This window comes from Oncorhynchus keta, chromosome 26, assembly GCF_023373465.1.
Source record: "Oncorhynchus keta strain PuntledgeMale-10-30-2019 chromosome 26, Oket_V2, whole genome shotgun sequence".
Classification (NCBI taxonomy): domain Eukaryota; kingdom Metazoa; phylum Chordata; class Actinopteri; order Salmoniformes; family Salmonidae; genus Oncorhynchus; species Oncorhynchus keta.
Genome location: NC_068446.1, coordinates 23615153 through 23851930, shown reverse-complemented (window position 1 = coordinate 23851930; position 236778 = coordinate 23615153). Strand labels below are relative to the sequence as shown.

At 43.5% G+C, this 236778-nt stretch overlaps 6 protein-coding genes, 1 non-coding gene and 1 pseudogene across 13 annotated transcripts; 3 read left to right on the top strand and 5 right to left on the bottom strand.

Moving 5' to 3' along the window:
- Positions 1-7976: 7976 nt before the first annotated feature.
- Positions 7977-27168, top strand: lhx4 (LIM homeobox 4). Of its 2 annotated transcripts, none has more exons than XM_035737381.1 (6): positions 7977-8034; positions 18808-18979; positions 21873-22075; positions 23314-23468; positions 23636-23807; positions 24468-27168. In XM_035737381.1, exons 1-6 carry the CDS (start codon positions 8004-8006, stop codon positions 24854-24856), a joined length of 1122 nt encoding a protein of 373 aa, XP_035593274.1. In that variant the 5' UTR covers positions 7977-8003; the 3' UTR covers positions 24857-27168. The 2 variants fall into 2 exon arrangements, with proteins under 2 accessions (XP_035593274.1, XP_035593273.1); XM_035737380.2 differs by lacking the exon at positions 7977-8034 and adding an exon at positions 14836-15088.
- A 3227-nt stretch (positions 27169-30395) lies between these two features.
- Positions 30396-68984, bottom strand: acbd6 (acyl-CoA binding domain containing 6). Of its 2 annotated transcripts, XM_035737379.1 has the most exons (8): positions 68543-68983; positions 66763-66827; positions 66415-66511; positions 63132-63202; positions 60159-60264; positions 56205-56294; positions 32468-32498; positions 30396-30799 (listed from the first exon to the last, which is right to left on the bottom strand). In XM_035737379.1, the coding sequence occupies exons 1-8, from the start codon at positions 68816-68818 to the stop codon at positions 30645-30647; spliced, it is 891 nt and encodes a 296-aa protein (XP_035593272.1). In that variant the 5' UTR covers positions 68819-68983; the 3' UTR covers positions 30396-30644. The 2 variants fall into 2 exon arrangements, with proteins under 2 accessions (XP_035593272.1, XP_052336372.1); XM_052480412.1 differs by lacking the exons at positions 30396-30799; positions 32468-32498 and adding an exon at positions 43350-43684 and having other exon boundaries at positions 68543-68984.
- On the top strand, positions 33494-33569 carry trnaa-ugc (transfer RNA alanine (anticodon UGC)). Its single transcript has one exon. It is a non-coding gene; the product is annotated as a tRNA-Ala (tRNA).
- Positions 68985-70733: 1749 nt separating the features above from the next.
- On the top strand, positions 70734-172884 carry LOC118358666 (xenotropic and polytropic retrovirus receptor 1 homolog). Its single transcript, XM_052480411.1, has 15 exons — positions 70734-71126; positions 79422-79473; positions 139962-140063; positions 146358-146575; positions 147340-147489; positions 150003-150086; positions 150882-150963; positions 151151-151338; positions 151608-151787; positions 153411-153579; positions 159297-159491; positions 165226-165392; positions 165490-165629; positions 165713-165934; positions 166140-172884. The coding sequence occupies exons 1-15, from the start codon at positions 71058-71060 to the stop codon at positions 166198-166200; spliced, it is 2079 nt and encodes a 692-aa protein (XP_052336371.1). The 5' UTR covers positions 70734-71057; the 3' UTR covers positions 166201-172884.
- Positions 172885-173093: 209 nt separating this feature from the next.
- On the bottom strand, positions 173094-182723 carry LOC118359117 (paired amphipathic helix protein Sin3b-like). Of its 2 annotated transcripts, none has more exons than XM_052480408.1 (19): positions 182005-182723; positions 180828-180934; positions 180516-180669; positions 179919-180278; positions 179577-179729; positions 179354-179476; positions 179175-179264; positions 178945-179063; positions 178571-178784; positions 178045-178161; positions 177673-177911; positions 177380-177563; positions 176556-177267; positions 176219-176388; positions 175892-176065; positions 175567-175659; positions 174811-174905; positions 174296-174494; positions 173094-174018 (listed from the first exon to the last, which is right to left on the bottom strand). In XM_052480408.1, exons 1-19 carry the CDS (start codon positions 182134-182136, stop codon positions 173788-173790), a joined length of 3666 nt encoding a protein of 1221 aa, XP_052336368.1. In that variant the 5' UTR covers positions 182137-182723; the 3' UTR covers positions 173094-173787. The 2 variants fall into 2 exon arrangements, with proteins under 2 accessions (XP_052336368.1, XP_052336369.1); XM_052480409.1 differs by having other exon boundaries at positions 179940-180278; positions 182005-182722.
- Positions 182724-183300: 577 nt separating this feature from the next.
- Positions 183301-200030, bottom strand: LOC118359119 (HAUS augmin-like complex subunit 5). Of its 2 annotated transcripts, XR_008080157.1 has the most exons (20): positions 199594-200030; positions 199171-199233; positions 199021-199053; positions 197131-197155; positions 192352-192484; positions 191762-191921; positions 191557-191647; positions 191369-191460; positions 191226-191280; positions 189146-189273; positions 188979-189057; positions 188707-188855; positions 188406-188568; positions 188192-188272; positions 187952-188097; positions 185543-185639; positions 185306-185444; positions 184997-185129; positions 184708-184887; positions 183301-184492 (listed from the first exon to the last, which is right to left on the bottom strand). XR_008080157.1 is itself a non-coding variant. In XM_035737377.2 (19 exons), exons 1-19 carry the CDS (start codon positions 199689-199691, stop codon positions 184785-184787), a joined length of 1968 nt encoding a protein of 655 aa, XP_035593270.1. In that variant the 5' UTR covers positions 199692-200029; the 3' UTR covers positions 183301-184784. The 2 variants fall into 2 exon arrangements, 1 of the variants encoding a protein (XP_035593270.1); XM_035737377.2 differs by having other exon boundaries at positions 183301-184887; positions 199594-200029.
- Positions 200031-202581: 2551 nt separating this feature from the next.
- On the bottom strand, positions 202582-206544 carry LOC118358726 (fizzy-related protein homolog; annotated as a pseudogene).
- An 8857-nt stretch (positions 206545-215401) lies between these two features.
- On the bottom strand, positions 215402-224255 carry LOC118359116 (replication factor C subunit 4-like). 3 transcript variants are annotated; one of them, XM_035737373.2, is made up of 11 exons: positions 224106-224255; positions 223807-223925; positions 223417-223495; positions 219442-219521; positions 219187-219306; positions 217215-217358; positions 216924-217044; positions 216674-216799; positions 216468-216548; positions 215770-215883; positions 215402-215656 (listed from the first exon to the last, which is right to left on the bottom strand). In XM_035737373.2, exons 2-11 carry the CDS (start codon positions 223917-223919, stop codon positions 215561-215563), a joined length of 1074 nt encoding a protein of 357 aa, XP_035593266.1. In that variant the 5' UTR covers positions 223920-223925; positions 224106-224255; the 3' UTR covers positions 215402-215560. The 3 variants fall into 3 exon arrangements, with proteins under 3 accessions (XP_035593266.1, XP_035593267.1, XP_035593265.1); XM_035737374.2 differs by having other exon boundaries at positions 215766-215883; positions 223807-224227; XM_035737372.2 differs by having other exon boundaries at positions 223807-224224.
- Between the last annotated feature and the right edge of the window lie 12523 nt (positions 224256-236778).

Here is a 236778-nt window from a genome sequence, read left to right as displayed (position 1 = left end):
CTTTGATCCAACTTACCTACTTATCCTTCTCAATTGACTAGTTTATTTGTTTACATGCATTGCTATTGGATTGTGAGCAGTAAAGGTGCTTTTTGACCCCTTCCCTGCTGCTCATGGCAACCCTCCGGTGCTCTGAGCCCTGAAGCCCAGGGTATTATGTGGGTTGAGACTAATGCAAGTTAATGAGGAAGTTGGCTGCAGTGCAATATACGTCTTTGGCTTTGCCAATATGGGAGGTGAAAAGTGCGCACTGAGGACAAGGGTTTCTAATCCAATCGTAGACTCTCAGTCATTCACTTGATATCCCTGCTCATGAATTGAGATCACACAGGGACACTCTTCTACTACTTCAACATCTTTTAGAAACTGAGAAATCCTTGCTCCTTGCACTGATCCTAAAATGTGGAGAGACTCAGGCAGGGAGGTCTGGGTCTGTAGTTGCCTGGCTACCCAAACTTGGTCCGGCCAAATGCTACGCCACTCCCACGGACGTTAGATTTCTTCTCTGCAATTTAGCCTCTGCCGAGTCCCCAAATACCGGATGTTCCAGTTTTCAGGGGAAATGGAAAAATAATGACTTCTGCTGAACTCCATCTTAACGCCTCCTCCACATTTACTGGATTCGTTGAACAGTGCAGATGAGAACCTCCCCCTGATTTTTTTTTAAATTCTCATGAAGACCAGTATTTATTTTACGCCCTCTGCGATAGGTAACCACAATAAGTCTGAATCTGAGTGCCTCCCTGACAATTTCTAGAACTCAAACACATTCTAACCGTTCTGATTGGCCCCAGAGACAGATGGGTTGGGCCAGAGCCAGTACACACTTGGTGGGTAAAGCGGCTTTATATTTTTTGGGGGCATTGGCTTTGATACTCTGATTGGTTAGAGATTATCCAATCGCCGATGACTTTGCTTTGTACAACACCCCTCATTATGACGTCACCACAAACGACTTCAATGGTGGCAGTTCCAGACTGAAGTATGTAGTGAACGATAGAGCAGTGGAAGAACTCCGTTTGAGTCGTCAGGCAATGACTATAGCGCGATACCAGAATGTAACATGTAATGTTATGGAAGCTGGAAACTCAAGGGCAGAAAAATCACCTTGCTGCTCTGTATGGTGTTGTCTTCCATAAATTAGACAATGCACCGTTTTATTGTCAGCCTCTCCTGTATTCACAGCCTGCATGTTTACTACCAATGTGTTGATGTGTTAGAATGAAGGACAGGTCTGATACATTTTCTGTCATCTCTATCTGACCTTAACAATACTATGAAGCTTTCCCCCTATAGAGCTCCAGCAGGTGAAAACAGTGAATAATTTAAAATGGAGAGAAAAAAAGGAGGTTCGTACAGTTGAAGTCGGAAGTTTACATACACTTAGGTTGGAGTCATTAAAACTCCTTTTTCAATTTGTGTATGACAAGTGATTTTTCCAACAATTGTTTACAGACAGATTGTTTCACTGTATCAAAATTCCAGTGGGTCAGAAGTTTACATACACTAAGTTGACGGTGCCTTTAAACAGCTTGGAAATTTCCAGAAAATGATGTCATGGCTTTAGAAGCTTCTGATATGCTAATTGACATAATTTGAGTCATTTGGAGGTGTACCTGTGGATGTATTTCAAGACCTACCTTCAAACTCAGTGTCTCTTTGCATGACATCATGGGAAAATCAGCCAAGACCTCCACAAGTCTGGTTCATCCTTGGGAGCAATTTCCAAACGCCTGAAGGTACCACGTTCATCTGTACAAACAATAGTACACAAGTATAGACACCATGGGACCACGCAGCCGTCATTCCACTCAGGAAGGAGACGCGTTCTGTCTCCTAGAGATGAACATACTTTGGTGCGAAAAGTGCAAATCAACCCCAGAACAACAGCAAAGGACCTTGTGAAGATGCTGGAGGAAACATGTACAAAAGTATCTATATCCACAGTAAAACGAGTCCTATATCAACATAACCTGAAACGCCGCTCAGCAAGGAAGAAGCCACTGCTCCAAAACCGACAAAAAAAGCCAGACTACGGTTTACAACTGCACATGGTGACAAAGATCGTACTTTTTGGAGAAATGTCCTCTGGTCTGATGAAACAAAAATATGACATTTTGGCCATAATGACCATATTTATGTTTGGAGGGAAAAGGGGGAGGCTTGCAAGACAAAGAACACCATCCCAACCGTGAAGTACGGGTGTGGCAGCATCATGTGGGGGTGCTTCACAAAATAGATGGCATCATGAGGTAAGAAAATTATGTGGATATATTGAAGCAACATCTCAAGACATCAGTCAGGAAGTTAAAGCCTGGTCACAAATGGGGTCTTCCAAATGGACAATGACCCCAAGCATACTTCCAACGTTGTGGCAAAATGGCTTAAGGACAACAAAGTCAAGGTATTGGAGTGGCCATCACAAAGCCCTGACCTCAATCCGATAGAACATTTGTGGGCAGAACTGAAAAAGTGTGTGCGAGCAAGGAGGCTTGCAAACCCGAGTCAGTTACACCAGCTCTGTCAGGAGGAATGGGCCAAAATTCACCCAACTTATTGTGGGAAGCTTGTGGAAGGCTACCTGAAACGTTTGACCCAAGTTTTTTTTAACGTTTTTTTTATTTATTTCACCTTTATTTAACCAGGTAGGCTAGTTGAGAACAAGTTCTCATTTGCAACTGCGACCTGACCAAGATAAAGCAAAGCAGTGTGACACAGACAACAACACAGGGTTACACATGGAGTAAACAATAAACAAGCCAATAACACAAACAAGTCAATGACACAGTAGAGAAAAGAAAGTCTATATAAAGTGTGTGGAAAAGGCATGAGGAGGTAGGCAATAAATAGGCCATAGGAGCGAATAATTACAATTTAGAAGATTAACATTGGAGTGATAAATGAGCAGATGATGATGTGCAAGTAGAGATACTGGTGTGCAAAATAGCAGAAAAGTAAATAAAATAAAAAACAGTATGGGGATGAGGTAGGTAGATTGGGTGGGCTATTTACAGATGGACTATGTACAGCTGCAGTGATCGGTTAGCTGCTCAGATAGTTGATGTTTAAAGTTGGTGAGGGAAATAAAAGTCTCCAACTTCAGCAATTTTTGCAATTCGTTCCAGTCACTGGCAGCAGAGAACTGGAAAGAAAGGCGGCCAAATGAGGTGTTGGCTTTGGGGATGATCAGTGAGATATACCTGCTGGAATGTGTGCTTCGGGTGGGTGTTGTTATCCTGACCAGTGAACTGAGATAAGGCGGAGCTTTACCTAGCATAGACTTATAGATGACCTGGAGCCAGTGGGTCTGGCGACGAATATGTAGCGACGGCCAGCCGACTAGAGCATACAGGTCGCAGGGGTGGGTGGTATAAGGTGATTTGGTAACAAAACGGATGGCACTGTGATAGACTCCATCCAGTTTGCTCAGTAGAGTGTTGGAAGCTATTTTGTAGATGACATCGCCGAAGTCGAGGATCAGTAGGATAGTCAGTTTTACTAGGGTAAGTTTGGCGGCGTGAGTGAAGGAGGCTTTGTTGCGAAATAGAAAGCTGATTCTAAGTTAAACCATTTAAAGGCAATGCTACCAAATACTAATTGAGTGTCTGTAAACATCTGACCCACTGGGAATGTGATGAAAGAAATCAAATCTGAAATAAATTATTCTCTCTACTATTATTCTGACATTTCACATTCTTGAAATAAAGTGGTGATCCTAACTGACCTTAGACAGGGAATTTTTACTAGGATTAAATGTCAGGAATTGTGAAAAACTGAGTTTAAATGTATTTGGCTAAGGTGTATGAACACTTCTATCTTCAATTGTATATGATACCCTTATCACATCTCATTCACCCATTTACTCCTTTTTTACATTTGCCCTGAAAATAGCAGGGTCAGATTCATCTCCTTTTACTGCTGTGACTCCACCCCCTCCTCTTGGACCCATCTCTGACTCATCTTCACCATCCCATCCCCACCATAGCCACCGGATCATCCCAGGAGCAGGCACAGCAGAAGATACATACCTCCATGAGAGTACAGAAGATATCACAGATTGAGCTATAGCAGTCAAAATAGTGTACCCATGCATACTTGGGAGGAAGGACTATACATACACAGCAGAATCCATTTTACAATAATTCCACTTGTTCCTCACGTGAATATTATTGAGTGTAATTATTCAGTATTGCATGATAAAGAGTTGCTTGAAGATGTGTAGATATATACTTTATACCTGCATGCATATATCTCAGTCCACAGCCCTCTGACTGGAGTTCTACTGTTTGCACTCAGACTCTCCTGTGACTGTTATTTATGGGGATGCTGGTCAGTGTGTGGGTTTTTCTTAACCCAGGGGAGCAGGTTGATTGACAGAATAGAAGCAGGGAATAAGGTTTTTTTTTCTTTTGCTGTACAGCTCTACTTGTGTTTAGCCAGAGAAGACTATGTCAGGAGCAGTTGCTTTATATTTCTCAGTCCATCTCCAGTGTACCTTAGTGGGCTGCTGTTTGATAAAGGAGTGGGCTGCTGTTTGATAAAGGAGTGGGCTGCTGTTTGATAAAGGAGTGGGCTGCTGTTTGATAAAGGAGTGGGCTGGGTTGGGGTGAGTGGAGTGGAGGAACAATTGATCAATACATTTCAGAATCTAATCAGGCCCTGGTACTGTTCTCTACGTTTTGGAGTTTAAATAGGGACCATGTCAACTTGAAAGAACAGAAAGTTTCGTAACCCTCCGTGTCTGCCTAACATCGGGTACATGGATGATAAACTTGGACAAATTCCCGGATGTGTCAATCACATTGGTTTAATAATGCACTCAAACACCCATGCCTTGTCACTCATCAGGGAATATTTTCTGTTTCCCAAGTATTCCGCCGTTATTACAAGATGTACTGTAGATCATCAGTGTCAAAGCTACTTGTTCTCATTTGTCAACAAGGAAATTCTGATTATCCTATAGCATTTAAACAAAATATAAGCTTTTTAATGTTTTAAAATTAAACGTAGGCCTGTTATTAAATGGGGAGGTGGATAGCCATTATTGCAAAATAAACATTTGTGAGGTTTATTTTTTAAGTATTCAGTTTGGTAATTTTAAAGACCTAAGTGCAATGGTGTCGACAGTATTTGTAACTAGGTTACATATTCTGAAAAATTGCACAAATAAAATATGTAATGGCACCATTCACATTACATTTTTAAAACGCGTCATCAAACATTACAACACAGATGATCAGTTATTGTATGAGGACTTCTTTTTACGTATGGAACCATACATAGCCTACCTCTTGTTGTGGTCTAATGATAACGACTAAGCTATTTGATTACATTAGCCAACAGATAACGAAATCAAATGGAAAATATAACTTACTAAGCAACAGAATAGTAGTCAATCAGATCGCTGTGGAATACAACTCGTTTGTTCAAACAATCTCTTCTACTAATTACCTAAATGGACAGGACCTGTCAGGAGACTATTCCCTAATAGAATTTGCTCACAAGTGCAATTAAATGTTCTCCCTGCCCTCGCCTGAGGTCCCCTATCTTCCTTTTTCTGGCAAAGAAATGGGGAGCGCGTTCTGACATGATGCCTCGGCCACCGTGGTTCTCTATTTATGTTTCTATTTTTAGTGAAACGGAAGATTTTTTGTTGTTGTTGCAAAATGCTACTGCTTTCTCCTTGTGCTTACAGAAGAACCTAGCTGGAGTAAACAAGAAGACCACCCTGCCCCGCTTCCGCCAGGTTGAGCGCTGATCAGAAGGAGTGGTGCTGAAATGAACATGACGCCTGAAATCCACCTGAGTAGGTATGTTTGAATGACGTTGTTCGTGTTTTGTCAAAACGATGGGCAGTAATGATGCTCCCTGTGGTTATTATGCCTCTTAAAGAGAAAATCCACTCCAAAACGGTATTTGTTTAATTAGGCCACAATTGAAACTGGCCCAAAATGTGTTGCATGTCACAGCAGTCACGGTTTCAAAATATTAGATATTAGAAGCAAAGTGTCACCCGCCACATAATTTCCCCTTTAAATGTAGGAAGTTCATTCATTAAATGTGATGTTCAAACCTGTACATATAGTCAGTGTTGTATGTGTCTCGGTCCACATATTGAGTGTATCGGTCTTGTCTCGGTATCGGATACATTTGTACTCGGTCTTGACTAGGTCTTAGACAGTGAGGACTCGTAATTTCTTCCCGAGACCAACCGAGACCAGCGGAGTAAAACTCGAATAATTAGCAGCTTCCATTCAGTCAGCGCAAAAAAACGATTCACCAGGCCAAATATATACACTCCTTTCTTGAAAACAAAAATATGAACAGCCTTTATATCTATTATAGACATGTTTGCGCAGTGGCGAATTTATAGGCCTTCAATGTCACAGATTTGTGGACAGCAACCATGATACCAGCGCGCTCATGTAGAGAGTGCACTTTTTGTAAAACACAAAGGGCCAGCGGTGTAGTAAAGGTTATACGCAGGTATAAATCGTGTACCCACTTTTTTTTCAGTAGCCATTGCGTATACTCACTTCTTAATCCCTACGGATGCGTATCAAAGTAGTGTAGTGGTATAGGATTTAACAATTATGTAGTACAGTAGAGAAATCATGAAAAGTAGCCTACACAATCGCAAAATAAATTAAATATATTCACGTACGCTCCGCACACAACCTAGTTTCAGCGGAATATCACCTGCAGGCAGCAAGAGTGTGGAGCTCTCAACTGGTTTTGGCATGGAGCAGCTCACAGATTAATGACTTCGGTTGCCATTAGGGTAGGAAAGACGTTTCAATGTATGATATCTACCAGTAAATGTTATATAAGGTAACAATGGGTATGCAAACCAGGTGTTGGAAATGTTTAGTCCAAAGTGTTGGTTAATAGGCTATTTGTGATATGCAATTGTCATCATGTGTTGTTTCCATCAGGGGTGTAGACATGGATGGGCTTGGGTGGACAGAGGCCCACCCACTGGGGAGCCAGGCCCTGACAGCCCACCCAATCAGATTGATGTGGTTTAAGCATTGTTGTGGACTTAGACCATCAAATCTTTGTATTTTTTCTATATAAACAAAAAGTGTGGGCCTCCCGAGTGGCGCAGCGGTCTAAGGCACTGCATCGCTACAGATCCGGGCTCGATCCCGGGCTGTGTTGCAGCTGATCGCAACAGGGAGACTCATGAGGTGGCGCACAAACCCTCCTGGTAGTCCAAATTATTACTTAAGTAGTACTTTCAAGTCTTTTTACTAAAGTACTGAAAACATCTATTGGTAAATATAGGATTTTTCACACAGGGTGCCTTTCCTTCACTGGGTGGGCCATTTGGGAACTTTTTTGCAAAAATAGAGTATACCCATTTCTCCAGGCACGACTACACCACTGCATAGGGCTGATGGAAAGACAGCAGTCACACATAGCATGATGTTAAAGGATATGCAGTCCATAAACTCAGACATAATACGCAAGTAGGTCCCAATCATAAGAATACAAAAACAAAACCATTAAACATTTCCCAATCGAAATTTGCAATTGCAAAAAATCTTTCACGTTTAGCACACAAAGTAACCAGTGACCTAAAGTTTAAAGTTGAACTGACATCATTTTGAACTACTTTGCAGATATGAAGGAACCAGGCAATCAGAATATCCGTCAAATGCAGTTCAATGCATGACTAATTTAATTCACCAATACATTTCCTGGTAGTCCAAAAAATATTGCTATCAGGTTGTAAATCACAGCTGGCCTGGTACATAGTTTGCTGCCTCCATTCGGAGGCACTGTTTCAGTTTCAATAACTTTATTCTGGACAAAAACAGACACATGTATCTAATGCTGGGAATATCAATACAATCAAACTAGAGAGGGGCAATGATCACAAGTCAGCCATAACGTGGCTAATAGGCTAGCATATCTATTTATGTAGCAAGCTAAACACACAGAGCCTAACCTTCGCTAAATAGCTAGCTAGCTAGTTAGCTAGCTAGTTAGCTGCTAGGATGATGTCATGTCATGCCATTGGAGCAGTCAGTGAGTGACTGACTTTTCCTCCTCATATCTTTTTTCTGCGGCTATAAACAGCTAGAGATGCAGGTGTCATTTGGTTAGCTAGCAAGAACCTGAACAACTGTTATCCAGTTAGCATATCTCTGCGTTTGAAAATTCACTCTGGCTAACTTTGATTTCAGAGCACTCTCGACCGAGTGTGCCAGAGCGCAGAACAACTGATGAATGTACAAATGCATAACACCCGCTGAATATGACTGGTGTTTGTAAACGTAGGGGGAAAATACAATACTTAGTCAAGAATGCTCTAGATAACATGTAAACAGCCAAACAAGCTCTGCTAAGGTGAGTAAAATGCTCAGAATGAGATGTTCTGTCATTTGTGTCTGGAAGTAGCTAGCTAGCAATCTAGCCAACTTTAGCTAGTTAGCTTGGGTGCTTGGTTGGGACAAGCATGCATTGGCAGGCAAGCTGCAGAAGGACGAGGAGGCTACAATTCCTCATCGTTTATCAGTGTAATTTTGAATGCCAACTAGCTGAAAGAGTTTGAGAGGGTTTATCTAATGTTCCTTTGTTAGATTTGAGCTCATCTTTCTCTGGCTAGTATTAGTTGTTATATTGTTGTTGTTGATGTGCATAACTGAGGAAGAGAGAGCCTACCCTTTACCTTTTCATGGTTGTTTAATCAATAGGACTGTAAAGTTCCCGAATGTAAGAGGACTCCCGTGGTGTTTCCATGTTTGCAGAAATCCATTCCTGTGTATTTTGTGGCTTTTGGCGAATGCGTTCTAATGATCTAATGTCGGCTATAGCAATTGCCTGTAAAATACACAGTAAGGTTCAAAGTGAATGACAGGCCTGTGTGGCATATGTGTCATATTCTATCATGTTGCTAAAATGCTGTCAGTTCCACTTTAAATGCAACAATGTTTCACACACAAGTTATTTTCAAAGAGATGGCTAACAACAGCAAGCGCTCTGCAACAAATAACAGTTCCAATCACCAGATGATGATCATTTGAAACTGAACTACTTGTTGAAAGTTATTATTGAAAAGGGAGAAGCTAAAAAAAATTAGCAAATACAGCCTCTTTAATAACACCTCCTGCATGCAGCTGCTGCAAACTAGCCGACAACAAAATCTAGCTAGCTAGACCTTGGGAAACTACTGCTCGCTATTGTGCAATGATCTGTTTTGCCTTCAAGAAGGCCGGAGTTTCAGTTAGTTTTTGTAAAAACGGTCCCACCCACTAAGTTAAAATGTGATTAGTCGATTCCACTGTCACTCCAAAAGTGTGCCCTAATAAGTTTGAATGGCAGAGATCTTCATCTAGCTTCTGATGGCCTAGCCAATGGCTGACTAGCCAACTAGATGTATCTCCCCAGAGACCAGCATATATATATTTTCGCTTCGGTTTTAACCCTTTCCTCTCCAACAAAAACGGTAGAGAATAAATCAGAACATATTTTAAAATAATAATATAATAATCATTATCATTATATTATTATAATCAATATTTTTTAAATCCTTAGCCCTTCTCTGAAGGTGTAGAAGGCCCATTTGTCCCCACTGTGTTTGGATTAGTAATAATTTGTAGAGTGGCTCTATTTTCCCTCGGCGTGCATTTTTTCACCTTTCTGAAAGTCTAAAGAATCCATATGTTGTTCTGAAATATGAACACAGAAATACTGGACATTTTGAACTCTTATTATGGTGGTGATTTGACAAAATTACAGTCAAATCAAATCTAATTAAATGTCATTAGTCACATGCACCGAATACAACAGGTTTAGACCTTACAGTGAAACGCTTACTTACAAGCACTCAACCAACAATGCAGTTTTAAAAATATGAATACGAATAAGAAATAAAAGGAACAAGTAATTAAAGAGCAGCAGTAAAATAACAATAGTGAGACTATATACAGGGGGTTCGGGTACAGAGTCACCGGTTAGTTGAAGTAATTGAGGTAATATGTACATGTAGGTAGAGTTATTAAAGTGTCTGTGCATATAGATAATAACAGAGAGTAGCAGCGGTGTAAAAGAGGGGGGGAATAGTCTGGGTAGGACATTTTTTTTAAATGAACTGGGGGTAGAAGCTGTTCAGAAGCCTCTTGGACCTAAACTTGGCACTCCAGTACCTCTTAGCAGAGAGAACAGTCTATGACCAGGGTGGTTGGAGTCTTTGACCATTTTTAGGACCTTCCTCTGACACCTCCTGGTATAGAGGTCCTGGATGGCAGGAAGCTTGGCCCCAGTGATGTACTGGGCCGTACTCACTACCCTCTGTAGCCCCTTGTGGTCAGAGGCCGAGCAATTGCCATACCAGGCAGTGATGCAACCTGTCAGGATGTTCTCGATGGTGCAGCTGTAGAACCTTTTAAGGATCTGAGGAACCATGACAAATATTTTCATTCTCCTGAGGGGGAATAGGTTTTGTCGTGCCCTCTTCACGACTGTCTTGGTGTGCTTGGACCATGTTAGTTTGTTGGTGATGTGGACACCAAGGAACTTGAAGCTCTCAACCTCCTGCACTACAGCCCCGTCAATGAGAATGGGGGCGTGCTCGGTCCTCCTTTTCCTACCACAATCATCTCCTTTGTCTTGATCACGTTGAGGGAGAGGTTGTTGGTCTTCAATAGGACTTGCATTTTTCTTGTCTCGGGCTTGACTTGGTCCATTCATTGCGATTTCCGTGTCTGTGTCAAGAAGCCTACGTAGGCTTATCAAACGTAACTCGATAAGTAGAAGATAGCGATTTTGCGATTTCTCCTAAAACAGTGCTTTGTTCCAGGTTCAATACGAGTGACGTGTATCACTATAATAGCCTAAATTCCAAATTTACAAATGTATTAAAAGTATAAATTCATTACAATTTCCAACAGATAAAATAGTATTGCTCCTTGTATTTGGATTATTACTCATTATTTACCAGGATATTATTGCTATTTTATGAAGAAGATACAATAGAGAGCATAAATGGACCATAGAATTTTCTAGTTTAATTTTGAATCATGTTTTTCCCAATCACAATTGACTGTTTTCGTGTGCATATTGGCTGCCTATAGTGATGGTTATAGTGATGGTAAAGCCTACACTGTACAGTTCTGCCCTCTCAGCCATGTGTGCGTGAGCGTGTTTAGTTACTGATCTACTGGCTTACGGGAAAACCTATGTGTATTTAAATTATGTGTATAACCCCTGGATGACAAACAGGGGGAGCAGTAATGAAGACATCAAGCAGCCATCTTGGTACTCCTCCTCCCAAAATATGTTTCAATCAATAGAAATTAATTTATAAATGTCATCATCTACGTTTTGACACGCTTATTGTATTACAGACACCTTAATGCATGCTTTTAAATTATAATATGTGAGCTAAACATATTTTTTTTCAAATAAATAATACATTTAAACATTTCCCTTAAATTCTTTTTTAGAGAGTACTAATGTTACTGTCCCCACTACAACAACAAAAATACTTAAATATAGGTTATTTTTTTCCTAGAAACATTTAATTGAAATACTGTATAATTCCATTCGTTCCTATGGAGGACTGCTCCTACTCGGTAGTCCCAATATGGTCGACCGGTGGCTTCAACGCCTCTCAATGGTCAATTACATAGTAACTGCAATCCAGGGTTTATATACATCTACGGTGCATTTAGGTTAGGTTAGGTTCAGCCTGTTCTTGTTTTATGCGTCAGGTAATTAATTCCCATGAAATGATTGGATGGAAACCTGGTTAATGACCCACAACTATCAACTGTATTTCAAGTAAGATAATAGGCTATATCCTCAAGTTATTTGTTCTCCTTGTAAATCACCAAACCACTTCCCTTAGTGTGTCTTGGTTTTAATAATAAGCATCGATGACGCTTAATTTCGTTAAAGGTAATCATGATGTCTCGCTAGCCTTTTGGGTGCAAACGTTGTAACATCTACAAGAAGGCCTGGTTAGCCTATGAACAATAGCGGTCCAGTGGTGAGAATTAATGGTTGTATTCTGAGACCTCTTGGTCCTTGTGCGTTACCAATAAGGTGGATTTGTGAATCGCAGATGTCAATGAACTCGTACACTGAAATATTATATCTAATTAGAGGTGACTGGGTCAACAGCGGTGGCAGAAAAATCGCCATTTACTTGAGTTATAGGTTCCTCTTCACTCATTGTATTTGGAGGATACGTTCTAGCAGGGGATCAACCACTCGTTTACGCAAATTCCACAGTTTATACTATTTCAATAGTTATACTTCACTTGAGATATTTTGATCTGCTTTATTATTTATTATTCTGCCAGTTTTTTACTTTCATTACTAGGCAATGTATATGAATAAAATAAATAACATCCTACTTGTGTCACCCAGTTTCTATCGAATGTGCATGTATCCTCTGTAGGCCTACATATATCAATTAATCTAATTGTATGACCTAATGTTGACAGTCTTAAGTAAAAACATTTTCTCCACACTGTATTTAAAATTCAAATGCGTGTTTTCGAACCACTCGACAATCAGAGTAATTGAATAATCTTGGGGGGAAAAGTGTAATGAAAATGAAAGTGTTCGACGGGATGATTCCCTTGCCACACCCGCCTGGGTGAGAGGAGGGATGAAGGGGGTGGGTATAACTGGGACACCTGGCATAAAGACGGGTTTAGCGCTTGTGGGGCTGGTGTGGGGTGTAGCCTATTCCCAGAATATCCCTGCTGCTCCCATTTAATCAATTTGATGAGTGTTTTCATTTGACTAAACTACATTTCAAACGTTAAACACACAACGGCGAATGTGGTTTGTAGGCCATACAGCATTACAACGTGAAACAATGGAATCATCCGCTAAATTTTAAATATCCTATAGCTTTATCTGAAATATCATATCACCATTATGCAAATGTAACAGAATATATTCTCTTTTTTAGACATGGGTTCACCTATAACCTAGTAGGCCTATATTGTCAGTCTGCAAATGATAGGCCAACTAGATTGAGTCATGTGGGTAGGAGGCTAGTATTTTTTTTACAGCTGCAAAAACGAGTTTGTAGTTGTACAAAAACAGAAAAACAGAGAAAATATCCGAGACAGGTATGTAGAAACGCGTGACTGTTCGTGTACCTTTAGGGGCAGGATAGTGTTAAGTTAACCAACAATAGCTGTATAAGCCTCCTTGGCGGTCGACAAAATACCCTCTGGAATTGACTCCCTTTATATCCATACATTGTAAGTGTGTTTAAATCCAATAAAGATGGATGTTTTAGTTGATTTTTAGATAAACCCCAAAGGTGGTTAATGGTTAAAGAATTTTTTTTTTTGGGGGGGGGGGGTGTCTTAGTCCATTTGAAGTGAATATCCACCAAGTAACGAGATAACGATGGCAGTAATTTAGTTGTAATTAGATATAACGTTTTGTCAGTTTCATTCCGATTCACTCGAAATGACACAGGTGGACGCAAGGTGAACAGAAAAAAACATATATTCCTTATGCCCCAAATGTCTGTTATAATCGTATGTAATTGTTGTATCGGGACAAAATATTCTACAGTTATTGTGTTCATTATCAAAATGATGTTGATTTTTATAGGCTATTATTCATATTCATATTGTTGTTATTATTATTGTAATTGCCTAATTCTATTATGATTAATAGGCTAAATGTATTATTTTAATGTTAGAAATGTTCATGATCATTGTTGTAAACACTTGTTGTTAGCAATGGTGGTACGGGTTAGTGTAATAGCAGACATAAGCCTGCCTACATGCTAGGTATTTTGTATTCAGATATTCCGAGATTCAGATGGTCGGCTGCTTGTACAATTTCGTTCAACCTGAGTGAAATAGGACTGCATGCTATTGTTTATCTGAACGCGTGGGATGCAGACCGAGCAAAATGTGCATTTCATTTTATGCTTGAAGAAAATTGGAAGCGAAGATTGAGTTCATCTAGCTTGAACTACGAACTCTCCGGAGGGAATATTTTATCCGAGAGCAGTCTCTCAAACGCGGAATTGAAATTAACACTGTCAGAAGGATTGTGCTTGGACTTCGAATACCTGTCAAGGCTCTCTGACAACAGGTCTTCATTACAGTCAGGTTACATCCTATTCATAGAGATCAGACACAAATATTGTGATTTTGTCCAATCAACAAAATGTAATTCAAATGTTGTTTTAGCCTACACACCAACGATGCTTTTTTTGTATGCTATCGGCAACCAGATTCAATAACTCGTATAACCCTAAGAAATAGGACTTACTTTGCCTGAAGGTTTAGAGCAGAAAAAAGCATTTACCCACATGCAATTTATAGATAGCATAATTGTGAAATCGTTGACAATACGAGGAAACTGATTCATTTCATATCTTTTTCATATCAGAGCAGGAAGGCTATGGATTCGACTGTACAGACTAGTTAGCCTATAGGCTAACGGTTGCTCAATGTCACATTTCACGTCTCTGAAGAGTGATTTGGCATACCGGACTAGAGCAAAGTCTATCAAAGCATATTGTCATTTTCAATTGACCAACGTTTTACCCTTTCAGTTATACTGACAGAGACAATGCTACGAGCAAAGCAAGCCTGTATTTATTGATACTATCCTAAAGAAGGTCCCGCATTTCTGGTGGCATTCTGGCTCGTCACTACTTCTTCCTTCTTCTCACCTGTTCTCACAAGCAGAATTCTTCCGCCCATTTGAGGCTAGTCCGAGGATCCTATTGGTCCCGGGCGGTGCCCATGCTATGGTGACGTCACGGTTGCCCCTGCAGTGTGAATGAATCAAGCAGCCTGTATGATCACACCAAAAGAGCACAGCGAAATCCGGCAAGCACAGGACAATATTCCAGAATAATAAAACAAACCGGACTTTAACGGGACAGCTAGATCTACAGAAGGGTCCATACCCAGTTTCTATTTGATATATTCTACCCTTTTCACTAAATAGACGGGAGCTTCAGCCCACCGTGTATATGTGTGTGTTTATTCCCGGTTTTGGATCACAATGATGCAAAGTGCGGCTGTTCTACCAACAGAGAGTCCTGTGAAGGGTCTACCGGAGATACTCGGAGTGCCAATGCAACGTAAGGCTTTTCCATTTCCTTTTCTATTGATTATATCATAAGGACATTGGCAGGTGAGCTTTGAAATGCTGCAGAGCACTGCTGTAGAACAGATGCAGCGGTTAATTACACACAGGGTTGAGGGACAGACAGGCTAATGAAGACAGTGATATGTATTCATACTATTGTAGCTCTTACTCCACTGACTCATATTTGACGTGTGTTTTATATTATTATTTGAAGTGAGGATATTAGTTGCATCTCATTTTGATCTTCTGGTCCTCATATGGCATTTTGTGGAATGCTGTATAGATAGAGATTCTTTATCACAAGTATGTATTGTTTAAACTGCTCACGGTGTTGTTTATAAACTTCAGCCCTTTGCACGAGTTGTACGTGCGGGTTTTACTCTATTTTAGAAGCCCCACGTGCATGGGCCTAGGTTTTGACGTGTCATAATACTTTACTCATCAAGACATAGACACACTTTAAGATATTTTTTTACATTTCTTATTAGCACATGAATATTTATATTTTCTACCTCCTGTATTCTATTCCCTCGAGCTGTATGAGAGGGTTGCCTCTGCTTTACAATCAGAGAGACATGCTAGACAGCTGTTTATTTGCAAACGAGTCTGGCCACGTACGAGAGATCAGACGTTGTCATCACCTACTCTCTTTACCCAGCTGGTTTGACTGACAGCTATTACTGAGTCATATCTGAATGATTCAGGCTATATATGTTAATGTATGCTTTAATGTTTCTGTTAAAGCTGTGTTTTTGCACTATTGTAGGCTACATAATTGTACAATTATGTCTGTCTTATTATTGTTTGACACATACATGATATTATAGCCTACTAAAACAGGTGGTTTTGTCGTCATTTCTATTAAAACATGAAAAACATTAAATATTTCACTATATTGTGTGTGCAATAACTAGCCTACCTCAGCATCAAAGCAACGAATTGCGTATCTTCGCATCTGCTCTTTATCGTCGTCATGTTAATCTTCAAGCCTATATAATCTGATCATGCTATCAAGATAGAACTGGGATAGGATAAATTCCTGACCTAATTATTCATGTGCGAGCCACTGAAATGTACAGATGGACCTATTATGGTTTTACCTCTAATGTTGCTCTTAATCCACAATGAAATACTCCTTTATATCGCAGATCCAAACGAGCCATTGCTTCTTTCAGCGCTGGAGAGTATAAACAAAACATATATATATATATATATATATATATATATATCATGATTATTTTTGTTAAAAATCTAGACTAATTTCTTACGATTTATTACATGATTGTATTCCGTTTTTTTATAGCGTGCACAACAGTTAACCCATTTAACTCTTTAAAAGAGAGACTGTCAAAAACTGTCTCTTGTATTAGTAAATACGCCCTTCATTTAGGCTACCATACATTATTGATAAAGGTAGTGAAACATAATGCATAATGCACAAAGTGAAACAACGCAGAATTGTGAAATATAATTTGTTTAACCTGTACAAATAGCCTGTATATTGGCGGCGTATGCTCTTTAATTTTGTAAATCGAGGGAGATTAAAAGATTGGGTAAAGATCTTGCCACTCAACCCCCCTTGGTGCATACATGCTGTATTTAATACCGGATTACTCTACGAATAAAAATAGTTTAGTATTATGTATCTAAACATTATTATCATGATGAATATGGCTGTTCGCATGCTCTTACGAATAAGGGTAATTATTCTTAAACGGTTTTTGGCACAAAGCACAAAGCAAGAAGAAGAAGATTACTTCCTGAATAGAGTTTACAGTCTGCTTGCTTTGAAGTGTAGGTCATGCAATCTACAAAACATATCAACTATAGGCCTATGAGCTCCATAGGCTATGAGCTCGTTCCCTAATACTATAGGCTTCGTATAAAGGTGTTACAGTACAGTCATTCCGATGCTGTAGCTAATAAGCACATGACTTGGTTGATATGAAACACTTTTTAAGTCCTGTTAAAAAAAAAAAGTTAGTGTCCCTATCAGACTGGTGAGAAATGAACATCTATCGAAATACAGCCGCCTAAAAGAGGAAAGGAAGCGTATAGGATCACATTTTCTTAGATTTGAGGACCCCTCTTGAGGCACACCAGAGATCTTAAGTGGTATAATCGTGTGATTTATAAGTCAAGCAGAGAGAGAGAGAGAGGGGAAGTGTAGAGGCTATTAGACATCGAGCGTGAATAGGCCTACTGCCAAGATTGGCTGCATACTGGAGGCCCTTGAGCTATCCTTTCAGCACCACCACTGCCGCCAAAATCTAATGAACAAAAGCACCACAAATCAGAGGAATAATTTCATATTTTGTGGATGTAAAATACACCTATCTTTAATTCAGTTTTGTATGAACTCGTATTGAAAATACATGTACTCCATAGTTAAGTTGATTGGGAAATACCTGTTATGTAAATGACTGTAGGCATAATGCCACATCACAATAGTAAAAATACAAGATATTGAGCTTTGCAGCATCTTTTCATTTACTTGGGCCTACACCTTTATAAGTGGAATGTTACACGTATACCTCTATTCTTTGTTAATGCGGCTTATGTATGAATGTTGCTGATTGAGCAGCCTTCCAGAAACAATAAATATGAAAAGTGTACTCCTCCAAAATGTCTCCCAACGTACAGAATGAAGAAGCACATGTAGTATTACTTCTCGTGACCTCTAAAGCGCACGTTTAAACAGCTTGGTATGGGTGTGATTAGATTAATGATTAGACAGTGTGATTTCATGTGTAATTTATTTAAAACAACAACTAGTTTGGGATAGGCTAATTGCAGACCTTAGATACAGTGAAAATATTAAACTCCTCGAGCACAGAACAAAATCACCTGGATAATGATTTTGCGCACAGAATGCTGCTTATCCCTACTGCATCAATTTGAATGAGTTTGAGGGGTCCGTTCTAATTTCGATTTCCTTATGTTCTTGCCACTATTCTAAGATATTGAAAATACTATTTTTTTTAATGAGATACCTCTTCACCTGGCCATTGTTCACATGGTTAACATAAGCTACCAATGCAGGGAAATTACTTCCCGAGGTTTCATATTCATATCAAAGGAAAAAAATAAGGCTGTATAATAATAATATGTATTGTTATATCACATTGTAATATTTATCTCTATATATATTTATAAATCTAATAATACATCTGATTATTAGTTTTTTTGCATAGCCTAATCTTATCACAGCAATAGTGACGCTGCTCTGGTGACGTTGATGGTGATAATTAATGGTGTATTGTGGTGATAATGGTGTATGGTTTTTAGTACTATTAGTGCTCCTACTTATAACCTAGTTTTCTTAATTCATGCCATTATTACTCGGTTTAAGAGAAGAAAAATCGAATCAGTGGGGTCCAATCAAGTCCACTTCAAGGCTAAATATTGTGTCACTGGCACAGGCACTTGATTTAAAAAAGCAGAGTAAAGGAATGGGATCAATCTCAAATCGAATGAATGTCATGGTGACACAATTTGCTCTGTCAGACTATGTTTTTATCGAGGTCGAATATAATGATGAGGAATTGCATTACTGTTTTATTTTGTATTTTTTAAAATATAATTTTATCCGGCTCTGATCTTGTAAACCGGCCTCGGCAATGTTCTGCTCACCTGTCTCCTTGCAGTATTCCAGGACCAGGATATTGTTTTAACGCATGCTGTGTATTCTATCTCTCTCTCTCCCTCCAGAAATCCCCCAGTGTGCGGGCTGTAGTCAACACATCCTCGACAAGTTCATCCTGAAGGTGCTGGACCGCCACTGGCACTCCAAGTGCCTCAAGTGCGCGGATTGTCAAGCGTTGCTGGCAGACAAGTGTTTCTCGCGGGCGGGAAATGTGTACTGCAAAGAGGACTTTTTCAAGTGAGTATAACTTCATTTATAAACGTATTGAATGGGAATTTCGAACATTTGATTAGAGCAAGCTTAATGGAATTATATGTAAAAGTAATGTACTTTTAAGCAAAGCTAGCATTATATTTAATTGCCTACATTCAAGTGAGCTAAAAAATGCCAACATGATTGCACTGGCTTTGACTTGTGAAATCACTCAAATCATCATACAATTATTAAATTAGCCTATCCTATAGTCACATTTAATTGATCGCACAAAACAAACCATTTTACGTGATTTGGCATTACAAACCAAATAGTCTTGTAGGCCTACGCAAATCCATGACTCTTGCATTTAACATGAGACTCACATAGATCTATCTACACATAACACACCACTGGCCTATAATTAACAGACTATGAGACTAGAACAGAATGCCATGATATAACAGTAATATTCACAATGGGCATCCATAGCTTATAGAGAGAGGTCTCCAACCTTTTCTTTGTCGAGATCACTTTATGATTCAAAATGCAATCCGAGTGCAATTCTCTGCTGGACACGGGAGATCAAGTGCTCCTACAATATATTGTGTGATATCAATTACATTATCAATAGCATATAGGGCCTAACTATAGTGCATGGGCGGGGAACACAGGGCAAAGTTCTACTTCCAATTCAATTAAATTCCTAAAAATGACTGGAAATAACTATTGCTTCGTGCATTTGCCTATTTTCATATATAATAAGAGAGGTCTGTGTTTCTCAATGTAGTCCTACCCCTTATTATAAATAACGTAGTCCCTTATATTTCAAAACTCGAGTCTCAAGCTAGGCTACCTGATAACACTGGCAATGGGTCAGTTGTTGTAGCCAATTACTTGTGAGGTACATCAGAGCATACATTGAAATAACTCGTTTTTTTTTATTTCACTGGACTGATGGTGACGTCTCATCGGAGGGTGGGAGAGAGTGCGAGTCGAAGTGGAGAAGCGTTTTTCATGATTTCTAAAAGTGTTGAATAAAAACAGCGCTCGATTAGATCAATGCAATCAATGACTGATATAGAGGGGGACTGGAGGCCCTTCATGTCGAAAACACTGATGTCAAATAACTTGGCAAATGCTTCAACATCCTCTTCTATACACGGTATCTTGAATTTTTTTTTTTAGCTTTGTTTGGCCATTTTACTTGAGTCTTAGCTAGCTAGCTGACCGTGAGCAGCCTGCGGTGAGTAGCCTCTACACAGCGATAGCTACTGTTTTCTTCACATGGTATCCGTGCGAAATGACACGTGCCAGAACCACCCATTATTTTGAGTTATTATTTGTTTTATTCGTATTTCATTCTTTTCCAGGTAAATAATCAAGCATAATTCAAATGAATTACATAGGTCTAAATAAAATGTATTTTACGCATAGCACTAGATTTGATGTAAGATGTCCTTGAGTGTCCTGAAGGCATCTGCCAAATAAAATGTATTATTATTATTGTCTATATATCCCTTTCGTTTTCCCACCCCGTACTGCGTACTATGAATTTCATCTGATGGCGTGGCGTATGTATGTTTAGACCTGGATTGAAATAGGTGCCGGTACTCATTTTAGGTGAAGGTACCATTTATATTTAGGTGCAGGAACTCCTCAATTCTTTTGAGGTAATATTCTATAGGAACTCGAGCAGAAGAAAAATTGAGGTGCCAGTACACAGTTCCAGTGAGCTCCTGCCCAAGTCAAGTACTGTGATTAGGTAAAAAGACAAATAATGTCCTGTTTGAAACACTGACAATCGGATTGGGTGGGCTTGGAATGCGCCCACCCAGGCACACCTGTGCCTATGCCCCTGGTCAGTGAGGACTTTCCTCTTTGCATAGTTAACTTTCATAATGTTAGAGAAAAGGCTTGTGTCAAGACTTAGTGACATGACCAACACAATGAGGTTAATCAAGCTGAACATCCTACAACATCCTCATGCCTTTCTGGCCATGTTGAATACTTATGTTGGATAAGACAGAACACATAACACTCAAACTTTCAACTCCAAAGACACTCTATACAAATTCAATTTATTACTGCTCTACCAGCCCTAGCTGGACACACAAAACAGCAACTTTGAATTTCTTCTCTTCCCTCTTTCTCCCCCTTTTGCTTCCATCTTTGTACGATTGAATTTCTGAGGCATTAAAGAAGAAAATTAAGTTTGACTTTTATCCAAAACAGGATCCGTACAGGCTTTTACTAAATCATGTTTGAGAGGTTTTAATGTCAGAAGCTTCAATGAGACCTAAAAAGCGTGCAAGTCAGAGAGTGGAGGCTAACTTTATTAGGTGGCCCTGGGGACAATAGGGGGGATTTTTTTAAATGTTAAAACTGCAGTGGTGCTGTGCACTAGAGGGACGGGAGAGAGGAAGAGGAGAGGGAGGATGAGGATGGGAATGCGGCTGAGGCGGGGGCTTGGTACTGGAGTATAGTGCTGTATTCCCAGCAGTGATGAAGAAACTTCACCTTGGTCTGAAGGAAGGGTTTATTTCTCTGTATATGCTGTGTGATTTACAGCCCCTCCTGAGTCGGTGCTTTATTGGTTCTCTTCAGTGTGTTTACTCAGAGCTCTCTCTATTGGATCTCTCAGCCCCCACTATACCACTACATTGATCCATGCCATTTGTCAACCTGAGGACCAGCCTACCACCAACACAAATGCATTCCACCACGGATACTTTCCCCCTCTACAACTTATACAGCTACTATTACTATTATTAGTGTAAATAGAGGCGAAAACGATGCATGCTATGTCATAACTATGTTATAGACCTTCTTTGTTATCATCCGCCTCTGTCTGAGCTGACTAGGGCTGGATCTACCTGTTCCGGATGGGGCTTGAGTATCTGACGACAGGTGTGTATGTGTGTGTGTTTACTTGCAGGCGGTTTGGAACAAAGTGTGCATCATGCCAACAGGGGATACCGCCGACCCAGGTGGTGCGGAAGGCCCAGGACTTTGTGTACCACCTGCACTGCTTCGCCTGTGTCATGTGCAGCCGGCAGCTGGCCACTGGGGATGAGTTCTACCTCATGGAAGACGGCAGGCTGGTGTGCAAGGAGGACTACGAGACGGCCAAACAGAATGGTAGGTGTCTGACTGGGTCATCCTCCTATTGCTTTGGCCAGTGTTTTGTGGGAGTAATATTTTGTGTGAATAATTCAGTCTTGTCTCCTTGGTAACCTGTTCTATTTAGAACATTCTCACCAAATAGACTTGAGACTAGCAGCCTCAAGCTGGTTCACCCATGTGGCATGGTGCTCTAAATCTCTGCTGGCTTCTTTAGGGGAGCTGTGGAGAAAGGTGCAGGAATTAGGAGACAGTTAGTTCAGCAGACAGCAAGGTGCAGTTAACCAACCTGGATTCATGGGTAGATGTAACATAATCAACGAAAATCCGTGAAACTCAAATTAGTATGATATGTTATCTTTGGTATGGTATGTATTCATTTGTAGATTTTCATCATCCATTTCAAATGATATGTTACGAATTACAATTTGTATGTTAGGAATTACAATTTGTATGGTATGTTACGAAATACAATTTGTATGATATGTTGCGTATTACAATTTGTATAATATGTTACGCAGTTGCCATACCTTTGATATGTTACGAATTCCAATTTGTTGTGGCTAACATTAGCTAAGTGGCTAATGCTAATGTTAGCTAGGTGGCTAACGTTAGCTAGGTGGCTAACGTTAGCTATGCTAGGTGTAGCTAAAAAGTAGTAAGTAGTTGTTATACGCCTACCCATTCACCTTGAACGAACAATCACCCTCCTTTCATTTCTGCCTTAATTAAGTAACCTTCTGTCTTATATATCCATACCAAACATAACATATCATACTCATTTGAGTGTCCCACATTTTCATTTACTATGTTACGTCAAGTCTATGAGACCAGCCTGCATTAACTCCTTTATGTACAATAATACTGAAGAATTGAGAGATCACAAGAGGCAAGGGGATAGTGAAGACGGGGTCCCAGTGGGTGTCTCTCAGTGTCCTGCCTGGGCATTAAATCTCCAGTTTCTGTGACCTTTTATGGATCTGATTTTGAAAGCTCTGCCTGTGCCACCAATAACTCCCTTCTTCTGGAATTCTCCTGGGAGATGTATGTCCCTTACAGCTAGAGTTGGACAGTTTCAGAAGGGTATCAACTTGCCATACATGGCACCTCAGTCCATTCAAGCAAGTTCTTCACCTGTATTTACTAGTCGATATACAAAATCAAAAACCCACAGGTTAATTACAATAAAAAATGCTAGTCACAAATATAGCTAAATATCTAAAGGGTATTTTATAATCCTTGCATGTCTTTCTCAGATGATTCAGAGGCAGGTGCAAAGCGACCACGAACCACCATCACAGCCAAACAGCTGGAGACCCTTAAAATCGCCTACAAGAACTCTCCCAAGCCAGCGCGCCACGTCCGCGAGCAGCTCTCCTCAGAGACGGGGCTGGACATGAGAGTAGTGCAGGTGTGTGCCTCACAACAGGATCTCTATTACCAAGCGGAGCAGTTTTCTAGTTTGGACTAGTTTAAGAAAACATCCCAGTGATAATATGTAGATATGAACACAAATTAGAAGAGTAAAACCCTCTCTTCTGTATTTACTGAGAAATGTCTCTCATCCTCCAATGGCAGGTGTGGTTCCAGAATCGTCGTGCAAAAGAGAAGCGTCTGAAGAAGGACGCAGGGCGGCACCGCTGGGGTCAGTTTTACAAAAGTGTCAAACGTAACCGAGGGGGCAACAAAGTGGAGAAGGAGAGTTCAGCAGATGATGCGGGACTGAGCGACAGTGAGCTCAGCTTCAGAGGTCAGTGTGGCTAACCCAACCCCAAACCTCTTTCTTCTCGCTCTCTCTCTCTTCCTCAACTCCCACTCCTCTTCTTGTCTTCCTTTTCACATATCTCCATGGGAGCCTACATGAAAAGAGAAGCGTTGGCCATGCAAATGACATTTTACACATCCCCATGTTTTTATGATTATTTGATGTTTGTGAGCCCGTTTTGGGGACTCATAAAAGTCTCAAGCCACTTTTAAAAGGAGGCTGTTTTTACGAGAAATGAAAACACCGTAGCAGAAACTCTATAAAGTAGGTGAAGCTTTTAGTCAATTAGAGGGAAAGTGCTCTGGGGTATTGTTGTTATTGAAACAGCACTGGAGGGACTGTCAGAGACAAATATTTTGTATTGCATGAACAGACCCCCTTTGTTTGAGCTTAAGATACATCATGACTCTGTCGTCTCTTACTAAGCGCTGGGGGAACACTATTAAGTACTACACACCTATGCCATTTACCTAGATGAAATCCAGATTATGTTGCCTCAATAAAATGGTTTCATAAAGGCACTTAATTCTATTTAAAGATAACAGCTGTATAATGTTGATATAGTTGATGACAACTCCATAGAAGTGTTAAAACACCACTGTGTGGCTAATTGATAGTTGCTAACTCCCTCCTCTCTTCGACCAGACGACCAGATCCTGTCAGACCTGGGCCACACCAACGGTCTGTATGGGAGTGTGGGCGACGTGGCCAACGGAGGCTTGTTGAACGGAGGCTTCTCTCTGGACGCTGCTGGACAACCCTATCATGACATTCGGCCGGGCAGTCCCTACGGCCTCCCCCAGTCGCCGTCGTCCATCGCCTCGCTGTCCGGCCACACCCCGCTGCTCAACAACCTGGGCTTCACCATGGACAGCATCATGATCCAGGGGGGGCAGGGTGGCGTGGGACAGGCTCTCAGGGCCATGGCAGGAGGCCCCACCTCTGACCTCTCCACAGGGAGCAGCACGGGCTACCCAGACTTCCCCACCAGCCCTGCCTCATGGCTGGACGAGATGGACCACTCCCAGTTCTGAGCTCCACCATGAACACAGCAGACTTGACTGGGGAACAGAGACAGACGAAGCAGGCTTTTTACATTTCTATTTCCCTGAAACTTGATATAGTTTGTTGTCCAATAATGGATGTGGAAGTGGTAGACATGCAACACGTCAGCTACCCTCCCACCACAACAGAGTAAAGGAAGTATGGCGACCCACCACTGACCAGAGCAGAGCAGTGGCGCCACACAGAACAGAACGGATGGACGAAACACTACTGAATGTTGAACTTACACTGTATTCTACTTTTTTTATGGATGGATTTTTTTTCATTCTTTGGAAAAACTGGATTTGAAATTTCCAGCATGAGTCTGTGCATTGGGATGGTGTTTGTCATTAAACCCTGAGGCAAGCCCAAACAGCTATCAGCAATGTTCAGTGGTTAGCTAGCTTAGAGGAAGTATTTAGTGTTGTGCGCATTGCGTCTATGCACTTAGCTAGCTCCCGTACCATAGCTTACATTGCATATGAAGTGTGACTGGCTCATCCGTGGATGTATGGAGAAAATTACTTATTTATTCTTTTTTTCGGGCGGGGGGGACTCCCCCACATGTTTCGTGCACTCTGATTGGCTCAAAGTCAAGTTATTGGCCATTGACGAGCATTGCGATTCTACAAGTAGAAACGGTAGGTTATTCACTACCGGGTCAGCACGCAGCAGGTGCCGCTTTTGTTCTAGCAAGAGAAGGAACGGCCTCCCACTCCTATCAACAGGGAGATTCTCTGTGAGTTTCATGCTTTAGGGCCATGGAATCTAAATGGAATCCCTAAAAAAGAAGCTTCCTGCATGCTTCTGAATGAGGAGGATCACTGTTGAAAAGCATTTTACATTGGCAATGCACTTTACACTTCTCTTTGTACATGGACAGCAACAAACAGAAAAGCGATGAATGCACAATTACAACCCAGCAGTGTTTCCATATTAGATACTTTTTTTCAAACAGTGTCACAATTCCCATGCTAAGTTCTTTTAATGTAATTCTGAAACTAACAGCACTGGGTTTTTAGGAATTACTCCATGTTGGTCCAGCTGTCTGTACAATGCGAGAGCCACAGATTCTTCTGTGTGCAAAATGGGGAAGTTGAGAGGGGATAGTTGCTTGCTAAAAACCCATTCTCTTCTGTAATGTAGGTGCTTGACTTGTTCTCGTCTGTGAATGATCTCCAGTCCTGGGGATTTTGTCAGTATTTATTTCTCCGTTGTCCATACTCCCAGGATATGCTCTCTGCTAATAGTGGATAGCCTCTCTCCTCAAAGTCATTGTCATCAAATGACAGTAGGGTAGAGAGAAGTGCAAAGTCAATTCAACAAGAATGTGGGAATTCACATTTGATATCCTCTTTTACTGGTGCAGCTGACAACATGGGGATTCCTATCTCATTATGACAGATACGGGAACAGAATAATGGTTTTACTAAATGTTTCATTGATACAGTATATTTATTTATCTAAAAAAAAAAAAACACACACCAACCTTATCTTGACTGAGGATCATTCACTGTTAATGCTGAAAAGCCAGTACTGATCCTGCTTAGAAGCTGCTCTTCTCTGTCAACAGCTGTGGCATCACTCCTCAAAGTAAACACAAGCAAAAGCGATTATCAAACGTAATACTTAGAGCCACTGTAAAGCAGCTGATGGCCTGATTGTCATGGTATCGGAGTAATGCTGTGGTGTCGTGCATCTTACATGACCCCCACTGGGTGAGATTAGTTGATTATTTTTTTAACAAAATCCGTCTTGTCTGATGGTGTTGGCTTCAAGGCTTTCGTGTGGTGTCTAAAGGCCACTAGAGTAACTGTACAAGGAGGCACTTCTTTCAGAAAAAATAAATGATCAAAGATACCATGAAATAAACTGAGGTAACAAAATGAGATGCTGACGGAACAATTCCTGTAAAAAAAAAAATCTCAATGTCTGTTCATTTATATTTATTTTTGTGTCAATTGCCAAATGTGGAACCAGCTGAAAAGAGCATACATTATGCCAACCGGAATGCAAATCAACAAACAGTAAAACAACACATGTAAATGTACACACACACCAATATCATTTTTGTTCAATCTATGTTGCCTCAGAACTTTGCTTCTTAATTGTTGTACATTTTGTACAGTTTCAAAAGGTGTTGACAGGCTTATTTCACGAGCTCTATTTATTTCCATGTGTCTTTGAAAAAGATGAAACAGAGAGCACTGAATCTATTCATATAAGCCTTCTGTGCGATGGTATGAACTGTGTACAGTAAAAACTATACGAGGAAATAAAGCTGAATTGTCTTTGGATTAAAGTGCTGTATTTCTCTTTAATGTTTACATTAACTTTCTCGTTATAAATCAAATAGCAGATACAGTTAGAGGAGACATGTCTTCTGACTGAAGAAGAAAACGAGCAACAGGCGGTACAGTAGATATGGCTCGCCACTTAGGAGCCAGGAGAGAAGAGGAGGGACCATGATTAGTGTTTCCTTCACACAGGGAAAGGTGCATCAGACAGGCAAAGCAAAGCCCTAGGGATTGTTCACACAAATTCCATCATTTGTCAATCTTGTTCTTACCTTGGAAGTAGCATATGGGCCAGGAGTGACTGCCATCTATGATTCATCTGTTATTTCTTAGCTATGGCCATGCAGCCTTGTACCAGACTGATTAACACAGATTCTGTGGTAGCAAACCATTCATGCAAGCTTGCGAGAACAGGCTGGCTCGTGAAGCTAATGGCCATGCACCACTGCATAAGAATAGCATCAATTTACCAAATATCACTCACTTCAGTATAGTAATCCCATAGGATTGTAGCTATGTGTTCACTGAAAATGTAGAGACTATTATTTTCACTATAATCTTACTTTGAATGAACTATCCCTTTAAGGATGAACCGATACAAATATTACACATTCAATTATGGAGATCGAGTCAGTCAATCAAACAGACTGTCGTAACCATGGTTTTCTGTATCTTTATTCGTAAACCAATACACTAACCCCCGTCCCACCCATAGGAGAGAAAAACAGGACAAAGCAGCACATCTGCTCAGTTGCAGCGAACACTGATCCCTCTGCTACTAAAGACTGCACCAGATTGCAGTTTTGCACAGTCAAATCTTTCCTTAATCCCTGCACTGTTAACTAATTGTAAACTGCCTTGTGAAATATGGATAAATATGATTTGTGGTCAGGCAAGATAGCAGAGCAGCGTTAATACAGGAGTGTATACAACCACACATCATAGTAAATGAACCAAATACGACAATTCAGCATGACTATAACCCATGCGCTAAAGAAGTGTTGTTGGATAGACATCTGAAATTAGGCCTAGACTGGCTACATATTCATAGCAAAATGAAAACAAATGTAAAACTCAATAATATTCAACACAGCCGTTATCCAGACCTTTTCTGAGTCTTACCAGGTCCGTCCTAAACTTAAGAATTATCGATTTGGTTGTGTTTAAGCTCCTGTTGTGTAAGAAGAAGAAAAGATCAGTCTAGCAGAACAAGCACGTTTGCATAAAACGCCACAAAACAAGCTGATTTTATTCAGCCGATGACAAGCTATGATGACCATTAATGGATACCCTTTAATAGTGCTGCCGTACAAAGATAAACAGCAACAAAGACAGTTTGGATAATTTACACGGCACTTACAGCACTAGTATACAAATAAATCTGGGAAATTCCTGCACTGTTACTTTTGCAAAGATGACAAACACAAGCACAAATGCCATCATCATCGATCTGAGGCGTCTATTACAACCTTCCTGAAGGCAACAATTCTAGTAACATGTAAATAGATATTTGGTTCAGACTGAACTTCATCTTGGACATCAAGACAGGATATTTTCTTCAAATGATAGCTTATGAGCAATGGCTGCCATGACAGTGTAGCTTTAAATGGGTTTGAGTCACAGAGAGGCTTTTCAATGACAACTTCAAGGTTGTTCTGTTTTAAGTGAAATTAGGTTCTTTTCACTGGGTCCTCATAGCAGAAATGAGATAGTTCACATGTAATTAAAGCGAGGGAGGGTCGTTAACAGGATATTGGCTTCAGTGCCTGGTGAGGTATTGCTAATTAGAACATTCTGGTGAGACGAACCATATAGACACTTGTCTATGGAGCAGCTTGGATCACTATCGCCTCGAGTAGCAGCAGACGGCAACGCTTGTTTATCATGCACTAAACACCCAGCTTTGCAACAGAGACTTATCGAGTTCTCGTGAAGATATTAGAGGGATGCTTTTCAACAGCAGACACGGGATTTTACTTAGTGTTGAATTCCAAGCAATACTGTTCTGGGGACTAGCGAGCAGATTGCATTAAGAGTTGGCCAGTACAACAACATGCCGTTGCTTTTAGCCCCCAGACTGGGGAGAGTAAGAGAGGCAGAGGAAAGTGCTCCAGCTCATCCCTGTAACAAACCGTGGCCATCTGTCACTAATGGTGTTAGAGAGGCGACTTGTAAAAATGCATAAACGTTAAGTAAAGAAGGTTTGAGAGGAGGCACTGTCAAAAGTGAAAAGCTCAGAGAAAATTGAAGCCCATAATGGAAACATAATGGGCTTAGTGTCACAGTTGTGCAGACATGCCCGGGGAGTATGACATCACCGACTCCGACCCCAACCCAATCGAGATTCAGGAAATGACTGGTATATGGGCAAAACAGCTTTTTCAAATATACCAACAGCATTATTCCTGGTTGTGTAGGGAATGCATACTGTAACAAGCTGAGGGTCATAAGAGCTCTCTTTCTCAGTGATACCGTAAGAGAGCAGGCTATCTGGGCTGGGCCGTCTCTGTTCTGTATACTGGGGCCATGGTGACCGACTGACAGACAGCAGGACTCTTTTCGGTGACTGTTATTTAATGCCTCGTGTTCAGGGAGATTGAGAGAAAGAGGGATTACAGCTTGTCCCCATTGTTTGTTCAAATGTGCATTAGCTTCTTTATCAAGCGGTGGTTAAGAGCTGAGATTCCAGATTTAGTATTCTCATCAGGTGGGAGGGAGGGGGTGCCAAAGAGACTGCTCTGATCAGAAGGGCTTACAAAAAACTAAAGCAGATTTGGAGGCAGCCCATGTGTTGGCTATTTGGAGAACATCCAAATATATCTTAAGTGACATAACAGAGGGTGTGGGTATGTGGGGTGGGCCAAGGGAGACACAATGTGCTAGGTGAACAGTTCACTTAAACAAAGAGGCCTCGCCAGGCGATGTGTGTGTTATATAGTTGTTAGTCATCATGGGATAAGGTTGAACTTTTAGTTCTCCATGCTCCATCTGAATATAAAATTGCATATTAGATGTTTATTTTTAGGATGCATTTAAAATATACAGTTACATTCTGCTTGTCAAGAATGATGACAACAAAAATGCTTAAAACATTATTCTTATTATAATATAATAAGTTTGACTTACTCCTAGGGTAAAATGTCCATACGCTGTCCAATTGTATTTTAAAGATTTTTTATCAGCAAACACAAGACAACCAAAGGTAACACACAATATCTGAAACAGAAGGAACCTCTTTTTGGTTGACATTTCTTTATTTTTTTAAATAGCAATGATGACGGATGGATTCCTTGGAATTTGACATGAGAGACGATGAAGTGGTGGCAGGTTGAACTGCCAGAGTGGGATGACCATTGCACCTATCCGGTGTATGTGACAATAAAAAACATCATCATCATTACTGAGAGGGCTGTGTGCTAGGTCTGGGGTGGGCACAGGCTGGAGGGGAGGAGAGGGAGAGGAGGGGATGGCGAAGCTGGGCCTAGCCCTTGGAGGCGGTGTACTGGCGCAGCAGTGAGGAGATGGAGCTAGATTCAGTGACCTCCTCGGGCAGAGAGCCCTCCTGGTCCTTAATGGAAGGGTCTGCCCCAGCCTGTAGGAGCAGCTCCACTATGTCAGCAAACTCACACGCAGACGCTGCAGGACAGAGACGGGGAGGGGAGGAAGGAGCAGAGTAACAGTGTAGGGTAAGAGAGAATGAGAGGGGGAGAGGAGAGAGAAGGGGGAGAGGAGAGAGAAGAAAGGGAGAGAAGGGGGAGAGGAGAGAGAAGGGGGAGAGAGAGAGGAGAGAGAAGGGAGAGAGAGAAAGGGGAGAGGAGAAATAAGGGGGAGAGAGAGAGGAAAGAGATATAATTGTGATGCACTTCAGAGGTAAAAGTATCCAGGGTTGACTACAGTTAACTACCCAAATCACCTTCAAAAGGCTTCAAGGTCACTGGAGACATGATGCATACAGCTACATCTGAACACAGCCTCTAAGCACAGCTCATTGGTGTTAATATTCCTTACGTTTTTAACCTGAGTGCAGGAGTCAATGAAAAGCTCATATGGAGGCCCATTGACATTGCCCTGAACTTGTGGTTGGCTGAAACACTGATTTTGTGCCGATTTGCAATTGGAGTCCCACTAAAAGGACTTGCAAGCTAGGCTAAGATATGAGGAGAAGGCTTGCAGTTTCTTAAACAAGTTAGCGAGTCACAGCGCTGATGCACCAGGATTCCTCCGCGCTCTGAGTGTTTTCAATCACTCTCTCCCCTTAAAAAGAGAGCCATCCTGCTCCTGTGTGATAGGCTGATGTCAGCGGGAATGGCTGATTGACAGCAGGCCCTTTTAAACCTCCAGCCCAGAGGTGGCTAAAGTGCTGCTCGTTTTTAGCAGGAAGAAAGTAAGAGGCTTGGTTATGTCAGGTTAGAGAATTTTCTTCTCCTTCTAAATTTTATTTTCTGGGCTGCGTGTGCCATACGGGGGCCCTGGGCTGTAAAAACCCTCATCCCCCCCCGGGAGTCGTTGAGAAGGAGAACAATTTATAGTGTGCAGTAAACCCTCAATTAATCATTTGCCAGCCACTGTGGCCCAGTGTAAATAGAGGTGGAAATGAATTTTCATTCTCTGCTATTTGTCTCCTGGAGTTCATCGCTTATGTTTATTAGTCATTTTTTTATGCCCCATCCTCCTGTCCCTGCCTGGTCTGGTGGCAGTGGTGGTGGTCTACTGTACGCCAGCCACGTGACCAGTCCCTACACTGTAGCCGCCAACCCCAGCCGACTGCCCACTCAGCCCAGGGCCAGATGGTGCCCCCCCCCCACATACACACACCAAGGGCTCAGAGGACATGGGGACCGCCCATGGGAGGGGGTCTTGAGAGTCCGAGGAGCACTGTTGATTTCCTTGGGGAGACCTGGTGATTATTACACACAGCCCCTCCATACGCACAGATACAGACAAACACACACACACACACACACACCCTCTAACACTGACATAGAGAGATGGCAAGAAGGAGGGATGAAAGAGACACTGACAGATGAAAGGCACCTGAGATAGCAACAGCAGTAAAAGAGGGAGAAGAGAGGGGGATGAGAAAGAGGGAGAAGAGAAGCAGAGGGGAACATACGTAGGGCCAAGAGAGCAGATGGTCCATGGTTTCCCATCCATCCCCATACAACTGTTCACACTCATAGACAGATTCAATTTACATGACATGTACATACATACATACATACAAACACTCATACACAAACATAGCCTAGAGACACATATTCATCCAGAATTCCAAATTAAAATCAGTGATATCCGGAAGATTACCATAATGCAGTGCTGTCTGGCCCTCGTCATCCTGTGAAAAGAGAGAGAAATGTTAAGAAACATGAGAAGAGTTCCATACAAACAGGTCTAACTTGTAGACCCATAACACAGTAAAGGGTATATAAAACAAGCTTAAATCATAGAGACAACCATTGCTCATAGAACAATGAAAGAACCGTAGCCTTGTCAGTTGTAAAGTTGTGGCTCGCAAACTTCGCAGTTGAGAAAAGTGCTTTTTACCTTTCGACTAAATGAAAAACCCAATGATTTCCCCATAAAGGGGATTATGTAAAAATATTAAATACTGATCTCAAACTGAGTGAACAATTAAACCTTTCAACTTGAGACTCTATAGCAGACTGAACCAGGGGAACCAATGGCATCAGCCCACTATCCACCCCTAAGCCCTAGCTGAGCCCTCTCTGAGCCCTCTGCCACAGGTTAACACACGGTGGCCAACGGGCCAGGCAGAGCAGGCAGACCTCAGTGCTCAAAAGGCTCAGAGCGAGGGAACAAAGCCTAGGCGTCTCTCGTCATTGTCCTGGGGTGAGAACGTGCTAAACGCATTACCCACGGAGGCCGTCCCATCACACAATGATCTTGGTACAAAGGAGCAGTCTGCCCTGAGCACCGCCACCGTTTGGGACAAATTCAAGTGGTGTCTATGGTCTGTGACCGGAGCTGATATGAAGAAAAACTATATTTAGGATAGAGGTCAGCGGGGGTGTAAATCCTGTGGGCCGGGAGTGAAGAGGTCAGTTTAACTCTGACAGTGTATGATACGCATCATCAAGGCGGACTCGTCTCCAGCGGGCCTTTTCACCCCCTAATGATGACAAACTGCAATATTGTTGTCACCAGCTAGCCGCTGTTCAGATGGAAACAACTAGAATACCTCCAGTCACTAAGCCAACTGGCCGCTTCTTTAGAATCAGAATCACCTTTACTCGCCAATAAATAAAATGTACATACCCTGAATTTGACTTAGACAACAGGTGCTGTCAGCAACAGACATTGTACAAACAGGGTCCCGTGTGGCTCAGTTGGCAGAGCATGGAGCTTGCAACGCCAGGGTTGTGGGTTCGATTCCCACGGGGGACCAGTACAGAGAAAAAAAAAAAAGTATGAAAATGTATGCACTCAAGTCGCTTTGGATAAGAGCGTCTGCTAAATGACTTACATGTTAGAATACAGACGTCAACCTACAGAATATACAATATAAATACAGTAAACAAAAGTCTGGAGTATAGTCTGATTACATTGGGAATACACAATTTAATCGTGAATAAATGACGAGTGAGGAAGTTAGACGCACAAATATCATCCCCCCCCCCCAAAACAATGTGCTAACCTCCCGTTATTGTGAGAGGTTAGCATGTCTTGGCGGTATGATAATTGTGTGTCTAACTTTACCACTCATCATTATTCATTCAGGACTATCCGTAATCATGTTAGTGTCAACATTAAGGGAGAGTCTTCAGAAACATATCCTGTTCTTATTTACAATAAAAGTGACTCCAAAATGACACAATACATTATTTACCAGTACTTTCTATTGGGCACAAAATAATCTTAAACACAAACAGCAAATGCATCAAACAAGTTTGTAGAGTCACAAGCTTGATGTAATCATTGTACGCTAGAAATATGGGACCAAGTACTAAACTTTTATCCCAATAGTCACTTAAATCACTTATGAAAAGTCACTTCATCAACTGCTCAGGTGACTGGCGGTTTTCATCATGATTGACCTGAACTGTCTGCCAGAGCGGAATCTTTTAAATATAAGGGCAGGTGATGATCGCTTCCTGCACGCTTCCTTGTCGTGTTTTTGTGTTTTGTCCCTCATCAATCTACACACAACACCCCCTAACGACAAAGCAAAAACAGGAAAAAAGAAATATCACACCTACTTATTCCAGGGTTATTCATTTTTACTACTTTCTACATTGTAGAATAATAGTGAAGCTAGTGAAGAGAAATAACACATATGGAATCATGTAGTAATGATGGTGCCACCACCATGCTTCACCGTAAGAATGGCCCCAGGTTTCCTCCAGAAGTGACACTTGGCATTCAGGCCAAAGAGTTCAATCCTGGTTACATCAGACCAGAGAATCTTGTTTCTCATGGTCTGAGAGTCTTTAGGTGCCTTTGGCAAACTCAAAAGGAGTGGCTTCCATCTGGCCACTCTACCATAAAGGCCTGAATGGCGGAGTGCTGCAGAGATGGTTGTCCTTCTGGAAGGTTCTCAGAGGTTCTCAGAGGTTCCTCCACAGAGGAACTCTGGAGCTCTGTCAGAGTGACCATCGGGTTCTTGGTCACCTCCCTGACCAAGGCCCTTCTCCCCCCGATTGCTCAGTTTGGCCAGGCGGCCAGCTCTAGGGAGAGTCTTGGTGGTTCCAAATTTCTTCCATTTAAGAATGAGAGAGAATTTTTTTTGGTAGATCTGTGTCTCAACACAATTCTGTCTCGGAGCTCTAAGGACAATTTCTTCGACTTCATGGTTTGGTTTTTGCTCTGACATGCACTGTCATCTGGACCTTTATATAGACAGGTGTGTGCCTTTGCAAATCATGTCCAATCAATTGAATTTACCACAGGTGGACTCCAATCAAGTTGTAGAAACATCAAGAACGATCAATGGAAACAGGATGCACTGGAGCTCAATTTCGAGTCTCATAGTAAAGGGTCTGAATCCTTATGTAAATAAGGTCAGTTTTTATTATTAACAAAATGAGAAAAAATGTCTAAACACCTGCTTTCGTTTCGTCATTGTGGGATGTTGTGTGTAGACTGCTGAGCATTTAAAAAAAATGGTTTAATCAATTTCAGAATAAGGCTGTAATGTAACAAAATGTGGAAAAAGTCAAGGGGTCTGAATACTTTCAGAATCAACTGTATGTACCCAGTATGTCCCTCAGGTCCTCTGGCACTGGCCTTTTAACTATCTAAAAGCCTAGGACCAAGAGGTATGGAGAGGCGCCTTTAGTTATTATGCCCCCAGCCTCTGGAATAGCCTATTTTTTCTTCTTCTGTGAAGCACATTGTTCCATTCCATGACGGAAATGTGCTGTATGAATAAAGCTGGACTTGATTTGAACATCAGTAAATCCTCTTTTTCTTAGCCTTTGGCCCTAGCCTATTAACCAGTGAAGACAACCATTAGTGGAACCAACCCAGTGTCAGACAAAGACTGTCGAATCATCCCCAGAGCATGAGGGGGAGGGAGATCACCTACGCTGCTTGATAAAGGCTCTCTCCAACGATCCTAGAGTGAGATCCTATTGTTTGCCCTGAGCAGCACCACTTCAGGGGCCTGCTGATTCCATTAGAGAGTTCAATTCCCCCAAGATGGATAGAATACTGATGCAAATGTCCTCAACCATAAATGGATCGGGAGAGACACAGTATTTTCCTGTGGTCTGCGTCTACGGTAATGTTGAGTATTCAGTACAATGTTAGTGTTAAGTTGATGTGCAAAGTATAAATATCAAATACACACAAAAGTACAAATCCGGACAATAAAAGAATGTCAGTGGGCAGACGCTCACACACACACACACACACACACACACACACACACACACACACACACACACACACACACACACACACACACACACACACACACACACGCACACGCACACGCACACACACACGTTGGTCTATTGCCCTACGCGATAGAGGCAGAGTGGCAGATGTTTAGCGCAGAGGCAGCGAGTGGGACCTTGATGCACACAAATACATACAGGAATAATTAAACTGTAAGGGGTTTAGGTCTTAATCTGCTCCCTCCAACTAATCTGGTGTTAGTGCCGGACGGCTGGGACAGCACGGTGTGTGCAGGGACACTCCCAGGGTATGACAGGGAGGACACACGCAAAAGTTGCCTCATACAGTACTTAACTTGACGCAACACACACACACACAATTAACACAGATTAAAAGTGTATAAAATAAGTGGGCAACACATTAAGTAACTAATGCCAAACCAAACATGAAAACATAAGTTTGTATTCAAAATATATTAACTTAAAACAGACTAAAAGTATGTTTGTACATCGTAGTAAAATTACGAGGTTTCCTTTAAAAAGGCATATATTGTATGTTGCCTATGTAGCAGCAGAATCCAGAAGTAGGACCCTGCAGGTTGGTGCACTACAGAGACTGACTAAAGGGTCCATGTATGTTAGTGGAGGTGAGGGCCCTGCCCTTTACTAGGTTCTTTAAAGTGCTGCAGTGTGGAAGCTGGCTGGTCCTGTCTGTCTGGGAGCCAGAGGGGGGTCCTCTCGCCTCTCAGCATTTACTAATGCTCCAAGAGAGGCTTGATGGAATCAGGAGAAATTGGATTGTCTCCCATTTGCTTTTGGAAAAAGGAGGATACTTCCTAGCTGGAGGTAGCAATTTTCTTTGTAGCTCTCCATCCCATTACAGAAGCACATCACAGCATAGCTCTTTTTTCAAATGTCACCAAAGTTTTCCTTGCGGTTTTTTAAGATTGAGAGTGGTATGCAACGTTATCTGCACAAGCCATTCAAACTATATATTTTTGTCCGGCTGCCTTTTTTTCTGTGTGTACAGATATAGGATCCTAATTTGATCAATATTTTGTTGCTGAGAATTTCCCTGCGCCGCAGGAAATGCGGATGAGCTTCATGATTTACATAAATTCACTGAAATCCTGCACTAACACACTGTTACAATAACAGTATTCCACTTTTCATATAGCCTCATTTTGACATGCTAATAGCCTAACCAACGATCAAGCAACATTATGGACTAAACATTCAAATCCTGTTGCTGTAGGATTATTTTACTGCGACAATATAGGTCAAATTTAAATCTTACATCTGTATGTTTGTGAATGAGTCTATCAATATGTCCATCCCTGTTTCTCTATTTGTTTGTAGAGGCCAACACCCTTGGAGGAGAGTGGTGGAATTTGCCTTCCCAGGAGCATGGGAGGAAAGAGGCTGCAGACAGACAGAGAGAGAAATAACATTGATAGACATGAAGAGAGTAAAAGGGACCATAAAACAGAGAACGAAACATGGAAAAAAGTGAGAGAGAAAGAGATAGAGGACGAAACGGTTACAGAACAAGGTCTTTCCAGTACACCACAGCAAAGTAGGTTTGTCTACGTGAGCCAGACATATTCCGGAGAGAAAAATGCTCTCTCAAATCCATTGCCATCTGTAGAACCTGCTGCAGCATGAGGCAACAGGCAGGGCTTGGGTTTGTGTTCTCCATGGCCAGCCATTAAAAGCTTTCTTGTTTTCATACCACAGCAATCCGGCAACTGCCCATGGCATATGGTAGGTGTGCTGAAAGCCATTGTGGGATTTTTATCCTTTAACACCATTCTCTATTCCAGCTACATCTTACTCTCTAACCGACTCCCCCATCCCCCCCCTCTCTCTACCTCCTGCACCTCTATCTCTCTCGCTCCACTGTCCCTGACAGCCACATTAAACAAGTGGGAAAAATTGACAAGCAATTATGATTTATGATCAATGCATGCAGCTGCAGCTGACTTGTATAATGACAATGGCGCTGGGGAGAAGGGAGAGAGAGAAGGGAGAAAGGCTCGGCAGTCTCCAGGGCTTGCAGTGGGACTTGTAAAGGGAGCATGGATAGAACCCTCCACCATTCATATGCAGATACCATTACGATGAGCAGGTGCCATTAATCAGAGTCTCAGAAAGACAGAGGAGAACAGGCTGATCCCGGGTTATTCCAGGTCTCTGAAGACCTGCTGCTGGGTACTCTATGGTACTGCCTGTGGTCTCTATGTTACTGTGTTCCATTAAAGTAGATCACAGGACACACAGCGCACTGATGGGCTGAACAGATGTCTCCAGACCAAATACAGACACTCTACTGTTCACGTCTGTTTGAAGTTCATCACAGGAGTAGGGTTCCATACAGCCAGTGATCTTTACATGTTACGGAGCACATGAACTGGAAAAATGCTTAAAAATTATTATCCGAATATCCGTGATTTTCTTGTAAAGAGACACCAGCTTTTGTTTATCTGGTTGTATGTGTGTGTGTGTGTGTGTGTGTGTGAGGGAGCTGGATATCCAGAGGTAAAGGGATCAGAAGACAGTGGCACCCCTAATTGAATCTGTGCAGTGAGTGTTAACCTTGCCATTCAGCGTGTGAGCACTGCCATGCTGGTGCAAATTAGCGCTTCCCCAAAGTGTCCTTGAGGTGCCCGGGCTGCCCCTCGCCTGCCTCCGGGCTCCACAGCAGGTCACCCTGTGTGCCAATAAACCAACTCACAGGCTCTCTAAAGCACACTGTAATATTTTATACAATTCCTGGAGAAGAGGAACCAGGGAGCTCAGGGGCCTGGACCACTCCAAGAGGTCTGACGCTCTTAACGTCCCAATCAACTGAAACCGTTCGGAAATGGATTCTTCCAACAATGTCTGCTAGGAACGATTGGGTTTCTGAAACCAAGACCCGTCTGTGTTTTGGTATTCAGATTGAGGTTGATTAAAACCAGTCTGGGGTTGATTTTTAAAGGAACACAACCACAGTGTGCACCCTGCAAGAACACAGCCAAACATGTATGTTTACCATGCTTTATTTAGTGTCAGAGGATCAAGAGATTATATTTTTCTCCACAGGTTCTCTGTAATTTTGGAGGATGGGAAAGGAAAACTCTCCCTTCTTTTCCTCCTCGTGTATACTGTACTTCTCCTCCTCCCCCGGCACCGCTCTTCCACTTCCTCGTCTCTCCCTCTCACTCCCTCCCCCTCTCTCCCCCTCCTCTCCCACCGCTCTTCCACTTCCCACCGCTCTTCCACTTTCGTCTCTCTCCCCTCTCCCCCCTCCCTCCCCTCCTCTCCCACCGCTCTTCCACTTTCTCGTCTCTCCCTCCCCCTCCTCTCCCACCGCTCTTCCACTTTCTCGTCTCTCCCTCCCCCCCTCTCTCTCTCCCCCCACCTCTCCCACCGCTCTTCCACTTTCTCGTCTCTCCCTCCCACTCCCTCCCCCTCTCTCTCCCACCGCTCTTCCACTTTCTCGTCTCTCCCTCTTCCCCCTCTCTCTCTCCCCCCCTCCTCTTCCACTTTCTTGTCTCTCCCTCCCTCTCTCCCACCGTTCTTCCACTTTCTCGTCTCTCCCCCTCCTCTCCCACCGCTCTTCCACTTTCTTGTCTCTCCCTCCCCCTCCTCTCCCACCGCTCTTCCACTTTCTCGTCTCTCCCCCTCCCACCGCTCTTCCACTTTCTCGTCTCTCCCTCCCCCTCTCTCCCCCTTCCTCTCCCACCGCTCTTCCACTTTCTCGTCTCTCCCTCCCAGTCCCTCCCGCCTCCTCTTCCACCGCTCTTCCACTTTCTCGTCTCTCCCTCCCCCCTCTCTCCCCCTCCTCTCCACCGCTCTTCCACTTTCTCGTCTCTCTCCCTCCCCCTCCCACCGCTCTTCCACTTTCTCGTCTCTCCCTCCCACTCCCCCCCCTCCTCTCCCACCGCTCTTCCACTTTCTCGTCTCTCCCTCCCCTCCCTCCCCCTCCTCTTCCACCGCTCTTCCACTTTCTTGTCTCTCCCTCCCCCCCCCTCTCTCTCCCACCACTCTTCCACTTTCTCGTCTCTCCCCCCTCTCTCCCCCTCCTCTCCCACCGCTCTTCCACTTTCTCGTCTCTCCCCTCCTCCCTCCCCCTCTCTCCCCCACCGCTCTTCCACTTTCTCATCTCTCCCCCCCCCTCCTCTCCCACCGCTCTTCCACTTTCTCGTCTCTCCCTCCCCCCTCTTCCCTCCTCTCCCACCGCTCTTCCACTTTCTCGTCTCTCCCTCCCCCTCTCCCACCGCTCTTCCACTTTCTCGTCTCTCCCTCCCCTCCCTCCCCCTCTCTCCCCCTCTCCCACCGCTCTTCCACTTTCTCGTCTCTCCCTCCCCCCCCTCTCCCCCTCTCTTCCACCGCTCTTCCACTTTCTCGTCTCTCCCTCCCACCGCTCTTCCCCCTCTCTCTCCCCCTCCTCTCCCCCTCCCACCGCTCTTCCACTTTCTCGTCTCTCCCTCCCAATCCCTCCCCCTCCTCTCCCACCGCTCTTCCACTTTCTCGTCTCTCCCTCCCCCTCTCTCCCACCGCTCTTCCACTTTCTCATCTCTCCCCCCCTCCTCTCCCACCGCTCTTCCACTTTCTCGTCTCTCCCTCCCCCTCCTCTCCCACCGCTCTTCCACTTTCTCGTCTCTCCCTCCCCCTCTCTCTCCCCCTCTCCCACCGCTCTTCCACTTTCTCGTCTCTCTCTCCCCCTCTCCCACCGCTCTTCCACTTTCTCATCTCTCCCTCCCCCTCCACCGCTCTTCCACTTTCTCATCTCTCCCTCTTCCACTTTCTCGTCTCTCCCTCCCTCCCCCTCCTTCTCTCCCACCGCTCTACCACTTTCTCATCTCTCCCCCCCCTTCTCTCCCCCTTTCTCGTCTCTCCCTCCCACTCCCTCCCCCTCCACTTTCTCGTCTCTCCCTCCCACTCCCTCCCCCTCTCCCTCCCCTCTCCCACCGCTCTTGCTTGCTCCCGAGGGACTCGGCAGAATCCATTAGCATGGGGGAGAGTGGCAGGGAATTAACATTGGTGTGTTCCAAGTCGAGTGGATCATCAATGATGTTTAAAAAGAAATATATAAAATAAATAAATACATAAGAGTGTAATATGAAAATCAATGGCCAGGCAGCAGGCATTTGGGAGAGAGGCCCATAAAGTGGGGTTGACTACTAACTGGACCCTGAAGAGGAAAACAGTCACTTTGTTTTCTCGCTCTCCATCAGTAAGCAGCTGAGGACAGCTTTAATGCTCAGTGCAATTTATGTGGATTAAATAAATTGTTGAGTGTACAAATTGTGAGAAGCCAATAAGAAAGGTAGTTACAACACTAACTGCAAAGAGGGACTTTTCTTCTTACCTGCAGCAGGAATATGAGTCACGAAGCTACTTCTTTACACAGTGCGTCATACAATAAATCTACATCTGTGCATTATCCTATTGGGACTTTTACAAATGGTGGTGTCGGCCATTTTACTTTCATTTAAACATGTGCCATATAACCTCTGCTAGCATGTATAAATGTCAAATGTACTGTATGAGTGGTGTAATTTCACTCTGTACGTCTGTGTGTGGCTGAGCAGAGACGTACTGTAGTAGGGTTGCTAATGCAGAAGTCCTATTAGAAATAACATTGTAATACCCTATCAAAAGTAAACGGTTGCTTATTAAAACTCCTATGATTCCCTTCTGTCAAACTGAGTTTCTGTAGACCCCTCTTTTATAAAAAAAAAAAGCACACGCACAAAAACATGTGCTTCCACAAAACAGGGCAATTACCTTTCGCCAAGGTAAAGAAAACATATCCACCCCCAGCCACTAAAAAAGGCCTGAGTGAGTACTGAGCAGTGGCTTGGGAGCGGGTGGAGATTGGAAACGCTGGGGCGATTCATTACAGTTTGTCAATGGCCCTATTAAAAGAGAGGAAGCAGGGCTGGCTTTCTGAAATATCTGTATTAATGTGTGCACTGAGCCGTGGGTGTGTGACCTGTGTGCTGTCGCTGGGCAGTGCAGACGAGATTTATTCCTGCCTATGCGGGAACACTGCCATTCTCACACAGCAGGCAACGGGCCACCCCCCCCCACACACACCGTTAAACTTATGACGAATTCCGTTAGATATTTGTTATGACTCCGATGACTGAGCCATTTGTTATGGGAGGCCGTGCTGGGAAGGGGGAGGGATACAAACCTGTAATAATGCTCCTGCCGTAGAATTTCAATCAGCTGCTGTTGTTCCTTTGTGTGTGTGTGTGTGTTTACTAGTTTAATAACCAAGGCGTGACACTGAGGTGGAGGACAGAGATGAGAATGTGCAGTACACACTGGCCTGTATTGCTCTGATAAAACAGACGCTGGCTTTGGACAGACCAGGAACATAGCTCCAATCTCACGTCGATACTCTACAGTTCAGACAAACACAGGTAAGGGTACAAAGCTGTGACATTTCTAATCACAACACATATCAAATCCACACAGAATGGCATTGCCACTAACTAGGACCATGCAGCAAACATTTAATAAGACAAATAGTAAAACACAGTTGACTTACTGGGAGAGAAGAGTTGTTCACAATAAGACACGAGGAGAATGTCAACATTACCAGTATACAGTACTTAAAGCCACTGCCTGAGGCTTCTGTGCAAGACATAATCCCTTGTCTTAGAGCCTTGAATGAAACTGGATTGAGTCTGTACTGTAAAGAGACCCCTGACATCAGGAACCTACGAAGGATAGCTATACACAGTGCCTTCAGAACGTTTTCACTGCATGTCACATGTCGTTATGTTACAGTTAGAATTTAAAATGGATTCAACTCAGACTTTGTGTCACTGGCCTACATGTAGAATTTAATTTAAAAATAATTTTTTTTAAAGTTGAAATGTCTTGAGTCAACTCCTTTGTTATAAAAAGCCTAAATAATTTCAGGAGTAAAAATGTGCTTAACAAAGTCACATAATAAGTTGCATAGACTCGCTCTGTGTGCAATAATAGCGTTTAGCATTTTTTAATGACTACCTCATCTCTGTACCCCAGACATACAATTATCTGTGAGGTCCCTCGAGCAGTGAATTTCAAACACAAATTCAACCACAAAGATCAGGGAGGTTTTCCAACACCTCGCAAAGAAGTCCACCTATTGGTAGATGGGTAAAAATAAAAAGACACTGAATATCCCTTTGAGCATGGCGGTTATTAATGAATTAGACTTTGGATGGTGTATCAATAAACCTAGCCACTAAAGATACAGGCGTCCTTCCTAACTCAGTTGCCAGAGAGGAAGGAAACCACTCAGGAATTTCACCATGAAGACAACGGTAACTTTAAAATAGTTACAGAGTTTAATGGCTGTGACAAGAGACAACTGAGGATGGATAAACAACATTGAAGTTACTCCACTATACTAACCTAATTGACAGAGTAAAAGAAGGAAGCCTGTACAAAAAATAAATATTTCAAAACATACATCTGTTTGCAACAAAGCACTAAAGTAAGACTGCATAAAATGTGGCAAAGAAATTAACTTTATGTCCTGAATACAAAGTGTTATGATTGTGGCAAATCCAATACAACACATTACTGAGTACCACTCTCCATATTTTTAAGCATGGTGGTGGCTGCATCATGTTATGGGTATGCTTGTCATCGGCAAGGACCAGGGAGTTTTCTAGGATAAAAAAGAAAAGGAATAGAGCTAAGCACAGACAAAATTCCAGAGGAAAACCTGGTTCAGTCTGCTTTCCAACAGACAAGGGAGGCAAATTCACCTGTCAGCAGGACAATAACTTAAAACACAAGGCCAAATATACACTGAGTGTACAAAACATTTGAAACACCTTCCTAATATTGAGTTGCTCCCCCTTTTGCTCTCGGAAGAGCCCCAATTTGTCAGGGCATGGACTCTACAAGGTGTCAAAATAATTCTACAGGGATGCTGTCCCATGTTGACTCCAATGCTTCCCATAGTTGTGTCAGGTTGGCTGGATGTCTTGATACACATGGGAAACGGTTGAGCGTGAAAAACCCAACAGTGTTGCAGTTCTTGACGCAGTCAAACCGGTGCGCCTGGAGCCTACTATCATACGCTGATCAAAGGCACTTAAATCGTTCGTCTTGCCCATTCACCCTCTGAATGGCACATATACACAACCCATATCTCAATTGCCTTTAACACGACTCCTCCCCTTCAGCTACACTGATTGAAGTGGATTTAACAAGTGACATCAATAAGGGATCATAGCTTTCCTGGTCAGTCTATGTTATGGGAAGAATAGGTGTCTAATGTTTCGTACACCTGCTTACCAAAACATCATTAAATGTTCCTTAGTGGCCTATTCACAGTTTTGACTTAAATTGTCTTGAAAATATATGGCGAGACTTGAAAATGGCTGTCTAGCAAAGATCAACAACCAACTTGACAGAGCTTGAAGATTATTAAAAATAATAATGTGCATATATTGTACAATCCAGATGTGCAAAGCAATTAGAGACTTACCCAGAGAGACTCACAGTTCCAAATCGCTGCCAAAGATTATTCTTACATGTATTAGGTCAGTGGTGTGAATGAGATATGCATTTTATTTGTCACATACACATGGTTAGCAGATGTTAATGCGAGTGTAGCGAAATGCTTGTGCTTCTAGTTCCGACAATGCAGTAATAACCAACAAGTAATCTAACTAACAATTCCAAAACTACTGTCTTATACACAGTGTAAGGGGATAAAGAATATGTACATAAAGATATATGAATGAGTGATGGTACAGAGCAGCATAGGCAAGATACAGTAGATGGTATCGAGTACAGTATATACATATGAGATGAGTATGTAAACAAAGTGGCATAGTTAAAGTGGCAAGTGATACATGTATTACATAAGGATGCAGTAGATGATATAGAGATGAATAAGACAAGTAGATGATATATGAGATGAATAATGTAGGGTATGTAACCCTGTGATACAGTGAATTATATGTGAAATAATCTGTCTGTAAACAATTGTTGGAAAAATTATTTTGTGTCATGCACAAAGTAGATGTCCTAACCGACTTGCCAAACTATAGTTTGTTAACGAAACATTTGTGGAGTGGTTGAAAAATTATTTGTAATGACTCCAACCTAAGTGTATGTAAACTTCCGACTTCAACTGTCAATGTTGCAGCGAAGTCACAGATAGAACAATGAGACAGGTATTTCACCTGATGTACAAATGTGAAGCATCCACTTGGGAGTTTCCACTGGCCAGCAGTGGGAGAAGATTCATTTTGTCCAACATTCTGCACATTTTCTCATCGATTAAACATTTGATCTCAATGTAGTTTTCTGTTCCCAAAACTAGAATTTGTTATGAACAGAGTGGACAAAGTTTTGTAGACTTTACCCTTTGCAAAAGTTTTAAAAAAGGCATTCTCTTACGGAAATATGCGGATGTATGCTAAAACGCGCAAATAAGATATCGCTAGCTCGTGCTGGGCTCTTAGGTAGCATTGTTTAAAGTGGCTAGTGATATAATTTACATCATTTCCCATCAATTCCCATTATTAAAGTGGCTGGAGTTGAGTCAGTGTCAGTGTTTTGGCAGCAGCCACTCAATGTTAGTGGTGGCTGTTTAACAGTCTGACGGCCTTGAGATAGAAGCTGTTTTTCAGTCTTTCGTTCCCAGCTCTGAAGCACCTGTACTGACCTCGCCTTCTGGATGATAGCGGGGTGAACAGGCAGTGGCTCGGGTGGTTGTTGTCCTTGATGATCTTTATGGCCTTCCTGTAACATCGGGTGGTGTAGGTGTCCTGGAGGGCAGGTAGTTTGCCCCCGGTGATGCGTTGGGCAGACCTCACTACCCTCTGGAGAGCCTTACGGTTGTGGGCGGAGCAGTTGCCGTACCAGGCGGTGATACAGCCCGCCAGGATGCTCTCGATTGTGCATCTGTAGAAGTTTGTGAGTGCTTTTGGTGACAAGCCAAATTTCTTCAGTCTCCTGAAGAGGTTGAAGATGCTGCTGTGTGAGTGGACCAATTCAGTTTGTCTGTGATGTGTATGCCGAGGAACTTAAAACTTACTACCCTCTCCACTACTGTTCCATCGATGTGGATAGGGGGGTGTTCCCTCTGCTGTTTCCTGAAGTCCACAATCATCTCCTTAGATTTGTTGACGTTGAGTGTGAGGTAATTTTCCTGACACCACACTCCGACGGCCTTCACCTCCTCCCTGTAGGCCGTCTCGTCGTTGTTGGTAATCAAGCCTACCACTGTTGTGTCGTCCGCAAACTTGATGATTGAGTTGGAGGCGTGCGTGGCCACGCAGTCGTGGGTGTACAGAGAGTACAGGAGAGGGCTCAGAACGCACCCTTGTGGGGCCCCAGTGTTGAGGCTCAGCGGGGTGGAGATGTTGTTGCCTACCCTCACCACCTGGGGGCGGCCCGTCAGGAAGTCCAGTACCCAGTTGCACAGAGCGGGGTCGAGACCCAGGGTCTCGAGCTTGATGTCGAGCTTGGAGGGTACTATGGTGTTGAATGCCGAGCTGTAGTCGATGAACAGCATTCTCACATAGGTATTCCTCTTGTCCAGATGGGTGAGGGCAGTGTGCAGTGTGGTTGAGATTGCATCGTCTGTGGACCTATTTGGGCGGTAAGCAAATTGGAGTGGGTCTAGGGTGTCAGGTAGGGTGGAGGTGATATGGTCCTTGACTAGTCTCTCAAAGCACTTCATGATGACGGAAGTGAGTGCTACGGGCGGTAGTCGTTTAGCTCAGTTACCTTAGCTTTCTTGGGAACAGGAACAATGGTTTCCCTCTTGAAGCATGTGGGAACAGCAGACTGGTATAGGGATTGATTGAATATGTCCGTAAACACACCGGCCAGCTGGTCTGCGCATGCTCTGAGGGCGCGGCTGGGGATGCCGTCTGGGCCTGCAGCCTTGCGAGGGTTAACACACTTAAATGTCTTACTCACCTCAGCTGCAGTGAAGGAGAGGCCGCATGTATTCGTTGCAGGCCGTGTCAGTGACACTGTATTGTCCTCAAAGCGGGCAAAAAAGTTATTTAGTCTGCCTGGGAGCAAGACATCCTGGTTCGTCACTGGGCTGGTTTTCTTCTTGTAGTCCGTGATTGACTGTAGATCCTGCCACATACCCCTTGTGTCTGAGCCGTTGAATTAAGATTCTACTTTGTCTCTATACTGACGCTTAGCTTGTTTGATAGCCTTGTGGAGGGAATAGCTGCACTGTTTGTATTCGGTCATGTTACCAGTCACCTTGCCCTGATTAAAAGCAGTGGTTCGCGCTTTCAGTTTCACGCGAATGCTGCCATCAATCCACGGTTTCTGGTTAGGGAATGTTTTAATCGTTGCTTTGGGAACGACATCTTCAACGCACGTTCTAATGAACTCGCACACCGAATCAGCGTATCGTCAATGTTGTTATCTGACGCAATACGAAACATATCCCAGTCCACGTGATGGAAGCAGTCTTGGAGTGTGGAATCAGCTTGGTTGGACCAGCGTTGGACAGACCAGCGTTGGACAGACCTCAGCGTGGGAGCTTCTTGTTTTAGTTTCTGTCTGTAGGCAGGGATCAACAAAATGGAGTCGTGGTCAGCTTTTCCGAAAGGAGGGCGGGGCAGGGCCTTATATGCGTCGCGGAAGTTAGAGTAACAATGATCCAAGGTTTTTCCACCCCTGGTTGCGCAATCGATATGCTGATAAAATTTTGGGGTCTTGTTTTCAGATTAGCCTGGTTAAAATCCCCAGCTACAATGAATGCAGCATCTGGATAAATGGATTCCAGTTTGCAAAGAGTCAAATAAAGTTCGTTCAGAGCCATCGATGTGTCTGCTTGGGGGGGAATATATACGGCTGTGATTATAATCGAAGAGAATTCTCTTGGTAGATAATGCGGTCGACATTTGATTGTGAGGAATTCTAAAATCAGGTGAGCAGAAGGATTTGAGTTCCTGTATGTTTCTTTGATCACTCCATGTCTCGTTAGCCATAAGGCATACGCCCCCGCCCCTGCCCCTGTTCTTACCAGAAAGATGTGTGTTTCTGTCGGCGCGATGAGTGGAGAAACCCGCTGGCTGCACCGCCTCCGATAGCGTCTCTCCAGTGAGCCATGTTTCCGTGAAGCAAAGAACGTTACAGTCTCTGATGTCCCTCTGGAATGCTACCCTTGCTCGGATTTCATCAACCTTGTTGTCAAGAGACTGGACATTGGCGAGAAGAATGCTAGGGAGTGGTGCACGATGTGCCCGTCCCCGGAGTCTGACCAGAAGACCGCCTCGTTTCCCTCTTTTACGGAGTCGTTTTTTTGGGTCGCCGCATGGGATCCATTCCGTTGTCCTGGTTGAAAGGCAGAACACAGGATCCGCGTTGAGAAAATCATATTCTTGGTCGTACTGATGGTGAGTTGACGCTGATCTTATATTCAGTAGTTCTTCTCGACTGTATGTAATGAAACCTAAGATGACCTGGGGTACAAATGTAAGAAATAACACGTAAAAAAAACAAAAAACTGCATAGTTTCCTAGGAACGCGAAGCGAGGCGGCCATCTCTGTCTGCGCCGGAAGTTGATATATTTTTATATGGAATAAGTCAAGGGGTGTAAATACACACAACAGCTATAGCATAACATGTCTGTGTTATGGTCTGAGAAGGTTTTTCTTGTCTTCACACAACTCAACAAACTGCCATGGTCCCCATTTAAACAATCACCCACATAGACACTGAACACCCAGGCCATGGGGACACTTGAGCACTTAGCAAAGATGTCATTTCTCCTCACATCAATATCAAATCAATGTGCTTATTTTCTAAGAGGTCGTTCATAAAAAATATATATACTTATGGTATCACAAATCAAACACACACACGGCCCTTGTTGTCGACGTTCACGCTAACCTGCCACTCAGCAGTCAATACAAAATCAAAAAGAGAGTTGTAGTAGAGTAGTCTAATGTGAATTTCTATATTTCACAGGAACAACTACCTAAACTAGTTCCATAGTCTCTCCCAGGCAGTTGCAGTCAATAGTGGAGAACCCCCCCCTCCCCCTCTAAGAGACATGACACCAACATTGAGTCGCCCCGCCGTTCCTCGGTCCCCTCTGCCCTGTGATGCCTGTCTGTCTGTCCCACATAATGCGTGGCCATGAACTAGTTGTAGCCCAGCCAGATATTTATTACTATTGATCTACCTGGTCCCAGCCAGAGACTTCTGTTCTCTCGGCTCGAGGCTTTGACCTCAATTAAGTTATGAATTTCAATCTGATAGACTGCAAGCGTTTTAGCCCGGCGTGGCCGAGGCCGGGAGTGGATTAATTAGAATCAGCGGTGCTGGGAGTCACCCTCTGCGCCTCATGGATCATGTTGTTTTAATAAAAAGTAAAGAGCCACACACACAGGCATATAGTGACAGGGACAGCCACTGTCACAAAGCACATGCCCAGGACAGGACAGGCCACTACAGGAGAGGACAGGAGATTCTGTCTGGAGATTTTTTAACAAACACAAACTGAATTTATTCCCTGCCAAAAACAACTGCAACTTCGTCCACTTCATCGCACTGTGCTCTTCCTCCTGCCTCTTCTCCACCTCCCTCTACCTTTTTGGCTCTTTCTCTTCAAACTGTTTCTTTCTGTGATTGTCTTTTGCTTCACCTGCACCTTCGCACCCTTTCTCTGAGATTACATCTGCCCAATTCCGAACCTCCCACATTGTTTACATGTTTCCGCTCTGCAATCAGCCAAACCTAAGTCTTAAATTGTGTTTTTGTTGCTACCTGCAAATCCCATCACAGCCCATTCCCCAGCCGGCCAGCCCCCAGCCAGATTGCTGCTTGTTTGTTTGACACAAATTCCCAACAAGGAGGCCAGGATGTCTGAGCTTTCACCAATGAAAAGTCCTCTCAGGGTCTTATTTACTGTGCACTTAGCAGTGGGTGTAATTGTGGATTATTGGGTCTGGACCCACACAGTGTCCATGGGGAGGGAGAGGAGACAGAGGGAGGCAGGGACTGGGAAGTGTGAGGAGCCCGAGGCAGGGTCATGACCTCAGGGTGGTAGGGGTTGCATAGGTCACAGCCAGGGGGGGGGCTGCAGGTGAAACTGGTGCTCTTGTCTGGACAAAGGCCTTGGTCACAGTCTTATGGAGGAAACTCAATAACACACACACACACACACACACCACACGGCTGTGAATGTAATTGAAATAAAAATTCCTTTGTAAATGGATTAAGCTGTGCCCCATATAATATCTGAATAATAATCATCATGTTTATCTCTCCTCACATAAATGCAATTTTGAGGATATGTTCCTTTATTACAATGCTGTGCACTGTCAGCTCACATGAAATAACTGAGTGAAGCTTCTGACTACAAACATGGACCTACTTCACACAAAGCTCCAGTTTTGCCATCCGACCCAGTTTCTGGGGTTAATTTGATAAAGAGCAGTAGAGAAGCAGTGAAATGGTGGTTATGGGCCAGTGTCTGGCATGCCATTCTGCAGATGACAGGTGGCATATCGTTGATCTGGGTATTCATGACCAGAGCTACCTATTGTAGTCCATTCTGATCCTGGATTAGAATCAAACAGCCCATAATGCAGGTTACCAGGTTCGGACATCCACTGAAACAATCAGTTGATTAATTTCCAACAATTTTCACTGAGCAAATAATATATCTATTTTTTTTCATCAACAAATTAAATATAAATCATTTTTATCTTTATTTAACGGCAGTTGGCAGAGGTCACGGCAGATTACCGGGACATCAAATACACAACAAACCCAAAACCCCTCCTCAACACAGACAAAAGAACTGTGAGGAGGTAAAATGGAGAGTTTTCACATTCATGTGACCATTTACAATTTCCATTCTGTAGCTCTTTCCACTCACAGCCCGTCATCTCGTAAACTGTATGAAAATGGCAGATTTGGGCACTGATAAACCCCTTAATTGGAATGCAGTGGCTGTACAGTAACATGCTATATATGACGTTAGGCCTCAGGCTCTGAGCTTCACAGTGCTGCATTGGTTTTGACTACCAGCCGTTCTGAACTTGAGCACCGCACGCGACAGGAAGTTGCCTGAGTGACAATCCGTTTTTTGTTGTCTAAGTAAGTGAGGGAAATGCTGTAAATTAAGAGGACTTTATGTATTTTGAAGGATGAGACGTTGAGGATTATAATTTAAAAAAACCTTGTTGATGCCATACAATCAAGCCAAACACAAAAGTCCAAATGTGCACTTTACATTTCCATATCATAAAACTCATGTCATATACAGTGTCAGCGTTTATGATCACTATGTTTGATGTACAGTTACAAGATGACATGGCATCATAACCTGGGTTATTCTGAACATAATGAGCTTGTTTGTCTACTGTAGAGAAAGTGCAGTGCAGCAGAACACCTGAATGCACCCATGACTCCTTTCAATGTGCACCAAAAACCAACAAATCTATTTCAGGGGTTGGAATCGGTTCAGGGAACAGAACCAAAAGTGATATATACTGTTCCAGAACATAACCATTGTTTTAAAAGCATGGTTATAGATATTTTACATTACAGGCATTTATTTCTAGTCCAACAACAAAACGCAACATAGCACCTATACCAAGCCCTCTCTGTCACTCAGCAACTTTTTTCCAGTGTCTGCCTGCAAGCTGAAAATCTTTGCTTGTGCAGGCTACCTGTCCCCCTCCCTAGAATACTTGATTGGGAGAGATATTTTCAATGCTAGTTAAGGATACTATAGGCCTAGTTATCACGTTTCATGTTGGATTTATTAAGTACAAAGACGTGTTTTTAATTGTGGTGCCTCTGTGCACACACAAGCTTGTTAGCTAGCTCAAACGTATTAGCTAGCTCAAACGTGTTAGCTAGCTAGCTCAAAGGACATTCAAAGTTCCTCCATGGAATCGTGCATGTCATAACAAGATGCCCATGCTTCAAGCCTCTCTCCCCACTGACACAATTTCAGTCGCATCTTGCACCATGGGCTACCCTTATCTGCCATCATGCATGTAAACAACGAGCTTGCCTGCCCTCGCCACACTGACTGGTAAAGTCATTCAAATGAGCTAAAGGTAAAAAAAAAAAAAGGTTGATTTTACAGGTAAAAAAATAAATAATAATACATCTTTGGGGGTTGGAACTGGTTCAGAAATGTATTTTGCTGGTCAGAACAGTGGAACGAAACAAAAATAAAACGAAACGATTGGGAAATTATTTTGGTTACAACCCCTGATCCGGTTTACCTAAATTGCATTTTGAAAGCTTAACACTGGAATATCGTATTTTATAACCTAGCAAGTCACGTTGGCAATAGAACAAGCTTCCAAATGATTCCCACCCGACCCTGAATGTGATTTATAATGGACTGTTTTTCGATGGCGTAATGAACAACAGTAATTGTGTGAAGGCGGGGATAAGGGGTTGTGTTCCAAACAAAACAATTATAAGTGTCCTTGCTCTAGTTCCTCAACGACACATCTAGGATAGCTAAAAAAAAAAAAAAAAGCACCTTATAGTTGAATACTTCTTTGAGTCATAAAAGTGGATTGAAATTTGTGCACACTTTGGAGTGGTGTGTGGCCACTTGGAGAGAACAGTTAGACCTCTCAATCAAACCTTAGTACTTTTTGGGGGGGTTTTATGTTGCACCTACAATACATTATCCAGGAATATTCTTATCATGTTACTGAATGTACCCAGAGTATTTTCAGATGTTGTATCCAGTCTTGTGTCAGGTGAACTGTTGTGTCCTCACCTTTGGTCTAATCATTTTGCATAGACATTTTAGTCATTCAGCCAACAGTCTTCATCAGAGCGACTTAAGCAATGTTCACATTGGCAGTTTGAAATGACTCAAATCCAATTTTTGGCATATCCGATTTGAATCTGTTCTTTTTCCTGTAGTATGAACAGCCAAATTCCGTCACACGGAATGGGATATTTCAAGCCTTCGTAGGTGGTTTGAAATCAGATACAAATCTAATTCCTGGCCATGCGACTTGTGTCTTAACAGTCAAATCGGATTGATTTGCCCTCAAGTGGTTTTTGGACTATTAATTGGGCATATCTTGTTGCTTAGTCACTTTAACCATATCAACATGCACATACTACCTCAATCAACCTGACTAACCGGTGTCTGTACGCAGCCTCGTAACTGTTACTCTTCACTGTTGTTTTATTTCTTTACTTACCTATTGTTCACCTAACACCTTTTTTGCACTATTGGTTAGAGCCTGTAAGTAAGATTTTCACTCTTAAGGTCTACACCTGCTTGTATTCGGCGCACGTGACAAATAAACTTTGATTTGATAGATACTCCGTTGACAGTTTGACAATAACATGTGGTAGCTAACTATCTTGTTAATAGTTTACAAACAAATTAGCGAATGTGCTAGAAAGCCAAATAGCTACCAAGCTAGCTAGGTAGTTGACTGCTGTGGCTAGCCCAAAAAATAACTTATTTTGAAAGTTGCGTCATCTTATCCTTGAGGTATTAAAAGTGTTCTTACACTTATGACTTTGAACATTCAAGGCAACTGGGAAATATCCATGGCAGGTAATTGTTGTCACCTCAGCATGCTACATAACTTCTGAGTGATAGGAAGCACGAGCTCCACCAATCAGCCTACACCACTGTGCAAACACCCATCCTTACCATGACAACTAGCGTAGCCATGTCAGCAAATGACTGCTGTCTGAACACACCAATCCAATTTGGTCACTTGTAATTTCCTATTTTGGACAGTCAGTATTAGAAAACAAAACTGAGCATTAAAACCTGCAGTGTGAACAAGGCTTCACAGGAGCAATTAGGGTTAAGCTTGTTCATGGGCATATTTCAGTTACTGGCCCAATGCTCTAACCGCTAGGCTACCTGCTCTGCTGCCCATCTTCCAATACTGTTAAAACCGTTCCCTTTCAATTGTTACCATTGTTATGCATATGCTTTTCCTATTTTATCTGGAAAAAAAACCATTTCAATTTAACTTTATCCTTGTACAGTAGGCCAATTCCCTGGAGTCTAAAATGTTTAAAAGCATAGCATCTAAGGCATTTAGTCTAGTTCAGCTTGGCCAGAAAGTGACTGAAAACAGCAAACTAATAGAATCTAATGAGAAGTAGCAGGCTTCATATCTCTATCAATTCCCAGTTCTGTGGGGTTTACATTGTATAATAACTATGCAGAGACCGTTGCATGACTTAGCGAGCTGTATTTCCTTTCGGACACCCATGCCCTCCCTCAGGCAGCTGACTGGGTACCGCAAAACATAGGCAGAGAAAGAGGTGGGCCGTAGGGGTTTCCGATGACCCGAGGGACTGCCGAGTGACCTCTCACACTAGGCCTTAACGACAACTGTCTGCCATTCAACCTCAGTTACTGGTACCTCCACGCAGAAATAGTACATGCATGTGTATAGCTATATTGTATATTGTACAATATTGTACACACTCTCCTGGAGCAAGTATCTGAAATTCATCTGAGATGCCAGAGATGTACAGGGATTAGATTTGACCACCTTCAACCACTTATTACAATTGTTATTTTTTTGCTGTTACTGTAACTACTGCTAAGGTTCATAAATGTAGGCTAAATACAGTACATGGGGGGCTTTAGAGAGAGGCTTCACTTCTCTGTAATTACAACGCAGAATTTAACATGCCTCCAAATAAGTAGTCATTGTTTCTTGTTAAACCATGACCATAGTAACCGCTAGGCAGACCAAGATGATGATTATAAGCCAGCGCTCTGGTTTTCATCCACACCAAAAAGGTTCAGGGCCACAAAAAGAAAGTCATTTGCAAGTGTTCTGATTATATGGGTTGTATAATGCAAACAATTTACCTGATTACTCCCAATTGATTTGTTTTACTGTGGGGTGGTAAAGCCCCTGGCTCCACAACTGTATGCACAACAGCATTCATTTCCCGATGCATCACTCAGCCAGCTTAAGACAAAGCCAAAGCTCCCTGCCTGCCTCTAAACCGGAATGGTGTTCAGGGTTTTTCTCCACAGCCAGGTCACTAAGCAAAGTATACCTGCTTACTGCGTCGGATAAACCCAATGGGATTTGTCGATATCACAAAACGAATTAAAGTAGACCTGCTCAGAGGGATCGAGGGATAGGAAGTGTGTCACTGGGCCTATAGCCTACTCTCATCAGCCACAGGTACTGAGCCTCCACGGATACAGAGGATTGGCTATGTGGTGTGTTAGTGATGTAGACTGTAGGTGTGTTTAGGATGTGTGCTTGGCTGTTGAAGGCTAGTGAGTGACAGAGGATTCTGTGTCATGCGCCTTTTAACACAATTGTGAATCTCACAGAAATCTTTAAATCCCCTAAAATATCTGTCCCTGTGACATCTGCGTCGAGTGCCACTTGACCCCTAACCCCAGTTTTTTGGTGTGTGTGCAGGGCTCAACATTAACGCGTGTCCTCTTCTCCGGGACAAGTATTAAAAAAATAGTAGGACAAGAAGAATATAGATTTAAGTTGTTTGAACGGACAAGATCAAATAAAAAATAATAATTCACAATATCATACAAATACTCTAATCAGAATTTGATCAGAGGTCAACATTGGAATAATATTCAAATCTATTTTTTGTTTAAACCAATAAAAAAAGCCTACATGTCAAAGTGTAGGTGATATGTATATCGGCTACATCCTCATGTCCAAACTGACGCTGACATGGAGGTGCCAGAAAAGTAGTCAAACTTGGAGACTTTTAATTAGTTACATAAATATAGGCTAAAAGTCATGTTTGACAAATATAATGAAGGATCCTTAACGTCTAAAGGCTTGATTCTGTCAACATACTCGAGGCACGTTCAGAACAAATGGTCACAACATCGGAGAGTGAAGGACAGTGCCTTGCATATCACCCACCTTGAATCTGAGTGGAGGCGGTCAGCATTTTGAAACTACTTAACCACAAACCTAATTGTTTAAAACCTGGACGTTTTATGTCTTAGCTTGCTTCAAAGTATGTTGCCTACATTTTTGTCTGATTCTCTATGGTAAAGAAGATGGTAATGCATTTTATTTTGTAAAGTGATTCCTTGCATCATGTAATGAAGTGAATGTCAAGCCCTGGTGTGTGTGTGTGTGTGTGTGTGTGTGTGTGTGTGTGTGTGTGTGTGTGTGTGTGCGTGCATGCGTGTGTGCGTGAGAGAGAGACTCACCTGGCTGTTGATATCAGCGCTGTTCTGCAGTAACACAGACACCAGGTATTTGTGTCCTCTGTCACAGGCCCAGTGCAGCAAATTCCTGCCCTGAAACACATAAAAGGTGTGCCTCATTACTCCTGCATAAACAGATTCTACCATCTACCATACATGATCAGGTACTTCAAGGTACAACAGGTATTGTTTCCCATCACTGCAGTAGCAGCTAATGAGTTGGAGTCAAGATACTCAATCAAATATGTGAATCTTTTTTTTTATAGGTAAAACGCTCAAAGTAAATGTCAGTACTTGTTTACACACAGAAACACTATCTATGTAAATCAGATCTCTTGATCAACAATACTTTTTCTCACGAGGTAAACAAAAATCTGGCGCTACCGGTAGGTACTTAGTAAGGTTGCCTAGTCTAGTGAGTGGACTACAGCTGTTATGGATAGTGACAGTGTGAGTGCGGCTGACCAGATGCAGTGAGGGGACCTGCTGGAGCGTTCAGTCACATGAATGGAGGCCCCAACCCCTCTTCACCTCTAATAGAACCATCTATTCTCTTCTGTTATGCACCGGCTCCACACAGTTAACTTCCCAATAGACTTCTCCCCTTCAGAAACAATTAATTATGCAGTACAATTTATAACTCAAGAGCTTTCAGGTGGTGACGAGGTGGTGACAGGATGAGCTCTGCCCCGTCTCCTTGCCAACAGGAGGGGTTGTGTATGTGTGTAAAGGGTTGGGTCAGGGCTCATCCAGGAGCTCAGGGACACATTTCAGAGGGCCGGCAGTGTCCTTAAGAACTGATAGATGGGATGCTGCGGACAAAACGAGAGCACCCCTTGATCACCCCCCTCCTTAGCTCCAATCACCCAATTCTGATACAACCGCCACAGGGAGCTCATTTTTCAAGTTGGCCAATTAGATCAAGCGAACTCCCTAAGTCCTATTCTATTGCTCAAATTCTATTGATCACCACGGCTGCATGTTAAAATGGATATTTATGAGAGAGGCTGCAGCCTAAATACTGCTGTGCTTTCTCTCGGTTTTTGATGTGCCCCTTTGATCGTTTGTCACATTTCCATCACTACGTCATCTCTGCCCTTTTCTTCTAATACGTTAATTCCACTTTGGAACGTTCTGTATATACTCTCAAGAGAACTATGTTTTGGGAACTAGTGAAGTTCACTATAACCTCTCTACTGAATTGGTCTTCTCAGACCAAGACAGCGCACTCATAAATACACCATTGGGATGTCTGGTTGGATAAAAAAAAAAAACATTTTCACGAGGAAAAATAATACTTTGAAATAACCATTCGTCGTAAGGAGGAACATAACTTCACAGTAGCCCTCTCGTTTGTCTGAGAGAACAACAAAAGAAGGAAACGCCACTGGGAATCATCCATCAGGAAGCAGCGCTGGCGGCACTTTCTGTCATAGAAGGTTAAGCTACCTCCCTGTCAGAGTGTTGTGGGGGATTAGCCAATGACAGGCTCTTTGACTCGCACCCACGGTAACACACAACAGACGCGTCTGAAAGGGGCTGAAAGGGCGCTCTCCTCAGCCGCTGCCTGCTCCTCAGTCTCAGTGGGAGGGGACCTGTCAGCTCAATTGCCTCTAATTGAATGGGGTGGGACTTTGTTCCAGAAAGGGATAGAGAGAGAGAGAGAGAGAAAAGAGGAGTTCCTTGGGTGGTATTACAACATGAAATCCCTCCCTCCATTGTTGGGGTACATGGTGGTTAGTGGTGGTTGTGTGGTCTCTCAGTGGCATGTGGGGACCTGTGTGAACACTTCACCCATAGAGCGTCTACTGGGGCAGACGCTCGTACACTATACAACTGCACAGCAGGAATAGGCAAATACACAAAATCTCATGATTATTCAGAGAGTGAAGGAGACAACTTCATGAGGGCTGAGGGGGATTCGATTAGTGAACTCTGACTAGACTGTATTCATACTCTCCAGTATATTAGTCACAGTATTGTTTAGAATCAGTGCCCTGTCTTCAGCTCTGGGTAGTGTAAAAGAGATAGGGTATAGTGTCTGAGTGCAGTATAACAGCCCTCTCCAGACAGACCTCTCAACTGACTAAGAATAGTGGGAAGCTGCCAGAGTACTGTAAAACACCAGTCGGTTCCTGTGTGTGTGAAGTGAACACACACATACACACCCATAAACCAACGTTTGTCAAGCTTCTGCATGGGCCATGACTCATAGCATTTGTGATTGATCCCATGCTCATGGCTGGTGTGTATGGATGATGTATACCTGCAGTGTGGCCCCCAGGCCCCTGTCTCCCCAACAGTAATGAGGCAGCCTCAATGAGTCATAAAGACTGAGGCGGGCGGCTGGACATCCTGATCTATTCTCCCCCATCATTCGGATTATTTCCCCATTCGCCCCACGCCTGCACTGTACATTACAGCTAATGCCTTTGGCCTCTGAAGGGGAGTCAAGGAACCAGCCACCCCAGGGGTCAGAGGCCACCAACCCAGCTCATATCACCCTGAATTAAAGTGCCAATATCCCCAACTGGTGAAAACATCAAACAGAACATTCTGCTGAAGAACAGTCTGAGTCACTAATACTGAGGGCTTTGGTTATCAGTGGAAACAAAGAGTAATTTATACAGTCTCTAGATTACTAGCGGGACATTCAATTGTAGGCACATTCCAATTAGTGGGATAGTCACCACTGCAAGTAGCGAAACACAGGCTCCTTGGTAGATCAAAACCTGAATGATTTAAATAGCTAAATATGAATCTATACTTCAAAGAACAGTCAGTCAGTCAGTGGCTGTTACTGTTGACTCCAGAATGTAGTTTAGCCTTTCAAACTGACCAAAGTGACCAATGCCGCTGCTTTATAGTTTCAAATCAAATGTATTTATAGAACCCTTCGTACATCAGCTGATGTAAGTGAGATATACCTCCATTTCACTCATCCACACTCACCAGATCCTCCAAAAACATCTGCAAAGAGAGAATATGGTGGGATATGTTCATCTATTTAAAATCAGACACGGCTGTCTGTCTCTCCATGAATGGATACCAGAGACATTCTCTTCCTATCTCTCTCAGCTGGTGGCCTATCTGAGATGGACCCATAGAGATAGATAGATAGAGGACTCTAGTGCCAAAAAGCTAGTTTTAGCATGGGCAGCTATTTTGAAGTAGTCAACTGGGTGGGACTTCCTATGGGTGAAGGAAGGATCACATGATTCCATCTGGGTCATCAGGAGGGATCAGCCAATTCATTATACTAGAGAGGAAACATCCCATAACCGCAGGTGACAGTCAATCGCCAACCTTGACTTTATACCTGTTCAAACAACACACTCCAGGTGGCAGTGTGCACCCTTTCAGTTTGTTTACCAACTCATGGAAGTAGTAGAAGAAAATGTACTACTTCAAAATGGAGATGGCCTCAATGGCGCTGCCCATGCACTCACAGACAACATTTATCTAAGTCTATGGATGGACCACATCAGGGGCTGTGGATGGAACTTCACTACTGCCCTCTGCTGGTCAGACCGGAGACCTGCAGTCCACCGGTAAACAACGCTGGAGTGACCACACACAGACCTGCACCATCTGGCCTGGCTACTCATACACCAACTGGATCCTTATTTGAAGAATTGCTGTGATGAGAGGGACTAAGCCATTTGCCCTCTGTGTTAAACGAATAAAGCAGATGAATAGATTTGAGGTCAAAGTGAAAAACATCTAATGATCTTAACGCCTTAAGCTTCTCCCTTAGATCGGAGATATATTAGAGTGAAGAGTTCCCATGGACTAATAGTCCATTTGAGGCCAAACACAATGGAGTTACGGGGGAATATTGTACCAGATTGCAAATGAGCTGGTTTTACCGTTCGATTTTTTTGGTTTTACCGTTGGAATTGATAACATGTATTGTTTAACAAAGAGGGCTCTTTTTGAAGATAGGGTGCCACTTACCTCCTCATCTTTTGCGTTGACATCCACTTCCTTGGAACTGATAGCTGTGGTAATGTGTTCTATGTTGTTCTCTCTGCAGTAGTCAAATATGTTCTTGTCTTCTTCCCTGTGAGGGGAGAGGAAGAGAGGAAGCGTCAGTCAATGTACCAGTGCATGGAAGTGAAGGAACTGTCTGGCATCAGATGAGAAGAGACATCTGTTCATCTGGGAATTCTCCATCTCAGCAAAAACAATCAACGCCAATAACAACACCACCATAATATACACGCCTCATACAAAATCTAGATTGGAATAGAATGAGATTCATTAATAATCATAGTGAAATTAAAATGTATTTCTCTGTCATTAACAAATCTTGATATGAATACACATCCCACTATATTCTATAAGTGTGGATGAGGTTAACACCACTGGAAGTAGTACCCCCCCCCCCCCCACGCACGCTATGACAGGGTGGGTGGGATAAACATAACATTCCCTCCTACTCATCCCTGGTGAGTCATCCCTGGGGAAGCAGCACGGTACGCCACACTAGCTCTAATTATTCCCCCCCTTAATCACCTCCTGGCATTAGGGCCACGCCAGGCAGGGCTGTTGGGGTGGGGGGCGCACAGGGACAGAGGGGAAGGGGCTAATATCTCATTTAGAACTTTACGCCTTCCCTCTCTTACCCAGGGCTCCTGATTAATTGCATTTAGTGGGACATTGTCTGACAGAGAGCAACCCAGTCCCAGCCCCAGCGGAGGACAGGACAGGCTGGCAGGGCCCCTCCTCAGTATTCGTTAACAGCGGTTAGCGGGGCTAAGAGCTACCTAACTGGAGGGGAATTGAGAAATGATACAGTGCAAGCAGTGGTTCTGTGCTTAGTGTTCGGCAGGATCTGAATAAGAGGTACCCTCGGATAGGATCTACGTATCCGCAAAGAATTAGAGGATACGCAGATCCTAACTGAGGGTGTCAGAAGCTCAAAATGGAGCCTAAAATAGCAACAGTGTTAAACAGAGCACTGTAGAGCCCTCTCTCCCTTTGTTCCCGATGCCTCAATCACAAGTTGATTTATAAACAGCTCATTCCGGTTGAACAGAATAAGGTTACATGCTCATGAGAATCATGTTTATTCATAAGTGGGGGGCTGGCCCCTCCCACTCCTCTGGTGATCGCCACGCTGACCCCGAGTGTCCCTGCCACGTGGGCACCATCCGTCTCCCAAGGCAACTAATCAATGGCGGAGCTCATCAGTCAGGCTGGGCTGGCCGGCGAGGGTTTAGCCTCATGGCGGCCGGCCGCCTGACAGTACGCACGCGATTAATGGTGCCCTGATAAATGACCCGCCGCATGGCATGCTGGGAAGGTCACAGGCTACTCTGTCATCCCCACAGCCTGGTTAACCACAGCTGACTACCAGCCAGGGGGAGGGAGGGAGGGAGGGGGCAGGAGAGAGAGAGAGACCCTGATGTGTGTGAGTGGCCTAAGTGTATGGCAGTGTACGTGCAACTGTGATATAATTTGCATGTTGTAACTACTGTGTAACTAATCAGTCACTGTAACATGTGGATTTGGTGTCATGACCCATGAACACCACCCTGCATCCAGAACACCACCCTGCATCCAGAACACCACCCTGCATCCAGAACACCACCCTGCATCCAGAACACCACCCTGCATCCAGAACACCACCCTGCAAGAGTAAAACCCACATCACCCGCATACCTAGCCCAGCTTACCGACACACACACACACACTAGCCTCATAAAACACACAGTTCTGCTACGCAACCCAGTCCAGCATGCTGACAGATATCCCCCTCATCCATCAGCCTGCATGCCAGCCCTTCAGTAGAACACTCATCTCCCAACACAGCCAGGCGGCTACTGATGACTTCAACAGCTCCACCATCAATCACACACACATTCTTATAGGGAGGTCACCCGCACACACTACAACAAAGAGCTATGAGTGGCAATGAGAGAACACACACTTGCTGTGACTTTCCAGCCAAGTGGTCTAGAATGTCAGCTAACCATAAGTCTGATGTTCATCAGAGCCTTTTACAAAAGTGTAGCTCACACAAATCTATTCCATCACAAACAGCAGATTTCACCATCTGAGGGATATCGCCAATCAATCCTGCCTTTATCAATACCCATTCCACACATAGCTACCCGATCCGGAGCAGAAAATGAGCAAAGAGGATGCAATTAACTCAGTAACAAGCCTTTGCTTGAGGAGGCAGACTATTTAATATGGAGTGGGTCTTCCTGTACTGAGGGGGGAAAATTGGATATTCAGCGAACCATTGAGTGTAACAGTTTGGAGCGGGACACGCCCGAGGTAGACCTCGCCGAAGGGGAATGTTAATGACTTCCTGTCCCCACGGGGCATCCCCATTGGCTATCACCAAGAGGGTCGTCGCCAGGGGAGTCCGTGCCACGTGGCAGCGTTCTATACCCAATGCTCCCTCATTTCAACACGTTATCGAAAAAGTAATTAAAGGCAGGCATTTTCAGGCCACCTCTCCTCAGCGCATGCATACTAATGAGGATCGTTTAGGGGACAACCTACTGGATTCAGCTGTCATTTTCATTTCCAAAAGAGCCTTTTTTCCCAGAAACGAAGTGGTGTGTATGCTTGATCAAGCTTCTGAGGGTTCCCATAAGGCAAGTGAATATAATTAACATAAAATCAGGACTGTCTCATGTTCCCAAAACAGTTTACAGCAGCGTTTCACAAACTCGGTCCTCGGGACCTCAGGGGGGCGCACGTTTTGGTTTTTGCCCTAACACTACACAGCTGATTCAAATGACCAAAGCTTGCAAATGAGTTCATTTGGATCAACTGTGTAGTGCTGGGACAAAAACCAGAGGACCGAGTTCAGGAAACCCTGGTTTACAATCTGCAGAAGAACGTCTAACACTCAGAGCTCAGTGCAGAGGAAGCTTGTCTCTGATATAGGACAGAGAAACTGTGACGTACCTGATCATCTCTTCTTGGTACAGGGAACTGACTGTTGGACCTCCAAATCCTGTCCTACGCTCTCTTCTCTCCTGGAACAAGAAGCGAAACATTCAATCCTGACATTCATTCAAAAGCATAAGTATGGTTCCATAACACTCCCCTCTTGTAATAACAGTGAGTCTGTAGTGGTGTGTGCCACACTACTGTGATCTAAGGACAGGTCAGTATTCCCCTGACTAGTTCTCCAGTGAACCCTGTTCTCCCCACCTAAAACAAGCCAACGGTGCCATACAATGAAAAACAAGAGCCACTGAGAGAATGAGTGTCCTTATTCACAGACAACAATAGGTTCACCTCGTCACGATTCTCTCACACGTTGTTTAGAGGCGACTCCAAAACACGGGTGAAAAACCACACGCAATAAAGTCTTTTGAGGAGTATATTTTAACTGTTCAAAATTATTTCAGCAATTTGATTTGTTTTGCATTTTCTGAACCGCTAATACATGCTGTCATGGCAAACATGGATACAACTGGTTTTTTTTTAGGTCCTCAGTCTAGCCCATGTTCTATAATCTCTTTCACAATGACTCACACAAGACAACAAACAAATTAGATGTAATTTCCGAGGGGATAACGGCACATGCACTTTTCCGAGTGCAATTCCCTTCTAAACTCAGAATATTTGCTAATGCACTTCCTTTTCTAATGTAAAGATAGTGCAACCAACAATACAAATAGGAGAGAGGTCAAGAACTGACTATTGTTTCTGCTGCCTTTATCCCCATCCAGCCTCTCCTAAATCTGTTTGTCTGGACCCTGGTAAGAATAGACTCCCTGTGCTTTGTTAACACTAATACAATCACATCCTTTTCAGAGGGGCATTTGTGCATTTGCCTTCCCCTGGCATTGTGCCAAGCTGGGGGCCATGTCAGCATGTATTGGCCCCGATGGCAGCGCCAGAGAAAGAGATGTGTCAGGCTGGTCTGCAGGCCACTGATGCCTGCTGACACTCATATTGTGGAGGGGACAGAAGGGAAAGGAGAGAGAGGCGGGTGGAAGGCACTAACTCAAACAGGACCGGTGACAGGCTTTTATGTCACACCGCTAAACATCACTCTAAATCTCTCCTTTGGGGATGGAGGTTAGCGAAGGGGACATTTCTTTGTGCTGAATTTTCATTTGAGAAGAAAAGTGCATTTGGGTTTGTCTGATGTTGGTACTTTCCTCAGCAATGTTGAATAGAGGTCAGAATAGAACAAACATACATACATATTCCCTGCATCCATTTTATCAAACCATACCCATGCTGGAAAGGACACTGAGGGACTGGTCTATTGATAGTACTGTATCCAAAAATGTTGTGTTTCTTTCAGCCTCTTTGCAGCCCCCCTCCCCATCGTTTCAGGCAGGGTGTCTTTGTCAGCTGTGACAGTGTGCCATTTCCCAGTTGGCAGGCCTGTTACTGTAATGGGGTAGAACTTAGTGAGTGAAGGATTCCATTGCCCTACTCCCTGAGAAAACAGGCCCATGTCTGCATAACAACACTAGCCTTCTGATGCAGGCAGGCAGGCACACCAGATAAACAATTTGAGCACAGTAAACACATTTTATTTAGGCTAGATCAAAAACCCTCTCACAAATAATGTTTAAAAAAAGTCCTACTTAGGACATTTTTTTTTTATTGGAGTTGGTTTGAGTGTAATCTGTAAACATTAAAGAGATGATGGCAAGCAAAGCTAAAACAGTCTCAGGTAATGTTACATCTGCTGTCTCAGCCACTGCCTGTCACCAATGGTGTCCCCAAGGCTCGATCCTAGGTCCCACACACTTCTCGATTTACATCAACAACATAGCTCAGGCAGTAGGAAGCTCTCTCATCCATTTATATGCAGATGATACAGTCTTATACTCAGCTGGCCCCTCCCCGGATTTTGTGTTAAATACTCTTAGTGTCCAACAAGCTTTCTCTGCTTGTAACCTTGTTCTGAACACCACAAAGGTCATGTGGTTTGGTAAGAAGCATGCCCCTCTCCCCACAGGTGTGATTACTACCTCTGAGGGTTTAGAGCTTGAGGTAGTCACCTACATACAAGTACTTGAGAGTATGGCTAGATGGTACTGTCCTTCTCTCAGCACATATCAAAGATGCAGTCTAAAGTTAAATCTATACTTGGTTTCCTCTATCATAATCGCTCCTCTTTCACCCCAGCTGCCAAACTAAACATGATTCAGATGACCATCCTACCCATGCTAGATTATTGAGACGTAATTTATAGATCGGCAGGTAAGGGTGCTCTCGTCCGGCTAGATGTTCTTAACCATTCAGCCATGAGATTTGCCACCAATGCCCTTATAAGACTCATCACTGCACTCTATACTCCTCTGTAAACTGGTCATCTCTGTATACCCTTCGCAAGACCCACTGGTTGTTGCTTATTTATAAAAGCCTCTTAAGCCTCACTCCCCCCTATCTGAGATATCTACTGCAGCCCTCATCCTTCACATACAACACCCGTTCTGCCAATCACATTCTGTGAAAGGTCCCCAAAGCACACACATCTCTGGGTCGCTCCTCTTTTCAGTTCGCTGCAGCTAGCGACTGGAACAAGCTGCAACAAACACTCAAACTGGACAATTTATCTCAATCTCTTCATTCAAAGACTCAATAATGGACACTTACTCACAGTTGTGGCTGCTTTGCGTGATGTATTGTTGTCTCTACCTTCTTGCCCTTTGTGCTGTCATCTGTGCCCAATTATGTTTGTACCCTGTTCTGTGCTGCTACCATGTTGTGCTGCTGCCATGTTGTGTTGCTACCATGCTGTGTTGTCATGTGTTGCTGCCATGCTATGTTGTTGTCTTAGGTCTCTCTTTATGTAGTGTTGTCTCTTGTCGTCATGTGTCCTATATTTTTTATTTAATTTATTTTTAATCCCAGTCCCGATCCCCGCAGGAGTCCTTTTGCCTTTTCCTACGCCGTCATTGTAAATAAGAATTTGTTCTTAACTGACTTGTCTAGTTAAATAAAGGTTAAATAAATAAATGTTAGACAAACGCTTAGTATTTCTGCCAAGTTACATAGTCAGTCAGTGTCCCCTGCTGGTCAATGCGCCATACTGCATTCTTAGGTGCAGGTGGAGCTGTCAAAGTCTTTTTTTTTATTTTTTAGAATGGTTCAAACGTGAGAAAGACATTTGTTTCAGTTCTCACATTGCAGAGTTTCTTGCGTGTGGAGATTGTATTATGTACATTTGTGAGATCAAATGTGGTGTCGTATTGGATTTGTGAGGGCTTTTTACCTTCTGACTGCTGTCTGGGTCTAGTGAAGTTACACACGAAACGTACTCCTGCATGGCCTGTTCTGCACTCATGTCCTCAAGCTGCTTCCATGCTGTCCTGGAGCAAAACATAACAAAAACATTCAGCAGATAGTTTCTCTCCCTCCCAAAAGCATTAGAGAGAACAGGACCATACAGTAGGTGAGTTTCAGTTTGGAACAATAATTTTTTTAAATTGAAATTGAAATCTCAAAACAGGACCACTCACCACTTACTCCAGGGCATAGTCTGATTCGCCCTTGCAAATTTATGCCAGGAATTGAATAAACACATAATATCAGCATAATGATTAACAAATTCCAAACATACCATTTCCTTTGACCTTCAAAATCGAAAAACCCAGGCTTTGCTGTATTGCACTTTCCAACCTTGACCTGTGAACATATGGAATACAGGCGAGTCAGGAATGGATGAAATAGACTAAACATCTGTTTGACAGCTCTCAGCAGAATCATCACTATCAATTCAATGGCAAACAACAGACTGACATCGATTCTACACGTTTACAATTTGTGTACATACCTGTGGTAAAACTCCCATCCCACCACAAGTCAACAAAATAGCGTAACAATTTAACATTTAAGTCATTTAGCAGACGCTCTTATCCAGAGCGACTTACAAATTGGTGCATTCACCTTATGACATCCAGTGGAACAGTCACTTTACGATAGTTCATCTAAATCTTAAAAGGGGGGTGAGAAGGATTACTTATCCTATGATATTATTATGGATGCAAGGGCATGATGAACAACATTTGGTGGCACCAATAGCTAGAACATAACAGACGTGAATGTAGACTGAATATTTATGCCATTTCCTAGCTACACTACATGACCAAAAGTATGCGGACACCTGTTTGTTATACATCTCATTCCAAAATCATGGGCATTAATATGGAGTTGGTCCCACCCTTTGCTGCTATAACAGCCTCCGATCTTCGGGGAAGACTTTCCACTCGATGTATGAACATTGCTGCAGGGACTTGCTTCCATTCAGACACAAGAGCATTAGTGAGGTTGGGCATTGATGTTGGGTGATTAGGACCGGCTCGGAGTTGGTGTTCCAATTCATCCTAAAGGTGTTCGATGGGGTTGAGGTCAGGGCTCTGTGCAGGCCAGTCAAGTTCTTCCACAAAGATCTCAACAAACCACTTCTGTATGGACCTCGCTTTGTGCACGGGGGCATTGTCATGCTGAAACAGGAAAGAGCCTTCCCCAAACTGCTCCAAGCACAGAATCATCTAGAATGTAATTGTATGCTGTAGCGTTAACATTTCCCTTCACTGGAACTAAGGGGCCTAGCCCGAACCATGAAAATCAGCCCCAGACCATTATACCTCCTCCACATAACCTTAGTTGGCACTATGCATTGAGGCAGATAGCGCTCTCCCGGTAACCGCCAAACCCTGATTCGTCCATCGGACTGCCAGATGGCGAAGTGTGATTCATCACTCCAGAGAATGCGTTTCTGCTGCTCCAGTCCAATGGTGGTGTGCTTTACCACTCCAGCTAACGCTTGACACTGCGCATGGTGATCTTTAGCTTGTGTGCGGCTGCTCGGCCATGGAAACCTATTTCATGACGCTCCCCACTAACAGTTCTTGTGCTGACATTGCTTCCAGAAAAAGTTTGGAAATCGGTAGTGAGTGTTGCAACTGAGGACAGACCATTTTTATGCGCTACGCACTTCAGGCCTCCGAGCTCCCATTCGTTGAGCTTGAGTGGAATACTACTTCGCGGCTGAGCCTTGTTGCTCCTTGACGTTTCCACTTCACAATAACAACACTTACAGTTGACCGTGGCAGCTCTAGCAGGGCAGACAATTTACAAACTGACTTGTTGGAATGGTGGCATCCTATGACGGTGCCACGTTGAAAGTCACTGAGCTCTTCAGTAAGGCCATTCTACGGCCAATGTTTGTCTATAGAGATTGCATGGCTGTGTGATCGATTTTATATAAAATGTCAGCAAAGGTTGGGGTTGAAATAGCCAAATCCAATCATTTGAAGGGGTCTCCACATACAGTATATATACAAAAGTATCTAAATAAGAAATGGGACCATTGGGATGTGCTGCTATCTGATAGTCACCTGTTTATACCTAGCATACAGGTACAACAGTTGTTCCCTGCTGGCCGTCTGAAGTAGATCTCGAAGACGGTCTGCTGCTGCCTCAAATTCGTGTTCCAATTCCTCCCCTTCCAGTCGATGACCAGGGTCACCTGCACCACAGTCGAATTTCCCTAATCCTAGATCTGAATCGGAGTCCGATCCTCCGCCGAGAGGATCTCCTGTATCAGGCCGAGCTGGGTCGGTACCTGAGCCTGTGGCAGAATCAGGGGAAGACGATGGCGAGCGTGAAGCCATTGTCGAAAATAAAGACGGTTAAAAAAAATATGTGACAACCTTATATTGTCGCTTTCAGTAGTTTATACAGGCTATGATTTAATCCGTTATCGTTGAGGCGGACTTCTTTGCACCTTGCACGAATGGTCCGTCTGTGGTACACCCCACTAAAAGCCTCGGGTAGAACTTAGACTAGGAACAAAGATTTTGACGTAAAATCAGGACAGAAATCCATGCTTCTAGTGGTACAGACAGGTACACTCTATGACAAGTACAGAGTACTGTAAAAAAAAAAATCACAAAAATAACCGTGGTGTACTATATATGTGGATACTATTTTAGTATCATAAAAAGCCCTGATAAAGGCCTGTACCAAGCCGGAAAGCATTGGCGTTCCTTAGTCCTTTAACTTCTGTAGTTATATATATTCTACCGAAATGCCAATATAGAAAAAGTACATTGGTTGGATAAGTCAGTCACATGATACATTTTTGTAAAATCTATTTAATATATTTTTCGTTTAGCCTATAATTGCTCACCATCATTTGTTTTTCTGCCCCAAAACTGTAGCATCATATGTCGAGAAAGTGACCACGAACGGCGCCAGGCTACCTAATATAAATGGATTCTAGCCTACTTGTTGCTCTGACAAAAGTAGCTTTATTGTCATTATCTGGATAAATGAAACAGAAAAGACTGAATCAAAAATAACAAAACTGCGATTTCAAACTATGTAACAGTAGCCTGCCATATTAGCAAACGTTGTCCAGCAGGTGGTAGTATTTACAATATGTTGATCTGTGTTGCAGGTGGCAACAATAAACCGCACGCATCAACACCGGTGTTGTGCCGAAAATCCCCCCCCCGCTTCTAACGTCCTTAATTTTGTGGCCAGAGTCAAATACTTCATGTGGCACACATCAGAGTCAAATACTTTATATAGAACAAACTTCACGTCAGGTAGGAATCCGAAATTAATAATCAATGTATGTGTGTTATATTAAACATAGAGGAGGGAGTAAAATGTTGGCAAGCAATAAACATTTCAGAACAACTATGGATGAATTATTATCCTTACACTTTCAAAAATACAAGTCGAATAAGACATGGGAGAGATGACACATTTTGGCAAAGAGATTTATTTATAGACTAATAAAAATCAGTAGCGGATTTAGGTACGGGTGACATGGGCATCTTGCCAGGGGCGGCACCGGCGCTGAAGGGGGGTGATCGCCATACAAGCTAGAGCCGCCACATACACTTGAAACAAATAGCCAAACCGAAAACTGCAGACAAATATGCTTTCTGCTACTAAGATAAGTGAAATGTAGGCTAAACTGACGAAGGAGTGAAGAGCAGGAACTCCAAGAGTGTGGAAAGCTGTCATCAAGGCAAAGAGTGGCTACTTTGAAGAATCTAAAGTCTATAATATATGTTGATTTGTTTAACACTTTTTGGGCTACTACATGATTCCATATGTGTTATTTCGTAGTTTTAATGTCTTCACTATTATTCTACAATGCATAAAATATTAAAAATAAAGAAAAACCCTTGAATGAGTAGGTGTGTCCAAACTTTTGACTGGTACTGTATACATATTTTTTCTCTCATTATACGATAGGCTATGGAATTTGATGACATACATTCGAGTAGCCAATTCATGTGATTATCTGGCCTTGTAAAAGTTGGGGAGAATATTTCCAGAAAGTCTTCAACAGATGATATCACACCTCCAATGCACGCAGAACATAGGCTGTAGCCTAGATGTGGATAGCTTTTTCTACAAAAAAATCTACCAATAATTTTCTATATTTTAATAGCCTAAAAAGATAAAGGAAGCGCAGTACAGTACAGTCGTCAGATCACAGACATTAAAACCATCTTCAGATAGGATACACTCCGCGCCCGCTGTCACTGCGGAGTGACGCAACCACGTTGTTGGCTGAATGCGATGGCGGACTGCTATGTCCCCAGACCTTACCAGAGATCGAAGGGAGAAAGTCATTGAATTTGCACCGGAACCGTTATATCGTAATCAAACCACCTGTTATAGGGCGGGAGGATTCTTTTCCGCCATCCCTCTTAAGAATAGTATGGGACAGAGTTAATTTGGAGTACATTATTTTGGACAAGACAGAGTGCGCTTAGTGCAGGCTGCCGCATGCGAGCCAGCAAGTTGACAGATATAACAAAACTCGAGTCAACAGGGGACAGTCCTAAAAGGAATTACGGAGGTTGAAGATATAGCTGCTCCAACAAAATGAAATTCGCGGAGCACCTTTCGTCTCATATTACTCCGGAATGGAGGAAACAGTACCTTCAATATGAGGTAATTTCACACGATTGTGTTTAGAAGTAATGCTTTCTGATTTAAAGTGAGAAAAGTCCCTCGAATCCATCGTTCAATGAATACCTACTGAATTAATAGCATAATATGGTCTTGTCATTAGTCTTGGTACATTTTATTAATCTTGATTTGTGTTTTTGTTACAGCTGTCACTTTAACTTTTAGCCTACTTCTTGAATTGTGTAACAAACGATTACTTGGATAGGCTACTAGATAAGGATAGTCTACAGTTTATGGTTGGCTATTGCGTAAGCTCTAACTTTCCTTTTGATAAACTGTGCTGTCTTAGTCATTTTTTGTTTGTTTTTAATTGAGTGTTTTGTCATTTTAGGTCATGATTTTATGCATCCTAGTTATCTTTGTGCAACCATTCCTGAAGCTGTCAATTTAATTGTAGAAGCCTTTTGTTCATATATAACATACTTGTTATTCATAGACCCTAAGCATGAATTAATTTTGTTAATTGTTATTTTAGTTAGGTTAGTGATGATATTTACGGGATACATTATTATCTTTCTCTATATTTGTTGATGTTGACATATTTCAGGTGACAACCTGCTCAGGTCTCCATCGCGTGCGCTACATCCTACATTACGTTGGAACGCTGAACAATTAGGATAGTATTTATGAGGCTTAGTCCGTTATTGTTTTCCAGTGTTGGAAACCAGACCTAAAATATTTTTTAGAATGAGAAATGTCACTTTTTTAAATATGATTTTAAAACATATAACTATATATATATATAAACAAATTATTATGCATAGGATATTCTCTGTTAATGGGTAGAATCACAATACAATGTTTTCATTATAATTCATAAAATGTTACTGTCCTGAAACATTTTGCCTTGTGACAACAACACATTTGATTGAATAACGCTATTCTGTAAGTTATTTAGTTAATTTCAATGTTTGTTCATTTGATATTATGCCTTGCTTTGTTTGACGAGCATTAATTGAACGGACCAAAATCACAAAGTTTAAAACTGGCCATGTTTGGTTGTATCTATGGTTTGGAGAGATCAGAGTAAGGGTACATCAAAGGCAAGGTCTTTTGGGATATGTAGGAACATTTTCAGGGTCACACCCCACATCTTCTTGGTTCACATTAAGAGTCTGAGTGAGGACGGGCTCTGACAAGGCTTGCCCCATTCCATTTTGTTCTATGAATTATAGACAAAGATGCTGATGTGAGCCTCTGGAAGAGTCTGAGTCTGTATTCCAGTATTAAACCTGCATGCCTCACTATGTGGCCATATACCATACTATAAAAAAAAATATATGTTTATATACATCTTATAAATACCTTTATTGATCTACCTAACTCGTTAAGTAGGTATAGGAAGCTCTATGCGTTCACTTGGATGTGGTGATGTGGTGAAGGTTAAACACATATGGTCATATTAGTCTTTGTCTGTACTTGCAGCCTGACGCGTGTAGTACGGGGACCAATGCATGGCCCATATCAGCCATTTTACACCTCAGTCAGCTCTGAGATGGATGACCTGAGATGGATGATGGATTCTCTGGCATAGATTGGCATACCATCAATTTCTATGCCATCTATAAATAATCAGTATTACTAACTAAATCACTTTGCTTAGTGAAGTAGTGGTTGATGAGTGGACTTTGTCCTTTTTCTCTGAGTGTGAGGGATGTATTGTTTGGTCTTGCATTAATTAGGCTTGTGCGCTGGATTGATGGGGAACTGGTCATAAGTATTCGGAAATATAGCACTTTACATTAGGTTAAGAGCCTCTGAATCTTAATTTTATCCCCTGGAAATATTAAGGGAATAAGGTTATGGGCAATTTGAAGGTAATGGAATTGCGCTGAGACTTAGATTTTTCACTTCATGTAGGCAAAAAAAACAAAAAAAACCACACATGTACAAGGATTACTTTTAACAATTTACACGGAACATTTTACAAAAACACATTCACTGGAAGAACTGCAAAGTTTGGTAACAGAATGTCGGTAAAATCTCCCTCCGTTTTTAAATGTGACCACGTTTAAAAAAAAAACAACCAAAAATGGATGTCTGTGGACGTTGAAATCAAGGCCAGGGTGGACTGACCAAATGTGAACTACTTTTCAACGTCCATGGACATCCAGTGCCGGTGCTCAGGGGGTGAGGATGCTGGTTACAGTAAATGACAAGAGAGGGGGCTCATGGGTAGGGTTCAGTAAGAGTCGGGACAGGTGACATTAACTAGAGAGAAAAGACAGAAAAGCAGAGTGAGAGAGGGATAGAGAGAGAGGGAGAGGGAGGGGTTGTCCAGACTGTTTTCACACTTGCTTTGACCACCAGACGACAGAAAGAGAAAGAAAATGGTAATGAGTTGAACATAACAGGATTCCGTTGGAAGAGAGGACTGTAGCAGTTGACCCATCTGTGGTTTGTGACTACTATGATTTCCCATTGTATCCAATTCAATTGCACAAATTCCGTTAAAGATTATTTTGGAAATTTCGTGAACAATTTGATAACAACATTTCAAGTTTGAATCAGTTAATAATTCATAAATCAAATAGGTATCAGTAAAAACACTGACTAACTAATAGGTCTAGATTTACTTGTTACTTCTGTGAACTTTCATTATCCCCCCTCTTCACGAGGGAGAGAAATGAGAAAATATGATGAATTCCAAGACACAGGGCAATGTTTCTTAAATTTACGTAAGGAACATAATTTATCCAAACTAAATATAAGTGTTGATATTAGTTGTCAGGGGTCTTTACTTCAACATTATTATGTTTTGATGTATTTCTAATACCTTTTAAGAATTTTCCTGCTAGGTGTTTTTTAAGACCCCCTTTCCATCTGCTTGACCACTAATCAAAGCCTTTGCTTAATCCTAGTATTTAGGATAGACAATGGTTGAATTTCCCAATAATACTCTTAGCTTTCATTTGACACCAGATTTGACATGCTTCTATGAACTTCACGTTGGAGCTCATGGTCCTTTTACATATACATGTCTGTTTATTGCCAAAACAGAGGAGAGATCACTCTGTCCTTGAGACGTTTCTTGAACAAGTCTTTGTGGAGGAAACATCAGCAAACAACATGTCTCCCCAACGTTTAGTTTGGTCAAGTCTTTTTTTACCATCCATCAATGACCTTATTCTTTCTTTTATTTTTTTCCAATGCAACATTGTTTGGATTCTTCTAAATGCCTTTTGGCTACAACAGGACAGCTGGTTCGGCTGCTTGGGAGAAAAGATGCCTCTAATCACCAAAACGCTTGCATGTGAATTGAGGAATTGACAAGGTGATGAAGTGATCAAGTAATGAAGTCTGCTCATCCTATGAGACTGTCCGTTTCAACCACCTGTTTAGTGTTGAGGTCTGCTGCTGCTCATTAGGAAAGCAGAGCTCATTCCTGTGTGTTATGCCGGCATTATAAACAGAGTAATCTCACTCTTCTAGATGATATGAAAACAAACAACATTGAAACTGCTCCCTTTGTCCTTTGTCCTCTTTGTTTTATCTCGTGGACATTTTCCTTTTGGCTCGTGCAGTTGGTACATGGTCTTGGTTCTCGGTTCCATCTAGGCTGGCCCTTGGTCTGGTTCCTGGTCTGTTCTGTGTGAGCGTGGTAAAGCGACAGAAGCCGTAACATGAGCAAGGTGGAGAGGGTAATGTGGCAGCGTGGGTGGGCGACAGAAGGAAGCCTCTTGTGCTTTTACCTCTGCAATCGAATCACTTGCGTGGGTTTATATGTTCAGGAGAACGCTTGTGTAAGCGAAGTTCCTATTCCTAAGGGACATACAATTATTATCATAAGCAGGTACACAGGTTAATTACTGTGTGGGGCTCATTTCCCACTCTAGCCTCTCTGTGCAGTGTTTTAACCGTCAGGTAGGCCCATATGCAGGTTTTTGAGCGCTGCCAGTGGCACACATTGCAAGATGATTCGCTGCATAAACTGGATAATGTGAACCATAAATACAAATGATTGGTTCATATAAACGTTTTCACTATTCCAACCACTGACATTAACAAAAGATGCATGGTTAAAATGAGAACAGAAATCATTGCACATGACATGATGAATATGATCATGCTAGCCTGTAGCCAACACAAAACGACACACTTCTGGTGTAATGTATGCATCTTACTTAGACAACAGAGATGGCATGGCGAGCTTCCCACACCTCATCCTCTATCCCCTACTGAGAAGGCATCTGGTCTCGGTCAGTCCTGCACTCAGAGATCCACTCAGTTAAAGTGATGATGAGAATCATTGGAGGTTCAGATCTCAGACCACCCAGCACCTGCAGTATTGTAGTTGATATAGGTCTTTTTTACCACTGTACATCTCAACAGAAGACGATCAGCCCAATGAGGTGTGGGGAGACCTGCAGGTTGATCTCTGTAAGCTGGTGTACTATGCTACAGTCGGGGGGCATGCAAAAAAGAGCCGCCCTGCCCTGCCCCCTTTACCATCGGTGCTATTGCCATGGCAATATGCCTACATCTTGATGAACCCTGCTACATGAACCACAGGTGGTCTCCTGCGAAGAATTTCAACTACAAATGAAGTGTTCGATATGAGCATAGAGTAATATCTGACTGCAGTGTTGGTGTTCAGGTTGGAAAATGAGCAAACAGAGTTTCTAAGTAGGTTCCTCCCACATAGTAGGATAAATTATCATCCTTTCCTGTCATATGTCCACGTTATCCAAACATCAGATAAACCGTTCCAGAGAATGGGGGAATGAAACATAAACTACACATATGGTTGTCAAGAATATATTTTGTTCTTCACTATGCATCATTATTTAAATTATTCTTTGTCACATCTAAGCTTTGAATCCCAAAAAATATTGGTTGTACACTGTTGCACAAGACACAAAGTTCACCATGCGGGTACGTGTCTATCCCACTGTGTCTATCCCACTGTGTCTATCCCACTGTGTCTATCCTACTGTGTCTATACCACTGTGTCTATCCCACTGTGTCTATCCCACTGTGTCTATCCCACTGTGTCTATCCTACTGTGTCTATCCCACTGTGTCTATCCCACTGTGTCTATCCCACTGTGTCTATCCCACTGTGTCTATCCCACTGTGTCTATCCCACTGTGTCTATCCCACTGTGTCTATCCCACTGTGTCTATCCTACTGTGTCTATCCCACTGTGTCTATCCCACTGTGTCTATCCCACTGTGTCTATCCTACTGTGTCTATCCCACTGTGTCTATCCCACTGTGTCTATCCCACTGTGTCTATCCTACTGTGTCTATCCCACTGTGTCTATCCTACTGTGTCTATCCCACTGTGTCTATCCCACGGTGTCTATCCTACTGTGTCTATCCCACTGTGTCTATCCCACTGTGTCTATCCTACTGTGTCTATCCCACTGTGTCTATCCCACTGTGTCTATCCCACTGTGTCTATCCTACTGTGTCTATCCCACTGTGTCTATCCCACTGTGTCTATCCCACTGTGTCTATCCCACTGTGTCTATCCCACTGTGTCTATCCCACTGTGTCTCCCACTGTGTCTATCCCACTGTGTCTATCCCACTGTGTCTATCCCACTGTGTCTATCCCACTGTGTCTATCCCACTGTGTCTATCCCACTGTGTCTATCCCACTGTGTCTATCCCACTGTGTCTATCCCACTGAAGGCACAAGGCACTTAATTATCGTAATAAGATAATATAACTTGTTGCTGAGATTGTATTACTGGTTCCGAGTAACTTAATGCTCGAAACTAGAATTACCAGAATTATAAAGCTGTTTGATCTACACTGACAAGTACAAAACTGCTTTGTCAAAGTCACAATTTCTTATTTCAAGCATCTTATCTTTTTCATCTCTTCACATATTAAGAACAGATAATGACCAAATGGAATTCACTGTTTTATTGTCAATCTTACACACAGCACAGCAATCATTATGGGGCAGCAGGTAGCCTAGTGGTTAGAGTGTTGTACTAGTAACCGAAGGTTGCAAGATCGAATCCCCGAGCTGTCAAGGTAAAAATCTGTTGTTCTGCCCCTGAACAAGGCAGTTAACCCACTGTTCCTAGGCCTTCATTGAAAATAAGAAATTGTTCTTACATACGTTTGTCTCTTGTTGCTAATTGTGTAATAAGAGTTAAATTAACCAGCTTTTCAGCATCCACTAACTCAGTGACCTGTGCAAGGTGTGGGACCTCAACTTGATAAACCACAGGGTTTCTATCAAAGCGTATAGTTTGAAGTGGTTGATATACCAAACAATAAAGCCTAGAATCACCAAGAAATATGTTTTTGACAAGTCCAGATTCTGGCATATTACCATTCAGTACTTTGGACTTCTGAGTTATGTATTTACTACAGTTGATTTGGTTTACTTCATTGAAACCTCGGAAGTCCCTCAATTTTCCATGTAAATATTGTTGATCTTTAACCTCTGATACAGGTCCCATCTACCTTTCATTTGAAAGAATTGGGTGCATTGAACTGTCAACATTTTGGCAGCTTTCATATATTTGGTTCTGATTAATCAAAGACTTGAGCTTGGAAGCCCATTGTTTAAAGAAACAATGTTTAGACTCAAACTGCATACACATATGTCTAACCATTGGCTCCAATGACTTTATCTGTGATGGCAAATGTATCATATAATGCTGTTTAGGTGTAACATTGCGGTCTGGAAAAAGCTCCTTCCAATGCTTCAAATGATTTTCAATGAGTAACTTCAACCTAGACACAGTCACAATGGAAAGAACAGGTGCAAATACTATCTGTACAAATACTATCTGTACAAATACTATCTGTACTATCTCTATTAGATCAATTATCAGTTGTATATATGCATTGACTTCCAAACTCTCCAAAACAAATGGCAATAGCATTAGCAGGACAAGCATTTGCCCAGATGACTATTTTAGTTTATCCATCACTTGACGTTAATGTAGAAACAGAAATTGGGGATGGCCGATCTCTAACATCTAGAGGGGAACAAGGGAATCAATCAATCTGTCCTGACACAACGAGATGATTCAAAACACATTTGACTTCCAATGGGTCTATGCCCTCCAGAATTACATGCATAATGTCTTGCGGCGTTTGTATGATATCAAAGGCTGGGAATTCAACTAACTTGCTCCTTCTATTGATCCCATATGTTGTTCTCAGGCTGTTGTCTAAGCAAGTCCGTCTGTGCCTTTTCTATTTCATCACACTGTCTGACATGCTTCTCCAACGTCCTTTTAGTATATGCATCCTCATTGAAGTGTGACTGCATGTCCTCAAAAGAACACTCACAGTGTCTGCACTTACTGTAGGCAAAGCCCACACTCTCTTTGAACCCTGCCAGTTTATGTTGTGCCAGGGTGTCTCCACAGAGAGAGACCATGGCACCATATATCGTTAATAGTTTGCATTTAACTCCACTGTACAATGCATCCATGTCTTCCTTGATTCTATTCAATTTGACATCTACACCAGATTGACGGAGGTATGCTGATCTAGCCATGGCAGGTAGCCTGATAGCAGCCAGGTTAGACCTGTATTTTGGATTTATATTTCCTAGGGTGCAGTACACCATTAACAACTTGTTTTTTCATGCAAGGGATCCTAGTGGATTACAGATCTCTATTTCATTTGTGTACGGAGCCAATGCGTTTGGTTTCTCTGAAAATAAGGAATGTGATTTTAGAAGAGCACCTTCAACAATGTCATGAGAACTTTCCCTGCACATCTGTGGTCCCTCTTCAACCATAGACAAAAATCCTTGGGTGTGATAAGAACTGTGAGAACTGATAAGAACTAGCCTCTATCTCTGTTTCATTTGAGAGATGTGAAATGTGACAGGGAAACGGTGTCCATCAGACATCATGGTTAAATACAACGGCATTGATGTCCTATAACTCATTATCTTACATTTACATTTACATTTAAGTCATTTAGCAGACGCTCTTATCCAGAGCGACTTCACACATCTTGCCGATCGTTGCCGAAGGTCATTTTTCCCTGTAGACATTATGTACTGAGTTTGGACATTTCAGATATACCTTCAATATATTACTTAGTTTTCTGGTCTTCTTTCTTCATTTGTGTGAAGTAATTGACTTATCATAAGACTCATGACAATGGCTATGTAAGTAGATTACTTGAATTTATCAATCAACGATATCTTGTTCATTACGTCAACCCCACTAATTATTGCAATCATTTACTCATATGAAAAGGTGTTGATTGGATGAAACATCAGCAGGTCATTGCTTGTACAGTAGAGAAACTGACGAGTGATTACCCCTCTGTTTGTTCCTTTTCCAGGCGTTCAAGAGTATGCTGTATGCAGCCCAGGACCAGGCCCCATCCATAGAAGGTAAGTCAACTCCTGGTCCATGGACAGAATGAGCTCGCCCCGCACCCGTACGTACTGACACCCCGAAATAACAGGCCCTGCTAAAAATAGAGGAAATTCCAGTGATCATCCAGCCACCCCTCACACGACCCAGCAGCCACTGGGTGCAGTGACTTCCCTACCACTGTGCAGTGCTGAGATAAGGCCTTTGGCTATAATTAATATACAACGTCAGGCTGCTAGCGAGGCGTGACAGGGACCAGCGTAATGGTTTGTTTTTAGATGCAGAGTGATGGGAGGTAAGAGTTCTTCAGTTGCAGTGCAGTTAGTCACTGGATGACCACACTCAGGGTCCTCTTATAGAAGTCCTCTAAATACAATGGTCGCATAAAACATGCTCAACATCCAGCAACCATATTTAGATGAATGCCTGAGTTGTCATGCTAGAATTGGTTTACATGACAGAATGCATATCCTACTTACATCATACAAAGAAGTGCTGCTCTGTGTGGAGGACTACGTGAGGACTCTCCCCAGACGTGATGGTTGAACGGTCTGGCACTGATCTGTGAAAAGTGTCTAGTGCTTGTTCTCTGGGGAACTGCATCTCTCTGAAGGTCTACTTCCAGGAGACTGTGCCGACGGGCCGGGCCTTTCTGTTAAGGTGTGAGAGAGACATTATTTCCAGTGTGTGTGTGTGTGTGTGTGTGTGTGTGTGTGTGTGTGTGTGTGTGTGTGTGTGTGTGTGTGTGTGTGTGTGTGTGTGTGTGTGTGTGTGTGTGTGTGTGTGTGTGTGTGTGTGTGTGTGTGTGTGTGTGTGTGTGTGTGAGAGAGAGAGTGGTGTGTCCAAGCCTCCTCTGGTCTGACTTTGTTTCCAAAACCAAAGTTCCAGTGGAATAGGAAAGAGGAAGTTGGCAGGTGCGGTTGACAGGCTAGGAGATGAACATGGCTGGAACGAGCATGCAGGAAAAAGAAGCAGAACTGAGAATTTGCTCAATGCTGCCCACTCTTACTGTGTCCAGGTTGACAAGTTGAAGGTATGGTCGGTTTCCGCTATACGACTCCAAAAGAAGACTCCCTCACCACTCATGAAGGATGGAATAATCTGACAAAGACCACACTGTCAGCCTGTGTTTATAGTCTCTAGTACAGTAGTCTCTAGTCGCATCGTGGTGAGAGGAGAAAAGCCTTGCGAACAGCCGTTGACAGTATGATTAATCAGCCAAACTTTCACCTCATATTTCAACCAATGATGGCATGTGAAGCCTAAATGACATAGTTGTCTGTTTGTCCAGGTTGGTGATAACATATGAGCTGTCTCCTTTAAACATTCTCCTGAGGGTTTGAGGTTGGTCTTATCCTCAAGATGGCTGATGAATCACATCCTGTCTGCCCCTGTCAGAGCTGCCATGTAGGTCACTCCTGAAGCCACCATGAAGAGTAAAATAATGGAAAAACAGAGAAATAGGAGAAGGAATACATGGGACCAGCTACTGTACTGGAACAGATATTGAAGGTTGTTGAATTGTTAGATAGTAATGCACTGTTGGAGCTAGGAACACCAGCATTTCACTACACCCGCTGTAATATCTGCTAAATGTGTATGTGAGCAGTACAATATATTTTTTATATTATAATTTAATTTCTTTACCCCCTTTTTTCCCCCAATTTCGTGATATTCAATTGGTAGTTACAGTCTTGTCCCATCGCTGCAACTCCCGTACGGACTCGGGAGAGGCTAAGGGCGAGAGCCGTGCGTCTTCCAAAACACGACCCCGCCAAGCCGCACTGCTTCTGGACACACTGCTCGCTTAACCTGCAAGCCAGCTGTACCAATGTGTCGGAGGAAACATCTTGGTGACCATGTCAGCGTGCATGTGCCTGGCCCACCACAGGAGTCGGTAGAGCACAATGGGACAAGGACAACCCGGACGGCCGAACCCTCTCCTAACCCGGACGACGCCGGGCCAATTGTGCGCCGCCTCATGGGTCTCCCGGTCGCGGCCAGCGGCGACACAGCCTGGGATCGAACCTCGAACTGATCTGTGTTGACGCAGCTAGCACTGTGATGCAGTGCCTTAGACTGCTGCACCACTCGGAAGGCCCTGTGACCAATACAGTTTGATTTGATTTGATTTTGAACCCCTGTACTTCAGCGCCAGACACTTTACTTTTCATATGAGGAGCGAGATTAACAGGCTTCCCGTGAAATATACGCTTAGCACAGAACTTCTCGTCACACAGACCCTGTTTCAAATCTGATTGAGTTTAAAAAAGGGATGATTTTATTAAATCACCCCTCAATGAAAGAGTAATTACGGGAATGTGATTTCTGAGATGTTTTTCTCTCTCTCGACTGCGAGGCCTGCCGTGTCTGAGTCAGGATAGGTATTCTGTGAGAGTACTGGTGCCTCCGGGAGACAATTTACTGGGTTATTACCACTCCCTCTAGCTGACCCGCTACCTGATACAGTTATAGTAGAGATTCAACACGAAGGAATACAGCACTTCAAAGCCTCTGTGAGGGCCTTCTCTTCATCCAGGCTTCTATCAGATACCCCAGAAGTGCATGTTACTCAATGTCTTGTGGTGCAGCACAATGGGTTGTGTGTCCACTGTTCTCAACACCGTAGGCTTTCCTGTGGTCAGGCTGAAGGCATTGTTTGGATGGTTTGGATGTGAGAGCCATACAACTCCTGACACAATACTGTATTGGCCATACAATACTTACTACCTGTTGTGTTGATGAAGATTTTAGTCTGTCATCAATTCCCAAACAATTGCTACACTGTGACCTTCTCTATATAGGAGTAAATATAAGCCTGTTTTCAGGACTGATGAGGAAAGTTATTTTACATTTTGACAGAAATGCATTGATCAGCGCTACCTACCGTACTCGGATAAATGTTCAGTAATTAAGAGAGCTTGTTCTAGTTCCATACAGCACCAGAGTACTTGTAGTCTTCTATGGCCTTTAACCTCTTGGGAGATCCTTTGTTCTTGCTCCCTAGTTTTGAATTAGAACAGCTTTTGCACTGCAGCTCAGTCCAGGAGAATGAACTGAGGAGCATCTGGCCCGAGCTCAGGCTCCTCCTCTCTGTCTCTCTCCAGTAAGATCGAATTAGATCAGGGATGGGCAACTTTGATGGGGGTTGGTGGACGGAAAGAATCTGAACTCATCACGAGGGGCTGAAGTGGCTGGCGGGTCTGCTAACCCACATTCATACACACACATGCAGTCAACTGATTTGTGCAAACAATTTACTACTTAACTCTCTTAACTAAATGCATTGTACCAGATTTGGTTCATTTCCTGCAATAACAAATTCAATGGGGGCCACCTGGAGGTGCCCAGCGTGCCCGGTCGGTATTCGGCCATGGTTATTACAAGTTTAGATAGCTGGCTAGACTAATTAATCAATCAAAAACATGGGCTAATTGAGTGACTGTCAGTGAGTGACATAACAAGAGGAAAACATGGGCTAATTGAGTGACTGTCAGTGAGTGACATAACAAGAGGAAAACATGGGCTAATTGAGTGACTGTCAGTGAGTGACATAACAAGAGGAAAACATGGGCTAATTGAGTGACTGTCAGTGAGTGACATAACAAGAGGAAAACATGGGCTAATTGAGTGACTGTCAGTGAGTGACATAACAAGAGGAAAACATGGGCTAATTGAGTGACTGTCAGTGAGTGACATAACAAGAGGAAAACATGGGCTAATTGAGTGACTGTCAGTGAGTGACATAACAAGAGGAAAACATGGGCTAATTGAGTGACTGTCAGTGAGTGACATAACAAGAGGAAAACATGGGCTAATTGAGTGACTGTCAGTGAGTGACATAACAAGAGGAAAACATGGGCTAATTGAGTGACTGTCAGTGAGTGACATAACAAGAGGAAAACATGGGCTAATTGAGTGACTGTCAGTGAGTGACATAACAAGAGGAAAACATGGGCTAATTGAGTGACTGTCAGTGAGTGACATAACAAGAGGAAAACATGGGCTAATTGAGTGACTGTCAGTGAGTGACATAACAAGAGGAAAACATGGGCTAATTGAGTGACTGTCAGTGAGTGACATAACAAGAGGAAAACATGGGCTAATTGAGTGACTGTCAGTGAGTGACATAACAAGAGGAAAACATGGGCTAATTGAGTGACTGTCAGTGAGTGACATAACAAGAGGAAAACATGGGCTAATTGAGTGACTGTCAGTGAGTGACATAACAAGAGGAAAACATGGGCTAATTGAGTGACTGTCAGTGAGTGACATAACAAGAGGAAAACATGGGCTAATTGAGTGACTGTCAGTGAGTGACATAACAAGAGGAAAACATGGGCTAATTGAGTGACTGTCAGTGAGTGACATAACAAGAGGAAAACATGGGCTAATTGAGTGACTGTCAGTGAGTGACATAACAAGAGGAAAGCTGCTGATGCACAACCAAGTTTCGAAATTGCACCTTGTGTTTTCTACTATTACAACGTGCAACAATGAGACCCTGACTGAGTTCAAAAGAAAAAGGCCCCGTTTTTGGAAATGGATCCGCGGGTCTACCAGCGGGGGGGGTCTCTCCCTAAAGTAGACCAAGTCCAATTCAATTAGCCCGCCGATTATGAGATTTTAAAACAATAACTGCAGATAAACACAGCAATGGGAGGAATTAGTCTGCCTCCGGAACTATTTCTCAGTGTTGTTACATGCCGTAGTGGCCTAGTCTATTGGCCGAGTTACATCAGGGGTGATCTAGGATGATTCACATGGGGAAGGGCGGGGCCCACCCCTCCCCCCATAGCTTGACCAAGGTAGAGGAGGAATGTGGGGGAAGGGTTGTGCTGTTGACTGCTCACAGGAGGACACCATAAAGATGATTTCCCACAGCCAAGCACGTACACTAAGTTAGCTGAGGTCTTTATCACAAACGGGCAGTAAAATGTTTTATAGTCTCTCTCGGTTGCTCTATAATACATAGCTCGGAGGACAGAAGCCATGCGTGAAACTGCAGATTGAATGGAATGAGGGGAGTCTTTACGTGTCTTCCCCTGAGTACATTGGTTGTTGATGTTTGATGCATAATGCCTCTGTATCTGTGTGCTTCAGTGTTATTACTGTATGGAGCAGCAGCAGTTTGAGACGGACTGTAAAAGGATAAAGCACCATAATAAAGAATGATGGCTCAGTTGGGCAGAAGAGCAGCCTTCTGGACAGGCTGAGCCCTCCCCCTCTTTCCTCACAGCAGTCCCACTGACCACTGTTTCTGACTCAGCAGGCAACATGGCCCTCAGTGCAGCCTGATTACACTGTTATTGCAGTGGAATATTATATGACTCTTCCAGAGGAGGCTGGCTGGATGAGCTATAGGAGGAAGGGCTCATTGTAATGGCTGGAATGGAATATATGGAATGGTCTCAAACAAATGGAAACCACATGTTTGACCACGTTGCATTTATTCCATTCCAACCATTACAACGAGCCCTTCCTCCTATAGCTCATCCAGCCAGCCTCCTTTGGACTGTTCATACCTTGATTACACAGCTAGCCTTTGTGTTTTGTATGGAATACAATAGATGTTATAAAGTATGTGTTTATACTATACCGCTAGCTATTGGCTCAGCCAACCATCTTCAGCCCCTTTGTCATGTGGAGTTTTTCTTCCTGTGTAGTTCCTCATAGAAATCCAGGGGTGTCTCCTGAAACTCAAAACATGTTAATGTTTTATGTAGCTGAATCAATAACAGCAGAAAAGCAATTGTGTCTCAACTTCAGCCCTCAGGTTCAATACCAGCAGATGGGCTCCAGCACACTTCAGGTAACTCAGACCGAAGATCACACCAATCAGATTATTATGTAGGAAACTGACATGGAGGGAGACAATATTAGAAGTTATCTTGCTGGTTGTAAAATTGGTGAGATAGTGGTGTGTGTGTGTGTGTGTGTGTGTGTGTGTGTGTGTGTGTGTGTGTGTGTGTGTGTGTGTGTGTGTGTGTGTGTGTGTGTGTGTGTGTGTGTGTGTGTGTGTGTGTGTGTGTGCGTGTGTGTGTGTGTGCGTGCGTGCGCGCGCGTGTGTTTTGTGTGTGTGTGTGTGTGTGTGTGGGTGGGTTTGGCTGCAGCCACAGACAGACTCCCCAGTCTGCATTGGTGAAGGTCGTTCAGAGTGGAGCAGTAAGCAGAGCTGTTATCAGAGAGGAGAGGGGGACAAGCTTGTTGCCTGCTGAGAGAACAGTCACTAGCAATTATCCTGCCTGCTTTTCTCCGGTCAAAGACCACTGAACAACACTATGCTCGATCTCTTTCATCCTCAATATGGCAGTCTTTTGTTCACACGCCTCACCTGGACACATTTATTATTGCACTTCAAAGGCACCATTGCATTAATTAAGGAAAATAAACATGGTAGTAAAAACGTCGTCACAATGGCTCCTGTTGCCTCCTCGCTGCCATTCCCCTTTTAGTGCCAATTAATTCGTACGAGGAGGAATAGTAATGTGAGATGAGTACGTAATCCACTTAATGAAAGCGCTAACATGAATCACACTCCCAGAGACCTCCACCTTCCATGATGATTTCCACTCGCAGCTCTCCACCTTCTGCGATGGGCCGGCCTTCCATTTTGTCTGCTGCTGTTGGTTGCTAAAGGACATGGCTGGCTATTTGAAGCCTGGCGGTGGTATTATTTTAGTGATTGTTATTCCACTCACGTGTGTCTAGGTCTAGCAGCTGTTATTACAGTGGGCAATAGGAGAGGCCCCTGTGTGGATCTAAGCAGGAGTTCTGAGCAGGAGCCTTCCTCAGTCTCAGTAGCCCAAGGACACAGCCCTGTACGTTCTGTGGGCCAGTAGCCTAGCAGCCAGGGTCTCCCACCAGCCTGCATTATTGATGGGCTGCTTCACAAGCTGCCTCTCTGATTTAGATGAAAATGCTAATTGCTCAGTGTTTGTGGGTTTATTCCTCCTTAGCAGCGCTAGCTGCCTGGTGCCACCCGTATCTCACTTTTCTGGCCGTGCATCTGTAGAAAAAGCCTCACGTGCTTACTGCTTTTACAGTAGGAGGAGAGGAGGAAGAAGCCTGGGGGCATTTATCTAGTGGAGATTGTTAAAGATATCAAGGAGTTGAGGGAAGTCTACAAGGATGATCAACATACTGACTGGTGCTCTAGAGAGGGAGATGGGAGGATGGGGAGGGTCAATAAAGAGCTGAGAGGAAACTCAAGGTTATAGATTAATCGAATCAGGGTAATGAACAATGAAAAAGCAGGGGACTAATTGGATGAAGGAGTGGGGAGATGTGGCCTTTTCTCTCCCTCTCCTTACAAGTTGCCTTTTATTGGGATGAATCTTGTCCTGGAGGTAGAGCTAAGGTTTCCACTATATGGGCCAGCTGCAAAGTCAAAATGGGCTTTTATTTTAGGGTTAGGCATAAGGTTAGCAGCGTGGTTAAGGTTACAGTTAAGGTTAGGGTTAGGCATAAGGTTAGCAGCGTGGTTAATGTTACAGTTAAGGTTAGGGTTAGGCATAAGGTTAGCAGCGTGGTTAAGGTTACAGTTAAGGTTAGGGTTAGGCATAAGGTTAGCAGCGTGGTTAAGGTTACAGTTCAGGTTAGGGTTAGGGTTAGGGTTAGGGTTAGGTTTAGGTTTAAAACAGTGCTTAATTTGAACAGTATCCGGCACGTCTCCGTTTTGTACCAGAACCTATTTGGCAGGATCCTGTACCTCTCATGGCATGACATTTATTTTCTCACTTTTTGCAATGTAAACATTTTAACAAAAGCGATCAAAGTTCTTTCAAGTTGCCTCTTCGTTAATTCTCCTGCCCCCACAAAAAAAGGTGATTTTCAGCCTGGCCAAATATTTGGATTGGGCTGGACCGGGTTTATGGTTTGCACAACAATGTTACCTATGTTTGAGACCAACTCCTGGCTGTGGCTGTGGCTGTGTGAGAAGTGTGCCAGTATCTTTCACATGACTAGAATGAGATTCCCTTTCTATGATCTCTCCCCCTCTCTGCTCTAATAGACATGAGCCTGCAACTCTCATCTCTCCAGTGTTGCACGTCATCATTTATTTCCTTATAGAATTGCGCAAACAGTTATGAAGGAACTGCAGCACTCCTTATAAATTGAAATAAATTTGCCAAAGTTATAGAATTACTGAATGAAGTCATTCAGAATAGCCTACTACACCATGAGAAGGCCTATCATTTAGCCACAGAGCTTTAAAAAAAATAGCCTAGCTGTGGATTGTAGCCCAATAATTAAGTAATAAGGCCCGGGGGGGTGTGGTATATGGCCAATATACCACTTCCAAGGGCTGTTCTTATGCACAATGCAACGTGGGGTGCCTGGACACAGACATTAGCCGTGGTATATTGTCCATATATCACAAACCCCGAGGTGCCGTATTGCTATTATAAACTGGTTCCCAACATAATTAGAGCAGTAAACATAAATGTTTTGTCATACCCATGGTATATGGTCTGATATACCACACATTTCAGCCAATCAGCATTCAGGGTTTGAACCACCTAGTTTACAACAAGGAATAGCCTACAGTTGGGAACGCATGGCAAATCTGTCAGTAAAAAAACAGCATGCTGACAAAACAGGCCTTTCGCAATATTAACAGTACAATCGAGGGAAAACACAGGTTGGAAAACAAATGGCTCCTGCTGATAAGAGAAGGCTATGCTGTAGGCTACCAACATATTTGATCAACTTCCAAATATTGTCAAACAAGAGAGAGAGAGGCTGTTGTTACGAGCGCATCGGCAATCACCAGCGAGTGAGCTGCTCATCATTGAGTTAGTCAGTGAAACTGGAAAGCATTTTAAGGACTATAATTTCCTCCTCATATTGTAGTCTACGATATTTTTAGGTTACACAAAGCCGTTTTTATTGATCTCAGTTTGTCAGTGTCAAAGTAGAAAAAAATATTCTGCCATAGTCTCCAGTCATGTAAAATGACTTAGAGTTGCATGAAATGCGTTTGTAAAAGGCCACATTTTTTCCCAGACCCTAGGCTACTAAAAAGGTTCCCCATGTGTGCAACTTCTGTAAGTGCCTCTACTCTACTGCTCTATGACACTACACAAACGTGATGATATGCTGCCTCCAGTATGAGAGAGAGAGAGCTCCCCTCCACATTATCTCTGCAGCTATAGTGCACAGTGCAAGAGAAGAGTGGGGAAAGAATCTTGATAGATGAAAGTCCATCCATTATTCATCTGTGAATTAGATTTCGCCTGAATGGGTGTTGGGGAAGGGATGTGTGGTAGAGGGTGGGATGGGACCGGGGAGCACCAGGTTATCGGTGCTCACAGTAGTCCAGGTCTTTCCGGAGAACTAGCACTTAGCCTTTTAAGGTATATGAGCAGTAGGTCTATGCAATCAGTAGGTTAGCGCCATCTCTCTCGTACAAAGGAAGTATGGATGGAGACATCCTTATGGAGACCAGCATGTTAGTGTGCTGTGTGTTGGCAGTAATCTGGGTATCATATGGATGGGCTGATAGCCAACAGACAGACTGAGATGAGAATGAGATGAAGCAGGTCTCAGGAGTGAGAGTGTTTGTTCACGATTAAAAGACTCTCAGACATAGTCTCTGCTCAGTTGGCTTGTTCTGTTGACTGTGACAGGTTACTGTAGCATTTTTAGTCAGGCCAAAGCCAAATCAGTTAGCTTGGGGCTGCCATCTGTCATGTTATGTAAAACGTAACCTTTTTTTTTGGATTCATGGACATGATCAATCTTGCATGGGTTGTGGCATATTGCGTCCTCTTCAAGATGATCAACTTTGATCATGGTTATGGTATTTAAAAAATATATATATTGAATTATTGTGTATTATTCAATCCATATCCATTAAGATTATGACAGCACAATATGTCATGAGTGTGGAGCCCAACAAGTCAAATACTGTCTGAGAAAAATAGAGACATAGGCGACTATGCCCTTGTCTGTTCTGAGTTTATCGCATCTCTCTCTCACAGAGTGCACAAACACCCAGGCGTAAGAGGGGGTGAACTATAGACAATGGTGGCAGTACCATCCGCTGAGGTATTTCAAGGTATTTCCCTTTTATTTGTGTTGAGGCAAATGAAATGCGTTCCATTACATGCTCTTCTAATCTTTCAGGTTAACAATTAGTCTTCCAAAGCTGCTGAGCTGGGGAAATGAGAAACTGTTCATTATCTACAAATTAGTTTCATTGGGAACGATGTTCAACTCGCACAAAGCTATTTCTTAATCACGTTTCTCCCCCCCATCGACTTCTTTCATCTCAAACAAATCACTTCACTTTGAAACTATCACAGTACTGTATGTATAAACACACAATACGAAGTGTTGTGCCCCTGTGTGTGCTTGTGTTTGTGCATGGGCACATGCGCCAGCAGTATGTAGGAGAAACAGTGTCCTTCAGTGCTCAAATCTGCCCGTCTGTCCATTGTCCCTCTGGAGAGATGGCTGGAGACTGTTTGCTGATTGGCTGCTGGTATCTTCCTGGGTAACCTGCTGTCAGGTGGTTGTTGCTTGAGGTCTGTGTCGGCCCCTCCCTCCCTCCATCTCCCACTGTCTCGCCCACTGACTCTCTTTAATCTTTATTCTAATGCTCAGCAGGGGGAGCAGGAGATGACAGGAACCACAGTGGTTGGAGATTCTCAAACTAGATGGAAGATTATGGTAAAGCTTCTTCCCGATCTGCTATTGACAGATTCATTGTATACAACGGCATGACTAGATGCTCTATTTTACCCTGTCTACCTGGCAGCAATCAAAGAGGGATCTATTTCAAATGGCCAGTAGGAACTAGGAAACATACTTTTTTTCAGAATGTATCAAAGTGCTTCTGTTAGCAGAGCCATGTTGGTTTAAATTGAGTGTCTTCCCATGGGGTCAGTGTGGGTGTGTGAGAGAGAGCGAGAGCGGGAGTGATAGAGAAGGAGAAATTGGCCATTTCTGCAATGAGATAGAGCTCCCCCTGCTCAGTTGTGCCTCTGGGATAAACTAGGAGAGGAAGAGAGACTGGTGATTGGACAGTGAATGGAAGATAGTACAGTGATGAGTTGGAGCCTTGGGGACCAACGTTTCTCTCCTCTGTTAAGTGCTCTCATTATAGGGATGGACAATGAAGTGTTTCTACGTAATGTTGCAAAATGTCACTGAGAATAGCAATGGGTCACCTCTCCACTTTGTTTTTACTTCAAGAGGATGGCCATATGAAGCACATTTGAGGGCAGGGGGTCAAAGCATTTGTAACAGTATAACTTTAGACCGTGCCCTCGCCCAGACCCGGGCGCGAACCAGGGACCCTGTGCACACATCAACAACAGTCACCCACGAAGCATCGTTACCCGTTGCTCCACAAAAGCCGCAGCTCTTGCAGAGCAAGGGGAACCACTACTTCAAGGTCTCAGAGCAAGTGACGTCACCGATTGAAACGCTATTTAGCGCGAACCACCGCTAACTAAGCTAACCGTTTCATACTTATTTTCCCCCATAATTTGCAAATAAATTCATTAAAAATCCTACAATGTGATTTTCTGGATTTTTCTCATCTAGTTGAAGTGTACCTATGATGAAAATTAAAGGCCTCTCTCATCTTTTTAAGTGGGAGAACTTGCACAGTTGGTGGCTGACTAAATACTTTTTTTGCCCCACTGTAATATGGTTTTCTGATTCTTTAAAATGTCATTCATATCCAGTGGCATGGGAGGAGAGTGCAGTGAATCAATTATTCAATGATGTTGTTACTGGACAACTTGTTGTTTTATATTAAATGTTGAATTATTAACTGTGTGCTAGATTGGAAATATGGTCTCTGTTCACGATTCTCGTAATTTATCCCAGTTACAGAAAGCCACTGTTAAGGTAGACATACAGTGTATTTAGAGGATTGGATAGATATACAGTATAGTGTGTGTTTGTGGTTTACACAGCTAGAATGTACAAGCCATAATTTATGTGGAAAGGAAAATGTTTGTGTTACAGCAATATTTCACACAGCTGAGTATGTTCATTATCAGTAAAGTAATGCTGTTGTGACTCAAGTGGATATGGCAGTTATCCTGAAATAGACCATATTACCCTTGTCAAACATCCAAGTTTCTGACATGTTTCTGATGTAGCAGTAACATTGAATGGGCCAATTGCAACCATTGAAAGCCGCAAGATTTTCGCTAATTGATCTCACGTTAAACCATCAATACGTGTTAAAATCACCCGCACAGCTGATCTCAATTGCAGCCAACATTGGCCAGCGAATTACCACTCTCTAATGCAGATGTCGAGGTTATCTTTCAGTCTTGATTGCAGCCAACATTTTTCAAGACTATTTCGATCTCAAACTGTTGCATATACACTGACTCAGCGTGCAATGAACGCAAGAGAAGTGACACAATTTCACCTGGTTAATATTGCCTGCTAACCTGGATTTCTTTTAGCTAAATATGCAGGTTTAAAAAATATATACTTCTGTGTATTGATTTTAAGAAAGGCATTGATGTTCATGGTTAGGTACACATTGGAGCAACGATATGCACCGCATCGATTATATGCAATGCAGGACACGCTAGATAAACTAGTAATATCATGAACCATGTGTAGTCAACTAGTGATCATGATTGATTGATTGATTGTTTTTTATAAGATAAGTTTAATGCTAGCTAGCAACTTACCTTGGCTTACTGCATTCGCGTAACAGGCAGGCTCCTCGTGGAGGGCAGTGTAATCAGGTGGTTAGAGCATTGGACTAGTTAACTGTAAGGCTGCAAGATTGTATCCCCCGAGCTGACAAGGTAAAAATCTGTCATTCTGCCCCTGAACAAGGCAGTTAACCCACCGTTCCTAGGCCATCATTGAAAATCAGAATGTGTTCTTAACTGACTTGCCTAGTTAAATAAAGATTAAATAAAGGTGTAAAAAAAAAAAAAAAATTGTCCAAATCGTTGTCCAAAAATACCGATATCCGATTGTTATGAAAACTTGAAATCGGCCCTAATTAATCGCCCAATCCGATTAATCGGTCGTCCTCTGGTATAAACTGCCTTAATTTTGCTGGACCCCAGGAAGGGGCAGCAATAAATAGAAATACAAATGAACTGATGTTGATGGTGTAGCATGCTCTTAATTATTTTATTAATTTCCAATGTATGTAATCCATTGAATACAACTGTCTTTAAAATAAATAGCCTGATATGGTCATTTCTTATCAATATTGGGGGTATAAAATCCCTGGAGAGTCCATACTTGAAATGTGTAACTAAATCAAGTAAATTGTGATTGAGTTATATAATCTATGTTTTTTTTATCAAATGAAAATGTAGTCTATAAAGTTATTTTGAATGGCATATATTATATTATTTTGTCAACTAAGGTGAAACGTTTGAAACAAATATAGGCCTACTACTTCTATATTCTTATACTCATTCATCAGCCTTACGGTTTCCGGTGACAGGTCAATGAGAAAGATCAACTAATCTGCTGGTTTACCCTTGTTGGTTTTTCGTTGCAATCAAGCAACGAAAGGTTGCTTGATTGGGTTTAGCCAGCAGGTGCATGTAAGGTTTAGCCAGCAGGTGCATGTAATCTCCCGTTTAGTAATGTTTTAGGAAAGCCAGTGGTAACCTGTGTTAAGTTCTGCCTGTTCATTGCAATCAAGCCACCGACTTTAAAGATGTCTTCATGTGGCTAACAGTTGAAAGTTTTCCTTTAAGATATTTCATTTTTTGATTTGTAATATTCTCTTTGTGGAGACTGGAGAGATGGGCCAGCATTCCTTTCCTTCATCTTTGACCAGCCTGCTTATTCCTGGAGACACTGGACTGCCACACATTCACACACGCACGCTTGCTGGCACACCATACACAGGGTTACCGTTTCTAGTGCCTCGCTTGTGCAGCTGTTGGAGAACCGTCCAAGAATTTCTGGCGTTGAGCTAGTAGATCTAGGACAAGAATGTCAGCGTCTTTAATTGGTAACACTTTGTGGCCTCGGGAAATTAGCATATTTCATATAATCCGCAGCTCGTGGATAATGTATTCGTGATGAGTGTTAATAATAACCCATTACAGTGGTATGGTGAGTCTGGCCTCTGTGTCCTGGGGACGACTGGGTGGCGCCAGGAAGAGACGCATCATACCACCGGTGGAGAAGAGCCCTAATGTACTGATTTAGGAGACTCACCCCTATCCGCCCTCTTGTCTTTCACCATCACCACCAAAACGAACCAACCCACCACCTCCTCCGTGTGTTGAACAATTTCTCTATCTGTTTATATGCTATACAACTGGCCTGCCCTATTGTTACCTTGAACCATTTTATTGTGGCTTAAGAAACGACAATTTGTCTATGATGAGCATTTCTTTCCCCACGGGCAAAAATGCATGTTGTCCTGACAGTCAACATCTTATAATTAGACTCTGCGATTACCCAATTGGTATGCAGTTCAATTGAGCATGGATAACCTATTGTTTCCCTTGGCATGAAAGTGCCATTTGCTGTAAGCTCTCATTTTAATTTCCTCATAGGCATTTTAATGACTTGAGATGTGTGTCCAGTTATGTGATTTAAGTGACTGTTTTACGTAAGTGTTTTTTTTTACTTCAAAAACAGAAGAGCTGAACAGAGCAAAAACCCTCACAGCCAAAGGTAACCATGGCACCCAGGAGGGGAGCAGAATCATTCGGGTTTTTGTTGTTGTTGTTGATGGTTACTTTGACATTCAAGGGGAACCTTCTGTTCTCATTTGGCTGTTGATAGCTGGCAACATTCCTAGGCCATGAAAATAGATCAAAGATTGAAGACCTCATGTTATACCTGTGATCTCTTCACAGGGATAAAAATCATGCTTTTTAAAGAATCGTCCATTGACATAGGCCTAGCCTAACTGATTTCCAGATCTGTTATTTAGCTACTCTAGCAGCTTGTCTGCTTTGCATAACCTTAGATCAGAGCTAGCCTTTGTCTCCCTCCTGGCTGCAGTTCTACCTGACAGGAAGTACTTAGTCATGGCTGTGCATTACTAGTGCATTAGCGAGTCTGAGCTTTCTGAAGGACAAGCTCATACCAGGCTTGAATTAACAGGGTCAGACACACTGACCCATTTTTAACAGGCAACCTCTGACAACCTGGCCAATCTCTCCTTTTCCTGCCACACACAGACTCACGGCCTAGACACCCTCTCATATCCGGCATCTAGCAGCTTTGTTTTTGTCCAACACACTTCAAGGTTACACCTCTCTCTTTCTTTGAATCTCAATCTCCATATATGCTTTTACAGTCGATGTTTACACCATTCTCCCGGTCTAATTGGACTGAGTCTAGATGAATCAAATCAAAGGTTATTGTTGGCGTACACAGTTTTGCAGATGTTATCACAGGTGCAGCGAAATGCTTATGTTTCTAACTCCAACAATTCAGCAATATCTAGCAATACACACATTATCTTACACCCCCCCCCCCAAAAAAAAAGAAAGAACAAGAAATTAAGACGGAATGAGCAATGTCAGAGTCTGGAATATACAGTTTTCAAGCTCTGTTAAGTTAGATAGGGACTGGTGGATTTTCAATGGAATTCAAGTCTGACTTTCACGTTATTGTTCTGCAGCCATTCCAGCGTTGCTTTGGCTGTAATGCTTAGGGTCATTGTCTTGCACTCTGATGCAGGTTTGTTTTCTTTATCCTGACTAGTCTCCCAGTTCCTGCTGCTGAAAAGCATGATGCTGACACCCCCATGCTTCACGGTGGGGATGGTGTTAGACAGGTGATGAGCTGTGCCTGGTTCTCGAGACATAGCGCTTTCCATTCAGGTCAAATAGTTACATTTCTGTCTCATCAGACCACAATAATTTGCCTTATGCTCTGAGTCTTTCATGTGCCCTTTTGCATACAGCTTTTTTTGAGGAGTGGCTTCCGTCTGGCCAGTCTCCCATAAATCCCAGATTGGTGAAGTGCTGTAGAGATGGTTGTCCTTCTGTCAGGTTCTTCCATCTCAGCAATGGAACTCTGTAATTCTGTCAGAGTGGTCATTGGAGTCTTGGTCACCTCCCTGACCAAGGTCCTTCTTGCCTAGTTACTCAGTTTGGTTGGACGGCCAGCTCGAGGCAGAGTCTGGGTAGTTCCATTTAATTTTTCAATTTCCCAATGATGGAGACCACTGTGCTCTTGGAAACGTTCAACTCTTTAGAAATTGTTTTTTACCATTCCCCAGATATTTGACTCATCACGATCTCAGAGATCGACAGACAGTTCTTTGGACTTCATTGTGTTGTTTCTGCTCTGACATGCGCTGGAACCTGTGAGACCTTATCTACTGTAGACTGGTGTCTTGCTTTCTAAACCCTGTCCAAACAGTTCAGTTGGGCAGAGGTGGACTCCAATCAAGTTGTTGCGACACCTCAAGGATAATCGAAGGAAATTGGATACACCTGAACACAATTTGGAGTGCCGTAGCAAAGGGGTGTATTCTATTTGCAAAAATGTCTGTTGGGTATTGTGTGTAGATAGGTGAGAGAACAAAAATCTATTGAATCCATTTCTACTACAGACTGTAACACGGTAAAATGTGGAATAAGTCCATGGTTATGAATACTGAAGGCACTGTATATGTGTGTACAGCAGGAATTATATAGGATGAGCCATGACTTGAATGCAGTATTTACATATCAAGTGGGTAAACATTATGTAAACATTATTAAAGTGACCCGTGTTCAATGACCATGCATATCGGGCAGCAGTCTCTAATGTGTAGGGTAGAGTACTGGGTGGTAACCGGCTTGTGACTGTCTAAGGTTCAGGGCATGGTACTGGGCGGAGGCCAGCTAGTGATTACTGTTTAACAGTCTGATGGCCTGGAGATAAACAGTTTCTATCAGTCTCTCAGTCCAAGCTTTGATGCACCTGTACTGTCTCCGCCTTCTAGAGGGTAGCAGGGTGAACAGGCCGTGGCTCGGATTGCAGAGGTCCTTGATCTTCTTTACCTTCCTGTGACACCGGGTTCTGTAGATGTCCTGGAGGGCAGGCAGTGTGCCCCCAATGATGCGTTGGGCTGTCCTCACCACCCTCTTGAGAGCCCTGCGACTGTGGGCGATACAGCCTGACAGGATGCTCTCAATGGTGCATTTGTAGAAGTTTGTGAGGGTCTTAGGGGCCAAGCCAGCAGCATACCATCCTGCACCCCACTGCTGGCTTGGCTGAAGCCAAACAGGGTTGGTCCGGGTAGGTCCCTGGATGGGAGACCAGATGTTGCTGGTAGTTGTGTTGGTGGGCCAGTAGAAGGCACTCACTCGGAAGGGGTTATTGCCCTGTGTAGGGGACTGTCTTTCAGATGGGAAGTTTAAATGGGTGTCCTGACTCTGTGGTCACTAAAGATCCCATGGAACATATCGTAAGAGTAGGGGTGTTAACTCTGGTGTCCTGGCTAAATTCCCAATCTGGCCCTCATACCATCCATCTCATTGTCCCCAGCTTCCAATTGGCTCATCCATCACCTCTCATCCCCCTGTAACTCTTCCCCAGGTCATTGCTGTAAAATAGAATATGTTCTCAGTCATCTTGCCTGGTAAAATAAGGGTCAATAAATAAAAAGCAGAATTTCTTCAGCCTCCTGAATGAATGACATTACGGAGTGGCACTGCTCTCCGTACTGAGAGACAAAGCCCCTCTGCCCTCGCCGAGCTCTTTGAACACAGCAGGCCCCTGCCCCATGCTGCTCCACTGACAGTGTGCCACACACACCCCCCTCCAGCTCCCAAACCAGCCTCCCTCTCTCTCTCCTATCCAGGAGCTTTCCCACTGTTAGCCTAAATGCTCGCCCATGGCTATGGATTTGTTTCAAATGTTTCTGGGAAGCCATATCGATCGAATGACTCATGAACATTACAGAACATAAGTAAATGCTTTGCAGTTGGATGAAATCACCTGCAATTTGGGGTGGATTCATTTAAACCTCCCGTCGGATTTATACGGTTCCCTAAAAGAGAAAATGTTCTGGTTATGTGTGATATCTGTTGGGATCTCAGGTACTTTGTATTGTGTGAACCAGAATGGTTTATTCTTCAATGTAATCAGATTATGATGGAACATGAGTCACTACAAGAGGCAAGGTCAATACCTCCTGATTTAATTGAATCAGGAAATAGCAGCTAATCTAATAATATCAGGTTTGGATGCACATTCCCTCTGTATATGATGCATATCCTGTGAAGCAGTTCATTACCATGGTTACAACCTCTGGATTGGCCTTCTTATAGGTAACATTTTGTAGGTGTAATGCATTGCATTGGAAAGTGATACCAAAATCAAAACAGCCGGTTATCACTTAGGTGGCCGTAATAACAACAAAATAGCATAGATTAACTTTCTTCAATGGTCCATTATTTTCACTTTGTTTTTGTCTTATTTTTTTCATGACTCCCTGGTGACTTGACTTCCTGTATACAGCCCACACAACCAGGCCAGATGGCCTGAGAGCTGTTGGTACTCTAACTCCAGATTATGGCTCAAATAAGAATGGCCTGCTGGACTGTTTATTTGCGCTTTCCAATGCATTTCTCAGAATGAGCTCTCACCAGGGAGCCTAGTATTACTACTGCAGTAAGAAATACAAAAATGCCTGAAGACAGTCCCAGTTAACATTGGTGTGACAGATTTAGCGATCGCGATATGACAGTAACGGTGGCGGTCGGAGCCATTTAAGATGAGGGAGGATGATACTTTTTTTAATGAACATGGCCTTATTTCTATTACAGCATAATGGATGACTGTCATTCATATTCTATTCACCCAGCTCAATGTAACATCAATAGGTTTAAGCTACTACATGATACTCAAATTTTACCTGTACCCATCATGAGGTTGCTACAACCTAGCCTGTGAATGAAAGTTTACAACGTAGGTGCACAGGTCGAGAGAAGTTTTAGTAATCTAGGTGACAGACAGTGACACATTCAGTACCGCCTTGCACAATCTTGCCTGCATCTAGCTGATCTAGGATGTAATCATTAGTCCAACAGTTGCAAACGAGAGTTTTCTATTGGACAAATTCAGGTGTTTATCCCCGATTCATTTCGTTGGCTTCCATTTAAGAAATGTTTTTCAACAGAATCGACACAATAAATACATCCCTGATCACACGCAAACAGAGTTCACTTTCATACCAGACCCATTCAAACATCTCATGGTGTATATATAATTCCTTCTCGCATCTATCTATGCATTCTCCTCCTCTCATCTTTTTCAGTGCAGAACACATCAGCTGTCTGTGACCAGGCAAAAAAAACCTTCCATGACTGCTAACCGCTATACACAGCCTAAATTGTTATCACAACAGAGTCAACATAGCTACTTGAGCTCAAGCGTTAGTAAACCCGCTACAATCATGCAGTACAGTGTAGTCGGCAGCAATCAGTTTAGCATAGGCCCCGGTGGCAATAAATTACCCTGACTTGAGTTCTAGTGTTGGATAGCCATAGCCAGCTAGCTAGCATAGCATCCCTCTCTGTTTGTGGGTGTTTGAGTAGGCTAAACTAACTAGCTGCACTAGCTAAGTAAGTGAAAGTGAAATAAAATATACTATGAAATATAGCTTTCTCTCTCTTGCTTCTCCTTCATTTTGGAAGAAATGTATGTGTTCAAACTGTTCAACTATTGTCTTTCTCTCTCTTTGAGTCAACTAATCACCAAATTGTATGCACTGCAGTACCATCTAGCTGTAGCTTATGCTGTCAGTACTAGATTCATTCTCTGATCCTTTGATTGTGTGGACATGTCAGTTCATGCTGCAAGAGCTCTCATAGGTTAAAGGAAGTCCTCTGGAATTTGTTATAATTACTGTGTAAGTCTATGGGGGCGTGAGATCCACTAGCCTCCAAGGTTTTGTATTGAAGTCAATGTACCCAGAGGAGGAGGGAAGCCAGCTGTCCTCCGGCTACACCATGGTGCTACCCTACAGAGTGCTGTTGATGCTACTGTAGACCTTCATTGCTAAACAGTGTGTTTTAATTAATTATTTGGTGACGTAGTATAGTTTTATCTAAAAAGGATAACTTTTTTACGTTTTACTATTTCTATTTTTATGAAATTCACTGAGGAGGATGATCCTCCCCTTCCTCCTCTGAGAAACCTCCACTGGACAGTAAATAATTGATAGCCAAGGTTTTGTTTCTAGTGCTCGGTCTGGCTTGGGTTGAGTGCTAGAGCAGTAGAACAACCTCGGAGGAGTCTGTGTGTACTGTGGAACCCTAAACAGATGAGGCATCCAGCCTGCCCTGCCCTGCCCTCACACACACACACACACACACACACACACACACACACACACACACACACACACACACACACACACACACACACACACACACACACACACACACACACACACACACACACACACACACACACACACACACACACACACACACACACACACACACACACACACACACACATAGTGACAGGGAGCAGGCATGGAGCCCTGGACTGTAACATGAATATTCCATGTCCTGGTCCCGTCCTTGCCTGATGTATATTTGATTATGTTCACATTAACATTTTGTGATCCTTCTGTGGTCCTTTTAGCTCTGCATAACGCCAGTCCCCGGGCGTAGAATGTATGCACACATGACTGTAAGTCGCTTTGGATAAAAGCGTCTGCTAAATGGCATATATTATATTATTATTATTATTGTCTGATCGCAGTGGCGATGTTAGGCTTTTGTCTTGAGAGGTGTGCTCCTCTTCAGATTGATCATTGCCACACATAGGGTCTCCATCCAAAATTGTTGCTTTGATTTTGTGCACGCTACGTGGAGCGTTACATCTATAGTAGACTAGTTTCATCAGTGAGAGAGATAAGAAAGTTAGTTATGATAAGAACCGGTTTGTTGGAGTCAGACCTGAGGGGAATGAGGTGTGTGGGTGTTTATATCCCTTAATGGCTGAAAGTCTTACTGCAATAAAATGTCACTAATATTTTCCATGACCATCACAAAGAGCTGTTGCTGTCAGTGAAAATATTTGTTGCGACAACTTCCTGCTAGCAGCTTGTTTCACACTGAGTGCAGCGTGGTGTGTGTGTGTGTGTTTATGTTGGCAATTCACCTCATTATTATCCTCAAAGAGAGGCTTTATGGCGTGGTTCTTATCGAGAGGCTGCAGGCTGCTGCAGTTGGAATGCCAGGCAGGTCTGAAGGGAGAGGTTTACACACCTCTGAGAGGACTGACTGATTGGCTGGCTGACTGTAGCCTGCTGCTGACTGAAGTACTCCTGACCAAGTTCCCACCTGAATTGATTACTTTGCCCTCCAAACTTGCCAAGGTTTCCACAGAGTATGACAGTACAAAACGTGAAAATGCACTGTAGTTGATGATAATTACACTGAACAAAAATTTAAAAAATCAACAAATAATGTTTCATGAGCTGAAATAAAATCACTAACTTTATGTGAAGGAGAAATGTTCCATATGCACAAAAAGCTTATTTCTTACATACCCCTGTTAGTGAGCATTTCTCCTTTGCCAAGATAATCCATCCGACTGACAGGTGTGCCATATCGAGAAGCTGATTATACAGCATGACCATTACACAGATGCATTCTGTGCTGGGGACAATAAAAGGCCACTCTAAAATGTGCAGTTTTGTCACAGAACACAATGCCACAGATGTCTCAAGTTTAGAGGGAGCGTGCGCTTGGCAAGCTGACTGCAGGTATATCCACCAGAGCTGTTGCCAGATCATTTAATGTTAATTTCTCTACCATAAGCCGCCTCCAATGTCGTTTTAGAGATTTTGGCAGAACGTTCAACCCACCTCACAACCACAGACCACATGTAACCACGCCAGCCCAGGACCTCCACGTCCAGCTTCTTCACCTGTGGGATCGTCTGAGACCAGGCACCTGGACAACTGGTGAAACTGTTGGTTTGCACAACCAAAGAATTTCTGCACAAACTGTCAGAAGCTCATCTGGGTGCTTGTCGTCCTCACCAGGGTCTTGAACTGACTGCAGTTCGGAGTCGTAACCGACTTCAGTGGGTAAATGCTCACCTTTGATGGCCACTGGCCATGGATGAATCCCGGTTTCAACTGTACCGGTCAGATGGCAGACAGACTGTATGGCGTTGTGTGGGCAAGTGGTTTACTGATGTCAACAGCTCCATGGTTGGGATGGGGTTATGGTATACGCAGGCATAAGCTACGTACATTTTATCGCAATTCCTGGAAGCTGAAAATGTCCCAGTTCTTCCATGGCCTGCATACGCACCAGACATGTCACCCATTGAGCTGTTTGGGATGCTCTGGATCAACGTATTCCAGTTCCCGCCAATATCCAGCAACCTTGCACAGCGGTTGAAGAGGAGTGGGACAACATTCCACAGGCCACAATCAACAGCCTGATCAACTCTATGTGAAGGACATGCGTCGCGCTGCATGAGTCAAATGGTGGTATTCCATATCTATATTCCATAGATTAGAGCCTAATGAATTTATTTCAATTGACAGATTTCCTTATAAGAACTGTAACTCTCTCAAAATCTTTGAAATTGTTGCATGTTGCGTTTTATATTTTTGTTCAGTGTAACTCAGAAAACACGGCTATATTTTGAATGTATTCTAAGGTCTCTGAGAACATGGCCATAAAACATGTGATAACCGCAGCTTGCGGAAGGCGAGTCTTAACCCCTGTGCACTCTGTTAATTGAAAGGCCACATTAGGTTAATGGACACAGCAGCAACCTCCAGTCTCACTAGCTGTGCTTACACCACATCTCCCATCCCAACAGTAGCCAAGACTTCCCTCAAGATTAATGGGTCCAGCTTTGACTATTGGCACAACAGTTATCTGAGCGTTTATGAGCCCACTGTTGCGTGGGGTCCTCATATTTCCTCATAAAGACCTAGAGTCACATCAGACAGTGACTTGGTTTAGCCCTGCAGGGTCTCTGCTTCACCTAGCGCTGTGATCCTGACAACTTTACTGTCCCCTCTGCAGCTTTATGGCTGTTTTCCACTAGCTGTTAATGGTTCTGAATCACTAACAAACTAGCCCTGTTTTCTGTCCCCTGACGGGTATGCTGTTATGTGGCTTCACAGCAACAGTTAGAGGAGGATCCCCCTGTGGGCTTTAATTCCCCTCTACCTGAAGGATCAAACACACGCTGAAGAGAACAGCACAGGGCCTGTCACTGGCAGTTATGTTAACATATTGCCTTGCCTAAACTTGTGTCTGCCACTGAGCGAGTAGGCGGCCTGTGTGCGTGCATGTGAGTGTGTGTGCGTGTGTGTGTGCGTGAGTGTGTGTGTGACGTGAGCTCTGTTACTGCAGCCCTGTACCGTCTCTTTGCAGTCTGTGCTGATGTGCTGTCTGTTGCCAGGTGTCTGCAGCCTGTCTGCCTGTCTGCCATCCTGCCCCCCTGTGCTTGCTGTGTGGTGTGTGCCTGACCGGGGGATTGGAAATGTAATAACTGGAGCATGTGCCATAATTGAGCTGTGTTTTGAACCAGAATATCACAGATTGCTTTTGACACACTTCACCAAACCTTTCAAGTCCCTTCGGATTGAAGCAGAATATTTTGATATTGTACCGTGTATCCGTAAATATATATTTCGATAGTTCTCTCTACGTGTAGTTGAGTTAAGTGCAATGATTGAAAAAGTTTTCTGAGACCTGAGACCTGTTGACAGAGTCCAAATTACAGGTGAAGTGCAGACTAGTGTACGAAAAGAAAAATCACAATAGCAATGTTCTTTAGGTGTGGACTAGAGCCTGTTATAACACTAGAGGAGTGACAGCTGGATAAAGACATTCATTCAGACACTATAGAGTCACGTAAGACTCACACACACATAGAGCTGGTTGGTGAGCTCAACGGACACCTGTGGAAGAGCAGATGTATGAATTGATGTGTGATTGGCTGATGGCCGGTAGATGCAGTCGGGCAGAGCCCTACACGTTGCCTGGATACAGCCGTCCCCTTATTGCATGTGAGGCCTTGAGAATGACTGAAAGGCTAAGTGTTCTGCAGAGGCATCCACCCCCACTCTCTGTTCCTCCTACTCATATTCTCACTACTGTTTCCCTGCTATTTACAATCCGCATGAATTACAACACACATTTACTCACTTATGTGTCTCCCATTTGATCTTTTAATTACTGGATATATCTGCTAAGCCCCTAAACTCTGTATCTGTGCTGAAACCTGATTGTCTAATTATTATTTAGATGAACATACTGTACTGTCCGACCACCGTCCACACTTTCATTCTTCTATGTTTATTTGGTACAGTGAGTCTTATTATAGTAATTGGAAAGGTAGCTAAGAAGCATTGTGAAAAGTGGAGAGGCGATGCCCGCTCTATTGCGTCAGGCTGGCTGTCCGAGTAGAGGGCTCTGTGTGTTTGTACTGTTTGCGGTACCGCTGTCAGATCCTAATTAGATCACTCTTTTGTTGCTGAGAAATTTCCTGATAAGCAGGATATTCAAGAGTATAGTGCATTTAAGGTTTGAAAAGGCTGCTAAAAGAGTCATTTCCACTTTTAAATTGTCAGACTTGATTCGCCACGACGAAAAATGTATCAATCCCTACGAAAATTGTCCATTCATTATAATCCACATAATAATTCACATTTCCTGTTGCTGCAGGATTATTTTCCTGGTGTAGAAAACTGGCTCAAATGAAGATCCTACATCTGTATCAAACAGAGCGGCATCTAAAGCGTCTGTGCCTGGCCTGGTGTTTCTGATTATGTCTTTGTTCTAAAGTGGTCTGTTGGTAACCTGTGGCATTCTGCCTACACATTCTTTCCCCGACAAACCGTTTGTTATTGTGCTGTGATTTTCAGGTTGGCAGGTAAATACACTTGTGAAATGTGTTATCAGCTGACTAAAAATAAACCTCACTGATGATGGTTGTTTTTTTTGTCAGTTATCTACCATTCAGTTTTTACCGCAGTGACGTCATGCAGAGAGTCCAGACATAGAACAGAGCTGTCTCTGATGGAACACAGACATGCATACCAACAGGGGCACCAAGAATGGCTGCTGAAGCAAGGCCATACCCCGTTCATGATGGCTAAACCCTGGTTTAAGACCTTTGGTGGTCACGACGCCGAGCTACTTCATCAGGTCGTGTTTCAAACAAGGAGTCAAAATCTGCCTGCTAATGTATCCCTGCTAGTGTGTGTAATGCCTAATATAGGTTTGTATATTCTCCAGGCCAACTCAGACGTGTGTCTGTAGCAGTCCTGACTCAAGAGTCTCAGACGGTGACTCAGTAAGCGGCTGCTTGGCTTGTCTCTCTCTCTTTGGGAACTCGTCCACAGATACTGTCAACTCGTTAAAGTCTTCTGCTACTGGCCCACGCGTTGCTCCAAGCACTGTGAAAGACAACACTGTTCAGTACAGCTACAGATGGCCCAGCAACCCTATTTCACCCCCCCCCTGACAATGTCTTTATGCTTGTTTATAAACACTTTGGAAATGTACTGTATGTCTCTAAATCATAAGATAACTGAAGACTGCAATGACTGCATCGCCCTTGCCTTCTCTGTTACACTCATCCATTCACATCAGCCCTCTCCATCTGATTCCACCCCTCTTTCTCCCTGGGACAAATAAAATGCAGAGGAGAGAGAGAAAGGAGGGGGGTGGCAGGGTTCCACACTCATTTATCCAAGCCATCTAAAACCAGATTAAGTCGTAAAGTGAATCTCCTGCGAGGTCACTGTAACGGTCAGTGCACAATAAACACTGACTAATGCTTTTTCACCACTGTTGACAAACCATAACATAAAATACCTCATATAGCAGCTTTTTACCCTGCAGGTGATCTGCAGAGGTTTCAGGACTCTATAAATGGCCCTATCCTGATTTGTGCTAACAAAGATGGAGGTGATTTATCCTATAGATTTGTAATTCCATAATTGGAGATTAGTCTCTGCTTGTTTACATGCTGTTAACTTTATCATAGTGACACACCTTATTGGCTTACCGTCCCTGTCCACTTAGTATGTCATATCTCTCTCCTGCTCTCTCCACTCCCCTCTCCTCCCTCCCAAGGCCCATGACATGCTCTTGGTGAACCCTTGTCGCCGTTGCCATGACAACTACTCTCGCTCTGCAAAACGATTCACTTTTCTGTGATGGTGTGATAAGTGCTGCAATTATGTCAATTCTGCCCAGGCAAAGTGTTGTTGTAAATCACCGATCACTGTCACTACGGCAAGCTGCCTTATGGTTGCAGATGAAGTGTGTGCTCTCATCTAGCGCCGTTCCTCTTTGTTATTCATCCTCTAGCCCTCGTTCATCGCTCTTTCCCTCACATCCTCTTACACTGAATCATTATACATACTTAGGAAAGCATGTATACTGATTTACATTTCCAGAGCTGAACCATTACACACGGTATCTTGTTCTGTATATCTAGCCCAGTTTCAATTGGTTTCAAAGCTAAGTTCAGTTAATTTGACATGATGGGTTATGTGTATGCCTTGGACCTTTATCCAGAACATTCTCCCTATTGTCTCTGTGACATTTTACCTCTTGGTTGTCTCAAGGCATGGATTTGCGCAAGTTTAGTCTTTGTTTTGTCAGCTTACGGTTGATATAGTTCCAGTGCTTGCCTTACACTGAGACCTTTTGTAAGTATCTAGCTCAATCTGCTTCTTAATTTATGCATTTGATTCACATTTCCTTGCACGTCCCTTCAGGATTTTGTTTACAGCAAAAAAGGTTGATTACGTGTTTAGTCACGGCGTGTGTACGTGTTGCCTGTGTGAATATTCATCACCTCTCCCTCTCTCTGAACAATAACCAATGCCGTGGAGGCAGGCTCTCTGGGGCTGCTTGAGTTAGCACTGCAGCCTCTCCACTCCCTTCCAATTGAACTAAAGGCGTCCGCATGCTTCCCAGCCGAAACAGTTCGGAAGAGTTTGCATATATTATGACTACATTTAGTGAGAAAACAAAATCCTTTTGGACTTCGGTACAGGTTTTTTTCCGGCTGTTCGAGCACATGGTTGATGGTTTCTCGACGAAAGCAGACGTCGGTAACCAAAGTCTATGCTCCTTTGTCGTTGATTGGTCAATTGTAGGGATTCTCCAATAGACTTTGTTGTCATTCAATGAGGGACGACTTGTTTTCATACACATTTTTTTCCATTGAGAAATACTGCACCAAACATCTTGTAATGTTAAAATTGCACAACCAAGATCTCCTCTGCAATAACGTCAACATTTCTGGAATGTTCTTAGATTAATTCTGGCAATTTTTTAGGAAGTGTATACTGGCTACGGCATCTCAAAATAGACAAACAGTGCAGTTGCTGTTTTTCAAGGGAGTATGCAAGCATACTCGTTTGGTTCGCCTACTATGCGCCAGCCGAACTGAAGCATGCTCATGCCTTTAGGAGGATGGAGATTTTAGCTAGGGAGGAGAGAGAGAGTACAGACATAGCTCCCATCAATTATCAGACCGCAGGCTCTGTCTGTTGAGTCTAAGACAAATACCTGGGGTGTCTGTCTAGACTCGTTGGTGGTGCAGGGGTAACATTTAGAATATTGTTCTGCACACAGGGAGCAAGGACTTTAGATCACAAAGCACATAGCACCTTTATCGTCCTGTCACTCTGGAAAATTAACACAGATTTATTTTTGATTTGATGTCAATTCTATATTGACCACATTTTTTCCAACTCGTTTCTCATCCAATGGATATGTGCCTTTTTGGTTTATAATTGAATCCATAAAATAAATGTTTGAGGTAATTTAATTGCGTTTTAGAATAGTGACAAATCATGGCTGTCCGCATGAATAGTGATACAGAATAAGAGACACAGGTTGGAGATTAAATTCTTCAGGAATGGAGAGACTGAGATTAAGACTGGAGTAATGGAGATTAATGCTATGGGAACCTGGGTATATGACCTATAATCTACAGGCCTAGTGTTTAACCTTGTAAGTGCATGAGGAGTCTCAGACGGCTAAAGAGGACACACCATTTGTAAGTGTTTGTACTGCATGTGCCCGAGGAGAGAAACAAAGAGCATCATTGAGTGCTAGTGTATGAAACAGCAGTCAGTCAGTCTGTTGGGTGTGTGCCTCACACATAGTCCACTCATTATCAGAGGAAGGATAGAACCAGTGTTGTAGTGGTGCCTGCAGAAGTGGGTATACTCTAATTTTGCCCCCAAAAAATCCGAACGCCCTGCCCGGCGAAGGACAGAATCCCAGTGTGAACAATTATATGTCAAACAGTGACATACACTCTGAATGACCTAAAATCACTTTCACAGTCAGGCCGGCACAAGCTGTACTGTGTCAGTAGGCTAATAGTAGGCCTACTATTGAATCAGATAAATTAGGTTGTCAACTGAGTCAGACATTCAAAGGTTTCAGATTTTTCAGGTTTTCACAACAAAATGTTATGTTCTAAATCCATAACAATGCTTGAACCACATCAGGAGAACACTTTTAAGGTATGGGGGGTAAACGTCTAAGAAATATTTTTATTTTTATGTGTAGTTACCCTTTTAATTCAAGTGTGCAGGCACCTAGCACTGTTATAGCTAGTTAACATTTAATAGAGCATGTTTTTGGGAAGCCTTTCCAAATGACTAGAAGATGGTTTTAGAACTGTGTTTTCACTCAATGACATTGTTGGAATGTTTACACGTGGACCCACCGCTGTGTGTTCATTGTTGGAATGTTTACACGTAGGGCCACCGCTGTGTGTTCATTGTTGGAATGTTTACACGTAGGGCCACCGCTGTGTGTTCATTGTTGGAATGTTTACACGTAGGCCCACCACTGTGTGTTCATTGTTGGAATGTTTCCACGTAGGCCCACCGCTGTGTGTTCATTGTTGGAATGTTTACACGTAGGGCCACCGCTGTGTGTTCATTGTTGGAATGTTTCCACGTAGGGCCACCGCTGTGTGTTCATTGTTGGAATGTTTACACGTAGGGCCACCGCTGTGTGTTCATTGTTGGAATGTTTACACGTAGGGCCACCGCTGTGTGTTCATTGTTGGAATGTTTACGTGGACCCACCGCTGTGTGTTCATTGTTGGGCCACCGCTGTGTGTTCATTGTTGGAATGTTTACACGTGGGCCCACCGCTGTGTGTTCATTGTTGGAATGTTTACACGTAGACCCACCGCTGTGTGTTCATTGTTGGAATGTTTACACGTAGACCCACCGCTGTGTGTTCATTGTTGGAATGTTTACACGTGGGCCCACCGCTGTGTGTTCATTGTTGGAATGTTTACACGTAGACCCACCGCTGTGTGTTCATTGTTGGAATGTTTACACGTAGGGCCACCGCTGTGTGTTCATTGTTGGAATGTTTACACGTAGGGCCACCGCTGTGTGTTCATTGTTGGAATGTTTACACGTAGGGCCACCGCTGTGTGTTCATTGTTGGAATGTTTACACGTAGGGCCACCGCTGTGTGTTCATTGTTGGAATGTTTACACGTAGGGCCACCGCTGTGTGTTCATTGTTGGAATGTTTACACGTAGGGCCACCGCTGTGTGTTCATTGTTGGAATGTTTACACGTGGGCCCACCGCTGTGTGTTCATTGTTGGAATGTTTACACGTGGGCCCACCGCTGTGTGTTCATTGTTGGAATGTTTACACGTGGACCCACCGCTGTGTGTTCATTGTTGGAATGTTTACACGTGGGCCCACCGCTGTGTGTTCATTGTTGGAATGTTTACACGTGGGCCCACCACTGTGTGTTCATTGTTGGAATGTTTACACGTGGGCCCACCGCTGTGTGTTCATTGTTGGAATGTTTACACGTAGGGCCACCGCTGTGTGTTCATTGTTGGAATGTTTACACGTGGGCCCACCGCTGTGTGTTCATTGTTGGAATGTTTACACGTGGGCCCACCGCTGTGTGTTCATTGTTGGAATGTTTACACGTGGGCCCACCGCTGTGTGTTCATTGTTGGAATGTTTACACGTGGGCCCACCGCTGTGTGTTCATTGTTGGAATGTTTACACGTGGGCCCACCGCTGTGTGTTCATTGTTGCGCCTAAAATGGGAACAAATAATAGTTCATCAACATTTAAAACGTAACATTCCAATCTGTTCCATCAGCCTTATTAGTTGATACGGCGTGTACTTTCACCACACTACTTAGATATGTGTCAGTGGGGATTGAGAAGTGAGTATGCCCACTGAAAGAATACGTGGACATACAGCGTATACCTGCGAATACCCTCCACTACACCACTGGATAGAACTAAACACAAACTAACCATAGACAGTATTACTGGATAATTACATGTTCCCAGGGCTTTTGCATTATACATAGCATATTTGTACATCATTAAATCGTGTGTGAAATAATGTTATGTCATGATACTGTATGTGTGTTTGTGCTGTGTGTACATCTGATTGAAATCTTTTGTCTGGTCTTTTACCTGTCTGTCTGTCTGTCTGTCTGTCTGTCTGTCTGTCTGTCTGTCTGTCTGTCTGTCTGTCTGTCTGTCTGTCTGTCCCCTGTCTGTCTGTCTGTCTGTCTGTCTGTCTGTCTGTCTGTCTGTCTTTCATCTGTCTGTCTCTGTCTGTCTGTCTGTCTGTCTGTGTCTGTCTGTCTGTCTGTCTGTCTGTGCGTGTGTGTGTGTGTGCTTAAATTATTGTTTATGGTGAATATGTGCGTTGTGTGGCTGCCTCAGCTGTGGGTGAAATCATAAACAGGACCATGGCTGAGTTGACATTTAACCTATTGTCTTAATGTCATTCATGGGCTGGCCAGCACATTATGTGTGCATTAGCTGTCTACTCACTGAAGATGACTAGTCTCCTCCCCCCGGGGAGACACACACAGCCCGCTAACAGTATTGATGTTCTGCAGTGACGTGGTGACCCATATAAATCAATTCAACCCTGCTCTTAGTGACTGACATTAGAATAGCAATCACCACAAAATGAAATGTATGCAAACAAAGTGATGAAGGTCACCACGAAGCGTTGGTGGTTCTACGTAGGTGGGGGGGGCGTTGTATAACGGCAGGGTAGCCTAGTGGTTAGAGTGTTGGACTAGTAACCGAAAGGTTGCAAGTTCAAATCCCCGAGCTGACAAGGTACACATCTGTCGTTCTGCCCCTGAACAGACAGTTAACCCACTGTTCCTAGGCCTTCATTGAAAAATAAGAATTTGTTCTTAACTGACTTGCCTAGTTAAATAAAGGTAAAATAAAAAAAATAACCACTGCGATGCAAAATTACACACACACTGCATCTCTGAAAGGACAACTTTGTGAACACAATGCAATTGTTGTCAAATCTCATGAGAGAAAAATCATAAATCTCAATAATGTAGCAGTTCTTCTCAGAATGGCAGAAAATACAGAGAAATGTGATTTTTTTCTTTGTCAGCTGCTCATTTATCTAATTAACCGTTAAATTGGCTCCAGGATTTCCTTATTAATGCGAGTCCAGCGGGAAAAACACAAATAATTGAATCCTAGAGATTGACAGCCAGATATGCACCATAATCCACAGCCTACTCGGCGCTTGCTGGGCCGCTACTTACACTGTCCCCCTGTGCTTTCTCTAAAACCCAGAAAATCACGCTGATATCCAGTATGGCACCCTTCAGTCAGAACAGAGCTGAACCAATCAGAGGGGAGAGAGCGGGGAGGGCTCCCTGTAATGAGGAGGGGGTGGGAGGCACAGAGTAGAGCAGGCCAAATCAATAAAGGCCTCCGCTGCATTACCGTTGTGTGATAGCATTTAGGAAGACACATGTTCATTTCCATGGCTCTATAAAGCGATTTTGCCTCCGTCTGTGGTCTCTCTCATAACTGAATGGTTCCACAGGGATCTCTTGGGGAGAATGAAGCTGGTGGGATTTAAGGGCATCGCTGCTTTGTTATGTATGAGTGGTGTGTCAGATGTGGGATAACCAGCAGCATTCTCTGTTAAGGCTGACCCTTCCTATCTCAGCCTCATCACTGTTGTTATCTGCTGGCCTGTCTATCCCGACAGAGAGGCCAGAGGCTAAAGGCTAAAGGCTACGAGCAGAAAGAGGACATTTAGCCAGCACAGTGCTGCTGCTGAGAGTGCCTGGGGTCGCCTCAGTTTGTGGTAGAGTGACAGCGTGGTAGTGTCTAGGCCTGCTGACATCCACCCCAGCTCTACTCTTGAGTATTGATTGCTGGAGACAAGGGGGATGGGGAGCCAGCCAAAATGAACCACGCCAGCACCTCCGGTAAAACAGGAATCTGACACCCTGATCACAAAGTAGGTCTTTACAGGAAGAACACAAATCACAGGATCATGTTTTCACATGTGTAGTTTCATGTTATCACATATTGCTTTGCATGTTTTCACATGTTATCATAAATGTATATATTTTTTGTTTAGGGGGTAGATCAGCTTTAATATTGCAGATATATTGTAGCTTCCATCAATGTAATTGTCTGCGTCACATATTAACTTCACATACGATCACATGTGTTTTTGGAACACTTCACACGTGACATTCATGTGGTTTTTCCACAAGGGGGAATAGACACACACACACACACACACACACACACACACACACACACACACACACACACACACACACACACACACACACACACACACACACACACACACACACACACACACACACACACACACACACACACACACACACACACACACACACACACAATAAATCATTGTTACTACCACGGGGCAGAAACACATCACTGTCAGTCACCTTGTATGCCGTCAGATTGGCTCCCATCTAATCCTTTTGAAGGCCAGGGAATCCTACATACTAAGCCTCATTATCTAAAATTAGTCGGCTATTAGTTTCACTGCCCTCCAATAGCATCCAGCTTTGTTATGTAGAGCATGTGACCTGCATAGGGGGGGCTTTTCTGTGTGATTTTGACAGGATTCAGAGTTACAGGATGGATGTGCACTGGAGCATAGAGCCTCAGCTTCAAATGGCTCCCTCCATTAACACTAAACCACCTGGCCTTTCAGCCTATAAGTACCCACTAGAGAACGTTGCCGGCCATCACCTTTAGCAAATGCATCAGATGCATATCAACCTGCAAGGTGCAGCAAACATAACCACCAACGCTTGATAAATAGTGCATAAACTGATATAAAGGATAAATTGCATGAATACATATTTGTGGAAATGTATATAACACTAACAACAATAGTCAAGGATATATTTAGTGTAATTCTAAATCCTAGAAAAAACGTAGGCCTGTAGTCTATTTTCGTTTACAGTGATTTGATAAACTGTATTAGTACATTTTATTTTGTATTTTTTTATTTCACCTTTATTTAACCAGGTAGGCAAGTTGAGAACAAGTTATCACTTACAATTGCGACCTGGCAATTAGTAATGGATTTGTAGTAATGAATACAGTCCAATGAGAGCTTCTTTTGACAAAGTAGAAAGAAACAGGTTATTATAATATAACCAGGCAGGTGCACAGCTGAAATGATTTGCTGTATTTCTAAACCACCAGTGCAATTCTAAAGGATCAATTGCATAAATAAATAGCATATTTACATTTTATAATGTTCATAGATCTTGCTTAGTAGCTAGAGCAATGCTGCCGTGCGAGTGGTCATGTAATAAATGCTGCCGTGAGAGTGGTCATGTAATAAATGCTGCCGTGAGAGTGGTCATGTGATAAATGCTGCCGTGAGAGTGGTCATGTGATAAATGCTGCCGTGAGAGTGGTCATGTAATAAATGCTGCCGTGAGAGTGGTCATGTGATAAATGCTGCCGTGAGAGTGGTCATGTGATAAATGCTGCCGTGAGAGTGGTCATGTGATAAATGCTGCCGTGAGAGTGGTCATGTGATAAATGCTGCCGTGCGAGTGGTCATGTGATAAATGCTGCCGTGAGAGTGGTCATGTGATAAATGCTGCCGTGAGAGTGGTCTTGTGATAAATGCTGCCGTGAGAGTGGTCATGTAATAAATGCTGCCGTGAGAGTGGTCATGTGATAAATGCTGCCGTGAGAGTGGTCTTGTGATAAATGCTGCCGTGAGAGTGGTCTTGTGATAAATGCTGCCGTGAGAGTGGTCATGTAATAAATGCATGGACTGCACAGATATTCTTGGAAAAGGGGAAATTTGGAAATAGAACTGCACCTCTTGAATTATGAATTATTTGACAAAGTAAGTGTAATAGAAACTGCAGAATATGCTCTTGAGATGAGATGATACTTTATATAAGTGAAAATGTTTTACCTGCAAGTGACTGAAGGAGGATTTGATAAAGTGATGCTCCTTTCCCTGCATCTGTCAATTACATGATGAGCCATTCTCTTCATGTACAATTTGATAACTGATAAACCTAATATCACTCATCAGATTATTGTAAATGTAATTTTGTCTGTAGGCTAACTCTTATTATGTGTGAAATTAGTTTCGGGAAGGTTTAGGTGTCGATGGTGTGCGCAGGCTTTGAATGCGCAGGCTTTGTTTCCCACTCATCAAGTTGGATCGAGTCCAGGAGCAGTTTTGCATTATTCTAAAGGCCCGTTGCAACACACAGCATGTTTTCAATGACCTTACAATACATTTGATTAGTAATAGAGTCACAGTCAATAACCCAGTCCTGTAGCAGCATATGTTTACAAAGTAAAGTGGAAAAGGGAATGTTATCAACCCACAAGGTGCTCGGTCAAATTATTAACAGTGCTGATAAATAGGCATAACACAAAATCATGACACTAATGTCTTTCTAAATTAAATCAACCTCTTCTTCCTCCTTATCATTCACTTAGGCCTCATTCAAATTCAACTGTGAAGTAAGTTGCAAAAACATTCTGACATGAGCAGTGTAAAATACAAACATTTAGGAAAAGTCAGGGAAGGAGCACGATATAGCTTTTTGGGGGGCTGATTTACAAAATCAAAAGTCAGTGGCCATTGTCCTTTTGTCACGCCCTGACCTTAGAGATCCTTATTATTCTCTGTGTTTGGTTAGGTCAGGGTGTGACTCGGGTGGGAAATTCTATGATAATTCTAGTCTATCGTTGTCTCTGATTGGGGATCATACTTAGGCAGCCATTTTCCCCACCATTAGGTTGTGGCATCTTGTTTTCTGTTTAGTTACTGTTGCCTGACAGAACTGTGCGTTTTCGTTGTTTTGTTTGAGTGTTTAAAACAAATTAAAATCATGATCACTTTCCACGCTGCGCCTTGGTCTACTCTTTCTACCACCAACGAGAGCTGTTACACCTATGGCAGTTCTGCTGTTAAGGTTTGGAATAGGGTACATTTTTTGGGGTTAGGTGTAGTATTAGGGAAATCTTGGAATGGGAATAAATATTGACTTACCAAAAAGTCCTGAAAATGACTGAAAACAAAGCTGTGTGTGTGTGTGTGCTTTAGTCCTGGAGTTGGTGTGTGAGTTTTTAATAGACTAACAGCACCCTGGGGAACTCTTGTAGTGAGTGAGTTTGATGAAGAGGGCCCAATAGAAGAAAACATCAAATAATACTGTACTGTATCAAACTGACAGACAGCCTATACCTCCACACCTTCCACCAACCAACATGGATTCTGTGTGTTGTGTGTTAGTAATGTGTTGACTGTAAACCCAACTGACACTGATGAAAAGTTTGGGCAAGCAATTCATCCAAAACAACGAGAAACCATTTTGGGTATTTTATAGTAGCTTGGATGTGTTCATTTTTTTTATCCAAATCACCCTGTGTGATGAAAGTAGGTTATAACCTCAGTTCCGATAATTTAATCCACAGAGGGCACATGTTGAGCGGGTCAATGTCATGAAATCACTGAAATTAGGTTATGGATGGTAGAAGATTATACCTGTAAATAAAATCCATGCAGCCTCAATACAGTATCCATCATGATAAACATGTTTTTCTTGGTCCCGTTTTCTCCATGCAGGCGTTTTAGGGTCCCACCAGGACTGTTACAACTGTTTAAATGAATAAGCCATCAGATGTGATTGTGCTCCCAGCCTCCAATGGAAGGGCTGTGTCTGTCACATCAATCAGCGGGTATGGCAGGGAGGCTGATCTCCCAGGACCTGGCTGAGGAGAGGAGAGGAGAGGAGAGGAGTGGAGAGGAGAGGAGTGGAGAGAGGAGAGGAGAGGGAGAGGAGAGGAGAGGAGAGGAGAGGAGAGGAGAGGAGAGGAGAGGAGAGGAGAGGAGAGGAGAGGAGTGGAGAGGAGTGGGTGGAGTGGAGTGGAGTGGAGAGGAGAGGAGAGGAGAGGAGAGGAGAGGAGAGGAGAGGAGAGGAGAGGAGAGGAGAGGAGAGGAGAGGAGAGGAGAGGAGTGGAGAGGGCAGCTTGCTGATCCCCCTGGCTGGGGAGATTGAGGTTCGCAAAGAGCCGACTACCTCAGGGGGATTGCTTCTTCCATCAGCTCTCTGTGTTTTTATTACTGCCATGATTAATGCAATAATGCAGACCCTATTAACCTCCCCCTCTCTTCTGTATAAACACGCCCCGCCCCCACACATCCCCCAAGGGAATTTACAGATTCACATAGGCACGCCCATGCGGTGTCACATGGCTACCTCTCCCGGTGGAAACAAAGGCAAACAGCTCAGAGATTAGAGATCAGTTAACCCATAGACAGAGTCATTAGGAAATGGTCCTGTGTTATACTGCATCAACAGTATCCTTCTATAAGCTGATTGAGCACAATGGCAGTCTTATCTTTAACTCTCCTCGCTACTCCATCCAGGTTTCTCAGTTTGCTTCAGATCCCCAACTGATATGGGAAAAGTATGTTTTTTATTTATTTATTTTTTACACATGATTCCCCAGTAGAAGGCTCAGTCTAAAAGGATGCTCATGTAACCGTGCCAACATGTAGTCCTACTGCACCTACGCACTCTGCCTGAAGAAAAGGGAACGGTCACTGGTGGACCTGTCAGTCTGTCTATCCTATGAATGCAGTATTTGTCATGTTTTAGGGTGTTCTCCATCTCATTTCACCGCAATCATTTGTGCTGCTCTTTTCACCCCTCAGTGAGATGAGCTATTCCAGCCATAATAGGAGTGTGTTGTATTGATGGTGAGGCATAGTGAGAGGGGTGTTGCTTGCCATACAATACAAGGTTACCTGACTCGCCTAATCAACGCCCATTGACTATTTTCTGCTGACTCCTTGCGGTGTGCAGATTTCTTTTCAATGGAGTTCCTGTGAAAGTAGAGGGATTGTTTGTTGTTGTCTCCTTTCTGTCAAGATATGTAGTTATTATGGATGTATTGCCTTATCTCAGATCAAATTGGGGACTTTTTGTTATACTGAAACAGAAACGCATCATATACAATCTGAAACAATCCCCCAGACCCTCTCAATCATGTTCCTTCAGCCCTACCCACCCACACACCCAGGATCCTGGATCGGCCCCCCCTCCCCAGATAGCATATGAACATGTCATAAGCGATGGCAAATCGTTTTAGAATTACAGGAAATGAGTTTTAAAATGCAAAATTCTCTCAGGCTCATTGCAAAATGTGTAGAATTAAATAAGTACGCAACCAATACACTTTTATTCGATTTTTAGATTGGCTATAAAACTGCACATAATTCTCTCTCCCCCATAGCAATATGTGTAGAATTGCAGCTGTTTCCCCTTAAAACTATATGGGAAAACAATTGGGCAGAGGGTCCCACGCCAAACTGCAGTACGCCACTGACACACAAACACACCACGGACACCTGCTCATTCGCATGCATGTGCACACATTCATGTGAAAGCAATTGGAGACATCAGTGGAAAAGCCTCACTCCTGTAGATGGTTGCTAATGGCTACACCATCCGGGGGAGCACACAGAGCGAGATGATGATGATAATGTCAGTCCCAGTGAACCCACTAAAATGGAACAGCTAATTCCTGGCAGGCAGCCAAGTGACGGCTGTATTATTATTTTAATCAAAAACTGTTTCTCAGAAAGGGGAAAAGAATGTTATGTTTCTACTCAATGTAATCAACATATTCTTTCAGCACATTCACATGAAATTCAAGGACAAAGTAGACTGTGCATGTATTTCCTTTTAAAAACTTTGAGATTTGTTCCATGCATTTGTATTCAAAGTTTGTACTGATGTGGTGTTCACATTCTTAGATACAGTTGAAGTCGGAAGTTTACGTACACTTAGGTTGGAGTCATTAAAACTCGTTTTTTTCAACCACTCCACAAATTTCTTGTTAACAAACTATCGTTTTGGCAAGTCGGTTGGGACATCTACTTAGTGCATGACACAAGTCATCTTTTCCCCAAAAAATGATAAACAGATTATTTCACTTATAATTCACTGTATCACAATTCCAGCGGGTCAGAAGTTTACAGACAGTAAATTGACTTTAAACAGCTTGGAAAATTCGTGAAAATTGTGTCATGGCTTTAGAAGCTTCTGGCTAATTGACATAATTTGAGTCAATAGGAGATGTATATGTGGATGTATTTCAAGGTCTACCTTCAAACTCGGTGCCTCTTTGCTTGACATCATCGTAAAATCAAAAGAAATCAGCCAAGACTTCAGAAAAAAAATATTGTAGACTTCCACAAGTCTGGTTCATCCTTGGGAGCAATTTCCAAACACCTGAATGTACCACATTCATCTGTACAAACTATAGTATGCAAGTATAAACACCATGGGACCATGCAGCCGTCATACCTCTCAGGAAGGAGACGTGGTCTGTCTCCTAGAGATGAACATACTTTGGTGCGAAAAGTGCAAATCAATCCCATAACAACCGCAAAGGACCTTGTGAAGATGCTGGTACAAAAGTATCTATATCCACAGTAAAACGAGTCCTATATCGACATAACCTGAAAGGCCGCTGAGCCATAAAGAAGCCAGACTACGGTTTGCAGCAGCACGTGGGGACAAAGATCGTACTTTTTGGAGGAATGTCCTCTGGTCTGATGAAACAAAAATAGAACTGTTTGGCCATAATGACCATAATGACCTGTTTGGCGGAAAAGGGGGGATGCTTGCAAGCCGAAGAACACCATCTCAACAGTGAAGCATGGGGGTGGCAGCATCATGTTGTGGGGGTGCTTTGCTGCAGGAAGGACTGGTGCACCTCCCAAAATAGATGGCATCATGAGGTAGGAAAATTATGTGGATATATTGAAGCAACATCTCAAGACATCAGTCAGGAAGTTAAAACTTGGTCGCAAATGGGTCTTCCAAATGGACAATGACCCCAAGCATACTTCCAAAATTGTGGCAAAATGGCAACAGGACAACAAAGTCAAGGTATTGGAGTGGCCGTTCACAAAGCCCTGACCTCAATCCTATAGAAAATGTGTGGCCAGAACTGAAAAGGTGTGTGCGAGCAAGGAGGCCTACAAACCTGACTCAGTTACACAAGTTACACCAGAAATTTGGCCCATTCCTCCTAACTTATTGTGGGAAGCTTGTGGAAGGCTTCCTGAAACGTTTGACCCAAGTTAACCAATTTAAGGCAATGCTACCAAATACTAATTGAGTGTATGTAAACTTCTGACCAACTGGGAATGTGATGAAATAAATAATTCTCTTTACTATTATTCTGACATTTCACATTCTTAAATAAAGTGGTGATCCTAACTGACCTTAGACAGGGCATTTTTACGAGGATTAAATGTCAGGAATTGTGAAAAACCGAGTTTAAATGTATTTGGCTAAGGTGTATGTAAACTTACGACTTACAACTGTATATGCTAATCTGCTTACTGACTGTAACATTACTGTATGATTATAGCGAGTTTACCTATGCGTTAGTTCTATTAGCTATGTTGATGGGACTTTACTTTAGTTAATATGGTGACAACGATGTAGCCTGTGTGTTTTGGTTATAGTATGTTTTTGGTCGGATGGTGATGTGTTGTGCATTGAAGTCCACAAGTGAAGGGGTGAGAGGAGGAGAGTGCATAGATGCAAGAAGGAATACAATGGGGCTGATATGACAGTGAACTGTGTTTATGCGTGATCAGGGGTCTATTCAGTCTGCTGATTCTGTTGAAACATTTCTTAAATGGAAGCAAACGGAACGAAACGGGGATAAATATTCCTGGATTTGTCCAATAGAAACTCTCATTTGCAACTGTTGGACTAATCATTACACCCTAGATCAGCTAGATGCAGGCAAGAGTGTGCAAGGCTGTCTGTCCATGTGCCTCTGTCTGTCACCTCAAATTTTCTCTCTACCTGTATGCACTTACGTTGTAGACTTTCACTCATAGGCTAGGTTGTAGCAACCTCATGATGGGTATAGGGAAAATGGAAGTATCATGTAGTAGCCTGAACTACGATCTTACATTGAACTGGGTGAATGGAATATGAATGATAGTCATCCAACATGCTGTAATAGAAATAAGGCCATGTTCAATATATATATTTTTTTAAAGTCTACCCTCATCTTAAATGGAACTGACCGCCGCTGCTCTAGACATATAATAAATAATAATAAATAATATGCCATTTAGCAGACGCTTTTATCCAAAGCGACTTACAGTCATGTGTGCATACATTCTACGTAAATATGTTCGTGAAATGAATCACCAGCCTTGTGATGTGGCTTAATGAACTGTGTCCACTGTGTTGACTGTGTTCAGTCTGCATCGCAGCAGCCCCGGCAGCAGCAGCGATGCTTTCCATCGAATGCAGAGCTGTGTGAACACCGCCCTTATCCCTTCCACCTGAGTGCACAGTACAGGGGAGAAGCAGAGCATAGGAGAGAGGGAGAGAGGGAGAGAGGGAGAGAGGGAGAGAGGGAAGACGGCCTTCTCTCAGTCTAAACATCCATCAGGGCGGGAAATGAGACATCAAGAGGACAGCCAGCCAGCCGGTTCTGATCCTCACTGCGTGTCTTAGAAAAGGGTTGGCTATTAATATCAATCTGTCTGATGAGATGAGAACATTGTTGTGTTAGTATGCCTGGCGGGCGGTCGCTAATGAGGCTTGAACCAATAGACCTGCCCCCCCCCTAATGCAGTTGTTTATGGGAGAAATCCTCCAATCAGACAAGGGATCTGAACACAGAGGAAATGCGGATGAGACATTGCATCATTGAGAGGGAATGGGGTTTTGGGGTTGTCCTATCAGTCTAGTTAGTCCCAGACCTCCATCACTGGTTCTCTCTCTGCTCCAAGGTAATGATTACCCCTCATGATCCACACAGTAATAGAATGTAATGGGGACATTTTAATTAATGACACACTATTAAATGGACCTTTAAATAGGAGATAAAAACATGACAGCTTTATAAGTGAATATTAGAAAAAACTCCTGAGATATTTAGGAGCTAAAGTAATGAGATTGATCCATGGGGGATTGGCAGTAGGGTCAGCGTCTGCAGAGCTTCTGTGTTCCGTTGAATAACTGCTCTCTAACTGGACTCTGATCTCATTACAGACTGGGGCTAATCTCATATGTCAACCCATCACTTGCAGGAAAGATATTTCCAAGTGTGCACACTACACATCCAAATCATCATCTTGCCCAGTTCAAAGTTTAGCTTTATTTTTTGCTACAGTTTAAGTTATTGGACTTTGCTCATAGTCATCGGCCAGTGAAAATGTTTACTTTTTATTTTTAATTATTGACAATATTATCATACATTATTCCCTGCATTTGATATATAATTAAATGTCCTCAGACCTGATGATAGATGCAGTTTCTCCACATATGGAAATGTAGGCAGGCAGTCCCCTGTTAGGACGGCTAGCTCTTACTGATACTATCTGGGAGGATAGAGGACAGAACAGGCTTTCTCTCCTCTCCGTGTTGCTCTGCTGGTGTCTGTGGAGAGTTGGCAAACACTGCCAGACTCTGGACATCTGCTGGGAGAGAACACTATTCTGATGAGTCTTGGCATCTCCCCCTACCTCCCCTCCATTTCCCAGGCCCCAGCCTGCTTCCTCTTACGGCGACACATGTGGAGTCGGAGAGCTGTGCCGTCGGGCATGTGGAGCCATATTGTCTGGGGTCTGTGCCGGCCGGTGCAGCATGGTACAGTGTATGTATGGGTCAGCTCCAGCTCTCCTGAAGAGAGCAGCGTGTGCCTCACTGCCTCATCCCTCAGCTCTTTATACCGTGACATTTCGAAAGGGATGAGGCTGTTTCCAAAGGCAGAGACCAGGCCACCTGATTTCATGCTGGCAGTGCGGTGAAGTGTTGTGCAGTGCTGTATGCTGATGTATGCAGTGACAGTCCTGTTAATTCACAGGCTTCGTTGCAGTGCTCCACGGGGGAGGAGCTTCGTTGCAGTGCTCCACGGGGGAGGAGAGGGAAAGTGTTCATTGTCTTATTATCATGCCAGCATATACCTCTGTGTAAAATAATTGAAAGCACAGTCCTGCCTGTTCTAGCCGCCTGGCTGACACTTAGTTCTGTAACAACCCAGACTGGAATTATTCTGCAGGGTAGTGTTTTTTTTCTTGAAAAAATGATCTTGTAATACTTTGTCTCTTTGATTAGATTTGGTCCTATTTGTTTTGAGTGAAAGAGCTCTGCTATCCATGACTGTGCATGCTGAGACAATAATATGTATCTTCTTTCTTCATTGGCGCAGTACCAAACGAATAAAAGCCGATATTATCTGAAATAGATAACATGATAAAGGGAACTGTGCCAAATGAAATGCCGAACAAAAGTATTTCCATTTGAATTCCGTATTGTAGCTGAACTACAACACATGCTACGATACAAAACCTGTTGTGGTTCAGGTTTGATTATCACCCCTCCAGGATCTGTGTTGTTGAATCATTTCCCCAAGTCTTTTCATCATTCTGCTTTCACCGTCACAGTCAGACACTTGTGGGATTCTCTGACATTTGTTTCAGTATCTATTCCCTTAGTAGGTGATTCCCTGTAATATATTTATATCCACGCAATAATCACTGTACACTCAGTACTTCTATTTAGTATGTGTACAACAGTTCTATAATTGTATTTCAATGAGTGTGTTGCAGAATTGACGTTTAGAGGGACACACACAGTTTCAAATATTAAATCGTAAACAAATCCCAGAAAACTTTACAAACTTTGTGAAACGTCCAGGCAGGTAAACATTTCAATCTTCTTCATAAGTTCCATTCCTTTGCTTGACAGAGAACAGAGTGACAGACTGTAGCCAGTGAGCCCTTCAATCAACTCTTATCAGCCTGACTTTTCCTTGTGCCTTTACCTGTGGAGGTGTGTGGGAGAGGAATAAAGGAGGGCCCTAATCTTCAAGGAGCCGCTGCATGTAGAGCTGTGAGCAGGCAGGGTGAGGTCTGGGCCAAACTTCCTCTGGCTGTCAGCGCAGGAGATAACACTTAACAACATCAGCAGAACAACAATGCCAGCCTCTACAGGGCTCTGAACCACAGAGAGAGGGAGGAAGAGATACAGACAGGGAAATAGGAGACTTACAAAAAGCCTGATATGTTTGATGTGCTCTGAAAAAAAGTCTCTGTGATAACGAAGGATCAAGATACGGTGACAACTTTAGCATGATCTTATCAAGGCTAAGATAGATGTAAGGACGTCTACTAAGTCAGCGAGGGGAGAGAACAACTGGTGTAGACTTCACTGTGAAATGCTTGCTTACGAGCACATTCCAATGAATAATAATACAAATATATTATACAGTGCCTTCGGAAAGTATTCAGACCACAAAATGAATCCACAAAATGGGTTGAATAACAACATTTACTCAGCAATCTACACACAATAACCCATAATGAGAAAGTGAAAACAAATATTTTGATTTTTTTTGCTAAAAAAAAACTACAACTGAAAATACCACTGGTCCAAAAAGTATTCAGTCTCTTTGCTATGAGACTCAGAATTGAGCTTGCGTACATCCTGTTTGTATTAATCATCCTTGATATGTTTCAACAACTTGATTGGAGTCCACCTGTGGTAAATTCAATTGATTGGACATGATTTGGAAAGACACACACCTGTTAATATCAGGTCCCACAGTTGACAGTGCATGTCATGTCAGAGCAAAAACCAAGCTATGAGGTCGAAGGAATTGCCCATAGATCTCAGAGACAGGATTGTGTCGAGGCACAGATCTGAAGAAGTGTACCAAAACATTTCTGCAGCACTGAAGATCCCCAAGAACACAGTGGCCTCTATCATTCTTAAATGGAAGAAGTTTGGAACCACCAAGACTCCTCCTAGAGCTGGTCAAACTGAGCAAGGGGGAAAAGAGTCTTGGTCAGGGAGGTGACCAAGAACCTGATGGTCACTCTGACAGAGCTCAACAGTGCCTCTGTGGAGATGGGAGAACCTTCCAGAAGGACAACCATCTCTGCAGCACTCCACCAAGTGGCCAGACTGAAGACTCTCTTCAGTAAAAGGTACATGTCAGCCCGCTTGGAGTTTGCCAAAAGGCACCTAAAGACTCTCAGACCAAGAGAAACAAGATTCTCTGGTCTGATGAAACCAAGATTAAACTCTTTGGCTTGAATGCCAAGCTTCAGATCTGGAGGAAACTTGGCACCATCCTTATGGTGAAGCATGGTGGTGGCAGCATCATGTTGTGGGGATGTTTTTCAGCGGCAGGGACTGGGAGACTAGTCAGGGTTGAGGCAAAGATGAACGGAGCAAAGTACAGAGAGATCCTTGATGAAAACCTGCTCCAGAGCCCTCAGGACATCAGACTGGGGCGAAGGTTCACCTTCCAACAGGACAATGACCCTAAGCACATAACCAATACAACGCAGGAGTGGCTTTGGGACAAGTCTCTGAATGTCCTTGAGTGGCCCAGCCAGAACCCGGACTTGAACCCGACTGAGCATCTCTGGAAGAGACCCTGAAAATAGCTGTGCAGCGACGCTCCCCATCCAACCTGACAGAGCTTGAGAGGATCTAAAGAGAAGAATGGGAGAAGCTCCCCAAATACAGGTGTGCCAAGCTTTTAGCGTTATACCCAAGAAGACTCATGGCTGTAATCGCTGCCAAAGGTGCTTCAACAAAGTACTCTGTAAAGGGTCTGAATTCTTACGTAAATGTTTATTTCTGTTTTATTTGGAGTAAATTAGCACCAAAAAAATACATGTTTTTTCTTTGTCATTATGGGGTATTGTGTGTAGATTGATGAGGAGAATAAACAATTTAATCAATTTTAGCATAAGGCTGTAAAGTAACAAAATGTGGAAAAAGTAAAAGGATCTGAATACTTTCCGAAGGCACTGTTTATACAGGGAGTACCAGTTAGCCTAGTTGTGTTTAGTTGTAGTGTTCAGTTCTAGTCCACCACTCCCTCTTTTGCCTCTGACCCTTGTAGCCCTATGAGGACAGGTGGAACACAGTAAGTCGAGGAAATGTAATGCCCTGTTAGCTAAATTATTACATTTCCCAGCAGCCCATAGTCAATATGCTTCCTGTGCTGTGGGTTTCTTTGTTTGTCTGGAGAATGGTGTGGTCTACTTCCTCTGTGGCCTCACTGGAGCTCCGTCTCCCTCCTCCCTCCGTCTCCCTCCGTCTCCCTCCTCCCTCCGTCTCCCTCCTCCCTCCGTCTCCCTCAGTCTCCATCCTTCTCCCTCACCTCAACTGTTAAATGAGTCCCTTGGTCTAAACTACTTAGTCTCTATTGGGACTGCCTAAAAACACACCATTTCGCCCGAAGGGATTTTCGTAGCAGGTTAGGAAAGCATTTTCCCTAACCCCTTTCCTAACCTTAACCTAATTACCCTAACCTGCTGCATAAGTTCTCCTAACCTGGTAGGGAAAATTGAAGTGGTGTGTTTTTAGGCTGTCCCAGTCTCTTCTGCGGTGCTTTAAATGCTGTTACTCTTCGGCCTTATCACAGTGATGATGGAAACGATCCAGGGCAACGCAGAGTAGAGCAGTGGGGAATAGAGCCGCAGACCTACAGAACTAGATGGTAGTTTCCACTTCAGGAGTCCCCCAAACAATTACAGTAGTAACATGGTGCTGATAAATGTGGAATAAATTACCCACATTGTAAGAAGGATCTTGTTGTCAGACTCTGATTAGCCATTGTCTTGACTTATAGAGGCTATAAGAGGCTATATACTCTCTAAGGTAATTGGTTCAAAGCTATTGTGAAAGTTTTACTATGGTAAAATATTTAAGAAGTTATAATCAAAGTTTGACCGACTTCCCTTGAGGTTTAGTATCGTAGCTTTAATGTGGTTTTAGGGATGTAGACTTCATTAAAGGGAAACATTCAAGGATCCTCCTATGCCTGAGAGGAGATAAGCCAATTTGTCTCTAATTCATTGTTTTGACGTTCATTCCTATTATGGTGCAGAAATTGCCTGAAAGTACAACAGAGGCAACTTATTCTGTGCAGTATGTCAGGCTTGTTTCTTATCTGAAATGCAGAAAGTTTCAGAACCTTGGACAGCGCTTCCAAACTACAGTACTGTAGCAAAAGGGATCGCCTGATTTGTCTAACATTCTCACTACATTCAATTCAAAGGAAGGGATTATTTTCAGCACAATCAACAACTGCTAGGACTGTTTGTGAAATATTCTCTCTTCACTTCTCTAAAGACATGGCAATAAATAGACATTCAACACCTCCAGCATAATCTAGTTTGTGGCAGTGGGTTTTATTAGGTAGTGAGCTGGTGAATGTTTCATGATTCATTCTCCCTGTGTCTCTCTCTGTCTCACTGAGCTGGTGTAGTATATCATGATATAACCCTCTTGGTCCCTCAGATCATTTCATATCCCATCTGGTCTTGGCTCCTTCCTGCCACTAATATATTCAACTGGTGCAATACCTGCAGGTTGCCGGCAATCCACCTCAACCCACACAGACACACACGCAGGCGCAATCCCGCTTACACACACACTTATCGATGCACTGGATAAACAAACACCTCTCTCAAAGTGGTGAGCCTCTTACGACTACAACTGTGTTTGATTCAGTTTGAGTTGCTTACTTAGCAAACTGTTTTATATATACCCCTCCTTACTCGGGTTGATACTCCACTCTGGGCCTGGCAGGCTAGCCTAGTTAATGTGGATTCTTAATGGTCTCTTGGCACCACAGCTGCATGATTGGTGGAATTAATTCTGGCTGGAGGGGGAATGGGAAGAGGAAGGAAGCAGAGTGGGAGGAGGTGTTGGTGTTGGGACACTGTCTGCCAGGTTTTTGTTTCATGTTCTTTTTATCCTGTATGCCTGGAACAAGAGGATGTAGGTAGAATGGAAGAACTGCTCTGTGTGAGTGATCTCTCTCGCTCTCTCTTTCTCGCGCTCTCTGGCCATCCCTCCATCATCTTGCCTCCAGGACGAGATTCATCCCAAATAAACGTCAACTTGCAAGGAAGAACTGCTCTATGGGAGTGCTCTCTCTCTCTCTCTCTTTCTTTTCTATTTCTTTCTTTCTTTCTCCCAAAAAACAAGGCTTCCTTACTCCTCAGACAGGGTGAAACCTTATGCCAGCTGAGGCAGCACAGGAGAACACCCACCCACTCCCTCAGTTCAATACAATTAGGTGATAAGATATGAAAAGGATCCTGTCTAATTCGGTTAGGTCGAAGAGTCCTCACAGCACCCATAAGAATAGAGCTTTTCTTGTATTTTATAGCTACCTCTGGTACATTTCCATTCCATTAAAATGATTGAAGTCAGGTTGAAGGGAACGAGATGAGAGAAAATAATATAGTGGCAGTAACTGCACTTTCAGCTAAGGTAATAATGATGCCAGAAGGATATGGGTGATAAAACAACAATGAGGCATCATTACATGGCTTAAATGAAGTGGAAAATGACTGGGGCTCTTATAGCTGTGTGTGTCTGTGAGGCTCAGAGAGGAATCCATGTCATGTTGTCTCCCCTGACTACACCTTCAGGACAATAAGAGATGATGATATTACTGGTCTGAACTAGAGGTCGACCGATTAATCGGCAAGGCCAATTAATTAGGGCTGATTTCAAGTTTTCATAACAATCGGTAATCCGCATTTTTGGACACTGATTTTGGCCGATTACATTGCATTCCACAATGAAACTGCATGGCAGGCTAACCACCTGTTACACGAGTGCAGCAAGGAGCCATGGTAAGTTGCTAGCTAGCATTAAACTTATCTTATAAAAAACAATCAATCTTCACATAATCACTAGTTAACTACACATGGTTGATGAAAGAATAAACATTTTGTTTTCGAAATTATAGTTCCTGGATTTGACCATATTAATGACCTAAGGCTCATATTTCTGTGTGTTTATTCTAATATAATTAAGTCTATGATTTGATATTTGATAGAGCAGTCTGACTGAGCGGTGGTAGGCAGCAGCAGGCTCGGAAGCATTCATTCAAACAGCACTTTCCTGCGTTTTCCAGCAGCTCTTCGCAATGCTTGAAGCACAGCACTGTTTATGATTTATCAACTCCCGAGATTCGGCTGGCAATACTATAGTGCCTATAAGAACATCTAGTCAAAGGTAGTCAAAGGTGTATGAAATACAAATAGTATAGAGAGAAATAGTCTTATAAATTCCTATAATAACTTGTCACGCCCTGGACATAGAGAGGCTTTTATTCTCTATTTTGGTTTGGCCAGGGTGTGACTAGGGTGGGCATTCTAATTTCTTTATTTCTATGTTTTCTATTTCTTTGTTTGGTTCCCAATCAGAGGCAGCTGTCTATCATTGTCTCTGATTGGGAATCATACTTAGGCAGCCTTTTTCCCAACTGTGTTTTGTGGGTAGTTATTTTCTGTTTAGTGTCTGCACCTGACAGAACTGTTTCGTTTTTTCACTTTGTTATTTTGTTTGAGTGTTTTTGAGTAATAAAGAATCATGAACACTTACCACGTTGCGTTTTGGTCCATGCCTTCAGACGAGAGATGTAACATAACTACAACCTAAAACTTCTTAACTGAGAATATTGAAGACTCATGTTAAAAGGAACCACCAGCAACGTTAGATTTTTTTACATGGGATATATTGCACTTTTACTTTCTTCTCCAACAATGTTTTTGCATTATTTAAACCAAATTGAACATGTTTCATTATTTATTTGAGACTAAATCATTACAAATATATATAAAGGGAACGAGATGATATATAATATATATAAATCGGCCTATTAATCGGTGTTGAAAAATCATAGTCGGTTGACCTCTAGTCCGAACACATCACCCACAGTTTTCTGGGCCAGTCATACTCCATGTTCCTGTCACAATCCCTGTGATAATCGGGACACTAGGAAGATGTTCAGTAAAAATGGAGAGAAAAGTGGACTTGGGCATAAAATGTAACACAGATGCATCCATTTTCAACTAGAAAACAAAGGCTTCCAGTAGATTACGCTATATGATTTTTGTAAACAACCCTCTCCTTCATTATTACCTGTGACCCACAACACCTCATGTTTTTTTCTGTGTGTGTGTACAGCTCAAGGAGGGTTAGAGCCTCTGACATGGCGGAGAGCTCATGTTTGCTCATCACCACATGGGGGTTAACATGAAGGATTTATGTAGAGGTTTGATGGGATGGGTTAGGGACCACCATCTAAGGAGGGGGGGGGCTTGAGTGAGGTTTAGAGAAGCTGCTAGTGCCCTTCATTATGTATTTAAACCAGAAACCGTGAAGCGCTGCCCGCCGGTTATGCAACCTGCAAGGGAATACACCACTCTTGTTTTTCTCAGAGAATGTATTGTTAAAGCCCAGATTGTTTTTCTTTGTGAAGGTATGGAATAAACACAACAGGCAGTAAGTCTAGTCATGTTGTCTTCAGATATAGAGCATTTTGTTCAGGTCCCCTTATTTCTTTCACTTCTGACCTCCATAAAGGTCAACAGGATATCAAGAGCTTTAGAGTAGATTTATGGTTGCTGGCGTATTGTTGTATTGTTTTCTCATGAGTTAGACTAATATGGTACGGCTTCCTCCAGTAACAACCAATGAGGTGTTCCCAACCAAACTGACTCTTACCCAGGGGCGTCATGCACCCCAAAAATCTGAGGGGGCACAAAGTACGTGAGGATGGCCTGGGGGCTATAAAAGGAAAACCAGTCCCGTCGCAGACCAGGATGTCTTGCTCCCAGACAGACTAAACAACTTCTTTGCTCGCTGTGAGGACACCACAGTGCCACTGACATGGCCCGCTACCAAAACCTGCGGGCTCTCCTTCACTGCAGCCGACGTGAGCAAAACATTTTAACGTGTTAACCCTCGCAAGGCTGCAAGCCCAGATGGCATCCCCAGCCACGTCCTCAGAGTATGCACAGACCAGCTGGCTGGTGTGTTAACGGACATATTCAATCAAACCTTATCCCAGTCTGCTGTCCCCACATGCTTCAAGAGGGCCACCATTGTTCCTGTTCCCAAGAAAGCTAAGGTAACTGAGCGAAATGACTACCGAAATGACTAGCATTCACTTCCGTCATCATGAAGTGCTTTGAGAGACTAGCCAAGGACCATATCACCTCCCCCCTCTTCCTGACACCCTAGACCCACTCCAATTTGCTTACCGCCCCAATAGGTCCATAGACGACGCAATCGCAATCACAATCACACTGCCCTAACCCATCTGGACAAGAGGAATACCTATGTGAGAATGCTGTTCATGGACTACAGCTCAGCATTTAACACCATAGTACCCTCCAAACTTGTCATCAAGCTCGAGACCCTGGGTCAATTATCAAATTTGCAGACGACACTACAGTGGTAGGCTTGATTACCAACAACGACGAGACGGCCTACAGGGAGGAGGTGAGGGCCCTCAGAGTGTGGTGTCAGTAAAATTACCTCACACTCAACGTCAACAAAACAAAGGAGATGATCGTGGACTTCAGGAAACAGCAGAGGGAGCACCCCCCTATCCACATCGACGTCACAGTAGTGGAGAGGGTAGAAAGTTTTAAGTTCCTCGGCGTACACATTACGGACAAACTAAAATGGTCCAAGCACACAGACAGTATGGTGAAGAAGGCGCAGCAGCACCTCTTCAACCTCAGGAGGCTGAAGAAATTCGGCTTGTCACCAAAAACACTCACAAACTTTTACAGATGCACAATCGAGAGCATTCTGTCAGGCTGTATCACCGCCTGGTACGACAACTGCTCAGCCCACAACCGTAAGGCTCTCCAGAGGGTAGTGAGGTCTGCACAATGCATCACCGGGGGCAAACTACCTAACCTCCAGGACACCTACACCACCCGATGTCACAGGAAGGCCATAAAGATCATCAAGGACAACAACCACCCGAGCCACTGCCTGTTCACCCTGCTATCATCCAGAAGACGAGGTCAGTACAGGTGCAGCAAAGCTGGGACCGAGAGACTGAAAAACAGCTTCTATCTCAAGGCCAGCAGACATCCATCACTAACATTGAGTGGCTGCTGCCAACATACTGACTCAACTCCAGCCACTGGAAAAATGTATGTAATAAATGTAGCACTAGCCACTTTTAAACAATGCCACTTGATATAATGTTTACATACCCTACATTACTCATCTCATATGTGCAGTGGGGAGAACAAGTATTTGATACACTGTCGATTTGGCAGGTTTTCCTACTTACAAAGCATGCAGAGGTCTGTCATTTTTACCATAGGTACACAAAAATCCAGAAAATCACATTGTATGATTTTTAAGTAATTCATTTGCATTTTATTGCATGACATAAGTATTTGATCACCTACCAACCAGTAAGAATTCCGGCTCTCACAGACCTGTTAGTTTTTCTTTAAGAAGCCCTCCTGTTCTGCACTCATTACCTGTATTAACTGCACCTGTTTGAACTCCTTACCTATAAAAAACACCTATCCACACACATGGCCAAGACCAGAGAGCTGTGTAAGGACATCAGCGATAAAATGGTAGACCTGCACAAGGCTGGGATGGGCGACAGGACAATAGGCAAGCAACTTGGTGAGAAGGCAGCAACTGTTGGCGCAATTATTAGAAAAAGGAAGTTGGTCAAGATGACGGTCAATCACCCTCTGTCTGGGGCTCCATGCAAGATCTCACCTTGTGGGGCATCAATGATCATGAGGAAGGTGAGGGATCAGCCCAGAACTACACGGCAGGACCTGGTCAATGACCTGAAGAGAGCTGGGACCAAAGTCTCAAAAGAAAACCATTAGTAACACACTACGCCGTCATGGATTAAAATCCTGCAGCGCACGCAAGGTCCTCCTGCTGAAGCCAGCGTATGTCCAGGCCCGTCTGAAGTTTGCCAATGACCATCTGGATGATCCAGAGGAGGAATGGGAGAAGGTCATGTGGTCTGATGAGACAAAAATAGAGCTTTTTGGTCTAAACTCCACTCGCCGTGTTTGGAGGAAGAAGGATGAGTACAAACCCAAGAACACCATCCCAACCGTGAAGCATGGAGGTGGAAACATCATTCTTTGGGGATGCTTTTCTGCAAAGGGGACAGGACGACTGCACCGTATTGAGGGGAGGATGGATGGGGCCATGTATCGCGAGATCTTGGCCAACAACCTCCTTCCCTCAGTAAGAGCATTGAAGATGGGTCGTGGCTGGGTCTTCCAGCATGACAACGACCCGAAACACACAGCCAGGGCAACTAAGGATTGGCTCCGTAAGAAGCCTCTCAAGGTCCTGGAGTGGCCCCAATATAACATTTTTGGAGGGAGCTGAAAGTCCGTATTGCCCAGCGACAGCCCCGAAACCTGAAGGATCTGGAGAAGGTCTGTATGGAGGAGTGGGCCAAAATCCCTGCTGCAGTGTGTGCAAACCTGGTCAAGAACTACAGGAAACAAATGATCTCTGTAATATTAAGTTTTGCTTTTCTGATGTATCAAATACTTATTTCATCCAATAAAATACAAATGAATTACTTAAAAATCATACAATGTGATTTTCTGGATTTTTGTTTTAGATTCTGTCTCTCAGAAGTGTACCTATGATAAAAATTACAGACCTCTACATGCTTTGTACGTAGGAAAACCTGCAAAATCGGTAGTGTATCAAATACTTGTTCTCCCCACTGTATATACTGTACTCTATACCATCTACTGCATCTTGCCATCTTGATGTAATGTATCACTAGCCACTTTAAACAATGCCACTTTATATAATGTTTACATACCCTACATTACTCATCTCATATGTATATACTGTACTCTATACCATCCACAGCATCTTGCCTATGCCGTTCTATACAATCACTCATTCATCCCTCTACTACAGAATACTTGTGTTTTTCTTTTCCTGACTGCTCTAAAGCGCTTACACTTTTCTCACTTCCCTCCTGTGACTGCCCTGGGCGTCAGTTGAAACATGGTGGTAATGGCTGTATGCAGGCTGGGAAGCCCCGTGTACTGGGACTATGGTGCATAATATACCCCATCCCCTTCAGGCACTTGTCCATGATTCGCAGCGTTTGTTAACACATCTTAATCAAACGGAACTCGTACTTTTTTAGAAATGCTATATCCAGTATCCACTGAAACAAAGAGAGCTAAGAAACCATGAAGATAAACGGGGGGGAAAACGACAACTTACCCAGCCTGTCCTCCATGAGACACTCTGTCATGGCTAAAAGGGTACAAATCTCACAGCTCCATCATGTCACTATATATAGACAAAACAACAAGGAGCTCACCTCAAAAGAAAGAGTAGAACCCTGCTCTGTGCTGACAGAGAGGTGAAATGCGGATGTAAAACCAACACAATCAACCACTATAGGAGTCAGCCAGAACATCCATCTTCACACTGAGCCCACAGGGACAGAACTATTAGTCTCCTAGGAGGAATTCCATCATCATCTCACTGCTTGCGCCACACACACACACACACACACACACACACACACACACACACACACACACACACACACACACACACACACACACACACACACACACACACACACACACACACCACACACCACACACCACACACCACACACCACACACCACACACCACACACACCATCTAAGCGCTCCCTCATAATGTCAGGGCTGATACTGCTGCAGGATACCATTTACTGATAGCCGGTGGAGCCAGCTTTGGTGTGACCCAGCTTGTTTGCTCTCTGTGGCTCTGGGTTTTTGTAGCAGAATGCTGTTTTGGGGTAGCAGTCTGCTGCCTGGAGGAGTTACCCTGAGGGTTGTTGGCTGTGCCACAGTACCACTCAGAGGGTAATGAGCTCAGGGGAAGCCCTCCAGAATTGTCCGTCAGAGGGACACTGGGGAGGACGATACCTTTGGCGTATGAGTGGACTGGGCTGTCTCCTCACCAGCCAGTGGTTCAATAACGAGGCCCCATACGGTGAGAGAGAAGGGCTTGGATTCAAACAAATACAGACATCTTTGATAAATGAGAATAAATGCTCTATATCATTATTATTTCACACCCATTTTAGTCTTTTTTTAATCTGCAATTAAGCTGTCCATTTATATCCGTCCTTTTAGTTGAAAATATATTAGCATGGAGTCATAGACAGCTTGCACTTTGCTCTAACTCCGGGTGCCTAATTATGTTGATTCATGCAGATTTGAGTCTTTGGAAAAGGTTGAGGTGAAGCACATGAGGCTGGAATGTTGGTTATAGAGACGCTTTTGCATTGGACGCCTGGTGAATAATGTGTAGCTACAGGGCTGTTTCAGAGCAGAGCTGCCTCTCACTCCTTTGTTCTAACACATCACACACACACACTCACGGTCTCCTGGGGTCCAGCAGGGCTCCTCAGTAGAGCGTCAGCGGGGGGAGAGAGGGGGGCGAGGGGTCACTCCACAGCCCTACCCCTACCCTTCTGTCTCCTCCATTTCTTCTCATAACATCCTCTAGGCTCATTTCATCAAAAGTCCACATGCGTCTTATTTCTCTGTCTTATTTGTCATCTGCCTCCCCTTTATGTAGACTGGTTCCCAGTGTTCTATGACCCCTTCCTTTGGGATCTTGTTTTTGACCTTGTTTTGCAGCAGTACTGCAGTCCCCTATTCCCACAGGCTTTTTCTCTACACTTGAGTCTTACCCCAGTATCTGCGGGGAGGAGCGATAGCTTGCCAGCCAGACGACGTAAAATGGCTGAACTCTCCCTTGATTGTTTCCTGGCCCAACGTGTATTGTGACTGCAGTGTCATTGGGAAGTGAGTCATGAAATTCTCTTGAGGCTTGGACAGAGCATACATCCATCCCTCAGATAGGTAGCTGTGTCCTCTCATCCTCCTCTCCTCCAGACGGGATGGGAGGTGCAGTGTGGATACACACTGTAGGGCACTCACAAGCCCTCCTGACCTCCTCAACTCAACACTGGCTATGCCCCACTGATCGCAGCTGTTTTACAGCACTGTTGTTGTTTTCCTTTGTTCAAGTCATTATGTTGGTTATGTTGTTTTTATGCATAATCAGGACTGCATGATGCAACGCTCATGGGGATAGGCTGAACTTCAATAAAGGGGAGTATGATTAACATCTAAATATATTATACAGTGCATTTGGAAAGTATTCAGACCCCTATACTTTTTCCACACATGTTACATTACAGCCTTATTCTAAAATTGATTCAATGAATTGTTTTCCTTATCAATCAACACACAATACTCCATAATGACAAAGATAAAAATGGATATAAGAATGTACTGAGCAATCGGGGGAGAAGGGCCTTGGTCAGGCAGGTAACCAAGAACCCAATGGTCACTCTGACAGGGCTCCAGAGTTCCTCTGTGGAGATGGGAGAACTTTCCAGAAAGCCACCATCTCTGCAGCACTCCACCAATCAGGCCTTTATGGTAGCGTGGCCAGACAGAAGCCACTCCTCAGTAAAAGGGACATGACAGCCCACTTGGAGTTTGCCAAAAGGCACCTAACGGACTCCCAGACCATGAGAAAAAAGAGTCACTGGTCTGATGAAATCAAGATTGAACTCACGTCTGGAGGAAACCTGTCTCCATCCCTACGGTGAATCATGGTGGTAGCAACATCATGCTATGGGGATGTTTTTCAGTGGCAGGGACTGGGAGACTAGTCAGGATTGAGGCAAAGTACAGAGAAATCCATGATGAAAACATGCTCCAGAGCGCTCAGGACCTCAGACTGGGGCGAAGGTTCACCTTCCAACAGGACAATGACCCTAAGCACACAGCCAAGACAATGCAGGAGTGGCTTTGGGACAAGTCTTTGAATGTCCTTGAGTGGCCCAGCCAGAGCCCGGACTTGAACCCAATCGAACATCTCTGGAGAAACCTGAAAATAGCTGTGCAGCGACTCTCCCCATCCAACCTGACAGAGCTTGAGAGGATCTGGGAGAAATGTGAAGAAGGGGAAAAACACCTCAAATACAGGTGGTCCAAGCATGTAGCGTCATACCCAAGAAGAATGGAGGCTGTAGTCGCTGCCAAAGGCGCTTCAGCAAAGTACTGAGTAAAGGGTCTGAATACTTGTGTAAATGTGATATTTAAGTTTTTTATTTTTAATAAATGTGAAAAAAAATCTAAACCTATTTTTGCTTTGTTATTATGGGGTATTGTGTGTAGATTGATGACGGGAAAAAAACACTTTTCGAATACGGCTGTGATGTAACAGGATGTGGAGAAAGTCAAGGGGTCTGAATGCACTGTACTTTTAAATATACAGCTATTTTTCTCATTTTTCCTGTAAAGATATAAATCATTGACTTCCTTGCTGGCTCTGAGGAACATTTGAACCGCCCTTTACCGAACACAATTAGTCTCTCCCTGCATTCTCGCTCTCCTTGCAGGTGAATAGAGCAGGAATATCGACAGCCTACAGCCTTGGGCATCTTTTTCTTATTACCGAGAAAAGAATTGAATGGCTCTCCATCTAAAGGTTTCAACTTGCATCAAAGGGTCAATTCATATGATAGGCTAGCTAACATTTCTATTCTAACCCTACTGATGGATAGTGATGTATCCTGTGATGTGTCCTTCGCTGTGACATTTAGATAGAACATCAACGATGCATCAGTACTGGTGTCAACTCGCAAGTCTGGACAGGCTAACATTGATAAGAGAGTGATCGGGATGAATAATCATTGAAAAATAATATGTGTTTTATTAGCAGAGAGAGGATATAGAGAAGCACATTCTCTCAGTGTGCAGATCCCTCTTTGTATCTGTCTTTCTCAGTCCCAGCAGGCGAGGCCTGTCTCTTACACTGTGACTCTCTACTCTCAGGATCACTGTCAAATATTGCCAGCTGTTATAGACTGATGGGATGTGGTTACTATGAAGCATTAGAACTATAGCCTGTTGATCCTGTGGTGTAGACCTGTGGCTTGGGACAGCGCCCTGTGGCCCTGGTCCTCTTGGCTGCCATTGGGGAGGGGGTGGGGGAGCGGGGGATGCAGACAGAGGAAGGAATCCCCACGGGCAACTCACAGGGGTGTTGGGTTACACTGTGTGGCGGATGACTGTGAGATTAAAACAACATAACAGAGGTTACTGAACAGACTCCTTACCCAGCCTGGTTCAGCCAGACTCCTTACCCAGCCTGGTTCAACCAGACTCCTTACCCAGCCTGGTTCAGCCAGACTCCTTACCCAGCCTGGTTCAGCCAGACTCCTTACCCAGCCTGGTTCAGCCAGACTCCTTACCCAGCCTGGTTCAGCCAGACTCCTTACCCAGCCTGGTTCAGCCAGACTCCTTACCCAGCCTGGTTCAACCAGACTCCTTACCCAGCCTGGTTCAGCCAGACTCCTTACCCAGCCTGGTTCAGCCAGACTCCTTACCCAGCCTGGTTCAGCCAGACTCCTTACCCAGCCTGGTTCAGCCAGACTCCTTACCCAACCTGGTTCAGCCAGACTCCTTACCCAGCCTGGTTCAGCCAGACTCCTTACCCAGCCTGGTTCAGCCAGACTCCTTACCCAGCCTGGTTCAGCCAGACTCCTTACCCAGCCTGGTTCAGCCAGAATCCTTACCCAGCCTGGTTCAGCCAGACTCCTTACCCAGCCTGGTTCAGCCAGACTCCTTACCCAGCCTGGTTCAGCCAGACTCCTTACCCAGCCTGGTTCAGCCAGACTCCTTACCCAGCCTGGTACAGCCAGAATCCTTACCCAGCCTGGTTCAGCCAGAATCCTTAACAATATTAATATATATTAAGGTGCCCTTATATAGAGCTGAGACAGTGGGAAAGGAAAGATATCTAGTCAGTTGTACAACTGAATGCATCTTCCGCATTTAACCCAAATCCTCTGAATCAGAGAGGTGCAGGGTCTGCCATAATCGACATCCATGTCTTCGGCGCCCAGGGAACAGTGGGTTAACTGCCTTGCTCAGGGGTAGAACAACAGATTTTTTATCTTGTCAGCTCTGGGATTCAATCCAGCAACCTTTCGGTGACTGGCCCAACTGGCTCTAACCACTAGGCTATCTGCCGCCCCTCCACTCTAACCACTAGGCTATCTGCCGCCCCTCCACTCTAACCACTAGGCTATCTGCCGCCCCTCCACTCTAACCACTAGGCTATCTGCCGCCCCTCCACTCTAACCACTAGGCTATCTGCCGCCCCTCCACTCTAACCACTAGGCTATCTGCCGCCCCTCCACTCTAACCACTAGGCTATCTGCCGCCCCTCCACTCTAACCACTAGGCTATCTGCCGCCCCTCCACTCTAACCACTAGGCTATCTGCCGCCCCTCCACTCTAACCACTAGGCTATCTACCGCCCCTCCACTCTAACCACTAGGCTATCTGCCGCCCCTCCATTCTAACCACTAGGCTATCTGCCGCCCCTCCACTCTAACCACTAGGCTATCTGCCGCCCTGTGCTTGTTCCTAACATTTTCATTATTTATACACCGTGAATTACTTCCTTTGGAAAACAAGCACTTGTGTACCATCAGAGGAACGAGCGAGGCAGGGGTGTTGGTGAGCTTTGTGGGCTGAATAGAAACTCGGTCAATTGTGGAGGTCACCAGTGTGGTCTATCTCTGCCCGCCAGAGGTTAGAGGTTGTTATTGATTACTGCATTGTTGGGGTTAGAGCTCGCAAGAAAGGCATTTCACTGTACTTGTGCAAGTGACATTAAACCTTAAAACGGATTGTTGTCTAAGGAGAATCAGCCTGAAGGACGTGGATGATGTTACGGTTTTCTTCCGGTGAAAGAGAGGAGGAACAAAATGCAGCGTGATTATTCATAAACATCTTTAATGAGAGATGGAAATATGAACAGTTTACAAAAACAATAAACGTGAAAAACCTAAACAGCCCTATCTGGTGCAACAAACACAGAGACAGGAACAATCACCCACGAAAATACTCAAAGAATATGGCTGCCTAAATATGGTTCCCAATCAGAGACAACGATAAACACCTGCCTCTGATTGAGAACCACTCTAGGCAACCATAGACTTAACTAGAATACTCTACTAAACACAACCCCATTAATCTACAAAACACCTAGACAAGACAAACACATAATTACCCATGTCACACCCTGGCCTGACCAAAATATTAAAGAAAACACAAAATACTAAGGCCAGGGCGTGACAGATGAGTCCAACAGATACCTGTATTTCTCCAAAATATGCTCACATTCCTCTCGGTCTACAATTACCATATTCATGAACTGTTGCACAAAAAACTGGTTTCCATAATGGTTTGTGTTCATTAATTGTTTCTCATATCTAAAAGCCTATCCAACTGACAATCTCTTAGAAAAAAATACATAAGCTGATGGAACCAAGACTTAAAAAGACCTGATATTGGCACAATATGGAGGGAATGTTGGAACATAAGTAACGGAAGTTACAGTTAACGAAAATCCACGCTTAAGCCAGTGTAAACTAATGTATAGAATTTATTATACAAGACAAAATTCACAAATTCTACAGCACAATGGCAGAGTCATGTCTTAAGTGTAAAACTAACAACGACTCATTAGTCCATGCCTTCTGGCAATGTTATAAAGTCCATAGGTTATGGGCGGAGTTAGAAAGTTGGCTGTCAGAAGTATTACAATGTAAATGTACTTTTAATCCGTCTGTCTGAATATTTCAAGACATGGCATAAGAGGGTGCAGTGAGATACTCATCTTGAAAAAACATATACTTAAAAACTGAAAACCAACCAATCTTCCGTTGTTAACACAATGGAAATGTCAAATGCTTTATTTTCTAAATGTTGACAGTGCTCGGGCAACGGAGAGAAACAACATGGTGCCGTTTTGAGGCCATGTGGTGGAGAGTGATGTGGGCGCTGGAGATGGGGGTGTGAGCACGTGGGTCTGGGCAGGTCTGATGTATTTGATGTTTGTGTATGTTCTGTATTGTTTCTTTTTTTATATCTCACCCAAAAAATAGAATTGTTTCTGATTGGTTACATAATGTGTTTTTGTCGAAAATTGTTATGATAAGCAGCTAATGTACCTCTTCTCTGAAAACTGACCTCTCTCTCTCTCTCTCTCTTTCTCTCTCTCTCTCTCTCTCTCTCTCTCTCTCTCTCTCTCTCTCTCTCTCTCTCTCTCTCTCTCTCTCTCTCTCTCTCTCTCTTCTCTCTCTCTCTCTCTCTCTCTCTCTCTCTCTCTCTCTCTCTCTCTCTCTCTCTCTCTCTCTCTCTCTCTCTCTCTCTCTCTCTCTCTCTCTCTCTCTCTCTCTCTCTCTCTCTCTCGGTCTCTCTCTCTATTTTCCCTCTCCAGTCACAGATGAAGACACTGTCAAGAGATACTACGCCAAGTTTGAGGAGAAGTTTTTCCAGAATTGTGAGAAAGAGCTTCTGAAGATCAACACATTCTATTCAGGTAGGCCTATTTGATGGAGCAGTGCTGCTATGCAAGTTATTCTCTCTGACTAAGTGAGACCATCCTGTTGATTGGCCCTGAGCATCTGCAGTTTTCCCACTCACAGTAGGCTATCTTCTGTTTCAAATATTTTTTATTAAACACACACAAGAATGGTGTATACAAGACAGGTATTCTTATCTAAACATAAAAGAGCATTCAGGAACAACAAGACCCAGAGCCCTGGGTGCAAAACACGACATACAAAACAAGGACACGTAGAAAGAAAGAGGGAAGATGTCCCCCCTATCCCCCTCTTATCCCCCCCCCCCAACTGCTCGGGTGGCAGGGCCAGCACATGCTGCCCAAAGGTAGATTAAAATATTACAATTGAGAGTGCGTTAATAAGTACAAATTCACAGCGCCGACTCGTCCAAGTAGGAGAGGTAATGTTGATAATTTATTGTTCATTGTAATTTATTGTTCAAAATATATCTAATTCTTTCTAAGTGTGCAGTGTTTGCCAATTCACTGAGCCATAATTTGGTAGAGGGCGCTTCCCTCCTTTTCCAAAACAACAAGATGAGTTTTTTTGCCGAAATGAGACCGTACGAGATTAGTTGTTTTTGGGGGTTGGTTAATCCGTTTAGGGACTCAGATACTCCCAGGATTATCAGAAGCGGGTCTGGATCTATTGAAGTCTCCAAAACTTCAGAGAGGATCCCAAAAATTCCACACCAATAACCATGCAAGCTAGAGCATAGGGCAAAGCAGTGGAGTAGTGTACCCTGCGTAGCCTGATTTATCACATGAAGGGGATGTATCAGGAAATATCCTATGCAGTTTAGTTTTGGAATAGTGTAATCTGTGTAATACCTTGAATTGTATGAGACGATGTCTGGAATTAATGGAGCATGTGTGGATATACTCCAAGCTCTCTTCCCAGTCTGCCACAGAAATGTCAGTCCCTAGTTCTTCCTCCCATTTTGCCTTGATGGCATCTGTAGAAGGTGTGCTAACAGATTGAAAAGCATCATATAGACGCGATATCAGTTTATCTGAGGTGGGGCATATTTTTATGCATCCGTCAAACATGGAAGGTTTAGCATTCCCAAATGTTGGGAGGTGTTTTCTAACGTAGTCTCTAATTTGTAGGTATCTGAAAAAATTACTTCTGGGAAGATTATAAGTTTCCCTCAGCAACTCAAAGGAAGCAGAGGTCCCTTCTATGTATAAATCCCCTATGGTACTTATCCCCAACTCTCCCCATCGCTCAAAGGTGTTATCAAGGTTAGAAGGGGCAAAGGAGGGATTCCTGGCGACAGAGAGCATGAATGACATTGGTCTAAGCTCAAAGTGGACTGGAATTTGCTTCCAGATTCGGACTGTGCTATGTATAACAGGATTGTTACAATAAAGTGACATCTCCAGATTGACAGGCGACAAAATCACAGCGCCAATAGAGAAGGGGTGACACTCCTCACGCTCCATACTAAGCCAGCTGGATGCCGGAAGTGCGTCATCCAGCAGAAACATAACAACGCGGAGGTTAGAGGCCCAGTAATAAAATATACATTTTGGGAGAGACAATCCTCCTTCCATCTTGGATTTACAGAGGTCTTTTTTTACCTATCATGTGTGTTTTATAATCCCAGATGAAAGGATTGATAATTGAGTCCAGTTGTTTATGAAAGGATTTAGGTATGAATACTGGGATGTTCTGATATAGGTAGAGCAATTGTGGGAGGAAGACCATTTTAATGGCATTAATTCTTCCGAGCAGAGAAATTGGGAGAGTTCTCCAAAATAGTATGTTTGCTTTGAGTTTTTGTATCAGAGAGGGGGAATTCTCTTTAAATAGTAAGGAGTATTGTTTGGTAACTACAATTCCTAGGTAGTCAGTAGGCTAACTTCTAATGCCATAACTGTCAGCCTGCAGTGCATTGGGAGTAGTTAGTAATTGCCTTGACGTCTTGCACATGTATACAGTTGTACATTGTGTGTCATGTAGAGTGATGAGCTTTACTTGTGTGCCAACTAAGTGACGTTTTGTCTAATGCGGGGAACTTTGATTTAAGCATGGCTGATCAAATTAGCAAAGGAGGCCTGGTTCATTTCAGGGAGGGAGTATATATGCCTCATGTAACATGAGATGTCATATGCAGTACTGCTTATAAACCTTTTCTCTGAGGTATAAGGAAACATTGCTGCCCCTAGAGGATGTTAGTAGAACTGCATTTAATGGGATGGTGCTGCCTGGCAACATGGACATTCGATATATTCTGAATCATTACTATCAAGCACATACTTTATTGGTAATAATACGAGCTAGATGGGAAGCCAACAAAGTATTCAAGAGGTGCATTCATTAGTGTCCACTTGAATTAGCCTTTCCTTAAAGCCTTTCCTTGTTTTTCTTCTCCAATAAACATCCCCTCCCATCCCCTCCCATTGAAGCTTTGCAGGAAGCTGAAATAAACTCAGGCCAGGTTGGACTGCCAAAGAGAACTGGGACTCTGACCAAAATCCTGTTGCTCCTCGCTTTTATTTCCTCTGAAAAACAATGATTTCCCATCACTGTTGCTCAATAAGGGACAGTTCTAAAATTACTTAGGGAGAGGGGGGGTCCAAAATGGGGGAGGAGGGAGTAACTGTTTTTCTTTGCTTTGTACAGGGGATGGTATAGTGTGTTGTTTCCTGGTTTACATTCAACGTTTTGCAGTTTTTCCTATTTTTCCTATCTTAGCCAAACTTCCCATTTGCCTCCCCTATCGAACCTGTGGTTCGACCAATGGAACACATGTTCTGCAAAATAGAGGTTTGTTGTGTGAATGAATGAATGGATTTCCCTCTGTCTCTCCTGTGTAGGCTACGTTTATATACTGCATCAGTGTTGCAATGTATCAATTTATCACCACCAGCCTATGTGATCACCTCACATCCCAGCTACACGTAGCCTGCGCTCTTGTCATTCATATTTTACCGCCAGTTCATTGCCAATGGTGTAGCCAATATATTCAGTAAGCAAAAGGGATTCTTCTCCTAATTTAAAAAAAAATGCTCAACCAAATATTGCTATTGGGACTCGCATTGGGCTAGGCTAGTTCAAGAGAAATAATCATATTGAGTATCGTTATATTAAGCTGGCATTTGTATCGAAGTCAAAATAATGTTATTGCGACAACACTTAGTTTGTGATCTAAGGTTAGCTATTGACTAGCCCATTGGGGTAGCCTAAACAAATGCAGTTAGACAGGCAACCTCATATTTCAGCCATCTATAGGCTAGCCACTTTGCTACATCAGTTAGGCTACGGGAGAATGCTCATTGATAAAATAGCACACCTGCCTGATAATACACTATGAATCATGTATAGTCTTTGGTGAAAGAGACTGCCGTAAAAATACAACTTTTTGCTAAAATGTTTTTGTGCTTATTTCTGAAGTAGAACATTAGCACGTGTGTGGCGCTCGCAGACCTCGAAATTGGTCTTAAATTGCATTACAAGTTGCAATAAAACCTCTTAAAAAGTCCTAAATGTAACTTTTTGATTCATACAGATACCCCGCTATCCCTCTTGATCGCGTGTACTCCTGTAGCAGGCATTAAAAAAACACAGACCGGACAAGTAGGTACGCAATGGATTATGGTCATTGTAGGTAATTACCATGTTTTCTGGCTAAAGTAGTGATGCCGCGTGTATTACTCCTGCTGTAGGGCTCATTTCAACCTTCACTATCAGGTCAAACTAACGACTAAAATGAATGAGTTACTCAGAAAAACAAATCAGGACTCTCGAGTCAGTAAAAATAGTTGTTCAAAATGAACTGACATGATGACTCCTTGTTGTCCCCAGTCCACCTGGCAGTGCTGCTGCTCCAGTTTCAACTGTTCTGCCTTATTATTATTCGACCATGCTGGTCATTTATGAACATTTGAACATCTTGGCAACGTTCTGTTATAATCTCCACCCGGCACAGCCAAAAGAGGACTGGCCACCCCACATAGCCTGGTTCTTCTCTAGGTTTCTTCCAAGGTTTTGGCCTTTCTAGGGAGTTTTTCCTTGCCACCATGCTTCTACATCTGCATTGCTTGCTGTTTGGGGTTTTAGGCTGGGTTTCTGTACAGCACTTTGAGATATCAGCTGATGTACGAAGGGCTATATAAATACATTTGATTTGTTTTGAACTGCACATCATGTAGAATATTGGCCTGTTGTGAACTACAACTCCCTACTACATCACACATTTCGGGCATCATATGATTTATCTATAGAGAAACTGTGCAAAAAATAATAATTGCAATTCAAATGTAGGCCGTCATTGTAAATAAGAATTTGTTCCTAACTGACTGTTAAAATAAAGGTTACAAATAATTGAACCAATGTTGGTCCCAAAATGTTTTTATGAAAGAGAACCAAATGTTCAGCTAATCGCTCAGCACTACCCCATAGTAATTTGCGAACAGTCCCTAAGCATATCCAGCAGACGTCTGAGTAAGTCAAGGCTAGACACCAGACATTATTATAATTGAATGCAGTCTGGCTCGATGTAGGCTATAATGAAATCTTTAGGGAAGGTTGTTTTCAGCAGTGTTGGGTCTTATTAGCAGCCATGTAACCCAGCCATGTAACCCAGCCATGTAACCCAGCCATGTAACCCAGCCATGTAACCCAGCCATGTAACCCAGTCATGTAACCCAGCCATGTAACCCAGCCATGTAACCCAGCCATGTAACCCAGCCATGTAACCCAGCCATGTAACCCAGCCATGTAACCCAGTCATGTAACCCAGCCATGTAACCCAGCCATGTAACCCAGTCATGTAACCCAGCCATGTAACCCAGCCATGTAACCCAGCCATGTAACCCAGCCATGTAACCCAGTCATGTAACCCAGCCATGTAACCCAGCCATGTAACCCAGTCATGTAACCCAGTCATGTAACCCAGCCATGTAACCCAGCCATGTAACCCAGTCATGTAACCCAGCCATGTAACCCAGCCATGTAACCCAGCCATGTAACCCAGCCATGTAACCCAGCCATGTAACCCAGCCATTCACTTCACCCATGACTCCAGATGAAACAAGCAATTACTGAATCTTGCTGGATAGACAGCGTTATCTCCCTCTTTTCATGTTGTGTTCAATGTGTGAGTTTTACATAAGAGACTCCTCTTCTCCGCAGAGAGCTGTGGCAAGCAGCTTCTCTCTTCTGAAAGGGGTCATCGACCCCCTTAATTTCACTGCTCCATGATGACTTAACTCTATTCCAGGGAGAAAAACCGAAGCACAACACAGTCTCTGTTAAGAGCTGTCACTATATCTAAAATATTTGTATGTATCCTCAAATATAGACTCTAGAGACAATATTTTACCTGTGGGTTTTCCTGGCAAAGTTCAGACATTAAAGCCTCTATTAGTCTCTTCAACCTGCATACATATCTACCACCTTTGTCTGTACACACAGCTAATCAGGCTTCATTTCTTCCTACCTCGGTAAAGTATGTGAGTCTGGACTTTTTCACGCCTCATGTTATGCCATGACTTGATCCATGCAGAGCAGATAGGAGGCCCTCTGGACAGAGTAGACAGTGACATAATCTACCTGTTATTCTGTGAGGGATTACTCTAATTTTAGCAATCAAAAGAACAGCTTTTCAGGCATTCCTGTGAAATCCAGAGGCTGTGTGTGCAACTGAGCGGTAAAGTAACCATTGAACCCACTGCACCTAATGTAACACCCCTGTCCTCGCTGACCGTGGGCAACATGAGACGATGCTAGGCCTCCACCATCGCTTTGACTAGGTGGTCTAGTCGTGAATCAGGATTGAGGAGGTCTATTCCAAAAGCATCCGTCTTCAGCCTTTGCCTATGAATAGGATGTGTGGTGGGCTGCAGAGTGCAGCCCGAGGCTGAGGGGACAGTGGAGGATATGTGCCAGAGCTTGGCTTGAGGAGTCCAGTCCAGGAATGTGGTAGTGGGAAAGGGACTGGGGTGCAGTGAGGCTGGGTGAGGCCAAGGCAAGGTGGGGAGAATGTGGGCCATGCTCCAGATCCACTCAGGTTCTTCCCTGCCCTGCTGTCCCTCTCTCAGGAGGGAAATTAACATTGTTCTGACCCTGGTAATGGGCTTGCTGAGGGCTGCATTTACATGTCTAAAGAACTTAATACTCCCCTTCCGCTTCCCCCGTAATGGAGAGGAGTGTTTACCTCTCGACTGGACTTCCTGCAGGGCTGTTGAGAGTTCTATCTTGGGCATACTGCAGCCATGACACTGTTGCTCACTCAGTTGTTTTCCATATTTTTCCTCCTGCAGAGAAACTTGCTGAAGCACAGAGGCGTTTCGCCACCCTGCAGAATGAGCTGCAGTCGTCTCTGGATGCACAGCGGGAGAGCAATGCCCCAGGCCTCCGCAAACGCAAGACGGTGTTCCACCTGTCCCAGGAGGAGCGCTGCAAACACCGCAACATCAAGGACCTGCAGCTGGCCTTCTCCGAGTTCTACCTCAGCCTCATCCTGCTGCAGAACTACCAGGTTAGTACCATTAACCCTAAACCCTACACATGACCCCTAGATACTACCTCCGCCTCATCCTGCTGCAGAACTACCAAGTAAGTACCTTTACACGTAAAGCCTACACACTAACCCTAGATCAGGGTTAGACAACTAGATTCAGCCGCGGGTTGATTTTTGTTGGAGGTTCGGGGAATTGTAATAACTATAATACTTTGTACACTGCAAATTGACCACAACTAAGCCCAAAAAGAGATTGTATTTAAAAATAACAATAATTTCATACCTTGATTACATTGAGACATGATCACATAATGTATGCCTCTTTTTTATTAGTAGGAATACTTGGGAACAGATTTCCTAAATAAATAAATATCTGAATTCCTGTTGATGGAAAATATTTTTGACCAAAAACTAAAATTCTCAAAAAACCTTTGGGGAGCTCCAAAAAAATGACTTGCGGGCCGTTTATGGGCCGCCTGTTGCAAACACCTGCCATAGATACTAGCTCCGCCTCATCCTGCTGCATAACTACCAAGTGAGACCCAGTCAGCTTATCTCCACACCCTCTCTTTCTGTTTGATGCTGCTATAAGCATAACATGTCTTTCTACAGCTCAGTCTCTCTCTTATCCATCTCTCTTTATTGGTGTCAATTTCATTCTGTGTTTCTCTCTTTATCTCAGCAGAATAACCTTTCAGACATTGTCTCCTGTTGATGTTTCTCTGCAGCTCTTGCTCAATTCAATTCCCTAACCCTAACCCCAGGATTGGTCTTTCTCCCAGAATCTGAACTTCACAGGTTTCCGTAAAATCCTGAAGAAGCATGATAAGATCCTGGAGACCCCCCGCGGGGCTGACTGGCGTGTGGCCCATGTGGAGGTGGCCCCTTTCTACACCTGTAAGAAGATCACTCAGCTCATCTCTGAGACAGAGGTACGTATGGAACCGAAGCCCATGGCTGTGGATGTCTAGGCATTCTTGAGGTTAACTATTTTCCAATCATGTTTACTCTGTCTATTTTAGCTAGGTACAATCATGATAGGCCAAATTATTTCTCATTCTAGCGTAGTCTGATCCTGGTCTTTGACTCTCATTGAATATGTTGTGTTGCATTCTAAACGTTTCATGATGGTTGGAATGAAACCAACCATGCTATTTTGTTATTTTTTTTGCGTTATTTGTAACTTGTTTGTACATAATGTTGCTGCTACCGTCTCTTATGACTGAAAAGAGCTTCTGGACATCAGAACTGCAATTACTCACCTCAGATTAGATGAAGAGTTGGTCTTCAATGAGTCGGACAGGAGGGATATACTACAGACACCTGACCAGCCCAGATCCTCATCATTCGCTGGAGAAGGAAACTGAGATTTCGCGGAAAAAGATCAGGGTGCCTTGTGAGGATCAGGAAACAAGTGGCTAATCTATCTTTGCCTTCCGTCCTGCTAGCTAACGTTCAATCGCTGGAAAATAAATGGGACGAACTGAAAGCACGTATATCCTACCAGCGGGACATTAAAAACAGCAATATCTTATGTTTCACTGAATCGAGGCTGAGCGACAACATTAAGAACATACAGCTGGCAGGTTATAGACTCTATCGGCAGTATAGAACAGCAGCCACTGATAAGACACGGGGCAGGGGCCTATGCTTATATACGTAAACAACAGCTGGTGCACGATATCTAAGGAAGTCTCAAGGTTTTGCTCACCTGAGGTAGAGAATCTCATGATAAGCTGTAGACCACACAATATACCTAGAGAGTTTTCATCTGTATTTTTCGTAGCTGTCTACATACCAACACAGACCGATGCTGGCACTAAAACCTCACTCAATGAGCTGTATAACACCATAAGCAAACAGGAAAACGTTCATCCAGAGGCAGCGCTCCTAGTGGCTGGGGACTTTATTGCAGGGAAACTTAAATCAGTTTTACCTCATTTCTAGACCAGCTTTACTACACACACAGAGATGCATACAAAGCTCTCCCCCGCACTGCATTTGGCAAAACTGACCATAATTCTATCCTCCTGATTCCTGCTTACAAGCAAACAATTTAAGCAGGAAGCACCAGTGACTCGGGCCAATAAAAATGGTCAGATGATGCAGATGCTAAATTACAGGACTGTTTTGTTAGCACAGACTGGAATATGTTCCGGGTTCTTCCGATGGCATTGAGGAGTACACCACATCAGTCACTGGCTTTATCAGTAAGTGCATCGAGGACGTCGTCCCCACAGTGACTGTACGTACATACCCCAACCAGAAGCCGTCGATGACAGTCAACATTCGCACTGAGAGCTGCCCCTTTCAAGGAGCGGGACTCTAACCTGGAAGCTTGTAAGAAATCCCGCTATGCCCTCCGACGAAGCATCAAACACGCAAAGCGCCAATACAGGACCAAGATCGAATCGTACTACACCGGCTCCGACGCTCGTCGGATGTGGCAGGGCTTGCAAACTTTTACTACAAAGGGAAGCACAGCTGAGAGCTGCCCAGTGACACGACGAACTCCAGACGAGCTCAATAACTTCTATGCTTGCTTCGAGGCAAGTAACACTGAAACAGGTGGTAAGGGTAGGTAACAATACATCTGACACGCTGATCCTCAACCCCCGGGCCCCTCATGGGTGCGTGCTCAGTCCCCTCCTGTACTTCCTGTTCACTCATGACTGCACGGCCAAGCACGACTCCAACACCATCATTAAGTTTGCTGATGACACAACAGTGCCTGATCACCGACAACAAGGAGACAGCCTATAGGGAGGAGGTCAGAGACCTGAACGTGTGGTGCACAAAGTCTCCCTCAACGTGATCAAGACAAAGGAGATGATTGTGGACTACAGGAAAAGGAGGACCGAACCCGCTCCCATTCTTATCAACAGGGCTGTAGTGGAGCAGGTTGAGAGCTTAAAGTTCCTTGGTGTACACATCTCTAACATGGTCCAAGCACACCAGGACAGTCGTGAAGAGGGCATAACAAAACCTATTCCCCCTCAGGAGACTGACAAGATTTGGCATGTGTCCTCAGATCCTCAAAAGATTTTACAGCTGCACCATCAAGAGCATCCTGACGGGTTGCATCACTGCCTGGTATGGCAACTGCTCTGCTTCCGACCTCGAGGCACTACAGAGGAGAGTGCGTACGGCCCAGTTCATCACCGGGGCCAAGCTTCCTGCCATCCAGGACCTCTATACCAGGTGGTGTCAGAGGAAGGCCCTAAAAATGGTCAAAAACTCCAGCCACACTAGTTATAGACTGTTTTCTCTGCTACCACATGGCAAGCGGTACCGGAGTGCCAAGTCTAGGTCCAAGAGGCTTCTACCCCTAAGCCATAAGACTCCCGGACAGCTAATCAAATGACTACCCAGACTATTTGAATCCCCCCCCCTCTATTTAAGTAATAGACCTCCCTTTGACATGTCTTTGTTGTGTGTTTGTCAGGCTTTGGTGACCACAGAGCTGGAGGGAGGGGACCGTCAGAAAGCCATGAAGAGGCTGAGAGTGCCTCCACTGGGGGCAGCACAGGTGAGAGAGTGACTGCACCATAGATTTATTAGAATGGGAAAGGGAAAGGGGGATAGCAAGTCAGTATAGTGTGTATTTTAGTTAGTGGACCATTAACCAATCACTTTTAGATCTATCCCGCCATAATTCCAGCTCGTGTCAGCATCTCATCAACATTAACGTTGTATGACAGTTCAACACACTTCCCACTCTTCATCTCTTTCCTGCTGTGTGTGTGTGTGTGTGTGTGTGTGTGTGTGTGTGTGTGTGTGTGTGTGTGTGTGTGTGTGTGTGTGTGTGTGTGTGTGTGTGTGTGTGTGTGTGTGTGACACACACTCTATTTATCCCCACAGTATTGATCCTGTAAGAGGCTCTCCAAACTAGGCCAGACAAATGACTTTTTCCACCGGGGATGAGAAAATGCATCCCCATCACATATCCCTCAGATTTATAGCTGTATTAATATCAATGTCATGCCCAGCCTGAATTGTGCTAGATCCAAATGGCTTGTCCAGATTCCCCGTGGGCACCTTTATATGACTTGTATTTTTAGCACACACCAAAGTACTTGATGATAACACACTTTAATATACTCTTTCAATACCGTGCATTGAATTGACTGCAGCACAACCAGAAAAAGGTTTCTGCTTCCCTGGATAAGTGTGTCTATCTGTCAAGCTAAATGAATTAGTAAATGCCTAGTGCGGTTCTCCAGCTGTGTGCCTGACATTCCAGTGGAGCCTAGAAGACTTGCAGTCACGCAGGTGTAGTAACTGGTAATTGCTCATCTCTGTCATTCTCTGCTACTTCCTGCAGCCTGCTCTAGCCTGGACTACCTTCCGCGTTGGCCTCTACTGTGGGGTCTTCATAGTCCTCGCTATCTCCTTCCTCCTCACTGGTACGTTCACACACAACCATGCTATTAAGGCTTTTTTACTGGGGTTTAGATAACAGATACAGAGGAAATGAGGCTTACAATTTAGACTTGGCATTAGGGGGAACTCAAGTTAGTTTTGCATACTGTATTGTAGCTTCAGATATTTGAAGGAGATTGACATGATCAAATTGCTATTATTCTTTTTCAGGTGCTGTACTCATCCGGTATGAGAACGTGTGGCCTCTGGTGCGTATCTACCGAGGTGGCTTCCTGCTGATTGAATTCCTCTTCCTGTTGGGCATTAACACCTATGGCTGGCGCCAGGCGGGGGTCAACCACGTGCTCATCTTCGAGTTGAACCCTCGCAGCAACCTCTCCCACCAGCACCTGTTTGAGGTAAGGGAGAACCAGGGGATGCACAAGGATAATGAGCAAGAATTCAGACAGTAGTGAAAATAATGGAGAGAATACATCCTCTTGTGTGACCACCGGAGAGAGAATGCCCTGAATAATGGAAATAAAAAATGGTCAATAATCAATACTTATCTGAAGACATACACTAGGGTTTTTTTTCCTGATCATATTTCCAAGGACAATGTGTATACTGCTTTATAAAGGACATTTACTGAGAATTTGATAGTTTAATGCCTTTGTGTCTTCTGTAGATTGCTGGTTTCCTGGGGGTGCTGTGGTGTTTGAGCATCCTGTCCTGTCTGTACTCTGAGTACACCATGCTGCCCATGCAGGTCAACCCTCTCATCCTCTACGGCTTCATGCTCCTCTTCCTCATCAACCCCTTCAAGACTGGCTACTACAAGTCCCGCTTCTGGCTGCTCAAACTGCTGGTGAGCTCCTTCTCCACTGGAACTACTGCAATATAATGATGATATTATATCAGTACAATGAAACCCGACTCAACTGGTGTTTGTGTGTGTACAACACTGTATTTGATACCTCTCTCACATTCTATATTGTGTTCCATGTATTCGGCTTATCTTTTCTTTGTCTGATGTCTGCTGGCTTTGGTGATGGGGGTTAGGAGGATTCAGTGTGTGTGTGAGAGACAGAGGCCAGTGGGGTGGGGGATAATAGGATACAGGCGTGTCCCCTGGAGATGTGGCGGCTGTGACTGTGCACTCATTACAGGGATGGATCCATCAGTATGCTGCTCCTCCAACCTTCCCCATCTCCCAAGCATCCCCAGCCCTCTCCAGCTCTGATTGTGCCCCACTTGGGCCTGTGCACCTTTCTAGAGATGCACACGCCCACACTGAACACAGGCGCTAACCAAAATCGAGGAACAAAGCGAGACAGATTGCCTGGTGTGCTCGTTTACGCAATGAATACATTTTAAATCATTTTTATCCTCTGGATGTCTTTGTACGGTTGGGATGTTGTGGAGATCAATAAGGACATAGATTGACATGTAGAAATCCTTCATTAGCACACATTACAGTGTATTCGGAAAGTATTGCGACTCCTTGACTTTTTCCACATTTTGTTACATTACAGCCTTATTATAAAATGGATTAAATCATTTTTTTGCCTCATCAATCTACACACAATACCCATAATGACAAAGCAAAAACAGGTTTATAGACATTTTTACAAATGTATAAAAAATAATACACTGAAATATTACATTTACATAAACATTCAGACACTTTACTCAGTACTTTGTTGAAGCACCTTTGGCAGCGACTACAGCCTCGAGTCTTCTTGGGTATGATGCTACAAGCTTTGTACACCTGTATTTGGGGAGTTTCTTCCATTCTCTGCTGATCCTCTCAAGCTGTCAGGTTGGCTGGGGAGCGTCGCTGTACAGCTATTTTCAGGTCTCTCCAATGATTTTCGATCGGGTTCAAGACCAGGCTCTGGCTGGGCCACTCAAGGACATTCAGAGATAGGTCTGGTGTGTCAGGTTGGATACTGTGTGTGTCAGCGATACTATTGCTGGTGTGGCGACAGCCCTGTTGAATGAGATTGACACACTCCAACTTGAGCCTCGTTAGGCTCTTCCATACGTATCCACCAGTTCATTTACTGTAGGGAGATGCAAGGACTGCTGGTTGCTTCAGGGCTCATGCCCTCAACACGTTCCAGCTCATTTTGCTCTGCCCTCTCCCCTTCCACTGCTCTAATAGCCTGTACATGACAGCCTCATTAGCTGCATGACAATGAGCTTCCTCCACGTTGAAGTCTTGTGTACCCAGTTGGAGCCGAGGTCTCTGCGTTTGTGTCCCTTCTCTTTTGTTCATTTGTACTGTCTGTTTTGCCTTCATGTGAGACAAGCATGGGAGTTGTAGTAGTATTAGTATGCAGAGGTATACTTTAGACAGAAGAGCTGTCAATGTTTTCCTAACCTCAGACTATTTCAATAAGCAATGCAACCCCTCCCCCTTTCAGTGTTAGCATATGTATTTAATCCTGTGTCTTGTATGGGACTAATACATCTGTCTGTCTCCCAGTTCCGTGTGTTCACAGCGCCGTTCCACCGCGTGGAGTTTGCAGACTTCTGGCTGGCCGACCAGCTCAACTCTCTGGTGATTGTACTGATGGACCTGGAGTATCTCATCTGCTTCTACAGCTTTGAGCTCAAATGGACCGACCGCAAAGGCCTCCTGCCCATGTTCAACGGTGAGTTAGAGCGCTGGCTCCCTTTAGCTAGGTACTAGTTATGGTCTAAGTACAGGACTGGAGTGAGGTAGTAGCTGAATGTATGTTACCTGTATATTATGCTGGTTCATCAGCTCTGTTTGAACTCATTTTTAACAGTTTTGTTTGGGAGATATGTACGGAGTCTAAATGGTTTAGCTCGATCTGACTCCGGTCAATAGACACTGTTGTCCATGTTCAGAGGGGTCTGTCTGTTCTGTCTGTCTGTGAAATTAGTCATTAATGGTTCTCCTCAGTAGTCTACAGCCTGACAAATCAGTAGCCAGGTAATTGATTGGAAACGTTTGGGTCCAGCTAGCCCCAACAACTGGATGTCCCCAACAACTGGATGTCCCCAACAACTGGATGTCCCCAACAACTGGATGTCCCCAACAACTGGATGTCCCCAACAACTGGATGTCCCCAACAACTGGATGTCCCCAACAACTGGATGTCCCCAACAACTGGATGTCCCCAACAACTGGATGTCCCCAACAACTGGATGTTACGGTTTTCAGGCGACACTCCATCTTAACTCCTCCTCCACATTTACTGAATTGGTTGAACAGTGCAGAAGAGAACACCCCCGACAGTTTTTTTCCCTCTCGTCAAGACCAGTGTCTAGGGCAGCGGTTCCCAAACTAGTGATGCCTGTATGAAAATGGGGTGGCGGAAGATTTTCCAAAATTCTGAAAAAATACAAAGCATTCACGGGTCATTACGGAGAGGATTTGGTTCCTGACAGAAAGGGAATACCCTGCCGTCTCCCTCAGAGCATTACAACTCACGGTACCCTTCGCCAGCTCATATCTGTGTGAATCTGGATTCAGCAGTGCTCCTGTCTACATTAAAACCAGATATTGATCCAGGTTGGATGTGACAGCAGTGATGAGGTGCGCACTGTTGACCACGCCCCTGACTTAGAGAAGTTCCGACGCGACGTGCATCAAGCACACCCATCTCGTTCCGTGGTGGTGAGATGAAACATTATGTCAGACTTATTTGTAATTGACTGTCTTAGCCCCAATGTAATGGTTATCGTCGGGAGAAAGAGAGGACCAAGGTGCAGCGTGGTAAGTATTCATTGTAATTTAAGAAAGAATGAATACTGAAACAAAAACAATACACGACAAACTAACAGTCCTGAACGGTGCAACAAAACACAGAACAGAAAATAAACACCCACAATTCAAAAGTGAAACCAGGCTACCTAAGTATGATTCTCAATCAGGGACAACGATTGACAGCTGCCTCTGATTGAGAACCATACCAGGCTGAACACAGAAAATCCCAAATTGTAGAAAAAAGAACATAGACAACCCACCCAACTCACGCCCTGACCAAACTAAAACAAAGACATAACAAAGGAACTAAGGTCAGAACGTGACACCCAAATGAAAAGTATGTGATCGTGAGTTGAGAAGACACTTCAAAATACTGTTAGAATGTTTTGCAATTGACTGCCATAGCCCCAATTAAAAGAAGTTAACATGGTCTGTTAATTACATAATTCTTTGGTTAGGGGTCAAAATGACGAAAAAAGGTTGGGAACCCCTGATGTAGGGGATTTAGTTTCAGGTGTTTCTTTTATAGCTGCTACATTAGGGTCCAGCAATGTGACTTTCATGCTGATTAGCTGTCCACTCAGAGGGCTGCTACTGCTCTGTGTGTGGGAGGGATGGAGAGAGAGCTGCATAATGCAGAATGACAATGAGTCTGGGACTACAGACATATATATTTGTTTTAAGTAGTCATTTAGCAGACGCTCTTATCCAGAGCAACTCACAGTAGTGAGTGCATACATTTTTGTTTGTACTTTTTCATACTCGTCCCACAAGGGAATAGAACCCACAAGCCTGATGTTGTAAGCACCATGCTCTACCAACAGAGCCACACGGGAGCAACCTGTGTGAGTCCAACAAATCCATTAATGTCCATCCTGGCATCCTCCCATTCCAACAGAACTGTACAACAGTTTTAGCTGTAAGAATGGTTGATACCAGAACCATACACACAATGTAAATATGGATGTGATTGATACCAGAACCATACACACAATGTAAATATGGATGTGATTGATACCAGAACCATACACACAATGTAAATATGGATGTGATTGATACCAGAACCATACACACAATGTAAATATGGATGTGATTGATACCAGAACCATACACACAATGTAAATATGGATGTGATTGATACCAGAACCATACACACAATGTAAATATGGATGTGATTGATACCAGAACCATATACACAATGTAAATATGGATGTGATTGATACCAGAACCATATACACAATGTAAATATGGATGTGATTGATACCAGAACCATACACACAATGTAAATATGGATGTGATTGATACCAGAACCATACACACAATGTAAATATGGATGTGATTGATACCAGAACCATATACACAATGTAAATATGGATGTGGTTGATACCAGAACCATATACACAATGTAAATATGGATGTGATTGATACCAGAACCATATACACAATGTAAATATGGATGTGGTTGATACCAGAACCATATACACAATGTAAATATGGATGTGATTGATACCAGAACCATATACACAATGTAAATATGGATGTGATTGATACCAGAACCATATACACAATGTAAATATGGATGTGATTGATACCAGAACCATATACACAATGTAAATATGGATGTGATTGATACCAGAACCATATACACAATGTAAATATGGATGTGGTTGATACCAGAACCATATACACAATGTAAATATGGATGTGATTGATACCAGAACCATATACACAATGTAAATATGGATGTGGTTGATACCAGAACCATATACACAATGTAAATATGGATGTGATTGATACCAGAACCATATACACAATGTAAATATGGATGTGATTGATACCAGAACCATATACACAATGTAAATATGGATGTGATTGATACCAGAACCATATACACAATGTAAATATGGATGTGATTGATACCAGAACCATACACACAATGTAAATATGGATGTGATTGATACCAGAACCATATACACAATGTAAATATGGATGTGATTGATACCAGAACCATATACACAATGTAAATATGGATGTGATTGATACCAGAACCATATACACAATGTAAATATGGATGTGATTGATACCAGAACCATATACACAATGTAAATATGGATGTGATTGATACCAGAACCATACACACAATGTAAATATGGATGTGATTGATACCAGAACCATACACACAATGTAAATATGGATGTGGTTGATACCAGAACCATACACACAATGTAAATATGGATGTGATTGATACCAGAACCATATACACAATGTAAATATGGATCTGATTGATACCAGAACCATACACACAATGTAAATATGGATGTGATTGATACCAGAACCATATACACAATGTAAATATGGATGTGATTGATACCAGAACCATATACACAATGTAAATATGGATGTGATTGATACCAGAACCATACACACAATGTAAATATGGATGTGGTTGATACCAGAACCATATACACAATGTAAATATGGATGTGATTGATACCAGAACCATACACACAATGTAAATATGGATGTGATTGATACCAGAACCATATACACAATGTAAATATGGATGTGATTGATACCAGAACCATATACACAATGTAAATATGGATGTGATTGATACCAGAACCATACACACAATGTAAATATGGATGTGATTGATACCAGAACCATATACACAATGTAAATATGGATGTGATTGATACCAGAACCATATACACAATGTAAATATGGATGTGATTGATACCAGAACCATACACACAATGTAAATATGGATGTGATTGATACCAGAACCATACACACAATGTAAATATGGATGTGATTGATACCAGAACCATATACACAATGTAAATATGGATGTGGTTGATACCAGAACCATATACACAATGTAAATATGGATGTGATTGATACCAGAACCATACACACAATGTAAATATGGATGTGATTGATACCAGAACCATACACACAATGTAAATATGGATGTGATTGATACCAGAACCATACACACAATGTAAATATGGATGTGATTGATACCAGAACCATACACACAATGTAAATATGGATGTGATTGATACCAGAACCATACACACAATGTAAATATGGATGTGATTGATACCAGAACCATACACACAATGTAAATATGGATGTGATTGATACCAGAACCATACACACAATGTAAATATGGATGTGGTTGATACCAGAACCATACACACAATGTAAATATGGATGTGGTTGATACCAGAACCATACACACAATGTAAATATGGATGTGGTTGATACCAGAACCATACACACAATATAAATATGGATGTGGTTGATACCAGAACCATACACACAATGTAAATATGGATGTGATTGATACCAGAACCATACACACAATGTAAATATGGATGTGGTTGATACCAGAACCATACACACAATGTAAATATGGATGTGATTGATACCAGAACCATACACACAATGTAAATATGGATGTGGTTGATACCAGAACCATACACACAATATAAATATGGATGTGGTTGATACCAGAACCATACACACAATGTAAATATGGATGTGATTGATACCAGAACTATACACACAATGTAAATATGGATGTGATTGATACCAGAACCATACACACAATGTAAATATGGATGTGATTGATACCAGAACCATACACACAATGTAAATATGGATGTGGTTGATACCAGAACCATACACACAATGTAAATATGGATGTGGTTGATACCAGAACCATACACACAATGTAAATATGGATGTGGTTGATACCAGAACCATACACACAATGTAAATATGGATGTGGTTGATACCAGAACCATACACACAATATAAATATGGATGTGGTTGATACCAGAACCATACACACAATGTAAATATGGATGTGGTTGATACCAGAACCATACACACAATGTAAATATGGATGTGATTGATACCAGAACCATACACACAATGTAAATATGGATGTGATTGATACCAGAACCATACACACAATGTAAATATGGATGTGGTTGATACCAGAACCATACACACAATGTAAATATGGATGTGGTTGATACCAGAACCATACACACAATGTAAATATGGATGTGATTGATACCAGAACCATACACACAATGTAAATATGGATGTGATTGATACCAGAACCATACACACAATATAAATATGGATGTGGTTGATACCAGAACCATACACACAATGTAAATATGGATGTGATTGATACCAGAACCATACACACAATGTAAATATGGATGTGGTTGATACCAGAACCATACACACAATGTAAATATGGATGTGGTTGATACCAGAACCATACACACAATGTAAATATGGATGTGGTTGATACCAGAACCATACACACAATATAAATATGGATGTGGTTGATACCAGAACCATACACACAATGTAAATATGGATGTGATTGATACCAGAACTATACACACAATGTAAATATGGATGTGATTGATACCAGAACCATACACACAATGTAAATATGGATGTGATTGATACCAGAACCATACACACAATGTAAATATGGATGTGATTGATACCAGAACCATACACACAATGTAAATATGGATGTGATTGATAAATGTTTTTAATGTTTATGTTGTTGTTAATTTTCTCCCCCGTTCCAACCAGGTGATTACACGTGCCATAGTTACTCCTACGGTCTCCGTGCCATCATCCAGTGTCTGCCCGCTTGGTTCCGTTTCGTGCAGTGCCTCCGTCGGTACCGTGACACCAAGCGAGCTTTCCCTCACCTTGTCAACGCTGGCAAATACTCCACCACTTTCTTTGTGGTCACCTTCGCCGCTCTCTACAGCACCCACAAAGGTAAGGAGACAACCAACTCTCTGAGCCAGTCGGACAGTCAGGGGAGGATCATTGGAAGTGGAGTATTAGCAGATGTGTTATTGCGCTGTAGACTACAGACTGGGGTTTTGAGGTGATGGGAGGGGAATGTCAGGCTGAATGCTGAGGCTCAGACCATCACAAGCTGTATGAAGAAACAGAAATCAGAGATGAACTTGAGTGCAAATGGTTTGTCACTGGAATAAAGATGTCAACCCTGGATTTATTTTCTGTTAGTCGATGCCTCATTATAATAGAAAGGAGAAAGTACAGAGCTCAACATTTCAGTCGCGAGAGAGGGAGGATACCATTTAGTATCAAGGAAGTTAAAGCTTGTCATCAGAATTCAAGACACTATTCTCCAGCTCTGCAATGAGCCGCTGATTATTCTGATTCAGAAACATTGTCACAAAAGAGGAAGTGTACAAAGACATCCCTTCAACATTCAGCCTTTCTGCTATCTCATCTTGGCTGCTTAGATCTTTTTCCAAGTCGATAATCTGAAAGCAGTTTGCTAAGTGGTTTTTGCCATTTCATTATTTATAAACTTGTTCATCAACGGTCAATATATTATATTTGTGCAAATGCCAGCTTTTAAATCTCAGCTCAACCTTTGAAAATGGTAAATGTTAATTCACAGCATGATTTTTTTCTTCATTTTTCAATATAAATTTAAATCAATATTTGTGTTTCTTCTGTAACCTGACTCTTGGTTTGGCTGTGGGTTTGGAGGCAGTGAGGAGGTTTTAGGTTGTTAGGAAACGAGACCATTAAGGGCTTTCCCTCCTCCAGTCACTCCGTCCGTACCTCTAGTCTTCAGCCCTGTGGACCCTGGACTAATGGGCACTCTTCATTTCATATGCTGTGTGAAGACCTCTTTCATCCCCCTCTTTTTGAATGAAGAGGTAGAGTCCGGGTCGTTAAATGAGAAGGGATGGAGGGAATATCCAGACTACAATGCCTAGTTAACCATCTGTCTTTCACCTGCGTTGGCATGGCTACTAAATCTAGAATTTACAGAAAGTGAATGCACAGGGTGGCCATAGATATTTGAAGCATGTTCTCCATGGTCATTAAATTGTTCAGTCCAGTGCTCTTTATTGTTGCTAGACTGTATGTTGTTATGTCTGCTGTATAAGCCTACCGCCTGAAGTCTAACCAGATGTGGAGGAGTGGTGCATCTCGGCCCCTGAGTTTGACAGTTCTGCTGTGACACAGTAAATGGGATACATAGAGTTAGGCCTGGACCGGAGCACCCAAATGACACAGCATCTGTTTCACCAGCAGAACAGAACGCATAATGATCATCGGCCAGTATTGAATCATGTTTGGCAGCGTAGCCTAGTGGTTAGTGCGTTGGCCTAGTAAGGTTTCAAGTTCAAACCCCCGAGCTGACAAGGTACAAATCTGTCATTCTGCCCCTGAACAGGCAGTTAACCCACTGTTCCTAGGCCATCATTGAAAATAAGAATTTGTTCTTAACTGACTTGCCTAGTTAAATAAAGATAAAATAAATCAAATGTTCATGCTGTGCACAGTGGTAGTAAATCAGCACAGGAAATGCAGGCAGGACTACCAGGTTGTGTATAGATCACCTCCATTGTATATCCACAAAGGAGTTTTCTGTTGTTGCTTTGTGACCTCATTGATCCCAGTATTATACCACTACCACAGAGAATTGTTCTCTACTCACGTTGCAATAAATGTATAAGGTGAATCGATGCACAGGGTCAAATGTACCCTCCTACTATTTAGGTATTACGATATAGTAATGGAGATGGATTCATGTCAATGAATACAGGTAAAAGACTGAATTTGTGCAGAGAAGTATTTGGCAGTCCTGTGAACAGATCAGTAAAGTAATAATAATCTATAAATACATCAAAGAACAATGGTGTTTATGCTGTCCCACTTGATGTTCCAGGGTATGTAGAAATGAGGGATTTCCTGATTTAGACTTTAGGATGTATAGTCCCTAGCACTACAGGATATTAAGCCTGACAGTAAGGCCAAAGACTTTATACAGGATCAATATGGGATCTGCTCTTGTACAGTAGTAGCTTCACTTAAATGCTGTTTTAGATGCAGGAGAGCTGAGCAGTCATGCAAATGTAAGCCCTTAGGAATGCTTTCATGAACTGCCCAGGCCGTGGGGAGAGTAATACTGCAAGGTTAGCTGGAACGAGTAGCATAATTCTGGTGGAAGGACACTCACTGACTGATAGAGTATAGGAGGGACAATGGATCGGGTAGATTACATGGTCTAGGTGAGACTGAGACAAAGAGGAATAATAGACCTTTTGAGGAAGTGAGAGTTGAGCACTAATGAAGATACAATAAAAAGTAGAACTAGTGTGAAGGATCAGCGAAAAATCTGATATGAGAGGAGATTGAGAGAGGAAGAAGGAGAGCAGAGAGGGAGGGGTGGAGAGAGGGATGGAGGCAGGGGGAAGAGGATGGACTAGCTGGATGAGAGTGAGCTGTAATAACTTGCCTGTGGCGAAACACATCTCTGGCGGATGCTGCTGGAATGGAGATGAGACCCAGGGCCAGACTGGCTGACTGAATAGGATTTTATCACTCACATAGACACACGCATTGTCTACGTACACACAGCGGTAGCTGCCTGAACCACTGCATATGAAAGACTTAAGTCAAATTGTTCTCACACTCCCCCTGTCGGGGTCATGATACCCACTGAACTCTGCCTCAACCCTGTTACGACCACACTATCTCTGGGACATACTGCCTATTATGATCGGCTTCATATTAAGTTGTAGGTTGAGTTCAGATCTAACTACCGGTATCTGCAATAGAAATTCATATGAATGTAAATGATACTCCAACCACACAGGTAGTAATATCTCTCTACGCAGATTCACGACCAATCAGCCATGTGAAATCAACATGTCACCTTCCCTGACTCAATAACCTTTATTTGTCTTGCTAGGAGTCCGTGTCTGATTGGATAGACTCTGTGAGGAGAGGGGGTGGAGATAGTGATGAGGCAGGCAGGTAATAGATTCTTTATCACCTGAACAGCAGTACAAGGCAGCCCAGGCAGGCGGCACCGTGGCAGATAACCCAAAGACAGATGATTGCTGTTCCCGTGTGGAGGTCTGCCCTGGCCCTCTGTGGCCTTATGAAGTGTGCCTGTCAACGCAACATCCCAATCTCAAATGGCTTTTAACCGCTTAGGTGGTGGCTAGGCACAAGCATTTAGTGAGCGTGACAGAAGCTAGTTATCCTCTATTGAGCTCCAGGTGAATGACGAGCCACCCACACTAGAGCCTCTGAGGACATCAGATGGACATCAGTTCTACCGAGCCCTGGAGACCAACCAGAAGGCTTAGTGATGGAGGAGTGGTATCTTATATGCTAATTTTTATAGCGTTTTGATTTCACATCTATTTGTAATTGTTTCTTGATGCAGTAGTTTGATGTTGTGAAGATGCTCCAGTTTTCCTTCATATTTGTGGATTGATGTGTTGTTAACTATATTAGACGGCCTTGAATTAGTATTTGCGTAAGTCTTCCATTTATAATTTTTTTTAACACAGGTTTGTTCTACAAACTTAACTGAGTTTGTCATTTATTTGTTTGCAATCCCAATTGCCGACTGTGTCCACATCAGAGGTACTTTCTGAAAGGGATGTCGTGGACATTCTTAAACAGGGACACTCGAAGTCAATCTCAATATGAATCATTGTTTATTGTCAGCTCGCTGGAGAGGGTCCAACCAACTCAATGCACCATAGTACACATGTCGATCAGGAGCTCTGCTTGGGCAGTCCCAGCAGTTGTCGTATACACAGACAAGTTATATTTACATGATTTAACATCATTAATTAATCATTACTGTTTTGTTTCATTCATGTGCCCGACCAATACTGCCTCATAACATGTGAGAGACCAACACCTCACGAGGCTTCTTCTCTCTAAGCTGAGACCTTGAAACTGAGATATCTTTAGTTTGTTCTCAAAACAAGGTCTGGGCATACTGCCAAATTGCAGCTACTGAGAGTGAGGATTTGTTCAGTCAGCCACTTGCATGAACACAGAAATGCTTTTTTTGAACCGCACATAAATAGAACACAGAAATTAGTTATAAGAAAAGCACAAACATTATAATTCCATTACGGGGAGGGGGCACACGACATGGACGTTTTTAGGATGAATCTCAGCAGGGAATGTTGGGGTAATGTGGGGACACGCTACTGGATGAGGTAGTCTGATTCAGAGTCCACTGTCTGGGTGAGAGCAGGGCTGGAGGGACCAGTGTAAATCTCTGTGAAAAATGTCCCCTGTTCATTTCCTGGCGCCCTGGTGGCAGTAAGTGGGAGGCATTGACCATGACGGATGTCACTGTCCCTGTCTGTGTGGTCAGGTCAGACTGCGAATCTAACCCGTTTGTCAGTGAGCACATACAGACCCACACACACTGTCACTTTATGACCAAGGTCCAAAGTCTCAGCTCTTGTGAATCTTGATTACTTGTCACATTCCTTAGTTAATGGGAACAGTAACCTACACCAGCCTATTCGAAGATGCACAGTAGACTTACCCAGTGGATTTACCACAGTCATTTCCAGTTCAGTCAGTCACAAATCTACACCTGGGTATAGCTGGCTGGTGTGAATAGCCCGGGCAGACCAGACTAGAATAGCTCAGTCATCAATAATCCCCCAGGCATTTCAGGCTGTCGTTGGAGCAGCATGGGAGTGTGGCCTAGTCAAAACACACAGCTATGACACAGGGAAATCAACATGACACTGCAGCACAGCTGGTCGCCGTTACCTTTGTTTCTGGCATGAGGTCGATGTTCAAAAAGAAATTAGAACATAAAACATCATTAAATAAATATAAATGCACTTGTTTACTGAATAAGCATTTAATGTATATATAAATATATATATTTTTTGCAAAGATTTTTATTTGTAGTGAATTGCCAGACTGAAGGACACAACAACATATAGTTTCAAGAGCCTCTGAATAGTTTCCCAAGGACTAGCATGTTATTTTCCATCCATGGTAACCTGTCTCAGAAAATGTACTATTTATGGTACAAGTTCTCCCTCTAGTGGGGATAGTGAAGACCGGAGACACATTTATGAACAAGCTGTTGTCCAAGTCTGCAGTTCCAAGCCGACAACTTAGCTTTCTTCTTAATTATCAAGTTATATACTGAGTGTATAAAACATTAGGAACACCTTCCTAATATTGAGTTGCACCCATTTGCCCTTAAAACAGCGTCAATTTGTCGGGGCATGGACTCTACAAGGTGTCAAGTGTTTCACAGGGATGCTGGACCATGTTGACTCCAATGCTTCCCACAGTGGTGTCAAGTTGGCTGGATGTCCTTTGGGTGGTGGACCATTCTTGATCCACACGGGAAACTGTTGCGTGTGAAAAACACAGCCGCGTTGCAGTTCTTGACACCTTCAAACCAGTGTGCCTGGCACCTTCTACCATACCCTGTTCACAGGAACTTGAATCTTTTTTCTTGCCCATTCTCCCTCAGATTGCCATCCACATCGATTGAAATTGATTTAACAAGTGATATCAATAAGGGATCATAGTTTTCACCTCGTCAGTCTGTGTCATGGAAAGATCTGGTGTTCCTAATGTTTTTTACACTGTGTATGCAGAGCGATTGTTCAAAATACTACCGTTATACGGACTAATGATGGACAAATGTCTTGTTTGTGCTTCACAGAACAAAAGCATTCTGATGCAGACATGTTCTTCTACCTGCTGATGGTGTTCTCAGCCGTCAGCTCCCTGTACACACTGATCTGGGACCTGAAGATGGACTGGGGCCTGTTCGACCGTGGAGCAGGAGAGAACACCTTCCTCAGGGAGGAGATCGTCTACCCACAGAAAGTGAGTATTACCCGCATATATATAATATATATATATGTATATATGACACACACACACATACAGTCTTCCTCTGACCTGATGACGTTCTATTTCCCAGGCATACTACTACTGTGCCATCATAGAGGACGTGATCCTGCGTTTCGCCTGGACCATCCAGATCTCCCTCACCACCATGACCAACATCCCCTCTGTGGGAGACATTGTGGGCACAGTGCTGGCGCCTCTAGAGGTGTTCAGGTGGGTTGGAGCATCACAGTCTGTCTCTCGTGCCCTCTTTCTCTCTCTCTCTCTCATACACCTCACTCTGAATCCACACACAGGCGTTTTGTCTGGAACTTCTTCCGTCTGGAGAACGAGCACCTGAATAACTGTGGTGAGTTCCGTGCCGTGAGGGACATCTCAGTGGCTCCGCTGAATGCTGACGACCAGACACTGCTTGAGCAGATGATGGACCAGGAGGATGGAGTCAGGAACCGCCAGGGCAAGAAGAGCTGGAAGCGCAGCTACAGCCTGTCTCTACGACGCCCTCTGATGTCCTCTCAGTACGAACCTTCTCTCTCTCTCTCTCACACACACACGGCTAAGGCTAGGAGATTTTCCTGAAAACTTGACCTGAGTTTTTCACGCTCAGGTCAATTGGTCAGGAAACCCTCAGGGTCCTCTGGGTTATGGCCATCGCTAGGAGTCTGTATATGGTGGCCTTGTGTTTGTCTGACAGTATCCATGTGTGTTCCTTCTCGCGTCCAGATCATCCAAGAAGGACACCAAGGTGTTGATAGAGGATACGGATGATGAGGCCTTCAGCTGAGCCCAGGGCATCAGCTCTACACCCCCAGTGATCTTATCACTCCATCACAGAGCTGCCTCACCACACACACACACACACACACACACACACACACACACACACACACATCGGCAGACAGACACAAACTAATACATACATGCAGTGACACACACAACAATTAACTTACTCAAGCACAATCTCAGTATATGATATTGGTATAGATGAGGTGGAATTACACACACAGTTCTGTTGTTCAGACCAAGAGGGATACACACAGGAACATATTGGAGAAAAAACACCCAGACCTGGGATTTTCCAATGAGTACTTTTATTTATTTTTAACAGACTCCTTTAGTTTCTCTTCTTGATGTTAATACTTTTTAGTTTGTATATTTGTTTTTGTAGTTCTTTGCCATTTTTAAAGATGTAATAATAGAGAATAAACAACTGTTTACATGCATTTAGTCTATCAGGATCAACAGGGATAAGACAGATGAATCAAAAAGACTAATAATAATAATAACCAACCCGAGCATGGACTCTGCAACATTAACCACAGCACATCAACCACATCAACTGGTTTCAACCTGTTGCTTCTTTTTCTACTCTGCGTTTTGGGTTGATTTTTTTTAAATTATTGAGTTGTAATAATGAAGTCGGTGTAAAACCCTGGCGGCACTTGCAGGAAAAGTGCATTTCATACAAACAAACCAAAACAACTTGCACAAAAATATCATTTGAACATATGAGTCTGTTAAAGTTGCTTTGTATATTTGTTAATGTGCGTTATTTGGATGTCAGAACTATTATGTACCCCATGTATTATTTAGAAGAATGACAATAGCTTGAGCATCTGTGCAATGATATTGATGTGTTTCTCAATGGTGGGAATGTTGTTAGACTTGTGCCATGCTTTCTAGAAGCCGTTGTTGTCAAAGAGTGCAAACTCTTCAGGTGGCTCATTCTCCCTCTCATACAAGCTAGGCCCACAGATCAGTTAGTCAGAAACACGTGACAACTTCAAAGTTATCTAATTAGCTCATGGCAAGTGCCCTACACGTGCAAAACTGTACTTTGCTTTTCTGCCAAACGTGTTCTTTTAATGAATGTCGTTGGCTGGCGTATCATCAACCATCTAGCTAGCCTGAGAAGAATGGTCTGTTCTGTGCGGCGGTGGAGTTGAGAAGACTGGGTGAGCGTTTTTTTCCCATTTCTCTGCCCTTTAGGAAAACGATCCCATTCTCTTTTGATCAGTCAACAACTGAAACGGCACCGTTGACTGTTTTTCTATTGCAGTGTTTTCTACTGATGGTGTGGGGCACTTTGCGTCTGTTCTGTTGTTTTGCTATCAGCCTTCTCAGAACAGTGGCGACAGAGATCAGCGGACAGTGACCAGCGTTTCCACTGGGGTTCCTCTGACCGCCCAAGTGGGTCATGTGGAATCTTCACAGGATACTGTTGACATCTTGACGAGGGCTTTTCCATGGGAGGAATCCCCTGGTTAAACATGAGATCATCATGCCATGTCTGCTAGCCCTCGCACTCTCCACATAACAGTCCTCACACCCTGATCACTGTCATCTCTCTGAAAGATCTACCACTTTTACAACATAGCTGCTGCATCACCACTTTTGAATATAGAATGCATGCGTCATGTACAGTCATCATAGGCCCTGGGACTCTGCATGTGTTGTTTTACTACCGGTAGTGTTTGTCAGGCTTATTGACTAGAACAGGGACCAAGTGTGTGAGTCGTGTCTCTGCTGTGTCAGGTGATCTCTAATCCTGGAAAGACCTTGCTGTGAAACAGTAGTTCTCAGATCAGATAGCCATGATTCAACGGGGCCTGGTCCTCCTTGGGTTGTAAAAGGCCTGCAGTATTTACTGGGTTTTAAGGGTTAGTTCATAGTTTCAAGTCTCAGTGGCCAAACATTCTGTTGAAGGTGAGGGTGATTTCTGTCACCAACTCATTCTACAGTACATGTCAGTTTCTCTTGTTTTTTTTTTTTTGGCAATGCACTTATCAACAAAGCTCATGATTTTGCTGTAATGTTTGCTTTAATGTACTTTTTATAACTTAGTGAATTTTGGTTTTGCCAAGAAAAATGACACCATGGAAATTGTACAACTGTTAGCGCTCTTTTTGTTTGTCTAGTTTGTCACATGCATGCTTTACTTGTAGACAAATATGATTTGCGAGCACAATCTTTATCGGCTGTAACTCTGAAAGTGGGCAAGCCCCTTTCTGTGGGCTTTCTGGCTTTTCTAAGGAAGGATAAGTGTCACTACCTGTTTCTCCCCCCCCAGTGTGTGAAATCCTGTCTCTCTCACTCTGTGGCTTAGCTGTTGACATGATGCAGTAGCCATGAGTTGATCAGCATGAGCTCGTCTTTATTGTTTAGACTATGGACGTGTCTAATGATAAATTACGGTTGGGGACCCAGCACAAAATCTGTGTAAATTGCAAAGTCCATAGGCTACAAAATGTGTTGCAAATGCTTAAAAGTGCCATCAACAACCAGAATGACATACAATGGCTTGTGCCTTTGAGATATATTTCTTATTGTGGTGAGGATTGTAGTCAGAAAGACATATGGCACTTAGGGATGTGCCATGGCGTCTGGTACGTCATTAATACCACTATCACAAAACACACAATTCAATTATTCTAACTACGGAGTGCGTCCTCTTTGTTGAAGTATAGTTGCTCCCACTTTCTTCTCTTCCCATACTCACGATAACTACTGAACAGGCCAGTCAACCAGTCTTTCCACCAAAAACCACAGCTGCGAGGATGCCTTTACATTCCTTGTAGCTTTTGCATTTCAGGCCTTTTAAAGCGACACAAAACACAAATACACACTGTTTAATCTTATCTAAACCTCCCTCCAACATTGTCCTCTTGTCAGAGAGCAAAAACTTCTCCCTCCAACTTCATGATTGCTTTAGTATCGCTCTACCGATTGTCTTGCCTGCATGCTGGTTTTGTTTTCCACTGTACATATCTTTATTTATTTTTCACTATATGAAGAACACTGATTATTCGAGCTGTTCTGATCATTCTTGATTACATACAGTGCATTCAGAAAGTATTCAAACCCCTTCCATTTGACACTGTGTTACGTTACAGCCTCATTCTAAAATAGTTATTTTTCCTCATCAAGCTACACACATTACCCCATAATGACAAAGCAAACAGGTTTTTATAAATTGTAGAAAATTGATTTTTTTAAAATTCTACCTTAAATCACATTTACATAAAGTATTCAGACTCTTTAATCAGTACTTTGTTGAAGCACCTTTGGCAGCGATTACAGCTTCGAGTCTTCTTGGATATGACACTACAAGCTTGGCACACCTGCATTTGGGGAGTTTCTCCCATTCTTCTCTGCAGATCCATTCAAGCTCTGTCAGGTTGGATGGGGATCATCTCTGCACAGCTATTTTCAGGGTCTCTCCAGAGAAGTTCGATCAGGTTCAAGTCCAGGCTCTGGCTGGGCCACAACAACATTGAGATTTATCCCGAAGCCACTCCTGCGTTATCTTGGCTTTATGCTTAGGGTCGTTGTCCTGTTGGAAGGTGAACCATTGCCCCAGTTTGAGGTCCTGAGCAGGCTTTCATCAAGGATCTCTGTACTTTGGTCCATTCATCTTTGCCTCGATCCTGACGAGTCTCCTGGTCCATGCCGCTAAAAAACAACCCCACACTGATGCTGCCTGCCACCACCACGCTTCACCATAGGGATGGCGCCAGGTTTTCTCCAGACGTGACGCTTTCGGGGCAAAGAGTTCCATCTTGGTTTCATCATACTAGAAAATATTATTTCTCATGGTCAGAGTCCTTTAGGTACCTTTTGTCTTTTACTGAGTGGCTTCCATCTGGTCACACTACCATAAAGGCCTGATTGGTAGAGTGCTGCAGAGATGGCTGTCCTTCTGGAAGGTTCTCCCATCTCTACAGAGGAACTCTGGAGCTCTGTCAGAGTGACCATCGGGTTCTTGGTCACCTCCCTGACCAAGGCCCTTTTAACCCGATTGCTCAGTTTAGCCGGGTGGCCAGCTCTAGGAAGAGTTGATGGTTCCAAACTTATCCATTTAAGAATGATGGAGGCCACTGTGTTTTTGGGGACCTGCAATGCTGCAGAAATATTTTGGTAACCCTTCCCCAGATCTGTGCCGACAAATGTGGGACCTTATACAGAAAGGTGTGCCATTCCATATCATTTATAATCAATTGAATTTACCACAGGTGGACTCCAAGTTGTAGAAACATCAAGGATGATCAATGGAAACAGGATGCTGTACGTCATTATAGGGTGTTGCATGTAGATTGAGGAAACCATATAATCCATTTTAGAACAAGGCAGAAACGTAATAAAATGTGGAAAAAGTGAAGGGGCCTTTTGAAATGCACTGCATATTTTGTTTTCCATATAGCTTTAAAACAAGCAGTATTCTAGGTGGTGATGAGCATTTTGATTGTTCACAATCCTGCATTCAAATGTAAAACCTGTTGAATTGTGTTTGTAAAAAAAGAAACAGAAGTTCATCTGGATTGTGATTGGTCGTATTTTGTTGGGGTTTCAATACTTTTTTCTGGCTCCCTCATCCTCAGGGTTCATTGGCATCCAGGGCTACTGGAGGGAGGGGACTAGGGGTTGGCACAACCCTCACTCCATAGTGTTGACACTAACAAGATACTAATGGAGGACATTATCTTAGAAGCATTCTAATGCATATACAGTGGCTTCGAAAAGTATTCAGACCCCTTGACTTTTTCCACATTGTTACATTACAGCCTTATTCTAAAACCTACACACAATACCTGACAAAGCGAAAAACAACTTTGTAGCAATTTTTGCAAATGTATTAAATTTAAAACTGTAATACCTTATGTAAATAAGTATTCAGACCCTTTGCTATGAGACTCAAAATTGAGCTCAGATGCATCATGTATCCATTGATCATCCTTGATGTTTCTACAACTTGATTGGAGTCCACCTGTGGTAAATTGATTGGACATGATTTGGAAAGACACACACATGCCGGACATAAGGTCCCACAGTTGACAGTGCATGTCAGAGCAAAAACCAAGCCATGAGGTTGAATTAGAGCTCCGAGACAGGATTGTGTCGATGGCACAGATCTGAGGAAGGGTCCAAACACATTTCTGCAGCATTGAAGGACGTCCCCAAGAACACAGTGGCCATCATTCTTAAATTGAAGAAGTTTGGACCCACCAAGTCTCTTTCTAGAGCTGGCCGTCCAGCCAAACTGAGCAATCGGGAGAGAAGGGGCCTTGGTCAGGGAGGTGACCAAGAACCCGATGGTCACTCTGACAGAGCTCTAGAGGTCCTGTGTGGAGATGGGAGAACCTTCCAGAAGGACAATCATTGCAGCACAAGCCCAATCAGGCCTTTATGGTAGAGCGGCTAGACTGAAGCCACTCCTCAGTAAAAGGTACGACAGCCCGCTCGGAGTTTGCCAAAAGGCACCTAAAGATTATTAGACCATGAGAAACGAGATCCTCTGGTCTGATGAAATCAAGATTGAACATTTGGCGTGAATGCCAAGCGTCACCATCCCTACGTTGAAACATGGTGGTGGCAGCATCATGCTGTGGGGTTGTTTTTCAGCGGCAGGTACTGGGAGTCTAGTCAGGATTGGGGGTAAGATGAACAGAGCACAGTACAGAGAGATCCTTCATGAAAACCAGCTCCAGAGCTCTCAGGACCTCAAACTGGGGCGAAGGTTCACCTTCCAACGGGACAACGACCCGAAGCATACAGCAGAGACAACGCAAGAGTGGTTTCAGGACAAGTCTCTCTATGTCCTTGAGTGGCCCAGCCTGAGCCCGGACTTGAACATCTCAGGAGACCTGAAAATAGCTGTGCAGCAAAGCTCTCCATTCAACCCAACATAGCTTGAGAAGATCTGCAGAGAAGCAATTCCCCAAATACAGGTATGCCAAGCTTGTAGCATCTCTTACCCAAGAAGACTCAATGCTGTCATCGCTGCCAAAAGGTGCTTCAACAAAGTACTAAGTAAAGGGTGTTAATAATAATTATGTAAATGTGGTCGTTTTTTAAAATTAGCAAAAATTTCTGTATTGTGTGTAGATTGAGGAAAACTTTCAATTGTATTCATTTTAGAATAAAGCTGTAACGTAACAAAATGAAGTCATGGGGTGTGAATATGTCCCAAAGGCACTGTATGACCGACTAACAGTTACTCACTAATTTATAAAACTGACCAATGTCTAATGACAAGAGATGGTCAAAGTGATAACCCTTTGACAGAGGGTTACTTTGTAAGACCTGAATGATAACCAAACCCTGACATCACAATATCCCACTCAATGATTTGCTGATTTCACTGCTTGCAAAATCCCACGATTTTAAGTGTTTTATATCTCTGCATCTTTACTTCCTTCTTGATGTTGTACCCTTTCTACAAGTGGAAGACTGTAACGGTGTCTATAGTAACTAGATGTACTTTGATTACATTATGAAAAACGATAGATCAGATGTGCTTGTGTTTTAAAAGAGACAAAAGGAAATGTCTTACAATCCCCCTTTGACAGAGTGGTTTGTAAATGTTGTGTATAACGGTGTACTACGATGGTCTCATTTGTATTTCTGTATACACTTTGGTTATCCTGTCATATCTGGGTTTTATAAACCACGTTTATTTTTAAAACTGTCACCCTGGCTCTGGCTTTTTTATTTCTTCCATAATAATAATAATAAAATACTTGTCTGTACCGAGATCTCCTAATGTTGAACATAAACATACTCAGGTGAGGAATTTTGTTTGCAAGTTCTTTGGAAGGAAAGTACAGATGCAATGTTGCACTCCCATAGTTCATCAGCCCAACACAATCAAATGAAAGAAAAGACCAGGCTTTTCCAGGCTGTTTAAGAATTCACAACTAGGTTGTTTATTTTCATGATAACTGACAGGATAAATGTTATACATTCTTTTTTAACACTGATTTTGTTTATTTTAGTATGCAAAATGATGAAATCATGAATATGATACATAATTCCAAATGTTCCGTAAAATTAACACAATTGAATCAATTGTGAGCACTCGTCACCCTGGCAAATCATCCACTTTTAGATTAGTCACAAGACAAAAAGGAAATGACCCAAAAAAAATAATGTCAAGAATTGGGATGCCAGCAAACACTTAGATCCATGTAAATGTTCAATTTCATTCATCATATTCATGTAAATGCATATATAAAATGTGTACAGTTGTATATGCACATACAGTAATGCAATTACTTAAGTTGAGCTTACTGTACAAAAGACATGAGTATGACACGTTTTCTCCCAGTACTTCAGTATAAACATATACAAACAAAGGCCCTCTGGCTTCAGAAGCTAAAAACTACAACGGACTTATAAAAAGAGACATTCACATTTCTGAAACAAACTCAATGATTTTAATCTCCCGTCCCTCTGCTTGCACTGCGGACTGTGTGAACAGAGAAGCAACGTGGATGAGTCAGGTGAAGATCTCCTGTGTTCCGTGCTGGATTCCCCCAGGATGCCCCTGTCTCTCAGTCTCTCTCCATGTGTGTGTAGTGAGTGTGTGTGGCCTCTACGGAGAGGGAGGTTTCCTACTGTAATGCACCTGGTATCTGTTGACAGGCAGGCCTTTGACCTGTGTGTTGAGGCAGGTGGTCTTGCACGGAATCATGTCCTCCTCCTCCTCACCTATGAGCCAGTCGTGGACCGAGCGCTCGGCCGCCGGGGTCACGTGCTCCACCAGCCAGCCCTGGTGCCACTTGTCAAAGCGCTCGTGCTGGTTCACAGCAACCCTGTGCTGGGACTGGGGGAGAGAGACAGAGGTGAAGAGCCAGTCACGGTCAGACCAACAGACAGTGCCTTAAAAGGGACAACATTCCACAGTGGAAGCACTGGATGACGAGTGCCATGACGATGTATAACTGATGCCAAAACAAGACATAACACTTTAAACATGTTGGAAGCAGCTATAACTATAAATACCTTTATAGAAATATTGTCCCTTCTCTAGTTCAATGCCCACCTTAACTTCTCTTCAACTCACACACATGCAATCCCAGACATAAATTGGTCGTAGCTACCTTCCTGGCTTTGACCAGCGCTCCCCGGCGGTACATGTAGTCCTCAGAGTTCATGACGAACACCATCTTGTGGGTGTTGAGTTTAAAGCGGCAGTCCAGACTGCCAGCACTCTCCACTCCCAGCTGTCTGTGCCACTCCCGTCTGCAGCGCATCGCCTCCACCTGCCGCACCTGCCAGCGTCTGAAGTGCCTCAGGTTCCTACACACACAGGGGACAGTCAGAGTATATCAGAGGGAAAATACTGTGGTTCAGACAGAGGACCACAGTGAAGCAAGGTACAGTAATATTCAAATCAGAGCCTGATATGCTTGGACTCATTTTGTGCTTGGCTGTTATGGCAAGCAGAAACAATCTATCTGCACTGCAGTGCTTTTGACAATCATTAGTTAAGGCAGTGAAATTACAAAATGTGAAAACGCAGGATTGCCGTGTAACGTCTCGGGAATTCAGGTGGAATCATATGACGGTCAATATATGGACATCACAACCAAAGTTAATTGCGTGAATCTCTTACCTGGGCAAAAATACCGGTTTGAAAAAGTAGCCTTTGTTCTGCGAGCAAAGCGTTGACTCTGTCCCTACAAACTGTTCCATATAGCTGGACAGGCACTGGACAGGGAGAGAGATGTGTCCATATCAAAACAATGCCATTACAAAAGGCCATATACTCAATCATAAGCAAAGCTTGATGAGTTGGTTATTTGATTCAGCTGTGTAGTACTAGGGCAAAAAACAAAATGTGCCCCCAGGGGGGAGTTTGGGAAACCCTGCTTTAGGGCAGTGATATTTAAACTATTTAGCGGGGACCCCAATTTTTTCCACCAGAATATCAGGGTAACCCCCTTTTTTTGCAATAATTTCTCACGGCCCCACCAAAAACAGAATGACATCCTTAAAATCTGTATATATTTTTACATCAAGAAGTACCTTCAATTTATCACATTTTAATCTCTCATCAAAATAAACCAATAAATGTACTTTATCACATTTTATTTTTTAAATTATCTTCCTCAAAAACATTTGTATATTGTCCCGTACAATAATCTGTACTCTTATTTTTTGGTTCCAGCCACTGAAGATCTATTGAGACCTCCAGTCAATATAAAACAAATGGGGGCAACCCCACTGCCGTTCCCAACCCCAACTTTGAATAGCACCACTTTGTGGCACGGCAGTTTGCCATACAAGGCCAGTCTTCGTTCTTGTCCAAAAGGGAATACTATGACATTCTAAAGGTGCTAAAAGTGCGACTGTGCGTACGATTCTTTACCTGTACATCCAATGGGTCATCAGCCTGGGCCTCCTCTGTGTCCAGCAGCTCAATGGTCAAGGTCACCTGGCCTTGGTTCTGAATGAACATTACCTACAAAATAATTCACATCCCAGCAAGCCATTAAACATCAATGATCAACACAACGGTTTCAGAATGCACAAAATCTCTATTACAACAAGCAGCAGCTGAACTCCTACCAACTATGAGCAAAACCATACTACTTCAACCAAGTAAAATATACCCCCCAAAAGCACACAATTCAATAGAAAATCTCTTCACATATACAAGGCTCAGCGTTTGTCCTCCCATGGCAGGCCGTTACCTTAAAGCAGTTCTCCTCAGCCATGACCCTCTCCGACTTCCACTGGTAGCTGGTCTCCCAGGCTGTTCTCACACACTGGGACGACAGGTTAGCCCCCGCCGCGCCCCTCTTCCTCTCGGCCAGGTACAGCTCAGCCACCTGAAGACACACCTCGTCACTCACCAGGTGCTGCAGCTGCAGGAAGAGAGAGAGAAATTACATGCATTCTGAGAACAATCAAACACTTCAGGATCGCTATATTCTTGAGGTAAAGAATGAATAGGCAGTTAACGGATATGCATTTGGTTCTGTAGATTATGAAAACGGGCAACTAGAGACACCACTGACCTGTCTAATGATGTTCTGGATGAGCTTGTCGATGGTGAAGCCAATGTAGGCGTGGATGGTGAACATCTCCCGCAATGTGTCCTCATACTGTGTGGACTCCAGGTTCCCATCCAGAAGACTGCGCACCATATCCAGGAACGCTGGGTAGTACTCCTCCAGTTCTACCTCACCTGTAGAGCAAATTCACATGTCATTGAACAGACACTAGCTAGCTACAGAACTTCCCTTTAAAAAAAACATGGCAAACTTGAGCCCAATGTTCCCTCTCCTGCACACAGATACACAAACAAAGGCAGGCTACTAGATATGAAGGACGTTAGATCTGAGAGATTCATACTGGGCTGTTTGAGGCGGAGCTCCATGGCCAGGTCCCGGCACTCGGCCATTAGAAGCCTCTCACGGTTCTGCTCTGCCCGGTGGTCCAGCAGTTGCCTCTCCGCCTGCCGGTACACCCTCAGCAGCCGCTGGCACAGGGTCTGGTGAAGCCGCAGGAAGAAGTACCAGTTGTTGTTGACGAAGAAAAGGTTGTAGACTCCGTCCAGCTCCTTCTGGTGCTCTGCCTCAGGGTCTCTCAGGTCCACCTTCTCCCCTCCCACTGGAGTCAGGCTATGGGACGAGGCTACACCCAGCTCCACTGTCTGGGGAGAGGCGCAGCGCCGCCGCCTCGACTCCCCGTTCTGCTGCTGATGCTGATGTTGCTGACTGCCTGATGTTGCTACGGCTCCTGGTATACTGCCACATCCTCCTCCCCGGTCTCCTCTCTCCTCCACCTCCTCGTCCGTCCAATCCTCAGTCTCGCTGAGCTCGCCGCGGCGGGAGAAGAAGAGGTCGGGGACAAAGTGCTGGATGATGCGCTTGATGTGGTCCTTGTCGTCCTTGTGGATGGTGGGCTGGCGTTTGACGTGGTAGATGATGAGAGAGGCGGCGTCCTCCAGGATCTGCTTGTCCTCGTAGGTGAACACCATGTGGGGATCGCTGACCGCTGGCGCACTGCTCCCGTCACGCCCCTGCTGGCCCACGCCCCCCTCCTCTGTGCTCTGCTCCTGACGCTGAGGGGGACAAACGCACAGGTTAGACAACACAGGAGAACATCTTTCTAAAGAACCTTTGATGGATCGGTCGGGCGACTACAAAGGAAGTGGATTGAGTCGGAGTACACACCTCATCATAAACACTTTCAATCTCATTGAGCAGGCTTTTGGACCGAAGGGCCTTCATGTCATTCTGCTTGAAGTTGACCCCCTGGTGGTCCAGGGACTTGAGGTAGGCCTTCTCATACTGCTCCCTCCAGATCTTGTTGAAGCCCTGCTGGGCTTCTCTCCACTCCTCCTCCTTTGCTTTCAATCTACAGACACAGCAGAGAGGACATCAAAGAATTAACACACACAGAGAGATTCACATCGGTCAAGTAATTTGGGTCAAATCTCTGCATGTGTACGTGTGTGTACCCTGACCTCTTGAGCACTACAGGCACGGCAGTAGCAGGGCTCCTCTTCAGCCCCTCTATAATCTCAGGGGCCTTGTCGCCGTAGATACGGTAGATGGCTCGGCGCTGGATGACCTCAGAGGTGCCTCCCAGACAATCGTCCAGACGGAAGCGGTCCTGGTCCTCAGGCGACAGACGGGACAGCTTCTTCTGAACGCTCTCCAGGACCCGGATGGTGGCCAGGTTAGTCTCCAGGACCACATCCAACTGGAGGAAACAGGAAAATAACTAGGTCCTCAAAGGTGATTCTGCAGTGATGCTCTGGGTAGATAAGGGAGAACAGCCTGTTTGCATGTAGTTGGTGGCTGTAGTAGTACTTCTGATATCTCGGCTTACTCACCTCAAACCTTTCGTCCTCACAACGATGAAGCTGCTCCTCATATGGAGTTTTCTTTGAGCTCACAAACGTAGAGTCCTCCGACCACGAGGGGAAAGAAACCCAGGTGTCATTCAGCACCTGGAAATACACCATTTTAGTTTTATTTTAATATTCAGCACAACTGAGAACATTATCATTGATGCCAACCAGAAGTCGTTGATGGGCGAAAAACAAAAAACGGACACTCAATTCTGATTGATCTTCAACAATTACCCCATCCTCAACCTCCTGATAAAGATATCAAAATAAAAGCGTCAGCTAAGATTAAATCTGAATAAATGTGGAAAATCACAAGGCCCTGGCATGCAGCAGCTCAAACAAAACATGCATGGAAGTAGATTCACAGCTATTGGAACAATAGTTACAACTTTGTAGTGTCTCCTACTAGACTCAAAAAAGGGCTAAACACTTGATATAGAAATCAGAGGTGCTGGAATGGCAAATCTTATACACACATACACACAAAACTCCTTTCATTTAAGAGCACCTCTTTGCAGATAGCAGTGCGACCGCTGCACTTGGGCTGCTGGTAAGTCTTGGGTAGTGCTCTGTAGCTGGATCCCAGGCGCTTGCAAGAGGCATAGTCGACCTCCCTGCCCCCACCTCCTTCCATGTATCGGTCTGACAGGCCAGACACTGAATGAGAGAGCTCTTTGTCCCCCAGAAAAGACTTGAACTGGGTATATAGCTCTGGAAACTTCCTGGAGGAAATAATGAACATGTTCAAATTAATGAATGGCTCAAGAGGAGACTTGGCAAAACATACTGCCCTTCATACAGTACAATAATATCATTATGCATTTATTTACTGAGAAAGACATCTGTGACCGTTCTCTCTGAAATCTCCCACAATCCACTTACCCCAGAAAGGGAGTGACAAGCTGCAGCAGCTCTGCTCCCGAAACCACTTCCTGGTTAAACAAAGCAATACAGCGGAGGAAGTTCTCGTATACCTCCCGACTTTTGAAGAAACGGCGAAGCTGCAACAAATCAAAACATTATTATCGTCATTGGTGACCAAGGCTTTCATGATATTTGTCACAGCCAAAACACATTATGGAATAATTCCAACACGGACACCTGGGCATTACCTTGTCAAAAAATGTGAACTCCCGCAAGACTCCATGCTTCCCAACTGAGGCAAAGGACTGGTCTTTGGAGCATGAAAACTTCATCTTTTTCTAAAAAACAAAAAAACATAACCAATCACATACAGTATAGGTCTTCTAGGAAAATAGTGACTTGTATAAATGTGTGATTAAGTCCAGACCTTGAGCAGCGGTGTCATGTGAGGCAGCAGCATGGGCCTGGGTCTCTTCTTGCTCTGTTTGCTCATGTCCTCGTCCTCTGCCCTCTTCAGATGGTCTTTCCCAGTCAGGGAGCTGCCAGTGAACTGAAAGGACACAATGTAGGAACACAAATTGCACTGAAAGTGAACTGATCACAGAAAATTACCATGGGCAGGATGCTCTTAGAAAGGGGAAAATACTGACCAGTGATCTCTTAGCATCTGGTAAGAACTGTCCAAACTCAGCCAGTAAGTCCTCTTGGCCTTTGAAGAGGCTGGCCACTTTTGAGAAAACTTCATCCTCTGTCATTCCACTACTACCATGACCCCGGCTCTCCTTGACCTCAAGCTGCTCTTTCTGAAAAGACAAAAACAGAATTATTCCATCGGAGAAATCATGATATGATACACACTAATCTGCTACAATTTAAAGTAGCCTTGAGGCTAGCAAACAACTTAACTTTAAGCAGACTTCACTTAAAGACTTCAGACTTCACATATCAAACTAATATATTGTTTTCAATTGACAGAAAAACAAATCAATTACCATATTGATGACACAGTGTACCTGGTAAGTGTGTAGTATCTCAAGGAAGGATCTGTAGATCTCTGGATGGTCTAGGAAGCGGTTTTTGATTTTGTTGACATAGCTGATAGCACTGTCAAATTCTACTGGGCTGGGCTCTGAGGCAGGGGGGGACACTGAGGAGGACTGTGGCTGGGATGGGCTCTCTCTGCTGGGGAGTGGCAAGGACAGTCTACTGGGAGGCTCTGGGGGCCCTGAGGATGAGTAGATGCTTTCAGGCGATGCCACAGCTTCACTTTGGGCAGATCCAACTTCAGCAACAGATGAACCTGTGGCACTCACAGCAGGGCTTGTCATACTCTTCCCCTGACCTGGGGACACCTACCAAAAAGGGGCACTTATTGTTAACATAAATTAACTTCACAACATCCATCATGTGTGACCAGTGTGGTCTGCTATGGTGGAAAGGTTGTGGCAAACTCCACTTATATATAGGCCTTACTACCAGTACTTGGTATAATGGTTGATTAATAAAATTGGGTTACAAATGTTGTGCATAGGCAGCCAGTATTAGAGTTTAATGCAAACCAAAATCAATACACATTTAGAGGGACACACCTGGGCAGAGAATGGGGACTGGAGGAAAACCACACCATTCTTGGGAATTTCTATCCGATACCCTGGGGGCAGGAAGGCATTGAATCCTAAGACGAGGTCCGGGTGGCCATGGAAGAGCTGAGACACACGGTTTATAACACCCGGTGTGTCAATGCTATGAAGGAGAGAAAGATTTTAAGCTAATTTCATAGGAACAGAGGAAGTGACCTTAAACGAGAAAATATGCTTCCCAACATAATTTAAGAGTAACTTCAACAGTATAAAAAAATATATACTGTATGTATCAAGAAATGGCAAACGGAAATGCTATACCTTTGTGATTTGAATTCTTTCATTATGTCAAGAAATTTGTTGTATATTCCAGGGTCATTCCCAAATCGTATTTTGACTTGGTCCAGGTATGATAGGGCATCTTCAACCTTAAGGGAAAGAGAATGGTGTGAAACCAAATATAAACAAAGAGCATATAAAAATGTTATTTATTTTTTCTCCATAAGATACTAGATATTAAGGGTTCCAGGTTAAAGACCGATCATCAACAAGAATGCTAGCGTGTGAGTGATTTTATCACTGTTATTACACATTCCCAAACAGGGGGAAATGAGTTATGTTGCTCCTCAATGAAGTCATGAGCTGAACAATTTATGGTATGATGTCTTCACCATAACTCATTTAGCTATCCATCCAACTCCCTAACACCATTTGCAGTTACACTGCAAACAATAAGCAGTTAACTAGGCTGAGGAAGAGATTACATTTTTGGGGGGGCTGTGTTAGCTATATCACATCGGAACACCTTGGACTCATTGTAGCTAAAATCTGGTCAACAAGGAAAACGTAGTTAAACTGCATGGTTAACGTTAGCTAGCTAACAAAACCGATGGTTCTGTACGGCATATGATCATCGATTTTAAAATCAGCAATACGAATAAACAATACAATAGCTAACGTTAGCATGGCGTATTGGGAAAACCCTACTCATAAACTAGCTGGCAAGTTATCAAACGACTAACGTTAGTTAGTTGTCGGATTACAAACCAGCTAGCAAGCAATAGCGCGTATTTAAAGACAGGTCTCCCATTTTGTGCCAACAAACACCATCCCATTCTAGACAACTTAAATGTGACTTTTTTCTGGCATTGCGGGCAGAAAATGTGAACAAGGAACCTCAGATGCTCAAAGTTATCCAACAATGGAAAGTAGCTAACTAACCAGCCAAAGAAACTAACATAGATATATGTTGTACTGTGCTGTATCTGGATGACCCAATGAATGATTATTAAAATCGTGTCTAACGCAATTGAAGAATCCAAGTTCTGGCGTTAGTTAACCTGCACTAAAGTACTGTTCATGCGACATTCTATTCAGAACACCTTTATGATTAACTAGCTAGCAAACGTTAACTCCTGAGCATGAAGAGAAATACAATATCTGACGAACACAAAATGGTTCTGAGGAAGACTTTTCCCTTTTTGTTCCCGTCTCTTACCTTCAGTTTTTGAAAGTGCTGTTGTTGCACTTGCTTTTGTACAACATAGGCCTTGTCTTGAATTTGGTTTATTTGTTTCGTGTTGCTGTGTGCCTGAATTTTCGCCATGATCCCGGAGATAGTAACAGACATACAGCCACTACTACTTGGTTGATTATACGCTTTAGTATCTGGTTGTTGGCTAGCCGACAAAATCTTGCCTTCGTCGGAAGCTAGCTAGCTAGCTAGCAACCCTTAGTTGGCTAGCTAGCTAGTAGATAACGTTAGCCAGAAGCAAAATAAGGAAAATCCAGCCAAGTAACTATTATGGGAATAAGCTACGACTCGATGAGACTTTGATTAAAAGTCATTATCGGTCCAACAAGTAACTACTGCTGGTACGCTGTCAGAGTGAAGCCTCTGAAAAAAGCTTTGAGACAATGGTTGCTGATTATGATATTTTAAATAAACTATCGCCTGTCTCTTTAAATTCGGCGGCAGCTGTGCAGCCAGTCTTGGCGTCCGGGAGCAGAGACGGAGGAAGCGGCGAGACACCCCACTCCCTTATTTTTGCTGGATACATTACCGTCAAGGAACTAAACCGAGCAGACACAGCTGCTATTGCATGGTTGACTATGGAAGAACCACCCCGTTAAGCAGACCAGAGCTGACCGTTTTTTTTCCAAAGGCAAACGGCCTGAGTAAAAACTCTTTATTTATCCACCATCTTTGTCCGGAAGCACAGTCAGAAAAATTCCAATGCGCAGACGCATGGAGAAACGGGTGGAGCTTCACGAGCAAAGTATGGATTTTCTCCATCCTCCTTACAACAGTACAGTCCTTGTTCAATTTTCACACTGACTGGAGGAAACCTTTTTACAGAAGTATATACAAGTTGCACGCAGAACTTGAATATTTCTACGAATGTTAAAGCGTCTATTTGCATAGTTTGAGATGTGAGCACAGAATTTGACGGCCTGCCACTCACCAACACAGAATCAACCCGGAGGGAAAGTAATGGGCGTGCCAACAATGCGCATCACACAGAAGACCAAGACCTGAATATAGCTAGTGGCCTACTACAATACACACAGGATATTTGTATTCGATACTTTATTTGTAAATACAGACATACTTGGCGTAGCACATTCATACTCTATACATTCTGTACATATCAGCTATGCATATTCTATTACTTGTTATTGTTTTATTGCACTGTGAATTTGAGGTAGCACAAGCATTTCGCTGCACAAACTATATCTGTTGTGTGTACCTGATGAATACAATTTTATTTTAGAAGTATTCATACAACTCCAACCATCCAGACTGAGAAAAACCATACCATGGACAAAGTGGTTCTATTTATGGAATAACAAGCTAATTTATTTCAACAATCTACTCCTCTATTTACTTGTGTATGTATTGATGATATAACTACTAACGTAATGGTCTTGTTCAAATAGGATTACATTTGTGATTGAGTTTAACAGTCAAACTCTTTAAGAAAAAGATAAAGTGCAGGCAAAGTTGATTTAATGGCATAAAGACAACAGCAATTTACTTGTGATATACACGGCACAGCGAAAAGTATGTGGACACCTGCTTGTCGAACATCTCATTCCAAAATCATGGGCATTAATAGAGTTAGTCCCACCCTTTTTTCTAACAGCCTCCTCTCTTCTGGGAATGCTTTCCAGTAGATGTTGGGAAATTGTTGCGGGGACTTCCATTCAGCCACAAGAGCATTAGTTAGGTTGGGCACTGATGTTGGCCAATTAGGCCTGGTGTGCAGTCAGCGTTCAAATTCATCCCAAAGGTGTTTGATGGAGTTGAGGTCAGGGCTCTGTGCAGGCCAGTCAAGTTCTTCCACACCGATCTCAACCAACCACTTCTGTATGCACCTCTCTTTGTGCACGGGGGCATTGTCATGCTGAAACAGGAAAGTGCTTCCCCAAACTGTTGCCACAAAGTTGGAAGCACAGAATAGTTTGCTGTTACAATTTCCCTTCACTGGAACTATGGGGCCTAGTCCGAACCATGAAAAACAGCCCCAGACCATTATTCCTCCTCCACCAAACTTTACATTTGACACTATTCTTTCATGCAAGTAGCATTGTTATTCATCCGTCGGACTGCCAGATGGTGAAGTGCGACTCATCACTCCAGAGAACGTGTTTCCAATGTTCCAGAGTCCAATGGTGGCGAGCTTTACACCACTCCAGCCGACGCTTGGCAATGCGCTTGGTGATCTTAGGCTTGTGTGCGGCAGCTCAGCCATGGAAACCCATTTCATGAAGCTCCCGATGATCAGTAATGTGCTGACGTTGCTTCTAGAGGCAGTTTGGAACTTGGGTAGTGAGTGTTGTAACCTAGGGCAAACGATTTCTATGCGCAACTCACTTCAGCACTCGCCAATCCTGTTCTGCGAGCCTGTGTTGCCGACCACGGTTGGGCTGTTGCTCCTAGACATTTCCACTTCACAATAACAGCACTGTGTTGACAGGGGCAGCTATAGCAGGGCAGAAATATGAAGGGAAAAAATGACTTTTTGGAAAGTCACAGGGCTCTTCAGTATGAGCCATTCTACTGCCAATGTTTGACTATAGCAATTGCATGGCTGTGTGCTCGATTTCATACACCTGTCAGCAACGAGTATGCCTGAAATACATTGAACATTGAATGGCAAAAAGGAGATGTGAAAAACTAACAATATAGTAAATTAACCTTAGTGGGAATAAAATGGTAGTTTTAGACAAGTATTGTTGTCCATCTATGCACTTGTCTATTTTCCATGGAACTCATTAAGAAGCCTTGGCTGCAAATTTCCACCTCTGTAGCCACTGCTGAAAAGTCAGTCCCCCCTTACGTATGTCAGGCAGAGCAAACTGAGAAGGCTGATCCCACCTGCAGACAGAACAAATAAATGAATTGTCAATCGTCTAGCTGGTGAATAATATTGAGGTTTAATAAAAAAGGGAGCTCTATGTGAGAAAGATTTGATGGGAACACTTACCAATAGGAAATGGCAGTCTTGACCTGATTCCCGTAAGAAAGGCCCTGTGAGCAGCACTGGGTGAGCTCCCAAACCCTGGGTAACAAAGACTGAAGCAGCTCCTTATCTTCCTCCAGGACACGTAGCAGGAGGGCTAAGAAGAAATAAAGAAAAGGGAGATTAAAGGGAGACGAAGATATCAGTCAGACATGTAAAACTGAATGGTTAACCAGGTAAAGAGCAGTGATAGTGTGATTGGAGTCTGATTTAATGGCATCTAGCTATCCCATTTGTTAGTTTGCAGCTTTGAACTCTATAGAAGACCTGTACCTTGTTGGTCAGGTGCAGGTAGCAGCGCTCCTTGCTTCTCTACATTTGCTAAAGAGGAGGAGTGAAATTGCAGCAAACGACGCAGAAAGCGAAGCTCCAAATGCTGGGATAGAGCTTGCGAGTACAGTTCCTCAGGGGCCTGGCAGAGAAACAGAGAATATATAAATAAACAGGATAAGAGCAAAAAGCAAACCTCAAGGTACATAAATGGTCATGGAATAATCTGTTAGGACTCACCCGGTACATTGGAAAAGCCATGCTTTGACACAGATTGTGGAAGGGCGAGGAATGCAAGCGATGGATAGATAACCACGCAGCTGGAATTCTCTGCTCGCTGAAATTTATAGCAGATGACAGAATTTAAACATCTGAAAAATCTCCCTCTGAGCATTTTTTCTCAGCCAGACCAATTACTAAAAACATGTTTTATTTGAATTAAATAGGCAAGTCAGTTAAGAACAAATTTGTATTTACAATGACGGCCTACCAAAAGGCAAAAGGTCTCCTGCGGAGATGGGGTCTGGGATTAAAAATAAATAAAAATATAGGATAAACACACATCACGACAAGAGTTAACACAACTGTACATAAAGAGAGACCTACAATGACAACACAGCATGTTAGCAACAACATGGCAGCAGCACAACATGGTTGTAGCACAAAACAGGGTACAAACATTGTTGGGCACAGACAACAAAGGGCAAGAAGGTAAACAATACATCACACAAAGCAGCCACAACTGTCAGTAAGAGTGTCCATGATTGAGTATTTGAATTAAGAGATTGAGATAAAACTGTCCAGTCTGAGTGTTTGTTGCAACTCGTTCCAGTTGCTAGCGACAGCGAACTGAAAAGACGAGTGACCCAGGGATGTGTGTACTTTGGGGACCTTTAACAGAATGTGACTGACAGAACGGGTGTTGTATGTCTAGGATGAGGGCTGAAGTAGATATCTCAGATAGGGGGAGTGGAGTCTAAGAGGGTTTTATGAATAAGCAACAACCAGTGGGTCTTGCGAAGGGTATACAGAGATGACCAGTTTACAGAGGAGTATAGAGTGCAGTGATGAGTCTTATAAGGGCATTGGTGGCAAATCTCATGGCCGAATGGTTAAGAACATCTAGCCGGACGAGAGCACCCTTACCTGCCGATCTATAAATTATGGTCGCCGTAATCTAGCATGGGTAGGATGGTCATCTGAATCAGGGTTAGTTTGGTAGCTGGGGTGAAAGAGGAGCGATGACGATAGAGGAAACCAAGTCTATTTAACTTCAGCCTGCAGCTTTGATGTGTTGAGAGAAGGACAGTGTACCATCTAGCCATACTCCCAAGTACTTATATGAGGTGACTACCTCAAGCACTAAACCCTCAGAGGTAGTAATCACACCTGTGGGGAGAGGGGCATTCTTCTTACCAAACCACAACCTTGTTCTGAACACCTCCAAAACAAAGGTTAAGGGCAGAGAAAGCTTGTTGGACACTAAGAAAGCTTTGTCAGGGAGGGGCAAGCTGAGTATAAGACTATCATCTGCATATAAATGGATGAGAGAGCTTGAGCTGTTGTTGATGTAAATTGAGAAGAGCGTGGGGCCTAAGTTGGAGCCTTGGGGTACATCCTTGTTGACAGGCAGTGGCTGAGACATCAGATGTTCTTACTTTATACACTGCACCCTTTGAGAGAGGTAGTTAGCAAACCAGGCCAAAGAACCCTCAGAGACACCAATATTCCTTAGCCAGCCCACAAGAATGGAATGGTCTACCGTATCAAAAGCTATGGCCAAGTCACTAAAAAAAAATCAGCACAACATTACATAGAATCAAGGGCTATGGTAACATCATTGAGGACCTTTAAGGTTGCAGTGACACATCCATAATCTGAGCGGAAACCAGATTGCATACCAGAGAGAATACTATAGACAAAGAAAGCCAGTCAGTTGATTATTGACAAGTTCTCAACACTTTGATAAACAGGGCAAAATAGAAATAGGCCTATAACCATTAGGATCAGCTTGATCTCCCTCTTTAAATAAATGACTAAGAGTGGCTGCCTTCCAAGCAATGGGAACCTCCCCAGAGAGGAGGGGCAGGTTAAAAGGGTCAGAGATATGCTTGGAGATTGTAGGGGCAGCAACTTTAAAGAAGGGTCTAAACTATCTGACCCAGATGATTTTTGGGGGTCAAGTTTAAGGAGTGCCTTTAGCACCTCGGACTCAGTGACCCCCTGCAGGGAGAAACTTTGTAGCTGGGCAGGAGAAAAAAAAAAATAGGGAGGAGCATCAGGGCTAGTTGCACTGGAAATGTTGGACGGGCAAGGAGGCATGGCTGAGTTAAAATGGAATCCTGACTAATTTAAGTGGTGATTAAAGCGCTCAGCCATGTGCTTCTTGTCAGTAACAACCACATCATCAACTTTAAGGGACATGGGCAGCTGAGGAGGAGGGTTTATTCTCCAGGTCTTTAACCATTTTCCAGAACTTCTTGGGGTTAGACCCACAGAGAGAGAACAGCTCCTTAAAAAAAAAAATCTTTGGCCTTCCGGATAGCCTGAGTGCACTTAGTTCTCATTTGCCTGAACGAGAGCCAGTCAGCCTTATGATCAGAAGATGTCAACTCACCCATCAAACACCAACAAATGGGAAGCTCTTACCCTTCAATGAGCCTGCGATCAAGTGTTACTAGTGACACGTTTCCAAACTGTCTGGCCTCCTGGGACACAGAGTTGCGAAGCCTATTGGCTGCTGAAAGAACTTCACCAAACTGGGGAGTCAGTTTTCCCTGGACAAACTGGCCAATCTGGGGTCAGAAAAGAGAGAGGAACAGGTTGAGTTAGATGGCCACTGTTTACACAGTATGCATTAGAGTACACAGAAGCATATAGAGGGCCTACCTCCTTGTGCATGCGAGTCAGTTCAGTCTTAGCTGTTGAATTCCCCTTGATCAGACCTCTTGTCTGTTCCTGCCTGACGTCCTATGAAGAAAAACATGACAAAAGTGTGTCACACTTATTTAGGTTAACATGTGGCAAATGTGAAATGCTGTGGTGTTGTGTGTGGAAGACAAAGGTAGAAATACAGACTGCAAAAAACAGTACATTTCCTCACCACAAGCTGTCTGAAGTCCGTGATGCTCTGCCATTGTCTCCGCAGGTTGCGAAGGGCCTCCTGTCTGTCCCTGGCATGTTGCTCCATTTCAACACACTGGTTTCGCACACCATCTCGCACTGCTGCCTGCATCACACACTGCATCTCCAGCTCAAACACTGACCTGGGCAGGAGGGAAACATGTGAGAAAAGAAACCAGAGCATTTTGATGAATTGACATGACTTCATTAGAGGCTGAGCAAGTTTATTAATGACATAACAAAAATATTGTGAAAAAAGCCAATCTGTAGTGCAGACTTACTGCGCCAGGGCTTGGGTTTGAGATTCCCCGCCAAGCAGCTCCAACTCTGCCTCATTCTTTCGGGCATGAAGCTGGGTCTTCAGCTGTTGAATTTGTGAACGCGTTTGAGCCAGTTCCATCAGACTCTGTTCCACCTCCTCCCAGGCTGACTGCAAAATGATCAGACACAGATATCAACTACAGCAACAGTGAACTACAGTACTGTTCAAGTCTATGCAGTGTCTTTACCCCATGTTGGTATTTTAGTGTAAACTGAAATGTGTGTAAAGCACCTGTAAAAGACTCTTAACGGGTGGTAGCTCTTTCTCTTCTTTCGAGATGTCTAACAGGTGATTACTCTCGTACCGAAACCTAAAACGAAACAGATACATTTGACCTTTAATTCCAATCCATGCAGATTTTTGTCTAGCCACATTTAATATAAAAAAAAACAATTTACCGTAATGCGGCAACATCATGAGCCACATCCAATGAGGCAAGCTTCTCCTGCAATGTAATTTCCTGTCCCAAGGCCAGGTACTGCAAGGCTGACAGCACTTGGTTTGGAGGATAGCATCGCAACAAGTCCTGATGAGATAAAAATTAGAAAACCATTCTCACTCAACTGAAGCAAATATGAAACAGATCGTTATGTACATTGTCGTCGGGAAAGTATTTAGACCCCTTGACTTTTTCCACATTTTGTTACGTTAAAGCCTTATTATAAAATGGATTAAATAAAACATCTCAGCAATTTTGACACAATACCCCATAATGACAAAGCGAAAATAGTTCTCACATTTTTGAAAATATATATAAAAAATGAAATACCTTACATAAGTATTCAGACCCTTTACTATGAGACTCTTAATCGAGCTCAGGTGCATCCTGTTTCCATTGATCATCCTTGAGATGGTTCTACAACTTGATTGGAGTCCACCTTTGGTAAATTTAGTTGATTGGACATGATTTGAAAAGGCACATCTGTCTATATAAGGTCCCAGTTGACAGTGCATGTCAGAGCAAAACCCAAGCCGTGAGGTCAAAGCAATTGTCCGTAGAGCTCCGAGACACTATAATATATAATAATAATAATATATGCCATTTAGCAGACGCTTTTATCCAAAGCGACTTACAGTCATGTGTGCATACATTCTACGTATGGGTGGTCCCGGGAATCGAACCCACTACCCTGGCGTTACAAGCGCCATGCTCTACCAACTGAGCTACAGAAGGACCTAAGAGCTCTTGAGTTCCTCTGTGGAGATGGGAGAACCTTCCTGAAGGACAACCATCTCTACAGCACTCCACCAACCAGGCCTTTATGGTAGAGTGGCCAGACAGAAGCCACTCATTAAAAAAGGCACATAACAGCCTGCTTTGAGTTTGCCAAAATGCACCTAAAGACTCTCAGACCAGGAGAAGATACTCTGGTCTGATGAAACTCTTTGGCCTGAATGCCAAGTGTCACGTCTGAAGGAAACCTGGCACCATCCTTACATTGAAGCATAATGGTGGCAGCATTATGCTGTGGAGATGTTTTTCAGCGGCAGGGACTGGGAGACAAGTCAGGATTGAGGCAAAGATGAAAGGTGCTATGGAGCAGGTTAGCTACCTTATATAATGTTACTTACCCTACATTATTCATCTCATATGCATACGTATATACGTATATACTGTACTCTACATCATCGACTGCATCCTTATGTAATACATGTATCACTAGCCACTTTAACTATGCCACTTTGTTTACTTTGTCTACATACTCATCTCATATGTATATACTGTACTCGATACCATCTACTGTATGCTGCTCTGTACCATATCACTCATTCATATATCCTTATGTACATATTCCTTATCCCCTTACACTGTGTATAAGACAGTAGTTTTGGAATTGTTAGTTCGATTACTTGTTGGTTATCACTGCATTGTCGGAACTAGAAGCACAAGCATTTCGCTACACTCGCATTAACATCTGCTAACCATGTGTATGTGACAAATAACATTTGATTTGATTTGATTTGGTTTGGTTAGGACCTCAGACTGGGGTTACGGTGGGGTTAAGGTGTGGCAGGGTAGCCTAGTGGTTAAAGCGTTGAACTAGTAACCGGAAGGTTGCAAGTTCAAACCCCCGAGCTGACAAGTTACAAATCTGTCGTTCTGCCCCTGAACAGGCAGTTAACCCACTGTTCCTAGGCAGTCATTGAAAATAAGAATTTGTTGGTTAGTTAAATAAAGGTATAATTAAATTAAATAAAAAAGGTTTACCTTCCAACAGGACAACAACCCTAAGCACACAGCCAAGACAACGCAGGAGTGATTCGAGTCAACTGAGTAAAGGGTATAAATACATGTGATCTCTTCTAAAAACCTGTTTTCGCTTTGTCATTATGGAGTATTGTGTGTCGATTGATGAGGGGAAAATCAATTTAATCCATTTTAGAATAAGGCTGTAACGTAACAAAATGTGGGAAAAGTCAAGGGGTTTGAAAACTTTCCGAAGGCACTAACTAGATGCAAACAACAATGCAACTTACCTCCACAGCACTTAACCAATGCTGAAATACTGCAGTTCTCTGTTCACGAGTCAAGCTGAAGACAGAGAGTCAATGATGATTTAGCAATAGAAGAATGCCATGGATGACTCTGGTTCCTATATAAACCATCTGATAATTCTTACTGTGTGGCAGTGGAGGATGCCATTTTCAGCTCACTCTCTTGTAAAGACTGGAAGAAGAGGAGTCTTTCATCACACAGCTCTCTCACATTACGCTAAGGAGGAAGAGAAAGACGATTAGTCCAATACAAAACCATCACAGATTATATCTTATAAAGCATCATCATAAAACATGAAGTAAAATCACTTACCAGAACCTGAGGCTCTGCTCCTGTTGGGTTGAGATAGTCCCCACTGCTATTGGAGGCTTCATTTCCAAACACCACCTCCAACTCTGCCTTCCTGCAAAACACACCAAAAGCAAAGAATGGATTTGGGCTGGGTTTGCAGCATTAGAATGTATGTAGAAGTGTGTTAAGAAATGGTAAGGGTAAACAGAGGCTCTAGCAAGCACACCTAGACAGCTGCTCCAGAACCTGGGAGTGTCCACTGATCTTGCGGGTATCCTCTGAGAGAACCTGGCGCTCATTCATGCAGCGCTGCTTAAAGGCCTGTAAAAGCAGCTCCCTGCGTTGGTTCTCCTCCACCATTCCCCAGCTCCAGTTAATGGACTCTTCTACTCAATACAAAAGAAACGTTACAGCACAACATGTCACAGCAAAAGGGGGCATCAACATATCAGCATATACAAACCTTGCACAATTTAGGATGTGGAAAACCAAATTATACAGTGGGGTCCAAAAGTATTGACACCCTTGAGAAAGATGATCAAAAGTGACAAACAATTCAAATAGGCTCAGTAACGTCATCTTCACAAGGTGAGGTTATGAAAGGTATTGAAAACAAGGGTGTCAATTTTGACCCCTACCTTTTAGAGAAAGAAAATATGACTTGTTACAAAATCTCTGAGCAATTGTAGTTGTGTAATATAATTTCCCAATTTCTTAGAGCATACAACATAGCTCAGTATTTGAATTATACATTTTTTACAGCCATTTTTTGCCTATTTCAGACCCCACTGTATGCCTATTTGTTAAAAGGCTAACCTTCAGTAACAAGCTGTGCTTCAGTCCCATTGATTTGAGAGTCCAGGTGGTTGAGTTCAGCTCTCAGCTCCTCAATCTGCTCCTGAAGCTCAAGCCGCTTAGCAGCATCACTCTGCCCCGCTACCTTTTTTAACTGCACACAAATACATAATGTAATAAAAAGAATGTTCACACAGAAAACATAATGCTAAATGACAGTCTAAAAATTGTGATACTGTACCTACAGTGCATTAGGAAAGTATTCAGACCCCTTGACTTTTTCCACAGTTACATTACAGCCTTACTCTAAAATGGATTAAACATGTATTTTGACACACAACACCCCATAATGATAAAATGAAAACAAGTTGAGAAATTTTTGCAGATGTATAAAAAAAAAACCCTAATACCTTATTTACATAAGTATTCAGACTATTTTCTGAGGCTCAGGTGCATCCTGTTTCCATTCATCCTTGAGATTTTTCTACAACTTGATTGAAGTCCACCTGTGGTAAATTTAATTGATTGGATATAATTTGGAAAGGCACACACACCTATCTATATAAGGTCCCACAGTTGACAGTACAAGTCAGAGCAAATATCAAGCCATGAGGTCAAAGGAATTGTCCGTAGAGCACCGAGACAGGATTGTGTAGAGACCCACATTTGGGGAAGGGTACCCCAAAAAATTCTGAAGCGTTGAAAGTCCCTAAGGACACAGGGGTCTCCATCATTCTTAAATGGACGAAGTTTAGAACCACCAAGAGTCTTCCTAGAGCTGCCCGCCCAGCCAAACTGAGCAATTGGGGGGAAGGGTCTTGGTCAGGGAGGTGACCAAGAAACTGATGGTCACTCAGAGAGCTCTAGTTCCTCTGTGGAGATCAGCGAAACTTCCAGAAGAGCAACCATCTCTGCAGCACTCCACCAACCAGGCCTTTATGGTAGAGTGCCCAGAAAGATGCCACTTCTTAGTAAGGCACATGACAGGGAGCCCAATCAATTGTACTGTTATGTTTTTTTTTTGCGTTATTTGTAACTTATTTCGTACATAATGTTTCTGCAACCGTATCTTACGGCAGAAAAGAGCTTCTGGATATCAGGACAGTGATCACTCACCTCGGATTAGACAAAGATTTTTTCACCAACAAGCAAGACTCACATGATATTCTCCAAACACCCAGCAGGGCCGACATCCCAGTTATTCACAAGAGGAAGCGACGCAGGTACAGAAGATGAAGAGCCGGATGCCTCGTCAGGACCCACAGAAGGCGAGTAGGAAAGCTGCTGGTACCGTCAATATTACTCGCCAACGTGCAATCATTGGACAATATATTAGACAAGGTACGATCACAAATATCCTACCAACGGGACATCAAAAACTGTAATATCCTACGTTTCACGGAATCGTGTCTGAATGACGAAATGGATATTCAGCTAGCGGGATATACGCTGCACCGGCAGGATAGAAAAAGCATACTCCTGTAAGACGAGGGGGGGGTTGTGCATATTTGTAAACACCAGCTGGTACATGAAAGTCTCTAGATTTTGCTCAACTGAAGTAGAGGATATTGTGATAAATTGCGTTCTCAGCTATAGAGTTCTTGCCTAGAGTTCTCAGCTATACTTTTCGTGGCTGCTTATTTACCACCACAAACAGATGCTGGCACTAAGACCGCACTCAGTCAACTGTATAAGGAAATAAGCAAACAGGAAACCACTCACCCAGAGGTGGCGCTCCTAGTGGCCGGAGACTAATGCAGGGAAACTTAAATCAGTTCTACCAAATCTCTATCAACATGTTAAATGTGCAACCAGAGGGAAAATAATTCTAGACCACCTGTAATTCTAGATCACTTGCACAGAGACGCGTACAAAGCTCTCCTCCGCCCTCCATTTCGTAAATCCGACCACAACTCTATCCTCCTGATTCCTGCTTACAAGCAGGAAGCACCAGTGCCTCGGTCTATAAAAAAGCCGTCAGATGAAGCAAATGCTAAACTACAGGACTGTTGCTATCACAGACTGGAACATGTTCCGGGATTCTTCCTATGGCATTGAGGAATACGCCACATCAATCACTGGCTTTATCAATAAGTGCATCGAGGACGTCGTCACCACATTGACTTTACGTACATACCCCACCCAGAAGCCGTAGATTACAGGCAATATTCGCACTGAGCTAAAGGGTAGAGCTGCCGCTTTCAAGAATACAAAGGGAAGCACAGCCGCGAGCTGCCCAGTGACACGAGCCTATCAGACGAGCTAAATCACTTCTATGCTCGCTTCGAGGCAAGCAACACTGAGGCATGCATGAGAGCATCAGCTCTCCGTAGCCGACGTGAGTAAGATCTTTAATTAAACAGGACAACATACACAAAGCTGTGGGGCCAGACGGATTACCAGGACATGTGCTCCGGGCATGTGCTGACCAACTGGCAGGTTTCTTCACTGACATATTCAACATGTCCCTGATTGAGTCTGTAATACCAACATGTTCAAGCAGACCACCATAGTCCCTGTGCCCAAGAACACAAAGGCAACCTGCCAAATTGAGTACAGACCCGTAGCACTCACATCCGTAGCCATGAAGTGCTTTGAAATGCTGGTAATGGCTCACATCAACACCATTATCCCAGAAACCCTAGACCCACTCCAATTCGCATACCGCCCAAACAGATCCACAGATGATGCCATCTCTATTGCACTTTCCTTTCCCAACTGGACAAAAGGAACACCTATGTGAGAATGCTATTCATTGACTACAGCTCAGCGTTCAACACCATACCACCAAAGCTCATCACTAAGCTAAGGAACCTGGGACTAAACACCTCCCTCTGCAACTGGAACCTGAGCTTCCTGACAGGCCACCCCCAGGTGGTGAGGGTAGGTAGCAACACATCTGCCACTCTGATCCTCAACACTGGAGCTCCCCAGGGGTGCGTGTTCAGTCCCCTCCTGTACTCCCTGTTCAACCACGACTGCTTGGCCAGGTACAACTCCAACACCATCATTAAGTTTGCAGACGACACAACAGTGGTAGGCCTGATCACCGACAACGAAGAGACAGCCTATAGGGAGGAGGTCAGAGACCTGGCCGGGTGGTGCCAGAATAACAACCTATCCTCAACGTAACCAAGACTAAGGAGATGATTGTGGACTACAGGAAAAGGAGCACCGAGCACGCCCCCATTCTCATCGACGGGGCTGTAATGGAGAAGGTTGAGAGCTTCAAGTTCCTTGGTGTCCTCATCAACAACAAACTAGAATGGTCCAAACACACTAAGACAGCCGTGAAGATGGCACGACAAAGCCTATTCCTCCCCAGGAAACTAAAAAGATTTGACACGGGTCCTGAGATCCTCAAAAGGTTCTACAGCTGCATCCTGACCGGTTGCATCACTGCCTGGTACGGCAATTGCTCGGCCTCCGACCGCAAGGTACTTAGTAGTTCATACGGCCCAGTACATCACTGGGGTAAAGCTGCCTGCCTTCCATGACCTCTACACCAGGTGGTGTCAGAGGAAGGCCCTAAAAATTGTCAGAGACCCCAGTCATAGACTGTTCTCTCTACTACCGCATGGCAAGTGGTACCGGAGTGCCAAGTCTAGGTCAAAAAAGCTTCTCAACAGTTTTTACCCCCAAGCCCAAGGTTACCCGGACTATTTGCATTGTGTGCCGCCACCCCCCCCAGCCCCTCTTTTACACTGCTGCTACTCTCTGTTTATCATATATGCAGTCATTTTAATTATACATTCATGTACATACTACCTCAATTGGCCCGACCAACCAGTGCTCCCGCACAGTGGCTAACCGGGCTATCTGCATTGTGTCCCACCACCCCCTCTTTTTACGCTACTGCTACTCTGTTCATCATATATGCAGTCACTTTAACCATATCTATATGTACATACTACCTCAATAAGCCTGACTAACCAGTGTCTGTATAAAGCCTTGCTACTGTTATTTTCAAATGTCTTTTTACTGTCGTTTTATTTCTTTACTTACCTACACACACACCTTTTTTTCACACTATTGGTTAAAGCCTGTAAGTAAGCATTTCACTGTAAGGTCTACCTGTTGTATTCAGTGCACGTGACAAATAAACTTAGATTTGATTTGAGAGTTTGCCAAAAGGCATCTAAAGGACTGATGAAACCAAATCTGGAAGAAACCTTGGCACCATTTTTCAGCAGCAGGGACTGAGAGACTCGTCAGGATCGAGGGAAAGATGAACGGAGCAAAGTAAAGATAGATCCTTCATGAAATCCTGAGCGCTCTGGAGCAGGTTCTCAGAATGGGGCAATGGTTCACCTTCCAACAGGACAATGACCCTTAGCCAGCCAAGACAATGCAGGAGTTACTTCGGGACAAGTCTCTGAATGCCCTTGATTGGCCCAGCCAGTGCCCGGACTTGAACCCAATCGAACATCTCTGGAGATACCGTAAAATAGCTGTGCAGCTACACTCCCCATCCAACCTGACAGAGCTTGAGAGGATCTGCAGAGAAGAATGTAAGAAACTCCCCAAATACAGGTGTGCCAAGCTTGTAGCGTCTTACCTAAGAAGACTCGATGCTGTAATCCCTGCCAAAGGTGCTTAAAGTACTGAGTAAAGGGTTTGAATACTTATGTAAATGTGATATTTCAGTTTTTGCATTGTCATTATGGGGTATTGTGTGTGGCTTGAAGAAAATAAGGCTGTTATGTACCAAAATGTGGAAAAAGTCAAATGTTCTGAATACTTTCTGAATGCACTATATATCAAATTATCGAGCTAATTGTTATGAAATATTGGGTGTACCTCCTTATCTTGTAGAACTTTGTACCTGAGAGATCACAATGTCAAGGAAAGGCTTGTGGGCAATTCCATGGTAACGGAATTACGCATCAACTCATTTTTATTCATTTTAAAATGTATGCCAAACCAAAAAAACATTGATTTCAAAGTTGTTTGTTTGTATTTTTTCCCCTTTTTCAACCCCAATTTCATAGAGCCAATTACGATCTTGTGTCATCGCCGCAACTCCCCAACGGGCTCGGGAGAAGCTAAGGTCGAGTCATGCGTCCTCCGAAACATGACCCGCCAAACCATGCTCATTAACACCTGCCAGCTTAACACGGAAGCCAAGCCACACCAATGTGTTGGAGGAAACACAGTTCAACTGACAACCCGAAATAAGCCTGCAGGCGCCCGGCCCGACACAAGGAGATGCTAGAGCGCGCTGAGCCAAGCCCCACCGGCCAAACCCTCCCCTAACCCAGATGACGCTGGGCCAATTGTGCGCCGCCTGGTTACAGCCGGTTGTGACACAGCCTGGGAATGATACAGGTCTGCAGTGCCTTAGACCACTGCGCCACTCGAGGCCTGATTTCGAAGTTAAACCATACAACTCTATGCACAAGGACTGTTTAAACCATTTCTACTGAACAAATTTACCAAAATTATTTTGTGATTGAACCGTAAAAATGTGAAATTTGTTATTGGAATTATGGTCAAATCTTCCTCAGGTTTTAATGTAACCACATTTTCCAAAAACTCTGGGGAGGGTCAGCTATGACATGGTACCTTGAGATTGGGGGAATATTTTTAATATATATTTTTAAACTTTTAGTTAAACTACAGTAAATTAAGTGTATTTACACCCGGTAACAGAATTACAGTTATGAAATTACATAATGACTCCCTGATCTGTACAACACAAAAGCATATTTCTAGATATGAATGTAATTTCTCATGTTTCACAAGTATGGACAGTGCTGCACAGCAGAGCACAGTACAATACAGCACAGCAGACTAGGATTCTGTACATGCAGTACAGTTCAGTAGTTTAATATACTGTACTCTACTGTGCTGTATTGTACTCTACTGTGCTCTACTCACTGTACAATCCAAACTTGTGACACAAGTCTATGATAGGTTCAGATTTGGTCCAGCCCGTCCGTCTTTGGATATTAACATCAAGGCCAGGGTGGACTGACCAAATTTTAACGTCCATGAACGTCCGGTGTCAGTCAGTGCTCAGTGGGTGAGGATGCTGGTCACAGTAAATGGAAAGAGAGGGGTTATCACGGGTATGTGTCAGTAAGAGCTGACAGAGGTGACATTAACTGGAGAGTGAGAGAAAGGCTGTCCAGACTTGGTTTAAATGCCAGACAACAGAATGAAAAGTTATCAGCTGAACATAACAGTATGCCCATGTAAGATGGGACAATGGCAGGTGACCCATCTGTGGTTTCTGACTATTATGATTTCCCCATTGTAGACAATTCCGTTGCATTACTGATTTTTGTGTAATTCCATGAAATACACATTTGAATCACTTAATAAAATCAAAGAAATATCAGCAAAATCACTAACTAATTGGCAGGTCTATCATTACTTGTTACTTCTGTGAACTTTCATTATCCTCCCTCCTCATAAGGGAGAGAAATTATAAAATTACTTAGATGCGTGGGTTTTTGATGACAGAATTACAACCCACAAGGAAATATTTCTTCAAATTAAAAGGTAAACAATTTCTCCAAAACTAAATAGAAGTGTTGATATTAGCTGGCAGTGGTCAAAACCTGTGAGTGTCATATTGGTATCAGAGAAATTAGGCAGTTACCCTGACAATAGAGTCGGTTTCATCTCCAAAAACAATGAAATTACCCGTTGTACATAGCTCAAGAGAACAAAACCAAAGGATACCACTGAAGATTTCCACGCATAACCCTGACATTCCTGAAAAGAGAAAGGAATTACATCAAGATATCAGAAAAGCAAACTTATTACAAAACAAAGTCATCGTTGACCAACGAAGTATAGACAAATGTTGTAAAAACCTGTCTGCATACCCACCTCTGATTGAAAATATGTTGTGTGACATATCTCCATATTGAGGCTCCTGGGCCAACACATAACCTGAATCAAAACAAACCATATACTTGTGTTAACTCACTGATGGTCCATATTAGTTAACTTAGTCTGCCACGGTCGCTATGGAAAACTGTAGCTGTGAACTAGCTAACGTTAGCTAGCTATTAGTCGACCAACTAAACTTCACGATGGTAGTGTGGCGAATAGTGTGGGCAAACCGGAACGCCGAAAAAAATGATTTCAGCACCCAAATAGGCCGCAATTACACAGAACAATCGTACATCGTTGAGTTTAATTGGCTAGACAACTATATGAATTGTTCACAACAAAAATCAATGAGGAATAGCTCAACAAGGCCAAAAAGTAGCACAGCATAGGACATTGATGAATGACGTCGTTACCTACGTTTTAAAGTAGTTGTCGTTTGGGAGACTTTGGGGTGGTAGATTAAATTCTTCAATCGCCCACCGCTTTAGTTCCCGCAGGAGGGTCCTGTCCCCCATCCTTACCTTAGTCGAAACTAGCGAGGCGTTATCTAGCTAACGACGTTAGAAGGGTAACGTATTTATTTATTCTAAATAAAATGGCTCTGGCTGCCCGTATCTACAAGAAAGCTCGCCAAAAACGAATACTAATCACGTACATATGTTAGCTTGCCAGGTGCCTGTAATAAATGGTAAGCAGGCTAAGTACTTTGTTTTCAAGTGTATGACTGTCAAAAATATCACAAGAAAAGTTCGTCTTTGCTCTGTTGGTCATTTGTTATGATTTCCCATAAAATACTTTTCTGCCAGTAATTTACAAATGGTTCAACTTCCCGCTCGCTCTGCACCATATCCGGTGACTTATTCGATGAGGTTTAACGGTGGTTGGCATCCAATATGTTGCATTACCGCCACCTACTAGACTGGAGTACAACTCCCTTATACTTTGCTTGAAAAAATAAACAAATACCCTACCATCTAACACAACAATTACCCCCCAAAATACAAACCTAAATGTTTTTAAATAAAAATAACACCACCCCACTACACTATTAAAGCAGGAAGCACCAGTGCCTCGGTCTATAAAAAAGTAGTCAGATGAAGCAGATGCTAAACTACAGGACTGTTTTACTAGCACAGACTGGAATATATTCTGGGATTCTTCCGATGGCATTGAGGAGTACACCACATCAGTCACTGGCTTTATCAATAAGTGCATCGAGGACGTCGTCCCCACAGTAACTGTCCGTACATACCCCAACCAGAAGCCATGGATTACAGGCATAATTCGCACTGAGCTAAAGGGTAGATCTGCCGCTTTCAAGGAGCGGGACTCTAACCCGGAAGCTTATAAGAAATCCCGCTATGCCCTCCGACAAACCATCAAACAAGCAAAGTGTCAATACAGGACTAAGATCGAATCGTACTACACCGGGTCCGAAGCTTGTCAGACGTGGCAGGGGTTGCAAATTATTACAGACGACAAAGGGAAGCACAGCCGAGAGCTGCCTAGTGACACAAGCCTACCAGACGAGCTTCGAAGCAAGAAACACTGAAACATGTATGAGAGCATCAGCTGTTCCGGACGACTGTGTTATCACGCTCTCCGCAGCCGACGTGAGTAAGACCTTTAAACAGGTCAACATTCACAAGGCCGCGGGGCCAGACGGATTACCAGGATGGGTACTCCGAGCAAGTGTCATCACTGACATTTTCAACCTCTCCCTGTCTGAGTCTGTAATGCCAACATGTTTCAAGCAGACCACCATAATCCCTGTGCCCAAGAACAGTAACCTGCCTAAATGACTACTGACCCGTAGCACTCACGTCTGTAGGCATGAAATGCTTTGAAAGGCTGGTCATGGCTTACACCATTATCCCAGAAACGCTAGACCCACTCCAATTTGCATACCGCACCAACAGATCCACAGACGATGCAATCTCTATTGCACTCCACACTGCCCTTTCTCACCTGGACAAAAGGAACACCTACGTGAGAATACTATTAATTGAGTACAGCTCAGCATTCAACACCATAGTGCCCTCAAAACTCATCACTAAGCTAAGGACCCTGGGACCAAACAGCTCCCTCTGCAACTGGATCCTGGACTTCCTGACGGGTCGCCCCCAGGTGGTAAGGGTAGGTAACAACACATCCGCCACGCTGATCCTCAACACGGGGGCCCCTCAGTGGTGCGTGCTCAGTCCCTTCCTGTGCTCCCTGTTCAATCATGACTGCACGGCCAGGTACAACTCCAACACCATCATTAAGTTTGATGATGACAATAGTGGTAGGCCTGATCACTGACAACAATGAGACAGCCTATAGGGAGGAAGTCAGAGATCTGACCATGTGGTGCAAGAACAACAACCTCTCCCCCAACGTGATCATGACAAAGGCGATGATTGTGGACTACAGGAGAAAGAGGACCGAGCACGCCCCCATTCTCATCGACAGGGCTGTAGTGGAGCAGGTTGAGAGCTTCAAGTTCCTTGGCGTCCACATTAACAACAAACTAACATGGTCCAAGCACACCAAGACGTGAAGAGGGCACGACAAAACCTATTCACCCTCAGGAGACTGAAAAGATTTTCCATGGGTCCTCAGATCCTCAAACTATTTTACAGCTGCACCATCAAGAACATCCTGACGGGTTGCATCACTGCCTGGTATGGCAACTGCTCGGCCTCCGACCACAAGGCACTACAGAGGGTAGTGCGTACGGCCCAGTACATCCCCGGGGCCAAGCTTCCTGCCATCCAGGACTTCTATACCAGGCAGTGTCAGAGGAAGGCCCTAAAAATCGTCAAAGACTCCAGCAACCCTAGTCATAGACTGTTCTGTCTGCTACCGCACGGCAAGCGGTACAGGAGTGCCAAGTCTTGGTCCAAGAGGCTTCTAAAACAGCTTCTATCCCCAAGCCATAAGACTCCTGAATAGCTAGTCAAATGGCTACCCAGACTATTTGCACCCCCCATGCTGCTACAGCTCTCTGTTATTATCTATGCATAGCCACTTTAACAACCCTGTCTGCATGTACATAATTATCTCAATTACCTCGATACCGGTGCCTCCGCACATTGACACATTGCCTCTGTATCGGTACCCCCTGTATATGGCCCCGCTATTGTTATTCACTGCTGCTCTTTAATTATTTGTTTTTCTTAGCTCTTATTTTTTTCTTAATTTTCATTTTTTAGGTATTTTCTTAACTGCATTGTTGGTTCAGGACTTGTAAGTAAGCATTTCACTATAAGGTCTACACCTGTTTTATTTGGCGTATGTGACAAATAAAATGTGATTTGATTTAGATTTATTTAAATCTATTTACTACTACCTCATGCCAACAACTTAAAGGGATGGGACACCACCACTTAACGCACCCTGTTACTCTTCTGATGTCAAGTCTCACACAACCAAATACTTCTCTGCAGCTGCCACCACAACCTCAACTTTCTGCAATATCCCTGCAGTACAGTTGATAACCATTGCTATAAATGCAAAAAATCGAATCTTATTGAAACATATATCACTTGACGGCCTATCCCTCTGTACTGGTACAGATCTAATACTCACACCACTCCTCTCAGGATCCCTCATCCTTGACCCGTCTTCCTCTACTTTCTTCACTGCCTCGGCATATGACAACTTCTGCACTACTCTAACCCTGGAAACCTCAACCTGCCTCTGGTACTGGACATTTCTGAGCCCCAGCCCCATGGGCACCCCTACAATCAACAGATACCACTACTTTACCCAATGCTACACAGTCCTTTCTCTTGTCCTTCTGCACTCTTCTCACACCTAGGAACATCCCTGCTACACACTGCTGCCACATGCCCATAAGCTTGACACCTGTAACAACGTAATGTATTCGGTACAAAAGCTTGTACAGGATAAATTATATATCCTAACATCACTTTGTCGGGCAAAGACTCAACATCAAAACTCAAAATAACAGACAATGACTTATTTCACCACTCTCGCCACTCTGTCTGCATCACACCAAACGACGAGCATCACATACACCGGGAATCTTCCCCTTCAGTTGGCCCTTTTCTCATATCCGGTGACGTTTGCTATTTTATAGGATCAACAGAACGTGCAACCATCTACAACAGAACTGTCAAAGGAAAAGGGATCACAGCCTGCATGCACTCCACTTCCTTCAATAAAAAGTCAACCTTATACTCAGTGTCATATATTTAGATAAATCTGCTTATTCCATTCCATATAAATATGTACATATTATGGCAAATAATATCTATATAGGCCAAAACCAGATGGCTGTTGAGATTGACAAATGACAATTACTTGAAATCACAGAAGAAAATGAGATGTATAAGCAGTTGTGTGTGGAAATGAAAACACTAGACATGTTTTGCCAATACTCTTATTCTCGATTTGCATACATTTTCTGTTAATTCCCCACATTTTACTTAGTTTAGTTTTTTCCACCATACTATATTCAATGTAGTGCTTTGACATGTTTACTAGCAATTTAAAGAAACTGGACTTCCATGATTGTCCCATTGTCCCATTATATTATGCATCTTGCCCAAGTCCATACAACAATAAAATATATATTTTTAAATGGCAAATAAATAAGACCTGACTGTAACATCATCAACTCAAAGTTTAGATCTTAACCCTCCTTTAACACATAGTTTCATCATAGACATGGAATACAAACATCTAAACTGTACATTGAACTGGACAAGAATTGAAAAAAAATCGAATAAAAACATTGATGACAAAAAAAACTGTTAATGGTCCAGTTTCAATTGTTTCCACAGTTCTTTGCTCCTCCATCCTCTATGGTAAGATGCCGTGTCCATGTTGGTTCATTATTTTGCATTATGTTGATGAATGTCCTGTGATGAATTCAAGGCATTCCATCATTAGTCTATTCCTTTTTAAAATGTTTATAATTGTATTTATTTTGATTTATCAGTGGGTGCTGTGGCACTACTTCCCGCGGCTGTACTCCACTTCAGACCACACACACCCCCTGCAGGTGACCCTGCAACCGGCGCTCAGACTGGAGAGGTACAGTGCCTTGTGAAAGTATTCGGCCCCCTTGAACTTTGCGACCTTTTGCCACATTTCAGGCTTCAAACATAAAGATATAAAACTGTATTTTTTTGTGAAGAATCAACAACAAGTGGGACACAATCATGAAGTGGAACGAGATTGATTGGATATTTCAAACTTTTTTAACAAATCAAAAACTGAAAAATTGGGCGTGCAAAATTATTCAGCCCCTTTACTTTCAGTGCAGCAAACTCTCTCCAGAAGTTCAGTGAGGATCTCTGAATGATCCAATGTTGACCTAAATGACTAGTGATGATAAATACAATCCACCTGTGTGTAATCAAGTCTCCGTATAAATGCACCTGCACTGTGATAGTCTCAGAGGTCCGTTAAAAGCGCAGAGAGCATCATGAAGAACAAGGAACACACCAGGCAGGTCCGAGATACTGTTGTGAAGAAGTTTAAAGCCGGATTTGGATACAAAAAGATTTCCCAAGCTTTAAACATCCCAAGGAGCACTGTGCAAGCGATAATATTGAAATGGAAGGAGTATCAGACCACTGCAAATCTACCAAGACCTGGCCGTCCCTCTAAACTTTCAGCTCATACAAGGAGAAGACTGATCAGAGATGCAGCCAAGAGGCCCATGATCACTCTGGATGAACTGCAGAGATCTACAGCTGAGGTGGGAGACTGTCCATAGGACAACAATCAGTCGCAAGAAGAAAGCCATTTCTTAAAAATATCCATAAAAAGTGTTGTTTAAAGTTTGCCACAAGCCACCTGGGAGACACACCAAACTTGTGGAAGAAGGTGCTCTGGTCAGATGAAACCAAAATCGAACTTTTTGGCAACAATGCAAAACGTTATGTTTGGAGTAAAAGCAACACCCTGAACACACCATCCCCACTTTCAAACATGGTGGTGGCAGCATCATGGTTTGGGCCTGCTTTTCTTCAGCAGGGACAGGGAAGATGGTTAAAATTGATGGGAAGATGGATGGAGCCAAATACAGGACCAATCTGGAAGAAAACCTGATGGAGTCTGCAAAAGACCTGAGACTGGGACAGAGATTTGTCTTCCAACAAGACAATGATCCAAAATATAAAGCGAAATCTACAATGGAATGGTTCAAAAATCAACATATCCAGGTGTTAGAATGGCCAAGTCAAAGTCCAGACCTGAATCAAATCGAGAATCTGTGTAAAGAACTGAAAACTGCTGTTCACAAATGCTCTCCATCCAACCTCACTGAGCTCGAGCTGTTTTGCAAGGAGGAATGGGAAAAAATGTCAGTCTCTCGATGTGCAAAACTGATAGAGACATACACCAAGCGACTTACAGCTGTAATCGCAGCAAAAGGTGGCGCTACAAAGTATTAACTTAAGGGGGCTGAATAATTTTGCACGCCCAATTTTTCAGTTTTTGATTTGTTAAAAAAGTTTGAAATATCCAATAAATGTCGTTCCACTTCATGATTGTGTCCCACTTGTTGTTGATTCTTCACAAAAAAATACAGTTTTATATCTTTATGTTTGAAGCCTGAAATGTGGCAAAAGGTCGCAAAGTTCAAGGGGGCCGAATACTTTCGCAAGGCACTGTATGTGCGAATCATCTGCAGGATCATAAGGTCTCGACTGCCTGATGGCAACTGGTCTGCGTTCTATGCCAGTGCACCTGTGGAAGAATAGACATTGGAATGGCGAGGGAAAGAGACTGATGAAATGAACAGCCATTATGCAACATCTATAATGGACATTTCCACAGAAGGGTGTTTTTCCCCCCTGAATGCTCACCAACTCTAGCGGTGTGTCCCTCTAGTGTAAAACGCTTTTTGCCAGCTGCTGCATCCCAGATCTGTACGTAGCCTTTGTGAGTCCCGACTGCCACATGATTGCCCCTAAATCAGAAACACACAGCATTAGAGTCAGCAAACCACACAAAAACACCAGATGTAAAAGGTGTTATGGTGGGACTGACAAACTGCAGATTATATGGAGTTGAATTTACTCACTCTGACCAGCCCACGGATGTAACAGAATCTCCCTCCACTGCTAAATCACACAGACAGGTTACCAGGAAAAATAAATCAATGCACATCTGGGGGCTTGTATAGAAATGAACAGGCACTCCAGAGATAGACACGTGCCTAAGCTTGCTTAGCACCATTAGAGCAGACCAGTCCACGAGGTTGAGGTCGAAGTCATCCTGTAGTTCTGGAGCATCCAAGACCTTGAATGGAATCTTTGTGATTGTACGAGTCAGCTTCCAGGGTGACAGTAGGAACTTCTGACTGCAAAGACAGAAAACAAACCAAATGAAATTAACGTTGATTTGTAGTTAACAGTAACCACTCTGCATCTTTACAGAGAGGCTGCCATTTGATCCATTCCCCTTTTACTACTGACAGCTGACAACAAGTTGAGAGACATTCTGTTGTCCTCATCTAGTGTGGATCTCTAAGCACTGAGAGAGTACTGCACATAAAAGATAGATTTGGGTCAGACCTTGCTCCAAATAACTCCGTGTAGCTTGGAAATGAGAGATACAGTGAGACATTCTTACACCAAAGAGACTCATCTTTTCTGGTGTGGAGGACTGCAACTGTTTGTCCTCTGTCTGGGGGTCCTTTGTTGATGTCTGCTCCGAGCAGCTAATTTTTCAGCAAAGCAGATAAGACCAGCCCATCCGCTAATAGAGAACCACAGTACATGAATATACACTTACCAAATAGTTTATTTGGTACACCCATCTAGTACCGGGTTGGCCCCCCTTTTCCTCCAGAACATCCTGAATTATTCAGGGCATTCTACAAGGTGTCGAAATGTTCCACAGAGATGTTGGTCCATGCTGACGAGATGGCATAACGCAGTTGCTGCAGATTGGACGGAGATACATGCCAGAAGCCCGTTCCATCTCATCACAAAGATGCTCTATTGGGTTGAGGTCTGCGGACTGCGCAGGCCACTCAAGTAAATTGAACTCGCTGTCATTTTCCAGGAAATGTTTTTCCACTCCTCAAAATGAGCCGGCAGACAGGCATCGAGGCATCCACTGTTCGAGTGAACCTTAAAATTGGCCAAACGAGTGACCTAAGCGACTTTGAACGTGGCATAATCGTCGGTGCCATGCTTGCCGGATCCAATATCTCAAACTGATGCACTCCTGGGCTTTTCATGCATAACAGAGTCTAGGATTTACCGAGAATGTTGCGACAAATAAAAAACATCCAGTCAGCATCAAACCTGTGGGCAAAAACAGCTTGTTGAAGAGAGAGGTCGAAGGAGTGCACACTGTATGCCTTTCTTAGGTGCTGGTAATTTCCTATGATGTGGCTTAGTTTGTCATGTTACTTACCTTGGTTGCTCTCAGATGCTGCATCCTTTCTTTTTCCATTCTGACTTGGTGATCTCTCATTTTCCTAAAAACACAAATGACATTTTTTTTAAATGATCCATGAGCTGACTAAATTTGTCAAATTAAGCTATAGGGAGTTAATGTATCAGGGGAAATCTATTTAAATTCATTGACTTTTTTGACAGCATTCCTTTTGATAAAAAAAAAAAAAAAGAAAGTATACTGCACATGCTTGGCCATGGAAAAAGTGTCCAGAAAGTAAACATTTTTTTTTACCTGAATGCCAAAACATTTATGAGATAAAGGTGCTTAAAGTAGACCGTTTTTGCATACCCCACCATATTATGCGACATCCATGTTTTTATCACTGGAAAAGATAAACGGTTGAGTTCGATATCATTTAAAAGCTTAAAAATAGGGTTCTAAAACAACTGTATAATTTCTTAAAATGAAGCACATTAGGATTGATGTAGTTAAAGGGAAAGAGTCTGCAATGGACCTCACCCTGGTATCTTGTGTGATGGCAGGAATCTGTGAGTGTGAGGAATGGGAGGAGTCAACAGTAGGGAGTGATCATTACCCCATAGTATGCACAGTAGGCCAGAGGGAGGTGGAGGTGTCAGTGGATGGAGTAGGCAGGTGGGTGTTTGAAAGGGCAAAGTGGGATCAGTTTCAGGAGTTAAGTGAGCGGGTGATGACTCGGGTGGATTTGAGAGGGGAAGTAGATAGTATGAATAACTGGGTGAGAATAGCGTTAGTGGGAGCAGCTACTGAGGCGATACCTTCAGTTCAGGGAGGAGGAGGAAAGCAGTCGCATGGTGGACAGAGGAGTGTGGGGCAATGGTGAGGAGTAGGAACAGGGCATTTAGAGTACTGAAAAGGACATCCAACATCTGATTCAGTATAAGCAGGCCCAGGCTCTGGTGAGGAGAACTATTCGTCAGGCAAAGAGGTCATGTCGGTGTCGGTTCTGTGACACCATTGGAAGGACAACACCAGTGGGAGAAGTGTGGGGGATGATTAAGCGGATGAGTGGGGTCAGAAGGGAGTGGGATTATCCAGTGTTGACGACTGGGGAGGATGTGGTCGTAAAATGAGGAGATGGCAGAGATGATGGCCGAAGCGTTTGTCCAAGTGCATAGCTCGGGAAATTTGTCAGAGGAGGGGCAGAGGGCGAGAGAGAGAACAAGAGAGGAGCATCCTGGAGTGCTGGATAGGACGGAGGATGTAAATGATGTGTTGAATGCACCATTTACAATGGTAGAGGTGAAAAGGGCAGATCTAGACAAAAAAGATCTAGAAGTAGACATTACAATGTTGTTAATGTTTCAGCTGCACACAGTGGACATCCTACTAAGGCGCACTTCCTCAGTGCTAACAGTGTAATAACTCTGGTTCATATACACTGCTCAAAAAAATAAAGGGAACCCTAAAATAACACATCCTAGATCTGAATTAATTAAATATTCTTATTAAATACTTTTTTCTTTACATAGTTGAATGGGCTGACAACAAAACCACACAAAAATTATCAATGGAAATCAAATTTATCAACCCATGGAGGTCTGGATTTGGAGTCACACTCAAAATTAAAGTGGAAAACCAAACTACAGGCTGATCCAACTTTGATGTAATGTCCTTAAAACAAGTCGAAAAGAGGCTCAGTAGTGTGTGTGGCCTCCACGTGCCTGTATGACCTCCCTACAACGCCTGGGCATGCTCCTGATGAGGTGGCAGATGGTCTCCTGAGGGATATCCTCCCAGACCTGGACTAAAGCATCCGCCAACTCCTGGACATTCTGTGGTGCAACGTGGCGTTGGTGGATGGAGCGAGACATGATGTTCCAGATGTGCTCAATTGGATTCAGGTCTGGGGAACGGGCGGGTCAGTCCATAGCATCAATGCCTTCCTCTTGCAGGAACTGCTGACACACTCCAGCCACATGAGGTCTAGCATTGTCTTGCATTAGGACCCAGGGCCAACCGCACCAGCATATGGTCTCACAAGGGGTCTGAGGATCTCATCTCGGTACCTAATGGCAGTCAGGCTACCTCTGGCGAGCACATGGAGGGCTGTGTGGCCCCCCCTCAACTGACCCACCGCCAAACCGGTCATGCTGGAGGATGTTGCAGGCAGCAGAATGTTCTCCACGGCGTCTCCAGACTCTGTCACGTCTGTCACATGTGCTCAGTGTGAACCTGCTTTCATCTGTGAAGAGCACAGGGCGCCAGTGGCGAATTTCTCTGGCAAATGCCATATGTCCTGCACGGTGTTGGGCTGTAAGCACAACCCCCACATGTGGACGTCGGGCCCTCATACCACCCTCATGGAGTCTGTTTCTGACCGTTTGAGCAGACACATGCACATTTGTGGCCTGCTGGAGGTAATTTTGCAGGGCTCTGGCAGTGCTCCTCCTGCTCCTCCTTGCACAAAGGCGGAGGTAGCGGTCCTGCTGCTGGGTTGTTGCCCTCCTACGGCCTCCTCCACGTCTCCTGATGTACTGGCCTGTCTCCTGGTAGCACCTCCATGCTCTGGACACTACGCTGACAGACACAGCAAACCTTCTAGCCACAGCTCGCATTGATGTGCCCTCCTGGATGAGCTGCACTACCTGAGCCACTTGTGTGGGTTGTAGACTCCGTCTACGAGCCACTTGTGTGGGTTGTAGACTCCGTCTCATGCTACCACTAGAGTGAAAGCACCGCCAGCATTCAAAAGTGACCAAAACATCAGCCAGGAAGCATAGGAACTGAGAAGTGGTCTGTGGTCACCACCTGCAGAACCACTCCTTTATTGGGGGTGTCTTGCTAATTGCCTATAATTTCCACCTGTTGTCTATTCCATTTGCACAACAGTATGTGAAATTTATTGTCAATCAGTGTTGCTTCCTAAGTGGACAGTTTGATTTCACAGAAGTGTGATTGACTTGAGTTACATTGTGTTGTTTATGTGTTCCCTTTATTTTTTTGAGCAGTGTACATATGATTACTGCATACAATAGCTGAAGGATCGACAGAGGCATTCAGGGGAGTTAGAGGGACAAATTAGCTTACTTACATTGTGACTGCCAATGCCCCTATGATAATGTACATTTGCTGCAGAATTACTTCAACTCAGCGACACAATGGTAGGGATTATCTGAGCTGGGCTTGGGCCATTGATGTGTCAGTCTAAACGAAGCCTTGAAATGCATAGACAGAGTCCAGGAGCCAAGATGATTTGGATGGACTCTGTCATTCCTGTAGAGCACAGTCTGTTTCCAGAAGGTGTCAAAGTAATCTATAAAAGTTGATCCAAAAGAGCTCATCTTTTAGCCCAGTGTGTAATGCCAGTAGCCTGCTGAATCTTTCACACCTGCGGCCCAACATTGGTACCGGACCTGAAATAAATTTGACGCTTTTTGGAATCTTTCAGAGCTAAAATCAGTTATTTTAAAAATTCAGCAGTTCTGAGCTAGCCCTCCTAATGTCATTTGACTCCACATGGACTACAACAGCTGCAGCTCCTGAAGCAGCCTCGTAATGTCCTGTGCTCATGCTCCAGGATAGCACAGGGCTTTTGCCCTGAGACCCAAGATGTTATTTACCATAGAGCTGCCAATGACGACATCTGGTGCAATGGCTGAGGAGGTCCAGCCGTTCTTTCGCCTCGAGTGGGTTTGCAAACCCCCACGAGGACCAAAGGGCGGCGGGGCTCGATGGACCCGAGCCAGCTGCAGTATCCATCGTGGATGATGAATGGGTCGGAGTCTCAGACAACCTCACAGTCCGATGATGGGGAGCTCTGAGGATCTGAATCAGAGGTAGAAGCCACCCGAGAGGGAGACAGAATAGACAGCAGGTGGGGGAGGGAGGTCCTGTATAAACAAAGTCACTTCCTTGACAAATTCCTTCACAACGGCTCTTGCAAAAGATGTTTATAACTAACCCAACATAGTAAATCTGTGTCGTTTACAGTGGGAGCAAATTAAGCATAGTAGACAGAACAAGCAAGGAGGTAGGAAAAGCCAAGTACGAGCTAGTGAGATCCTATTGGCGCGTCGTAGCACGTATTTGCATATTTCCGTTAGGGAACGCCACTTTCGTGAAGTGCGCGTGTGAACAAACTCAATTCGACCTTGCACTTCTTCTAAACCCCCAAAAATGGTATACTGAAAAATATAAATGCAACATGAGCTGAAATTAAAGATCCCAGAAATGTTCCATATGCACAAGAAGCTAATTTCTCTCAAATTCTGGGCACAAATGTATTTACTTCCCTGTCAGTGAGCATTTCTCCTTTGCCAAGATAATCCACCACCTGACAGGTTAGGGTTAGGTGGTGGACCCTAACCCTGGCATATCAAGAAGCTGTATTGTATGGCTTTGTGTGGGTGAGCAGTTTGTGGATGTCAACGTTGTGGTGTTATGTATGGTATGGGCAGGCATAAACTATGGAAAACAAACACAAATGCATTTTTATCAACGGCAATTTGAATGCACAGAGATACTGCGATGAGATTCTGAGGCCCATTATCGTACCATTCATTCGAAATCTTCACCTCATGTTTCAGCATGATAATGCATGGCCCCATGTCGCAAGGATCTGTACACAATTCCTGGAAGCTGAAAATAACCCAGTTGTTCTATGGCCTGCATACTCACCAGACATGTTACCTATTGAGTATGTTTGGAATGCTCTGGATCATCGTGCACGACAGCATTCCAGTTCTCGCCAATATCCAGCAACTTCGCACAGCCATTTAAGAGGAGTGAGACAAAATTCCACAGGCCACAATCAACAGCCTGATTAACTCAATGCAAAGGAGATGTGTCGCGCTGCATGAGGCAAATGGTGGTCACACCAGATACTAACCAGTTTTCTGATCCACGTCCCTACTTTTTTTTATTTTTATGTACAGTATCTGTGACCAACAGACGTATTCCCAGTCACATGAAATCCATAGATTAGGGTCTAATTGATTTAAATTGACTAATTTCCTGTAACTCAGTAAAATCTTAAATTGTTGCATTTATATTTTTGTTCAGTACATATATCATATTGATATATATATATATATATACAAAATATTTTCTTACAAAAATATATGATATATATATACATTTTAAGATTCTGATTTTTCAGAGGGTGATGCAGCACCCATACTTCATGCAGCCATGGCTGAATATCAACTGCCAGGTGGCAAGAGCACACAACTCCTCACACAGCTGATTGCTCTGCAGAAATAAATGTGTTCTAATAAGCACAGTCACTGCACAACATTCCTAAATGCATTCTCAGTCAAATGCAACAGTTTCGAAGACAATTATTGTGAAGAGAAATGATTTATTTCTCAACAACAATTCATCCATTTTTGCACAAGAGGGCAGCGTTTTACAATATCAAGTGTCTGGCATGAGAATTTGAAAAAAGTAACCACGTGAAGCTTTCAGCCATTCGAAGGCATAAGAGGTCGGCCTATACTCAATTCATTGTAAAAAAAATTCTGCATCATTCCTAGGGGACAATATGTTTACTGGTACCTTGTTGGACGTTTAAGATGAAAAGCATTATTTTAAAGAAATTATAAAATAGTTTGACAACACTGTTTGTATCAATCCCAATTGTTAACTTATATTTTCCAGTGATTAAGACAATATATGTCTTATAATATGGTGGGGTATGCAAAATAGGTCAACTTTGACACCTTTATCCCTTGAGTGTTTTGGCATTCAGGTCCAAGTCACTTTCTGAGCACTTCTACAATAGGCAAATATGTATGGGAGTTTTTCTACAATAGGCAAATATGTATGGGAGTTTTTCTACAATAGGCAAATATGTATGGGAGTTTTTCTACAATAGGCAAATATGTATGGGAGTTTTTCTACAATAGGCAAATATGTATGGGAGTTTTTCTACAATAGGCAAATATGTATGGGAGTTTTTGTTCAAATCAAAAGGGGTGCTTTCAAAAAGTGATTGAATTCAAATGGAATTACCCATCACAATTCACAAGGTAGGATGTTAAAGTGACATACTGTACAAGTTGATGCACCAGTTGACCCCTGCACGGGAGGGGTTGGACCTGTCACCATGCATGCTGGGAGAGGATATTGGGGAGTTGTTGGGCATCAGGTTGTGAATCTCCTTCTGTGCAATGACACAAATTAAAAATAATAATTGATGAATCATGACAGGTAAATGGAGAACCAGTGCCCTTTCAAACAAATCTTTTCTCCTTTTGGTATGGTCATTATTGCACCACCTAAAAGTTAGCAGAGATGCACCTTCCTTATCATAACATCTCAGAAAGTTTCCCTATCATGGATAAACGGAAAACGAGCGACATTTCAGACATAAAATGTAGCTATATCCTCAACAAAATGAAGAAGCGTCTGCATACAGTGCAGTCAGAAATGGACATATCACGTGTCTGTATCAAGAGAATTGCATGCAGTATTTCAAAGGCAGAATCAAATAGGTGATTAAATATAAAGTGGGAATTCAAATATTTAACTGCTATCTATATATATATATATTCTAATTTCAGCCACCACCAAGCTCCCTCATGACCACCCTCACGACTACTCACCTGCAGATCCTGTTGGGGGAGGGTTGTGATGAAGTTCCAGCCTCAAGACTGGCTCGACACATTCCACCAACTCTGTGACAAACTCAGACCAGAAGTAAAATACCCTACCTGGATAAACGTGTGGCAATAGTTATGGTTTGCCACCAACTTAGACTCTCTATCAGCAAACTACTTGGCACGAACAGCCCCACAGTAATCACATTTATACGATAAATACATTATCGTTGTGACAGTACCGAAGCCACTCATTCATCAGCCAAGTGAACAGGAGCTGATGGAAATTGCTGCCATGTTCAACACAGTGGGGTTTCCCTTATTGTGCGGGTGTCATTAATTCCCTTCACATTTCTGGGAAATATCAACGCCAAACAGCAAAGGAAAGCCCTCCACGTTGATGCAGTGCATTATGAATGGACATGGTCGTGTAGGCTTTAAGGCAGCACTGGTGATGCAACCATGCTGCAGGGCTCCAAACTATGAATGTTGGTAAGGGTAGTTGTCACCACGGACACCTCACAAACTCATGGGACAACCTCTGGGCTATGCGCTGTTGGGTGATGCAACCTTCCCTTTACGGAGCTGGCTGCTCAAACGTTACCAAGAGTCACTTCAACGAACATTCAATGCTCATCTGAGCACAAACACCTATTGAGGCTACCTTTTCGTGCCTGAAAGACTGCTGGTAGTGCTTGAAGTGCAACTGCCAAGCTGCCCTGATCCCTGTGCTGGCCCAGGCATGCCGTTGTCATCCTACGCAATATTTGTGAGATGAATAGTGATCCCTGTATGGAGAAGTGGCTCAAAGAGACGAGGCAAGGCCTTTCTCAGCCTTGCGATGTAGCTGCTGCATGTCTGGATGACTCAAAAATGTAACCTCCATCAGCTACTGTACCAGAATCGAAGAAACAGGGCAGTGAACATACACCAGACCTGGCAGACGCTTGCCGTGCTGAAGAAGTCAACGTATGAACTACACTAAACTGACAATGTTTATCTGTTACGTCTGTAATCAAACTGTAATGAAACAGGCAGGGAGCAGGTCTCGAGCCCGAGGTCCGGCACGCTATCGACTGTGCCGCAAAAGAATGCTCTGCGCTTATAAACTCAGAGTCGTAACAATACTTTTAAAATGCATTGATGTGAGATTATATATGATGCATATTATGGACAGTATGTGCATGTCTGCAAAGATGCATCCATATCTTTATTTATTTATAAAATATGGTTACATGTGGTTATTTCCCAACTGACTCAAAACCCAGATGTGAAATCACAGTACTTTTTAATGAAACTGACCCCTGACGTATGACAGCACTGATGAACAAATAGAGTATTTAAAAGGAAAACATTTAGATTAATGAGTAAAAACATGTATCAAAATAAGCAGTTGGTTAGGATGTAAACGTAGAGGAGAGGTTGTAGGGTCAGTTACTCTGGGTGGCTTGCTGCAAGATCACAGAACACAGACTCAGCATCTGCAGGTACTCATCTGCACCATCCACTAGACACTTATCAACCACCTGGAAATAGAAGACAAATCAATAAGTCACTACTACTGTGGGCATCGTAATCACAACATTATTGAAAGACTAATATTACCACAATGCAAGTTATGCCCTTTTGAAACACCTACTGCCATCTTTTCCGTGATGGCAGACTTCTGCTTGTCGTTCAGCTCTTCCTCTATGACGGCTTCGTGTAGCTGGTTGATGATCTGAGTGGCAGCATAGCCTTCATCTACCATGTTCTGTAAGAGGCAGAATGGCCTGGTGAATAGTCTGGTAGAGAGCAGTGTACAAAACATTAAGAACACCTTCCTAATATTGTGTTGCACCACCCCCCTTTTGCCCTCAGAACAGCTTCAATTTGTCAGGGCATGGACCCTACAAGGTGTTGAAAGCATTCTACAGTGATGCTGTCCCATGTTGTCTCCAATGCTTCCCAGAGTTGTGTCAAGTTAGCTGGATGTCCTTTGGTTGGTGGAACATTCTTGATTACACGCGGGAAACTGTTTAGTGTGAAAACCCCAGCAGCTTTGCAGTTCTTTACACAAACCGGTGCACCTGGCACCTACTACCATACCCTGTTCAAAGGCACTTAAATATTAGTCTTTCCCATTCACACATACACAATGCATGTCTCAATTGTCTCAAGGCTTAAAAATCATTCTTTAACCTGTCCTCCTCACCTTCATCTACACTGATTGAAGTGGATTTAACAAGTGACATCAATAAGGGATCATAGCTTTACCCTGGTCAGTCTGTCATGGAAAGGAGTTCTTCATGTTCTTCCATATGTATTGAAGGAGCAATAGAAAACCAATGTACATACCCGAACAGCAATCTCTAGTTTTTCAAATGTGCCCTTGTAACAGATTTGAAGCAAATTGTCGATCATCTTGGGGGGAACAACCTTAAAAAGATGAATGTGAGAATGGTCAGCAAACGTTTGATACCTCTCCTTTGACAGGATTGCACACAGCACATAAAACCGGTAACTATTACTGATGTTGAGTGTAATACATTTGAAGCACTCACCCCTGCTATCTCTATGACCGCGCTCTCCGTGATCTCATTATCTGTGTTCAGCCGTGCAGCACTTTGAAGAAAGGTTATGGCTTTTCTCAGATCCCCCTCTGAAACCTTCACCAACGCTGCAATTCCCTGCAGGAAAACAGCATTTTAAGGACAATGGAAGATGATTCATTTAAGTAAAAAGGTGTGTACAGAGCATTTCTTTGTAAAAAAAATATTCTTTCAAAGACAGTTGCCAGTTTGCAATCCTCACCTCCTTCGAGTACTTGAGATTCTCCTTGTAACAGATTTCTAGCAGGCGCTCTTCTTGGACCCGATTGGCCAGAGGTTTGAAGCGGAATTTTGAGCATCTGGATGTCAAGGGCTCAATAATCCTGAAAATAAAATCACATTCAAGTTGAGTTAGCAACAGATTTTACATTTATTACAGCACGTTGTAAAGTGTCTTAAAGAGTTTGTGTTGTTATGTATTGGACTCCTAAACCAACCCCCAATATTAATGTAATATTCTAGATTGCCTCTTGGAATACGAAGCCCAATTGACCTGCTGACATAGTTGCAGATGAGACAGAAGCGGGTGGTCCGGGACTCCTTCTCCATGGTGCGTCTGAGAGCAGCCTGAGCAGCGTTGGTCATTGAGTCAGCCTCATCCAGGATGATGATCTTAAAGGGTGGGCATGGTTTCCCACTGTCAGAGGTAAGGAAGGGAAAGAAACTTTAATATCATCATTTAACATGAACAAGATGCTGACAGTTATATGGGGTAAGGAAAGGGCATGAGTTATAGGATCTGATCTGTTGTGTAGATTTTACACTTGTGGAAATGGGCTCCCTCTTCTTACAGAAGAAATATATGCATTATAAATGGTAGCAATTGTAAGGGAACAGTTTAGAGATTATGGCAAAATTATTAGACCAAAGGTGAGGACAACAATTCACCTAACAAGACTGAATCCAAACATTACACTGTTGATTTCATGCTTTTCACATGTATTTTTAAGTTGATAATGAATTCCCAAAATTCTTCAGGTGAATTTTATTTTGCCCCCCAATTTGAGCAAAATAAATATTTACTTTTTTATTTGTTGAAAATAAAACTTTAAAAAGACCAGCAAATCAGCTCCAAGTGATTAAAAAAATTTTTTTTTTTAAACTGTTCCAAAATATTACCAAGCATAATATAAAGATGTACTGTATGTAAATGTATACAAATGTACGCAAGGTTTGAAGTGATTATGTTTTAGTCATCTGTTTCGGCTTCTTGCTGTCAATTTGCAGTCTATAAATTATTTGTAATTATGTTCCAGCCCCCTGACAATCCCCTCAAAAAACTAAAAAAACATTACATTTTGTTTTTTTAAATTGGCCTGCAGCTTAATCTAATTGATGATCCCTGAGCTAAGTTCTAAACACAATATTACAGTATTAGGCGTTCACAACGCAATTCACGATAACAGATCATACATTTTGGAGCGCATATGAAGGAGTCATGAGTGCATTCCGCTGCGGATTTTCTTCACAATAGAGAGACAGACTCATTCTGTTCAGAACAACCCAGAGTATGACGACATGTCATCTTGTAACTAACTGTACATCAAACAGTGATCATAAAAGTTGACACTGTATATGACATGAGTTTTATGATTTGGAATGTGTCAAGTGCACATTTGGTATTTCGTTTGCTTGTTTGACATCAAAGATATATTTATTATAATCCTCAACGTCTCATCTTTCAAAATACATAGTCCTCTTAAATTTACAGCATTTCCCACACTCAAACAAAACATTTTTTTCGTAAAAGTTGGCAAATTAACAGGAGGGATGTGGGCAAATTCTTGTCGTGCGAGGTGCTCAGATTCAGAACGGCTGTCCGTCCAACCCATACAGAGCTGTGAAGCGCAGAGCCAGCGCTCTGACGTCATGTATAGCATGTTACTGTTGATGGATTCTAACTAAATGTAACATGTTTTATGTTAAACTACAGTTTGTTTGCTTCCTGTGTAGAGAATGATTACTGTGAGTATTAATGGCGTTCAGGCCATGAAACTGTGTGTACGCCAATTTAGAAATGTTGACCTAATCAGATAAGAGGCAATTGCCCAGGATCAGAGAGCAGGGTCAGGCCCAGAACAGAAGACAGATGGGGATTCTGACATCTGGCTAAACAAAGAGCGGACCATGGACATTCCACAGGAGCCAGAGGGAAACTCCTTGGGGTCATAAAATGTATAGTTGGGGGGGTGACACCTACAAGAGGGGTGTGACCAAAAGGAGGGAAGAGTATAAAATGTGTTGTGAACTTTCTAAATGCATGCACTCAGCTGACTGTATCCTTGGTATTGAAACACTTGAAACTTCAATTCCTTATTGCAAAGAGGTTGCAATAGTATTTTTCCTTTTTAACACGGTACACCGACTGCGTTTCAATTTAGGCTGTTTATCAGTGCCCAAATATGCCATTTTTTTACCCGTATACAGGTATGAGAGTGTAAAGGGTTAAGGAAACTGGTACTTGCTCAGTGCGGTGTCCTGCTACAGTCAGCTGGGCAAATCTCTTGACTTTCTCTCTGACCACCTGAATCCCTCTCTCATCAGAGGCGTTCAGTTCCAGGACTCTCTGTCGGTACAGCTCTGGCCTGTGGAGAGGAACAGACAGGGAAAACTGACTGTGGTGTATACAAGCACTGTACAGCTGAAACCCACAAACGCAGTGTCTGCATAAACTGGGAGTTGGCATGCAGTAATCTGGAAAGCTGGTGAGTCACTCTCACCCATAAAGTTCCCTGGCTGCAGCCAGGATGGTGGAGGTCTTTCCTGTTCCAGGTGGTCCATAGAACAGCAGATTGGGGAGCTGCAATGGAGATTATATAATATAAGGTGTCCAATCAAAAATGTATCTTTTGATCAATGGGTAAAATAATGTGAATTGTGTAGATAATCCTTTCAGAAAACCAATGATCCAAACCTCATGTTTCTATCATAATCCATTAAATTTTGGGGGGAGTTCTTACTCTCTGATGAGAGAGGGATTCAGGTCAAAATTAGTACGACTAAATCAATGGAGGCCAGATAAATGTTTGTCATAAAAACAGGAATATAGCATTGTGTCAGCTAAGTTGTTGTGAGAATTAAGGCTACCTGACAGGCTTAGCATTGAACTCATCTTCTCAAATCCAGAAAAACATGAAACAATAGGAGGTAAGATAGTAAAGTGGTAACAGTTCAAACCCACGGTTCGGTACATATTACGGTTTTGGGGTCAGGGTGCGGTTTTGGGGTCGTGGTTCGGTTTAGCAGGAAAATGAAATGCCAACAGTTACTGTAGTTCATTTTTGTTTTGGCAAAAGATGTAAAACTAACCCAGGAATACATCATGAGCCATAATGTAGGGCCTTATTAAATTATATAAATATATTTATATTTTTGCCTAATTCCATTTGGTTTTTCCAGGTTTCAGATTTTTCCCTGTTTGTCAGGGTTTCACACTCAGAAATTACACAAAATGTCATGTTCACAACGCTTAAACCACATCAGGAGACCATTTGAGGACTGGGAAAAAATATAAGAAATTTACATCTTTGGGTGAAGATATACCATTTAATTTAGGTGAACACCAGCAAGAGCCTTGCTTGGTTAGCAGTGTTTCTGTAGCCCACGTGATCACAAATCACCACTGGAGTGAGGGAGGCAAATAATCATGATATCATTCTGTCATGTATGCATAGGCTACTTTGTAGTTAACCTTTAATTGAGGTTTTTGGGAAAGCCTTTCCATCTACCAGAAGACTGTTGTTATTAACATCATCGCTAAGGGCTACACCGTGGCAGACAAACGCACACACACAGACAGGGGCATTCCCACACCGTTGCTTCTTCAAAAAGATGAAGGAAAATAAGAATTACTTATCCATTTTGTTCATGTGTTATCACCATCAAATTAATTAATGTTCTAATAAAATCAATACATTTAGTTGCTTTCCTACTAAGTTAAATACATTTTTGCTTCTACTGGGAAGCCAAAAATGGTCCTAAAGTGGAGATTTAAATGAGGAGGATCCTCCAATTCTTGTTTATCGACCCCAATACTCACAATCGTAGAGAACTAGTTTCTGGCTGCGCCTCCCAAAAGGAAAGTATGAAATTAAGCAATTGAGATTATAATTACAACGTGCACACAACGTGCTATTCCGTTAAAACATCTGGAGCCTACAATGTTTTTTAAGCTCAGCTTTACAGTACTAAAAAGAGGCATACACTGCAGTTCGGATGTTTTATCTATTTATACATCCATTCGGGTTCATAGTGCGGACCGAACAGAGGTCCACAAATAGAATGGTTCGTTACTAATGTGTACCGTTGCACTCCATTAAGATATATATTGATTTGGGACATGATATGTAGTATTTTCATATTTTAGTATTACGCAGTTCATATTAATACCAAGTTCCTGTTCTTTCTCAAAGACTACTCACAAAAACATCTGTGAAATGTCAGAGCACTGAGTGTACCCCAAGCTTTTAATTTTAAAAGCCTTTTACATTTAATTCAGCTCATGTCATGCTAATTTTGCCATTTGTGAAACAACTTGAAGACGACGACCACAAAATGTAAAATCATCAAACGTTTATTATGATCAGATGTGCAGTTGAAGTCGGGCGGCAGGTAGCCTAGTGGTTAGAGCATTGGACTCGTAACTGGAAGGTTGCAAGTTCAAATCCCAGAGCTGACAAGGTAAAAGTCTGTCGTTCTGCCCCTGAACAAGGCAGTTCCTAGACCAGTTAACCCACTGTTCCTAGACCAGTTAACCCACTGTTCCTAGGCCAGTTAACCCACTGTTCCTAGGCCAGTTAACCCACTGTTCCTAGGCCAGTTAACCCACTGTTCCTAGGCCAGTTAACCCACTGTTCCTAGGCCAGTTAACCCACTGTTCCTAGGCAGTCATTGAAAATAAGAATTTGTTCTTAACTGACTTGCCTAGTTAAATAAAAAGGTTAAAAAATATATATTTAAAAAAGCTTACTTGTTTTTCAACCACTCCATAAATTCATTGTTAAACTATAGTTTTGGCAAGTCGGTTAGGACATCTATTTGTACATGACACAAGTAATTTTTCCAACAATTGTTTACAGACAGATTATTTCACTTATAATTCACTGTATCACAATTCCAGTGGGTCAGAAGTTTACATACACTAAGTTGACTGTGCCTTTAAACAGCTTGGAAAATTCCAGAAAATTATGTCATGGCTTTAGAAGCTTCTGATAGGCTAATTGACATCATTTGAGTCAATTGGAGGTGTACCTGTGGATGTATTTCAAGGTCTACCTTCAAACTCAGTGCCTCCTTGCTTGACATCATGGGAAAATCTAAAGAAATCAGCCAAGACCTCAGAAAAAAAAAATTGTAGACCTCCACAAGTCAGGTTCATCCTTGGGAGCAATTTCTAAACGCCTGAAGGTACCACGTTCATCTGTACAAACAATAGTACGCAAGCATAAACACCATGGGACCACGCAGCAGTCATACCACGCAGGCAGGAGACGCGTTCTTTCTCCTAGAGATGAATGTACCTTGGTGCGAAAAGTGCAAATCAATCCCAGAACAACAGCAAAGGACCTTGTGAAGATGCTGGAGGAAACAGGTACAAAGGTATCTATATCCACAGTAAAACGAGTCCTATATCGACATAACCTGAAAGGCCGCTTAGGAAGGAAAGAGCCACGGCTCCAAAACCGCCATAATAAAAGCCAGACAACAGTTTGCAACTGCACGTGGGGACAAAGATCGTACTTTTTGGAGAAATGTCCTCTGGTCTGATGAAACAAAAACAGAACTGTTTGGCCATAATGACCATTGTTATGTTTGGAGGAAAAAAGGGGAGGCTTGCAAGCCGAAGAACACCATCCCAACCATGAACCACAGAGGTGGCAGCATCATGTTGTGGGGGTGCTTTGCACTTCACAAAATAGATGGCATCATGAGGATGGAAAATGATGTGGACATATTGAAGCAACATCTCAAGACATCAGTCAGGAAGTTAACACTTGGTCGCAAATGGGTCTTCCAAATGGACAATGACCTCAAGCATACTTCCAAAGTTGTGGCAAAGTGGCTTAAGGACAACAAAGTCAAGGTATTGGAGTTGCCATCACAAAGCCCTGACCTCAACCTATAGAAAATTTGAGGGCAGAACTGAAAAAGCTTGTGAGAGCAAGGAGGCCTACAAACCAAGCCAAAATTCACCCAACTTATTGTGGGAATAAGCTTGTGGAAGGCTACCTGAAATGTTTGACCCAAGTTAAACAATTTAAAGGCAATGCTACCAAATACTAATTATGTGTATGTAAACTTCTGACCTACTGGGAATGTGATGAAATAAATAAAATATTAAATAAATGTCAGATTAAATGTCAGGAATTGTGAAATACTGAGTTTAAATGCATTTGGCTAAGGTGTATGTCAACTTCCGACTTCAACTGTATAAGGTTACAAAATCCAACTTTTTGGATATAATGGTAATGATGTGTTAGAGAAAGACCCCACTGAACAATTCAGAACATAAAGTATCATATTTGTCTTGGTAAAATGTATTTTACCAGTGAAATGTCATCATAGTGAAATGTCATCACCAAAGTGCGTTTTCATCCACTCTGGGCATATGTAAAATTCAAACAGAACCCCCAGCAGACAGTATTTACCCTAGACATATGAGTCGTCACTCTCATGGATCTGAAGAGGGTACTTACATCAGCGCCCTCTATAGTCTTCTTCAGCACAGCAACCACCTCCTCTTGAAATGCTACCTCTTCCATACATTTTGGTCTACTGTAAACAGCCAAACAATGGATTTCAGTGTGCAGTTGATCATATTAACGCAGGGTTTTCTTTCTGACTAAACATAGCAAGCTACTTATCACAAATATATTTGCCTGCCGCTTGCATGAATTATTATTATTATTTGTTCACCTTTATTTAACCAGGTAATGTTAGGCCAGTTGAGAACAAGTTCTCATTTACAACTGCGACCTGGCAGTTTAAGGGAAGATTAGCGACTGTTCATTGTGTGTCTGGATTTTAATTTTATGAAGGAAGATTCACAGGGGCTTACATTACAGCCGCGGAGAAATTGAACTTACTATTTCTCAACCCAGGGGACAGACTTCTGCTTCTTCTCTCCACTGGTCCCGGCACCTTTCTCTTTCAGAGGTCTGGTGCCTTGAGTAGATGTTCCTTTCAAAAACGCCTGCATGGCTCTCTAAATAGGAGTTAGAAAACAGACCAAAACAGAGGGCGACGTTCTCTTTCTGTGACAAGCTAGCTAGCTGGCTAAACAATAACAACCACCACTTAGCGAGAGCCCTACTGTAACGAGATCGCAGAACAGTTTGTAAGTAAATTAGCTACAGATTATCAGTTGCTTTCAAGCTTTGGTTACCTGTAGCTATATAAAATGCGTTAACATTCGAACTATGTTAGTTGTTGACATGTGTGGTAGATTTCCCGCCCTGATGAAAATGCGACGCCCTTTTCCGTCTCCGACGTCAATCTTTTCCCTCCAATCAGAGAGTTCTTCTTCTTCTCTGGTATAATTATAATGGCGTTCGCTACCTACTGTGCGGGTAGATAATAAACAGCCGCAACAAGTAAATAACGCGTGGTAAAAAATATTAATATCAGAAATAATGCTAAACGAATTAACTTGTTTTTCTGTTAAAATTACAAATCAGGTCCTTACACAGACTCAGATGGATCCTGTGAGGGCGGGACATTTTCTGATGACAGTAGTAAAATCAAATCAAATCAAATTGTATTTGTCACATACACATGGTTAGCAGATTTTAGTGCGAGTGTAGCGAAATGCTTGTGCTTCTAGTTCCGACAATGCAGTAATAACCAACAAGTAATCTAGCTAACAATTCCAAAACTACTACCTTATAGACAGACACAAGTGTAAGGGGATAAAGAATATGTACATAAAGATATGTGAATGAGTGATGGTACAGAGCGTCATAGGCAAGATACAGTAGATGGTATTGAGTGCAGTATATACATATGAGATGAGTATGTAAACAAAGTGGCATAGTTAAAGTGGCTAGTGATACATGTATTACATAAGAATGCAGTAGATGATATAGAGTACAGTATATACGTATACATATGAGATGAATAATGTAGGGAACATTATATTAGGTAGCATTGTTTAAAGTGGCTAGTGATATATTTTACATAATTTCCCATCAATTCCTATTATTAAAGTGGCTGGAGTTGAGTCAGTGTGTTGGCAGCAGCCACTCAATGTTAGTGGTGGCTGTTTAACAGTCTGATGGCCTTGAGATAGAAGCTGTTTTTCAGTTTCTCGGTCCCAGCTTTGATGCACCTGTACTGACCTCGCCTTCTGGATGATAGCGAGGTGAACAGGCAGTGGCTCAGGTGGTTGCTGTCCTTGATGATCTTTGTGGCCTTCCTGTGACATCGGGTGGTGTAGGTGTCCTGGAGGGCAGGTAGTTTGCCCCCGGTGATGCGTTGTGCAGACCTCACTACCCTCTGGAGAGCCTTACGGTTGTGGGCGGAGCAGTTGCCGTACCAGGCGGTGATACAGCCCGACAGGATGCTCTCGATTGTGCATCTGTAGAAGTTTGTGAGTGCTTTTGGTGATAAGCCAAATTTCTTCAGCCTCCTGAGGTTGAAGAGGCGCTGCTGCGCCTTCTTCACAATACTGTCTGTGTGGGTGGACCAATTCAGTTAGTCTGTGATGTGTACGCCGAGGAACTTAAAACTTACTACCCTCGTCCGTGCAGTGCTTCTGCCATGAAGTCTTGGAGCCCCAAAAACGTTTTGTCTACAATGTTGTCCAGCTTCTTGGACTCTTGTGCAGTACAATTAATAACTGTGGCTATATGCTACAAAATCCACCTTCTTCACAATGAGTGTATCCAGATCACTTCTTCAGTATGTGGCCTCTTGCACCTTCACCTCCTCCACATATGAGATCTGCTGTACAGCCCTGATCCTTGACACCTCGACCTATTGCACACAAATGGGGGACTCAAGGACGTCCTGAGTATGATCTGCTCCACAGTTGCAACATTTTCCATTCACAGATTCTTTGATAACATAATTCTCCCATCTGCAAACATTTGACAAGTGGCCATATCTTTTACAATCCCCACAAGTTGCTAGCTAGCATTAAACTTATCTTATAAAAAACAATCAATCAATCATAATCACTAGTTAACTACACATGGTTGATGATATTACTAGTTTATCTATAAGAGCGTCTGCTAAATGACTTAAATGTAAAATGTAAATCTAGCGTGTCCTGCGTTGCATATTGTAGCGAACGGCACAGACAGCTGTGTTATGTGTTAGGCTAGTAGGTGGTTGTGTTGTACTTATCAGTACTCAGTGTTCGCGGGGTCCGACATGCCAATCAACCTGCTATCTGCCAATCACGGGAATGTTCTGGAACGTTCTGATGCCGGGCATCCTGGCGGTTGGCGGAGTGGGGTTGGGCAGAGGGGTGGAGCATTGGAAGTTAAGACCAGGTTTAGCCTTTGTTCTCCCTCTTATGTCTGGGCTTCACAAGAGAAGGTCACGATTGGCTTGTGGGTTATCTTTCATTTATTTGGCGTGGGCTACGACGTAAGTTGGTTTAATAACCCGTCAATTCATAAACTCAATTGTTCCTTTATGATCTAGTCAGGTCATTACATTGGTGTCAGAAGTAAAAACGTTGATAAAAGTTAGCCAGCTAGCTAGCTGACTTATGTAGCTTGCTACTGTAGGTGAGAACCGGGGTTGAAAATGCTTAGAGGGAATCCGAAAGTGAAGGTGGAGGTACGGGACGATTATGGCCAAGGAGGTGCGTGTGCATGGACGTCGGGGGATTTGGCTGAGGAGATCGCCAGGGCGTCGGAGCCCAGAAGCCGCTTTAGGGAGGACGTTAGAGTGATGGCAGCATGAGTCCTTAGTCGAATGTGTTTCGCGCGGATTCTGGTGGGCGGACAGAAAGGGTGACGTCGACGTGGCGGGACGAGGAATCTGGGGCTCAGGATGTAAACAAACATGGCGGCGCCCAGTTCCCGGCTGCGTCCGTATCTGTTAAGACCCCGAAGTATTCCGGTAAGGCGGATTGGGAAGCTTTTCATGCTCAGTTTGAACTGTTAGCTTATTTTAGAGGGTGGTCGGATGAAGAAAGGGCACTGCAGTTGGCTTTATGCCTCACGGATGAAGCTCTGGCCTGTTTGATAGTGATTATCCCCGAGGAAAGACATGATTATGGTGCTTTAGTGGGAGCACTGAGGAGGCGCTATGGACAGTGTGTACAGCCAGGGCTACTGCGCTCCGAACTGAGTAATAGACGCAGGCAGCCTGGAGAGCCTCTACGGTTGCGAGCTAATGACATTGAGAGCCTCTCAGCGGGCATATGCTCACATGCTCCCCTCCGTGCAGAGCGAGCTAGCACGGGACCAGTTCATACAGGCGCTCTCTCCTACGGAGCTGCGCATTCAGACCCAGCTGGCTCATCCTGAGTCATTGCAGATGGCTTTGGAGAGGGAGCTGGTCTGGGCTGGGGCTTCATCTGGGGCTTTGGTGGGGGTGCAGGGAGACAGACCCTCTGTGCGAGCTGGGGGGCATAGCAGCCCAGATACAGAAAAGCCTGCATGGGTGGCTGAAATGATAGAACTCATGCGTGCTGTGTCACTACAGGCAGCACAAAACACACGCCCTGGTCCCAGGGTCTGCTGGGGTTGTGGCCAGCCAGGCCATCTGCACCGGGTTTGCCCCATGTCCCCCAGAGCTCAGGAAAACGGCTCGGGGTCCAGATAGACCGGGTAGTGCAGACCCCTTGCTTTCTATCTCAACCACCATCTTCTCCAGGAGGAGCCCACCGGCACAGACGGGGAAGCAAGCCTCCACTTCCCCCAGAGGCTGGAGCCTGTTGTTGTGGTGGGCCGGACCTGTGTTGGACTTTTGTCATGTCACTGTGGAGGGGGTGCCCTGCTCTGCCTTGGTGGACACTGGGTCCACAGTAACCTTGGTGAGGCCAGATATTGTGCCAGGTTGGACTCAGTGTGAGCCCACAACTGTGCAGCTCCGCACAGTCACAGGTGAGCTGGCACCCATGAAAGGGAAGGGACTAATGACTCTGACAGTAGGGGGCAGGTCTGTGCGTCATCCTGTGTGGGTGGCGGCTGTGCAGGACCCTTGTATCCTGGGGTTGGACATTCTTAGGAGCACAGGCTGCCAGTTAGACCTAAATGGGGGCACACTGAGCTTCCAGGGAGGGCCGGCAGTCACCATGCCCCCAATGTCACATTCACTCAACACAACAAACCCTTTACTCCAACAGTTAAAGCAGCAGAGACTCATGGCTGCCCCCCTCCTCCACATGTGTGTGTGACTTTTCCCCAGCCCCTCTGTCACCTACGGCTGTGTGTTACATTCCCCCAGCCCGGGCCGCACCCCCCCCAGCCCAGCTACCCCAGATGGGAGAGGAGAGGACACTGTGCAGTGAGGGAGATATGGGGGAGGAACTGTGTTGGTCTTGATCCCGAGTAGCAGGAACGGTTGTGGCAGTTGCTGTTTGAATTCAGAGACAGCTTTGCGCTGAGTGAGGAAGAGGTGGGTCAGACTCATTTGGTGCAGCATGAGATCGACACAGGTGATGCTCGACCTATCAAGATGTGTCCCCGCCGCATCCCGCTGGCATGCCAGGAGGCGGCAGACAAGGCTGTGTGGGAGATGCAGCAGGCATACTTCATCGATCCCTCAGACAGCCCCTGGGCGGCGCCAGTCGTCATGGTTCCGAAGAAGGGGGGCAAGCTGAGGTTCTGTGCGGACTACAGGCGGCTGAATGAGGTAACCAGGAAGGTCTCATACCACGTATCGATGAGTCGCTGGACCTGGTTAGGGGGTCCTCCTGGTTCCCCTCACTAGACCTCCGCAGTGGCTACTGGCAGGTACCCCTCTCCCCAGAGGCCAGAGCCAAAACTGCATTCTCCACTAACAGAGGACACTGGCAGTTCAAGGTCCTGTGCTTCGGCCTGTGCAACGCTCCAACTACTTTTGAGCATTTGATGGACAGTGTGCTGGATGGCATCCCCCGACAGCAGTGTCTGGTATACCTCGACGACATCCTGGCCCATGGCAGCTCCTTCCAGTCAGCCCTGGGGGCGCTACAGCGTGTGCTGGAGAGGGTGGCTGCCGCAGGTCTGAAGCTCCACCCTGAGAAGTGCCACTTCATGAGGAGAGAGGTGTCCTTCTTGGGCCACTGAGTGGGGAAGGAGGGGATCAGCACCATGGAGGACAAGGTGGGGGCTGTCTGAGACTGGCCCACCCCCACCGACCAGCGTCAGCTGAAGAGCTTCCTGGGCCTGGCCTCGTACTACAGGAGGTTTGTACGGGGCTTTTCAAGCATCACTGCTCCCCTGAACCGCCTGCTGCCGAAGGACAAGGCTTTCACTTAGACAGTGGAGTGTGAGGAGGCGTTCAACACCCTCAAACGTGCACTGATCGAGGCCCCCGTGCTCGCCCCCCTGACCTCACCTTGCCCTTTATCCTGGACACAGACGTGAGCAATGTGGGCATGGGTGGGGTGCTGGCACAGGTGGGGCCAGTGGGGGAGAGAGTGGTGGCATCCTTCAGCAAAACATTTGACAAACATGAGCGCCGCTACTGTGTCACCCGGCGGGAGTTCTTGGCTGTTGTGGCTTCAGTCAAACACTTCAAGTACTACCTGGGTGGCCTGCCCTTTACTGTAAGGACTGACCTCTCTGCTCTCCAGTGGCTCATGTCGTTCAGAGAGCAAGAAGGGCAGGTGGCATGCTGGTTGGAGGAGCTTCAGCCGTATGACTTCGCAGTGGTGCACAGGGCAGGGGCACGCCACTCCAACGCCATGTCCCGTCGGCCCTGTACTGCAGACGGCTGCCGCCACTGTGAGTGGAGAGAGGGATGGGAGAGAGAGCTGTGTGCAGAGGGGGTCTGTGCCACAGTGTGTTGGACGAGCGGGCCTGTCTGCTGTGAGCTGCAGACTGTCGACGTGGCTGAATGGGGGCAGCAGCAGGGACGGGAAACAGACCTACAGTCAGTGCTGCAGTGGGTAGAGGTGCAGGCGAGGCCACCATGGGAAGAGGTGACAGCGCTCTCACTCGCGACCAAAGGGTTGTGGTTAAAGTTTGAGAGACTGCGGCTGGCTGATGGCGTGCTACAGCGGGCATGGAAGGAGTCAGCTACGGGAGAGGAGAGGTGGCAGGTGGTGGTCCCAAAAGCATTGCAGGGGGCTGTGCTCCAGAGTACTCATGGGCGGGTGGGGACTGGACACTTTGGGGTCACAAAAACACTCTGCCGCCTCCGCCAGGGCCTTTACTGGGGGCAGCACAAGAGGGATGTGGAGGACTTTTGTCGCCGCTGTGACAACTGCACAGCGAGAAAGGGCCCCCCAGGCTGCTCTCATGCTCAGCTCCAACAGTTCCCAGTGGGGGCTCCGATGGAGAGGGTGGGAGTGGGTGTAGTTGGGCCGTTCCCCACCACAGACAGTGGAAACCGATGGGTACCCACGGCCTAGGCTCTGCCTGACCAGGAGGCAGAGACCATCGTCGACGCCCTGACAGTGGGGTAGTTCAGCAGTTTTGGAGCTGCAGAGTCCATCCACAGCGACCAAGGCAGAAACTTTGAGTCCCATGTGTTCGCCACCATGTGTGAGAGGCTGGGTATGCACAAGACCCGCACTACTCCTCTCCATGCTCAAAGTGATGGCCTTGTGAAGCGCTTCAACAAAATGCTTGGACAGCAGCTGGCCATTGTCCCTCGCAAACACCAGCGTGACTGGGACAAGCACCTGTCTATGGTCCTCATGGCATGCCGCTCCACTGTCCAAGACTCCACCTCCTGCAGGCCTGCCCTCCTCATGCTGGGGAGAGAGATCTGCACCCCTGCGGAGATGGCGTTTGGTCGGCCCCTGGATAGCCCTCACGTTCCCCCGGTGCCGGAGTACGCCCGGAGACTCCAGGACCGCCTGGAGACAGCCCACACCTTCGCCAGAGAGCAGCTGGTGAATGTAGGTTTGAGGCAGAAGAGGAACTATGACGTGCACACCCGGGGAAGGCACTTTGTGGCTGGGGAGCTGGTCTGGGTCTACAGCCCCCTAAGGAAAAAAGGCAGATGCCCCAAGTTGGACAGTCACTGGGTGGGACCCTGCAGTGTCCTGGAGAGGGTGGGGAGGTTGTTTACCGGGTGCAGCTTCTTCCCAGGGGGAGAAAGGTGACACTACACCGGGACAGGTTAGCCCCATACAGAGGGGCCTCTTCTCCCCATTGCCCCTGTCTCCCCCTGTGTCACCGCGTGGTTCCCTAGAGTCACGGACTGTATTACCCATTCCCGCTTCCTTGTCCCCCATTTCCCTGGAACCACCAGCTTTCATATGTTCTCATGTTCTGAGCAAGGAACTTAAACTTTTGCTTTTTACATGGCACATATTGGACTTTTACTTTCTTCTCCAACACTTTGTTTTTGCATTATTTAAACCAAATTGAACGTTTTATTTTATTGATGTATTATATTAAGTTAAAATAAGTGTTAATTCAGTATTGTTGTAATTGTCATTACAAATACATTTTCTTTTTAAATCGGCCGATTTAATCGGTATCTGCTTTTTTTGGTCCTCCAATAATCGGTATCGGCGTTGAAAAATCATAATCGGTCGATCTCTAATCCCAACACGGTTTTAACATTTCGAAATTTCAATAATCATCACACTTGATACGGCTTTTGAAACATACGACTCTTAACTTTCATCAATGACAAATCCTTCAAATAAAAAAAAAGATACACTTACTCTAGAAGTTTTGCACAGGCTGCAGAGCCATACAGCTGTAGATGCCTCTGTCTCGGAGCATACTAAATAGCTAATACGCACAGGTGGTTGCCTCTTGTATTCTGTCTGTTTTCTATAAACAAGCACTGTAACCCTAACACGGTGTGCATCAATTTAATCTTTCATTTTTTGAAAATGACTTCTCGCTGAAATGAAAGATAAAGTCCTTATGCTCCCAAAACCAAGTGACGCGTGTTAACGTTCAGGTTGAGCATCAGGGATTTTAACAAAACTCAACGCTACAGAAGACGCCTTCATCCAATGAATCTTATGCGTAATGTAATGGAACTAAGGGTGTTTTCACATAGTCCTCTTTAAAAGAACCGATCTCAGTCCTCTTAAAAAGTGAACTCTGGGGTAGAAAAAAGCCAAATAGCTCAATTATCTTTGTATTCACACTGCCCTTGCATTTGAATGAGGATTCAACTCTTTTGCCAGTTCACTTCACCTATTTTGTGGTCCGAGTCCTCTTTGCATTCACATTGCTATGTTTAGAAAGGAACCAATAACTTTTTCTAACATTCACTCAATAGACTCTGGGTTTTTATAAAGTGCAGGACAAGCCATCCCATCATAATGTGTTAACGGACAGCTAGATATACCTACTTACATTTTGGAAGATAGTAGATTGCATTTAATTAAAAGATTAGACATAATAATTGTAATAATAATACATTATTAACGTGTAAATATGATTGATAACAGAATAAATAGCAGTAGAATAACTGCAGGTTAAGTAATGCTGTAATTCAAAATTATACACCCAATCTAGGCTACTGCCACTTTAAGTGGCTAGTATTGATTTTGTACCCTATGTTGTGATTCTCACCAAATATGTTGTCTTCTCACACTATTCAAACCCCACAATCGAATAAACAACTGACGAATCTCTCTTAGCCTATATTGCAATATATTATTGCAAACCAATAATCTGCACTCAAAACTCCACACATTTTGTGGAATTTCTGTGCATCTATAATATCCAAAAACAACGTTTTTTCCCCCAAACCTGCACATCATATTCTCTCTTCTGTGGCACCAAAGTAAGTGGGTGTTTATGGCAGAGGAAACGGTGTCGAGGTAGTCAAGTGCGTGGTGCAGGAGTAATCACAAGCGAACTTGGGGAGCTTTGCGTTCACATTGCGCTAAAAAAGGGAACGGACCGAAGAATTCAAGTGAACTTCACTCAGACCACCTCTCCAGATGGTCTCAGTTCGCTTCGGGGCTTTTTTGAGGGGTCTGAGTTCCTTTGGAGTTTTCACACTGCACAAAAAAGGAACCAAGTGTGAAAAGACTCGGAGTCATGATCAAGGGCTAATGCCACGTTCATAATGCAATGACCTGACTAGATCATAAAGGAACAATTGTCCAGACAGAGGGTTGAGTTTACGAATTGACGGTTTATTAAACCAACTTTACACAGGCTACGGTTTCGCCGTAGCCCACGCCAAATAAATGAAAGATAACCCACAAGCCAATCGTGACCTTCTCTTGTGAAGCCCAGACGTAAGAGAGAGAACAAAGGCTAAACCTGGTCTTAACTTCCAATGCTCCATCCCCCTGCCCAAACCCCCCTCCTCGCCACTCCGCCAACAGCCAGGATGCCCGGAATCAGAACATTCCAGTGATTGGCATGTCGGACCCCGCGAACACTGAGTACTGATAAGTACAACACAACCATCTACTAGCCTAACACATAACACACAGCTGTCTGTGCCGTTCGCTACAATAATAACTGGGAACTCAGCAAAAACGATGGTCAACTGGGAAAAATCGTTTAAAGGTCATCCCATCCGACAAGGAATTCCAAATCAGGAACTCTGGCATCTTTTGTCGAGTTCAAAGCAACTGGGAACTCATGGAAAAAAACTAGCTGTGACTGGGAAAAATCTATTTCAACGTTCATCCAGCTCCGAATTTCAACTCGGGAACTCAGGGCCTCTTTCTAGAGCTCTGACTTTCCGACCTGAAGATCACTGACATGATTTGACCTCATATTTTTCCAGTTGTTTAGAAAGCGACATTTCTAGAGTGCCTACTTTCCAACCTGAAAATCACTGTCATGATTTGACATTGTTTTTGGGGGCGTTCTCATGTCACGTTCACATGCTAGTCGGAACTAGGACATTTCCGAATGGCTGATTTGTTGAACACTGCACTGTTTGTAACTACAACCTATTACCAAGTCGGACATTTGAGTTTCCTAAAAAAATCATTTGGTCAAATGGTCATCCAACTCTGAATTCTGAAGTCAAACTCGACCATCGCTCTATAGCTCTGACATTGCGACTTAAAGATCACTGATTTGACTTTTTTCTTCTGAGTTCCCAGTTGTTTTGAAAGCACCATAGCTCGTTTAGCAGGCACCCTGCTCAGAAGACCAATTCAGGTCACTTTTGCCAGATCCAGTGCGCTATTCTTCTTCTTCGATGAGGTTTAACAGCGGTTGGCATCAATAAATGTTGCATTACCGCAACCCACAAGACTGGAGTATAAATCCCTTATACTTTGATTGAATTAAAACAATAAAATAAACAAATACCCTTCCACCTAATACTCACAACAAATGTAATTAATAAATAAAACACCACCGTACTCTGTGACTTATGTTCCATCCCTGCAGTACAGTTGATAACCATTGCTATAAATGCTAAAACTCCAATCTCACTGAAACATATATAACTTGTTGGTTTATCCCTCTGTACTGGTACAGATCTACTACTCACACCACCCCTCTCAGGACCCCTCCCTCTGTACTGGTACAGATCTACTACTCACACCACCCCTCTCAGGACCCCTCCCTCTGTACTGGTACAGATCTAATACTCACACCACCCCTCTCAGGACCCCTCCCTCTGTACTGGTACAGATCTAATACTCACACCACCCCTCTCAGGACCCCTCCCTCTGTACTGGTACAGATCTAATACTCACACCACCCCTCTCAGGACCCCTCCCTCTGTACTGGTACAGATCTAATACTCACACCACCCCTCTCAGGACCCCTCCCTCTGTACTGGTACAGATCTAATACTCACACCACCCCTCTCAGGACCCCTCCCTCTGTACTGGTACAGATCTAATACTCACACCACCCCTCTCAGGACCCCTCCCTCTGTACTGGTACAGATCTACTACTCACACCACCCCTCTCAGGACCCCTCCCTCTGTACTGGTACAGATCCACTCAGGACCCCTCCCTCGCACACCACCCCTCTCAGGACCCCTCCCTCTGTACTCCTACAGATCTAATACTCACACCACCCCCCCCCTCAGGACCCCTCCCTCTGACCCCTCCCTCCTACAGATCTAATACTCACACCACCCCTCTCAGGACCCCTCCCTCTGTACTGGTACAGATCTAATACTCACACCACCCCTCTCAGGACCCCTCCCTCTGTACTGGTACAGATCTAATACTCACACCACCCCTCTCAGGACCCCTCCCTCTGTACTGGTACAGATCTACTACTCACACCACCCCTCTCAGGACCCCTCCCTCTGTACTGGTACAGATCTACTAGTCACAACACTCCTCTCAGGACCCCTCCCTCTGTACTGGTACAGATCTACTAGTCCCCAACTGTACTGGTACAGATCTACTCCTCTCAGGACCCTACTGGTACGCACACCACCCCTCTCAGGACCCCTCCCTCTGTACTGGTACAGATCTAATACTCACACCACCCCTCTCAGGACCCCTCCCTCTGTACTGGTACAGATCTACTAGTCACAACACTCCTCTCAGGACCCCTCTCTCTGTACTGGTACAGACCTACTACGCACACCACCCCTCTCAGGACCCCTCCCTCTGTACTGGTACAGATCTAATACTCACACTCTCCCCTCTCAGGACCCCTCCCTCTGTACTCCCCTCTACAGATCTACTAGTCACAACACTCCTCTCAGGACCCCTCCCTCTGTACTGGTACAGATCCACTACGCACACCACCCCTCTCAGTACAGACCACTCCTCTCAGGACCCCTCCCTCTGTACTGGTACAGATCTACTACGCACACCACCCCTCTCAGGACCCCTCCCTCTGTACTGGTACAGATCTAATACTCACACCACCCCTCTCAGGACCCCTCCCTCTGTACTCCTACAGATCTAATACTCACACCACCCCTCTCAGGACCCCTCCCTCTGTACTCCTACAGATCTAATACTCACACCACCCCTCTCAGGACCCCTCCCTCTGTACTCCTACAGATCTACTACGCACACCACCCCTCTCATGACCCCTCCCTCTGTACTGGTACAGATCTAATACTCACACCACCCCTCTCAGGACCCCTCCCTCTGTACTGGTACAGATCTAATACTCACACCACCCCTCTCAGGACCCCTCCCTCTGTACTCCTACATATCTAATACTCACACCACCCCTCTCAGGATTCCTCCCTCTGTACTCCTACAGATCTAATAATCACACCACCCCTCTCAGGACCCCTCCCTCTGTACTCCTACAGATCTAATACTCACACCACCCCTTCTAGGACCCCTCCCTCTGTACTGGTACAGATCTAATACTCACACCACCCCTCTCAGGACCCCTCCCTCTGTACTGGTACAGATCTAATACTCACACCACCCCTCTCAGGACCCCTCCCTCTGTACTCCTACAGATCTAATACTCACACCACCCCTCTCAGGATTCCTCCCTCTGTACTCCTACAGATCTAATAATCACACCACTCCTCTCAGGATCCCTCACCCTTGACCCGTCTTCCTCTACTTTCTTCACTGCCTCGGCATATGACAACTTCGGCACTATTCTAACCCTGGAAACCTCAACCTGCCTCTCTCACACAGGACATTTGTGAGCCCCAGCCCCATGGGCACCTCTACAATTAACACATACCACTACTTTCCCCAATGCTACACATTCCTTTGTCTCATGTCCTTCTGGACACTTCTCACACCTAGGAACCTCCCTCCTACACACTGCTGCCACATGCCCATAAGCTTGACATGTGTAACAATGTAATGTATTCGGCATAAAAGCTCATATAGGATAACTTATATATCCTTACATCACTTTGTTGGGCAAAGACTCAACATCAAAACTCAAGAGAACAAACAACAACTCTTCTGTTTCACCACTCACTCCACCCTGTCTGCGTCGCACCAAACGACGAGCATCACAAACACCGGGAATCTTCTCCTTCAGTTGGTCAACTTTCACATTTACCGCTACACCAGCAATCACTCCTTTCAATGGCACCCTTT

Bases quoted from the DNA above. Each gene is read 5' to 3' on its own strand.
- acbd6 (XM_035737379.1), bottom strand. From the start codon at position 68,818: ATGGCTTCACGCTCGCCATCGTCTTCCCCTGATTCTGCCACAGGCTCA. The intron at 60,265-63,131 runs GTACGTCACAGT...CTCCCCTCACAG, and splicing joins TACCAAGAAGAGATGATCAG to GGAAGAAGACAAGAACATAT. The intron at 56,295-60,158 runs GTAAGTGGCACC...TATGTGTTTCAG, and splicing joins TCAACGCAAAAGATGAGGAG to GGCAGGAATTTGCTGCACTG.
- lhx4 (XM_035737380.2), top strand. From the start codon at position 15,010: ATGATGCAAAGTGCGGCTGTTCTACCAACAGAGAGTCCTGTGAAGGGT. The intron at 23,469-23,635 runs GTGTGTGCCTCA...CTCCAATGGCAG, and splicing joins TGGACATGAGAGTAGTGCAG to GTGTGGTTCCAGAATCGTCG. The intron at 23,808-24,467 runs GTCAGTGTGGCT...CTCTTCGACCAG, and splicing joins CAGTGAGCTCAGCTTCAGAG to ACGACCAGATCCTGTCAGAC.
- LOC118359117 (XM_052480408.1), bottom strand. From the start codon at position 182,136: ATGTCTGTTACTATCTCCGGGATCATGGCGAAAATTCAGGCACACAGC. The intron at 180,279-180,515 runs GTGTGTCCCTCT...CCTTTTTGGTAG, and splicing joins AGTCCCCATTCTCTGCCCAG to GTGTCCCCAGGTCAGGGGAA. The intron at 174,019-174,295 runs GTAGCTACGACC...TCTCTCCCCCAG, and splicing joins CGCTGGTCAAAGCCAGGAAG to TCCCAGCACAGGGTTGCTGT.
- LOC118358666 (XM_052480411.1), top strand. From the start codon at position 71,058: ATGAAATTCGCGGAGCACCTTTCGTCTCATATTACTCCGGAATGGAGG. The intron at 140,064-146,357 runs GTAGGCCTATTT...TTCCTCCTGCAG, and splicing joins GATCAACACATTCTATTCAG to AGAAACTTGCTGAAGCACAG. The intron at 151,788-153,410 runs GTGAGCTCCTTC...TCTGTCTCCCAG, and splicing joins TCTGGCTGCTCAAACTGCTG to TTCCGTGTGTTCACAGCGCC.
- LOC118359116 (XM_035737373.2), bottom strand. From the start codon at position 223,919: ATGCAGGCGTTTTTGAAAGGAACATCTACTCAAGGCACCAGACCTCTG. The intron at 216,800-216,923 runs GTGAGGATTGCA...GTTTTCCTGCAG, and splicing joins ATCTCAAGTACTCGAAGGAG to GGAATTGCAGCGTTGGTGAA. The intron at 215,884-216,467 runs GTATGTACATTG...TGCCTCTTACAG, and splicing joins AACTAGAGATTGCTGTTCGG to AACATGGTAGATGAAGGCTA.
- LOC118359119 (XM_035737377.2), bottom strand. From the start codon at position 199,691: ATGGGGGACAGGACCCTCCTGCGGGAACTAAAGCGGTGGGCGATTGAA. The intron at 191,922-192,351 runs GTTAGCCTTTTA...TGTATTGAGTAG, and splicing joins AGCACAGCTTGTTACTGAAG to AAGAGTCCATTAACTGGAGC. The intron at 188,273-188,405 runs GTGAGGAAATGT...TTTTCTTCATAG, and splicing joins CGGACTTCAGACAGCTTGTG to GACGTCAGGCAGGAACAGAC.